This window comes from Taudactylus pleione, unplaced genomic scaffold, assembly GCF_031769625.1.
Source record: "Taudactylus pleione unplaced genomic scaffold, aTauple2 ptg000209l, whole genome shotgun sequence".
Lineage (NCBI taxonomy): Eukaryota > Metazoa > Chordata > Amphibia > Anura > Myobatrachidae > Taudactylus > Taudactylus pleione.
This window is the reverse complement of record NW_028284611.1, coordinates 796,687-1,040,479: the sequence shown is the minus strand read 5'-3', so window position 1 is coordinate 1,040,479 and position 243,793 is coordinate 796,687. Positions and strand designations below refer to the sequence as shown.

General features: G+C 42.2%; 2 protein-coding genes and 2 pseudogenes across 4 annotated transcripts in view; 1 reads left to right on the top strand and 3 right to left on the bottom strand.

Annotated features, from left to right (window-relative positions):
• Positions 1 to 1,040: 1,040 nt before the first annotated feature.
• On the bottom strand, positions 1,041 to 12,275 carry LOC148517802 (serine protease 30-like). Its single transcript, XM_088478170.1, has 3 exons — positions 12,004 to 12,275; positions 5,621 to 5,787; positions 1,041 to 2,760 (listed from the first exon to the last, which is right to left on the bottom strand). Exons 1-3 carry the CDS (start codon positions 12,092 to 12,094, stop codon positions 2,518 to 2,520), a joined length of 501 nt encoding a protein of 166 aa, XP_088334296.1. The 5' UTR covers positions 12,095 to 12,275; the 3' UTR covers positions 1,041 to 2,517.
• A 25,286-nt stretch (positions 12,276 to 37,561) lies between these two features.
• Positions 37,562 to 193,138, top strand: LOC148517801 (brain-specific serine protease 4-like). Of its 2 annotated transcripts, none has more exons than XM_088478154.1 (9): positions 37,562 to 37,698; positions 67,049 to 67,259; positions 86,149 to 86,420; positions 87,873 to 88,042; positions 88,327 to 88,561; positions 111,803 to 112,013; positions 129,231 to 129,502; positions 157,002 to 157,171; positions 193,072 to 193,138. In XM_088478154.1, exons 1-9 carry the CDS (start codon positions 37,656 to 37,658, stop codon positions 193,084 to 193,086), a joined length of 1,599 nt encoding a protein of 532 aa, XP_088334280.1. In that variant the 5' UTR covers positions 37,562 to 37,655; the 3' UTR covers positions 193,087 to 193,138. The 2 variants fall into 2 exon arrangements, with proteins under 2 accessions (XP_088334280.1, XP_088334279.1); XM_088478153.1 differs by lacking the exon at positions 193,072 to 193,138 and adding an exon at positions 176,281 to 176,852.
• On the bottom strand, positions 193,063 to 193,181 carry LOC148517800 (5S ribosomal RNA; annotated as a pseudogene).
• A 37,995-nt stretch (positions 193,182 to 231,176) lies between these two features.
• The window catches only part of LOC148517799 (transmembrane protease serine 9-like), a 74,019-nt pseudogene continuing 61,402 nt past the window's right edge, over positions 231,177 to 243,793 (bottom strand). The window contains exons 10-13 of the transcript XR_015879252.1: positions 242,686 to 242,845; positions 235,219 to 235,490; positions 233,477 to 233,646; positions 231,177 to 231,563 (exon numbers count right to left, since the gene is read on the bottom strand). The product of XR_015879252.1 is annotated as a transmembrane protease serine 9-like (transcript). The remainder of the gene's footprint in view (positions 231,564 to 233,476; positions 233,647 to 235,218; positions 235,491 to 242,685; positions 242,846 to 243,793) is intronic.

The following is a 243,793-nucleotide window of genomic DNA, read 5'->3' as shown; positions in this document are numbered from 1 at the left end:
GTCTGTCTGTTAAAGGGTGGTGTAACCCTCAAAGTGCGCTCCACAAACAAATAAAAATATTCTTCTTTTCTTTTCTGTCTTTGTGAAATGTGTGGGCTGTAGCCGCACCTGCATCCTTAAAGCAGCAGCGACAAGCGTGCGTCTGTCTGTTAAAGGATTACATCGGTGACAGCATCCAAGTAGGCATGTCAGACAGTCCGTACCTGCACTGGCAGGAAAAAGAAGCAATTTGGAGGTCCCTGTACAAACTGGCTCTATTTTACCTGAGTTGCCCCCCCTCCAGTGTGTACTCCGAAAGAGTGTTTAGTGCAGCCGGGAACCTTGTCAGCGAAAGGCGTAGGAGGTTGCTTCCACAAAATGTGGAGAAGATGATGTTCATAAAATGAATTATCAACTCTTCCAGGGAGACCAGCCTCCAGAACGTACAGAGGGACCTGTGGTTGTGGATTCCAGTGGGGACGAATTAATACTCTGTGAGGATGAGGATGTACACAACACTGAAGAGGGTGAGGAATCGGTGGATGAGGAGGATGAGGATGACATCTTGCCTCCGTAGAGTCAGTTTCTGCAGGGACAGATTAATTGCCAGCTTGTTTTGTGGGGGCCCAAACGAACCAATAATTTCAGCCACAGTCGTGTGGCAGACCCTGGCGCTGAAATGTTTGGTTTGTTATAGTGTGCATGTCCTGTTTATACAACATAACGGTGGGTGGAAGGGCCCAAGGACAATTCCATCTTGCACCTCTTTTTTTTCTTTGAATTATGTACTGTTTCGGGCCTAGTTTTTCAAACTGCCATCCTGTCTGCCACTGCAGTATCACTCCTAGATGGACCACGTGTTTGTGCCGCCCACTCGTATCTCTTAGCATAGTCATCCAGCTACCTCGGTGCAACCTTTTGGATATAAAAATACTATTGTGAGGTGTGAGGTGTTCAGAATAGACTGGAAATGAGTGGAAATTAAGGTTATTGAGGTTAATAATAGCATAGGAGCAGAAAAACACACAAATTCTGTGATTTTAGCTGTTTTTATGCTTTTTTTAAAAAAAATACAGATCCAAAACACAAAACCCAGAACCCAAAACACGGAAGGGTGGTTTTGGCAAAACCAATCCAGATCCAAAACACGAAGAAAGATCCAGATCCAAAACCAAAACACGAAAAGTGGCCGGTGCACACCCCTAGTATTTACAAAGTTACATGATACCATTTTGGATGTTATGTGCTTACAGTATGTTGATGCCACTATCCCAATATGCATTTAACTGCACGGCTCTGCAAATCAATGTGTTGGTGCCTACAGGAATTGCTTTGCGTGTCAGGCTGTTCTTTGCTTAATGCGAATCCATATGCAAAAGTCTATTTGTCATTTGTCAGATGAGATATACATATACATTTAATTCGGAGGAAATTATTTTTTTATTATTATCCTAAATTATTCCGAAATGTTAAAGTCTGTAAAGCATTACACGGGTCAATATGATTTTATTATTCACAAGAAAAGTGAATAGTGACTTTAGTGCAGTTTTACATTCTGAATATTAAATATGTGATTAGAATGTTCCCATCAGGCATAGTGTGTGTGACAGTTACTTTTCTTTAGTCATATTTTAGTGTTCTTCATGGCCTATCATACACACAGACAGACGGGGACATCCAAGCAATATGTCCCCCTGTAGTTACTCCCCACTCTCACCTTTATGTGGAGCCTCCAGCACCTTCCTCATCCTCCTCTTCCTCCTCCATGCAGCCTGAACTGCCGGTGTAGCCCACACCCCCTGTTCAGGTCAGAGGAGCATGTGTGCTGGGCTCCTCCAATCAGGGCTCAGCACATTCTCCTGTGGCCCCTGGGGGCCTCTCACCATAGAGGAGCCTGTTAGCACAAGTATTTGTTGTATTAGTTGCTAGAATATTTTCAGTAATGCCAAGAAAGTGTTTGAATCATCCAGACAATTTTTGTTACGTGTTTGGTGAAGTCACCTTCAAATCTCAGAGGCAAACTCTCGCGACAATCGTAACAAAGTGTTATGAACTTTACTTTGGGTGTAAAGTTGGTGATCTGGCTAAGGACTAAACCCCTCGGCTTGGAGCTGTCAGTGATGAGCATACGAGCGTTTCCATAAGCAGATTTCTACGATGGCAAAGAGGTACCAATGCAAATGGAGTCCAGTATGCTGACTGACTATTGATGGACCATGAAGAGGGACATCCCAAAGGCAAATTATGCCCAAAAATCATAATCTACAACTTTTTAGGTCAGCCAGAATAAGGTGTATATTTATCATTTATACTTACACAATTACTAATTTCATAAAATTATAAACGCACAGTGTGTCACAAAACAACCCTGCCTGATGGAAATAATCTGAATGCAATTTTGAATTCAGCACAAAAATACATTTAGATTAAGTTTAATTAGTTCTAATGAAAGAAAAATATATATTTTTGTAGACCAGTGTAATTAATATATAATATTAGTACAGCAATTATAATGATCATGCATCAGCTGTGCAGTAATTAGCAGGTCATTAGAAGCAGCAATGAAGCGATTAAAACATGAAATGAGGACATGATGCTCCTGGATGCTTCATCCACTGGCAAACTGGATTCTTCAATGGCATTGATCCAAAAATTGTGATCAGGAACATAGGTGTAAACTCCAGGCCGGTTAGCCAAGGCACATCCCTCTCCCCAGCTTACAATTCCAACTTGATACCAGACTCCCTGGATGTCACAGACCAGGGGTCCTCCAGAGTCTCCCTGCAAGATAAAGGCTAATTGTCAGCTACTGAAATGTTTTTGGGAAAACACAAAATAATCTCACAATTGTAAAACATTTTACTTTCAAATCAAATTTTACAGCAATGACCTGATATCTGCATGCATGACAGACATTGCAGTGACTTGCAGCATAGATAAATCATCACACAACAGCATCTGATTAATTCATCATTGTTTGAAACTGAGACAAAGGGCCTGATTCCAGTGACGTCACTCCCCGTGGTGTCGCCCAGAGCGGGGAGGGATGTGCCCCAAAGGGGTGTGGCCTCATGGTTTTGGGCATGGTAATGTGTGAAGGGGGCATGGCTTCCAGCTGAACCAGCATGGTTTCATGTTTATTATTGGGGATTGCCGGAAGTGCAGACTGCCCTGTGTGTATTGTTGACTCCCTCACAGTGTCAGGAGCCGAGTGCTGCACTTAATGCTACAGTGTGGCACCCGGCTCCTGTCACTGAGGGTCATTCCTCGGTGGGTGAGACTTGGTGACACTTGGTGTCATTCCTCGGTGGGTGACACCCGGGTGAGGTGCGCCCCTCCCTTCCGCTGTGTCAGGAGCCAAGTGCTGCACGTAATGCTACAGTGTAGCACCAGGCCCCTGTCACTGAGGAGGAGTCATCACTTTGATGTCACCCCTCGGTGGGTGATAACTGGGTGCGGCCTGCACCCTCCTTAATACACCACTGATCTACAGTACAGGTCTGCGTTGGTGGATGTAGATTTCCTGGCCTCACATGCTGTCAATCTCAGATCACATATGCACAGTCATCTAGACATTCATTGATGAGCCAAATCCAAGGGCCACTTATCACTGCTCACCCTCCTGGACCTCTCTGCAGCCTTCAACACCATGGAGCATCCTCACCTTCTATGCACCATTAATACCTTTGACCTTTCTAATCACTGTCCATGCATGGTTAAACTCTTACCTCACCAACTGCTCCTTTTCTGTATCTGCCTCTGGCTCCACCTCCCCCCTTCCACCCTTCTCATTGGTGTCCCACAGGGTTCTGTTCTGGGCCCCCTGCTCTTCTCCCTGTACACCTCTACACTAGGAGAACTCATCAGTTCTTTTGTCCACTAATACCACCTCTCTGCCGATGATACGCAACTATACCTTTCCTCCTAATCTTTCCCATTGTGTCCTCTATCAGGTATCCAGCTGTCTGTCCACCATCTATTCCTGGATGTCCAAGCACTGTCAGAAGCTCAACATGGACAAAATCAAACTCATTATCTTCCCCCGTAACAGAGATGACACGCAACTATACCTCTTTGCTCCTGAACTCTCCCCTTCTGTCCTCTCTCAGGTATCCAGCTGCTTCTCCACCATCTCTTCCCGGATGTCCAAGTGCTCTCTGAAGCTCAACATGGACAACATCTCTTCATGGATGTTCAAGCGCTCTCTGAAGCTCAACATGGACAAAACCAAACTCATCATCTTTCCCCCTAACAGTTTCTCCATTCCAACCAATCTCACTATCACTGTTGACAACACCATCATCTCCCCTGTTCCCCAACTTTGCTACTTGGGTGTCACCCTTGACTCCACCCTTTCCTTCGCTGCCCACATTCAATCTATGGCTCAATCCTGTTGGTTCCAGCTACGCAACATTGCTTGCATTAGGCCTTTCCTCTCCCAGAATGCTTCCAAACTGATTATTCATTCACTAATAATTTCTCGGCTTGACTACTGTAACCTTCTCCTAACTGGCTTCCCATGTTGCCATCTTGCTCCCATCCAATCTGTTCTCAATGCTGCAGCTAGACTTATCTTCCTCTCCCGCCATTCCACTTCCACCACTCCCCTCTGCCAAAACCTGCACTGGCTCCCATTCCCCTACAGAGTCCTCTTCAAACTCCTCACCTTCACATACAAGGCCCTCTCTAACTCTACTGCTGCCTACATATCCAACCTCATCTCCTTACACCATCCTGTCCTTACTGGTCTCCCAATGACTGTTGCCTCTCCTCTGCCATGGTTACTTCATGTAAATGGTCATATCCAAGATTTTGCCTGTGAAGCCCCCCTTCACTGGAATAAGCTCCCTTGCTCAGTCAGGCTCTACCCAACCTTGCATAGCTTCAACTGTGTACTGAAACCCACCTGTTCATTAAAGCATACCCTTCCACCACATAACCCTGTCACCAGGTAACTCTCCTCACCCATGTCTACCTTGCCTACTTCCTACCCTCAGGTCCCCATCTACATACTCATGGCTCATGTCATCTGTCTGTCTCCCATCTCCCCTAGATTGTAAGCTTCTAGGAACAGGGTCCTCCCCCCTACTGTCTCACAGCCATCCCTTCTAGCACTTCAATGACAGCCTACACCTTCCCAGCTGTATTGTGCTTTGAGAATTGTGTTGCTAATTGTTACTTGTGATCTGTTTATGTTCTGGTTACTGCATTGTAATGTAATGTTCTGTGTACCCTGTACTGTCCTACTTTTAACGTATATGTATGGCTCTGTGGACCACATGTGGCGCCCTATAAATAAAATGTAATATTAATAAAGTATTGCTGCTACTTCTGTAGCACTTCGGTGTACCGAGAAGCTGTACCAACACCAGAGCAATAGTGAATTGCTTTGGTATATAAGTATCCCCCGCCACACCTCAGGGCAAGTTGAATACTTAATCAACTGATCCCTGATGATGTATAGGCCCCTTGGAGTGATATGGGAATTGGGCATTAATATGTACACAAGCAGTTGTTCTTTATCTGGAGGTTTATGTGAGAAGCATGGCCACATGGTACCCTGCTGCACAATACTCCTGTGATTATTGATCAAATTACCAGGGTTAGATAGATCTTATCTGGGTAGATATTAAAGACATACCTGGCAGGAGTCCTTCTGTCCTTCCTGGTACCCGGCACAGATCTGGTCGCTAGGGATTATCATGCTATAACCAAAGGTGGAGTTGATTTGGTACATCTGCTCACATTCACTGATGCTGATTAGTGGCACCATCACTTCCTGCAGAATCCACGGGTATGGCAGGCTCACTGCAGAAAGACAGTCATATTTATTTATTTATATATTTATTTATACTACCAAAGCCATGCTAAGTGGGGGTCGCAACTCCGGCACCGGCATTATGAACTTACTCATTCACTCCTATAAGATAAATAGATTGAAAAATAGAGCCTGTGTACTAACATATGTGGGGATCTTCTAACTCCTGTCATACAATTGTATTGGACGGGAAATGAGAGTCCTCACAATTGACACAGGGTACAGTAGTTCAAGTGATGGCAGCTAATGAGAGAGCAGCTGAAATAAGAATATATTACCTGTAAAAGGAGATTTGCGGGTTCCCAGAGAACCAACAACTGAATTTAGTGGTTCCAAGTCCGAGTTCGGAATCTCTTTGCGGTTCCGAGTGAAATCAAGACCCAGTTTGGTTCTGCAGTCAGTTCGAAACTCGGATTTATAAACCGATGTCAAGTTTTGGATTGCATGTAAACAGGCCCAAATTACATGATTTTAGCTGTATTTTTTTATTTAAATACAGATCCAAAACCAAAACAGTTGAGGGTGGTTTTGCAAAACCAAACTACGTAGATGACTCCAGATCCAAAACCAAAACCAAGCAGAAGCAGCTCTGTACTTCTTTCTCTATGCCAAATGTGAGGACTCTCATTTCCCCTCCAATCCAATTGTATGACAGGAAATAGTAGAGCCTCACATATGTTAGCTCTTAATCTGTGTGAAACACACTGTTAATAATGCTGTTATTATCAATAATATCTCTCCTACCTACTGTATATCACTCACAATTTAATGAAGGGTTTATGCGTTCATTCACTCCCAAAACAATTATTTTCCACGTACATTTTTTTATCCATTTCTTACCTTACTGTGAGTGTGAGGTGCACCTAACTGGACAATTTAGATTATTTAAGCCACATGTGATTTGAAAAACATTACTCTCATTGTTGGATACTTATTCCTTTATTTTGCTCTGTTGTGTTCTTTGCCTCCACATAAGTGATATCTGTGGTTTATATTGATTTTAACTATAACCAATAAAATGTTTATTTCATATTGTTTGGAAGTGTGCCCACCATAGAGTACTGTTCTGTCCCCCCTTTTATTTTTCAATATACTCAAATATACTCCAGGAAGAACATTCCATTTTTCTTGCTTTGTTTCAGAGCAAATTCTAAAAGATGTATTTTGGTGTATATGTTATTTTATTTCTCACCTGTGAATTTAGCCATTTCCTATTCCCAATCCCCATTGCTCTATTAGATCAGACTTCATAAATTGTCTGCACATGGAGTAGGAATGGGTATAATCTGAGATGCTAGAGTGTCCTTGGCTAGCTTGGCAGGACAAGATGAAAACTCAGGCCTGGACTCTGCACCAGGATATAGAACTATATTCCCATACATGAGGGCATGCTGAGCAGAACTCTAGTGAGGTTGGCTGATGTACCAATGCTTGTGGAGACTGAGCACAGGAGAGGTTGGCTGATGTATCAATGCTTGTGGAGACTGAGCACAGGAGAGGTTGGCTGATGTATCAATGCTTGTGGAGACTGAGCACAGGAGAGGTTGGCTGATGTACCAATGCTTGTGGAGACTGAGCACAGGAGAGGTTGGCTGATGTATCAATGCTTGTGGAGACTGAGCACAGGAGAGGTTGGCTGATGTATCAATGCTTGTGGAGACTGAGCACAGGAGAGGTTGGCTGATGTATCAATGCTTGTGGAGACTGAGCACAGGAGAGGTTGGCTGATGTACCAATGCTTGTGGAGACTGAGCACAGGAGAGGTTGGCTGATGTATCAATGCTTGTGGAGACTGAGCACAGGTGAGGTTGGCTGATGTACCAATGCTTGTGGAGACTGAGCACAGGTGAGTTTGGCGGATGTACCAATGCTTGTGGAGACTGAGCACAGGTGAGGTTGGCTGATGTACCAATGCTTGTGGAGACTGAGCACAGGTGAGATTGGCTGATGTACCAATGCTTGTGGAGACTGAGCACAGGTGAGGTTGGCTGATGTACCAATGCTTGTGGAGACTGAGCACAGGTGAGGTTGGCTGATGTACCAATGCTTGTGAAGACTAAGCATAGGTGAGTTTGGCAGGTGTACTGATGTTTGCAGATACTGAGCACAGATAAGGCTGTTTGATGTATAAATACTTGTAGATGTAGAAGTCCAACACCGGAGTACAGCAAAAGGTAACAGGAAAAGCACATGAATGACTAAAGCCTGGGGACTAGGCACTATACCAGAAGGAAGACATTGCTCAGGCAATGTGCTGTATTCAGGAGCAAGTTTCAATAGGCCTCTGTGAAAGCCCATAGGCTGCAAGAATTATGTGTGCTTGAGTGCAGCAAAAAGATAGGACTAGGAAGTCATACAAGGAAAATCAAAATGGCTGTGCCTACGTAGCCCGCCAGTTTGTTTACATCCCATACTGTGCAGTGCGGGGATGTTTCAGAGGTACAGGGGAAATGTGGAATACTGCAATGTGGCAGCGCCAGATGCAGTAAGTATGGCTAGACCCTCATACGTTACACAATATTCCTTCCATTGGCTACTGCAAGCTCACAAACTCAGTGGTATAGCCAGGGGGAGAGAATGTCCCCCTAACACAGTGATTCCCAAACTGTCAGCTGTGGTGCTCTGGGCACTCTGTTAAGGGTGCCAAGGGTAATTCAGACATAAATTATTTGGGTCAACATCTTTAAAGAGTCAGACTTGCTGTCTGTAGCCTTAAGAGGTGCATGTATACCATTTATCACTAGGACCATCCCCAGGGCATCACATGAAAAGGGGAAAAAAGGTGATAGTGAAGTGTAAAGGATAGATGTGTAAGGATAAATCAATAAGTGTTAATGAAATGTGAAAGAATTAAAATGACATAAATAATATACAAACAATTAGAGAAGTGTGATGCCCTGGGGATTGTACTAAGCTGGAATTTTTTGTTGTACCTTGCTTCTCGGACGTGAACCCCTTAATGTTAGGGACGCTGGTATAGAGGAGCCTTGACGTTGGCCCAGCGCTTATTCGTATATTTGCAAATGTATGTTACTAATACCTCTGAATCTCTATTATCATGTAGGATTTAAGTATTTTTGATTCTACTACAGTGTGCTGGAGGGTAAATTCCCTTTTTTTCTGTGCTCAGTGTAAACCCTGCCCTTTACAAGCACCTGTGGTATATCATTAGGCTGATATGAGCAACTACCATATTTTTTGTTTGCAGTCATGGTTATCTGCAAGGAAACATGTGCAGTCATCATTGCTTTGCACAAAAAGAGCTTCACAGGCAAGGATATTGCTGCTAATAAGATTGCACATAAATCAACCATTTATCGAACCATCAAGAACTTCAAGGGGAGAGGTTCAATAGTTGTGAAGAAGGATTCACGGTGCCCAAGAACATCCAGCAAGTGCCAGGACTGTCTCCTAAAGTTGATTCAGCTGCAGAATTGGGGCACCACCAGTGCATAGCTTGAAAATAAATGGCAGCAGGCAGGTGTGAGTACATATGCATGCACAGTGAGGTGAAGACTTTTGGAGGATGGCCTGGTGTCAAGAAGGGCAGCAAAGAAGCCTCTTCCCTCCAGGAAAAACATCAGGGACAGACTGATATTCCACAAAAGTTACAGGGTTTGGAATGATGAGGACTGAGGTAAAGTTATTTTCACTGATGAATCCCCTTTCAGATTGTTTGGGGCATCTGGAAAAACACTTGTCCAGAGAAGGAAAGGTGAGTGCTGCCAGCAGTCCTGTGTCATGCCAACAGTAAAGCATCCTGAAACCATTTATGTGTGGGGTTGCTTCTCAGCCAAGGGAGTGGGCTCACTCACAATTTTGCCTAAGAACACAGCCATGAATAAAGAATGGCACCAAAACATCCTCCAAGAGCAACTTCTCACAACCATCCAAGAACAGTTTGGTGGTGAACATTGCATTTTACAGCATGATGGAGCACCTTGCCATAATGCAAAAGTGATAACTAAGTGGGTTGGGGAACAAAACATCGACATTTTGGGTCCATGGTCAGGAAACTCCCCAGACCTAACTCCCATTGAGAAATTATGTTCAATCATCAAGAGGCGAGTGGACAAAAAAAACTCCACAAATTCTGACAAACTCTGAGCACTAATGATGCAAGAATGGGACGCCATCAGTCAGTATGTGGCCCAGAAGTTGATTGACAGCATGCCAGAGCGAATTGCAGAGGTCTTGAAAAAGAAGGGTCATCACTGCAAATATTGACTCTTTGGATAAACTTAATGAAATTGTCAATCAAAGCCTTTGACACTTATGAAATGCTTGTAATTTTACTTCAGTATACCATAGTAACATCTGACAAAAAGGTCTAAAAACACTGAAGCAGCAAACTATGTGAAAACCAATACTTGTGTCATAAGTGAATGTAGTGCACGATAAGTGAATGTAGTGATGATATTTATATAGTTGTGTGACTATTTGCTATGATGTAGGCTCAAAATATTCTTAGGTATTGGTTACCCTGAGTGTATGCACAAATGCTCTGCAGCGTAAGGGAATGCAGGTATCTGAGATGGTGAGGGAAAACCATGGGTGATTACAGGGAGGAGGCCTGTTTTGTGGTGGTCCTGCCAATGAAAGCTGCTGCATTCTCAGGCACATAGACACACCCACAGGCACAGCGGCGATTGTGTACACCTCTGAATCGAGCTCTGAGTGAATAGGGATGTGATGTAAAGAGTGTTATCCTCTGCCTCACTGGATGACACCAATGCTATCATCAGATGCCTCATCCATGCTATAGGTGATTCCGTGGAGGTAGGTTTTGCCTACCTTTGACAAAAGACCAGGAATGATGATGTTCGTCCATGTAAGATGACGTTTTGCCTCGTTCTGAGTTCCGTTTTTTTGGAGGGAAAAATCCGAACTCCACGTGCAAACTCGAACCTATCCGAGCCTGCACATCCCTAATATATATATATATATATAAATATTAGAGAATAGAGGGGGCAATTACACACATTGTCAGACTCTATTTAAATGCCTGGGGGAAAACTACAGACCAAAAAAAGGTTTCACTTTCAAACATGTAGCTAAAATGCTGCACTTATACTGATGACCCTACTCAGCAGACACAATGGAGAGAGGATGTAAGCCTTGAAAACTGGGACTGACAACGTTGGGGGCAGTCAAGCCTAGAAACCCTACTGTGCATGACACAGAAAGGATGCAATCACATATAGGAGTAGAGGGGAGCCACAGCACATCGCAGCCATGTGTGTGACTACAGTGGAGGGTAGCAGAAGACAGTCTTAGTTCATACCAGTGATGTAGAATCCAGTGATTTACTATACCATGATGTTAAAAAAAGCAAAAATATTGCAAAGCCAATGCTATAATTAGTACATCCTGCCCTTAGAGTAATATTGTAAATGAAACGCGTCACTGCAAATACGAGTGTTGTTATATTCACCTGATTAGCTAGATAAATATTTTCATTGTTATGATTAGGTAGTTATCATACTCCAACATGTTTTATTACATAGCCATGATAACAGAGAAAGCTAGCATTATTCATTGAAAAGCAATTTCTAAGACACTGGGGCTCTTCCCTCCGTTTGTGTGTCTAAATTTAGTTTTAACACAGATATTCATACCTATTTGTATGCATTCAATATTATGTAGAACTAATTCCCAGCTCGGATCACTTTTGGAGTTACGAGTAGAACTGAATCCTGGGTTGAGTCAGCTGTAAATTCTAAACTCGGATTTAAAAACCAAAGCTCTGTTTTGGATTACATGTAAACAGGTTTACATTTCATGATTGTAAATAAATCCAAAACCTAAACAGAAAAGTGCCAAAAATCCAAAACCAAAACACGGGGATATCTCTTATATATATATATATATATATATATATATATATGTGTTTTTTTTCTTACGTGACAGGTGTCCCATTATGGACTCACCATGATATCAATGACTTAAACTAGGAGCACATATCATTTTCAGTACCTTACTTTAAGCTAATTGTCAACTTGCATGTTAATTGTGTAATACTTACCAGCTCAATGGCAGCTTCAAACTGGTTGGAGCCAATGGTCAATTGTTATTTTGGGTGGATACGCAGTTACACAACATGCATCCAAAGGGAAACTCTTAGTTTACATGATATAAGCAAACACGCTTCATCCTGTTAGTGAGATTATTTTCAAACTCTTATGTACAGTATATAAATTACTTACCAGACACCAGTAGGAAGCTCATGATATAACAGATGTCCCTCATTATAGTACGGCTGGTCTCCAAACACGTTACTGTCACTAGTGTGTCCATGTAAGGAATATTCCCTCTGACCGGTAGCCCTGAGTTCTCTCAGTAACGTGATGTATGATCTTTCTCACACAGACCAGTGGCTCTGAGGTCTCCAGCACATGTGATGTATGAACTCTCTCACACACTGACCGGTGGCTCTGAGGTCTCTAGCACATGTGATGTATGATCTCTCTCACGTATTGTCGCATTGCAATGTGAAAGTCACCATTCTACAATCTGTAAATGTGGACAAACCAGTTATGCAGCCAGGATGGTACTCTTATGCTGAATATGTACATGGAATCACTACAGACAGTCACATGTTCTCATACAGGTTTCAATGTATGAGACAAATAGACATATAAAAATAGATAAAGAAAAATATATTTGCTGTATATCTAATTGTCTTATCCATACAGGGGACAATCAGCAGGGATCATATTTGCAGCTCATTATTGAAATGACACCTGGTGACTATGATCTGTAATGCTGAGATAGTGTGTGCCCCAATCACCAATGTATCATTATTTCTTTCAGAGACACAATGGGGTATATTTACTAATGTTCGATTTTGATTCAAGTGCATTTTGACCAGGGTTTAAGTGGGCCGAAATGGGGAAGAACTGCGTTCCATCAGTTCTATTAGGAGAAAGAGCCCTTTTTTTAAAAACAATTTTTTTTTTTTTGGGGAGGTCGTTTTTGCCTTGTGGGCCAGGATTAACTCTAAACCATTTATAAAATAATGTCAGAATACAATGTAGAACATTTTTAAAAAATTTATTTGAAAATAAAAACATTTTCCGGCCCATTTTTGGCCAAAACTTTTTGGCCAGTGTTATTCACAAAAAAATTATAATTGGGACAAACATAAAAGGTATGGAAACTTAAACCAAAAAAATAAAAACAATTCACAAGAAAGGAGAGGGAAGTTTTGGCCAGAAAGCACAGAAGGAGTGTTGGAAATGTAGCCAGTGCTGTCAACGTTTTTTCCCCCGTTTGGCTGGGAAAGGGTGGGCTCCAGACTGGGTCTGGGATGTCATCGGGCTGGCCTGTCCAGAGGCAGATGTTGTGGCCTCTGGACTAGGCACAGGGCTAGGCACAGTTGGAGGAGTGGCTGATGTTGTGCCAGAGGTGGAGGATCCTGATGTTCCGGCAGGAAGGGTGGTCGGCTCCACCATGTGCTGGCGAACGAGCTGCTCCAGGGCATTGGCGATGCGGATGTTGGCCCTGGTATTTTCTGCCAGGGCCTGATCAATGGTCACATTGGCCGCAGCATTTTGCTCCAGGGCCTCAGCCACCCGTAGCAGACTGGCATCCATCCTCTGCAGAATCTCCGTATGGAAATCCAATTTAAAATTGAGTTCTTTGAGGAGTGCAACTGCCTGCGAGGGGGATTGCCCTGGACTGGCTTCTGCAGGGTCCTCAGCCGGATGTACTGGTTCCTCCCCTGCAGAGCCAGCAGAAATTCTGTGGCCAAGGCTCCCCTCTGGAGCAGACTCATCCGCCTGTGACTCTGTGAGAAAAATGAGAAAAGAGTCACATTAGAATCTACATATTGGCACAATAACATTTCAGAGTTGGTTACTTCACAATATTTACCTGGGACAACATGAGGAGCCGCAAAGTCTGGCATGTCCGTATCCATTTTGGACACGCCAAACACCTCCAAAGCCTGCACACACCCCTGTGCCAGCTCTTCCAAATCATTCAACTCCAATGACACAGGGGTGGGACCCCCACCTGTCCCCCTTGCATGCCTAGCCCTGTCCGCCATTTTTTGTTTCAGGCGATATTTGAAGTCTTGCCATCTGTGGGTGAAAAAGTAACCATTATTCCTGCATTATTTTTTGGGGGGGTTTTAGGGGGGTCAAGTGTTTACTTACCACCGTTTGACATCCCGGCTAGACGGACATAACCACCCACCCTATTGACAGCACTGGCTATCTCCTCCCACATTCTCCACTTCTGGCTTGCACCCATATTCCTGTCTGCCTGTGGCAGGATGTCCACACACTTCTAAACCAAAACCTCCATCTCCTTTCTTGTGAATTGTGGCTGCCTTTTCTTTTTCCCTGCTTTGCCCGGAATACTGGGCCCAGCAGCCTCTTCCATGTCATCCTCCTCACCTATTTGTTTAAACGTTGAGAAATTTAAGCTTGCAAACTTTCACTATATTATGTTTCAAAATAATCCTTGTTTGGAAATGCCTGAAAAACTTAACAGCCGACTCTTGGCCATTGTTTCCCTGGTCTGTAGCCATTTCTTACATCCAAACAAGAAATACACCAGAACGTTTTTTTGGGTTCGTGACGTATTTATACATGCATACTTATTTTTCGTCCGCATCATTGATTGTGCGTTCCTATGATCCCTCCTTAATTTGCGCTGGAAAATAAACACTATTTATGGCTTTGGGCGTCTCGAGTCGAGGTGGCGGGTGTTGGTTGTTGGAGGTTACGTTGGTCGGAATGGATTGTTGGCGGGAATTGTATTTGGCGGTGTTTGGCGTTTTTTTCTATGTGTATTTTTGGATTTTTTCTTTCCGTTCGCTTTTTTTGGTGTGGTTGTTTTATTTGTCGTGTCATTTTTTGGTAAGTTTTTGGCCGTCTTCCTTTTGTTCACTTTGTGTATCCTTCTTTTTGATAAATTTTGTTCGATAATTTTTTTACAATTCTCCTTTGGTAGGTTTCTTTTGGCTCTGCCCCAACGACCTTTTTATCTGGTGACTTATATATCCTCTATTGGTAAGTTTGTTTTTTCACTTGTTTATTAAATGTTCATGTTTTGTTTAACGCAACTTTGTTTCACCTTACAGTTTTAACCTTTGGTTTTGTGATTCCTAAATGTATGAACTAATTAGCGCATTTTTATCTAGTTATTTTCGGTATTGTAATTGCGAACTAATTAGCGCATTTTTGGCTGGTTCATTTCGGTATTGTAATTGCGAACTAATTAGCGCATTTTTGGCTGGTTATTTTCGGTATTGTAATTGCGAACTAATTAGCGCATTTTTCGCTGGTTATTTTCTGTAGTTAAATTGGTTGTGATTTAATTTTTTTAGAATTTGGGGCCCAAATTGTGGTAGTCTGCGCACTGTCGTTTTGCTCTTTGCCGAAATGTGTGTTTATCCCCTTTTATGTTTTGTATTGTACCCAATTTAGAATCCTAAATGGCCACCCTAAATTTTTGCATTGTTTGTTTGTTTTTAATTTTAGGCTTGGTAAATCATGACAATACCCCAGCATGTAAGCATCATTGGATTGTATCATAAAGATAAGTTATTTTTCAATTTTTGGGGGGCAAAAAAACCTTACATTCAATTCTTGCCATTTCAGGTTGATCTTGGTCGGATTGTTGTGGCCATGCTCCCGGAAGCCGACCAACCTCAATCTCATCCCAGGCGTAGGCATCGTAGGCATGCAAGGCCCCATATATATCGAACACGTGTCACCCTTTTTGGAATGCCCAATGATGAGGTGTTAAGACGCTACCGTCTTCCGCCCCAAATCATCATAGACACTATCTCATTAATAGAGAGTGATCTTGAGTGGCAAATTGACAGTCCTACAGCAATACCACCACTTACGCAATTTATGGCGGTGTTACATTTCTGTGCCTCAGGATCGTTTCAAACCACGGAGGGAATAGTTGCGGGAATCTCCCAATCCTCCTTTTCCAGGATCCTGAGGGCAGTGATGGAGGCCCTTTTCAAGCACCTCCATCATTTTATTCAAATGCCTTTGGATATGGGTGCCCCTAGTGTGGCCAAGGCCAATTTTTACCAAATAGCTGGCTTCCCACACATAGGGGTTGTGGATGGTACTCACGTACCACTTCAGCCTCCAGCATGGCTGGAGGCCATTTTTCGGAACCGCAAACATCTCACTCCCTGAATGTAATGGTGGTATGTGATGCCTCCCTCCAGATCCTGTCCCTGAATGCAAAATTACCCGGAAGTGCACATGACTCATTCGTCATCCGGCACTCAGGGATATGGCAAAAATTAAACAACCTACAAGCTGGTGATGCGTGGCTTCTGGGTAAGTGGAGACCTTTAGTACATAACAATGTTAAGCTTGATACACAGTGATCCTGATGTTGTCACTCCTTATTCACAGGAGACAGTTGCTACCCTTGCACGCCCTGGCTGCTCACTCCTTATTTGGCTCCCACACCAGGGCCACAAAGTGATTTTAATTCCGCATTTACAGCCACCAGGCAAGCGGTGGAGCACTGTATCGGCCATTTAAAAGGCAGATTCAGATGCCTCCACCGCTCTGGTGGTGAGCTCATGTATTTGCCGGCTATGGTTTCGAAAATTGTGATCCTGTGTGGGATATTTCACAACATCGCCATAAGGAGTGGTGTCCCAATGCAGCCAGAGTATGCCTTGCCTGAGGATGGCCCCCCCGAGGTTGGTCAGAGGTCAGTATGTGGGGGGGCCATACGCGATGATGTGGTGGCCAGATATTTTAGGTAATTATTGGCACAAAAGAAGTTCTTTCACACAATGTGGTAAAGATTTTGGGAGACCATCTAATTAATTTGTTTATTATTTCCCATCTTCTGTTTGATTTCATAATCTTTGGGACTGAAACGATGACTACTTCCTGCTACCCAAAACAAACCTTCATGGGGACACATTGGATATATATTCTGGACCCAGTATTGCAACGGAACATTTGTGGAATCATGTTAGCATGCTCATTCGTCAACCAGTTCTTGATTTGTCTTTACTTTTTTCATACGGTGTTTGATGGGTTGTACATTTTGTTATCACTGTGTGTTTTGTTTGTGAGCCAACACTTTGGTTTTTTAGTTATGTGTTGAATAAATTTTTTGAGAGTGTAATTTTGCTAATTTTCTTGAACATTGCAAGCAAGTGTAACCAGGTTTACCCATGTTAAAATTGCTTAAGGGTTAATCCTGTAATGTCGCAATTTGCTCAAAATTTAAATATGCTTTCTGGTTCAAAACCAACACCAAAAGGTATTATGTACAATCAGTATGCTTTGGAATCTCGGGCTAAGCAGGTTGCCCCCAAAATTGGAACATGTAAAATGTACTAATTGAAAAAATGTAAAACAAAAAAAATCCCCAAGCCGATTGTTACTGTTAGCTGTTTCATGTGCCTGTTTTCTAAACAACTACAGCACACAATCTTAGTGACATTAGTTGCAAATACTTGCTGCAAGAGTAAACTTATGTAAGTGTAAACAATCTAAGATTTGGAGACAAGGAATGAGACTGAACTCGAACTTTAACTTTTTTATTAGGAAAAATAATTTGGGAATAAAATAAAAAATTATGGACGCGGGATCCCAACCATATGGTCAAGGACCACCAGCAGGCCGATCACGTGGCCCCGCATCACTTGGACGCACCCGGCTAGGTCCGCCAAACGCCTCTGGTCCTCTGTGGGTTAGAAAAGTGTGGGGCTTAATACATAATTTAAGAAACACCCAGAAAAGACAAGCAAAATAGAGCTATCCAAAAATGACAATAGTGTGACCAAAAGCACATTTAACCAAAAAAACCAAAGGACACAAAAATGGACACCCAAAAAAAAACAACTGTTTTTCCATGTGGGATATGTGTATGGGGAAATCAGCAGTAAAAGGTAAACACAAACAGAGATATACCCAAACTTTTGACAAACCAAAAAAAGGAAAAGACACAGACACAGGATTAGATCAAAACATTTTAAACCACAAAAAAGGATAAAAGGGAAACATACCATTCAGAATGACGGCTGGCCCAGAACCAACTCCCTCGTCCTCCTCGGAGGTGGCCACATTCCCCAACGAGGTGGGAGGGGTGATGACGGATGCTGGCGAGGGGGTATTCACGAGAGGGGTGGTTGGAGGGGAGGGGGAATTGGGATGGAGGGGAAGTAGCACAGAGGGATGTGCGACAGGGTCTGGGCAGGCTGGGGAGGAGGGGGAATTTAGGGTATTTTGGGGACAGGATGTTTGGCTGGGGGTTGGGGAGAGGGTCCGAGAGCGCCGTCTTTGACGGCGATGACGCCGTAGTCTTCGCTCTGCCCCTAAATGATGGAAAACAAATTGAGGTTAGTTTAGAACATCACCTTGTTAAACGCTAATTGTTGAACGCCAAAAAATTAAAACATGCACATGCAGATATGACTACAAATAATAAATAGGCCATACATGAAAACATGCACATGCAGATATGAGTACAAATAATAAATAGGCCATACATGAAAACATGCACATGCAGATATGAGTCCAAATAATAAATAGGCCATACATGAAAACATGCACATGCAGATATGAGTCCAAATAATAATGTATTTTTTTGCGTTGATGTTCTCTAGGGACAAATGAGCTGGAATATTAAAAAAGGTATGTTTCCATAGATCTTTCTATAGTTAGATTTACAGAATTACAAAACCTCCTGATATATATTATAAAATATTATTGTCAAGTTCTCTCAGCTGTAACAAATATGTGTACCATATACTGTACATGGTCTAATGCAGTTATCATAATTTGCTGGAAGTAGGATGATTCTCATATTGATCTAATTTTTATTGTTTTCTTACTATTCCTTAGTATACAGATTCTTACTTCTGAATATCACATCTACCAGATATTATAGGATGCCCCAGATACTATAGTGTGCCCCAGATACTATAGTATGCCCCATATACTATAGTGTGCCCCAGATTCTTCAGTGTGCCCCAGATACTATAGTGTGCCACAGATACTATAGTGTGCCACAGATACTATAATGTGTCCCAGTTACTATAGTGTGCCCCAGATACTATAGTATGCCCCAGATACTATAGTATGCCCCAGATACTATAATCTGCCTCAGATACTATAGTGTGCCCCAGATATTATAGTGTGCCCCAGATTCTTCAGCCCTAGATACTATAGTGTGCCACAGATACTATAGTGTGCCCCAGATACTATAATGTGTCCCAGATACTATAGTGTGCCCCAGATACTATAGTGTACCACAGATACTATAGTGTGCCCCAGATAATATAATGTGTCCCAGATACTATAGTGTGATCCAGATACTATACTGTGTCCCAGATACTATAATGTGTCCCAGATACTATACTGTGCCCCAGATACTATAATGTGTCCCAGATACTATAGTGTGCCCCAGATACTATAATGTGCCCCAGATACTATAGTATACTCCAGATACTATAGTGTGCCCCAGATACTATAGTATGCTCCAGATACTACAGTGTGCCCCAGATACTAAAGTGGGCCCCAGATACTTTAGTGTGCCACAGATACTATAGTGTGCCCCAGATACTATAGTGTTCCCCAGATACTTTAGTGTACCCCAGATACTATAGTACTATATACCCCAGATACTATATACAGGCCCAATCAAATAATATAATACAGATAGAAGATGCAGAACATAAACTCCTGTTAGAAGTAGCTGTCCAGAACAAGATGTAGCTGCTGCAGTGACCTCAAGAAGAGAGTTGAGAAGCTGGAGCTGATACTTCAATATCTACTGAAGGAGGGAAAGCTGAAATGAGCAACTCATATGATCTGTACTTGTCATAGTCCATTAGGGGTAATTTAGAGTCTTAAACAAGAGAGTCTCCACCTATAAGTATTTCCCGCCTACTGTCACCATCGCTTTTCAATATCATTGTACATTATCATTAAAGTAATCTTCCACAATTCAATTGATGCTTTCTATAGCAGAATGAGTTATGGTGGAGGTGTCAATATATATTGGCAATTCTTTTAAGTCTGACCAGCTGTCATTATGTTTCATGATGGTGCACTGAGTTGACTCATCCTCATCACCAGTGAGTCTCTTGGGAAAGGTCAGGTCTTTCCTTGCATTAGCATTTACAGGAGAAAGTGAAGTAGGAGATGTTGTGGTATGAGCCACTTGAGCTCACAACTTGTTTGCAAGGAGCTCTCTTAAGATCTGTGTCAGTTGGAAAGAAAGATATTACATGTGACTTAAACTTGAGATCAATCATGGTTGCCAAAATGTAGTGATCCTGGTAAAGTGAATAAAAATATATATATCTACAAGTCCAACATAGTTACATACTTAGTGGAATAGCTTCATTTAATCTAATTCTTCATCTTCTTGAGATGATTTTCCAGTAGTTTCATTAAGAGTATGACCTCACCCAGGCTGGCAGTGTGTGGAGTCCCTTTTTTGGTTACAATTTTACATGGTTTCAGTAGCTTGCATAAACTGAGAGTATTTTCCTGTGTGCTGCAGTAAGATAACATGATCCCCTTCTCCCTACATTATGAAATGGCTTGATGTGTACATTTGGATGGCTCTTTGGTGTTCCCTCAGTCGCTGAAGCATATAAAAGTGGATGTTGAAAAAGTACTATGACTGCCAACACTAGTACTGAGTTGTTCCTGTTTTTCTATTGACTGATCTATTATCGATTTTTACACCAGAACTCGAGTAAAGCTACTGTAGTTGAACATAACTGAGCTTGGGAAAAGAGAGACTGTTACCTTGTGTGTCTGGGCCGCTAGCCCTTTGAATATGTAATAATAGCGATGGTATAAGGATAGTTTATTGAGCAGTAGTATGTTTTGTACAGCCATACTCACAGTTACATACACTCAGTATCTGGATGATGGAGTGGAAATTAAATGGAAAATACAGGGCACCAGCCAGTGATGTATGAGGGTAGCAGTGCATATTTAAGCAGTAGCAGTATGTTGCAGTAATAGGTACTGTATTTGGGGATATCATAGGGTATTTGGAAGCTAAGTGGAACACGTGTCCCACTGTCTCATAGTGAGAAGATGGCACCATGCATGTGAAGGAGACCAAATGGTGCCATCTTGGTTATGTATTGGTGCCTCTATAAAGGAGCATCATGGAGACTGCACAGTAGCAAACTCTGGGATGTAATTTATAGGCCAGTGGATGGGATTCTGTCAGTTGAAATACTGATGTCCGAATAAATGCCAACAACAATATCCCAAGGGGATCAGGATACCGGCGTCAGCTTAGAGAATGCCAGAATTCTGAATGTATAATCTGGGTAAGTATCCATGCATTCGCTGGGGATGGGGGTAAGGTTTAGGTAACCCCAGGGGGAAATTAAGGTGAGGCACCCCCCGGGTGAGGGTTAGGCTGTGGAGAGGGGGTGTTAGGGTTAGCAACCACCAAGGGGAGGTTGGGTTAGGCCTCCTGGGAGAATTAGGACTCCACCAAGGGGAGGTTAGGGTTAGGCCTCCAGGGAGAATTAGGACTCCACCAGGGGGAGGCTAGGGTTAGGCACAGGGGAGGGCCAGTGTACTTACCAACTGGCATCAGGATTTTCATCTGTTGGGCTTCCAGGGTAGGGTTTGAACCAGCAGCAATTCAGCTGCCGGTATTTCATACATAACCCGCAAACTCCAAATCTAACATGAACATGGTAAAAAGTCTACATCCTGCTGATAGTAAAAATGTATTTTGACTGATTCAGAGTTAAAAGCAAAGCAAAATAAAACAAAGCAGTAACTTTGTACCTTGGTGAAACCATATAGGGGGAAGGGGGTAGATTGTAAATGTGCAGGGAGAATTAGATGTGGGAGGGACGTGTCCTAGCTCATATGTAAATTTCAGGGTAATAATACAGATGTCCAGCAAGTGTGGGCTGCATACAATAGCAGCCAGTATTTTCCCTGCATGCAAACATAATAAATGTATTTTCCCCCCTTACATTGCAACATGTTTATCCAGCTGCAAAATTACTGCATTTTTTTCTACATAACTCCAACTCTGAATCAGCCCTTTTACGGTAAGAGTTATTTATACTATTTAGCATTGACGAAATGCATTTTTTCTAGAAAGTTACCCGTGAGGTTATTTCCATGATGAATAAAACTAGTTTAAAACTCGTTCCCCATCTGTTTAATGCAGAAAGCAAACACTTTGTAGAATTTATAAATCACATGAGCTTGAATGTGACTGGTTATCTGTGATGTCGCAATATTCATTTTATATACAGTATAAAATCCAGTTTGGAGCAGCACCCTGGGCAGAGTTTCTGTATTGATCATCTGACGTACAGATTTTTTTTATTGCTGTTTTTTAATAATAACATTTTATTGTGAGCCTTATTTGACACTAAAGGCCGGATTCAGAATTGTATGCAGTACACACAGCCGTTGAGTCTTTGGATGCAGCTGCTGTGTGAATATGCTAATTCTGCGGGAGGTGTCCTGTGTATATAGACACCTCCTGTAATCTTCTGTAATCCCATGGTGCATCCAAGGATGCAGTTTTAGATCATTTGCAAAAACATTGGCCATCTGCGTAACTCTCAGCTTATGCAGGATGGTCCGGTGGTTTCACTCTGCCGAGTCCAGGAAATCTGTATTGGAAGACACACCGCGGCCACAACACACACTGAAAATGGGGCTAACAACACAAAACAGGTGCCGGATGTGACCGCAGTGAGCAGTGCTTGTTTGCTTACTTGGCCGTATCCCATGCAATCTGCCTCTGTCCCTTGGTTTTTAAAAAGTAAAAAGATGCACAGAACACACTTTCTCCAGCACCCCTGGCCCCCTAATACTGATGTTGTGATCTGTGACTGCCGACATAACTGCTGAATTAGCACCAGAGAATGCCATGTTACCGGCACTATGGACCATACTGTAAGTGCTGCTACTAAAATTACTTCAGTTCCCTCTGAGCACTGTGGGTGCAGAGATCAGCTGCTGATCCGTCCCCCTGACACACGGTCCACTCTGCTCTGCATTAGGGGAGGAAGGGGGGTAAATGACACTGGGCTGTGGGAAGCGCCCCTCTTTATCACCCCTCCCTCCATGGACATTGTTTGGCACTGGGGGTGGGAAAAGTAATGTCCCATAAAGTTGTTTTGGCCAATGTTTGTTTGCTTGTTTTTAGTTATTATTTTTGCCTCCATATGACAGGGCCAGATAGTTGGTTTGGTGCTTTTTTATCCAGTGTGTTTTCCACTCAGCTATTATACCATCCAGTGTTAGCAGATAAGCTTATATGGGAAAAGCAGAAGTGTAATCAAACAATAACTATATATTTCTGTATAAACAGGAACAAACACGTTCAGGGGAGGAAAACTATCACCTTCTTCTATATCAGAGACTGGATAAACACCCCCCCCCCAGATGCACTGGTTTTATCTAAAGCTGAACGCTGATGATATCTGCATGCTAGTTTTGGATATCAGAAGCCCGGCATTGAATGGTTGCTGAGGTTCTGACATCAAATCCAGCGATGTGATGTCTACTATCCATTGCATCGAAAGAACCATCTGATACTATACCCATCAATGGTTATACTGTGTGCCTGCACAGAAACATACAGTGCTTCATGCATGTGCACAATAGCTGAGTTGCAGACACCACCCCTTGGTGTCCACAGCTGTTTAGAAGTTGTCAGCCATTGGATGGAAATCAAAAAACTGCATCCAATGGATGGCTGCCATTATATTCTGCAATTTTTTTAAAAAGTACTTCCATCGAATCATGAACATCGATGGTTGCTAACTGTAGGCTTCAGATATCCATCCCTACTGCATGTTTAATGAACACAGTTGAGAACTGTGGTTGCAAAACCAATGACAAACGTCTAACACCCCCACTGAACCACTGCTTCTCAAACCAGTCCCTTCTTGGATCTAATGTCCTCAAACTTTGGCCACTGATCTCATGCTGTATAGTGACATGGCAGAGCGTAACCTCCAGTGTGCGATGTGGAGTCCCAAACGCATGCTGGAGTATAGTGGCTGGAACGGTCACACCAGGCAAGGGGTGACCAGTGAATGGCCATGGCAGCAGCGGGATCTTCCAACTAGCAGCCACTTCTGCTTGTGGAGGGAGGGGAAGAACCTGGCATGTTTCCAGGAGGAGTTAAAATCATTGAGGGGCAGCAGTGCTGTGCCAATCTTCTTGGGGATGCGATCTTGATGTACCAAGGTGGGAGCTGATGAATGGGAAGAGTTCTGTGACCAGTGAAGGCCGAGAACAGAAGGGGCAGATGAGGGGGAGGAGGAGGAGGAGGTGTTGAGGACATAGAGGGTTATACTGTAAAAAGATATGTGCTGCTGCATAGCCCAGAGATGGCTGAGGATGGAAGGGGCTGAGGGTCTGGCAATTGGGTTAGTGAGGAGTAACTGTGCTGTACACAAACACAATATAATACACCAAATGCAATAGGAAAGGCGGAGTGACAAGGAGCAAAGGAGAAAAAGAAAGTGATAAAAGGAATAAATAGCAAAACAATAAAAGGACAGAAAGTAACAGTATCTGTCACTTATCCATCCAGTTGTACCCGGTTCCAGAGATTTTTTTGCAAGGAGAAAGAACACTTACATAATTCGGCTCTTGTTCTTCCCGGGTCACCTCCCCAATATTACAGTGTTTACGGATCTCTGCTTTCATATTTTCTGCTTCACTCATCCTGCTAATCTTTCTAAATACTTATTCAATGTCCTCTGCTGATTACTTGTCCAATTCTCTTTTATCACTGCTGTATATATTTCAGTTTGGCATTTGCACATTCAGCATCCAGATTTAATGTTAATGGCAGCACTATGTCTTTCTGTCATTACCCACACCTCGGCTTTTGAGGCTTCACCCCTCTCTTGCTCTCTGCTGTTTACCTACTCTATTACATGCAGGCTCACATGTTCCCTTACCTTGGCATCTCCATTGCCCTCCTATTCCTTTTGCCATTGGGAAATGTACTTTGTGCAGTGACACCCCTCCAGACACAATACCCCAAGACACTGATGTGTTACAGTTTTATTTCAGGTTCTGACTTCAGATTATTCTCTGACTGATCTTGTTCTGCCTGCCCTGACCTTGTAGTTAGCTTATCCTCTGACTGAACTCATTCTGCCTGCCCTGACCTTGTAGTTTCCATCACTTTTATTCTGTCTCCTCTCTCAATATTAGATACATTTTGTTTACTGTTTGTTATCTCCATTATTTCACACATGGTACTTTATTTATTGCTGTGTTTGCCACCTCTTGCAGGGAGGTTGGTTACTTTACCCTACACCAGTAGTATTACCATTATTAATATTGTGCATGTGTGTTGTACTGTTGTGGATCCTTGGCAGAGGTTGTTATATAATTCCTAGTTTCTCTATTTTCAGAATTAATATTACATTTTACCTGTCATTCTATTTGTATTGCTTATTTGTCCGCCCAGATCTGTGCCATGTTTACTCTTTAGAATTAGACTGACCATTACTAAGCCATTACTACCTAAGATGAAGCCCTGGCGGCATCTAAGTAGTGGTAAGCAAGCATACAGTACCTGGCTTTTTAGGAATTTGGTTGTTACAGGTTTTGGTTTTAAAAGCTTATCATTATCATATAACTACTTGTGTGATTCATAACATGCAAATGTTGAGGGGAATGGTTTCTTGGACGACACACCTAGAACAATTTTTTTTTAAATAGCTATATCTGTATTTCTTGTAACCAAATATTGTTTGAATGTTTCCTTGTACTGTCAGATGCTTTGTTGTGCTCATGCTTTACAAATTTTCTAGATGTGTTTATCACTAAAATCCTTGCAGGTTATATAGTATCTTGATGTCTTGAAACCAAACAATTGTGAGAAGTTGAAGAACACTACTCTCATGATTTAGGGGCTCTGATGTCTAGAGCAAGGGTCATACAGATGTTTATGATGCAGTCTTTGGTGTTGTGTTGCTTCAGAGTGGGAAAGGACAAGAGGATTTAGTACATGCTTGCTTATTCTCCTGGATTGTCTGTGAGGCTCCAAAATATCCTGTGGCATTCCCAGACACCCAGAGAAGAGGGCAAGTCTCCAGAAGTGGTGGTTCAGCCAGCTGATGACACAATTCGTGTTGAAATTCCTCATCTTGGCCCCGTCCCCAGTTCACAATTCTGTTAATAATGGCATTGTATAATGGAGGTGGGGCCACAATGACACAATCACATTATCACACCATATTAAGCCATGTGGCTTGTTCACTAGGCTTTCAGGTATTTTGGGCCACCTCTGTCACATCAATATTTCACCCCACAACAGCTGATAGCCTGACCCTGGTACATTAGGGTATTACACTGTATGTATTCCAAATAGTGGTCATATGTCCCTGTGGTGTGTCTGCAGTGTAGCATCTACTGATAGTGCCGTCACACTATGGGAATGGGATATGTAAAATGACCCTTGCTGGGCGAGGGCTCTTACTGTATGGTGTAACACTATCTGTTTCCGTCAACAAAATTGGTCATCAGGGTTTTAGATGTCCTTGCGTGTGTGTCATGGCACATCCTGCACTTGTGGAGGATCCTGTGGTGTGTTATCTTCAAATATATTCATTAAGTATACTCTTTTGAATTAGTATTCTCCTCCGAATACCGTACAAAAGTAATTTTTTCAATGATTTATCAGAATTTATTACTGAGGGAAGTCCAAATCTTCTCATAGGGGGAGATTTTAATTGGGTGGACAATCTGACTTTAGATAATTCAACAGTTTCAAAAACGCAGTTGTATACCCAAAACAATCCCATATCTAGTCTTAAAAATATGCAGGGATTGGTGGACTACTGGCACCTGAGTAACCCAACAGGTCATTCATATACATTTTTCTCAGGGTCCATAAATCTCTCTCATGCTTAGATTATATTCTGATAGCGGATAGGTTAGTCTCGAATTTTAGAGATGCAGAAATATACTGATACTGATATCAGATCACACTTTATCATCATAAATATTAATATCCTTGAGGCCGATAAGGGCTTATGCTCGTGGAGATTTCCAGCATACTTATATAACTCTGAGGACTTTCATAAATATCTCAAGGTTAAGTGGGCAGTTTCAGGAGGACAACGCAGATTATTGAGCTTACCCAATATTATTTTGGGAAACATCAAAAAAAGTTATTAGGGGTCATATTATTTCATATCTTCATAATTAGAGGGAAAAAAAAACAATTAAAAAAATATGAATCTCTAAGTAATAGTGTTTTGGAGAGTTTTAGGGCCTTCGTGGAGGATCCGTCAGATTTAACATTTAAGGTATATAAACAGAACAGACAACTGTTGGAAAGCTATTTATTAGCACAGGCAAAGGCCTCCTTGGATTATTAAGAAAATCACCTATATAGGTGGAGCAACTGTTTGGGCAGACTCTTGGCATCGTTGGCTAGGCCTCAGAAATCAAGGAATTATATAACGGAGGTATATGACTGAAAGAATAAGAGGTCTAAACTCTATGCAGCTATTCCACAGGAGGATGCTGAATTATTTAATATTAAATTCTCATCTTCCTAAACTATCCCAATTACATAAAGATCTGCTTAACCGCAACATCTCGATAGAGGAGATACAAGAGATTCCCTTTGTGTTACAGTTAAAAAAGACCTCTGGTCCTGACTGGCTATTGCCAGAATATTATAGGTTATTACAGCAAGAGATCACCCCTATATTGTTTGATCTATTTCAACATATACATAAAAGTAGCCCTGACTATACAACTTTTAACTTGGCCTCCACAATACTACTTTTAAAGGCCGGAAAGGATCCCCAATCGGAGTCTTCCTACCGGCCTATTACATTACTGAATCTGGACTGTAAATTGTTGTCCAAGATTATAGCTAATAGGCTGCAATCAATATGTGACGAGTTGTTGACAGACCACCATTTGGGGTTTGTATCAGGCCATCATATGGTCAAAGGGACAAGAACGGCTATAGCAGCTATTGCACAGTCTTATCAATCAATATGTACCCCTAGTATTTTACTTAGTTTAGATGCTAATAAAGCCTTCAACACTATATCATGGTCATTCCTATATAAAGTATTGTTCACAAGGGAATTCTGAGAAAAATGTATTCAGTTTATTCAGTTTTCATATGAGTCTCTATATACGTCGCTACTTATTAATGGTAATATTAGTCATAAGCTGAAAATGAGTAGAGGCACTCGTCAGGGATGCCCACTTTCCCTACTCTTGTTTAATCTGGCGCTGGATCCAATGTTACATTATTTTCAAAATTGACCAATTGACCAAGCCTGAGAGGTCTTGGGGAAGGACCTCGGGAGATTAAGATGACAGCTTTTGCAAATGATCTTTTGCTATATGTTACAAACACAAGGTCCTCTCTAATACCACTAGTGCAAAAATGAACAGAGTCTCTGGGTTTTCAATAAACTTTGAATAATTAGTGGCAATGTATCTCAAGCTAGGTTATAGGAAAGCAGCACGGGCATGAGACCTACCTAATAGATGGGCGAAGACATTCATAACATATCTAGGGGTAAAACTTCCAAAAGGCTTGAGCTTACTGTACAGTCTTAATGTTAAAACTGCATACATGAGAAGGAGATTTGTTGGGATGGATAAATATTCCTATTTTGCTTTTGTTGAGAATCAATTTGATAAAAATTATATGCTTCCGTAGATTATTATACATGTTGCAATCAGTCCAGATTTGTTAGAACACGTAGTGATGAGTGGGAGATTAATAAGATATTAATTAAATTAATATGGGAAGGGAAAAGTGCCAGGATTGGCCTTGTAAAGTTACAGCAACCTACATATAATGGTGAAGTGAATTTACCTGATTTTGAAGTGAATTTACCTGATTTAGAACTATATAATCCATTAGCACAGTTGCGTTAAATCAGAGACTGGATACAAGAGGCTGATAATTCTGCTCATACACCATTGGAATGAGTGTTTCTTCCAAAAACAGGTTTGATAGCATTCCTTCACATGCTGGATATTGAAGTGAAACCAGCAATAGCAAAGAACCCATTATTAATGTCCACTAGGAGACCATGGCATATCTTATGTCACAGATTTGATGTGTATCCTTATATATTGATACATTTGCCATTCTTGGAAAACCCCAACTTTCAAGATGGGGAAGCATCAAATTCTTTTACATTATGGAAAAGGTTGGGTCTGTTTAAGGTGGGGCAACTGATCAACTTACAGACTAGGAAACCATCGACTATGATGCAGACAAGAGAAATACTTGAAGGTATAAATTAGGGATGTGTGCCGACCACCGTTTAGGTTTTGGATCTGTATCTCCTTTGTATTTTGGATTTGGATTTGGTTTTGCTAAGTCCACCCATACATGTTTGTGTTTTGATTTTGGATCTATATTTTATTTCAAAAATAAATAAAAACTGCTAAATCACATAATTTGTCCTTTTTTTGTTCCTACAGTATAATTAAACACAATAGCATTAATGTCCACTCCTCTCCAATCAATTTTGACCACCTTACAGCTCAAAATATATAGGTGATGGGGCCCTAGATTGCACACCCTAAGCACAATGTGAGGTGCTACTTGCTGAGACTTGTAATGCTGCAATAAAAAAAAAAGACAGATGCAATTGCACACTTTAATTATGCTAAACCTAAGAATAATACTGCTAAATTGCATCCAAGAGGTTCAAAGCATAATAATTGCCATAATTATGGGCCTGCCCACCACATCCAGGTGACTTCTATCAGGCAGATCCCTAACACTCATATGGAACAAATACAGGGCACGGGACCCCCCAGGCCAACCCAGCAGAACCATCCCACGGCATCTCAAAATATAATTTTCATTCAGTTTAGGCTCAAAAGTTGCACCAAGCTAGCTGGCTGACTAAACTAAGCGGCTGCAGTGGGCGGCACAAATACGTGACAGTTCAATGCCCAACATGGCACATAAGGAAACATATGTCTTCATTAAACAAAAGGCCTGAGGGAGATGGAGTATGTATGCAGTTAAAGGCAGGAAATGGAAGGATTGATTTGTAGTAAATTTAAGTTCATATTTTAATTCTGAAGAAAATTTATGAGAGGAGGGAAGAGCATGGGTGAACGTTATGTCCCTTGTTTTGCCCACAAAATAAACTTGGTGTTTCAGAATATGTTTTTTAATTAAAGGGGCATGCATGAGATGCTGTCTGTCGCCATAAACATTTCTGGACATTTTCGGCATTCAGCAACCACATGTCAAAGATTGCAGCAGCAGTGGCAGTCCAACTCCAACATGGCACATCAGGAAACAAATGTTTTTCTTATTCAAGAGCCTGAGGGAGTTGGAGTATGTATGTAGTTGAAGGCAGGGAAATGAAGGTTTGATTACTACTAAATCTAATTTCATTTTTTTATTTTGAAGCAAATTTATGAGGGAAGAGGGGAAGGAAGGAGAGAAGGCATTTACAAAAAATACAAAAAATATTGAAATCATTCACATCAGTCTTTGCCCCCAAATAATCCTAGAGCGCTTCACCTGCTGCTGCTTGGAGTTGATCTTTATCCCAGAAGGGGACCAGGAAAACTGCTAGTAGTACTTTAAAAAACAATTGACTGTTAAACAATCCTTTGCAAGAGGGATCATATATTACAGCTATCACCCAGTTGCACAGTGGATCACTGACATCATAACATCTATGCTGGTATTAGATGTGTGTCCAATATCCACCAATAATGCTGTGGGTTTTAGACAGTTAATTGTCCCCGCTACCAAATCCCATCTAGATTTCACTTCACTAGAAAAGCAATTCCAGCCTGTAAAGGGACATTAAAAAAAACTTAGTGTCCTCCAAAATGCTGTTGTACCCACTGTCCACTTAACCAGAGATATGTGGACAAGCGGAACAGAGCAAATGCAAGATTACATGACTGTAACACCTCACTGTGTGGGTGTATTGACTTTAGCAGCACCAACAGCAGCAGCATCAAAGAAACAGCAACTCATTCAGAGGCAGGCTACTCTATGTCACTGGTTTCACTAAGAGGCATACTCAGTGGCGTAACTAGGGCAGGGCGAGCGGGGTTCGTGCCCTGGGCACCGTTGGACCGGCGGCGCGGGGGCCGCCGCCAGCCACGGTACCGGCCCGCCCGCCCTAGATAGCCAGTGTAGCGTCGACCGCAATGAGTGCGGTCAGCGCTATACATTTGCACAGGACCGGCGCTAGGCTTCCAGCACCGGTCCTATGCTGCATGCCTGAGCCCATTCCCACCCCCTGAGCGCTTTCCCAATAGCGCCAGGAGGCGGGCTCAGGCTGTGCATAACACACGCTTCGCCGCCAGCGCTGGTGGCGATGCGTGTGTTAAACAGCAGCCAATGAAAGTCAGATAGACTCTCATTGACTGCTGCAGCACCAACTGCAAGAGCCGGACTTCTGTCATGACGTCAGTCCCATAATGCTGAGCGCGCCAGCCGGGCGGACTGGAGGGCGGGAGCGGCATCGCGGACAGGAGCAGGAGCAGCGTGGAATCAGGTAAGTATATTTTTATATATATTTATTTATTTTTAAACCTATCTGCACAATGGGGGAGGGGTTGGCTACTACTGGGGGGACCTCTACTGGGGGAGTTGTGGCAACTACTGGGGGTGCCATTGGGAGGACCTCTACTGGGGGGGCTACTCTACTGGGGACTACTACTTTGGGGGGGACTACCACTGGGGGCATTCTAAAAGGGGCCTATTACTAGAGGCACTGCACTCGGGGGACCACTACTGGGGGCAATAATAGGAAGGGCCACTACTGGGACCACTGGATAGGGGGGGGGGTCACTACTGGGAGCCTGCATCAGGGGGACCACTACTGGGGGCACTGCATGGGAGGGGGGGACACTACTGCTGGGGGCACTATATAAGGGGCTTACTGCTAGGGGCACTGCGGGGACCACTACAGGGGGCACTAGATAGGGGGGATCACTACCAGGTGCCTGCATAAGGGGACCACTACTGGGAAAACTGCATGGGGGGACTAATGCTGGGGGCACTATATAAAAGGGCACTGCATAAGGGGATACCGCTATTGGGCGCACTGCATTGTGGGGACTGCTACTGGGGGCACTGCATAAGGGGGAACACTACGTGGGGCACTGCATTTGGTGGGCCACTACTGGGGGTACTGAGTAAGGGGAACTAATTAGGGGCTGTATAAGAGGGACCACTACTGGGGATACTGTATAAGGGGCACTACTATGGGCCTGCATGAGAGGGACCACAACTGCATACTGGGGGTACTGTATAAGGGGTACTACTGGGGTTAAGGTGCATATGGATAGGAATGTTCAGTTTGAAAATAAAGGGGTGTGTCATGTTGACACGCCCCATTTTTAAGTGACCACGCCCATTTTGTGCCGCACATGGGGGGGCTCCCTTTTCAAATTTGCCCTGGGCTCCAAATACCCTAGTTACGCCACTGGGCATACTGCTGACAACGTTTTAGGGAAACTAATAGAATTCATTGCAAAATGGCTTACCCTGCTTGGACTCTCCTCAGTATTTGTGATTTTTGACATTGCCACCAATATATTGAGAGTATTACACCTGGGTGAATTCCAACATGTAATTTTTTTTTCTCATGCAATTAACTTGGTGGTGCAATTTTTTTTTTTAAATGACAGGGCCATGCATGATATTCTCTTAGTGGCCCGGAAAATTTCTGTACATTTTCGACATTCAGCAGTTGCATGTAGAAGATTGCAGCACCTGCAAGAAATGTCAAATTTGCCCTCCCAACAGCTGAAGCAAGAGGTAGGTACAAGGTGGAACTCCACCCTTTATATGCTTCAGCGGATGGAGGAACAGCAAATATCCATCCAAAGCTACACAGTGATTTATGACATAGAAAGCAGAGGGGGAATGCACCTTACTTAAGCTCAGTGGAACATACCTTCTGTGTTAAGCAAAGTGCTGAAACCCTTTGAAGAAGTCACTAGTGATGTGAGTTCCGATATTGCCAGCTTAAGTCAGGTAACTCCCTTAATTAGACTGTTGGAAAAGCTTAAACAAAGCGATTCTGCAAAGTACTATAGACTTGAAGATCAAGTGCTTTTTCCGCTTCACCAGGATCCAAGGGTTGTTAGGACATTCAAATCGGATCAATACATTTTGGTGACCGTGTTCGATCCTAGGTTGAAGTCATACATCTTGTCTTTCTTCCCAATGGAAACAGATCTAAAGAGATGCAAAGACATGTTGGTTAGCAAATTGTCAGCTCAAGTGGCACATGATGCGGCAATGGCTCTTCCTTCAGTTTCTCCAGCAAGTGCATCTGCCATGGAAAAATTAAACTTTCCCAAAAGACCCACTGGTGATGCATATGAGTCAACATAATCAAGTTTTGACATCTGGTCTGGTCTAAAAGAATTGCCTACAATAAAATAACGAGACCTCTACTGTGACTCCATCTAATATGGTCATCATTCAAATAATGGAAGGGGACTATTTTTAATGAAAGCATCCAAGTAGGCATGTCAGACAGTCTATTTGACTAGTAGAAGGAAAAAAGGCAATTTGGAGGCCCTTGCACAAACTGGCTTTGCTTTACTTGAGCTGCCCATCCTCCAGAGGTTACTCTTAAAGAGTTTTCAGCAGAGCCGGGAACATTGTCAGTGATCGGTGTAGGAGGCTACATCCTCAAAATGTGGAAAAGATAATGTTCATCAAAACGAACTACAAATTCCACATGGAAGATATTTACTGCCAATTTGTCCAAAGATTACAGAAGCACCTGTAATGGTAGATTCCAGCAGGGACAAATTAATATTGTGTGAAGAAAGATGATGTAGACACAGATGAGGGAGATGAACTGGATGATTAAGGTGACAACATCTTTCCCTTGTGAAGCGAGTTTGTGCATGTAGAGATCATTGCCAGCAATGTCAGCTGCCCACTGGTAGCTTGTCTTCTGAGAGCCCAAACAAACTAATCACTTCATGATTGAGGATATTGTTGATGAAGGTGTTGGTGGTGAAGATGGCAGGTTTTTGGCTCTAGCAGAGAGAAGGGAGCTAGCTGATGCTGGTCTGGTTGTTGTTAAATTTTTAGCCAAAGTTCTAAATTTTACGAAAACTTTTGGATGGATGCGCTGCAGACGACGTAACAGGGAGGAGGTTCCTCGATGTTTAAAGTCCCTATCTTTACTTACTCTGGCTTTACAAAGGGTACAATGGTTTGACAATTGTTGTCTGGTTTTGGGTAGAAATAATTCCACACATAAGAAGTGGATTTTTTTGTCTGGTGCTCAGACATGACAATGGGCTTTTCCTTTTCATGGGCAACAATTGTTTCTTCCACTGGTGCCCGATTCATACAAACAACATCCTCATCAACAACATCATCACCAACATCCTTATTAGCATCAGCTACACAAATTTCCTCCTCATCCTGGTGCACTCCCACATAAGCATCCTTGATTTCTATGTCAGAATGTTCATTTGTACTTACATAATCATAAGAGGCAGAACCACTAGTCATAAATAAAGGCCAAGGCCTTAGCCTTTCCTTGGCACGTCGTGTGGTGAAAGGCATATTACCAATTTTATGTCTTTCTGCAGCAACTTTCCCTTTGATGTTTTTTTCTTTACCACTGTAAAATATTATTTCATTGATTTTAGATGCCCTGATTTAAGCAAAGTATGCTCTCGAGTATTGGCTTTAGTAGATGACGTAGATGGACTAGTATCGTCATGACTCGTGGCACTGGAAGCAGCTCCAACACTAATATGTGGTTCTTGCTTTCCTCTCAACTGATCTTTCTCCATATCAATAAACATGAATGAATTGGGCTACAGCACACACATCAATTTGTACAAATTTTAAAAATTACACTGCGGTATCAATGACCTACAGTGTCACAATATTTTTTATGAATAATACACTGCACTACCACTTACAGTGTCACAATATTTTTTACGAATAATACACTGTGCTACCACTTACAATGTTGCAATATTTTTTATGAATACGCTGCGCTACCACTTTCAGTGTCACAATATTTTTTATGAAAAATACACTGCGCTGCCACTGACAGTGTCACAAAACATGTTGAATATAACACTGTGCTAGCACTTACAGAGTCACAATATTTTTTATGAATATTACACTGCTCTACCACCTAAAGTGTCACAATACTTGTATGAATAATATTACACTGTGGTATTACTCGCCAACACTCACAAATGGCACTTATCACAACTGGGATGGACATATATACAATCCAAAACCCGTGTGAATCCAACAGTGGGATGATATCATGTTGCCTCATTTCCAAGTCAGACTGGCAAACCCAAGCTAAACTTGGATCCATGCCCAGATCATGAAGTTTGGGTGGGTCTGGTACTCCGGAAACCAGACCCGCTCATCTCTAGTATAAATGCTTTTGAATTTGCGTTTATCTAGGTTCAGCATTATACGAGCAGGGTGGTTCAGGCACTTATTGAGAGATACTGGGATAAAAATTTTGATTATTTCCTGCTACAATCTGTTCCTAAATGAAAGGCAATATCATCTCATTATTCTTTTATAATGACACAGCTGGATTATGATGGAATAACAATGGGTTTAAGTAAATGGAAAGACAGATTCCCCCATTTTTCGTTATTCCCCCATTTATCGGTAAATACACTTCTTGTTGCATTGAAAAAATCATCAGGATTACTCCCTGTGCCGACTTATGTGGAAATGTTTCTTAAAATATACCACAGGGCTTATTTGTCCCCACAGCAACGCTGTGAGATAGCGTTATTGTCTTCCTGTATATGTTTAAAATATGGGTCTAGTAGGACAGATCTTTTCCACTGTTTATGGGATTTCCCAGTTACTGTATTAAGCACTTTTGGAGAAGAATTGGAGGATTTACTAATACATATGTGGAAAGTCACTTACAGGTAACTGCAGAATAGGGTATATTTGGTATATTGTCCTCAGCTAATAAGGCCACAGTGCGGAGACATAAATTATTAATTATTATTATTATTATTATTATTATTATTACCAATCTCTGCAGCTGAATGGATTGGGTAGAGTCATCAACCCAGAAAGAAAGAAATATCAGGAGGTTTTTTGACACATGGGGTAAGTATAAGTTGACTCTATCCAGTTCAACATAGGAACAAATTAAAGAATGTTTTCGAGTTATTACCTGGAAGGGGAGTTGGGTGTGTAGTATTGATATTCTGGGTTAGGTTTTTTTAAATATTTTAGATTGGGATTTGGTTATACAGTAGTAATGGGGGAATGGGACTTGCCATGTCCTGTCACACAAGGAAATTAATATATATGTTCTTTTGATATAGAGTGGAACTCTATAATGTTTAGTAATGTAATAACATGATTTACAACAGAGAAAGGTAAGAGTTTGAAAATAGTAACTTTTATTTATACATATACAGGTTGAGTCTCCGATATCCAAAATGCTTGGGGCCAGGGGTATTTTGGATAACAGAATATTCCGTATTTTGGAATATTTGCATATCATAATGAAATTTATTGGGAATAGGACCCAAATATACACACAGAATGCATTTATGTATTATATACACCTTATACACACAGCCTGCAGGTAATTTTATACAATATTTTCAATAATTTTGTGGCTCAAACAAAGTTTGTGTACATACATAAAATTCATTTATGTTTCATATACACCTTATACACACAGCCTGAGGGTAATTTTTACAATATTTTTAATAATTTGTGCCTTAGACAAAGTTTGTGTACATTGAACCATCAAAAATCAAAGGTTTCATTATCTCAGTCATGGCAAAAAAAATTCCGTATTTCGGAATAATTGGATATGGGTGACTCAACCTGTAGTACACGATGTAAATGTTTGGTATTTGTACATTTTAATGACTGATTAATGTATAAGAATGGTGATTTGTACTGAATTGTAATTAATTATTTAATGTTTGTGTAATAAAGAGAATGAAAAAAAAAAACATTAGAGAACGAGAGTCATCCTACTCCCACCAAAGTACTGCATTACACCATGTATCAGGTAGAAATGATTGGTACAGCTGAGAGAACAATTATATTTTATAATATATATCTGGAAGTTTTGTAGTTCTGTAAATCTAACTAGAAAGACCAATGGAAACATATATTTTTTCATATTACAACTAATTTGTCCTTAAAGAACACATAAGTTAAAAAATAAATTTATTCAACTGTGCCAGCAAATTAAATCCCAATCAGTCCTGAAGAAAACAATACAGAATACACCTGCATGGACTGACAAATAAAGAGATTAGGGCCATTTGCTTTGATGCCTAGAAACAGGTCAAATTATTAAATTGTTAAATCATCCTCCTATTTCTGGGGTCTTGTGTCAGTACTCTGTAAGGTATGATACATTGGTGATTGGGGGCACACACTATCTCAGCATTACAGATCATAGTCACCAGGTGTCATTGCACTAATGAACTGCAAATATGATCCCTGCTGATTGTCCCCTGTATATATAAGGCAATTAGATATACAGCAAATATATTTTTTCTTTATCTATTTTTATATGTCTATTTGTGTCATACATTGAATCCAGTATGAGAACATGTGACTGTCTGTAGTGATTCCATGTACATATTCAGCATAAGTGGAGCATCCTGGCTGTATGACTGGTTTGTCCACATTTACAGATTCATTACTTTCACATTGCAATGCGACAATATGTGCGATTATACATCATATGTACGGGAGACCTCAGAGCCACCAGACAGTGTGTGAGAGATCATACATCACGTTACTGTGACCTCAGGGTCACTGGTCAGTGGGATTATTCCTTACACGGATATATTAGTGAGAGGAGACCAGCCGTACTATAATGAGGGACATCTGTTATATCATGAGCTTCCTGCTGGTGTTTGGTAAGTAATTTATATACTATCATAAGAGTTTGAAAAAGCTCACTAACAGGATGAAGCATTTTATTTTATATCATGTAAGCTAAGAGTTTGCCTTTGGATGCATGCATGTTGTGTAACTGCGTACCCACCTAAAATAATGACTCTGTTCAAATTGAAGCTGCTAATGAACTGATAAATATTACACGATTAACATGCAAGCTGACAATTAGCTTAAAGTATGGGACTGATGTTTGTAAGCTTATGCAGATGTAAGAAAATGACCGGAGATACTGGTGACCATTCTGAAAGTCCAAATGGGACACCTGTCATGTCTTAGAGCAAAAACATTTACACAAAATAAAAAAATTTTGTCCTTGTTAATAATTAATTATTCAAAATTGTAAAAAAAGGGAATGTTACCCTCTGAAAAACTAGAGCAAAAAAAATACAGTGCTGGCTTGTCTTAAACAATACAAGTGTCAATAAATGTAAGTATAATATACAGTGCATCCAGAAAGTTTTCACAACGCTTCAGTTTTTCCACATTTTGTTATGTTACAGCCTTATTGCAAAATGGAATAAATTAAGTTTTTTCCTCTAAATTCTCCACATAATACCCAATAATGACAACGTGTAAAGAGTTTTTCTGAGATTTTTGCAAATTTATTAAAAAAAAAAAAGAAATCACAAAGAAATCACATGTACATAAATATTCACAGCCTTTGCTCAGTACTTTGTTGATGCACCTTTGGCAGCAATTGCAGCCTCAAGTCCTTTTGAATATGATGCCACAAGCTTGGCACACCTATCTTTGGGCAGTTTTGCCCATTCCTCTTTGCAGCACCTCTCAAGCTCCATCAGGTGGGATGGGAAGTGTCGGAGCACAGTCATTTTCAGATCTCTCCAGAGATGTTCAATAGGATTCAAGTCTGGGCTCTGGCTGGACCCTCCCCCTCTGCCGGGACTGCCACGGCACACATGGCACACTCCCCGCTGTCCCCACCTTAGTTACACCTCGGATCTCCAGACCCCATGAATGCTAGACTTCAAGTAACAAATATATTTGTATGGGGAATACCTGCTGTTACAAAGGCACAAAACATTTTACAAATATCAACTATTAAAATGTATTTACTAAGTTACATAATAGCATTTTGTGATGTTATGTGCTTACAGTATGTTGATGCCACTATCCCAATTTGTATGGAACTGCACGGCTTAGCAAATCAATGTGGTGGTGCCTACAGGAATTGCTTTGTGGGTCTAAGGATATTACCCCGCAGGTGTGAGGTATGCCCCATGTGTGCACTGACTATATCTAGCGGAGATTGCCACTCTGTGTACATAGCGGGACCTCCCGCAATATTTACTGGTCCCGCACATGCACAGTAATATCCAAAATAGTGCCCAACACCCGAAAACCGGATGTGCTGTTTATGGGCATTATGGACTAATTGAATAGGGTATATATGTTTAAAACTCTTTATTTTTATTGCAAAATATCCTCCTGGCGAAGTCCAGCCATACAGGCGGAAGGGATGAAACGCGTTAAGGCTGTGGTGACCCCCACTATCTGGGACTGATATATCATTTCAGATAAGCCTTCAAAATCACTTTCAAATTGTAATTATGGATTTTTTTGATGTTATGTGTTTGTAATAAAAATTTTTTTAAATATACTACACTATGCAAGCACTTTTTTCTCCCCATTTATCATCCTACCTGGAGTGAAGGGATTATCCTACACTATTAAGGAATGCAAGGTTGCTGACCGAGGACATATCACTATATGCTTAATTTTTAGGCACACACGGTACGCTTTAATTTATATAAGTGTGCACCTAATCATATAATCTACTACACTACAAGGCGCTCATTCTCACTTTCTGTATTTTTTATATATATGTATATATATATATATATATATATATATATATATATATATATATATAGTGATAGAAGCACTGGAAAAGTGGTCAATGGCAAGTACATTTGTCCTAGGTTTTTGGCCTATGTGTTGTAAAAAACCCCAGGAGAAGTCTGTTTTGTAAGCAGACAAGAGTATCGGCTTTTGAAAAAGCCTGTTTGGGTCCTGGGGGTGTGGATGTGAGGAGAGGAAGGGCTCCATCCACAGGCCACTCCAGGTTTTGGGCCTTTCAGCCTGGTAACAGGCTCATTAGGGCTAGCAGCTGGAAATGCTGGAAATGGCTAATATAAGCATGGTTTGTTTGTGACTGAGTGTCTCACACCTGGGAGAGCAGGCAGACTAGCCTGTTCAGAGACACTTGGTGATAATCCTTGTAAGTACTGTGCACATGTTTTGTTGATGGTGAGGGCAATAGGCCCTACCATTATTATAGAGAGGGAATCTGCTGTGTATCTAGTGCCCAGCCGGGCTAGGACTTATGTTTATGTTTTGTTTATGTTTATATTAATTTGGTACAATAAAGACTGGCCCCCACCAGTTTGTACGAGATCCCCAGACTTGTATCCTGTTTCTATGGCTGCTGTGTGTGTAGAGGGAGTCCATCTACCCCAGGAGAGGGACCCCTATCCTGACTGTGTCACATTTTGTGGAGAATGTGGGCAATCACACACTGAAATTGCAGCAGGGAAAAATTTTAATTTAAAATTTAAAGGGACAGACACCAATTTGTCAGTGTGGATATAAAGTTGTGTCCTTTGAAGTCCATAGAGGTGGCATCCACAGATGCTTAGGGAAGCCAGATTCTGCTTCCAACCTACACCCCAGGACTAAATGGAGGACATTGTTAAAACCTTGTTCCAAGCTACGGCAGCTCAGCAAGAAGCTACCAGGGCTCAGCAGGAAACAAACAAAATTAAATAAGAAGCTACCAGGGCTCAGCAGGAATCCACCCAGGTGCAACTATTGGCCTTGGAGGCAGCCCAGAGGCAACAACAAGTCACCATCGAGTTAACCCACCAGACCATAGTATAAAACATCCAGGCCATAAAAGAGGTGGCACAACAGCTTGTAGTCTTGTCTGGAGATGCTTCCCCTGCTCTTCTAATTAACACTCATACCATACGGGCCAGTCACTTTCTGCAAAAGATGACCCAGAGTGATGATGTGGAGGCGTACCTTACGGCCTTTGAAAGAACCACCGAAAGAGAGAAGTAGCCTAAAGAGCAGTGGGCAAGTCTTGTGGCACCCTTCCTGTCTGGAGAACCACAAAAGGCCTACTATGATTTATGCCTGGATGATGCCAAGGACTATGCAAAGTTAAAACGGGAGATCCTGACCCGCTTGGGAGTCACCTCCTTTGTTCGGACCCAACAAGTCCATCGCTGGGAGTTCCAAATGGAAAAACCTTCATGCTCACAGGTGCATGACCTCGTCCATCTAACCACAAAATGGCTGCAGCCCAAGATACTGACAGGACCACAGATTGCGGAAAGAGTCTTGATGGACCGGTATCTGCAATCACTACCTGCATCTCTGCGCAAGTGGGTGAGCCATGCAGACCCTAAGTCTGCAGACCAGCTAGTCAAACTGGTGGAGAGGTACGTGGTGGCTGAGAAGCTGATGAGAGTGCCCCACCAAGCCCCGATTGTGCATCGGAGAACTCCCATTGACACTGGTTAGACTGTTCCAGGGGAGAAGGGTGCTGGGCGGTGGAATGTACTCAAGACTGGGGGTGTGGAACCTGGAGACAGGCCAGCCAGGCCAGGAAAGTTCCTACCCCATAGAAGACTAGATATTAATATAATTCAATGTTTCCAATGTGGTGGTTTCAGCCATATTGCGGCTAATAGTTCACTTACCTCTGAACCTATGCAATATGATACTGCTCATGTCAACCACAGGATGTCTTTCTTTGCTCAACCAGCCTGTACTGCTGACCGGCAGGTTGAGACAGATAAGCACATATGTATACTCACTGTAGAAGGCAACCGAGTAGAGGCTCTGTTAGATCCTGGAAGCCGGGTTACACTTATGAAAGCTGAACTGATGAACCCCTTGAAACATAAGGGGAAACTGTTGGTGTGACCTGCATACATGGGGATACCCGGTATTATGTTAGTACAGAAGTGGACATAGAAATACCATGTGGTTCCACGATAGTCTCTGTGAGTTTGGTACAGGGCTTAATGTATGATGCAATATTGGGGAGAGACACTGCTCACTTCTGGAAGTTGTGGGAAAGCCAATTTTGCACAGAGGTAAATCACCCTGACTCATTTGAGAGGGTTACTGATGTAGTAGCAGTCAGAGATGTTCCCTTTTTCTAGTATGATTGGCAAACTAGAGAATGCGGAGCGTGATGGTGGCTTGAAAAGTGGTGTGCCTCCCACTGAGATGGGGAGGGTTATTGAGCCTGTGGCCCACCTCCCTGATCTTGAGGTCAGGAGAGAGGTCTTTGCCATGGAGCAGTTGAATCACCCTACTCTGGTAAAAGCCAGGGAGAATGTGAAAGTGATTAATAGTAAACCCATAGACCCTGATAGTCCTTTGTCATATCCTCACATGGCAGTATGTCAGGATTTGTTGTACCAGGTGACTAAAAAGGGGTAAGATATTGTGGAACAATTAATAGTTCCCAAAGCATACAGAAGAACAGTGTTAGGTCTTGCCCATGGTCATATAATGGCAGGCCACCTAGTGGTAGAGAAAACTACTGAGTGAATTGTGCAGAGGTTTTTTTGGCCCAGGGTCCATAAAAAGGTATCTGACTATTGTGCATCCTGCCCTGCATGTCAGTATCATGCTCCAAGGCCACATTTCAAAAGTACACTGGTACTGTTACCCATTATTGAGGTTCCGTTTGAAAGAATAGCTATGGATTTGGTTGGGCCATTAATAAAATCTGCCCGGGGCCATCAATATATTCTGGTGATAATGGATTACGCTACCAGGTACCCGGAAGCGGTACCATTACGCAATACGTCAACCAAGACCATTGATAGAGAATTAGTCCATGTCTTTAGTAGGTCGGGAATACCTAAGGAGATCCCCATTTATGTAAAAAATCATGAAGGAGTTATGCCGTCTGTTTAAAATTGACCAATTAAGAACCTCTGTGTACCATCCCCAGACTGATGGGTTAGTGGAGAGGTTTAATAAAACTTTAAAACACATGCTATGGAAAGTAGTGGACAAAGATGGTAGAGATTGGGATTACTTGTTACCTTATTTGCTGTTGGCCATAAGAGAGGTTCCCCAATCCACCACAGGGTTTTCCCCTTTTGATTTATTGTACGGGAGACATCCAAGGGGGTTACTTGACATTGCGAAAGAGACATGGGAGGGGCAGTCCAGTCCATATAAAACAGTTATTGAGCATGTTTCTCAAATGCAAGAAAGAATTGCTGCTGTGGTACCGATAATAAAAAAGTATTTGGAACAGGCCCAGCTGGCACAGCAGAGGGTATACAACCGTAATGTTCGCTTATGCAACTTTGCTCCTGGTGACAGAGTGTTGGTTCCCACAGTAGAAAGTAAACTTTTGGCTAAATGGCAAGGACCCTTTGAAGTCTTAGAAATAGTGGGGCAGGTCAATTATAAAGTTTACTAGCTGGGGAAAAGATAGCTAGAACAGATATACCATGTGAATATTATAAAACCATGGAAGGATAGAGCAGCACTGTCAGCCATCCGAGCCCCTCCAGTAAACCAAGGATCCATGGTACCCAAAGTGACAGTGGCAAAAACCCAGTCAGCCAGTCAACAGCAGAAAGTTAAGGAATTCCTGATCAGAAATAGGGTGCTATTTTCTGACCTACCAGGGCAAACCATGGTCATCAAACATGACATAATCACTGACCCAGGGGTTAAGGTTAACCTAAAGCCCTATAGGTTTCCAGAAGCCCAAAGAGAATCAGTGAAATCAAGGAAATTAAAACATTTTAGAGTTGGGTATAATTGAAGAATCACATAGTGAGTGGTCAAGTCCCATCGTGCTCATTCCAAAACAAAACGGGAGTGTGTGATTCTGCAATGACTTCCAGAAATTGAACAGTGTGTCAACGTTCAATGCCTACCCTATGCCTAGGGTGGACAAATTAATTGAAAGGCAGGGGACAGCCAGATATTTAACTACACTTGACTTAACCCAAGGGTATTGGCAAGTGCAGTTAACTGAGAACGTCAAAGAAAAGACAGCTTTTTCTGCACCAGAGGGGTTGTTTCAATACAAACTGTTGCCTTTTGGGCTACATGGGGCACCTGCTACCTTTCAAACAATGATGGATAGGATTCTAAGGCCCCATAGACAGTATGCTGCTGCTTATCTTGATGATGTGGTCATTCATAGTCCTGATTGGCAGTCTCACTTGCCCAGAGTACAAGCAGTGTTGGACTCCATCTACAGTATAAGGCAGGTTTGACAGCCAACCCAAAAAAAGTGTTGTCTGGGGATGGAAGAAGTAAAATATCTTAGGTACAGCTTTGGCAGAGGTTTGATAAAGCCACAGCTCAATAAGATTGAGGCAATCCAAAACTGGCCACGTACCCTGAATAAAAAGCAGGTGAGAGCCTTCTTAGGGATCACTGGGTATTATAGGAGGTTTATACCCAAATTTGCCACCATTGCAGTTCCACTGACTGACCTTACCAAAGGCAAACAGAAAGTCATGGTGGAATGGGGTCCTGAAGCACAGAAGGCTTTCCAGGAGTTAAAAATAGCATTATGTACCCAACCAGTTCTGATGACCCCTGATTTTGACAGAGAGTTTGTTGTACAAACCAATGCGTCAGAAGTAGGCATCGGAGCGGTCCTGTCCCAAAGCAAAGAGGGTGGAGAACACCCGATTTTTTTCTTAAGACGAAAATTAAATGTACATGACAGAAACTATGCTACGGTTGAGAAAGAAGCATTGGCCATAAAGTGGGCGTTAGAGACTCTCAGGTACTACTTGGTGGGAAGAATGTTCAGATTGATCACTGACCATGCCCATCTGAAGTGGATGTCAGAAAACAAGGACAGTAATGCGAGAATAATGAGATGGTTCTTGGCATTTCAAACCTTTAAATTTACTGTAGAACACAGGCCAGGAAGCCAGCTGGCCAATGCAGATGCAGATGCTTTGTCACGTGTCCTTTGTTTGGGGGTTGAGGTTGTTCCACCCCACAGGTCGAAACAAAGGGGGGGATATGTGATAGAAGCACTGGTAAAGTGGTCAATGGCAGGTACATTTGTCCTAGGTTTTTGGCCTATGTCTTCTAAAAACCCCCAGGAGAAGTCTGTTTGTAAGCAGACCAGAGTATTGGCTTTTGGAAATACCGGTTTGGGTCCTGGGGCTGTGGATGTGAGGAGAGGGAGGGCTCCATCTACAGGCCACTACAGGTGTTGGGCCTTTCAACCTGGTTACAGGCTCATAATTGCGTGCAGCTGCAAATGGCTAATATAAGCTTGGTTTGTTTGTGGCTGAGTGTCTCACACCTGAGAGAGCAGGCAGACTAGCCTGTTCAGAGACACTTGGTGATAATCCTTGTATATACTGTGCACATGTTTTGTTGATGGTGAGGGCAATGGGCCCTACCATAATTATAGAGAGGGAATCTGCTGTGTAGCTAGTGCCCAGCCGGGCTAGGACTTATGTTTTGTTTATGTTTATATTAATTTGGCACAATAAAGACTGGTGCTGACCAGTTTGTATGAGAACCCCATTATAGAGATAGGAAGATTCAATTCCTTTCACAGCCACAGTAGGAGCCTTCAGCAGTAGTGTTCACTGTGGCTTCACTTGGGTGCAGCAAGATGGCTGCCATTTGAGGGCAGAAGTGGGGCCCGGGTCTGTAGGGAAGGAAGCCGCCATTTTCTGCAGCCAGGATGTGGAGGAGAGGGGGTAGGGGACAGCGGACATTATCGGTGGCGTTGTGGCGGCAGTGCGGGCGGTGGTGTAGCAGGTGTTAGGACCCGGGGAAGGCAACACACAGATGCAGGCTTGGATCTGGAATATCCGTAATACCTGCATCTGTGTTTAAAAAAAACAAACACAGAAGCAGGGATGGGTCAGTGAGACCCGTCTGTGCTTCTGTGTTTAATAAAAAAAAAACCTGCGTAAAAAAAAATGGCGTGGCCCCCTCCCCAAAAACAACAACCAGCATTGGGCTTTGGAAAGCCAGTACTGTTTGTGCTAAATACTGTACAGGGGACAAATGATGTAGGGTATGAAGCACAACCAGCACCAGGCTTTTCAGAACCAGTCCTGGTTGCCAAATTAAGGGGGACAAATGACATAGGGGTCTCCCGTATCCAGCGCAACCAGCACTGGGATAGGAGCTGGTCCTGGTTCTGGAAATACAGGGGGATATATTTACCAGAACCAGCACCAGACTCTTTCTAGCGGGGGGTGATGCCACAGCCAGGGGAGCCATTTCACTAAGCCCCGCATCCAAAGTCAGCTCAGGCAGAGAATCCTTGGGGAAGTGGGGACCCCCCAATAAAAAATGTCCCCCTTTCCAGGGCACTCCAGGCCCAGACTGATAGCCCGGGGCTATCCCCAGCACCCCTGGGCAGTGGGTTCTGGGTTGATTGTGTTGTGTGGTGTATATGAAAATCTAAATATTGTCTTTTGCAGTAACATTACAGAATCCAGCAGGCATCCCCAAATATTGGCATTTGGAGAACCACAAGTACCAGCAGGCGGGGCATTAAGGGCCTGTTGGTACCTATAGTATGTATGGAAAAGAAATATTAAAATAAAACAAACGGACACCGTTTTTTAATTTTTAATAATTTTGCTGCACCTTCAGCTGGGGGGCGGCACCCTTTAAGCTCTTTTCCATGGCTGCCGCTTCCCCCAGGACTTCTATGGCATCTTCACCTGGAGGGCTGCGGTGGCCGCCCATCCAGGGCTACTACAGCGTCTTCTTTCAGCTGGTCTTCTCTCCAGCTCCCGGGCCGGTGACCAAGTGGACAGGACCTCGCGCTGGCTGTATATAATCCAGCCGATGGGGTGGGGCGATGATGTCATGAGCCATGATTGGCTCGCGGTGGCCATCTTTGTATTTCAAATATTGTGAGAACAGCTCATTGGCTGAGAGGCGGAAGGCTCACCTCTCTCAGCCAATGAGCACTCTGCACCAAGATTTCTGGACTGAAATACCACAGCGGAGCTGTTATTCGGGTAGGAGTGTCCTTAGAGGACACTATAATGTCCGTGGGTCCAGGTATTTTGCATTTTTTTTTTAGTCAAGACCCTCGATCACCTACATTGGAATGAAGAGGAAAGATCCACGCATAGGAGGAGGGGAGTATGGAATTTTTATTACAGGTTCTCCATTGGATTGTCTACTATAGAAGAGGACAGATTGGCTTCAGGGATACTAGGTGAGTATGTGAGATAGTGTGTATTTATGTGTAAGTACATGTGTGTGTGCATGTATGTTTTAATAAAATTGTACTTTTCTACGGTTTGTGTGTTCTGTGGTTTTTTAATATTGCTTTTGCTGTGGAACTATAGATACCAGAAGGCCCGTAATGCCCCAGCGTGCTGATACTTGATGTATACACACAGGCTATAGATATATGGTGTAAGCACACAGGCTATAGATATATGATGTATACACACAGGCTATAGATATATGATGTAAGCACACAGGCTATAGATATATGATGTATACACACAGGCTATAGATATATGATGTAAGCACACAGGCTATAGATATAAGGTGTATACACACAGGCTATAGATATATAATGTAAGCACACAGGCTATAGATATATGATGTAAGCACACATGCTATAGATAAATGATGTATACACACAGGCTATAGATATATTATGTATACACACAGGCTATAGATATATGATGTATGCACGCAGGCAATTTTGCAATGCGATCCTAGCTATTATGCAAATGCAGGAGGTATATGAAAAACCCTTTATGACACCCCCTGTATGACAATCCCCTGCTGTATTTGCGATTTGGGATCACCATCGCGACCATCAGTGGTTGATAGTCGCTATGGTGGCTGGCCACACACATTAGGATTAAGCCAATACCACTGCAATCCCCTGGTGGGCCCTTCATCTCCCAGTCCCACACAGTCTGTGGGACACAGCAAAGCAAATTTCTGCTGGTCACTTAATTGATATGTGTACCTCTATCTTAGTTTTGAAAAAAAAGTACTTATGAGGGTGACACTATTGTTAATATTATTATTATTATTATTATTATTATTATTATTATTATTATTATTATTATTATTTTCTATCAATTTATGCAGCAATGATTTGGGAATATTTGTTTTTCACATGACTACCTGCCCAGAAGCTGTTCTGCGGAATAGATATATCTTTTATTTCTTTATTTTAGTATATTATGTGTCCTGTAATGAATTTTCAGGCAAGCTTAGTGAGACCTACCAGATTTTGGATGCCTGTCCTGTGATTCTGTGATACTGACATTTGCTCTAATTTGTGGGGAGATTGTGCAGTGTTATACTGCTGCATGCTGGGGACACAGACATGTTTTGGGCCAATGTACCTTTGTGAGTAGGATAAATAATCCTTGTAACTGTTGACCCAAAATGGCTGCCTCACCTTTGTATTATGTTCATGGTTTCTGTAAAAAGTGCCTTGAGTCCTATTGGAGAAAATTACAATATAAATGTAGCCAACTGGTGTTTCTAATCTACTTTAACTAGCAGACCACAGGAGCTAAAAGAAAACAAAATGGCGCAACAAAAATGGCGACAACAAGCATGGGCTTTCTCAACATGGTTGCTGCACTCTTGTTGGAGGATGCACCATTCCAATGGGGAGGAATGTTAAAGGCAGAGCTTTGAGTATGAGCAATGCAGTGATGGTGGGGAGCTGCACCCAGAAGGGCAAAAAAGGGGGTGCCTGGGAGGCCAAACAGGGTCTGTCTGAATGCTGTGGAAAGAAAAGTGGAGCCAGGGGTCTAATGGCAGAGATGAGGTCAGGCTGACCTGGGCACCTGGCTGTGGAGAGGCAAATGCTGGAGAGCTGTACATCAGGGAGAGGTAACCCTATGTTGGCTGGGTAGTACAAGGCAGCACATTCCTTCAAATAGAAATTGGCATAAACAATTTGTTCATGATCCCCTGAGAGAGCCAGTGCAGGGCTCACAAAGCCAGGCAGTTCAAGATAATCCCTAGACCCTGGTCCCAGGTAACTATCATGGAAGGTGTCTTCATTCAAGCCAGGGGTGACTATAGTTGTTTTGAGCTACCCATTTTAATTATGTAGAGAAATCTGCTAAAGCCATCTATAGCCATTGAAAACTATTATACAGATTTACTGGCAGATTTGTAATCTAAAAGAGCAAGTTGTCTAGTCAAGCTGCCTTCACAGTATATCAGTGCATTTAAGTCTGTTCCAGCTGCATTCAGTTTACCAGCGCATTAGATCTGTTCCAGTTGCATCTAGAGTGCATCAGATTGTTTATATTGTCCAAGTTGCAACCAAGTGAAAGAACCACTTAACTGACTATTTTTTTGTCAAAATCGCATAGATTTAAAAAAAAAATGTATTAAGTTTAAATAGTATTTTTAAAAATATTTGAATACAAAATATATACCTAGGGCATGATATGCAACCCCCCAATCCCTGTGTCAATAGGACACCATTCAAATTGAATTTACCACCTCCTATCAAAAATAGCCCCCTGTAGCGGGTAAGTTCAGACGACCAATAGGTGACTGACATGATGCAAACAAGCTTTTTATTCCAAGCTTGAAAAGGCAGAGCCAGTGTAATGACTTTGTACATACGGCAAACACAGTTCAGGAACAATAATACAGCTTACATGAGACAGAAGCTCAAATGAGCAGAGTATTCCCAGCAGAGTCATGGTTCAGATTGTCCAGCTAAAGAGAGCTACTGAAGGTGCAATCTCTCTCTCATATTTTCACAAACTAACTAAACTTACCAGGTTTGTAGCTGGTATTAATTGAGGTACAGTAAGGGTGTGGTTCCTCTCTGGCTACAGGGAGGTTAACCCTTTCCTCAGAATGTGGTAGAGACCCACTCTGTCACATACCTCCCCCGTTAAAGGGCGACCCTAAATTGCCTATGACAGAAGCCCGACTCTCCAGCCCAGTTCGAGACAAAAAATCTGCATTCATATGCAGACATCTCGGTCTGTGCTGGACTTAAAAAAAACCTAATACCACCTTATCAGTCTTGCGTTAGAATTTTTCATAGACTTTAACCATTTTAACGGTGCATGATCAGTAACCGCAGTAACGGTGCATGATCAGTATCCGCAGTAACGGTGCATGATCAGTAACCGCAGTAACGGTGCATGTTCAGTAACCGCAGTAACAGTGCATAATCAGTAACAGCAGTAACAGTGCATGATCAGTAACCACAGTAACGGTGCATGATCAGTAACCGCAGTAACGGTGCATGATCAGTAACAGCAGTAACGGTGCATGATCAGTAACCGCAGTAACGGTGCATGATCAGTAACCGCAGTAACGGTGCATGATCAGTAACCGCAGTAACGGTGCATGATCAGTAACCGCAGTAACGGTGCATGATCAGTAACCGCAGTAACGGTGCATGATCAGTAACCGCAGTAACGGTGCATGATCAGTAACCGCAGTAACGGTGCATGATCAGTAACCGCAGTAACGGTGCATGATCTGTAACCGCAGTAACGGTGCATGATCTGTAACCGCAGTAACGGTGCATGATCAGTAACCGCAGTAACGGTGCATGATCAGTAACCGCAGTAACGGTGCATGATCAGTAACCGCAGTAACGGTGCATGATCAGTAACCGCAGTAACGGTGCATGATCAGTAACCGCAGTAACGGTGCATGATCAGTAACCGCAGTAACGGTGCATGATCAGTAACCGCAGTAACGGTGCATGATCAGTAACCGCAGTAACGGTGCATGATCAGTAACCGCAGTAACGGTGCATGATCAGTAACCGCAGTAACGGTGCATGATCAGTAACCGCAGTAACGGTGCATGATCAGTAACCGCAGTAACGGTGCATGATCAGTAACCTCAGTAACGGTGCATGATCAGTAACCGCAGTAACGGTGCATGATCAGTAACCGCAGTAACGGTGCATGATCCGTAACCGCAGTAACGGTGCATGATCCGTAACCGCAGTAACGGTGCATGATCCGTAACCGCAGTAACGGTGCATGATCAGTAACCGCAGTAAAGGTGCATGATCAGTAACCGCAGTAAAGGTGCATGATCAGTAACCGCAGTAACGGTGCATGATCAGGTACCGCAGTAACGGTGCATGATCAGTAACCGCAGTAACGGTGCATGATCAGTAACCGCAGTAACGGTGCATGATCAGCAACAGCAGTAACGGTGCATGATCAGCAACAGCAGTAACGGTGCATGATCAGCAACAGCAGTAACGGTGCATGATCAGCAACAGCAGTAACGGTGCATGATCAGCAACCGCAGTAACGGTGCATGATCAGCAACCGCAGCACCGGTGCATGATCAGTAACCGCAGTAACGGTGCATAATCAGTAACCGCAGTAACGGTGCATAATCAGTAACCGCAGTAACGGTGCATAATCAGTAACCACAGTAACGGTGCATAATCAGTAACCACAGTAACGGTGTATAATCAGTAACAGTGCATAATCAGTTACCACAGTAACGGTGCATAATCAGTAACCACAGTAACGGTGCATAATCAGTAACCACAGTAACGGTGTATAATCAGTAACAGTGCATAATCAGTTACCACAGTAACGGTGCATGATCAGTAACCACAGTAACGGTGCATAATCAGTAACCACAGTAACGGTGCATAATCAGTAACCACAGTAACGGTGCATGATCAGTAACCACAGTAACGGTGCATGATCGGTAACCACTGTTATCCTGCCCCACAAAGATAATATCTCAATGACTCAAGAGCCCATTTTATATTGAGGAATTTTTTTTCTATTACAGAATACCTAGTCTCTCGTCGGATGAACTTTCTACTAAGTTATAGAATCGGATGTTCAATGCCATCAAACTCCTGACACAAACCTGCCCCCAAATCCACATCTGAGGCATTTGTTTGTACAACAAAAGGCTTAGTCTGGAGACTTTAAAACCAGGCTTTTACACAAAAGATGTTTAATTTTGGCGAACGCAGATTGACAGTCCCTAGACCACTCAATTTTTCAAACAATCTGTTAAGGGAGCCGCTAAGGTAGAAAATTGAGGCAAAAACTTCCTGTAATAGCCTGCTAAACCCAAGAATGACCTTAACTCTTTCTTGATAGTTGGAACTGGGGAGTCAGCTAGTGCCTGTACCTTACTCACAAGGTGCTTCAGACACCCACTGCCCACCACATACCCTAAGTACTTGGTTTAATTTTTACCTAGAACACAATTATTCAAATTAGCAGTTAAACCTGCCTCTGTCAAAGACTGAAGGCCAGCCCTAAGCCTATTAACATGGGCATTCCAATGCTGACTATATTTGACAATATCGTCCAAGTATGCTGCAGAATAATTCTGATCAGGATGAAGCACCTGGTCTATTACCCTCTGAAAAGAGACCAGGGCACCGTGTAAGCCAAAAGGCATTGTTTTCCACTGAAAGAGGCTCAATGGAATAGAAAAAGCAGTTTTCTTGCTAGCTTTCTTTGTGAGCGCAATTTGCCAATATCCCTTCATAAGATCAAGGGTGGAAATATATCTAGCTGAACCTAACCTATCAAGCAGGTCATCGACCCTTGGCATTGGGGAGGCATCAAATTTCAACACAGCATTAACTTGGAGGAAGTCCATGCAGAATCTTGTGGAACCATCTATTTTCGGGACATCTATTTTTGGGCTACACAAGTCGCTAGATGACTCCTCAGTTACCTCTAACTTCAATATTTATTGTATTTCCTTGATTACTTGCACTTGTTTTTCCCTTGGAAGCCTATAGGTTATTTGTCGAACTACTATGCCAGCTGGGGTTATAATGTAATTTAAGACTACATTGGTCCTCCCCCGGTTTATTAGAAAAAAAATCTGAGAATTCATTAACAAGCTTCGCCTAGCTTATCTGAATTCAAAGATTCAAGGGGTAGAGAGACACCATCAGTCTGAGGAATCTATGGACCAACGTCAATATGGCCATTACCAGGGTCTACAAAAAAACCTCTCTTGATCCTTCCATGCTTTCAACAGGTTAATATGGTAAATCTGCATACCTTCATAATTTACTTTGCCAACCTTTCTAATTACTTCAAATGGCCCTTGCCACTTTGCAAGTAAGTTAGTTCTCTGAGTAGGTAACAACAAAAGGATTTTATCCCCAGGTCAAAAAACTCGAGTTCGGGCATTACGGTTATACAGAGGTTTTTGAGCCTCCTGTGCATTTACAAAATTTTCCTGGGCCAATTCACCTAGTAGGTCTATGCGATTATGCATCTGGACCACATATTGATGGATGCTTTCACCCTCTATTGGTTGTTCTTCCCATGCTTTCTACAAATGGTCGATAACACCATATGACTTCCTCCCAAAAAGAAGCTCAAAAGGGGCAATGCCAGTAAAAGCCTGAGGCACTTCTCTGATTGCAAATAACAAACAAGGTAGAATCTCATCCCACTTTTTTTCTCTCAATATTAAAATTCGTTAATATAGAATTTAGAGTACGGTTGAATCTTTTGACTAAGCCATCTGTTTGGGGATGATATACTGATGTTCTGACAGATTTAAATTTTAACAACCTTAACACCCACTGCATTAATTTAGACATAAAGTTTCTCCCTTGGTCGGTAAAATTTCTTTAGGTACTCCAACCCTGGAAAAAAGCTCAATCAACTTAGGGCCTGATTCAGCAAGGAATGCAAGTGAGAGAATGCACTCACTCGGTGGATGGTTTTGCTGTGTGCAGTGCGCATATGCGTACTAGCAATTGCGATGGAAATTGCATTTGCAGATGTTACACAGACCCAAGGCAGAGTGATTGATAGGAAGTGCCATTTGTGGGTGGTGACAGGGGGGTGGTTGGGGGAATGCAGGCATATCAGTGTGTTGCGTTACAGGGGCATTCATAAATTAGCCACTGAGAGTCTCTCAACTCCAGCGGCAGGGTCAGGTCTACCTTTAGACTACATGCAGCTCCAATGTTACTCGATATTTAGAATGTTTACTTAGCCTTGTGCATCAGTACGGACATTATCAGAGGGTAAGGGGGCGGAATCAGTAGCATATTTACCGCTAGGCAACACAAGCAGTTGCCTAGGGCCCAGCGGGTCCCAGGGGGCCCGACGACAGGGTTGTACAATGGAGTGCCCAGGCAGGCTGTCAGTGCATCAATTTGAAAGCTGCCTGGTGCTGGCTCCACCTCCAACTCACTGCTGTGTAGTTGAAGGAAGAATCCCAAGCTGACACTACTTGAAACTGCTGCCTTCAGGTGGGGGCGTGGTTTGAGAGGAGCCACCAGTGCTGATGTGGAGTGAAGGTGGGTTCAGTAATACATTCTGTCCATTACCTTTCCCCCTCCCCCGACCAGCAATGTGTACGTCTTCATGTCCCCTCTACCCTGTTCCTCATTCCAGCACCCCATTTCTTCTTTCATTTGTCCCCTCTTCACCCCTTTCCTTCTGCCTCCTTTTCTACTGAAGGCGATCGAGTCCTGCTGGCCAACGATCAGAAATGGTGAGGAGAAACCTGAGGATGGCAGCTGAGCACAATCTCCTGTTTTAAATGATTTTTCTTCTCTATAATGCTGCAGTCACTGGTGAAAACCTAGTAAATATGCCAGTTTTCACCAGTTAAGCTTCACCATATAAACAGCACGGAATGTGGTTAAAATACTGACCACTGGGATTCCAGCAGTCAGAATGCTGATGCCGGAATTGCAACCTGTCAAATTCCTGGCCTTGACAGCTAAACCACCGAAACCCTGAAATTAGGTAGTGGGGTTAGGAGGGTTAAGCCAGGTACACACTTATTGATGTATATACCCAGCGACCTCGTCAGCGGCAATCATTGATGGGGGAAGGGAACTGGGCCATGCTGCATTCGGCAGCATGACCTCGTTAATGATATCCCAGGTAGCATGTTATCACAATTGGTATCTGCGAGTTACCTGTCTCAGGTGGTGATCGGGTTTCAACGGAGGCCGGCATGACTGGAATCACAGATAATGTAGATAGCTCTATTTACAAGACTTGTGTAGCAGTGAAAACTGCCTTTGATGATAAATGACAGGAACTGGAGGGACCGGACTGGGACCGGCAGGAAGACTTGTTGAATTGAACTGATGAACTAAGAATTTGACTCTGGACTGGAACATCGTGGACTGAACTGATGAGCTTGGAACTTGACTCTGGACTGGAACAATGTGGACTGAACTGATGAGATTGGAATTTGACTCTGGACTGGAGTATGACAATGGCTGAAGGGAAGTCAGGTAATACTGAGATGAGGGCTAAACAGTGTAATCTGGGATTACTATGACAAAGGCTAGAACTCAGGTGCAGGCTGGATAGGATAATTGGGAATAACAGGTTTCAGGAAGGAATGGGAAGGTTTGGGAATTTGCAGGCTGGATAGGATAATTGGAAATAACAGGTTTCAGGAAGGAATTTGTAGGTTTGGGAATTTTAGGTTCAGGGAGGGAGTAGGTAGGTAAAGGGAGCAGGAGTTGATCCACAGCAGGAAGCAAGGCAGGGTGACATGATGCAGGTTTACAGAGTGCCAGGGACCAACCATACCATGGGTTTGGCAGCAATTGGTGGATACGGACAGGTGGTCTGGTAGTAGCATTCTGAGTGGTGGAAGGCACAACATGCAGAGGGAGTATTCATCTCTGCAGCTCTGAAAATCAGAACCACACCTGTGATTCCAATCAGGGCTAGCAGTGCTCACAGACAGAGGAGAGGCCAGGTGCAATAATCAGAGCAAATCCTCCAGGCAAATTACACACACAGATCCATGGGGGAGCTGACAGGGGTAAGTCTCAAGGCAAAAAGGTGACAACTAGACAGGGTCGTGACTGTACCCCCCTCTTTATGGGTGGACTCCGGACACCAAAACAAAAAACTTTCAGACATTTTCCCAATTCTCAATTTCTTGGGATACTTGGAGTGGAAAGTCTACAAAGGTCCTTCGCCGATTCTTCTTTTTGCTGCGAGAACATTTTGTGCCAACCAACGGACCAGGAATCTTTGGTAACTCCTGTGGAAATATGTGGCTGGGAAGGACAGGATCAGAATTTTGGGAGGAACAGTAGCAGAAAGGGGACAAGGAGGTGTGTGCAAAAGTCATGTTTTGGGTTACAGATTCAAAAGTGCTGCTTTCTAGGGATGCCTGGAATTCGGCACGCTGGCCCTTGAAAACTTGACCTTATACGGATTTCAGAGGAGTGGAGGACGAATTCTTGGTAGCACAAACAGAGTGCTTGGACAATATTTTGGAACTGAGAACTTCGCTAGAATTTTGGTTTACAGGGTAAGGACCAAATTCTTTGACAACAGCTTCACTGAAAGTCTTTATATTTTGAAGCATTGGATCTTTGGTGTTGTAAATAGGGGCAACCCAGTCCCAAGCTTTACCTTGAAAAGATGAGATAACAAACTCTACAATATTAGTAAACTTGACTCCACATGGCAGAGAAGAATTCATCATATGGAAGAATTGTTTCAATAAAGCATAGTATTGAGATAAGTCCCCATCAAAATAAATGCATGGTGAAGTATCTGACGAATCCTGTGTGTTCAAGGATTGTGAAGCACTTTCAGGTGCCTGGCAGGAGGAAATTTGAGGATGCTCCGATTGATGAGGAGTCAAAATAACTGAAGCTGACCGATGTTCGGAATTCGGGCCAATTGATGGAACTGGAAGGAGTCCTGGGGAGCTAGAGACAGTAGCATCAACAATCAAAGCTGAGAACAGGCTACAGAGATTATCATCTTCTGAAAATATATTTGCAGGAGATGCTGAACAGGAACCGTGATCAGATTTTGTAGCACAAGACACTTCTCCCTGATAACAGGAACTTGAAACCCCCTCCTGGGGTACAAGGCTTGAGACCCCCTCCTGGGGTGCAAGACTTGAGATCCCCTCCTGGGGCGTGAGACTTGAGACCCCCTCCTTGGGTACGAGACTTGAGACCCCCTCCGGGGGTACGAGACTTGAAACCCCCTCCTGGAATGCGAGTCTTGAAACCCCCTCCTGGGGTGCAAGACTTGAAACCCCTTCCTGGGGTGCGAGGCTTGAAACCCCTTCCTGGGGTATCAGACTTGAAACCCCTTTCTGGGGTATGAGACTTGAGACCCCTCCTGGGGCTGTTGACTGGAGTCCCCTGCTGGGACAAGCAGAATCCGGGCTGGGACCGGAATGAACAGAATCCGGGCTGGGACTGGAATGGGCAGAATCCGGGCTAGGACCGGAATGGGCAGAATCCGGGCTAGGACCGGAATGGGCAGAATCCAGGCTAGGACCGGAATGGGCAGAATCCGGACTGGGACCGGAATGGGCAGAATCCGGCTGAGACCAGAACGGGCAGAATCTGGGCTGGGACCGGAACGGGCAGAATCTGGGCTGGGACCGGAACGGGCAGAATCTGGGCTAGGACCGGAATGGGCAGAATCTGGGCTGGGACCGGAACGGGCACTGAGATGTTGACACTTGGAACCGCTGCTGGAGTTGCAAAGGAAACAGTCTTTAATGAAGTGGTCAGAACTCCCACAATAGAGACAGAGCTGTAAATCTTTGCACTGCTGGCATTCGGCCACAGAGAGCTTGGGGCGTGGGTCACTACGCTGTCTGACATTACTTGGTTCGGAAGAATCCTTGTTTCTTAGGGATTCCAAGGCAAAGGTTATAGTCGAGACAGAGGCAGCTCTAAGAAATTCAGGAATGATCTGAAAAATTTTGGTGAGTAGAGCCTGAAGCTGTTCCAGCAGTCGATGGAAGGTAGTTAGTTGTTCGGGTAAGGTTTGGGTAACATCTAGCCGGTTATTCAGGATTTTCAAAAGCTATAGCACTTGATGCTGTACGGCCTCTTGTGAATCCAAGTGGGTGACCAGGTTACGGAAAGCATCTAGTCCCTTAATAGGTGCTTGATCCGCCACCATCGTTGGGCTTGAACATTCTGTCACAGTTGGTATCTGCGAGTTACCTGTCTCAGGTGGTGATCGGGTTTCAATGGAGGCCGGCATGACTGGAATCACAGATAATGTAGATAGCTCTATTTACAAGACTTGTGTAGCAGTGAAAACTGCCTTTGATGATAAATGACAGGAACTGGAGGGACCGGACTGGGACCGGCAGGAAGACTTGTTGAATTGAACTGATGAACTAAGAACTTGACTCTGGACAGGAACAATGTGAACTGAACTGATGAGCTTGGAACTTGACTCTGGACTGGAGCAACGTGGACTGAACTGATGAGCTTGGAACTTTACTCTGGACTGGAACAATGTGGACTGAACTGATGAGCTTGGAACTTGACTCTGGACTGGAGTATGACAATGGCTGAAGGGAAGTCAGGTAATACTGAGACGAGGGCTAAACAGGGTAATCTGGAATTACTATGACAAAGGCTAGAACTCAGGTGCAGGCTGGATAGGATAATTGGGAATAACAGGTTTCAGGAAGGAATGGGTAGGTTTGGGAATTTTAGGTTCAGGGAGGGAGTAGGTAGATAAAGGGAGCAGGAGTTGATCCACAGCAGGAAGCAAGGCAGGGTGACACGATGCAGGTTTACAGAGTGCCAGGGACCAACCAGGAGTAGGACTAACAGCAGAGCACAGGCCAGGTATTGCTGTAACAGGATGTCTGAATGCCAAGTATTACTGTAGCAGGTTTTCGGGATGCACCAGGGGTTGCTGTCAGCAGGCTTACTGGATTGCCAGGTTTGGCTGTAACAGGTTTTATGGAAGCACCGGAGGTTGCTGCCAGCAGATTTACTGGATTGCCAGGTACAGCTGAAACAGGTTTTCTGGATAGCGCCAGGGGTTGCTGTAGCAGGTTACAGGAATAGACTTGAATGCAGAAACAGCATGAACCATACACCACGGGAAGATGAGATGTTCAGGCCCAGAATGCTATCAGGAGAGGTTATATATACCATGGGTCTGGCAGCAATTGGTGGATACGGACAGGTGGTCTGGTAGTAGCATTCTGAGTGGTGGAAGGCACAACCTGCAGAGGGAGTATTCATCTCTGCAGCTCTGAGAATCAGAACCACACCTGTGATTCCAATCAGGGCTAGCAGTGCTCACAGACAGAGGAGAGGCCAGGTGCAATAATCAGAGCAAATCCTCCAGGCAAATTACACACACAGATCCATGGGGGAGCTGACAGGGGTAAGTCTCAAGGCAAAAAGGTGACAACTAGACAGGGTCGTGACACATGTACAGCCAACTGGGGATATAGTTAATGACCCATGGGAGCACGCATCGTTGATTCTTCACCGCATACACACTGGACGATATGAACAATACTGTATCATTGAACATTATGGTTCATACGGTTCAATTTTATTGTCTAGTGTGTATGTGGCATTAGGGTTTAGTGTGAGGCACTAGGAGTAGGGTAATGCTGCATACACACCAATAGATATATCTGTCCAATCTGTCTGTGGGAAGGAAAATCTGGTCTATTTTCCAGTGTTAGGGAACAATTTTCTATTGTTTTTCGCTCCTGTACATTATCAGATTTTCCTTCCTACCAGACAAATTGGACAAATATATTTATAGGTGTGTATGCAGCCTTAGGCATTAATGGGGGTGGGTTAGGGGGTGGGGAAGTTAGATTTAAAAACTAGGGGAGGAGGTTAGGTTCAGGCATCAGGGAGGAAGGGGTAGGGAGAGGGGGAGGGTTAGGATACTGATCAATAGGTGTTGCTATCATTAGGCTGTTGGGATGCCAGCATCGAGATTCTGACCACCAAGATTCCGAGTGCAGGCATTCTGTACCAAACCCAAATGGCACAGGTATTTTGGCTGTACTTTTATTGCCACAGTACCTGTTCTTTCAGTACATTAAAATTAATAAAAAATGCTTTATTCCTTGGAAAATACTTTTAGTTTATGTGGAATTTTTTTTTTTTTTTTCTTGTAAAGACAGGTGGGAGGGGGGCCCCAGACCAGTAACTTGCCTAGGGCCCCATGAAGTGTAAATCCACCTCTGAGCGGCATTATCTAGTGGTAGGCATCTGCCTCTTGTGCTGCGGTTTCCATGCGTATGCATTTATTAGCATATTCTCTCAGTGGTCGGGTGCGTGCGTGCACACACTTGCATTCCTTGCTGACTTGGGCCCTTAGTCACTACCTGTTTGGCTGTAGCAATCCTTAAGGGAAATGCCTCCAGATAATGGGTAGCATAGTCAACCACAACTAAAATTAATTTATAGCCTTTAGACGGTGGTTCCATTGGACCCTCTAAATCAACCACTATTTTTTGAAAGGGGAACCCCACAATTGGCAAAGGGATCAGCGGGGCAATTGACGGTCGGTTTACTGTTGTCTTTTGACACTTTGAACTGGCTGAACAGAACTGTGAGACTTCAGCATAAACACCTGGCCAATTGAACCAAGAGGTTATTCTCTCCATGGTCTTATCCTGTCCCAAATGACCACACCAAGGAAATGTTTAGGCTAAAACCAGAACCTGCTTTCTGAAAGGACCCGGGACCAGCAACTGTCGTATCACCTCCCCCGTTTGTCTGTGCTTGTCTAGTCAATAAAAAACCTCTCTAAGCAACACAAAATAGGGATATTTTACGTCTGTTACATGTGATAACATGACACTATCCACTGAAATAACCTGTTCAAAGGCCTTTTTTAAAGCTGTGTCTTCCGGTTGGGCCTTTCTTAAATCAGGTACAAGGGGAAGTGTTAAGAAATCTTCATTAATACTACTTAATTGAACATCAATGTCACCACCAGCCATCTGATTCTCCAGATACCTCAATCTAAGAATCGCCACCAGTGACTTATGGTTACCTCTAACACGGTTCTGCCACCACCACCGATGTTAATGGGAGTCATTAGGTTGCCCCCTCAAATATCAATATTGCACACTCACTTACATATAGGTACATATCTTTGACCACACAGGCTCGTGAATTCAACAAAGACATGGAGAATACACTGGATTCAAAAAGTTTATTCCAAAAAATATTTCCAAGTTTATTGGTTACATAAAAAGGTAATACAATTATAGACAATTCAAATATATAGCAAACAATTTCTGAAAATAAAAGGAATTAAAATATCAAACCCAGAGTCTTTACATCACTTTGAGACTCTGTCGTAAAGGAGACACAAGAACATCGGATCCCTGCCAGTCGTCACGATTCTCCTTAGGCACAAATGACACTTGTCTTTGAGGGAGAAGCACAGTTATACCCTCCTAGCTGTATCAGCCCCCACCCTTGGGATTTACCTTTCTCTTTGCTTTACACTGAACATTAATGAATCAGACACGCTCTTCCAAATGTCTTTCAGGAGATTGGGGGGGTTTGAAACAGTGTGGTTGGCAATTGGAAAACCAGTCAGCAGGTAACATAACATACATTCCTCCTAGAAGACTTCTACCCTGTGGCCTGGCTTGACCAGGTCCTGCTCTCTGAAAATGAAGGATCCATCTCCCCCAATCTTTAAGGCTTGTATAGATAAGAGATGGTTATCGTGCATTCTTCCGGAAGACAGGGACTGCTCCCTCTCTACAAGCCTGTAATTCATGTCAAATACAGGACACTGCCTGGCAGTAATTTTGACACACAAAACCAGGTCACATAATAAAATACAATATTATATATTGGGGTATATACAGTGTGTGTATATATATATATATATATATATATATATACACACACACTCGCATGAAATCCTTTCCGGTGATTATTCCTGAGATTAAATGTTGCACTCAGTATTATTCCCCACACCATGAGGATTTAGGCAGGCTGCTAGACACATCAGTGTTCCTTGACCTCTCAGCTTTACCATGGACATCAGTATGCATAGGCACATTAGTAATGACAGGTTCATCAGAATTATTAGATACATTGACATAAACAGGAACATCAGCATTTACAGGCATTTACAGGCACATTGCAAGCATTAGCATTATGAGAAAATTCCTTTTGTCCCAACAAAACATCAAGAGCAAGCCAGTCTCTATGATCCCTTCTTCTTTGTTTCTTAGATTTAGGAGCTTTTACCCGAGACAGAAACGAATCAGGGGAGAAGGTTAATGTCACTCCAAGGGTTGCTGCAGGCACCTGTTCCTCTGGCAATACAAGAGCCTGGAAGTGAGGCCAGTCACATCCTAGTAGCACAGGGACTTGTAACACACACCCATATGTAGTTTGGCAGTCTTTCCCCGATTATCAAAGGGACCGTGGCAAGAGAAAAGGCCCGAACATCTCCATGCACACAACAGATGCGGAATAGTTAGTGGGGCAACAACAACTTGGGGGACAACAAATCCCAAGATCCAGAGTCCACCAAGCCCTCAAGTAGTCTATGACCAAATTGCACATGTACCTGTATTCTAGGAGTAAGCGGGTAGGTCTCTATAGTTGTAAAAACACCAGAAAAAGAGCAATTCATCTGTGGATATGACCATTCTTGATGGCCACATGAAGAACACACTTAAGCTGGAGTTATTGGGGAAGTCCTCAACTCTGGACCTCCATCTTCTGGAAACGGGCGGCCATGAACTTTCCCATAAAACAGCTTTTGGGCCGAAAAGCCTCTTTATGTGAAGAGAAGGGCAAAGCTGTGGACCTCAATTTCCCTGCCAGGGATACTGGTGCATATCTGAATCCATATGTGGCGGCACCTTATCCTGAGATAACACCTGCTGTGCAGACAGACGGGGAGACTTCGGCATAATTAAAGGAGAAAGGTTCCCCAAACCATCCTGCACCAGTAACGTATATTCCACTTGCTGGACATCCAAATTCTCAACTCGATGCAGCTGAACCCAGTAGCAACTTTGGCAGGGAGAAGTGCAGCAGACTGTTCAAAAGTGACCAACTCTACCAGCAGGGCAGAATTATAGAGGTCCAGTTGCAGCCATTTAACTGAAAGGTCAGCCAGTTTCTGGGCCAGAACACATGGCCTTCCATCAGGATCATAGGACACAGACATGAATTTCCGCCAGCACGCTTCTGGATAGAGGGCCTGATTTAGATCCGGACGCTCTGACCAGAGCGCACGCTCTGAATCAGGGCCCTCCTACATGAAAATGGAGCGGCCTTATGGACGCTCGCATAGCTGTGGGTTACCACCCACAGCTTATACGAGCATCCATGATGACCATCGGGCTTGCGACGGAGACCTTGTGGTAGGGTCTCGCTGCCGCAAGCCCAGGAGTGATTTTGGCTCTATCAGAGCCAAAATCACTCCCCCTGACATCACTACTGATGTCAGTGGGTCCGGCTTCAGGGAACGCCTATGTCTGGCAGCCACGACCCCGGCACGCCCACCAAAGGGGGCGTGCTGTCAATCAATATCGACAGCATGCCCCCTTTGGTGCGAGACCTGGAGCGATGGTGAGCCCATCGCTAGCCGGGTCTCGCGCATGCGCACGATGGAACTCCCTCCGTCGTGCGCATGCGCAGTAGGTCACCATCGACCCGCTTGCAAGCGGGTCTGAATGACCCCCTCAGGCCAAACTGATCCGCTACGGCAGCCTTCACTCAGACATATATTTTTGCATCTACCAGGGAGAGGGTGGCATATGCAGCTTGGGCCACCCCATTAGCAGAGGGGCAATCTGTATTGCCCAGGAATTTTTAGGACATGCTTGCAACCCTTTCAAAAGTGGTGAGAAAGGCCTCCACATCATCTGAGGTGTGCATTCTGGGAAGTATTGGAGCAGTTGCCACTGCTTGCTGCTGTTTAAAAAAGTCCAAAACGGCTTCCATGGTGGTCTCTTTAGGATCCTTGGCACAGGACACACTTTGTCCCACTTCTAACATCACAATGTAGTGAGTACGTTCAGATGACCAATCTGACTGAGGTGTTGCAAACAAGTAAGCTTTTTATTCCAGAGTTGAAAGGCAGAGCCAGTGTAATGGTTTCTTACCTAAGGAAAACACAGTTCAGGAACAATAATTCAGCTTACATGAGACAGCAGTGCAAATGAGCAGAGTATTCACAGCATAGTCATGGTCCAGATTGTCCAGCATAGAGAGAGCTAATAAAGGTGCAGCCTCTCCCTCACATCCCTCCTGACTAACTAAACTTACCAGGTTTTTATAAATTAGCTGGTCTTAATTAAGGTAAGGATGTGGTTCCACCCTGGCTACAGAGAGTTTAACCCTTTCCTCAATGAGGGAGAGACCCACTCTGTGACCTTCCAGTGTAAAATATTCCCCAGCAATATTAACCCCCACCCCCATAGCGGTAATAGGTCCCTTTGGCAGAAACCCACCCTCCCCTCCAGGTACAGTAGGTCCACAATTAAGCCCCCCTCCCAATGTATCACTATATATGTAATTGTTTTTTTTATATATTTATATATATATATATATACCCTCAAACAAAAAAAATATTTTAATGTTCATCATGACCCCCCTCCCCTCTAGAGCCAATGGATACACTCTCGTGCCCCCTTCATACCTATCCACTCCCACTCACCTTGTGCAGAGCGCAGAGGAGCATGGTGATGGATACTGATCATCAGTCCCCACTGTTGAAGTTGATCTCTGCACAGAGGGGAACTATGTTCCCCTCCTCGCACTTTTACTTTAAACGCATGTGCCATGGAGTGCTGCTTGTACAGTACTCTGGGGCATGACTTTGGGAGTGAAGTCGGTGGTCACAGACTACCACATAACTCCTAGGGGACCCGAGGAGGAGATCCATTCTGCACCTGTGCTGAATAGATTTCCTCCATTACACAAGTGGGATCAAGAGAAACAGCACTAATTCATAAGTGTCACGCTCCAGCCCTTAAACTCCACTTTCTTACCTCTCCAGTGGCTATCCAGGCTAGTGCTGAGGTCCACTAGTGTTGTGCATCACTCCCGGATAGCACAGAGGCCCACTCACACTGCATATCGCTCCTGGCTGGTGCGGAGGTCTGTCTGTGCTGCTCCTGCCTTGTCTGCTCAGTGTCCTATCACTAAACATGGAGATGGCTCTCCACAGTCCCATGCTCACAGCGTTTCTTCCCAGCATGATGTCACACAACCTGCATGACAGAGTTCTCTCCTAAACAAAAATATGGGCGCAGCCATGTTGAACTCTGTCACCTGATGCTCTTTCTCCACTCAGAGCACTGCTCCCATACCAGCTGATCACAGCATCCAATCCCTGGGGATCCTCCCCTATAAATTCCATTTCCAGACTGACCTCTTTTGCCAGTACAACTTTGCTTCTGCTGATGATACAGCTTAGTGCTGAGGACCTTATTCAGACCCACTCGCTAGATGCGTTCGCTCACCCAATGCGTATGCAAATTCAGCAGGGCAGCCAATGCCCACTATATCTTGGTGTGCGATTGCTTTGTGTATGCAGACACTCACCAGCCAGTCAAAAGATGTCCACTTGCGCACATCATCTCCAGGAAGTGTATGCAACCAACGGATGTGATATAATCGCTTGTGCCTAATCATACCCTACCATAAGTACTGCGAGGACTTCAGTGTAAAATCCAACCAAGTGATGTTTACTATGATGCTGCCTATAATTTATGCACGCCACTGTAATGGCATTGAGATCTAGTTTATAGTGGCCAGTCCCTGTCACCACCCACTAATGGCTTCTCCTGTCACTCTGCTGGGCTGTCTATGCACAGCGAGCGGATGCTTCCCAATCTCTTGCAGTGTTTCGCGCACGCGCACTGCAATGCGTGTGCACAATGCGAAAATCAGCTGGCTGCGGGCGAACACTACCTAGCGAGCGGGTCTGAATCAGGCCCTGAGTTCCCAGGTACTTTGTATCTGAACAGTTCCAGTCTGTGTTATTCCAGTTCCAAGTCTGGTTACAAGTCTCAAATCCATCTAACACCCTAGTCTGGATTTACCACAGAGACTTGCTAATTTCTACCACCATCGGTTCCAGATGATATCTTCAACCATCAGTCCTAGCCAATATGCCAATCATCGGTTCCATCTGATATATTCATCATCGGTCTCAATCCAATCCTGTACTCAATTCATCAACATCAGTCTCAAACCAATCCAGTACTGCAACTCATCATCATCATCAGTCTCAAACTGTTCTAGTACTGAAATTCAACATCATCGGTCTAAAACCGACTCAGTACTCAATTCATCAATATCGGTCTCAAACCGATCAAGTTCTTCAATTCATCAACATTGGTCTCAAATCTATCAAGTTCTTCAATTCACAATATCGGTCCCAAACAGATACAGCTCTCAGGGCCTGATTCAGAGCTGCTCATAAGCGGCCACTCGTTCGCTCCGAGCGATGTTCGCACATCTGCGCATGCGTATGGGTCGTAATGCGCATGCGCCAACCAGTCATTGCGGTCGGAAATCGTGCCTGCTAATTTGAGTGACAGAATGAGGTGTTTGTGGGTGGTAACAGGGGAAGGTGCTTGAAAAAGTGGAGATCCGAACGCAGGCGTGCCTAACGGTCAAAACGGGCGTTTTAAGGGTGTGCATAATTAACAAAGCAGCGTCAACGACCACGTCACTTGGTTGTCTCTTAGCCTGAACTGTTCACATGATTGTGGTAGGAAAGTCTAACCACAAGCACTGCGAGCAGTTCAGAAGCCTTTCGATGTACTCGATTAATCTAATAAATAGCGGAGATGATGTATGAAGCGAACGACCAGGGGGCATCTTTACAAAATAGCGAGCGCATGTTTCTTTCACTCGCTCAGACATAGAGGCATCAACAGACCGCAAAGAGCGAGCGCTCAATTTAAATATCCGGCCCCTTTTTACGAACGAGCGAGCGCAAATAGCGTCCGGCTCTGAATCAGGCCCTCAATCCAGCAACATCAGTCCCAATCTTATTCTGCCCATTTCTTCAGTATCATACAGTATATCCAGTTCCCATTCCATCCTGTGTTCAATAAAGACATTTACTTTATTGTCCTTGTCATCGGGCTCATCATCCTCCTACAGTTCATCTAGCTCCTCACACCATACATGAGGAAATCCTGGCTCCAGCTACCCAGATTGCATCCACGCCACCAAAGTCTCCTCTTCAGCCTCCCACGGCCTGTTCCAACTAAATTCAAACCTCAGTCGTGCAACGTGGTCAGGTAAAGCACTCCTTTCTGTAGTCGCATCTCATGCATTAGTGCCATGTATATGTTCAAGGAAAATGAGTCACACCTGAAATAAGGCTATCATTGCCAATGAGGGACATCTGAGAAATAAATAAACCAGGACAGATCCTGGATCACAGAGACATGTGGCAGCTACATACTCCATTGTGCTCTTTGTACTGATCTTGCTCTGTCCTGACAAACCTCACAGAATAATCTAATTTCTATTTTCTTATTTTACAGCCATCACTTCCTTTCCTTATTCTACCACCACCAGCTCATCTCTCCAAGTATGCGGCTCCCCAGTGGTCTCCAGCCGGATAGTCGGAGGCACAAATGCTGCAGATGGGGAGTGGCCTTGGCAGATCAGTCTGCGTTATCATGGATCACATATTTGTGGGGGGTCCTTGATCTCCAACCAGTGGGTGCTAAGTGCTGCTCACTGCTCTCTCAGGTGAGTCTCTCTTGTTCCACTGTGTCCTTTATTTATCAATATAAAAATTGCTACATAGCTCATCGTTGACCTCTCAAACTTGAAATCAGGCACTTCCTGACCTGACAATTTTTCACACTTGTGTCTGTGTCACCATAAACATGTTATAAAATAAAATAGCTGCTATTTTTGGTGTGATCAAAAATGACTTAGCACAAAATTAATGTATAGAGTTGGGAAGTGTAGAGGCTGGAGCATTATCTAGAGGGCTGGTAGGCTAGAATGGAGAGATGAGTTGTATGGACACATTTGAAGGCTGGGTGAAAGTCCGATTAGATGAGTGAGTAAATCCTTAAGGCAGGAGTGTTAAGAGTTAATCATGGAGGAAGAGAGGTATTAATCTTTGGCAGAGAGAAGTGGGTGGGAGGGAGTGTGTGTGGAAATGAGATATTCAATTTAAAGAAGTTCTTGGTCATCCAGGAGGAGATGGCAAAAACAAAGAAAAAGACCAATAGGAACAGGTCAAGGGTAGAGAGTTACATTTGGATATAATCTGCATTATCTGATATAAACAGCCAAAAAATCTGATTAACTCATCAAAAGAAAACAATGTGTAGGGTAGAAAAGGAGGAAACCAAGGACAGAACCTCAGAGTATGTGGATGCTAAGGGGAAGAAGAGTGGATATAGACACAGTTCTAGACAGAGAAGGAGCAGTTGGACAAGTAGGAGGTGAACCATGAGATTGTTGTGTCACAGTGACAAATGGAGCAAAGAGTTTGGAGGAGGATGAGTTGACATTGTGAAGACAAGGATGATTAGTATTGTATTTAGCAGAGAGAAGATCATTGATAACCTTGGTGCGGGCAGTTTCAGTACAATGGAGATACTGAAGGTGGGATTGAAGTGGTTTTAGGAGAGACAGTTGAAGAAAATCCACTCAAGCAGCCTGGAAGCATAAATAGTTACAAATTGAGGTCGGGATGAAGGACAGTTTCCTGAAGATGGAAGAGACATGGGCATGTTTGATAAAGAATGAGGGGAAGGTACCAAGAGAGAAAGGTAAATGACATTATGGAGGTGGGTGATGTGTGACAAGGCTTTGGGAGAGGAGGGTTAAGGCAGATGGTGGAGAGATTATTGGAGATGACAAGTGTGCAGAAATCGTTTGAAACAGGGGAAAAGAAGACAAGGAATTAGATCTGGAAGTGTTGGTCACAACTGATAGGATCAATATTATTATTATAAATATTTATAAACATTTTTAACATGGAAATTTCAGTGAAAAAAACTAGAGATGGGTAGTTTGGTTCTACTTGGTTATGTTCGGATCTGAAAAACTGCATCTTTTTGGCTATCTGGCTCTTACATGTTTTGGATAGCCAGTAAGAAAAATCAAAACTTTCTCTAGTTTGGCGAAAAGTAGAAGAGTAAAACATAAAAGTTCCACTATAAAAAATGCATAATTTAAATAAACACACACCACAACATTATAATGTATAGGCTACTATTTATTAAGCTTTATTTTATAAAATTATTTAGAATTTGCAGTTTCTGCATAATTTTATGACTTGTTGCTATGCACTAATAGCATGGCAGATCCACAATTATTAATACATAAAGCATTCTCATTGGGATACCTGGAAAGTATCAAGTGATTATATTTGCTGATTTCCTTACCAAGATTGTAATCATTACTAGGGTGTATACAAAAATGAAAAATATGTATTTGTGATATTGCATTGTCAAGACACATAGAGGTGTGTTCAGTTGTGTCCCAGTAGACACTAGTCCTGATATGTTTACAGCAAGGGATTACTAAGAAATTTTTGCATTCTTATTTGTTTTTATTATCATTGTGTAATTGGGCATATTTAATCTTGAAGTATTTCTTTGACTCAAAGAGCATTATTAGTGTTAGATACTTTTTATTAAAAAGGGTTACTTATAAAGGGCTCTATTTATTAACATTATTTTGACTAAAATAAAGTGAAAAAGGGTATTTTCATACCGTTTTCACATTATTTTAGTATCACCTATAGTTATTACAGGGCAATTGGAGTAGAATTCATAAAATTCTACTCCAACCCCTAAATATCACTTATTTTTAGTAATCAGATCGCATTTCCCATAACTGTAATGGGAAATGTGATCTGTCTGGAAGTTACTAAAATTAAATTGTGAAACAAATACCTAGGGAGGCCCTGTGATAATAACGCAACCTGGAGGTGGCGTAATCCAGGGTCTCCCCGGTTCCCGGACTCCTACTCTGCTCTAACGGGGAGAGCAGAGCAGAAGTCTGTCCCAGTAATCAGCTGTGTGGTCTAAACAGACCGCAAGCTGATACACTTAAAAATAAATAAAAAAATAGTAAAAAAAAAATTAACTTACCTGACTCCAGGGACCGGTGGTCGGGGCTCCGGGTGATGTCCTCCCTCCAGTCAGCTGGTCTCCCATGCTGCACTACGGCCCGATCATCAGGTAATCGGGTCCCAGTGCAGTATGGGATATCACCTGACCGGAGGCATGGAGGACATCACCGGAGGCCCGGATCATGTAGGTAAGTGCTATTAAGGGAGGAGGGGGGGTCGCGGGGGGTCCGCGTTTATGGGGGGTGGGGCTTAGCACCGGGGGTGGGGCTTAGCACCAGGGGGAGTAGCAGCGGCGGACAGTCGGCGCATACACAGGCACTTTGTCACAGTATTTTTGCGAAAATACCGTGACTAGTGTGCGGATTGGATTCACAGGGACAGAGCTTTATCGCAAGCTCTGTCCCTGCAGGGGATTTGTAATAAATCCCTGTGATATTGCCTGAATTCGCAATGCGAATTCAGTCATTAATATCACACTACAATCTGCATTCAATATGCGGATTGTAGTAAATAAAGCCCTAAAAGTTTTATATTTTCATAGCTAATTGCTTATTATCCACATTTACCTTGTAATAATAATTAAAACATTTCTTCATTTCAATTTCAAAAGAGTGCCCCAAAACTCAGTCTTTTTGTCTGTTTTGCCTCTATGCAAACTATATTCATTTGTGTACTACAAATTCTTTGATAGCACCACCAACAAAGTGTCATCTTTCAATTAAACCTCTAGATAGAGCTCCACGTTGGTTCAATAATTATTATCATATCAATATATTTCTTACACTGGTGCTGACTCACCCCCTACAATATATAAGTTTGTTCCCAGAAGCTCTGTTCCGCTGCACCTGAGAACTACTGATTAAAGTCTGTTACTGTAAAGTCCTAACTATTGCTCTTCTATCCTTCAGACTGCAGCTATTCCTAATATTCTACATTCAGTGGCCCCTGTTCAAATCCAGTTGGTCCCAGTCCAGTCCAGAGACAATAGTCAATTCCAGCCTAACTTCTGTTCTAATCCAGCCAGTCCGAGTCCAGTCTAAAAGCAACAGTCAGTTCCGATCTGAGTCCTGTTTCAATACAGCCATTCCCAGTCTGATCCAGATGCAATAGTGAATTCTAGCCTGACTCCTGTTCCAATCCAACTGGTCCCAGTATGGTTCAGAGGCAATAGTCAGTTCCAGCCTGAATCTTGATCCTATCCAGCCAATCCAGTGACCTTAGTCAGTTCCATTCTGACGCCTGTTCTTATCAAAATAGCATATTCATTGCCTATTTATTTCCTGCTTCCTGTAATTTAATCTCTACCATAACTCATGCATAAGAGTTACATACACCAAACCAGTTTACAGCACACAACATCCTCTACTGAACCATATCCCTAAGTACACAGGTGTCTTCTGATGTGAAGGTTTGCTCTGGCCACATTTGGACAACATTCAGTTAACCTTGCCTCCTGCAACACCAGCTCCAAGTTCTGCTCCATTAGTTTCAACTTCACTTACTTCTTCTACTGTTCCTGTTCCTCGGCTTTAGCTACCAACTCCAAGCAAACTTGATGGCAACTCAAAACTTTGCCATGGTTTTGTAAACCTGTGTGAAATCCACTTAGGGCTTCTACCTCATAACCTCCCAACTATAAGGTCCAGGATTGCTTATATTGTTTCCTTATTGCCTGCTTTAGCTTTGGCCTTGGTCTCTCCACTATGAGAGCAGGCTGGTCCTTTATTGTACAATTACACAGATTTAATTTCCACCTTCCAAAGACTTTTTGATTAGCTAGGCAGACCAATTTCAGCTTCAAGCAGATATCCTCCATGTTCTACAAGGCTCACGCACCGTAGGACAATATGTAGTGCAATTCAAAATTCTAGCTTTAGAATTGATTTGATCATTTGATTGAATGATGAGGCTTTGCTTGTAGCTTACTGGAATAAACTCTTAGATAAAATTAAAGATGAACTGGCTAATTGACATTTACCAGCTACATTAGATGATCTAATTTCTTTATGCACCAAAATTGACCTTCACATTCATGAATGAGCTAATGAAAGATTCAAAGGTGAACAAGCCAGAACAATTCTGTAAATTCACCCAAAGTATTCATTGGGAGATGAACCAATGCAAATAAATAGTTATTGCTAAACCCCAGAAGAATGTACAAGAAGGAAGCAAGAAAAATGATGCCTTAACTGAGGAGCATCTGGGTATTTCTTTGGTTAATGCCCAATCCATCCAGGCAATGCCTGAACCTAACCTTTTGTGGGGAAGTCCGGTTAGGGTTGTTAAAGAAACCTACTCCAAGTTCTGATAGTGTGTTGCCTGCTACCCTAGAGTTCGCACATGGGGCCTGATTCAGACCAGCTTGCTAGGATGCGTTCGCACATAGGCCGCCGACGTTTGCAATCTACGCATGTGTGTAAGTCGCGGTCCGCGTGTCCGAACCAGTCCATGCGATCACAAAGTTCTGGCACCGTGTACACAGATACCTTGCTAGAGTGAGTGACAGGATGAGCCGTTTGTGGGTGATGACAGGGAGTGGTCGATGGAAATGGGGGTATGGTGGTGCGAACACAGGCTTGTCTTTGCATTTGAACGCCATTTCAGGTGAATGCATAATTAAGACGCAGCATCAGCATACACATCACATGGCTGTATTACACACTGCTGCATTCGCAGTACTTGCGGTAGGGTATGGCCAGCTACAAGTGCTGAGTATGGGTCCGATGTTACTCAATGTTACCGATTGTTCCATACACTTCCTGGACATCATGTTTATTACTAAGGGAAAGTGGGCATCTTGTGTCAGGCTGGTGGGCATCTAAAATCATACGATCACATGGCAAGACACGGTGGGTGTGCTAATGTCTTCCTAGAAATCATGGGATTTGCATACTTACCTGCATCCTAGCGAGCAGGTCTGAATCAGGCCCATGGTTCTAAAACCTTATCTGTGGTTATTGATTCAGGAGCTGCAGGCAATTTCCTTTCTCTCACCATGCTCCTAGAGTTGAAACTACAGTACCAGACAAACCTTTATTTAATCCCAACTCTCTGACTGCTTTTGAAGTTAATCGTATCTCTGATGGAACAATTACTCATCAACCTGCACCAGTTATTCTGCAGATTGGGCTTCTTCATTCCATGTTAATTGATTCCTCATGATACCTATGAGAGAATACGATTACTATATCGTATCAGTACTTCATATATATCTAAAAAAGTCAATAAGCAAGAACAGTAATATTATTCAGAGAGATATATAGCATGTGAAAGTAACAATTTGGATTTCAGCAATATGCAAGTTTAAAACCTAGGTAAAATATTGTTATAATCAGAATTATATGAATCAGCTGAAATGATTAGTCTATGAATCCACTGCCGAACAACAACTTATTAATGTGTAAGTTTAAGCATAATAAATAGTGCAGTAACAAAAGTTGTGTGAGGGAAGTGTCCTCCCTGTGTGCTAATGTGCATCTGCTGTTAACTTTCATACCCAGGTGGGCATTGGAGGGTTAATGAGAGTGACAGCCCTTATTGCAGGACTTATGGTGCTTCTGCTGTTAACTGGTAGGAAAGACAAATGTCCCCCCACACAATTAGAGGGCATCTAGACAGAGAGGAAATATACAGTAAGGTACCTGGATATCAATAGACAATCTCTCTGTCGTGGAAAAGGTGAGGTGCTGTAAGCGCTAAAACAAACTCTTCATGTGCAGCGTAACTGGTATGTCCGACGTACGTTTCACCTGAGCTTTTTCAAGGAAGTGCAGCCTAGTTACACACTCTGGGCCTGATTCAGACCTGGTCGCAAGCGCTGAGCACTCGAAACCGTGTTGATGGTGGCCCACAGCACATGCGCATGACGGAGCCGGCTCCGTCATGCGCATGCGTGAGACCCGCTTGTGACGGGCACTCTGTCACTCTGGGTCTCGCACCAAAGGGGGCGAGCTGTTGATCTTGAGTGACAGCTCACCCCTTTTGGTGGGCGGGCCGGGGGGTGGCTGCCCAAACGGAGGCATTGCCATGAGAACGCCTACCGTTTGGGGGCGGCCCCACAGACATCACCAGTGATGTCAGTGGGAGAGCTTCCTGCTCAATTTGAGCCAAAAGCTCTCTGGGGCTTGTGGCCATGAGAACCTACCACAAGGGTCTCTTCGCAAGCAACAGTGGGGACGCCTTTGTCATTGTTTACCTGCCTATTGATTGTTCAGTGACCATTATCATGCTCAGCTGGAGGCAGGATTGATTTGAAAGGCTAGATGTTGTTGCAGAGAAGTGCAGAGACACTCTGGAGCTATCACAATACTTAGTATTATTCAAAAATTATAGTAATTAGTAGGTCCTGACTATCACCTAATATGATAATAAAACATAAGTAAAAAATATAAGTAAATTTATAAGTGAATCTCTGATTCACTTATATAATTCACCTTATGTCCCCTTGTCTACATGGACAGGGGGACAGGACATTTGGCAATAGGTAAGTTTGTGTGAGTGTGGTAGGTAAGTGTGTAATAAAATTTTACAATCTATGGTGTGCGACTTGTAGTTCTTTAACAATTTTTTTACAGTGGGGGTCAGGTGTCAGCCAAAAGGCAGGCATGCTAGCACCTGTAGTTCCATGGTAAAAACATTAATTTATATCTATTTTTACCACTATTACCCCTGCACCCACCGCTCCAGGGGTGCGAGGAAGACCCCCAGGCTTCAAATTAAGCCTGGGGTGCTCGGGAGAGGAAGAACTCCTTTATTGAGAGGTCCATGCCTACAATGAGATCCCTGAGTTTGGGCTGACATGCTTGGGGTGATAATGCTTTGGCCGGGGAGACCCTGTGAAAGGGTCCCCTGGCTGTGGCATTACACTGTGGCCAGATTCGAACCCAGTGCTGGTTTTAAATATAGGGGGACCCCTATGCAATTTTCCCCTTCTATTTTAAAACCATGACAGGCTTAGCAGCCCAGTGCTGGTTCCTACATTTTTTTTCCTTTTATATTTAGGAACCAGGACTGGGTGAGTATTCCGGGCTGGTTATGCTTTTTTGGGGGGCCCTATGTATTTTTTTTTTAAATTAACAATTTAGGTAGTTTACATGCAGAAACATACACAAATCACGCTGATCTGTGTATGTTACTACCACACTCACATCTCAGGAGGTGGTCTATTTGAAACTTCTAATTAGCTGTGAGTTTTCTACAATTACACCCGAGATTGGAATTATGATTCTTAGTAAATTCCCGAGTTGTATCTTTTTCAGTGAAAGTACTTTTGAGTTTGGCCGATGGTGAGTTCAATCGTGTTTGCAATCTCACCCGATTTTTTAAGTGTAAAGAGAGAAAACTCTCCCAAACTCACCCGAGTTTGTCTTTAGTAAATTTGCGCATTAAAAAAATGCCTAAACTCACCTGAGATTGCAATCTCAACCAAATTTGATTCTTAGTAAATTTACACCTATGAATCAGTTAAAATGTAAGTTTAATTCAATCATTAAAATTGCATGTGCAAACTTGGAAATAACTAAAAAATTTACATAAAATAAAACAAGATAATAGCTATAAAATATAGATAAAATGAAAAAAATTGCCAGCAAAATAGTTATAATGTTTGTCCATTCAATATAATCCATACCTTAAAGTCAATCTTCAGATGTTGCTGGTTTGTTGTGAACTGAGAGCCTGATTCAGCTTTGGAAATACAGTGAGATATAGCACTTAACTGATCATCTTGGTAACACCATGTTGCATGACATGGGCGCAGATTTAAAATGTGCAGAGAGATTTAGATTTGAGAGGGAGGTGTCCAAACTAACATCTAAATTGTAGAGTAATAATAAAGCTGTGCAGTATTTGTGGGCTACATACAAAAGCAGCCAGTATTTACCCCATATGCAAAAACATGTATGTATTTACACCATTTGCATTGCAACATGGTTTGTCCAGGTACACAGTTAAGTGCTAATTCTCACTCTATTGCCAAGCCTGAATCAGGCCCTATGTTACTATATCAGCCTATAATACAATTACTTCAGTGTTTCTAATGTTCTGTGCCACTGCAAAAAATTGCTGTTGGGCTCCTATACACAAATAGAAATGTTACTGGGTAAATGGAAGTTGGATTAAAAATAGTGCACTTACCCAGGTCAGTCTCAATTGTTTAAACAGTTGAACCCAGCGTGTTTCATATGCGGTCTTCCCTCTCCCCAGCCTGTGTGTCCCAGTCTATGGGGTGACAATGCTGCTATTTGTGCTTTGTACACAACTCCTCCAGATCTGTGCATGGAGCGTGGACTGTGCCCGAAACAGTTTGGCCTCCTGGGGATGTCTGCGATCTGCCTCTTACCTTTCCCCAGCCTGTGGGTCCTGCTCAGAGGGTAAGGGCTGCTGCTTCAGATGCTCTGGTGTAAGCATTATTTCCAGCTTTCGGCTTCTGAATGTTTTCTGGTTGGTGGACTGATGTGTTGGGTAGGCGTGTGTCTATGCATTTCACCCTATAGGGCTACATGAGGGCATGTTCTGAGCTGGCTAGTTCTCCTTCTTTATATCCAAGTTTGTTTACAGTTGCAAAGCAACCAATGGTTAGTTTTCCGTGCTTGTAATTATAGTGGCACATGCAGATACAATTCTTATTAACAACAATATATGTATAAAATTATACATTACATTCTGATTCTTTTAAGTCCATTGTAATAAATACAGTATATAGTGTGATGTAGAAAAAGAAAAAAATAATCTAAATAGCGCCAATCTCTAGAAAATCAAACTTTGGTTGTTATGACTTCTAAGAAGATTCTTGATTACCAATATAATGCAATTAATAGCAAAAACTATTTCTGCTGCTAATTTTCCGGATATAATTTTGTTAATTGCAAGGAGGATTTCTCTAAGCTATTTTAAGAGATTCTGGTTACTAACAAAGTGCTACTTTGTCTCAGGGACTATATGTTGCAATTGTTTCTGGATGACCAACTTATTATCAACAGTTTTGCAGCCTTACAACATTACACCTAGGATTTTATGTGGTGCTTAAGACCTTTGAATGGGTTTTTTAATGTCATAATTTTTTTTATATGTATTGTTACTTTTTTTTAGGTTTTTCTTTCTTTATATGTTTTCTGCCTTTTATGAATTTTTTTGAATGTAACATTGATTAAATTGTTATTTGTATATGCTCTTGATTTTTTATTTTGAGAAAGACATATGGTGGTAAGTTTTTAGAAGTGATGTTGCCCATAGCAACCAATGAGATTATAGCTATTACACAAGTCTGCAAAGTTTAAGGTATTGAAAGATTTTTTAATAATACTTTTATATTCTTAATTATACTCCTGTGTACATCAAGAAATAGTATATTTAAAAAAATTACCACATCACATTTATAAAGGGTTACATGCATTTTTAAGAAAAAACAAGAAGTTTAATTGCTTTTGACATATTTATTGTGAAATACGAAGAAGTGCAGATGATATCACTGTGTTTTTGTCTTAATTACATAATAAAATAACAATAAAATCAAACAATAATAGAAACAAGACCATAATTATTGAAAAAATCGTTAATATTGCGTTTTTTTTGTCTTCAAACTTTGCTTTGTCGCTTTTCGCTTATAAGCTTTTTCTGTGTCATCTCTGTGTATCATCCAGCAGTAGTCAGCAATCATGCTGATGTCCCAACGACCCTGGTATCTTCTTTCTACATCTTTAATGGCTTGGTAGAACATTTCACCCTGGTCATCACTATAGTGTAGTGTAGTCTGTGTGTGTAGTGTGTACTGTGTGTGTATATGTGGTGATAGGCAGGAGGTAAAATGAGCCAGCACAGGGCAAAACTGTGTTGCATCTGTTGTATTTGGTTCCACCTTCGCCAGCTCACCTTGTAGCTGTAGCTGTTGTGTGTGTGTAATGTTCCTTTAGACAGTATGGGGTTTAGGCCCTTTGTAAATTTCAGCTTCTGGCCCATGTGGACATTAATCTGGCACTGGGCGGGGGGGAGTTTTATGATGAGAACTGAATTGCAACGTTCTATACTACCGACTGAATTCATTTAAAACAATGTTTTATAATAAATGTAGGCAGAATACATTTATTACTTTAAAGAATATGAAAAAACTTACTTATTCATAAATACACGTTTTGCAGAAAAACATAGTGTGATATGCAAAATTGGGAGTCATTTTCCTGTTCAGAAGCCAAAAATCTATAAGTATCATAAATTTGTTAAAAGAGCTTTTTCATCGCAGACCTGTGTTATCTTCTAGAAGGTGCTAGTTAAATGTTAAGTACAATCTGATTGGTTGCTATGGGCAACATCTCTTTTAAAACTCACTTCTAAAAACTCTCACTTTAGTAAATTTACCCCATAGTGTCTTAATATAGTGTCTTATTATAGTGTGCTATAGATGGTGGGATTGCTGTAAAAGAATTATTTTTCTTGAAAGTGTGTCTATTGGTAAGTATTGTGTGAGTTGATTAGAAATATATTGACACATACTGTAAAAACAAATAATGGTTACAATTTGAATACAATTTGCTTCAAATAAATTTTAAAATATAAAAATTAAAGGAATGGCAATGTGTTAGACCAAATACATAGGCTCTTTCAGAGTATGTACAGAAATCAATATTGAGGCCTTGTGGAGTGATGATAATCATCTTCTAAATCCATTGCAAGATATTTATAGAGAGATCTCTACCTCCAAGGGTTTTCTATTTAAAAATGCAAAATCCAAGATAGTGGCTTTTGGCGCTAAAAAGAAAACCTCTGATTTAATAAGTCACGACACACAGCTGTTTATATGGTGGCAAACCAAAAACATAAGGAACAAATATTTAAAAAACAGCGCTGTGAAATGAGAAAGTGTGCAGTGTACCCACTGTTTAATAAAACAATTTTATTAATAAGACATATATCAACACTCTAATGATCAATATTCAAACTAAAAAATCATCACAATAAAAAACATGTAAATACGATACAAGTAGGTAGCAATAATGACTGTAACACAGTACCAATACGTGTCCAAATCCCCACAGCTCTAATATAAATCCCAGACACAGGTATCAATTATATCCTCACAGCTGCATCCAGCTTAGGAGGAATGTCTATATATGGGAATGGTTGCTGGATCCACACACAGGCTGTGTATAATCAGAAAAGATGTATATATAGTATGAGAAGCGACTTCACAGGGCTCCCATTCTCTGTACCTCGATCCGAACAGAGAAAATGTAAAGCGGCGTCTGCCGCGAGATGATTACAAAGTAGCGACTTCACGGGGCCCCCGTTTTCTGTATCACAATCTGACCAGAGTGGGACTTGTGCCGGTACGGCCGTTGGATTTAGATGGCAGATCTTTAGTGGAGCGCTGTCTGCCGCACAATGCAAACCGAGTGCCGGCTTGGAAATTCCCAGCTCTCTGCCTCTCAATCTGGGTATTGACATGCTGCCTAGTTCGTGGGTCGCATTTCCCTTTTTTTTATTTTACCAAGATCATGAATGCCTACGGGGACAAGAGGACCAGTCCAGGTAATGTAGGTGAGTATGTGTGAGTGAGTGTGTATGTATGTATTAAACGTATACTGTCACAGTGTGTGAGTATTGTGTTTATTTAAACATATCTTTACAGGTGAACTACAGGTACCAGTGGGCCCTTAATGCCCCGCATGCTGGCACTTGTGGTTCTCCAAGTACCAGCATGTGGTGGATGCTTGCTGGGACCTGCAGTTCTACTGTAAAGACAATGTTTATACTTATCTTATGTTACAATACACTTACACTATCAAGTTGCCACCCAGCACCCAGGGGTGGCAGGGATAGCCCCTGGCTATCAGAGTAGGCCTGGGGTTCCCTGGAGAGAGGGGTCCCTTCATTGGGTGGTCCCCAACTCCTCGAGGATCCCTGGCCTGGGCTGACTAGCGGTCAGGAGTAATGTTTTGGCTGGGGAACCCAGTGATAGGGTTTCCCTGGCTGTGACATTACTCCCCCACAAGAAAGGGTCCAGTGCTGGTTGTGGGAATTACAGGGGAACACTACCCATTTTTTCCCCTGTATTTCCAGAACCAGGACCGGATCTGAGCCGGGGCTTGTTGTGTATTTAGGGGCGGGACCCCATGTCATTTTTTATTAACTTTATCTAATTCTAAGCTTTTTAAAGTAAGATACATGAATGCATCTCACTGATCTCATGTATCTGTGTCAAAACAAACTGCTCATGCTGAAAATGAAAGCGTGAAGCAGTTCTATTCAGTCGGGGCTTTGAATTTAGTTTTGAAGTGGGATTTGCTATTCGATTTGTACATGAACATGCAAAAACAAACAGCAAATCACTGTTCAAAAATGAACCAAATCGAATTAGATTTAGAAAAGGCTTCTAAAATCGAATTTTAGTAAATGTGGGATTTGAAGAGGGATTTATACATTCGATTCGATTCAATTTGAAGTGAGCTAAATCAAACATCAAAACAAAAGTAAAAAATGAACCTTGATAAATATACCCCATAATGAGCTCCAAAGCAGCCAAAGAAAGGGGCAAAAGAAGGGGGAAGGAGTAAAAATGGAGAGAGACGAGCCAAGAAAACAGGAGAGAGGAAATAGTTCAAAGGACAGAGGGCTACAGTATAGTAAATAAGAAAACACTAAAAAAGGAAACTCAGTAAGGAAAAGGCAAAGCGCAAACAAGATCAACTACTAAAGGCAGTCAAGAAAACAACAATGCAGTTCCCTGCTCAGATTGTAAGTAAAAAAGAAGCCTGCATAATTCATAAGCCTGCCTTAGATCAGCTTCAAAAGTCCACTGCCCAACTTACAGTATGTACCCAGGCAATCAATAATTTTATTGGCACTGCAAAACACTAAGTATTCAGTTAAAGTATATACAATGAAACAAATAATTATGACACAAAATGGGCATAATTTACTACAACTATGTTGTTTAAAGTAGGGATGTGCACCAACTTCCGTGTTTTGGTTTTGGCTCTGTATCTCCATCAAGGTTTTGAATCCAGATTTGTTTTTGCAAACCACTCTCAAGTGTTTTGTATCCGGATTTTTTAAATAAAAATATAGATTAAAAGTTTTAAAAACAACTGAAATCATGTAATTTTTTTATACAATCCAAAATCCCAAATTGGTATTTAACATCCGAATTCAGAACCCGCAAAAGATTAGAACTGCAACCTGGATTTACCCGAATCTCCTCAGGAAATTAGAACCGCGACTCAGATTTACCCGGACTCACGAAATTCGGGTGGATTCAGATTTCTGGAGAACCAAACCGCACATCTCTAGCTTAAAGTACTAATTCAGTTGATAGAAGAACATGAGCATCAACCCAGTTGTAGTGCTGCGGTTGCTGCCAGTCATGATAGTACTTCAATATATACTAAAGGTGGTCCAGAGGAAAGAAAGGTTTTGAAATCATACCTGAAATCTAAACAATATTACACAATGTTAAAGAAAACATCACCTCTAACAATAAAGGGAAAATTTACTGCTAAAAATTAAAATTGCCAAAATTTCATACACCACACACAGTGGCAAGGAAAGCCTCAGGCCATGGTCTTTCTTTGCAAGTGGTGGTACTGCTACTGCTGGTTTATGCACAAGAATGCCTATTGCAGAAGCCAGGGCCAAACACTTAGGCTTCTTTTAAAATCTCACATGCTACATCATCTTACTCTAAGTCAAAAAGCCTGGATCTGTAGTTAATATACTAACTGATTATTGGCCACTTTAAATGCCTATCAATTTAACTGATCCAGACAAGGAGCGCTGATAAAAATAACAATTTATTATATATTGTATAAAACACGGTAAACATAAATAAAAGAACATATAAAGAACACACAGATATATACAGTAGCAAGCTGATTCCTAATAAATGAATTCTGTAAATGAATATATGGATACCACCTCTGCAGAAGGTGTCTCCTATGAATTTAATTACAGAACCATCTGATTCATCATATGCATAGAGCTGTCTCTGATATCAAAAATAAACAAGGGTTAACCACCAGTGTTGTTATAGATGATTGATGTACATCTCCAGGTATTAATAGACTTCTGGACTTTGGGCCTGATTCAGACCCACTCGCGAGCGGCTGTCCGCTCGCAAGTGGGTCGATGGTCTGCACTGAGCATGCGCACGACGGAGGGAGCTCCGTCGTGCGCATGCGCCAGACACGACGAGCGAAGGACTTTCCTTCGCTCGTTGTGTCCGATCAAAGAGTGCGTGCTGTCAATGTTGATTGACAGCACACCCCCTTTGGTGGGCGTGCCGGGGGCGTGCCTCCCTGACGGGGGCGTTCCCACGGGAACGCCTCCCGTCAGAAGCCGGCCCACTGACATCACTAGTGATGTCAGTGGGAGTGATTTTGGCTCTGATAGAGCCAAAATCACTCTGGAGCTTGCGGTTGAAAACCTCAACTGCAGGCTCCGGCTCGCAATTTCGATGGTCGCGATGGTCACGACCATTGCGGCCATCAAAATGCACGCTCGTATAGCCTGTGGGTGGTGACCCACAGCTATACGAGCGTCCAGGAGGACGCTCCATGAAAATGGAGCCCGGCCCTCATGCAGAGCGTGCGCTCTGCTCAGAGCGTACGGCTCTGAATGAGGGCCTTTGTATTAAGTATCCAAACTTGTATCGATTGCAAATGATGGCAGGGTTTGATACAAAGTGTCCTGATGGATCAACCCACTGTCACCGCAGTATGGAATAAGTCTCAAATAGAAACAACAGGGTCCGTAAGGAAAGGAATAAAAAACTGGCTCACTTAGTGACATGCATTGATGGTGCTTACCGCCGGCCGGTAGGGAGAACGTTTCAATCCATGTGCCCAAAGCAGATGGAGCTCCACCTTAGTCACTCACGTGCCTTTGTTGTTAGCTCCGTACTTGGTGTGGCCACATAACAGACCCTGGTAGTTGTCTTGAGCGCTCTGTCTTGCAAAAAATGGGAACAGCTTGCAGCGTGTGTATGCAGCACTTACGCGTTTCTCCACTGCTCTTACTGGCAGTTTCATCAGAGGGTAATTCACCTGTTGATCCTCTATTGGAAGGTCTCTTCCAATAGAGATCCAGTAGTAATTAGTAGGATCAGGAACATATGTATGGGTGTGTATCCATACTATTATAGTGCATATAACTTTACTGAACGAATCAGATGTAATAATGTATTTATTTAATAATTAAACAGTTATCTGAATAAATATATTTATATTCAACTAAAATTATCAGTCACAATCATTTATATTTAAAATTATTAAAAAATAACATTAAGACATCTGGTAAGGCTTAAATATTAGGCTACAATTATTGACACCTCTACCATGACTCAATCTAATGTATAGTAAGAATAAATAGAACAGTGGAGGATTATTTTTACAAACTAGCTTTAGTGTATTAAAGCTGCCCATCATCCAGAGTGTAATCTGAAAGAGTGTTTAGCACAGCCGGGAACCTTGTGAGCGGTCATGGTAGGACATTTCTTTATCAAAATGTGGAAAAACTGATGTTCATAAAATTGAACTACAAATTCTATGAGGAAGACCTTTGCCGCTTAGTGCAACAAAGTACAGAGACTTCTGTATTGGTGGATTCCAGAGGGGATTCTAGTAGGCCCTGTTTCCTGCTGGTCCTTAGCAGATACATACTAGTATCATCAAATCATATAATTAATTATTCAATTCAACTAGGCCTTAAATCCCGAGGAATCAATCTCATTGAAATTTTGGATGCTTGTTTTGTAACAAAGCTTTAAATGTATTTGATTTGCTTTTCATATAGTTAAATTATTAACAATAGTCAATTAAGCAAGATATTAATCAAATATTTAAACAATTAACCTCATTAGGATTTTGAATGTTTGTTTTGTAACAATGCTTTCCATTTCTCTGATTTGCTTTTTTATATTTTAATTATTAACACTAATCAATTAATCGAACAATTAATCAATAAATGAAATAATCATTTAATTAATCAATCAAATCAATCTCATTTGGATATTTATATTTTAATAGTTTGTTCTATTTTAATAATTTAATTAGTCAATTAATCAATGAATCCTTTACCTGGCTTCCACTAATACTCCACCTATACTTGTCTGTGCTAGCCTTGGGCCTCTGCTCTAGCTTATATTAAACTTCCATCCTGACTGCCACTGCAGTGCCACTCTGTTTCCTAGATATGCTCTATTCTTTTTCAAACTGCCGTATGTTTGTGCCGCTGCTCTGTTGCTTAGTTTAGCCAGTCAGCTAGCTGCAGCCTTTGTCCAATATGGGTGAAAACAATATTGTGAGCTGCGAGGTCACCAAAATTGACTGCAAATTAATGTTAATAATACTGTAGGAAAAGAAACAGGCCCAAATGTCATGATTTTAGCTGTTTTTACCAAAAAACAAAACATAATGACGAATTAGAACCAAACCAAAACAAGGGGGTCCACGTACATCTCTTGTTTTAAGACCGTTTGGCTTAATTATAACTTTTATTGTCCATCTCTTCAGTTCCTCAAATACAAATTATTAATACATCACTTTCCCTTTATTCTCAGTATTATACCACAGGGCTTACATTAAATATGAGGTTTTCTATGTACTACAGTGAGTTCTTTACACTTATATAGTGAGAACTATCCAGTCAGAAAAGATTGTGATGGCAAATCTGCGACAAGTCACTGCATCTGATTCTCAGTCACACGTTATGTTAATGTTGGACTCAACATTGTCTAATGGTGCGTACACACGGTACAACTTTTATGAGTGATTTGAACACTATCGTTCATATTGTTATCGTTCATATCATTCACTTTTTGTCAGTCACCAACTTGACCACTCTGACAATGACCAACGATGTGTGTTCCTTCATGAACGATAACAATATCTATGGTATTTCAAGCATGCAGGCCAACTTGGATGATTTTGTAAAGATTTGCCTTTAAAAAGATAGCTTCAGTGAAATATCTCATAGATGTCTATCATAGATATCTATCAGTGTGTACAACCAAAATCTATCATAGATATCTATCAGTGTGTACACTCAATGTCTATCATAGATATCTATCAGTGTGTACAAACAAAATCTATCATAGATATCTATCAGTGTGTACACTCAATGTCTATCATAGATATCTATCAGTGTGTACAACCAAAATCTATCATAGATATCTATCAGTGTGTACACTCAATGTCTATCATAGATATCTATCAGTGTGTACACTCAATGTCTATCATAGATATCTATCAGTGTGTACAACCAAAATCTATAATAGATATCTATCAGTGTGTAAACTCAGTCTATCATAGATATCTATCAGTGTGTACAACCAAAATCTATCATACATATCTATCAGTGTGTACACTCAATGTCTATCATAGATATCTATCAGTGTGTAGTGTACACCCAATGTCTATCATAGATATCTATCACTGTGTACACCCAATGTCTATCATAGATATTTATCAGTGTGTACACCCAATGTCTATCATAGATATCTATCAGTGTGTACACCAAATGTCTATCATAGATATCTATCAGTGTGTACACCCAGTGTCTATCATAGATATCTATCAATGTGTACAACCAATGTCTATCATAGATATCTATCAGTGTGTACAACCAAAATGTATCATAGATATCTATCAGTGTGTACACCCAATGTCTATCATAGATATCTATCAGTGTGTACACCCAATGTCTATCATAGATACCTATCAGTGTGTACACCCAATGTCTATCATACATATCTATCAGTATGTACAGCCAATTTCTATCAGATATCTATCAGTGTGTACACCCAGTGTCTATCATAGATATCTATCAATGTGTACTCCCAATGTCTATCTTTTATATCTACCAATGTGTACAACCAATGTCTATCATAGATATCTATCAGTGTGTACACCCAATGTCTATCATATATATCTATCAGTGTGTACACCCAATGTCTATCATATATATCTATCAGTGTGTACACCCAATGTCTATCATAGATATCTTTCAGTGTGTACACCCAATGTCTATCACAGATATCTACCAGTGTGTACAACCAAAATCGTTTGACCTGCACTACAGAAAGTTGGAGGGAAATCTATCAACGATATCTATGGTTGTTCAAGTTTTCCCGTGTGTATGCAGCATATGTGGGGCTGGGTGCAAGTTTCAATGGTGAGACTGATGGTTGCATCTACAGACACCCCATGTGGTTTTACAGTGTCTGAATGCAAAAAGTTGAGGTCTCTGTTCCTGTACATTTCAGGGAAAGGGCTTTTGCAATCATTAGCATGTTCTGTCAGATATGCTACTACGCAAATTATACTAAAGTGACAGTAATAGCATGCGACTTAGAATCAGCCCCTCTATAGGTTATTAGTTGACCTGGGGATCCATTTAATAAATGTGTAATAAATGGCTCTTACAGTACTTTACTGTTCATGGTGTTTTCACAGCTGTAATCCTCCATCTTGTTCCATTTTTCTGAAAAATTACCAACTGTCTGTCATTCCTGGAGAGAAGATATTAATATATTGTCTCTGCTTTTCACAGCTATTCCTCTATATATGATTATACTGTTTACCTTGGGAAATACCAGCTGGATGTGACGGATACTCATACAATCATTGCTTATGTGGATAGATTTATTACAAATCCCCTGTATACAGGAACAGGGAGCAGAGGCGACATTGCGCTGGTAAAGCTGGACAGACGTGTCACCTACACCAAGTACATTATGCCAATCTGCCTGCCCTCTGCCCCAATCACCTTCCCCTGTGGCATGGAGTGCTGGGTGACCGGCTGGGGCATGATCAACTCTGATGGTGAGAAACGTTTTTATACAATAATAGCTAAAAACTCAGAGATGAAATAATATCAGGTCAGAAACACACAGTTCCGTGTACACAGATAGAATTATGGACACTAATAAGGGTGAAACTCTCTCTCACTGTGCATGTGTCCCGATAGTTACCGATGATGGGCGCAAAATGGAATTGTTTTTAGATCCAAGCAATACTGACAGGTGTTCCTGGGCGATGTATGGGGTGTGTGGCTTTCATCGGCGGACATGTCAGCGGGGGTATGCCGGTATCGGGGATTGCGTCCACTGCACTGGCGGCCATGTTCCGTCAGACATTCTGAGAAAACATGGAGCTGATATAATATCCAACGGTGCTCCCGATTTCCAACCAATGGGGTGATTTTTTTGCACATTGGTGGCATAGAACCAAAGCTGGTGGGCATCTCTGTAGAATACCCATAGGCTGCAGCCTTAGCATAACTTCATAGTAGCAGTTGCAACAAAAACTGTGGAGAAGAGTTTATGAAGCAACAGGAATGAAAAATAGTTATTACAGGTGGTTCAGTAATGCCAGTAATACAGCACGAGTCTCTGTATGTGAGACCAGGGGAAGATCGATACTCACCCAACTAATGCATGGAAAAGATCCATCAATGGTTGCATCATGGGATTGACATGGGAGCATCATGGGAATGACATAGGTGTGTCATGGGAGTGTCATGTGAGTGTAGCTAGACTTGCTAGTTTGAGACATAGTTGTAGAGAAGGGAAACCTGTTTTAGAAGGATATTTTGCACACATCATAGGAGTAGGACTGCAGATGGAAAAGCATAAAGCCGTGTGTATGGCCACATTAGTATAAGGGTGTGAACCTAGCCGCCATACACTGGGTCTCACTGCTCCATTTCTTAAGAAAAGAAGAGACTATGGCTGCAGCCAAGATTAGTGAATTGGGAGAATGACCTGAGGACCTGAGGAGGCACAACCACAGAATTCTCAATTCAAGTACATGTGTATTGGTCTGAGCTCTGGAGCCACTATCACCAGCATGCCATCTGCATTATTGCCTGAGCTGCTTTTTTGTTGTGTTTTTCAGACCAATACGTGTTTCAGTATTTTTATCATACTGTCTGTACTATGCATCGGGGAGCCTGTGATTCAATGATGCCTCACTATGGGCTCATGGGTTCTATTCACAATAGTGTCTATGTTCTACTGTCTCGAGGCCACTTAGGAATGGAAGCTGGGAATAGACTTCTTTCCAGAATCATAAATATTTAGAATATACTATCCCAGTATTGGGACAAGCCTAAATATTAGACGCGATACAAATACATCACCATTTATATGTAATGTGCAAAAAGTTAATTTATCCCTTTAAAAATAAGAACTATGGTCTAGTGACATGTATAATACATGCATTTCCTGGATGAAAATGTGAACTTTAGTCCTGGTGTTTATCGCTTATTCTCAGTGGATCTGCCGTACCCTGGGACCCTGCAGAAGGTGATGACTCCCCTCATAGATCGGGCCAGATGTGACTATCTGTACCATGTAGGCTCCTCCACCAGCAGTAGTACCACCATTATCCTGGATGACATGATATGTTCTGGTTACAAAGATGGGGAGAAGGACTCCTGCCAGGTAATCACTGCACCATCTAATGCATTTCTGGGAGAATTTTAATTACATAAATATTGATCAGTGAGGGCTGGGGTTCACTCAGGGATTGAATGTTAGCTGGGTTTAATGGAGGAAGCAGCAAGTCACAGAGAGGAGAGCGGATTGTTCTCAGTATAGATAATGGATGCTGACATAGGAATAATGAGATGGTTGGAGGGATGTACTGACAGAGTATGGTCTACATATTGTATTAAAGAAAAAATGTTGTCCTTTTATTAGAACATATGCACACTAATTTCTTACAGGGAGACTCTGGGGGACCTCTGGTGTGTAAAGTACATGGTGCCTGGTACCAAGTTGGCCTTGTAAGCTGGGGTGTAGGATGTGCTGATATAAATCGCCCTGGTGTGTACACCCTTGTGCCCTCCTATCAGTCATGGATCCAGGGCTATGTGCCAGGCCTGGTGTTTACCCATCTAGCAGATATCCCTAAACCAGCCATAGGTTGCGACCAGGCCATGGGGATCATCACAACCACAGGTGAGGAGACAGAATGACTTCATTCATAATTAAGTTATTGAGTGGGAACTGCTCTATTATAACTCTTATTTTCAAATATGTAACTGTAATAATAAAGTATGTAACAGTAAAGAGTAAAATAAATCATATTGAAATAGATGCTTATTTCTGATGAATAATGGTTTCTGAAGGGGACCAATATATCAATATTTGACACTATTGTTTCCTATTTGTGATGTAACTTATGAAAGACCTAGAGTTAATAATATATTGTTCTTTTGCAGAACTTCCATGTTTGTTCCATTACCACATGTATAATGAGGAATAACACACACATGGCTGATTGTGAGAGTTCTCCGTGGTGAAAGCCATACAATAACTGCCAGAGAAGTTTAGCATTATTAATACAATTACAAGTATAGTTTACAAATTAAACATATGTACTGTACAATAAGGTATAAGGGTGCCCTAATTGTACAATAAAGGAAAAAAAAAAAAAAAAAAAAATATATATATATATATATATATATATATATATATATATATATATAACAATAAAAAAAGGGATTTATGTGGTATGACCCATCCATTTAGTCAATAATGTATAAAAGTCAGAGATCAAAGCAAATACGCACTATATAAAAAATAAATCTGCTGGCGCCAATCAGTGTGGTATCTGCCATTGAACATGTGTGTATGTTGCATGCATCGAGATTGCTATGTGATTATGTATGCACCTAGGAATCATTTGCAAAGTGAAAGTCATGTGGTCAGCATTTGAGGGAGGTAATGGGGGGTGGCTCGGTGAATGTAGGCGTGTCTGACCATGGGTATGCATAGATTAGAAATTGCTTTTGCAGCATGAGATCTCTCTTCATTCAAGGAGAGCTGTAAGGAGAGCTGCAAGGAGAGCTGCAAGCAGCAAGGAGAGCTGCAAGGAGAGCTGTAAGGAGAGCTGCAAGGAGAGCTGCAAGCAGCAAGGAGAGCTGCAAGGAGAGCTGAAAGGAGAGCTGTAAGGAGAGCTGCAAGGAGAGCTGCAAGGAGAGCTGCAAGGAGAGCTGCAAGGAAAGCTGAAAGGAGAGCTGTAAGGAGAGTTCTAAGGCGAGCTGTAAGGAGAGCTGCAGTATTTGAGACAGGTCAGACCTGCCACAATGGTTGCATCGTTGTCCAATCTGCGTCGATGTTACCAATGCTTAAGCAGGTATGTGATGTCGGACGCAGATGAGAAGGCATAAGTGGGCTTCACTAGGACCAGGTAAGCTTCACGACTATAAGCATATTTTCACAGCTGCGTCCCATGCGATATCGCAGCTGCAATAGCGTTAACGCTCTCTGCTGATTCAGGCCCAGTAATAAGCCAAAATCAGGGGAGAATTTATAATGGGTGCAGGGTGTGCGGTCCAGCGGCGTCCGCACCGCATATCCTGCACCCACTTATCTCTACAGAGTTCCACGTCGGCGCCGGTGTCTGCGCTGTAAAAAAGGCAGCTGCTGCCTTTTTCCCATAGTTTTGTGCATGCGCAGTACAGGGAAAATGGCTGCGGTGGCCGTTTTCCCGGTGACCTGCGCATGCGCTATAGACTCTGGGCACACTCTAGGGCCCAGAGTCCATAAGTGTGGCGATGGCGGCGCAGCGCTCAGTGTGCTGCCGGCCCATGACGGAGACTGCACATGGACCCCCTCTTCTATAGAAACACCCCTGGCCCAAATATATATATATTAACAGCAACCTAAAAAAGGAATGTCAATCCCGTCACAACAACCAGACAATAATCACCAATAAGGTGGCTCAGTGAGATGGAAATAAGATCTAATAAACCTTTTACTAGTTGTTTCAAAGGTATGCAGTCGGGAAGGGTTAATTTACAGGCGTCAAAATCTTGACGCCTGTCATTTTACCTACGCTGGGAGCCCGGCGCCTGGCATCCCGATCGAAGGTAAGCTGGACGCCGGGCATGGAAAGCCATGTGGGGGGGTGGGTTAGGTTTAGGGCTCCCGTGGGGGGACTTAGGGTTAGGCTAGGGGAAGGGCGGTTAGGGTTAGGCACCCTCGGGGGGAGGTTAGGGTTAGGCACCCCCCGGGGGACTTAGCTTTAGGCGGTGGGGGAGGGGGGGTTAGGTTTAGACACTTAGAGGGGGGATTAGGGTTAGGCACTTGGGGGGAGGTAAGGGTTAGGCACCCTTAAGGGAGGGTTAGGGGGTAGAATAGGGTTAGGAAATACTTACCTTGGACAATCGGGATTTTCACCCCTGCCATGCGATCCCGTTTCAAATACAAGTATGCATATCATAGATAAATTACATAAAAACATAGAAACATATAATTTGAGTGCAGAAAATAACCATTTGGCCCACCTTGTCTGTATATATGATCCTCAGTTCCTTGATATGTATATTCTTGTGCCTATCCCAAGCATGTTTAAATTGCTCTATTATCTATTTTACCACTTCTGATAGGAGGCTATTCCACTTAACTACTACCCTTTTTGTAGCATGCATATAAGAAATAGAAATACACATAAAAAACATATAAATGTCACTATATATAAGGTACATGTAGGGCAAGAAACAGATATCATGGGGTCCGGTACACCCATTTTTTAGGGTCTCCCCACCTCTGGGTCTCTGGTTGGTACAGGCTAAGTGTGTGAGAGTCTTCCTTACCTAGAAATAGTTTCTTCCTGGGCAGATGGTGACTTGAGTCAGTGGGCCTGATTCAGCTTTGGAAATAGAGTGAGATTTAGCATGTAACTGATCATCTTGGTGACACCATGCTGCACTGCAGGTGGGGGCAGATTTAAAATGTGCAGAGAGATTTAGATTTGGGACAGGTGCATCCAAACTGACATCTTAATTGCAGGGTAAAAATAAAGCTGTGCAGTATTTGTGGGCTACATTCAAAAGTAGCCAGTATTTACACTACATGCAGAAAAAAAATGTATTTACACCCCCGCATTGCAACATGGTTTGTCCAGGTGCACAGTTACTTGCTATTTCTCACTCTATTCCCAAGGCTGAATCAGGCCCAGTATTCACTATTCACATAGGAGATCACTCAGTCTGGAAGCCTCCTGTTTGCGTAGGCATACAGTATAACCTAGTGGTCAGGGAACAGGGGTAAATTACCCCACATGGGGTAAAAATGAAATTCCTGGGGGTAATGGACAGACAGCTGGTCATGCATATGAATCATTCTATAATATAGAATGACTCATATTAGGGGTGTGCACCGGCCACTTTTCGTGTTTTGGTTTTGGATCTGGATCTTTCTTCGTGTTTTGGATCTGGATTGGTTTTGCAAAAACCATCCTTCTGTGTTTTGGGTTCTGGGTTCTGGGTTTTGTGTTTTGGATCTGTATTTTTTTTTAAAAAAAGCATAAAAACAGCTAAAATCACATAATTTGTGGGTTTTTATGCTCCTATTCAATTATTAACCTCATTAACCTTCATTTCCAGTCTATTCTGAACACCTCACACCTCACACCTCACAATAGTGTTTTTATGTCCAAAAGGTTGCATCGAGGTAGCTGGATGACTATGCTAAATGACACGAGTGGGCGGCACAAACACGTGGCCCATCTAGGAGTGACACTGCAGTGGCAGACAGGATGGCAGTTTGGAAAACTAGGCCCCAAACAGTACATACTGCAAAGAAAAAAAAGAGGTGCAAGATGGAATTGTCCTTGGGCCCTCCCAGCCACCCTTATGTTGTATAAACAGGACATGCACACTTTAACAAACCAATCATTTCAGCGCCAGGGTCTGCCACACAACTGTGGCTGAAATGATTGGTTCGTTTGGGCCCCCACAAAACAAGCTGGCAATTAATGTGTCCCTGCACAAACTAGCTCTACGGAGGCAAGATGTCATCCTCATCCTCCTCATCCACCGATTCCTTGGATAAAACAGGAAAAAGGGATTTAGGTGTCCCTGGACTGCTTACAGTCTTACCCAAAGTTTCTGAACTTGACAGTAACTTTTTATGAATGCGCTGCAGGTGACGTATAAGGGAGGATGTTCCTAGGTGGTTAACGTCCCTACCCCTACTTATTTCACCTTTACATATGGTACATATGGCAAGACAGTTGTCCGGATTTGGATAGAAATATTGCCAGACCAAAGAGGTGGAATGTTTGGTCTTCTGCCCAGGCATGACCGTGATGGGCTTTTTCATCCCACGGACAACAACTGTCTCCCCCGGAGCCTGATTTAAACAAACCACATCACCATCAGAATCCTCCTCGCCAACTTCCTCCTCAGCGCCAGCTACACCAGTATCCTCATCCTGTTGTACTTCCAGTGACATCTTCAATTTGCATATCAGCAAGTGGACTGTGGGTGCTCCTTTCAGCACTTGCAGGGGGCGTGCAAATGGTGGAAAGAGCCACCTCTTCCCGTCCAGTGCTGGGAAGGTCAGGCTTCGCAACCGCCACCACACTTGGACTCTCCTTGGGGATTTGTGATATCTTCTTAGAATGCACAGTTCTTCGCAGTGCTTTTGCCAGCTTAACTCGTTTGATTTTTTTAGTGGGAGGAGGGCTTCCATCGTCATGTGAAGCTGAACCTCTAGTCATGAACATAGGGAAAGACCTTAGCCATTCCTTGCCACTCCATGTCATAAATGGCATATTGGCAAGTTTACGTTTCTCTTCAGATGATTTAAATGTTTTCTTTAAGGTCATTTTCCTGAACTTTGTCATTTGGGATTGTATGTGCCCTCTACTATGACATTGGGCATCGGCCTTGGCAGACAACGTTGATGGCATGTTATCGTCTATGTCATGACTAGTGGCAGCAGCTTCAGCACTAGGAGGAAGTGCTTCTTGATCTTTCCCTATTTTATTTTTATCGGAGAAAGTTTGGTCCTCCATTTATGTTATATTGATATATACATGCGGCTAAGGCACACACAAACACAGAAAATATTTTTTTATTTTTGCTGGAGAGTAGTGCACTTTGTGGGTTACACCACCCTTTAAGAAATGAGCCAGCCGGCTCTTTACTTATGGGACACAGGTGCACGCTTGGCGCTGCTCCTTTGTTGATGCACGTGCAGCCACAGTGCACACAATTCACAAACACAGAAAATATTTTTTTATTTGTTTGGAGTGTACTTTGGTGGTTACAGCACCCTTTAACGGACAAGCCAGCTGGCCCTTTACTTATGGGATACAGGCGCACGCTTGGCGCTGCTCCGTTGTTGATGCACGTGCAGCCACAGTGCACACAATTCACAAACACAGAAAATATTTTTTTATTTTGTTTGGAGTGTACTTTGGGGGTTACAGCACCCTTTAACGGACAAGCCAGCCGGCCCTTTACTTATGACACATGTGCATGCTTGGCACTACTTTGTTGATGCACGTGCGGCTACTGCGCACACAATTCACAAACACAGAAAATATTTTTTTATTTTGTTTGGAGTGTACTTTGGGGGTTACAGCACCCTTTAACGGTCAAGCCAGCCGGTCCTTTACTTATGACACAGGCGCACGCTTGGCACTACTTTGTTGATGCACGTGCGGCTACTGCGCACACAATTCACAAACACAGAAAATATTTTTTTATTTTGTTTGGAGTGTACTTTGGGGGTTACAGCACCCTTTAACGGTCAAGCCAGCTGGCCCTTTACTTATGACACAGGCGCACGCTTGGCACTACTTTGTTGATGCATGTGCGGCTACTGCGCACACAATTCACAAACACAGAAAATATTTTTTTATTTTGTTTGGAGTGTACTTTGGGGGTTACAGCACCCTTTAACGGTCAAGCCAGCCGGTCCTTTACTTATGGGACACAGGTGCACGCTTGGCGCTGCTCCTTTGTTGATGCACATGCAGCCACAGTGCACACAATTCACAAACACGTAAAAAATATATATTTTTTTTGCGCTTGGGGGGAGCACCCCTGATGGACAGAGCACCCCCTGGACAACACTACAGCACCCCTTTAGGACTGGGACACTGCACAGGACTTTGGAGTGGACACAGCCCATATGGACAACTGACTGCACAACACAGTCCAGCCAGCCCCTATGGACTTTGAAGGAGTGGACACAGCCCCTATGGACAACAGCAGCACAGTGCAGCACAGCACAGCACAACACTACACTGCACTACACTACACTACACTACACAGCCCAGCCAGCCCTAACTCCCACCCTCCCTCTTCACTGTCCACAGCCGAGTGAGAAAATGGCGTAGACGTGGGTACCTCATATAGGATCCTAAACCCGTGAGACCCGGAAGGCGTGATGATGACGTTTTGCCTCGATTTCAAATCCGAGTCAGGTGGGAAAAGTCGAGCCTGACTCGGATCAGCCTCGGATCGGGGGGGGGCTCGGGGGGGTTCGGATTTCAGAAATCGGAACCCGCTCACCCCTAATTCATATACATGCCCGCCTGTGCTGCAGGGAGGCTCTAAGCTGGACACCCGCTGAGATGTTATTACCAGCGGGTGCCCGGCTCCTTCCCTGCTGCGCCGCATTAGCCGTGGCTGGAGTTCTCTTCTGAACTTCAGCTTCCGCCTTTCTCCATGCGCACTATGGAAGAGACGTTATAACTATGGGGGCACTACTACAGGGGCATTATATTGGGGCACTACTAAAGGAGCATTATATAGGGGCACTACTATATGATTTCCTTCCTTTCAAATCAAGGGGGTAACGTCGGCGTATCTAAATCTATTTTGGGGTATAAGGTAAAAAAGTTCCCTGACCCCTGGTATAACCAATGTTATTGTCATGTAGCAGAGGTACATCTTGTTAATACATAGTAACAGAAATTTTGGTGCAGAGAAAATGTGAAATCAAACAATGTTATATTATTAAGATGTATTTGCTAATGTGTTACAATTTGTATCAATAATATGGTGACTTTAGCATAAAGATTACTGTCTCCAAGCCCTTTCCTTCTAATCCTGCCAGTTGTGGATAATCTACAGCCACTTCCCCCCAGTTCTATTCAGTCTCATCCTCCCTTGTGTCTCTCCAGTCCCCCTATGTCTCTCCAGCCTCATCCCCCTGTATTTCTCCAGCTCTCTTCTGACTGTCCATCCAAGCCCCCTTCTGTTCCTCCATCCTGAGACCCCTTATATCTACCCAGCCCTCAGTTTTTTTACAGCCCCACACTGTCCCTCCAGCCGCCATAGGGTCTTTCCACCCTCACAGTGTTTCTCCAATGCCACAGTGTCTCTTCAGCAACACAGTGTCCAAACAGCCCCCACAGTGTCTCTCTTTGGCAGCCCAACAGTGTCCTTTTAGCCCTGACAGTATCTCTGCAGCTCTCACAGTGTGCAGTCAACAACCACAGTGTCTCTCCAGCCCCCACCATCTCTCCAGCCTCACAGTGTCCCACCAGATCCACAATTTCTCTCCATTTTTCCAGCCCCCACAATGTCTCTACAGCCACAGTGTCTCTACAGCCCCATAGTATCTCTCCAGCCCCCACAGTGTCCCTTCAGCCCCCTTAATGTCCATCCACTCCCTGTGTCTCTCCAGCCCCAACAGTGTCTCTACAGCCCCACAGTTGATCTTCAGCCCCACACAATGCCCCTCCAGCCCCCACAATGTCTCTGCAGGCAGTGTTTCTCCAGACCCCAGTGTCTGTACAGCACCATAGTGTCCTTTTATCCTCCACAGTGTCTCTCCAGTCCCCTTAGTGTACCTTCAGCCTCACAGTGTCCTTTCATCTCCACAGTGTCCCTCGAGCCCCCATAACCCCACTGCTCAGTGTTTCATGAAGTCACAAGCACTGCACCACAAAAAACAAAAAACTTTATTTCATCAGCTACAGCCGGTGCAATAAAGTTATGGGGCCTCTTAGAATTTGAGGTCCCAGGACAGCTGTGCTCCCATCTCCCCATCACCGGACCTGTAACAGAAGTATCAGTCTCTGTTCTTAATGCTTGTCAGTAATAGCAGTATATTTTATTAAATTACCAGCAGAAAAAATTACAGTATATTTAAAACTTATATTCTCCCAAGTGGGAAAGTTGAAGTCTCTCTGGTCCTCAACCTTCCTCTCTTAGGGGAATATATGTTTTAAATGTACTTTCATTATTTCTGATGGTCATTTAATAATTTATGAACTGATATTACTGACAATCTGTTAGGATCTGCAGTTAGCAGATCATCTTGGTTGCAGTTCCCAGTCTCAGCTGCTACTAGAACTTTGCATTTAATCCTGTCTGTCTGTGTGCTGATAACATGTGTTCAGTAATTAACTGTCTGCCTGTGTGCAGTATCAGCTGCTCACTAATTGTCTTGTCAGTGTGCACAGGCGAGCTGCACACTGGTCTGTTATTTTGGAGGCTTGCAGGGCTTCCTCTGATTGGACCTTGTATCTGTTAAATTACAGACAGCCCTTCACTCCATGCCGGTTATAGAGTTTTCATGTTTCTGGTTCTGGCTTTGTCTCCTGACTTCCAGTTGAGCTCCAGCATTCCTGCCTCCTATGGTAGTTTGTGTTATCCAGTCCTGCATACTATCTACCTACCGCGTGTGTCATCAAGATGGCACATGCTGCACTGCAGTGTCAGTTGCTTGTGTCAACCCGGCGGAACAGGCAGCACTGCAGAATCAGCCGCTTGTGTCAACCCAGTGGCACAGGTTGCACTCCAGCAACATCAGTGTGCAGTCCCATGCTCCTATACCAGTGACTTTGCATCTGTTATTTCTGGCGTCTGCCGCATCCGGCCAAGTTGCTCCAGCCCTCAAGGCTTCTGCATGGCCCAGAGGCCGCTTCATATTCTCCAGCTTACAGGCTATATCCAGCCAAGTTATACCAGCCCCCAAGGCTGCTGCATGGCCCGGAGGCCGCTTCATATTCTCCAGCCCATAGGCTGCATCCAGCCAAGTTATACCAGCCCCCAAGGCTGCTGCATGGCCCAGAGGCCATTTCATATTCTACAGCCCACTGGCTGCATCCAGCCAAGTTATACTAGCCCTCAAGGCTACAGCATGGCCCACTGACCACAACTAGCCAAATGATACCAGCACTCAAAGCTGTGGCACAGCCCAAAGGTTGCTTCATCATCTATGGCCTTTAGCCCTAACAAGCCAAGTCTTCCACCAGCTCACAAAGCTGTTATACGGCTGCATCCAGCCAAGAATTCCAGCGCTCAAGGCTGTAGCTGGACTATACTCCAAAGAGTCACGCACTTGCCCTAACACAATCATTAGGAGGAAGTAACTGTGCATCTTGGCAAAACCATGTTGTAGTGAACATGGGACACATTTAATATGTGCAGACAGATTTAGATTTAGGAGGGGAGTGTCCAAACTGAAATATAATTTGTAGTGTAAAAATATAGTAGTCCAGATTCTGGCATGAACGAGTGAGCAGCTCTGTTAGCTCCACTACACCCATCGCTAAACTGCTTACTAGGCTGTGTAGACAGCCTCCCGATCAGCTCCGTTTTCAGTGGAGACCTGCTTGATCACAAATGGAGAAATTCCTGTCATTGCCACCCATGCAGAAGCAGCCCTACCAGCCTCAACCTCAGTGGCAAGAGAAACACCTGGCAGACTCCAATATGATGCCAGTTGCTGATACTGCAGTCCATTCACTGATGGCCAAAAAAGCTATTGCAGTGATTTCTACAGATCCTGACCAGCCGCAGGTACACCACTCTCCTGATTCTCCTGTTACATACAGGGACATTGTTGATGCATCCAAATCCCCAATGAACCCTTTATTACATCAGGCAGTAGAAGGCATTACTGCCCAGCTCCAAGATCTCAAACAGAGGATATCAGCAGTGGAGGACAAAATTGGGAAAAATTTTCAAGATGTTTCACAACTGAAACGCTCAATGCTTCAGCTGGAGAAAGAAAATACACAATGATGGAAATAAAACAACTTAGAGAATTGTTTCTGCTGCAATAATATAGTAGTGGTGGGCATTCCAGAATCAGTAAAAGGCCCAGCATTAGCAACTAGGAGGATTAATTCCCCAGCAAAAATGATAAAAATTCTCCTTTGTTTTCCTAGCATTTTTACAGGAAAAGCATCTTATTCCTCAAAAACTTCAGATGCTCCAATGGTCTTTATTAGTGGCAGCACCCTTTAATCCAAAATCTCAAGGCATTGTTATACTAGCTAAGATACATTTGGGGGTAGAAGTGCTTTCCCTTGAAATAGATCCTAATGGCCTATTTTTTCATAGAAGTAATTATATCTGGACACAGATATTGCTTTGTGTAATGTATATGCCCCTAAAATGTGTAAAAAATCTTTTTTTATCAAACTCTTATTCAAATTAAATCTTAATGACCCATCTTCTTTGATAGTCTGTGGGGATTTCAACTTAATTTCTTCTCTTTTTCTCAAATGCTCACATTCCCAAAAAGTATTCCCTTCCCTACCTAAATTGGATATTCCCCTATTGATTAGGAGGCTTCAATTAATGGATATATGGAGTGCTCTTCACCCAATAGAGAATGAATATACCTGTCTCTCAGCAGAACATAATACTCTATCCAGAATAGATTATACACTAATATCTTAAATTTTGTTTCCCAATGTGGTGGAGTTTTGCATTGAACCTATCATTCTCTATGACCATGCACTAGACTGGTTAAATCTCTAAATTCTTACTGACAAAACTTCCCATAGATTGTGTAGGTTCCCCTCACAACTAGCCCAATCTATACAATTTCACAATAGACTAGAAGAGATTTGGGAGGAATACAGAATACATGCTGATGCTGATGCTGATGCTAATTCATCATTCTTCTCGCAAACAACAAAGTCATTTATTTGGGGTGTGATCATCCCCTACATCTCAAAATTTAAAAACAACATACTAAATTGTATGCAGATATTCAGCAGGAGCTGTCTGAAGCCTATCAACAAAGTAAAACTTGTTCAAACATCTCAACAAAAGCTATCTGTCAAAATGCTAAGCTACAGTACACTTTCAGCAGATTCTTTGAAGTATGGGGGAATAAAGATATGTTTTAAATCAATTACATATTTCATAAATTTGGGAATAAATCTGGGAAATTACTCACTAACGTGTAGGTAGGCTACCAACCACTGAAGGTGGTCAATGCTCTCCGACGGTCTGATGGCTCGCTCACCACTTCCAATAGCCAGATCACTGATATAATGCAGGAATTTTATAAATCCCTTTATTATTCCCCTCCCACATACTAGATACCCGATTTTCTACTTACTTGTAGGACCACCTTTCCCTCAAATCATACAGGAAGTGGACCCTATGTTGACAGGGCCAATTACACTTCAAAGTTTGTAAAGCCATTGAAAATATATAAAGGGTGAAAGCTCCAGGTCAGGATGGTCTTTATGGCTAATTCTATAAATTACTAGTTTCAAGAATAGAAGAAACACTAGTATCCCTATATAATTTATACCACAGTAATATAAGTCCTGCCAAAACTGGTTAAAGACTAAACCCTAACAAAAATCTTAGCTGACAGATTGAAAGGTCCATTACCTAGTATTATTCACAAAAACCAAACAGGCTTCATCATAGAAAGACATTCAGTAGTCAAGGTAAGAATAGTGATTACAGCCATTCAACGAGTCCATTCCATTCCCATCCCTCTTTCTGACTCTCATTTAATAGTTGCTCTAGATGCTGAAAAGGCCTTTGACCTTGTCCTATGGTCTCACCTGTTCCATACATTACACCATTTTGGTTTTCTTATTCTTTTTACACTTTGAATGCTTTATACATCCCCTCATTCCCAGATATCCTGTAATAGATAACCCCCCTTTTTTATCTAATCAGTAGAGGAACAAGACAAGGTTGCCCTTATGCCCATAACTTTTTGCAATAGTCATTGAACCCCAAGTACATATTCATTAATATGGTGGATATTAGTTTGCTAAATTGAACTTATAATAGCATTGTTTGCTGACGATACCTTATTATTCTTGGCTGACACACAAACCTTGTTTCCAATAGTAATGAACCGTATTTCCTCTTTTTGCTCCATAGCAGGTTAAAAGATCAGTGTCACCAAGTCTGAAATCCTGCCTCTTATTAATTTACCCCTACGAATTTTAGAAACACCAGGTCTTGACTCGTTTAGAGTAGTGCGAGGGCATATCAAATATCTAGATGTGACTGTTACATCAGAACCGTTCTGTTCTCTACAAAATAATTTTTTCCCTGGCTATAACTAAAATAGCCCTTTGTTTGGATAATTGGGCCTCTTTACCGTTATCACTGTTGGGCCAGTTGGTGGTTATCAAAAGCATTATATTTAAAAAGATATTTTATTTAATACAAATGCTTCCGATTTCAGTGCTGCAAACAGATATTTATAAACTGGAAACCCTTATGTTCAAATTTTTATAGCAAAATTAAAGACCGAGAATAGCCAGACAAAAATGGAAAACCCACTGCAATAAAGGAGGTCTTGGCGCTCCTGATCTAAAATCCTATGCATTGGTGGCCTTTTTTAGATATACTGTATCAGTGACTAGCTGCTGGAAAGGAGCAATTACACTGACTATCAGTTAGATTGAGAAATGTTAGCAACTTACTCTCAAGGGCTTTACTACACGCTAATCCTTCTGATATCCCATATCTTATATTGTCTCACATTATGTTTAATGGCAAAATATTGTTAAAAAACTTTCTAGAAACTATAACTTATTATTTTATGTACTATATTGGGGTTATCCTGCTTTTCCCCCTCACTTGATAACCCTAATTTCCTTCTCTGGAGGGACATAGTCGTTACATACGCATTCAAAGTATTTGATTCAGGTTACACAATATTCTCATTTACTGCGCTACAACAAAAATAAGACCTTCCCAGACAGAACTACTGTATGTACCTGCAAATGAGACATCATTTTTCCTCCTTTTCTGTAACATCCCACACAGGGCCTGAACCGAATCCCCTGGATTCCTTACTTTGGTTTATAATTCCAATAATTAGAAGACTAAATATATTTATCACCATTGGCTGCCAGCTTCACCAAGTTCTTCGTGTGAAATTTTGGGCCTGATTCAGACCCGTTCGCAAGCGCTGAGCGCTCACAACCACGTCGATGGTGGCCCAGAGCGCATTTGCACGACGGAGCCGTGCGCATGATCAAGACCCGAATAGAGACGGGCAATCCGTCGCTCCGGGTCTCACACCAAAGGGGGCATGCTGTCGATGTTGAGTGACAGCATGCCCCCTTTGGTGGGCGGGCTGGGGGGGTGGCTGCCCAGATAGAATCATTCCCATGTGAACGCCTACCGTTTGGGGGCGGCCCCACTGACATCACAAGTGGGAGAGCTTTTAGCTGTTTGAGCCAAAAGCTCTCTGGGGCTTGCAGCCACGAGACCCTACCACAAGGGTCTCATCACAAGCCTGATGGTCGCGATGGTCTTGACCATCGCGACCATCATCCTGGCCACTCGCATTAGCTGTGGGTGGCAACCCACAGCAATGCGAGTGGCCTAGGAGGCCGCTCCATAAAAAAAAAAAGACACCCTGATTCAGAGCGAGCACTCTGTCAGAGCGTCCGGCTCTGAATCAGAGCTTCTGTTAGATAATTGGAGACAGTGGCGTAACTAGGGTATTTGGAGCCCAGGGCAAATTTGAAAAGGGAGCCCCCCCCTGATGTGCGCGTAAAAAAAAAATGGGGCGTGTCAACATGACACACCCTTTTATTTTCACACTGAACATTCCTATCCATATGCACCTTAACCCCAGTAGTACTCCTTATATAGTACCCCCAGTATGCAGTTGTGGTCCCTCTAATGCAGTCCCATAGTAGCACCCCTTATACAGTATCCCCAGTAGTGATCCCCCTTACACAGCCCCCAATTAGTTCCCCTTACTCAGTACCCCCAGTAGTGGCCCCCCCAAATGCAGTGCCCCATGTAAAGTTCCCCCTTATGCAGTGCCCCCAGTAGCAGTCCCCACAATGCAGTGCGTCCAGTAGCAGTATCCCCTTATGCAGTGCCCTTTATATGGTGCCCCCAGTAGTAGTCCCCCCTATGCAGTGCCCTTTATATAGTGCCCCCAGCAGTAGTCCCCCCATGCAGTTTTCCCAGTAGTGGTCCCCTTATGCAGGCACCCAGTAGTGATCTCCCCTATCCAGTGCCCCCTGTAGTGGCCCTTTCTATTATTGGACCCAGTAGTGGTCCCCCGAGTGCAGTGCCTCTAGTAGTAGACCCCTTTTATAATGCCCCCAGTGGTAGTTCCCCCCCTCCAAATAGTAGTCCCCAGTAGATGTTCCCCCTCCTGATTAAGTGCACCCAGTAATAGCCCCCCCAGTAGAGGTCGACCCAATAATGGTGCCCCCAGTAGTAGCCACCCCCCTCCCCTGTTGTGCCCCCACCCCCAGTAGAGGTCCCCCCAGTAGTAGCCACCCCCCTCCTCCGTTGTGCCCCCAGTAGTGCAGATAGGTTAAAAAAATATATATATATAAAAATATACTTACCTGAATCCACGCTGCTGCTGCTCCGGTCCGCGACGCCGCTCCCGCCTCCACCGTAGCCCGCCAGTCCTCCCGGGCTGGCGCGCTCAGCATTATGGGACAGACGTCATGATGTAATGATGTCTGTCGCATTACCCACTGCAGGTGCCGGACGGAAGCCCGGCTCTTGCAGTGGGTGCCGCAGCAGTCAATAGCAGTCAATAGCGCTGGCGGCGATGCGTGTGTTATGCACAGCCTGAACCCACCTCCTAGCGCTATTGGGCAAGCGCTCAGGGGGAGGGAACGGGCTCAGCTGTGAAGCACAGGACCGGTGCTGGAAGCCTAGCGCCAGTCCTGTGTAAATGTGTAGCGCTGACCGCACTCATTGCGGTCGGCGCTACACTGGCTAACTAGGGCAGGCGGGCTGGTACCATGGCCGGTGGCGCCTCCCCGCACCACCGGTTCCTCAGCGCCTGGGGCACGCACCCCACTCGCCCTGCCCTAGTTACGCCACTGATTGGAGATCAGATATTCCAATTATACATGATTTAACAGTGCTAATTTCCCAACACAAAACTACTTTACACTTTTGACAATCAGGTTATATTCAAGAGGTTCAACTTTGTACGCATCATAGAGCATATATCATGCCAGCGATGACACATGGTCCCGGGTGAACAGGGCCTATGGCATAACGCAGGCCACATTTTTCCATTGTATGTGGGATAGCAGAAAGAGTAGAAAGTTTTGGAACAAACTGCTTATCTTTATCAATTTGATCTTTTCGATCCAGATTAAACCTGACCCCTTGACTTGTTTATGTTTAAACTTTAAACAGTGGGATTTAGCCCCCCCTCCAATACACCTTATTATACCCCTCCTCACTGTATTGTGGATAGTTGACAAAATTGTTATTTTAACTTAATGGAGTTCCAAATCTGCACCCGCATTTAATGAATGAAGTTAAACACAGGATGTTACATCTTCTCTACATTGATCATCAGTCTACTCTTCCAGATGTTAATAAAGGTGTTGAGAAATTTTATAAAATAATGTCAACTGTTTATCAGTCATTTGGATATCCACACCCAAAACCATATCTTCGAAAACACTGATGGGTACCTACTTAGATATTTGACTTAGGGATAAATCCTTTATTATGCTGCATGATAGTGAAGTGCTATGGAAAACTCACTTTTGAAGTCAGTACAATAGAATAGGAATCTTATGTGGGTTGAGTCTCCCATATCCAAAATGTATGGGACCAGAAGCATTTTGGATATAGTTTTTTTCCACGTTTTTGAATATTTGCATACCACAATGATATTTCTTGGGGATGGGACCCAAGTCTAAACACAGACTGCATTTATGTTTCATATACACCTTATACACACTGCCTGAAGGTAATTTTATACAATATTTTTTTTATCATTTTGTGCCTTAAACAAAGTTTGTGTACATTGAACCATCATAAAGCAAAGGGGTCACTATCTCAGTCGTGCTCAAAAGAATCTGTATTTCGGAATATTCTGTATTTTGGAATATTTGGATATGAGAGACTTAACCTGTTCTTCTTTGCTGTATTCCTATAATATAATAACTGGTAGATGCTACTCTCAAATGATTATTTATTAATACATACCCAGGATTCTCTCCTTCCCCCTTTCCCCGTATGTGTCTACCTATGTCTCCCCCTTCTTTTCACCAATCCCTTTTTTAGCTTTAATTTAATAATTATTTTGTATGGAGATGTTATACTGATTGATCTTATATGGGTTATCCAGAACGAGCTACCTCCTTGTGCTTATGTTTTTATACACACTGTAACTTTACTCTTGGTAGGACACATAACTCTTACCTTATGGTTCTCGACTCATGGTGACAAGTGTTTTCATCCTTATCGTGTGAGCATACAATATTTTGTTATCACTAATGTCACTTTAATATAATTTTTTAGATTTCTGTTTTCTTCTTTGCCGATATTCATGTAAGACCATATTATGCATTATATGATGCTCCTACTAAAGAGTGTTCTTCGTGTACTCCACCTATTACTCTATTACTATGTATCATGTTTAAATATAATTTAAAAAATCAGTAAGAGCTGTCCAGCATTTGTGGGCTCCTTGCGAAAGCAGACAGATTTACCCCACATGCAAAAAATAAGGTATGAACCTGCCCCCCTTGCTTTCAAACTAGAGATGACCGGGTCCGGTTCTCAGAGAACCGGTCACACCCAACATTGCAATTCTGAGTCGGATCCAAGGACCTGATTCTGATCCACTCGCTAGAAAGCGTTCGCTCGTAGCTGGCCGATTGTCGCTTTCTGCACATGAGAACAAATCGCAGTGCTAGAGATCGGGAATCAATCGCTCGTTGCGTAAAGACTGCTCAGCAGAGCGAGTCACAGGAGAAGCCATTTGTGGGTGGTGATAGGGGCTGGCCACTACAAATAGGGGAGTGGACATGTGAACACAGGCGTGCGTGAGCATCTCAACGGCATTTCAGAGGCATGCACAATTAACAGGCAGCGTCATTGTACACGTCACATGATTGTATATCATACTGAAGTGATCGATGTACCAATGGTTGTTTACAATTCCTGAAGATGACGTGCGCAAGTGGGCATCTTAAGGCAGGCTGGCTGGTGCCTGGTGCCTGCCTTGCCGAATTTGCATACGCTGGGTGCAAGCACACGGATCTAGCGAGCGGGTCTGAATGAGCTCCCAAGACCAGCTTAGGGTTTGCCGCATGGCTCGGATCTCAAAACGAGGCATAATGTCACCCTCCCGATCTCGGATTCTCGCTGGTTTTGGATTATATAAAGGTCCCCGCAATCGGCATCATTTTCACTCCAGCTGCTTAGAGAGAAGCTATCAGACATGTAGTCACTGTCAGTCACTCAAAGTGTGTGTCCAGTCGGAGTCTTGGGCTGAAGGCTGCTGCTGTGTTGTCCATAAAGGGGCTTAGGCTGCAGTATATAAAGGGGGGCTTCCTTCAGAGTGTGCTGCAGCTGCTGTGTCACTTGTCCTGTCAATTAACTGTGGCTGCTGCTGTGTTGTTGTCCTGTCCATCAGGCTAGGGTGCAGTCCATAATGGGGTACTGTGTTGTCCAGGGGGGGTGCTCTGTCAATCAGGGGTGCTCTTCCCCAGTGTAAAGAAATAGTGTTTTTTTGTGTGAGTGCGTTTGCAACTTAGCTGCACTATTATTATTCACGTTTAGTGGCAATGCTGGCCTGACCGCAGTTTATTGTCCACATATTGTGACACTATAAGTAGTAGCACAGTGTGTTATTCTTATTCATAAAAAATATTGTGACACTGTAAGTGGTAGCGCAGCCTAATATTCAACTTTTCACTTTTTTCCTCAATCGTGAATAAATGATAGTCTACTCGCCATCTACATGACCACAAGAAAGTGCTAAATAACATGCGTCTTACAGTATATAAAACATAATGATATCACTGTAAGTAGCAGCGCAGTGTGTTATTCTTTTCTTATTCATAAAATAATCTTGTGACACTAAGTGGCAGCGTAGTGTGTTATTTTCTTATTCATAAATCTTGTGAACCTGTAAGTGGTATTGCAGTGATATTCTTATTCATAAATCTTGTGACACTGTAAGTGGCAGCATAGTGTGTTATTTTCTTATTCATAAATCTTGTGAAACTGTAAGTGGTCTTGCAGTGTAATTCTTATTCCTAAATCTTGTGACACTGTAAGTGGTCTTGCAGTGTTATTCTTATTCATAAATCTTGTGAACCTGTAAGTGGTCTTGCAGTGTTATTCTTATTCATAAATCTTGTGAATCTGTAAGTGGTCTTGCAGTGTGTAATTCTTATTCAGAAATCTTGTGAACCTGTAAGTGGTCTTGCAGTGTTATTCTTATTCATAAATCTTGTGACACTGTAAGTGGTATTGCAGTGTAATTCTTATTCAGAAAAAAATCTTGTGAGCCTGTAAGTGGTATTGCAGTGTGTTATTCTTTTCTTATTCATAAATAATCTTGTGACACTAAGGCCCATATTCAATTAGTTTCGCACCAGCGTACTTAGTTTCAATTAGTTTCGCATACCGCACTTTTTGCCGACTTTGCGCATTTTAGCAGCGGAAACTTATTGGGCACGACCTCATTATTTGCTGTATTCAATACCAAAGGATACAAAAACGCATCCCGTCAAAACTGTAACAGGCAAAAAGTGTTGGCAGAATTGAGAAAATCAGCATGACACCCCCCAAAAGATGCATTAACATTGGAGATCAAAATAGATGTCCCCGATTAGCCCTACTGAAGCTATATGGGGTACTTAAGTGCTGTCAATTGCTCCAAAATAGCGGCTTTGCACAAGTGGTGAAGAATAGAATTAATCAGATTTTTTTGGTGAAAACAAGTAGTCCTGTCCAAATTGGGGTACTTGAAAATGGGCACAAGCATAGTTAAAAATCACTAAAATCAAGTTTTAAGTGCTGCAAAAAACGCACCTTCAGCAGACACCTGCAATAAACAAAACACTTCCCCCATACTTGCAGACCCCCCAAAAGTCTATTTAGCTTGTTTTTGCATTTTTACCTCTACTTTGAACTTTTTTGCCCCCATTTTTCAAGTTGATTTTTTGGGGTGTTAAACTTTTTTTTTGCGTTTTTTTGATGCAATTATCCATTGGGGGCCTGTCCAAAGGGTGCATAGTGGTTTCCGTACCTTTGCACCCCAAAACCGCAATTCTGCACTTTTTTCCACCTGGTATTCATAGGCAAAACTTTTTCGCCTATTACATTGCATTGACTTTCTGCATACGCGAAAAGTCTTTGCAATTGAATACGGCGAATAGTTTCCACCTGGCGAAATGCCGCAATCGGCAAAACTTTTCTGCTGATCACGGCTTTTCACACCTAATTGAATTAAGTCCTAAGTGGCAGCACAGTGTGTTATTCTTTTCTTATTCATAAAAAAATCTTGTGACACTGTAGGTCATTGATCCCACAGCGTATTATTTAAATGTGGTACAAATTGATGTGTGTGATGTACCCCACTTCATTTGTGGTTGTTGATATGGAGAACGATCAGTTGAGAGGAGAGCAAGAACCACATACTAGTGGCGGAGCTTCTGCCAGTGCCACCAGTCATGACGAGACTAGTCCATCTACATCATCTACTAAAGGTGATGCCCAAGGGCATACAGGGCATAAGTCAAGGAATCCAAAATCAAGCAAGCAATGTTTTACATTGTTAAAGAAACAAAAATGTAAAGCTAAATTAACTGCAGAGAAAGAAAAAATTGGCAATATGCCATTTACTACACGAAGTGGCATTGACAAGGCCTTGGCCTTTATTTATGACTGGTGGTTCTGCATCTTATGATGATGTAAGCCCAACATTTTTTTAATTGCTAAGGCACATGAACCAACTATGGGCATAGAAAAGTCACAGATCCCAGAGGAGAGTCCAAGTGTGTCCATGGTTGCCATGTGTGAGCCTGACCTTTTTAATACTGTACTTGAAGAGGAAATATTGACACTGTTAGTGAAGCCATATTAAACATTGGTACAAATTGATGTGTGCACTGTGCCTCACTTCATTTATGTTTGTTAATATGGAGGACGATCATTTGAGAGGAGAGCAGGAACTACATACTAGTGCTGGAGCTGTTGCCAGTGCCACCAGTCATGACTAGTCACTCTACATCATCTACTAAAGCCGATGCCCAAGAGCATGCAGGGCTTAAGCCAGGGCATCCAAAATCAAGAACTAATCTTTTACAGTGGTAAAGGAGAAACATCAAAGGGAAATTTAGCTGCAGAAATACATAAAATTAGCAATACTGTATGTCTTTCATCACATGAAGTGGCAAGGAAAGGCTAAGGCCTTGGCCTTTATTTATAACTGCTGATTCTGCCTCTTATGATGTTGTAAGCAAAAGTGAACATGCTGACATAGAAATTGAGGATGCTTCTGTGGAATTGCACCAGGATGAGCAGGATATATGTGTAGCTGATACTAATAAGGATGTTGTTGATGAGGATGTTGTTTGTGTAAATCAGGCACCAGTGGAAGAAACAGTTATTGCCCATGATAAGGAAAAGCCTATTGTCATGCCTGGGTCCAAGACAAAAAAATCCACTTCTTATTTGTGGAATTATTTTTACCCAAATCCAGATGACAATTGTCAAGTCATTTGTACCCTTTGTAAAGCCAGATTAAGTAGAGGTAGGAACCTTTACCATGTAGGAATCTCCTCCCTGTTGCATCATCTGCAGCGGATTCATCCAAAAAGTTTTGTTTTGACTCATCTGCATCACCAGTGGGTCTTTTGGGAAAGTTTCGCCAGATGCACTTGCTGGAGAAACTGAAGGAGAAGCCATCGCTGCATCATGTGCCACTTGAACTGTCAATTTGCTTACCTACAGGTCTTTGCATCTCCTCAGATCTGTGTCAATTGGGAAGAAATACACAACGTATGACTTAAACCTTATATCTTAAATCTTGCATTTTCTCTGTTCAGTTTGTCCACATATCTGTGGATAAGTGGATAGTGAGTGCAACAGCATTTTGGAGGACACTAAATAGTTTTTTTTTTAATGTCGATGTACAGGTTGGGAATTGGTTTTCTAGTGAAGTGGAATCTTGATGGGAATTGGTAGTGGGGACTCAGGACCTCAATTAACTGTCTAAAACCAACTGCATTATTGGCGGATATTGGATGCACATCTAATACCTGCATAGATTTTATGGCGTCAGTGATCCACTATGCAACTGGTTGACTGCTGTCATACTTGCTCCCCCTTGCAAAGGATTGTTTAACTGTCAATTGTTTTTTAAATTACTACTAGTAGTCTTACAAGTGGAAATTGATGTTATTGATGTTAATAATACTGTAGGAACAAAAAAAAAATTATGTAATTTTAGCAGTTTTTATCAATTTAAAAAAAAAAATACAGATCCAAATCCAAAACACGCAAAGGGTGGTTTTGGCAAAACCAAATCCAGATCCAAAACACAAGGAGATACAGATCCAAAACCAAAACACGGGGGTTGGCGCACATCCCTAATTGAAACATGGGTTGTCCAGGGACACAGATACTTACTCTATATTACTCTATTCCCAACTCTGAATCAAGCCCTCCTATACCTTATATATAGTGACATAGATATGACTTTTTTATGTGTATTTCTGTTTCTTATATACATGCTGCTTTTTATGTAAGTGATCTATGGTATGCAAAACTGTATATTAAATAACTAGTAAATATTTTTTTATGATATTCCTGTATCACGGCACCACCTTATTGGTGTATTTTCTCAAATATACACTATATCTCACAGACTAGGGTACATGATTACGGTTATTGTTGGCTCCTTGTGTTATCCAATTAATGGAGCAAGGGGATAACTAATACTATTACTAGATTTTGTCGAATTTAAGACTTAATATAATTAATGTCAATAAATTGTTTCCAAAATCCAACATGTTTTTGACTTTCGCAAGAACCCTTTTTTCAAAAAAGGTTACTGTAAGTGGCCAACAGGTGAAACTTATTTCAGTAGTGCATCAGCCTTTGGCATCACTTTTACACTGAACTGCCAAATGTCATGGGACAGCAGTACGTAAAGGTAATGGCAGGTGGCGTCAGCATACAGTCATGTCTTGGAAATGCCAGTCCTGCATTAGTTGTAATCTGACACCTCATGAGTTAGTGTGCACACCGGCTAGGCTGTTAATGGCAAGGCAATGTTAATTATCTGAGTTTGAATAGTGGGTGCCTGATGGATAGGACATTACATTTCCAAAGTTTTGCGGACATTCAGTATTTCTCAGTCTACGATAGCACATGTGTGCCTGGACTACTGTACCTCTTGGAAGACATTATCACCCACCATGGACAGTGTAGTGGCCAACCATGGGTGCTTAATGATTATTACCATCGCCTTCTAGCTAGAATTGTCTGTGGTAACGGACAAGTGATACTGGCCCAAATCACATCCACATTACATGCAGGAGGCACCATACACATATCCAGAAGGTCAGTGCAGCATTCTTTAGGATCCATGCAATATGGAAGTAGAAGACCTACCAGAATGCCCGTTAACTATGACACCGGACACAGCACCTCTCCTGGACTCATGACATCACTAATTGGACCCCAGAGGACTGGCAACATGTGGCATGGCCTGATGAATAATGGTTCCAGCTGTTTCAGGCTGATGGTAGGGTTCAGGTGTGGCACAGACCCCATGAGGACATGGACCCCATTTGTTAACAAGGCACCGTGCAGGATGGTAGTGGTTCCATAAAGGTGTGGGGTGTATTCACATGGCATGGGTTGGATCCGCTGATCTGCGTGAACATGTCATTGACTGGTAATCACTACACTGCATTGCTTGATGATAATTTGCAGCTGGTCATGGACTTCATGTTCCCCCACAATGATGGATTATTGTAGCAGATAATGCACTTTCACTCTCATCAGTCCCAAACTTTCTAGAATTGGGGTCCAGGAGCATTCTGGAGAGTTCTGACAAGTGGCGTAACACCACGATCACCCGTCATGAACCCAATCAGGCATTTATGGGACATGGTGGAGAGGTCCATTAGCACCCAAGAGCCTCTACCTACATATATCAGGAAGCTGTGAGAATATCACCCCAGAGGACTTCCAAGATGCCAAATTGAGTTGCTGCACTTAGTCGTGCTAGAGGGGGTCCCACACGATACTAGGCATCTATCCCTAGACTTTGGCACTTCAGTATATGACAAACCATAATTTATATAGTATGCATTTCCATGTCATGTGTAATCAAATTCAATATATTATACAATTTAACAAACAACATTATAGGTATATAACCCTCTCTCTACTTACTTTATTTCAGTTACTACTCCTAAATCATCAACCACATCACCTATATCACCAGTCCCAGTGTGCGGCTCACCAGCTATCTCCAGCCGGATAGTTGGAGGCAAAGATGCTGTGGACGGGGAGTGGCCCTGGCAGATCAGCCTGCAGTATGGGGGGTCACATATATGTGGCGGGTCCCTGATCGCTTACCAGTGGGTGCTGACAGCTGCTGCCTGCTTTGAAAGGTGAGTCTGTCGTGTTCCATCGTGTCTGTTATATTTCAACAGAGAATATGCCACATACAGTAGCTGCTCTCCATGAAATGTGTTATAAGTTTAAATAGCTGCCAACATTGGTGTGTTCAGGACATATACATTTCACATGAGTCTACACATTGTATGTGCAAGTATGTGATAAGTGTATGTCCTGAACTTATGTGCACTGTTGTGAGCGGGAAATTTAGTGATTATTTTTAACATTAAATTCACCTACATTCTGCAGTACTCTAATAATGTTCACTTTTATATCACATTAATATATAATGCAGCCACTTTGCAGGTGGTACCAGGGGGAAGCTGTGGGTAAGATGATAAATATATATTATTACGTATGCTGGGCATACACTAACAATTATCTGTCAGATATCTGGCCAATCTGGCTGGTTGGAATGAAAACCTGGTAATGTATGGAAGCAAATGACAATTGATCACTTGCTCACAAACACTGGAAAAAAGACAAAAATGGTTGTTCAATCTAACTGATTAAAACAAATGAATTTAACCAATTTGAACAATCATTTTTGTCTGTTTTCCAGTGTTTGGACCAAATGGTTGAGTGTCATTTGCTCCCATACATTACTAGGTTTTCATTCCAACCAGCCAGATTGGACAGATATCTGAAGGTGCCTACACAATTGGCAATTTTTTACCCGATCTGGCTGAATCTGATGCATCGGAATGACAGATTGTGTAAAATATGCCTAAATCGTGAGTCCCCGCTGGTCGCACATCGCATCTTCAGATCTTCCGTGCTGTAGGCAGATATGACAATCTGGGATACAATGCACTGGAAAAAGTCTGGATGCAGGAGAGATCGTATGAAGATTGGACAGCATATCGTGTGCAGAGCTGCAGGGGAGAGTTTCAAGGGAAATCGTACACATCATGAGATCGTGAGCTCATTGCCAAGTGTGTAGGCACCTTGACAGATAATTGTATAGTGTATGCCCAGCATTACTCCCACAGATCTGTGCTCAGATTCTCCACCTTGGGTCATCCTGGGAAAACTGTGTCTGTCTTACGACAATACACAATAGATCAGTGATTCCCAACCTCGGTCCTCAATGCATGCTAACAGTCCTGGTTTTAGTGATAGCCATGATTGTGCACAGATGGTTAAATCAAAATAACTGAGGTACTAATTAAGGGGGTAATTCAGACCCACTCACGAGCGGCAGTATGCTCGCAAGCGGGTCGATGTTCCCCACTGCGCATGCGCATGATGGAGGGAGCTCCGTCGTGCGCATGCGTGAGACCCAACGAGCGCCGGGTATTCCATCACTCGGGGTCTCGCACCAAAGGGGGCGTGCTGTCGATGTTGATTGAAAGCACGCCCCCTTTGGTGGGCGTGCCGGGGGCGTGCCTGCCAGACGGAGGCATTCCCAAGGGAACGCCTACCGTCTGGAGCCAGCCCCACTGACATCACTAGTGATGTCAGTGGGAGTGATTTTGGCTCTGATAGAGCCAAAATCACTCCAGGGCTTGCGGCTGGGAGACCCGACCACAGGGTCTCCTTCACAAGTCGGATGGTCACAATGGTCATGACCATCGCGACCATCTTTTAGGATGCTCATATATGCTGTGGGTGGTGACCCACAGCTATATGAGCGTCCAGGAGGATGCTCCATTTTAATGGAGGAGGGCCCTGATTCAGAGTGAGCACTCTGCTCAGAGCGTTCGGCTCTGAATCAGGCCCTAAGTCACTTGTGCTCAAGTATGGCTATCCCTAAAACCTGGACTGTTAGTGTGCCTTGACGACTGTGGTTGGGGAACCCCTGCAATAGAAACACAAGTGATATAGGGGTAAAACCAAAATGGTGCTTTGTAGCAATAAGAAAGAAGTGCAGGTACAGGTAATATATAAACAGTAATTAATGGTATGAGACAGTAAGTGTAATATGGAGTTCTTTAGCTTTAAATTCACAAGTTTAGTCACAGCTTGTGAAATAGGTAAATAGGCTGACGGACAGGTGACCATGGTGATGATTACCCAAAACATTTGTGTAACAATTCTGATGTAATATTGTTTATTTCCTCATTATTTTAAAATACAATAAAAGTATCTTCAATTATGTTGCAATACATTAACAACTTGCTTAAAATTACAAAATGGAGTTATTCGCAGATTATCAACGGACCCTGATACTGAACAACATCAATACCAAAATACAGTTTGTGTATATGTTAAAAGTGGCATGTCCTACTGTGCAGTCTCCAACAAAATGGCACCTCTATGGAAACTAACTGCCCTAACTAAGATGCATGCTATTATGCTAAAATTGTATTTGCGCATGCGCATTTTGTCACTATGTATGAGCAACATGGTGGAGGATAGACATCCTCCTCATCGCTCCTGAGACCCGCGATTTTGTCCTGCTATTACTGCTGTTACAGAACCCTGCACCGCTACCGTCTGCACCCTGCTCTTCTACAGGCTCCGCTCCATATAACATCCAAACTTTGCAACCGTGAGGATATCTGTACATACACTTGTGCTAAATAAACCACAAAGCCTGGTTAAGCCAAACGGACTAATATTGCCTGAATTACAACCACTGGTATGTACAGTACTCTGCTAAACCAAACTGCACATACAGTGCCCAATTCAGACCCGGTCACAAGCGCTGAGCACTCGCAACCGGGTCGATGGTGGCCCACAGCACATGCGCATGATGGAGCCGGCTCCAATGTGCGCATGCGCAAGACCCGGCTAGCGATGGGCAATCTATCGCTCTGGGTCTCGCACCAAAGGGGGCGAGCTGTCGATGTTGAATGACAGCTTGCCCCGTTTAGTGGGCGGGCTGGGGAGGTGGCTGCCCAAACGGAGGTGTTCCCATGAGAATGCCTGCCATTTGGGGGCGGCCCCACTGACATCACAAGTGATGTCAGTGGAGAGCTTCTGGCTCTGTTAGAGCTGAAAGCTCTCTGGGGTTTGCGATGAACGAGACCCTACCACAAGGGTCTTGTCATAAGCACGATGGTCGCGATGGTCTTGACCATCGTGACCATCATCATGGCAGCTCGCTATAGCTGTGGGTGGTCACTCCAAAAATAAAAAAAAATGCCCTGATTCAGAGCGAGCGCTCTTTCAGAGCATCCAGCTCTGAATCAGGGCCACAGTTCCAACAGGTTATGGGCCGAGGTATAACAAGTCCCAGGCACACTGCATGCAAACTACAAAAGCACACAGTTGAAACAAGCACCCAGAACACTTTAATACAGAAAAGGTACCTCAACACACAAGTGGGAGAAAAGGCACCAAAGCATTAAAAGTGTATACAGAAATGCATCATGTACATTGGTTTGTTACAAATGCCAAACCAGCATTGAGGTACATTACAGAGAGCAGCTGGAGCACACAGAGAAGCAAATACAGTGTGTTTTAAGCTAAAAGGTGTCACAGCAAACACATTTGCAGTATCAGAGCTGCAGAATAATGGCTGTAAGGAGTAAATATGCAGAAATTATACCAATAATGGGGTTCATGAAGCTTAAATGTGCAGACAACTACACTACATACATTTTGCTAGCTATGGAAATGCTTCAAGCGGGAGAGACCATGGAAAGTAACAGTAGATCCTGGTGACAGTCCAAGCCCAGATGATATAGAGAGCCATGGGTATGATCAGATTGAGTGTGGAGCAACATGTCTACTACATAATGATAAAGTGTTAGCTAAAGACATGTGGACTGCATTGCAAGAGGAATATCAGGATGGAGATCTCATGAGGAGAATACATTTAAGATGTGAATTGTATAATAAAAAGTTACATGCCTTCAAAAGTATGAATGATTATATAGACAGTAACATGTATGTCTCTCAGAAGTTAAAATCTGTTATTATGTAAATAGATGAAAGAGATAGCAACTGCCATGTTTCAAAATCTTGCACCAGAGGTTGACGTCTTATTTGTAGCATTGGAAACAAACAATGCAAAGTTAACAACAGACACAGGGCCTGATTCAGCCCAGAATAGAATTGCAAGTCTGCACACAAGCAGCATTGCAATTCTGTCCTTGCAATTAAGGTAATGCAGCAGTAGGCGACATGCCTCCTGCATGCATTATTTATCGGAGCTGCATCCAAAGATGCAACATAGGATAATCTGCAATTGCGTCAGCCAGCTAATGGGGTCATGCAAGCCGGCAGCCGCAGATACAACAAAGAGGCCAGGAAATCTCCATCAGCCAACAGAGATCCTGGCCTCTTCCCTCCCCCAATGGCAGTGTCACACCCTCATTTCGGGGGAAAGGAGGCCATCGATGCCCCATTCCTGCCCAAATACAGCAGCAGACTGTCAAACACTCATAGTTTGCTGCCAGACTGAGTGCGAACACGCAGGACCTGTACCGCAGATGCGCAGTATGGGTCCAGCACTTGTGCAGTTAGAGGAATGTGTACCCTGTGAATCTAGTGCTGAGATGGATTAAGTATGATTTACCCGACTGCGGCTGCTCGACAGGGGTGAAATCCCGAGCGTCTAAGGTAAGTATTTACTAACCTTATTCCCCCCCAACCCTAACCCTCCCTTAGGGGTGCCTAACCATAACCTCCCCCCAAGTGCCTAACCCTAATCCCCCCTCTAAATGCCTAAACCTAACCCCCCTTTCCCAGCCACCTAAACCTAAGTCCCCCGGGGGGGTGCCTAACCCTAATCTCCCCTCAGGGGTGCCTATCCCTAACCCCCCCTCCCTTAGCCTAACCCTAACCTCCCGGGGGACTGCCTGACCCTAAGTTTCCCTGGGGGCCCTAAACCTAAGCCCCCCATGCGGCTGTCCACACCCTGCACCTGGCATCCCTTCGATCGGGATGCCGAGCACTGGTCTCCCGACAAAGGTAAAATGACAGGCATCGAGATTTTGGCGCCTGTCATTTAACCCTTGCTGGGATTAGACAGTCGGGAAGCCGGCAGTCAGGATTCCATCCATCAGCTTTCCAACTGCTTCCCGCTGCATTGCAAGCAAAAAGTGAGAAATTTAGAAAATTTAAGTTCAAGTGTTATAATTGTCAAAAGATACAATAGGTCATACAGCAATCAATTGTAAGCAGAAAAAGGTGGGTATTGTGCAGAACCAGAAATGTGATGACAAGGATAAGTGCCCTGAGTGTAACAGATAAGAACAGAAAATGCTCTTGTAACTGTATTGCAACTGCACTCGTCAGCTGCAATGTGGAATGGTTCACCAAATAAGTGAATGTGACCTTATCACAATCAAAGGGATTGGCAATGGAATATTGGCAGCCTTTAAAGTTGGGACAAATAAAGCTCTGTTGAGAATTGGATCAAGAATAAAAGTCTCAGAAATCCTAAATGTATTCTATGTACCAGCAGGGGTAACAAATCTTATTGCTATCGGTGTACTAGAGCGAAGAGGCCACAGATTTCAAATTGCCAAAGGAAAGTGCATTGTGAGAAACAGAAGTGGGACAATTATCACTAAAGGCACATTACACCAGCAATTGTATGTCTATGATACACAGCACTGCTACACAATGATGACAAAAGTCAGATAATGGAACTCTGGCATAACATATTTGGTCACCTTAGTTATGAAAGTGTTTTATAACTACAGAATGACATGATCACAAGAATTTCATTGACTAACACAGAAAAATCCATGTGTGAAAGCTGCATATTTGGGAAACGGAGTCGTTAACCATTTCCGAAATCAACAAATAGAGCTACCACTTGAAAAAGTTAATTCAGATGTGTGTGGACCAATGGAAGCAAAGTCTGTCAGTGGATATAGAAACGTTGTGACATTTATAGATAACTTCATGAGAATAACGCCCATACTGTATAATTCATAAAGGAGAAATCTAAAGTAACAAAGAAAATTGCAGATTACAAGTTCAGAGTTCTGATAACAGTGGTGAGCAGTGGCGGATCTTACCTAGGGGCTGTGAGGCTGCAGCCCCCCCCCCCAGTAAAAGCAGCCACTTCAGTGAGCCAGTGCAGTCACTAACTGCACTGGCTTTACTGTGACTGGAGGTGGCTTCCCATTGGAAGTCACGCTGAAGACAGGCAGCCCCAGGGGGAGTTTTCTCCTCTCCCTGGGACTGCCAATCTGGGCTGGGATCAGCAAAGAGCAGCTTCCAGTGGGAGCTGCTGCTCTGCCTTTCAGGCAGCCCTACAGGGCTTCTTGGGGCTGCAACCAATGCAGCCCCATGAAGCTGATGTTATGCATGTACATGCACAGCACCAGCGCCACTTATGCACATGTGGCGGTCCCGACGCCTGCCAGATTAATTGAGCAGGCGTCGGGACCCAGGCCAGCATAAGCGGCAACCCCCCCTCAGGTAAGAGGACAGGAGCCACTGCAGATGATGAGTATCTCAACAGAGAGGTGGAACAATTTTAGACAAAACATGGAAAATGCACATGTTGACCATTGCTTGTAGTACTGAGCAATACAGAGTTAGTGAATGAGCAAACCATACACTAGTGCAGTAAGTGAGAAGTTTGTTGAAGGATGCAAACCTAAAGAAGCAGTTTTGGGCTGAAGATATGATCACCACAGTACTTAAAGAACCATTCTCCAACATTTCCCCCCAAAGGACATAATACCAATTGAGGCCAGGTCAAAGAGAAAAACAAGTGTGAAACACCCAAGAACATTTGGGAGTACCTCTTATTTCCATTTACCAGAGGAGAGAAGATACAAGCTGGTTTTGAAATAAAAAAAAGTGCATAATGCTCGGGTTAATGTCATGAGAGTAAAGTCTAAAGATTGTGGAATCCAGTTGCAAGAAAACTTGTCAAGTCAAGGGACGTTGTATTCTACTGTATGAGACAACACAAGTTACAGAAAAGCTGAACTTTGACATTCAGAGCAAATATGTGTCATTTGACATGTAAGTAGCTGGATATATATCTGAACCAGAGACTACCAGTGTGGAAGTTCAACCACAACAAAAATAATCTACTACAGTAGATCAAACATAGGCAAGCCATCCAGAAGATATGATGGGGAATTTGTAAACACTGCACTCAATGAACCTTAATATATTTATGAGGCAAAGTGATGAAGTGACTAGACTGAATGGAAGTATGCCATAGACAAAGAAATGGAATTACTGAGTGATAATGATACATGGATCATGGTACAAAGGTCAAGTCATTGAAATACTGTTAGACTTAAAAGGGTATTTATTGAAGAGTACTGTAAAGGCTGATGGGAGTATTGCACGTTACATGGCCCAGCGGGTCGCTAAGGGTTATACCCAGAGGTCAGGAATTGACTATGGTGAAACACAATCCCCAGTGGCAAAATACAGCACTCCACACCTAGTCATGACTAGTATAGCCCTACAAAACATATTATATCAGCTTTGATTTGGAAATCTTAAATGGCAAATTAACGGAAGATATCTACTGTATATGAAGCCCCTAGAATGCTACGTTGAAGGAGAGAAGTCTACCTCCTTAAAAAAGCATTATATGGGTTAAAACGGAGTATTCTTTTTCTAGTAGCCTTTTTATATACACCCCACTATGGGGTCGTATTCAATTTGGAGCGAAAATCTGTTTTCGGTAAAACTTTTTCGCCAATGATGTCATTTTCGCTGAGCACACTTATCCCTGTATTCAATTATAGCATCTTTTCGCCGGTGCAAAAACGCAATGCAATGTAATAGGCGATAAAGTTTAGGCTATGAATACCCAGCGGAAAAAAGTGCAGACTTTGGGTTTTGGGGTGCAGAGGTACAGAAACCACTCTGCACCCTTTTTCCCCCCCCTCTTGACACTTACTGTGTCAAAAAATGCTAAAAAAAACACAAAGGACACCCCAAAAAAGCACTTTGAAAAAGTGGGTGCAAAATTTCAAAGTGGGGGTACAACTTCAAAAACTAGTGAAATAGCCTTTGAGGGGGTCTGCAAATATGGGGGAGGGTTTTTTTTGGATTGCAGGTGCTTGCTGAAGGTGCGTCTTTGGTGCTTTATAATGCTTGCACCCATTTTCATGTACTCCAAATTTGATAGGACTACTTATTTTCACCCAAAAAATTTGCTAAATGCTATTCTTCACCCCTGTCCCAAAAATGCTAAATAGTGCCTATTGAGACCATTCAAAGACCCCAAATACCTTCAGCATGTTTAATCTGGGTCCCCATTGTGAACCCCCATGTCAGAGCATCTTTTGGGGGGGTGTCGGGCTGATTTCCCCAAAATCGACAGGACATTTAGGCTGTTTGGGTTTCGCCAGGTCCCATTTTCACCGATTTGGAATTGAATACGGCGATACGTGGGGACGCGCGCGTATAGTTTACGCCTGCAAAACCTCAAAAATTCCGGCAAAGGTCTTTTCACTCCAAATTGAATATGGCCATTAGTGTTCTTTTGTGACCTGATTTTACTGTTTTAAGAGGTGACACCTCTAGAGAAGATACTGCATGCGTGGTTACAGGTGATGACTGACTGTGCTTGGCCCCAGCTTCCGCCATAGGCATTCTCGTACATCATGAAACAGCACTAGTAGGACCACAACTGAGCCTTTCCTTGCCACTGCGTGTGGTGTATTGTATGTTGGCAATTTTAAATTTTTGGCAGTAAATTTTCCTTTTATAGTTAGAGGTGATGTTTTCTTTACCATGATAACTAAAGGTTTAGATTTGTAGTGTCCTTTACACCTTATTTCCCCTTAAACACCTTTAGTAGATGTTGACAAAGTATTATGACTGGCAGCAGCCACAGCACTAGTACTGGGTTGCTGCTCCTGCTTTTATATCGACTGATCCATTATTGGTTTTATTTTTTAAAACTAGGACAGGAGTAAAGCTATTGTAGTTGAAATTACCACACCAAATGAATGAACAATGAGATAGGGAAAGCAGGGACTGTTACCTTTATAATGCACTTTTATAAAAAGTCTGGATTTTTTGACATGAGACAAAAATATCCACTTATGATTTTTGGGTTGCAGATGATAGGGTATTACCATTGCACAAAAAGCTGATACTGGAAAACACACTACATAGATGTGTCCTCATACATCTTTCCTTTTTTGCTTCATTTGGCACGAGATGTCGTCATGGCTAAGACAAGTAGCAATTGGGTGGATCCCAATTATATTTTCATGCAAAAGTATTCGTATAAAGTAGCATATTAAAGTATTTTAAGAAAAATCATAAGGCATGGCTAATACGCAAATTCAAAGGCATGGAAATTTGTCCATATGGCTAGATTTTAGGAAAGGTGTATGTGGACACATCTCTACATTTTTCATTATTCCTTTACAAAACACTAGCAATTGCATTCATGTACCAGGAACTAAACAAAACTCCTTTGAGATAATTGTTTTGGGGTGCAGATGATGGGGGAATACCACCAAACACAGTAGCTGATGTTAGAAGTGGAATGCGCTACTGTGCAGTCTACAGCAACATGGCTCCTCAAGGGACACTTTTTTCTTTGCCAAGATGGCCAATGTTACCCTACCTGTCTGACGCCATCTTGCTTTAGTGTGTTGGGCAATACAGTGGAGGATGGCTGTCCTCCGCTTACACTGGATTGGCATCACAGATTTACTAAGAATCATGTTTGCCTCTCTATTTTAGTTGGTGATTCTGATTGTGTGTTGTCTAATGTGTAGGTTCAGTTGTATTGGCTCCTTCTAAGTAAACTCTGCCAAAGTACTGCAAAGATCAGTCAGATTTCTGCATTGCTTCTGTGTGTACAGAGTATAATGTAGAAAAATCAGCATGGAGTACACCAACAAAAGCATAACCAGCCCCGGACCCTTGAACCTGCTCTGGTATTGAAAAAATGGGGAATAACAGCATGGGGTTCCCCAGTATTTCCAGTAACCCGAACCAGGCTCAATCAGCCTGGGGGTAATGCCATATCAGAGGACACACATCACGGGTGTCCCCATTATCAAAGCATTAACCAGTCCCAAACTGGCACCACAGCTGTCAGACACTGCTCCACTCCATGCAAGGATATGACCAATGTAACAGTGAGTACAGCTGTACACCAATAAAAACACAATCCTATCTAAGTTCCTCTGGACTGTCTACTTGACTTCCATATGTAAATCCACATTTCCAGTAGCTAACACTGGAAAACACACTATGCCATTTTTGTTTCAAATTCCTTTAACAAACACTGCCAATTGTTTTTATGCACCAGGAAAAGAACCTATCTGACTCTGCAATAATTGTTTTGGGGTGCAGATGATTGTGGGATACCACTGCACACAATGCCTGATTCACTACGGATCGCAATATAGTGTACGCACGCAGTTTTACTACGAATATATGTTAATCTATAGCGAACGTATGCCACCGCACCACTACATAAGGATGCACACATTACCTATACGCACATCCGTAATGTTTAGCAAGACTGCAAAAACATCGGTACAATTGAGTACTATTGAACCCATATGCACAGTTAAGGCAGGTCAGACCTCACTCAGGAATTGCTATGAGGCTTCAGGCAGTGTTTGGTATCGCAGTGGCTAATTTAAGCACACCCATGCAACACCGTTGAAACACACTGGCACGCCTGCGTTCGGCCGACAACCCCCCCATTACCACCTCAAAACGGCACTTCCTGTCAATCACTCTGCAATTGGTCTGCGTAGCCCCTGCGATCACAGTTCCATACACAGTGGCTGGTTCTCACAAGTGCACTGCGATGCCTACTGTATGCTTGTGCAGTACACAACAATCAGCCGATTGCGTGCGTATAGGCAACTGTGGGCCTGATTCAGAGCCGGACGCTATTTGCGCTTGCTCGTTCAGAATAACGGGCCGGCTATTTAAATTGAGCGCTCGCTCTTTGCGGTCTGTTGATGCCTCTAAGTCTGAGCGAGCAAACGAGACATGCGCTCGCTATTTTGTAAAGACGCCCCCTTGCTGTTCGCATCATAGGTCATCTCCGCTATTTATTAGATTAATCGAGTACATCGAAAGGCGTCTGAACTGCTCGCAGTGCTTGTGGTAAGATTTTCCTACCGCAATCATGCGAACAGTTCAGGCTAAGAAACAACCAAATGACGTGGTCGATGACGCTGCTTTGTTAATTATGCACACCCTTAAAATGCCCGTTTTGACCGTTTGGCACGCCTGCGTTCGGATCTCCACTCCCCATTTTCAAGCACCTTCCCCTGTTACCACCCACATACGCCTCATCCTGTCACTCAAATTAGCAGGCACACACTATTTTGCGAACACACGATTTCCGACTGCACTGACTGGTTGGCGCATGTGCATTACGACCCATAGGCATGCGCAGATGTGTGAACATCGCTCGGAGAGAACAAGCGGCCGCTTACGAGCGGCTCTGAATCAGGCCCAGTGTTCCTTGCTGAAATAGGCCCGCAGTTAGAACAATAATATATCTCAACACACACATCTTTAAATATACAATATTTTTAAATTAAATTTGAAAACAGGAAAAAACAGGAAAAGACTGAAAAGTGATATTGGGGGTGCAGCTCAGACACAGCAGCATATTTTTTTATACAGTTAGCCTTGAAATCAACACTCTCTGGCCCTGATTCAGCGCCGGACGCTCTGACAGAGCGCTCGCTCTGAATCTGGGCCGGTCTTTTTTTTTTTTTAGAACAGCCTCCACAGCTATAGCGAGCGGCCAGGAAGATGGTGGCGATGGTCAAGACCATCGTGACCATCGGGCTTGCGACGAGACACTTGTGGTAGGGTCTCGTGGCCGCAAGCCCCAGAGAGATTTCGGCTCTAGCAGAGCCGAAATCTCTCCCACTGACATCACTCGTGATGTCAGTGAGGCCGCCCCCAAATGGAGGCGTTCATATGGGAACGCCTCCGTTTGGGCAGCCACTCCCCTGGCCTGCCCACCAATGGGGGCGTGCTGTCACTCACCATCGACAGCTCACCCCCTTTGTTTTTGTGAGACACGGAGTGCCCGTCGCCATCCGGGTCTCGCGCATGCGCACGACAGAGCTGGCTTCGTCGTGCGCATGCGCACTGGCCAACCATCGACCCAGTTGCGAGCGCACAGCACTTGCGACCGGGTTTGAATCAGGCCCTCTGTCCTCACACACAACTGACAAGCAATGTACTGCAGATTCCTTATAACAAATAAACAAGAACCTATATTATGTTTGCATCACCCCTCACAGTATTATCCTGTTTGTCTGCAGTGTGTGAGTCATACATGCCTACCCTCCCGGAAGTCACAGGGAGGCTCCCAATGTTTTGGGAACCCCTGCACCCCTGGAAGAGTAGGTGCTTCTCCTGCATTCTGACCACTTCCTAGTGAAGTGTGCAGAATAAGGCGAATTTTCTTGCGGAACGGCGGGTCCGCGAGTATGGGAGGCGTGACCTAATGACGCAATTCTATGAGAATCGCATCATTTGGCCATGCCCCCTTATTTAAATATGTGCTGTTTACGGCAAATTGTCACAAAGGGTGGGGCTTAATGATGTCAGTCATCCAGCCCCATCCCCAAAAACCTCCCATCTGTTTCTCCTCCCGTCAAATGTCAGTAAGTATGGTGTAAGTGTGTTGTGTGTGTGTGACAAAAAAAAAACACATATACTGTACACTGACAATAATGCAACTTCCTAGGCTCCCACTCCATCTACCTATTACTTTTATTACTCTTTGTCCTACACTTCATCATAATAGCACCCTGTTGGCACCCTAATAGCAGCATGATGGCGTGCTAATGGTGTTGTTTCTAAATCTGCACATGTTGATTTCAATGGGAAGAGCATTGAGTTAAGGCCCCCATACACCAGCGACTGTGATGCAGAGATGCCGGGTCGGCGCATCAGTGAAATCAAACATATGGGAAATACTGATACATGTGGATAAAATGAATACTGATCGGAAAGTTGTATCTATTGACATCAAAGAGAGGAGATGAAAGAGGATGGAAAGTCTATAATGTAGAGAGATATTTCTGTGTCCAGTTATGGTTAAACAAGTCACACTAAGAAGCCTGTATTAAATCTGATAATCACCTGTGCAATAAACTGATTCACATACGGCAAATTAATTTTATATATATATATATATATATATATATATAAATGGCTGTCTGGACCGGCACTCAGCTGTATAATCAGCGGCACTAGGAGTCTTGAAAAGGGATAAACTTTAATGTGGCTCAAAGTGTCAGATCTCCAATGTTTCGGGGCGCACTGACCCCTTTGTCAAGGATATAAGAAGAAAAGAGCAAAGCCCACTTACCTTATAAAGAGAGATGTCTTGTAGGAGACGTCTCCCTCTAATGGTATTGGGTACGTGGTCAATGGCCATATGTTGAAGCGAGGCTAAGGTATGATTATTAGCAGCAAAATGTCTCGCAACCGGCTGGTCTGAGGGCTTCCCTGAAAGAGCAGATTTAATAGCTGAACGATGCAGGGCCATCCTTTCCCTCATTGTTCTAGTTGTCTTGCTAATGTAGTTAAGGCCACATGGGCAGCTGATAAGATAAATGATGAATGACGAGATGCACGTGAGCGTGTGTCTAATTTTGAACATCTGATTTGTATGAGGATGTTTGAAAAAAGTACCAACTACCATGTTGCGGCAAGTAGTGCAGCCCAGGTATTTGTAGCATCCGGGGCCCTTGGATAAAAAAATGGTGCTGATTTGTTTATAGAAAGACTCAAAGTTTGTAACGTCGGTGTGCACGACCATGTCCTTGATGTTTCTGCCTCTCATAAAGCACGCCAGATGTCTCTTATTCTTCAATGTGGGCATTTCCTTGTCTGAGGAGACAATAGGCCAGAGTGCTCTAGTGGCTCAATGTATAACTGCACTGGTGGTACTAAATTGGCTCTTCCACGGGATAACTGCTTCAGGGTCTTTTTTCTTTACAGCAAAAATTTTGCTCTTGGGGTGTTCAACACTTCCCATTTTTGTTTCTGTAATAATGACGGATCGTAGCCTCAATGTAGAAAATTGTTTACTATAACATTCAAGCTGTTTTCCAAATCCGTATGTTTGTTGGTAATTCTTACCAGCCTGATCATTTGAGACTTGGGAAGTCCCTTTTTCAGGGCTGGGAGATGATGGCTGTTTGCCTGTAACAGCATGTTCTTATCAGTTGGTTTAGAAAAGATGTTAGGTTGAATGCAGCCTCCCTCCAGGGTGACCTGGACGTCCAAGAAGTTAAGTGTGTGATGATCAGTTTGGAACATTAGTTTGATGGATGAATTCCTTGCATTGATGTTGTCCATAAGGTTGTTGAACCGTTCCTCTCCCCAGAGCATGAATAAATCATCGATGTATCTTGCGAACAAGATGATATAGCTAGATGTAACTGGATCTTTAAAAAACATATCGAATTCTTCTTTGAACATAAATATGTTCGCATAGGAGGGGGCTACATTGCTTCCCATTGCACACACGGTTTGTTGGAGAAAGAACTTTCCATCAAAAAAAAAATAATTTCTAGTGAGTGTAAGCTCCAATAACAGTAGAAAAACGTTCTGGTTAATAAACTCCACTTTCGCAGTGCACAGAAATTCCTTCATAGCCTTTAGGCCTTCCTTGTGGGGAATAGAGGTGTAAAGGCTACACATGTCCATGACACACATTAGTGTATTATCTGGAATAGGTCCGATATTGTTTAGGAGGGTAAGGAAGCTGGTGGTGTCCTTGATGAAAGTTGGTTGTTTTGTCACTAATGGCTGTAAGATAGTATCAAGAAACTGGGACACCGGTTGATACTGGCCCTCCCTCGCCAAGATGATCGGTCATCCTGGCGGTTTGATTAATCGCTTGTGGATTTTTGGGACTGTAAACAAAACAGGGACCACTGGATGGTCCTGCGTCAATGCCTTCCTTAACTGGTCTGTGTTGATTCCAATATTTTTCGCAGATAATAAAACCTCGTCTAATTCCCTTTTATATGAGGAGGTGGGATCCAAGACTAAAGGCTGGTAAGTGTCACCTATGGACAATTGTTGATAAATCTCCTCTTTGTATTCGGAGAGATCTTGGATAACAATTCCGCCCCCTTTGTCCGCGGGGCAGATAATGATATCACGATATTCTCATCATTTTCTCAAAGCCTGCCATTCGTCTTTGGTAAGGTTATGGTGCTTAACTGGAGAGGCTTTGGTATATCTGGAGACGGCATCATCCAATAATCGGGTGAAAGATTTTATTGAAGGATTGTAGGATGGTGGATCAAAAGAAGAGCTAGATCTGCAACTAATAAACTCATCATGTGCACCTCTGCATGTGGTAGTTGGATTTGTGCCAAAATATTCCTGAAGGTGTAGCTTGCAAGAAAAGTGGTGGAATGCTATCTTCCATGTAAATTCATCATGATGGCTTGTGGGAATGAAGGATAACGCCTTGCTTAATACATGTAATTCCTGAGTGGATAATTGTCTCCTAGAAAGATTGAAGACTAAGTCTTCTTTTTGCTGGTTTGGTCAGTTAAGCCTCTTGTTCTGACACCCCCTGCGGGAGGGCATCCTCTGTTTTTTGACTGCTGAGGAATAATGACATTGGGATCAGTAGAGGTACTGAGACCTTCTTGTGGATCTTCTGAATCCATTACATTAAATTCACTGTCGCTATTAGACGATGCTGTAGTAAGGTTAAGACCTTCTCTGCATTTACGCCATCACCCTCTCAATCTGAAGGGCCTTTGGGGCTGAAATGGTGTATCGCCACCCATGAGCCAACGATAAACCTTGTTGTCATCATAATCGGATTTAACTATTTGGTATTTGTTACGCTTGAATTTAATCAAGTCTCTCCGATAATTTTCACATTGGGTTTGTAATTTACCCAACCAGTCCTGTGAGTGATCCTGTATTAATACCTGCTTGTGTTCTGACTCAAAGGTGGCTATTCTATTCCTGGTGCGTTCCAGCTCTTGTCCCACTTCCTCTATGACCAAGAGGATGAGATCTAGGCTACATTTGTTTAGGATACCTATCCACTTCTTACAAAATTGTTTACACAGGGGGGATGGTAAGCTGCCTCAGCATGCTGGTGTTTTGGTTGCCTCGGCAACTGGATACGCAGAGCAGCATGACGTCATCATTGCGGGACTCCGGCTGCGACGCTAGGGGACCCGGGCAGCGTCCTCCCCTCCTTCTCTCTTTCTTGGTGGACTTCTTTCTTTATAAGGTAAGCGGGCTTTGCTCTTTTCTTCTGATATCCTTGACAAAGGGGCCAGTGAGCCCTGAAACATTGGAGATGTGACACTTTGTGCCACATTAAAGTTTATCCCTTTTCAAGTCTCCTAGTGCCGCTGTTTATTCATTTCTTGTATATATATGTAAAGGTGCATCAGATATCAGTATAAGCACTGATGAGAAGGTTGCCACACACGGCTATCATGTATACAACAATTACACACTATAAATACAGTACATGGTATCTGTGGAATATCTAAATTATATATTAAATGCTATTGGAAGATAGATCTGTAGTGATCTTTCTATATTTGGATTAGGAAAGGAACTCTGTATGTGGTTCAGACAATGTATCAACTTTGTACTGGAAATTACAGCTAGAGGATTAAGAGACCCAAGGCTGCAATAATATACAGTAGGCAACTTTTGTATCTCTTTTAGAAGTGATGTGGTTAACCAGTAAGATATGTGTGTATGGCTAGCACATTATACTAATTAATTAAATATATATATATAACATCAAGTCCTTCTCTTCTTTATGTTTAAATAGGGTTAACATTTCTTGAACTAAACCATGAAATATTATAAATGATATGTGACATAAAATTATTTACAATTAAAAAATAATAGGACACCGGCTAACCAAGTTTTTAAAACACATATTTATTTTTTTATACACTATTTTTTACATTTATTTCGCTTGCTTCTCATATGCATCTGTATTAGATTGGAAACTAATTTTTTATGTAGTGACTTATTAAAAGTAAAATTTTAGAGTATATATGTATATTATTACCTGAGTGCACCAATAAGGGACTTCTGCCCCCCACCTTTTTCCCCCCTATTCCCATTCATGTGATATATACCTCTAGACTGTTTCTGGTAGCACCCCCTTTCCTAGGATTAACTAATGAGAATAAAGTACCAATAAAATTATAGAATATTGTTTTCCTTGATAGGGAAAAGTAATTAAAAAACTACAAAGAGATACATATTTATGCACCTGCGCAGTGGATACACTTTGGATTAATTTTCTGAACATTCCTGTAGAGAAGATATTAATATATTGTCTCTGCTTTTCACAGATATTCCTCTATATCTTATTATACTGTGTACCTGGGGAAATACCAGCTGTCTGTGACAGATACTCATACAGCCAGTGCTGGTGTGGAGAGAATTATTAGGCACCCCCTGTATACAGGAGTAGGGAAGAGAGGGAACATTGCACTGGTAAAGCTGGACAGACGTGTCTCCTACACCAACTACATTATGCCAATCTGTCTGCCCTCTGCCACTGTCACCTTCCCCTGTGGCATGGAATGTTGGGTGACCGGCTGGGGGAAAGTTTCATCCTCAGGTGAGTACTCATTCAGGGGAGGACCTATTCTTCCTTTTAGTTTAATTTATCATTCTGAGTGCTGGGGATTATGGTGTTAGATTGTGGATACAGCATTATGCATTATGGGTAGCACTGTTACACTGTGGTTAGTATTGCTGCCTCAGACCTATGGGACCTTGGGTTCGATTACGGCCATATTTCTTTCAGTGAGGTTTGTATGTTCTCTCCATGTTTGTGTGGGTTTCCTTTCATAGTCCAAATCATACTGGACTGCTTAATATTAATAAATATTCACTGTACAATACGGTGTAATGTGATTGGTGCTATATAAATGACAAGAATATTTATCATTAGAATGAAATCAACGTATAAATGAAATTATTGGTAATAAACTACTACAAAAATATGTTCAAAAATACTGTAATCCTATATTTACATTGTTTAGCTGGACTGTTTGCAGACATATGATATATGCCATCAGGGATGTCGTCATAATCCCGATGTGCAGGATGATGGCATTTAGAATGCTGATGCTGGAATCTCAAAACCCATCAGAATCTCTGTCACGATGCCGGTATCGGGATTGTGACTGCTGGGAACCCGTCTTCATTCTATACCCAATCAATGCCATTAGGCTCTTCAGAAAGAACCATGAATATAATCAGCAGTAAATCATTTAAAATAAGCAGGTGGAAAAATTAGTATGCATAAAAATGAATAAATTCTGCTACCGTGGCCACCACACTTATGCTGGGCATACACTCTACATGTATCTGTAAGTTATCTGTCCAATATGGCTGGTTGGAATGAAAATCTGGTAATGTATGGAAGCCTAATGTATTGCAGATGGGGCTGCTGAAATGCAGAGTGGACACAAGCTGTCCGTCTACTCTCTTCACTGTTCACTGGTAACTGCACAACCTTCCTGCTACACTGGGCGAGGAATCTACTCTGCCCTCCAATCTGTCGTCTTCCAGGAAATGTGACAAGGCCAGTACAGTGGGCAATAAGGGAGTTAGGTATGAAATCCCAGCTGACAGGATGCCGCTATTCAGAATACCAACAGCGGCATCCTGACAACCAGAATCCTGACACCCATAAAAATGTCTGATAAGTATTTCCCTACCCCTACCCTAACCCTCCCACCCCAGTGCCTAAACCTAACCTACCCCTCCCCACACCCAAAGTCTAACACTCCCTCCCCCTAATCCTAACACACCCTCCCCAGTGCCTAACCCTCCCGCTAATGCCTAACCTTGCTACCTACAGCTAACCTACCTAAATTTTTACCATTGGTATGCCAACCTGATGGGATTTTGGCGCTGGTATTTAGACCCGGTAATAAGTTGTGCTGCTGTTTCTATATGGAATGTCAGCACAGTGCGACTTTTTGCCGATGCAGGGTAATTAAGCTTTGGGAGAACACTGATTACACATAGATAGATAGATAGATAGATAGATAGATAGATAGATAGATAGATAGATAGATAGATCTCACAAGGGGCTCTGCACTCACCATAACTAACAATAATAATAAATAGTGGGGTTTTATTTCATGAATTGATCAGTGCATTCAAGCTTGAAGCCCCCGTCAAAGGACCCCACTTTACTCCAAGTCCCTACTTTATTGCTCAGAATTATAACATGGAAATAGCTATCACATTAGTGTTAAACTCAGGATAAGCCATCTGGTTTAAAGCTCACAGCAACTTTGCTTTTTAAGGTGAGAGAGTCACCAAGCACACCTGTTGCAAAGCACCTAGGAAAACAGCTGACACAAGTTAGCCTTGTAACCTACTTAATTTACCTTGTAAAAAGTTTCATGAAAAGATGCCTGGCGATCAAGCATTATGTGCAATGCAGCTTGTAGTGCATGTGCATGGAGGATAGATGTATGTGGACACATTTGTGTGTGTGTATATATATATATATATATATATATATGTATATTAAAGATGTGTGACGACCCCCTGCTTTGGTTTTTCTATCTGTATCTCCCCTGGTTTTGGATCTGGATTGGTTTTGCCAAAACCGCCCTTCTGTGTTTTCTTTTGGGGTTTTGGATCTGTATTTTTTCTAAAATAATTCATAAAACAGCTAAAATCACAATTTGGGCCTGCTTTTGTTCCTACAGTATTATTAACCTCAATAACATTTACTTCCACTCGTTTACAGTCAATTTTGACCACCTCACAATATTGTTTTCATCCAGTTTAGGCCCAAAATTTTCACCAAGCTAGCTGGCTGACTAGGCTAAGTGGCAGCAGTGGGTGGCACAAACACATGGCAGTTCAATTTAAAACATGGTATATCAGCGAACAAATGTTTTTATTATTCAAGAGTGGCCTGAGGGAGTTGGAGTATTTATGTAGGTGAAGGCAGTGACAGGAAGGATTTATTGGTAGTAAATTTAATTTTATTTTTTGATTCTGAAGTAAATTAATGAGGGAGAAGAGGGGGTGAGGTGGGGAGGCCTTTACAAAAAATGTTTTACTCATTTACATCAGTCCTTGCCCCAGAAGAATCCTTGAGTGCCTTGCCTGCTGCTTGGAGTGGATTTTTTTTCATCTCAGAAGGGTACCAGGAAGACTTCTAGTAGTGCCTTCCAAAACAATTGGCTTAATTAATCCTTTGCAAACCTTCCACATGAAAAAGCATTCCCCAACCTGTACAGGGACATTAAAAAAAATATATTTAGTTGTTGGCCTCCAAACTGCCACTTAACCAGCACAGATATGTGGACAAGCACAAGATTTATGATTTAAGGCCTTACATTGTGACTTCATCCCAGAAGGGGACCAGGAACAGTGCTTTCCAAAACAATTGACTGTAAAATAATCCTTTGCAAAGCTTCCACATGAACAATTCCCAATCTGTACAGGGACATTAAAAAAACAAAGTTAGTTAGTTAGTGGCCTTCAAACTGCCATTGTACCAACTGTCCACTTAACCAGAGCAGATATTGTGGACAACCTAAACAGAGCAGCAAATGCAACAATTCAGATTTAAAGTTTAAATCTTACGTTGAGTATTTCCTGCTTGCTAGGAGTGGATTTTCATCCCAGAAGGGATAAAGACATTGTTTTTTTCTTCCCAATGGACACAGATGTGAAGAGAAAGAGATGCATGTAAATAACTGCTGGCAGAAAAAAGAGGCAATTTGGAGGCTCTTACACAAAACTGCCTTTGCTTTACTTGAGCTGCCCACCTTCCAGTGTGTACTCAGAAATAGTTTTCAGCACAGCCAGGAACCTTGTCAGTGATAGCCCTGAGACTACTGTCCCAAAATGTGGAAAAGATGATGTCCATCAAAATGAGCTACAAATTCTACGAGAAAAACCTTTACCGTCAATTATGTGCAAAAATTACAGAGGCACCGGTAAAGGTGGATTCCAGCAGGAACAAATTAATATTGTGTGAAAAAGATGATGCATACATTACCCCAGATTATAACATCACCCAAGCCTATATCATCATCCCATCCTGTGTTGTGTATAAATTACAGCTGGGCTTCCTGTTAGATTGGGGATTCTTTGTCCACCTTAGTGGATGTGAGCTCCATTTTAGGCCATATCATCACCACCCCCTACACATATTCTGGGCTACAGGAGGAGCAGCTGCACTCTTGAATACAGTTGCATGGCGTTGCCCCTCTGACTTGCTGATATTTAGGTATAGGGGCCATGGGTAGGGACTGGGAGTAGGGACACTATAATCAGAGAACACAGTTTTAGCTTCTTTATTTTATTTTTAAAACCATATCCTCTATTTTTACCTTTTGAAAATGTCTATGTGAATCTCAGCTGAGGCGTTTGTGATGCCATGGCTAATGCACACACACTTTAACTTTTATTTTGGCACTTTGGTGGAGAGCACTCCTGAATGAGGCAGTAGCCTCTTTATAAACAACAAAGGCAGCACCCCTGTGCAGCTACATTGCTAATAGTGTGGCTAACACTCACACACAGAAAAAAAACAATTTTTTTTCACTCTGGGGGTGAAGATGAAGAGCACCCCTGATGGATAGTGCAGTGAGCACCCCTGGACAACACAGCAGCACAGCCAGCCCCTATGGACATTAAGCAGCCAACCCCTGACACAAGTAACAACAGTAGCCAGCCCCTATCAGCACAGCAATCACAGCCCCCTCTTTCCTCTTCACTGAGTGTCATGTAGCCTAGCCAGACCCCACAGCAATCACAGGCAGCCCCCTCCTTCCTCTTCACCGTGTCAACACATAGCAGCCAGCGCCTCAGCACAGCAATCACAGCCCCCTCCTTCCTCTTCACTGTCCACAGCTGGAATGACAATGGTGGCGATCATGGGGAACCTTTTATTCAATCCAAAAACCACGAGAATCCAACAGAGGGATGATGAGGTTTTGCCTTAAGATCCGAGTCAGGTGTCAAAACCCGAGCCAACTCAGATCTCGGCTCGGATTCCAAAGTTCGGGTGGGTTTGGTTCTCAGGGAACCGAACCCGCTCATCTCTAATTATATTAATATATATATATATATATATATAAAACAAGACAAGAAGACGCTAATAGTGTAGTATGTTAGACACTGAATAATTTAAAAAATAAATAATGTGCATACATTTAATTTTATATATTTACGCTTATCTCAACTCCATTCAAATGAAATGATGAGTCAGGACACGGCTTTCATAAGATTTCCTGAAACATAGCCCAGCATCAAGAAAACAAAAACCAAGAAAAGATCATGGTATAGTATATCAAAACTTTATATTCACAGCATATGATTAAGAACACGTACAAAGTAAAAACTTGGTTTGTAGCATATCATTCAAGCATAATTCACCCAAACCCAGGAGTCCAATGTAATCCAACTGAATGGCACCAAATTCAGAAGATCTCTGTAATGATGTCTCCAAGGTGTGGACTTGAACGAATGCAACCAGGAACCGCCAACGCGTTTCGTTTGTGAACAAACTTCCTCAGGGATAAGTTCCTGGTCCATTTGTGATGCTTTAAATAGGGCTAAGAGTTCACTAGAGCAATCAAATTATTTTTCATTTTCACAATAAAAAATGACTCCATTCATGGATACATATATCCCTATGTGACCACAAAAAAAGTCTGACTTTACTTATTAAAATTGTACATAAATATACATATATAACATATTTTCAGACAAGTAAAATATATATAACCTTTACTAAAATCATTAAAAACTATTATATTTTGATATATATCTTTAATTTAATTGAACATGTTGAAATTCATTTACTGACAAAAATTCAAGCTAACCAAAAATGGCCGCCATTTGTGAAGACCATAATTAAAATTATAATACTGGTGTACAGCTGATGAATAAATTGGAGTACAGCTGATGAATAAATTAACCTACGATGAGCCGTAATTAACCTATGGATGACTGCCAACACATATAATTGTGCCGACTAGGAGTGCTATAATATCAACAAAACCCAATCACAGTGATATTGTGCATCATCCGATTACTGGAAATAACGCAATATAAGGGTCATGTGACTAATGTGCATCCACCCCGGATGTGAGGCAACAGGTGCATGCTAAGAGGAACAAGGACAGTGTGGGCATGTCAAGTTGCCGCACGTCTTCCGATTACCGGAAGCGACGTGACACTGCAAACGTTGTGACTATAGTATATCCGCCCCGGATATGAGGCAATGGATGTACACTAAGTGAGTAAACGGCAGTGTGGGCAAACTAAGTTGCAGCGCGTCCTCCGAATACCGGAAGTGACGTGACACTGAAAACAATTAGGAAGTGGGGCAGTGAGGGCAAAAAGAAGAAGAAAAGAAAAAAACATCAAAAGGCGTCCTTCTGATATCAAAAATAACATAACGCCCAAAACCATGTAATATTGTATATAAAAATAGAATAACCCCATACATCAATCACGAATATGAGGCAACTATCATATTACAAGAAGTTGGGCAGTGAGGGCAAAATAAGTGACACCACATCATCCTTAAACCGGAATTGGCATGGCTTCCTGTTTAGGCAAATAGCAGAACTGGGACTGGTAGTGAGGGCATACTAATTATCCTTAACATATTACACCTAATAAAAATGATTAATTTCAAAAATAAATATACAACATGTACATGCAATAATGAATATACATATACAATAAAATACTTCCGTCACATATCTGTATATACATATATGACATAAAATATAAAATTCAAATTACATATCCTAACACAGAAATTAAACTATATCCATACCCTCATTTAAACCTAATGGGGCTAATTAATTACATACATAAATCCAATAGGATTCTTTCTTGGATAAAACTAAATCCCTGTTATAATGATGGGAAGGGACATGTTCTAATACTGTAAATTTAAAAAAATAAGGATCTGATCAATGTATACGAGTGAAATGTCTTGGTAAACTATGATTGGACACATTATTGCAGATGTTACGTAGGTGTTCCTGAATCCTGATCTTAATAGGTCTTTTTGTCTTCCCTACGTAAACTAAACCGCATTCCACAAGTAATACGATAAATAACATAAGAGGTGTTACATGTTACTGTGGATTTTAGCATATATTGTTTGCCATTGTCCAATTGACAAGAAAAGGGGTGTTTATCCATATATTTGCTTACCATGCAATTATTACAAGGAAAACAACCATTTGTGTTTAATGATAGCCATTTCTTTTTCCCAACATTATTATGTTTCAGATTACTGGGAGCAAGCATAGTTTTCAACGTGATAGCTTTTTTTATAAACCATTTCTGGTCTTGTTGGTAAATGTGGACCCAAAATGGGATCTTTTATCAGAGTTTTCCAGTGCTGGTTCAAATTTTTTCTATTTTTTTATTTTCTACATTATATTGAGTCACAAAAGGTCTCATTTTAGAATTAGTTTTAGCATTTGGTGGAGTCTGCACCGTACCTTTAAAGAATTGAGATCTATCTTTGTTTCGCGCTTTGGACCTTGCTTCCTCTAACTAAAAAAATTCTTTAATAAAAGAGGATTGTTTTTAAAATGAGCTTATTTCTGAACAATTCTTCCTAATATGCATAAATTGGGAATAGGGCACATTTTCTTTCCTTAGTTTCAAATTTATTTATTTTTTTTATTTATTTATTAACAGTTTCTTATATAGCGCAGCATATTCCGTTGCGCTTTACAATTGGAAACATTGATAGAACAAAACAGGGTAATAACAGACAGACATAGAGGTAAGAGGGCCCTGCTTGCAAGCTTACAATATATAGGGAAATAGGCATTGATACACAAGGATAGGTGCTATATATATTGCAATTTGGTCCGGCCAGAATGCAGAGTTTCTTGGTGGGCTGCATGATCCAGTCACACAGGAATGTCAGCAAAATGTCAGGAGTATGTGAAAGAAAGACAATATGTGAGGTTATGTGTGGACTGTGAGAGGGGATGTGATAAGACATGGAAGCTATGAAGGTTATATGGTCAGTTCTGGAATCTGATAAGCTTGTCTGAAGAGGTGAGTATTCAGTGAACGCTTGAAGGATTGAAGAGTAGAGGTAAGTCTTATTGTGTGTGGTAAGGCATTCCATAGAGTGGGTGCAGCCCGAAGAAAGTCCTGTAACCTTAAATGGGAGCAAGTAATGCGCGGGGATGAGAGACGCAGATCTTGTGCTGAGCGGAGAGGTCGGGTTGGGAGATATTTTGAGATGAGTGAAGAGATGTATGTTGGTGTAATTCGGTCAAATGGCAACTATCTATAGGTATATAGCTGTTAAGAGTCAGTCTCCTTGAAATAAGTGCAAGTTTTAATAATATTATCAGGACCTGATTCTAACAAAATATCCAAATAGTCTATACTATATTTGTCAGTTTTATAGGTGAATTTAAGATTCCTATCATTGTTGTTCAATTGTATTAATAGATTTTTAATGCTTTCTATGTCACCATTCCAAATAAAGATCAGATCATTTATATATCTTTTATATAGCTTCACACTTGAGATAATACGTGGATTCTTGTAAATAACTTTAACCATTCAATTGGATAAAAAAACTCTTCCTCATATTTTAAAAAAATTATGTTTTAAAATAAAATTAATACCATCAAGCAAAAAAAAAATTATTTTAAACTTAAATTAAGATCCTAATCTAATCTATATTTAATAGATGATACTCCTTTATCATGTGGTATTGAAGAATACAAGGCTTGCGCATCAACTGTGATCCAACATAAATCTTTATTCCATTCAAAAGTTTCTAATATCCTCAATAAATCAGTAGAATCTTGTAATTTTACATATGGGTGTAATTTTAGATCTATATAATGTGAAAGGTTTGAAGTAAGACTCCACGCCGGAGATGATAGGTCTCCCCGGCGGGGAGTCTTTACTTTTATGGATTTTCGGTATATGATAAAACGTTGCCACCTTTGGATGTTGAATATATAAATAAATAAATTCATCTTGGTCTAATATTCCATCTAATTTAGCTTTATGGAGTTATGAAAATAATTCATCCTGAAATTCTTGAGTTGGATCCTTTGTTAATTTACAATATGTTTGACTATCTTCCAAGATCTTTTTTGTCTGTATAATGTAGTTAGACCTATCTTGTAAAACCACACCCCCCCCCCTTGTCTGCATTTTTTAAAACAATTGTTTGATCCTGGGACAGATCTGTAAGAGCCTTTTTCTCTTGTGAAGTTAAATTGTCCCCTCTACTATTTTTATTAAACCTCAATTTTCTGAAATCCTCACTCACAGAGTCAAAAAATATGTCTATGTGACTACCCCTGGATTCAATGGGGTAGTATTTAGAAGGTAATGACACTAAGGATTTTTTAGGTTGATAATCCAATTTTGGGATGGGATTTTTTTAAAAATGGTGTTGTAAAGTAAGATTACGTATAAATTTGTTTAAATTGATAAACAAATTAAATTTATCTACATGTTGACTAGGGGCAAATTTTAGGCCCTTATTTAATAATTGGATCTGTGGGGAAGATAATGTTTTTGATGAAAGGTTAAAGATCCCCTCCCCCTTAAATTCAGCGTGTTCCAATTTGGTTCTCTTTTTGGAGAATTTTCCACTTCCTCTTCTACCTCGTCTAGATATTGTCTGAATCTTTTTTTGAACCCCATAGCGGAATCAAGTCTTTGATGTAAGGTTCCTTTTTTCTGAGGCATATTGGAACGGTGATGTTCTCTCCCTAAAAAAATGAGGTCTTGTAGGGGTAGATTTGGAAGGTGATCTAAACACTTCAAACCTATTTTTTACAGAAATTTCATTACTTACTTGCGAATCAGTGGAATCATGATGTCTCATATTGGGTCGTCTAACCTAGCTATTAATTCTTACAGTTTTTGAAGGATTTCTAGTATAGTTAGTGTATTATTTGCCCAATTTCTAACTTTATTCAACTCACAATCCATTTTATCACGATCAAATTTCTTTTGTTTCCTATTAATGATCTCATTTTCTAAACCCTCAAGTTCTTTTTGTATAATCTTCATTAAAATCCTCTAAATTACGATGAGGAACAATTTTTTTCTCAAGTTCTTCCATTTGATTATCTAACATGACTAATTATTTTTTCCTTTCAGCAACTATTAGTGAAATTAGATTTAGAGAACACTCTTCTAATATTATATTCCATTTTTTTGTGAATTCTTCATTATTAGGACTAAAGGTAGGATTTTCTGTAAATGCAAACCTCTACGAACTCTCTTCACTTCAATGTACTTCTCTAAGGTGATAATGTCATACCAAAGTCTAATTTATTTTTTAGATAATTTTCCATAGTGGCTAAAAGACTAAATACATCATCCTGCTCTAACTCATCATAGGTCCGTAGATCTAAAATTACAACCCTATGTAAAAACATTAACTTCTTATCTTAAAGATTCTACTGATTTATTGAGGATATTAGAAACTTTTGAATGGAATAATGATTTATGTTGAATCACAGTTGATGCGCAAGCCTTGTATTCTTCAATAACACATGATAAAGGAGTATCATCTATTTAATATAGATTAGATTAGGATCTTAATTTAAGTTTAAAAGAAAAAAAAAATTTGCTTGATGATATTAATTTTATTTTAAAACATATTTTTTTTAAATTTGAGGAACAGTTTTTTATCCAATTGAATGGCACAGCAATGGGCACTAAATTTGCCCCGGCATATGCCAACATTTTTATGGGCTGTTGGGAAGAGGAAGTCATTTACAAGAATCCAAGTATTCTCTCAAGTGTGAAGCTATATAAAAGATATATAGATGATCTGATCTTTTTTTGGAATGGTAACATAGAAAGCTTTAAAAATCTGTTAATACAATTGAACAACAATGATAGGAATCTTAAATTCACCTATAAAACTGACAAATATAGTATAGACTATTTGGATATTTTGTTGGAATCAGGTCCTGATAAAATGATTAAAACTTGCACTTATTTCAAGGAGACCGACTCTAACAGCTATATACCTATAGATAGTTACCATTTGAAAATATGGAAAGAAAATGTGCCCTATTCCCAATTTATGCGTATTAGGAAGAATTGTTCAGAAATAAGCTCATTTGAAAAACAATCCTCTTGTACTAAAGAACCTTTTGTAGACAGATGGTGTAATGAAACTAAGTTAGAGGAAGCAAGGTCCAAAGCGAGAAACAAAGATAAAGGTACGGTGCAGACTCCACCGAATGCTAAAACTAATTCTAAAATGAGACCTTTTGTGACTCAATATAATGTAGAAAATTAAAAAAATAGAAAAAATTTTGAACCAGCACTGGAAAACTCTGTTAAAAGATCCCATTTTGGGTCCACATTTACCAACAAGACCAGAAATGGTTTATAAAAAAAGCTATCGCGTTGAAAACTATGCTTGCTCCCAGTAATCTGAAACATAATAATGTTGGGAAAAAGAATTGGCTATCATTAAACAAAAATGGTTGTTTTCCTTGTAATAATTGCATGGTAAGCAAATATATGGATAAACACCCCTTTTCTTGTCAATTGGACAATGGCAAACAATATATGCTAAAATCCACAGTAACATGTAACACCACTTATGTTATTTATCGCATTACTTGTGGATGCGGTTTAGTTTACGTAGGGAAGACAAAAAGACCTATTAAGGAACACCTACGTAACATCTGCAATAATGTGTCCAATCATAGTTTACCAAGACATTTCATTCGTATACATGGATCAGATCCTTATTTTTTTAAATTTACAGTATTAGAACATGTCCCTTCCCATCATTATAACAGGGATTTAGTTTTATCCAAGAAAGAATCCTATTGGATTTATGTATGTAATTAAATAGCCCCATTAGGTTTAAATGAGGGTATGGATAAAGTTTCATTTCTGTGTTAGTATATGTAATTTGAATTTTAGATTTTATGTCATATATGTATATACAGATATGTGACGGAAGTATTTTATTGTATATGTATATTCATTATTGCATGTATATGTTGTATATTTATTTTTGCAATTAATAATTTTTATTAGGTGTAATATGTTAAGGATAATTAGTATGCCCTCACTACCAGTACCGGTTCTGCTATTGGCCTAAACAGGAAGCCATGTCAATTCCGGTTTAAGGATGATGTGGTGTCACTTATTGTGCCCTCACTGCCCCACTTCTTGTAATATGACAGTTGCCTCATATTCGGGATTGATGTATGGGGTTGTGCTATTTTTATATACAATATTACATGGTTTTGGGCATTATGTTATTTTTGATATCAGAAGGACGCCTTTTGATGTTTTTTCTTTTCTTCTTCTTTTTGCCCTCACTGCCCCACTTCCTAATTGTTTTCAGTGTCACGTCACTTCCGGTATTCGGAGGATGCACAGCAACTTAGTTTGCCCACATTGCCATTTACTCACTTAGTGTACATCCGTTGCCTCATATCCGGGGCGGATACACTATAGTCACAATGTTTGCAGCGTCACATTGCTTCCGGTAATCGGAAGACGTGTTACAACTTGACATGCCCACACTGTCCAGTTCCTCTTAGCGTGCACCTGTTGCCTCACATCCGGGGTGGATGCACATTAGTCACATGACCCTTATATTGTGTTATTTCCACTAATCGGATGATGCACAATATCACTGTGATTGGGTTTTGTTGATATTATAGCAATCCTAGTCGGCGCAATTATATGTGTTGGCAGTCGTCCATTGGTTAATTATGGCTCATCATAGGTTAATTTATTCATCATCTGTACACCAATTTATTCATCATCTGTACAACAGTATTATAGTATTATTTATGGTCTTCACAAATGGTGGCCATTTTTGGTTAGCTTGATTTTTGTCAGTAAATGAATTTCAACATGTTCAATTAAATTAAAGATATATATCAAAATATAATAGTTTTTAACGATATTAGTAATGGTTATATATATTTTACTTGTCTGAAAATATGTTATATATGTATATTTATGTACAATTTTAATAAGTAAAGTCAGCCATTTATTTGTGGTCACATTGGGATATATGTATCCATGAATGGAGTCATTTTTTATTGTGAAAATTAAACATCATTTGATTGCTCTAGTGAACTCTTAGCCCTATTTAAAGCATCACAAATGGACCAGGAACTTATCCCTGAGGAAGTTTGTTCACAAACGAAACGCGTTGGTGGTTCCTGGTTGTATTCGTTCAAGTCCACACCTTGGAGACATCATTAAGGAGATCTTCTGAATTTGGTGCCATTCAGTTGGATGCCTGGGTTTGGGTGAATTATGCTTGAATGATATGCTACAAACCAAGTTTTTACTTTGCACGTGTTCTTAATCATATGCTGTGAATATAAAGTTTTGATATACTATACCATGATCTTTTCTTGGTTTTTGTTTTCTTGATGCTGGGCTATGTTTCTGGATATCTTATGAAAACCGTGTCCTGAATCATCATTTCATTTGATTGGAGTTGATATAAGCATAAATATATAAAGTTAAATGTACGCACATTATTTATTTTTGAAATTATTCAGTGTCTAACATACTACACTATTAGCACCTTCTTGTCTTGTCTTTTATGTCTTATTTATAGATCCATTCTGGCAAGGATCGTACAGGAGGAGCAGCTTCTATCTTGTTGTTATAAATTGTTTAATTGGTACAAATATCTGTATTCATTAGCGCATTGAGGGTTTGTGAGTTATATATATATATATATATATATACATATACAAATACACACCAATTAAAGGACATCATTGCTTTTTTTGCTATACCCTGAGTGCCATCTTCTTTGGAAGTATGTTTGTGGACTGGATGAGCACCAGGGGGTCATTGATACTATTTACACTGAGTGCTGGCTGATCTTGGACTATATATATATATATATATAGTTTGATATGATCAGGCCAGGAGGTCCTTCCTGGGGTAGGTTGACTCCTCCAAACATACAGCAGCCAGGAAACAGCACACCAGCCAGGTTTTCTTGCAAACTAGCAGCAGCTAGTTTTTAATGTTCAGTATAAAAACAGTAATAATAAAAATAAATCCTAGCCTGTCTGGGCACTAAACAACAGATTCCCTCTCTAAAAAATGGTAGGCCCCATTGCCCTCACCACAAACATAGGCATATGCACAGCACTTCCAAGTATATCACAGTGTCTTTGAACTAACCTCACTGTCTGTTCTTCCCCAGGTGTATGTGACCCTGAGTAAAACCCTGACACAGCTTATATGAGCCACTTTCAGGTGCAATAAATAATCAATACAAAAATAGTCCAAACCACCTGTGGCCTAGGACTGCAGCCCAGTATATGCCAAGGAGCACCAAATCTTCAAATATATATAGCAATATAAATGAGCATTACAAAATGGCACTGTCCCCAATCCGACCTGAAACCACACGTCCTCTTCTATTTTGACGGTGTAGATGAGGGACTCCAAATAAAGAGAAACATTATATATATTTATATGTATATATATTTTTATATATATATATATATATATATAGTGATAGACGTTAAATTCCAATCTATGAAGAATGTCTTGTAAGTTTATGATGAAGAGCTCACCCCAACAAGGTGAGATGCATTCACATAAAGGTATCTGTGTTCTCACATCATACACCAAAAAAACACTGGGTACTGCATACTCTTCCCACTTGGGAATGGTCTCACCTGAAAACATGTAGAGATGTTCCCCAAAAGGTTTCTTTATACCTCCGAATCACACTCCACAAATATTAGGTAGTTGAAGGCAGGGTCTTTTATTGCAACCAAAAATAATTTTTCTCCTTAAGAGTATTTATTACAAATGCATAAAAACAAACTCCAACTATTAACTGGACCCCTAAAACAATTGCCACTATCTCATCCTGATTGCAAAGCAGCAAATTCCAACTGATGTAATTAGGATGTATAGGTAAGTCCAGTCCAGCTTAGAAGTTCTAATAAAACATCCAAAACCAAGAACGCATTTCTGACCTTCCATGTCCATCCTCAGGGTGTACAGATTGTCCACAATATACCAGATACTTATACCCTTTCTTCCAATACCGGGGAGGCGTATACCACATGTCCACATGTAAAACATGGAGAATTGATTCCCCCTGAAATAACCCAATATGTCTCAAAATTAATCAGTAAATAGTCCCAGATACCTATTATAAACAAAACATACACAATATAATAACAATACATCTAAACATCTCATTATATTACACCTCCATACATCGACTCAGCTCTCCTTATCATATATCCAGTCCATCTATTATAACTATTCCTACTGATGATTGGTGTCCCAGAAAACCCCTGTAATCAATCCTATGGAAGCTCATTTTGGTGGGAATATCCAGCCTGTGGCTACACAAAACATCCATTACATCTGGGCTGATGAAACACACGGCGGATGTGGTGATCAGGGGTTTCCGGCATATGAGCCACTTACATCAGATGCACTGGACCACAAAGCGGAAGCTGGGATTAAAATTTTTCCGGTACACGAAGCATATAGAATCGGGAGGTCATTCAGCCTTCTAGCATCCACGCGCACCAGTTTGTGGGAGTCTGGGATTCCATAGGACACATGTCGGTTTGTATAGTAACAGACTTAACCAGCGATGAATTCCGTATTCCATACAAAAATATAAAAAATATGTAATTACTTTTCAATATTTATAAAACATCCATCAGAAATCTGAACTACATGGGGATTAATATATAATAAAGTGTGTGTGTAACCAATCAATAAAAACATCAATATAAAGCATCTTAAGAGCACTGCATAAAAACAAATCATAAAAACACATCATAAAATCCATTTCATCTCGAATTCCACATTAAGACCTCTAGGTACATGTGTTTTTAATAAATAAATAATTTTCATTTCTTCCTGTGCCAACCTGTTTTCTCCATCGTTGACACACCAATTAGGTTCAATTAATTTGATGCCACACACAAAGATCATATGTTTAATATCACATTGATGAGTTTGTTTAAGATGCAAGGAGACATTGTGTGTCTCAAGCCCTTTTTTAATATTCCTAGCATGTTCTCCTAATATCTCCTTCAACATCCTCAAAGTCCTTCCTATATATATATATATTGACTGCCACAAGAACATTCTAATAAATAAATACAAAACCTGTTTTCAGGTGAGTCCATTCCCAAGTGGGAAGATTATGCAGTATCCAGTGTTTTTTTGTGTATGATGTGAGAACACAAACATACCTTTATGTGCATGCACCTCACCTTGTTGGGGTAAGTTCTTCATCATAAACTTGCAAGGCATTCTTAATACTGTAGATTGGAATTTAACATTTATCACACACACACACACACACACACACACACACACACACACACACACACACACACACACACACACACACACACACATATATATATATATATATATATATATGTTAGTTTCTCTTTATTTGGAGTACCACATCTACACATCTACAAAATCAGAAAGAAGAGGACAAGTGGTTTCTGGTCGGATTTGGGACAGCACCATTTTGGAAGGCTCATTTCTATTGCAATCAATAATCAGCCTGCATTTAGGCTGAAAAGTCCCAACACCTGGAAAGGCCCTGTGGATGGCCACCTCATTTATCTCTCACATCCACACTCCCAGGACCCATTATATGGCTTTGACTTAAAGCCCCCAACTCATTAAGCTCCAGCACATACATCTACTGGGGGTTTAAAAGACATTTGACAGGAATCTGAGCCAAATGTACACTCCATTCATCACTTTACCAGTGCATCTATCATATATCCCCCCCATTTGTTTTGACCTGTGGGGCGGAAGAACTGCAGCCCCCAAATAATACACTCATCACAAATTGTCTGTGTTGGCAAGTTAGCTTCCTGGCCTGTGTTCTATTGTAAACTTGAAATTTGTACTGCCAAAATCCAGCTCATTATTCTCCCATTACTCTCTTTACTCTGACATCCGTTTCAGAGGAGCAATGTCATTGATCAACCTGAATTTCCTTCCCAGCAAGTAATACCTGAGAGTTTCTTATTCCCACTTCATAGCCAACTCTTCTTTCTCAACTGTAGCATAGTTCCTCTCTTGTACATTAAATTTTCTGCTTAAGTGAAAAACAGCATGTTCTTCACCTTCTTTGTTCTGAGGCAGGACCGCTCCTATTCCTATATCCAATGCATCATTTTGCACATTAAATTCCCTGTTACAGCCAGGTAACATCAGAACTGATTGGGTACACAATGCTACCTTTACCTCCTGAAAAGCCTTTTCTGCTTCAGGACTCCATTTAACCATAACTTTCTGTTTGCCTTTAGTAAGGTACATCAGTGGGACTGCAATGGTGGCAAAATTGAGTTTAAATCTCCTATAATACCCTGTGATTCCTAAGAATACTCCCACCTGCTTCTTATTTAGGGGTTGAGGCCAGTTTTGTATTGCATCCATTTTATTAATTTGGGACTTTATCAAACCTCTGCCAATGGTGTGTCCAATATACTTTACTTTGTCCATCCCAAGGCAACCATTTTTTTGGGTTTGGCTTTCAATCCTGCCTTGTAGGTGGAGTCCAACACTGCTTGTACTCTGGGTAAGAGAGACTGTCAATCAGGATTATGAATGATTACATCATCTAGATAAGCAGCAGCATACTGTCTATGGGGCCTTAGAATTGTATTCATCAATGTTTGAAAGGTAGCAGGTGTTGAAAAATCTGTGTTGGCATTCTCAGTTAATTGCACTTGTCAATAGCCTTTGGTTAAGTCTAGAGTAGTTAAATGCCTGGCTATTCCTAATATTTCAAATAGTTCATCCACCCTAAGCATTGGATAGGCTTTGAACTTTGACACACTGTTAAATTATTAGAAATTACAGAAACGCAAACTCCCATTAGGCTTTGGAATAAGCACAATGGGACTTAACCACTCACAATGTGATTCTTCAATTACACCCAAATCCAACATTGTTTTAATTTCTTTAGATACTGATTGCCTTTGGGTTTATGGTAATCTATAGGGCTTTAGGTTAATCTTAACCCCTGGGTCAGTGATTATGTCATTGTTAATAACTGTGGTTTTACCCGGTATGTCTGAAAACAAAACCCTATGTCTGGGATAGCTGACATAGCTGCTCTATCCTTCCAAGTTTTTATAAGATTTACATGGTATATCTGTTCTGGCTTTCTTTTCCTATGCTGGTAAACTTTATAATTAACCTCCCCCACTTTTTCTAGAATTTCAAAGGGTCATTGCCACTTAGCCAGAAGTTTATTTTCTACTGTGGGAACCAACACAAGCACTCTGGGGGTCATTCAGACCCGGTCGTTAGTGCCGATGCGCTCGGACCGGGTCGATTGCTCCCCCACAGAGCATGCGCGCGACAGCGCCGGTTGTAGCAGGTCTCGATCCAAAGGGGGTGAGCTGTCAATGTTGATTGACAGCTCGCCCCATTTGGAAGGTGGGCCGGGGGGGTGGCAGCCCAAATGGGGGCATTCCCATGTGAACACCAACCATTTGGGGGCGGCCCCACTGACATCACTAGTGATGTCAGTGGAGAGCTTCCTGCTCAGACAGAGCCAGAAGCTCTCCGGGGCCTACGATAAGGGAGACCCTACCCTAGGGTCTCGTCATAAGCCCCGATGGTCGCAATGGTCTTGACCATCGCGACTATCACCTTAGGCGGTCATAAGGCAGTGGGTGTTAACCCACAGCCTTACCACCGCAAAGTAGGACATCTTGAAAATTCAAGAGGTACTCACCTCACTCAGACCGACCGCACGCTCTGTGCGACCAGCTCTGAATGAGGTCCTCTGTCCCAAGGAGCAAAGACGCAAAAGTGGGCATAGCGGTTGTACACCCACTGCTATGCCTGTTGGGCCTGTACCATGTGCTCTCTCACTATCAGCAGAACTGCAGCAATTCTTTCCAACATTTGGGAAACATGCTCAAGAACAGTTGTATATGGACTGGACTGCCCCTCCCATGTCTCTTTGGCAATGTCTAGTAACCCCCTTGGATGTCTCCCATACAATAAATCAAAAGGTGAAAACCCAGTAGGGGATTGGGGAACCTCTCTTATGGCCAACAACAAATAAGGTAACAAGTAATCCCAATCTCTACCATCTTTGTCTACTAGTTTCCTTAGCATGTGTTTTAAAGTTTTGTTAAACCTCTCCACTAACCCATTGGTCTGGAGGTGATACACAGAGAGATTCTTAACTGATCAATTTCAAACAGGTGGCATAACTCTTTCATGATTTGACATAAATGACCTTGGTCAGTCAGGATTCCCTTAGGTATTCCCAACCTGCTTAATACATGGACTAATTCTCTAGCAATGGTTTTTGTTGACATATTGTGCAATGGTATCACTTCTGGGTACCTGGTAGTGTAATCCATTACTATCAGTATATATTGATGGACCCGGGTATCACGATCCAATGCAAAGTGTTCCCCTGTTGATGATTGTGAGCCGGGGGTTTGGTTGGCTAGAAGGCAGCTTGGGAAGTGACAGTCCTAGTTCCCTCAATAAAAGGTCCACCCCAGGTGTTGGCTAGACCTAACACACTTGGTGGTCTTCACCAGTGACCCCTCCAATTGGGATGTGGGTTTTGCCACACCGAGTGAGCAGGTCACGACCCTCTGGCTAGGTACCTGGGAGAGATGAGGAAACTAGTGAATGACACTTCAATAATGGGTGAAGCTGTAACACTGGGTTTAGGTTCGGGATACAGTAGCTGAATACTTCAACGTGTGAGCTGAATACTTGCACACAGGAGATCCATTTACAAACTGAATACAGGAGATCAGCGTATGAAGAGAATACAGGAGATCAGCATACGCAGTGAATACTTGAACACAGGAGATCAGTTTGTAAACACAGGAATGCACTTGATAATGTTAGGGATCCTAGTCGCAGGCGCTTGCTTGAAGAACACAGAAAAATGTAATACAGAAATGCACTGAGAAATGTAATGTGACAGCTGAATTAATGATTAACTTGAAGCCTGGCACATGTAACACAGTCAGCTTGGGAGCTGAGCAGCACACTAATAGAGAACAGAGGAACTATTCCATGAAACACTGGAGTTCTGTGAGAGAGCAAAAGTAACACACTCAGAATTAGCATGGGAGATAATACAAGTGACCCTGCAGAGGTCAGCATGAGGGCTGAAACAACACACTGGGGATATTACATGGAAAACACTGGAGAGCATAGCAATCACTGGAACAGCGAAGTTGAACAGCAGTTTCCTGTTCCTGGAGTCAGACTTAAATAGCTGGTCATTGGATCAGAGGATCTACTGAGAGACCACAGGACTAAAATTGGGAGAGACTACTCAGGTGATATGGACCAACATGGCTGCACCCATGCCTGGCACCCCAGGAACCAGGACACAAGCCCTAGCAGACCCCAGGGCGAATACTCAGTCACCACTCACCTCCACTACCTGCGACTGAACATCTAAGCCCAAGGATTCCGGTGTGGAGGTGAGTAGCGGCTGATCACAGGCCGCATCCTGACACCCGGGCAGATTTCATTAACTGTCTAGCCAAACCCATAGCTATTCTTTCAAACAGAAACCTCAATAATGGGTAATGGAACAAGTGGACTTTTAAAATGTGGCCTTGGAGCATGATACTGACATTCAGGGCAGGATGCACAATATTTAGATACCTCTTTATGGACCCCGGGCCATAAAGACCTCTCCAAAATGTGTTCAGTGGTTTTCTGTACCCCTACGTGACCTGCGGTTATGTGACCATTAGCCAGGTCTAACACTGCTATTCTATATGCCTTTGGAACTATTAATTGTTCCACAATATCTTTCCCTTTCTTAGTCACTTGATATAAACAATCCTGGCATTCTGCCATGTGAAGATATGACAACTGACTATCAGGGTCTGCGGGTTTACCATCATTCACTTTTACATTCTCCCTGGCTTTTACCAGAGTAGGGTCATTTAACTACTCCAATGCAAAGATCTCTTTTCTGACTTCAAGATCAGGCAGACAATCAACAGCACTTCCCATCTCATTGGGAGGCACATCACTCCGTGACCCACGATCAGTCTCAGCATTCTCTGGTTCACCAATCATGCTAGAAAAAGGGAACATTTCAGACTCAGAAGAAACTCCCACTACTACTGTATCAGTAACCATTTCAAATGGTTACTTCTGTCACAAATCAGCTTTCCCACAACTTCTAAAAGTGGGCAAAAAGTCTCTCACCAATATTACATCATACATTAAGCCATGAATCAAAACCCTCAGAAACTACAGGGGAACCATACTGTGCTTCTATGTTCACTTCAGTAGTAACATAATACAGAGTATCCCCATGTATGCAAGTCACACCAACAGTTTTTCCTTACATTTTAAGGGGTTCACCAGTTCAGCTTTCATAAGTGTAATCAGGCAACCAGAATCTAACAGAACCTCTACCCAGTTGCCTTCTGTAGTGGCTATACACATTTGGTTATCTGTCTCAGCCTGTTGGTCAGCAGTACAGGCTGGCTGAGCAAAGAAAGACACTCTGCGATTGACATAAGCAGTAACACATTGCATATGTTCAGATGTAAGCAAACAATTAGCAGCAATATGGCTGAAACTACAACATCGCAAACATTGTATCATATTGTTATCAAGTATTTTATGGGGTAGGAAACTTCCTGGCCTGGCTGGCCTATTTGCAGGTTACAAACCCACATTCTTACGTTAATTCCACTGCCCAGCACCCCTCTCCCCTGGAACAGGCTTACCAGTGACCACAGGAGATCACCGTTGTGTAGATGGAGTACGGTGGGACACTGGGCACACTCAGCAGTTCCTCAGCCACCACATACCTCTCCACCTGTTCAAACAATTGGTCTGCTGTTTTAGGGTCTGCATGGCTCACCCACTGCGCAGAGTTGCAGGTAGAGATGACAGCTATCAATCCATGAGGACACGTTCCACAATCTGTGGTCCCATTAGAGTCTCTGGCTGCAGCCATTTTGTGGACAGATGGAAGAGGTCATGCATTTGAGAGTGTGGAGGCTTTTATGTTTGGTATTCCCAGCAACGGACTCATTTGGCGTGAACAAACACTGTGACTCCCAACCGAGTTAGGATTTCTTGTTTCAGTCTATTATAGTCTTTAGCATCAGTCAGGCACGAGTCATAGTATGCTTTTTGCGGTTCCCCAGAGAGGAAGGGTGCCACAAGACTTGCCCACTGATCTTTAGGCCTATTCTCTCTCTCAGCTATTCTTTCAAGGGCCGTAAGATATGCTTCCACATCATCACTCTGGGTCATCTTTTGCAGAAAGTGGCTGGCCTGTATGGAGTGAGTGTTAGTTGGAACATCATTGGAAGCATCTCTAGACCTTGCTACCAGCTGTTGTACACCTCTCTTAAGGCTTTGTGGTTCTCCTCTATGGCCAATTGCTGTTGCCTCTGGGCTGCCTCAAAGGCCAATAGTTGCGCCCTGGTGGATTCTTGCTGAGCCCTTGTAGCTTCCTGCTGAGCTGCTGTCGCCTGAAGCAAGGCTTTAACAATGTCCTCCATGTTGTTTTTGGTTGTAGGGTTGAAGCAGAAACTGGTTTCCCTAAACATCTGCCAAAGCCACCTCCATGGACTTCATAGGACACAAATTTATATCCAAATAACAAGTTGGTGTCTGTCACTTTAAATGTAGAATTTTTCCTCTTGCTGCAGTTTCCAGTGTGTGCTGCCCACATTCTCCACCACTTGTTATTTGATCAGGATAGGAGATCCCTCCTTTGGTAGATGAACACCTTCAATCATACAGCAGCCAGGAAATAGCACACCAGTCCAGGTTTTTGTGCAAGCTAGTAGCAGCTAGATTTTATTGTGTAGTATAAAACAGAAATAATAAAAATAAATACTAGTCCGTCTGGGCACTAACTAAACAACAGATTCCATCTCTCAAAAATGGTAGGACCTATTGCCCTCACCACAAACATAGACATATGCACAGCACTTCCAAGTATATCACAGTGTCTCTGAACAAACCTCGCTGTCTGTTCTTCCTCAGGTGTATGAGACCCTGAGTAAAACTCTGACACAGCTTATATGAGCCACTTTCAAGTGCAAACAATAATCAGTTTACTTTCAGGCTGAAAAAGCCCAACACCTGGAATGAACCTATGGATGGAGTCCTCCCTTTTCTCTCACATCCACACCCCCAGGACTCATTATCCGACTTTTACTTAAAGCCCAAAACTCATTAAGCTCCACCACAGACATTTCCTGGGGGTTTAAAAGACATAATTCATTAATCTGGGCAAAATGTATACTCCATTCACTACTTCACCAGGCTATCACTAACATATATATAATGTATATGTATATGTATATATATATTTATATATATATATATATATATGTATATATATATATTGGTATGATTTTCTGCTGACCACTAGCGGCAGTCCGACATGGATAAAAATCCCAAACGGCTCTTACAGTAAGTATCGCTAATCTATACCACCCCTAACCCTCCCTTAGATATTAGTTGACACTCTCTACGGCTTTGTATGAGCTTTAACCACTCTTCATATAGCTCCTCCTCCATATGCTATTAGTTTTTTTTATTCTTCTTTTAATTCTTCTTTTTTTATGATCTTTTTTGTCAAGTTTTTTTTAGATCCTTTTTTGAAGATCTCTTTTTTAAAATAAATGGTAAAATTAATAAAAAAATATTTAAAATAGGAAGAACTTAATAAAAATACATAATAAATAGATAAAAAAAATTTAAAACACAAAAAAATAATATAACATTTATTAGGACATAGGATTTGTGATAAAAGGATCATAAATTAGCGGTATTAATAAGAGTATAATTTTATGACTTGATATATATTGTTTTTTTTCTATTTTTTATTTTCTAACAATTATGTATTTCTTGCTTGTAAACCTGTGGGACCTCATATTGTGGCACAACAATTATGTATATATAAAGCTAATATTAGATCCACCTAATATAATTACTGAGTATTGAGCTATATGTTTATTTGAAAATCTGTCTTGTTGTATCTTATGTGTTCATGTGATCCGACTTTGCGTTCCACACACTGGAACACAAGCTGTGGACCATGATGCATTGTGGTTAGCAGGAAGTGATCTCACTTCCGGATTGTGCATTCCACGGGCTGGAGCACACGCGGCGGTGGAGTGCACGCTGTCTTAATTTCTGCTGCTACTTATGGTGTCCCAGGGGTAAGGTAAGTCAGTCCTGTGGGCTGTGGCTGTATTGTATCTGCATCTAAAAGTTGTTGTGACTGGCTGCTAGCTTGATAATGGTCCTGGAGGGACCGAAATGTCGCTGCTATCCATATGCTGCTATAACCTGCTGCTATCATACCACTTGAATCATGGAATAAATAATATTGAATGACTATGTCTCCTTGGTGAGTGCATCCTTCTTGATATATATATATATATATATATATATATATATATATATGTATGTATGTGAATCTCCAAAAAATGAGGGTGCACTCACAAGGCTTCAAGAAATGTTCATAAAATATTGATTTTATTTAGATCATCATAAAACGTACAGCCATTGCTACATGCTTCAAGAGGTGTGGCCTCTGAAAATAGTGGCAAGTCCCCAGTAGCAGTACCCCTTATACATGCCCACAGTAGCAGTGCCTCTTATGCAGTGATCCCAGTAGCCTTTATGCAATGCCCCCAGTAGCAGTCCAGTAGCAGTACCCCTTATGCAATATCCCCAGTAGTAGTGCCAGTAGCAGTGCCCCTTATGCAATATCCCCAGTAGCAGTGCCAGTAGTAGTGCCCCTTATACAGTGCACCTAGTAGTGCCCCTTATGCAGTGCTTTCATTAGTGCCCCTTATACAGTGCCCCCATTAGTGCCCCTTGTACAGTACCCTTAATAATGTCCATTATGCAGTGCTCCCAGTAATGCCCCTTATACAGTGCCCCCATTAGTGCCCCTTATACAGTACCCCCAATAATGTCCATTATGCAGTGCTCCCAGTAATGCCCCTTATACAGTGCCCTCAGTAGTCCCCCTTATACAGTGCCCCAGTAGTGTCCCTTATATACAGTGGCCCCAGAAGTACCCCTTATGCAGTGCCCCAGTAGTGTCCCTTATATACAGTGGCCCAAGAAGTACCCCTTATGCAGTGCCCCAGTAGTGCCTCTTATACAGTGCTCCCAGTATTAGCGCCATTTACACATACAACACACAGACACACAGAACCCAAAATGATACTTACCTGAATCCCTGCATATTGCCATTCAGCACTATGGGAGAGATGTCATGAAGTTTCTCCCTTCACCCACTGTACTATCCGGGAGGCATAGCTCATGAGTGAGTTCAAGCCTGGCAACAGCCCTGAGTACAGAAGCCAATAAGAGTCTGTCTGACTTGTAACTAGGGTTTTTGGTGCCTATGGCAAGAAGGTGTGAATGTCAAAAAAGTTGGCATGGCCACATGCCTCAAGAGGCGTGGCCACTGAAAATGGGGGTGTGTTAACATGACACACCACCATTCCTCATCACTCTGGGAACATTCTTTTTCATTCCATATGCACCTTAATGACCCCAGTAGTAGTGCCCCTTATGCAATGCCCAATGTAGTAGTGCCCCTCATGCATTGCCCTCAGTAGTAGTGCCCCTTATACAATGCCCCCTGTAGCAGTGCCCCTTATACAATGCCCCCTTATGCAGTGCCCCTTATACAGTGCCCCCAGTAGTAGTGTCCCTTATGCAATGCCCAAAGGAGCAGTGCCCCTCACGCAATGTCCCCAGAAGCAGTGCGAGTAGTAGTGCCCCTTATACTGTGCACCCAGTAGTGCTCCTTATGCAGAACCTCCAGTAGTTCCCATTATACAGTGCCCCAGTAGTGCCCATTATACAGTGCCCCCAGTAATGACCCTTACACAGTGCCCTCAGTAGTCCCCCTTATACAATGCCCCAGTAGTGCCCCTTATACAGTACCCCTTATAGAGTGCCACAGTAGTGTCCCTTATATACAGTGCCCCCAGTAGCAGTGCGAGTAGTATTGCCCCTTATACAGTGCACCTAGTAGAGCTCCTTATGCAGAACCCCCAGTAGTGCCCATTATACACTGCCCCAGTAGTGCCCATTATACAGTGCCCCCAGTAATGACCCTTACACAGTGAACTCAGTAGTCCCCCTTATACAATGCCCCAGTAGTGCCCCTTATACAGTACCCATTATAGAGTGCCCCAGTAGTGCCCCTTATATTCAGTGTCCCCAGTAGTGCCTCTTAAGCAGTGCCCCCAGTAGTGTATCTTAAGCAGTGCCCCCTGTAGTGCCCCTTATGCAGTACCCAACAGTACCCATTATACAGTGCCCCCAGTGGTAGTGCCATTTACATAAAAAACACAGACACACAGAAAACAAAATCATACTATGGGAGAGACATCTCCCTTCACCCACTGTGGGAGTTGGAAGGCATAGCTCAAGAGTTAGCTCCAGCCCAGCATCCAGTCTGACTGACTCTTTTTGGCTGCTAAATCACACCACCGCCGGGTAGTACACTCACTGTCAGTGAATGTAATACCCGGCAGGGGGGCAGTGTTTTTGTTTAAGTGTATACCGCCGTTGTAAGCCCTAGTGGTGGAGCCCCCTGAATATGCCAATGCTCACTGGTAATAGTAATGCCGAGTCAACAATGGTTGTATGCAATAACCTCCTCCTCCTCCTCCTATGGTCCTGCAGAGGAGAGTACAGTGTTTTCCATGGTGAGTGATATATAGTTGGACTCTAGAACATGAAACATTATGATATAATATTTAGACATGTGAAGATGTAGGTACAGAAGCATTGGTACATACATAATAGATAGCAGATAGACAGCTGAAATTTCAAGAAAGGAACGAAGGAAGGCAAGGATAGGAGATGTAAATTTGGGTGTCATCAGTTTAGAAATGTTATCATAAACAGGAGTTGCTTAATTCACAAAGGGAGGATTTGTGCAATGTGAAGACCAGAGGACCAAAGATGGAGCTGTGCTGGATGAAGAACAGGAACTGGAAGTGGAAACAAAGAAATAGTAGTTGGAAAGGCATGATATAAATAAGGAGACAACACAGAAATGAAGACCAAAGAATGATGGATGTGTAGAAGGAAAAGATGGTCCACTATGTTGAAAGCAGCAGCAGCATGGACAGTCTTGATGCAAAGAAGGGAAACATTATTGTAGATGGTGAATGAAGGAGTGAGAGTGGGAAGCTCTGGAGGTGGTTACAAACAATTCACTCCAAACATTTGGAGGTGAATGGAGTGGCAGTTGGAAAGAGAGTATCAACTGTAGTAGAAATGTCCATAAAACATGCCCATAACATGCCCATCAGACAGTGCATCTGCATACATATGAATTAGCCACTACCATGGAATGCCAAATACCTTTCCAAAATGTTTGGGAGATCATGCGTCTCAATCGCTACTGTGCCTATATGATAACACACCATGGGGACGCATATGCTGTGACTTTTTACTGGCTTATAGATTGACCATTTTGTGAAAATATCGGCAGTGCATGCAGCTCAGAATCAGAGGTTGGATATATGTCACCTAAATAGAAAAGCCTATGATAACAGTTAGTGTAGGGTACATCCTGCTAGAGAGTGTATACAACCAATCAAAATAGTAGGCAGTGACTAATATTTGAAAAGAAGTTCCAAACTACTTTTTTTTTAAAGCTTTAAAGTTACAGTCATTTGAGGGCAGGAACATGTAATTATCAGGAGCTGTGCACATGTAGTAGAATAATGATACATTGGCTGTGCTATCCTGAATAATGGCTATAGTAATATTGATGGGGGTAATCTGCTGCATTATAGCTGGTATAAGCAAGTGGAACTCAGGAAACTGTAATGTTACTAATACTATACACAGTGGCTGTGACTGGCTTAGTTCATGAATTGCAGCAATGCAGAACCTTCTTTGGGTCTAAAATACAAGAGAGGTGGCCCAGGAGTCAATTTCCCTCCTGACCCCATGTGTCAGCCCTCCTCTAAATGATCATTACCCTTTTATGTAGCTGCTTGAGTTTAACAGTAAACTTTCCTGTTATTTCATAGGTAGCCTACAGTACCCCAAGACCCTCCAGAAAGTGATGACCCCACTCATCGGTAATGCTACATGTGACGTGATGTACCACATAAACTCTACAAATAGTGCCAGCACCAACATTATCCAAAAAGACCAGATCTGTTCCGGTTACCAAGATGGAACAAAGGACTCATGTCAGGTAATTCACATCTGTACATTTGTAGGAATTCAAAAAAAGGAGAAGAAAAGTATTGTCTCTTTGTTGGCACACATATAATTAAATAAAATATAAATTTTATTATAGAAATATTAAAAAGTCTTAAAATTCACTTTTTCTTGTTAGTGCAATATTTCATTAAAGGAAAATTCTATTAAACAAGGTAAACATATATCATAATCTTTGTTAATTATATTATTTTTTTTAATCACCAAACGTGTCTCCATGTCTGCTTTAAGTTGTGCTTTTAATAATTAACAAATATGATAATCTTTGGATTTTAATGTCTTTATTATTTATAATGCTCTCTTTATTGTGCCCAATTGGGTATGTTACATACAGGGATTAATAACACTGTTACTATAATCTGTTCCCATAATGATAGTATATTAGTCAAATATATTTCTAACATTGAGCATAATACATCTCAAATGATACCTTCATTCAACTTTTAGTATCACAGTGCCCTCTATTGGATAGAAGCAGCAATTCAGTTATATGGATTGTGTATCTAAAGGCAACTCAAGCTAATGTATAGTAAATCAGACATAACGCCCTCTGTAGGGGTAAAGCATTTATAACAACATCATTTTGCCACATGGGAACATGTATGCAGTATCTAAAGTAAAATGCTAAGACCCAGAGCCATAGGGAGGGTGGTGCGGCCGTTGCCTCTGCACAGGGCAGAATACTTCAGGGTCACCGGCCACACAATTCCCCGCTCCAGAGGTCTGCAGGAAGAGACCTCCGGCAGTGGTGTGCGGCGCACCAAGAATGCCGGAATTTGTAGGAATTCAAATATTCGTTGTTTTTTTTCATTATTATATTTGTTTAACTTTTTATATTGCTGCAATTCTTTCCATGTGCTAAATAAGAAGCAAAAAATATTTTTGTTTTGAGACATGTTCAATTACATATAAGTCGTACCTAGGGCCCGATTCAGACCCGTTCTCTAGGCTGCATTCGCACGTAGCCATCAGGAGGCCGAATATGCAAATCCCACGATTGCACAGCAAGACATCAGTACGCCCACTATGCCTTAGCGTGCAACCGTCAGCCAGTCTTAAGACGCCCACTTGCCCTTCGTAACGCACGTCATCTCCAGGAAGTGTAAATAACAATCGGTAACATTGAGAACCATCGGCTGCATACGCAGCACTTGTGGTTGACCCTACCCTACCGCAAGCACTGTGATTGCAGCAGTGGTTTATACAACCAGGTGATGTGTACAATGATGCTCCACATTAATTATGCACGCCCAAAGAATGCCATTTTAATGCACAGACATGCCTATGTTCACACCACCACTCCCCCATTTTCCAGGTCCTTCCCCTGTCACCACCCACAAATGGCACTTTCTGTCAATCAAACTAGCGGGCCGTCTGTGTCTTCTGGGTGATTACTTCCCAATCGCAATGACTGGTTTGCTAATACGCACATTGACACATACGCATGCGCACATAGTGGCAATCGACCTGCAGCGTGTGAACACAGCCTAGTGAACAGGTCCGAATCTGGCCCCTAGTGCAAGATGTTGAGTTGGACAGAATTCACAAAAAAAATGCAAACGTAATATAGGCAAAAACAATACATTTTACACACTATGTTATGTTGGATGCATTGGGCTCTGAATCAATCATACTGTATGCCTGAAATAATCAGTAGCATACAAGCAGGGGCAGCTTAAGAGAGTAGAAGGCCCATGTGCAGACTCCATGTGGGCACCATGTTCACAGTGATTTTTTTTATTGTGCATGCGAAAATCTCCAGGAAAATGGCCGTAGATCCATTTTTCAGATGATTTGTGCAGCACCACTGGCATGGGACTCTGGAGAGATAAGTATAATACACGAGTGCAGGGTGTGTGGTGTGTGGACTCCCCTGCATCTAGGGGGTCATTTGCATTGCACACCCTGCACCAATTAAAGATTAGGGGTTTTCACAGCTTCGGGCTATTACAGTAATGTGTTGGGTTACCAAAGAGAAATCTCAGATTTCTTCTGTGGTTTTACTAGTTTTGACTAATTTTGCTTTCCCTTACACAAGTCTGAGGAAAATGATCCATTTGCTATTTATAAACAACAGTAAGCTCAGTTTACCACTCTTTGAAAAAATAATAGCGCCATCTCAGGATAAGAGCCATTTCTTCCTGCCTCCTCCCCTCATCAGTGTAAAGCTCCTCCCCTTCAGTGTACAACAGCCAGTGTTTGTACAGTGCCACTGCTGGGTAATAAGTACATAAAGGGATGGTGACTTTTGTCAGCATTAAAAAAAAATTACTATATTATTTATATTACAAATATATATATTATTCCATAAAATACAAACCTTATGGTTTCACATATCCCAATAAGACTTCCTACACATGTACAGAAATGTCAAAAACCTACTGTATTGTCACTCAATTGCCAAAAAGCAATGAAATTCTGAATTTTAAGGCTCACACCTTAATGGATGTGTTCCTTGCACAATACAGTTATGATAGGCCATCACACCCAGTGGGTAACTGCAGATTCAGAACTCTCATGGAGTGAGAATGCTGTCACTCACACAATACAGATATGGAGCCATCACACCCTGATTCAGCACTCTCATGGATTGAAATTGCTGTCACTCACACAATACACATATGGTGCCATCATACCCTGTGGTAACTGCAGATTCAGCACTCTCTTTTGGTGAAATTGTTGTCACTCACACAATACAGATACAGTATGGTATGTCATCACACCCTGTCATTACCTGCAGATTCAGCACTCTCATGGTATCTGATTGCTAGAGCCATCACACCCATTGTTTACTGCAAATTTAGCACTCACTTTGAGTAGGATTGCTGTCACTTACACTATACAGATATTGTGCCCTGTGGTTACCTGCAGATTCAGCACTCTCATGGAGTTAGATTGCTGTCACTCACACAATACAGATATGTTGCCATCACACCCTGTGGTTACCTACAGATTTAGCACTCTCACTGAGTAAGATTGCTGTCACTCACACAATACAGATATGGTATGCCATCACATCCTGTGGTAACTTGCAGATTCAGCACTCTCATGGAGAGATATTGGTGTCACTCACACAATACAGATATTGCTCCATCACACCCTGTGTTTACTGCATATTTAGCACTCTCATTTAGTGAGACTACTGTCACTCACAAAATACAGATATGATATGCCATCACACTCTATGTTTACTGTACATTTAGCACTCTCATTGAGTAAGTTTGCTGTCACTCACACAATAGAGATATGGTGCCATCTCACCCTGTGGTTACCTGCAGATTCAGAACTCTCATGGAGTGAGATTGCTGTCACTTAAACAATACAGATATGTTGCTATCACACCCCGTGGTAATTTGAGGTACAGGACTCTCAAGGAGTGGAACTGTTGTTACTCACATAATATTGTAATATTGATATGGTATGCCATCACACCTTGGCCCTGATTCAGAGCCGATCGCTCTGACAGAGCGCTCACTCTGAATCAGGGCCAGTCTTTTTTTTTTTTAGAATGGCCTCCTGGCCGCTCGCATAGCTGTGGGTGACCATCGGGCTGCGATGAGACCCTTGTGGTAGGGTCTCGTTGCCCAAGCCCCAGACAGATTTCAGCTCTAACACAGCCAGAATCTCTCCACTGACAAAAATATTCTGACCTGGTCAGTGATATACGGCATAGCCGGTGAGACATTTCACCATCTCTACCGTGCAATTGTTCAAGACTTTGAAACTGGTCAATACTTTAAAAAATTTTCAGCATTGTGTGCCCGACGGGGTTAACACTATACAAGCTTCAGATTTTCTATCATCGTGGATATTTAAACTGATGCATTGTTTGCAGATAAGTGGTTACATAATTTCAAGACTATGAATTAACTAGCAAAGTGTGTCAAAACGTCTTTCATATTTTTATTCTGAACTCTTCCATGCAGGAATTGTCATTTCCGATTCCAACCCAGCACAAATCAGTACCCTCATTTTGTACAACAGCTAGTTATTATTTATTTTTTACTATTCTTTATTCATTTATGGTTTTTATTTCTTGCCAATATTTGTGTTTGTTTTCTTGACATATGTCACATTGATTTATTCTATGTACTATCTCAATTGCAATATTTCTTGCTAATTTATTCAATTTTATCATTTAAATTTATCTGTACACCAGTGCGGTGTGTGTGTTTCCATACATTTGTTTTAGTGCTTGTGGGGTTGCAATTGTTCCCCTATATAGCACCGCTGCAGGTCTATTTTCAGATATAGTTTTCAGTGTGGTATCCAAGCGCTAGGATATTTTCTTTGTTTTTTTTGTATTTTCTAATTGCTTTCTTTAGCTGCTAAATACACACCTGTAACTTAGTACAATGTATTTCTCTTGGTTTAATGATTTAAAAACCAAAAGAGAACACTATTTGTCCACCTTTGATAGTGAAAGTATGAATGACATCCCTGAACCTGATATGAATAGAGGCTTTCTAGAATTAGAAACACTTCTTCCATCGGAAAGCAGACACTGGTGGGATAGCATTTTTTTACAAAAATGTATAGACCTTGATAGCATCCCAAAAGGTTTACAAGTTCACAAGAACCTATCAATTTTAGATAATCCAGAGTTAACTGCTGAGTGTGAGCAAACATTAAAATGTTGCTCAATATCATTGATAAAATTGTTAATTAAATATAGGGAAAGGAAGGTTTTAAAGGTAACCAGCGAGATTGAACAAACTAAAAATAATTTGATAAAATTTAAAATGAACCCTGAGTTCAAAAAGAGAGAAAGTGAACTACAACAGAGTATTCAGACTTATGAGTATGAGCTAATCGAAAATAAGAAACAAAAATTATTCAGGGATGAGAGATGTGGTCCAATTAGAAAACAGTCATTCTTCCATAAGAAAAACATGTATTTCCAAAAGAAAAGTTTCCTAGATGATAAGAAAAATGAGAGAATGCATCATGTGGATGAAAGGAAAAAATATAAATCTGCTATGAAATCTCTATCTCCTAGAATCCCATTAGAGGAATCAGTTCAATCCAAACTCTTTCCCTCTAGAGGTACACCCTGGATAGAAACAGGAGCACGACCTAAATCTAATAATGATAGAAATCAGGATTTTCGGGTAAGAGAACCAGAGTGGAAAATACCAATAAACACCAATCGTTATGATTCGTTAATCAATTCCACCACAAAAAGATCCAGAGATGTAGGGGAAAGAGGGGAATGGGACGAACAAGAGGTGCGAAGACCAAGGCACCGCTAAAAGACTCTCAAACAAGAGGCATATTTAACTTATCAAAAAAGACCCTCATGGATTCTGAAATTGCATTATTGTCTAAGGGACTCAGCTATGCACCAAGGTCTAACCCCAATTTATTTAATTTATTTTCCGAATTGAATCGTTATGTTAGATCTCTTTGCAGACAGAGATACTTTTTTTCTAAAAAAACAATCTAAAATTGGAGAATCTAATGATCCCATTCTTCTTGACATGGATGACATGGAATGTCTATCAATGTTGGAAACACTAAAAGAAGAGATTGGCGATTCTCCTAATTTAGAATTAACAGATGTATTTAATATTAATAACTCTATTTCAAACTTATATTCTAATACAAAAAAAATTAGAAAGAAATCTCAGTTCTTTCCCCTTCATCAAAAAAGTCCAACAATACAGTTGTTTTACAAAAAAACACTTAAAGAATTTCAAACTTTGTGTAATAAAAAACCTCATTTGGATTTGGGGAGATCAAATCTAGCGATTGATGAGAGGAAAGCTCTTAGGTCTCTCCAGGACGATGACTCCATCGCCATCAAGTCAGCTGACAAGGGCGGTGGGGTCGTCGTCCTTGACAGATCAGCATATATGGCTGAGTCCCTCAGACAATTTCATGATTGCACTTACTACAAAATAATACCCAGGGATCCGACTATGGAATTCAAAATAGAATTACATACACTTTTGACTGACACTTTGGCGGAGGGAGTGATAACTAGAGAGGAATTTAATTTTTTATTCACACATTATCCTGTCACTCCCATTTTTTATTATTTACCAAAAATACACAAATCTCTCACTGCACCCCCGGGTCATCCTATTATTTCTGGCATTAATTCCCTCACATCCAATTTATCTTTTTATGTTCATCACCTTCTCCAAAATGATGTTGTCTCTCTGAGATCGCACATAAGAGATATTATACATCTTCTCAATAAACTTGAAAGTTTTAGTTGGCGTCCAGGGTATGGATTTCTTACCCTGGATGTCCAGGCCCTATATACTAACATTCCACATGAGGGAGGCCTAGATAGAGAATGTGCTGTTGAAAGATCTTGGAGGGACAGCGGATATTTCTATTAGCCTCAATGAGATTCTTACTAACTCACAATTATTTTTTGTTTGATTCCTCCTATTTTCTTCAGACCCTCGGTACTGCCATGGGAACCAGATTCACCCCGAGCTTTGCTAATCTCTATATGGGTGCATTCGAAGATAACTATATCTGGAGTGGACCGTTCAGGGCGAATCTGGTTTTCTATGGCAGGTTTATTGATGATTTAATTTTTTGGGGGATGGGGATTTTGATTCAACTGTAAAAGTCACTGAATATCTTAACACTAATCATATGAATCTTCACTTCACTTCCACTTTCAGTCACATTTCAGTTGATTTTCTTGATGTCACTCTCTCCGCTGAAGAAAATAGGATAATTTTGACTCTTTATACCAAGGCGGTTGATTGCTGCTCCTATCTTCATTATGGGAGCGGCCATCATCGGCCTTGGATAAACAACATACCGAAAAGCCAGATGGGGCATATCAGGAGAAATTGTACTAGGGAGTCAGACTTTGAGTTTCATGCCAAACAATTGGAAATCAATTTTTTAGATAGGGGATACCCTTAAAATCTGGTGGATGAAGCAAGAAAACATGCTCTTGATAAGAGCAGGATTCTTTCTAGACCTACCTCATATAATGAGGAGGATACTAAAATACTTAGATCCAAGGATAACCCTAGGAAAGATCCAGATGAGGATTCCTCATCCCTCCTGTTCATTTCACAGTTTAATAACGAATCTAGACGAATACGTTCCATAATAAATAAAAATTATACTATGTTATTGAACGACTCAATTCTGTCTAAATGTATAGAACCAAAAGCTAAAATAGTATTCAAAAAGAATCGCAATCTGGGTAGTTTTTGGCACCTAGTATGCTAAAACCCCTGTCAAAATATCATTAGAATCTGAGATATATACAGCATAAGACAATTTAACACATCAACACGTAATTCATTTTCTACATTGTTGCCTCAGTCTTGTACTTCCTCTGGATCTCTGTGTTAGTAGTGTTTTTAATTCAATCTATTTTTGTGCAACTATGCTCTAGTGGTACAATGATTATTTAATACTAAATATACATGTGTATATATTTATCAATGTCTGCTTTCCAATAATCCACTTCTATTAATACTTGGAAAATGTTTGTTTGTCTATATTTACCCATACTTTGGTGCTTAGGCTATAGGTCTTTTTATTACATATAGACATAATTCTATTATTTGTTTTGCTGCTTATTTATACATACATACATGTGCATGGATGTATGGACATACATGTAGGTGTAGGTATGTGAGTATGTGTGTTTAAGAGTTATTTGTGGGTAATATCTTAGTACCCTCGTATGTTTGTACCAGAAGGTATTTATGTTTTTTATATATATGTATGAGTATGGATGTTCATGTAGGTACGTTTATGCACATTTATGCGTATGCACATTTATATTTATTGTTATTTTCCCATTAATGTACTATTAGACTTTATATGCCATGTTAATATGAAGGCTATTGCGTTCATTATCTAGTACATATTATTTGCCTAATATATGTTCTATTTCTATGTATAGATTACTAGCTTTCCACTATATATCTATATATTATTAAGTACTAATGTTTTTTTATATATACTAATTTATGCTAGCTATCATGTGCCGCTAAATGGATAATCAGCAAATAACACTTTGATTGGCTATCTATGGCTACCAATTTGAGAGTGATTGGACTCATTATGGCTCCTATTTAAGATGGACGATATGGACAAGGGCATTTAGCTTGAAAAAGTCCCAGGAACAGGACGAAACGTGTTGCTACACTTACCTGTTCCAAGTGTCTTGTCCTGTAACCTGCTCCTGCAAAGTGCTGCCAGTGCCCGCAGTGTCTGATCCAGGTGCGAGGAGAATCTACAAGTCACGGCTGCGCATAATCATCTACCCGGATCTCCTCTCAGCATTCTCCTGGCCCCGGTATCCGGCAGGTAATCATACTATGTAGCCGGACGGAAAGCCACTGCACCTGATCTTTGAGACAGCGCGTCCCTGAGTGCATTCTGACCAGGTCAGTGATATACTGCATAGCCGGTGAGACATTTCACCATCTCTACCGTGCAATTGTTCAAGACTTTGAAACTGGTCAGTACTTTAAAAAATTTTCAGCATTGTGTGCCCGACGGGGTTAACACTTCAAATATCCAAAAAGCTACTAACTGTTGTGCTATACAAGCTTCAGATTTTCTATCATCGTGGATTTTTTAACTGATACATTGTTTGCAGATAAGTGGTTACATAATTTCAAGACTATGAATTAACTAGCAAAGTGTGTCAAAACGTCTTTCATATTTTTATTCTGAACTCTTCCATGCAGGAATTGTCATTTCCGATTCCAACCCAGCACAAATCAGTACCCTCATTTTGTACAACAGCTAGTTATTATTTATTTTTTACTATTCTTTATTCATTTATGGTTTTTATTTCCTGCCAATATTTGTGTTTGTTTTCTTGACATATGTCACGTTGATTTATTCTATGTACTATCTCAATTGCAATATTTCTTGCTAATTTATTCAATTTTATTATTTAAATTTAACTGTACACCAGCACGGTGTGGGTGTTTCCATACATTTGTTTTAGTGCTTGCGGGGTTGCAATTGTTCCCCTATATAGCACCGCTGCAGGTTTATTTTCAGATATAGTTTTCAGTGTGGTATCCAAGCGCTAGGATATTTTCTTTGGTTCTCTCGGTTTTACTCTGATTTCTTCATACGCTCTTTTTTCATTTAATTCATCATAATGTTTTTAGTTTAATTGGTTTAATAGATTTTTTCCTTGTAAATCATAGTCTTCCAGATTTGAACAGTTCCTTCGTATGTGTGTGAACTGGCTCTGTGGAATGCTCTTAATCCAACTAGGATGATGATTGCTCTCTTCAAGGATATAACTATTAACGTCAACCTTTTTGCAGTGTGTTCTGGTCTGTATGCTTGAGTTATGTATATATATATTTCCAAGTCGAAGAATTCGACCCTCTCTTTGTCATATTTGGTAGTGAATACCAAATTCTGATCATTTTGATTTATGTAATGTGTAAACTCTTGTAGAGAAATTTCATCCCCCTGCCATATGAATAGCACATCGTCAATATACTGTCTCCAGAGGACCAAGTTTGCATCGAGCTCACGCCTACCCCATATGTTCCTAACACCATATTAGAGACAGGTCCTCAGAAAGAGGATGTAGTGACAGCTGCCTGCGACATCCCATAAATAAGTACTAAGAATACAACACACACCCTATTTGCATCTGTACAGGAAGACCTCAACACAGCAACAAAATGGGCAGATCATTTTTTAGAGCTAGGGACGGATACACAGAGGTTGGGACAGAGGATACTAGCAACAAACAAAAGGAAACTGGAAAACAGAAGGGGATGTAGGGGAGGGGAAAAAAAGCAAAACAGAAATAAGGAACTAATAGGTTTACAGCAACCTATAGTGATTTTCAATCTTAGTGACAAGATACTAACACCTGCACAGACTTCGTTACTTAACAAAGGACTGAAATTTGCCCCTAACAACCAACTAGACAAATTTGAGACATATTTGGATGTCAAAAAATTTACAAGGAAAGTAGCATTAAAGAAATATTTTTTGGACCAACACAAAGCGGTCGCAAACACCTATCATACAAATAAATACCAACACTCAAATCTCAAACCAAAATCAAAATTCAATCCAAGTTATCTTAAGGGTAACTTTATACAAACCTTCGAGAAAGCTGTCATACAAGACATATGTAAACTTAATAATAATAAACAAAGAGGGGCATATAATAATTTGTCAAGGTCAGAAAAAATTACATTACAGGAATTAGAAAAAGACACCTCAATAATAATTAAACCCGCAGACAAGGGAAGTGGAATAGTAATATTGATTAAGAATGAATATATGAGAGAGGCCTATAACATTATTTCTGATGGGAGTACGTACCTTAAACTTAAGGGAGACCCCACAAGTAAATTCCAAAAAGTATTAGACATCATACTACAGGAAGGCATGTCGACAGGGATCCTAGACAAACAGGAGTTTGACTTTATTAGCACTAAACATCCAGTGATTCCCGTTTTTTACTTCCTGCCAAAAATTCACAAGAACAACACTGCCCTCCAGGCAGACCTATCACTTCAGGGATTGATTCCCTGACATCATCACTTTCCTAATATATCGATTACTTTTTGCAAAAATATGTGAAACAACAGCAATCCTACATTAGGGATATGACACAATGTTTAAACATACTACAAGATATGGAGTGGAAGGATAATTACTGGCCTGCCACTAGTGACGTAACATCCTTGTATATGGTGATTGACCACATGCAAGGTCTGGAGAGTGTTAGACACTTTCTGGAGCAAGATTTGGATATTGATAAAACACAAATCGACTTTATAGTTCAAGGTATCGAATTTATATTAACTCATAACTACATGTGGTTTCAAGAGGAATTCTACCTTCAACAGTGTGGCACTGTTATGGGGACCAAGTTAGCACTGAGCTACACAAACCTGTTCATGAGCCTTTGGGAGATCAGGAACATATGGGGTAGGCGTGAGCTCGATGCAAACTTGGTCCTCTGGAGACTCTACATTGACGATGTGTTATTCATATGGCAGGGGGATGAAATTTCTCTACAAGAGTTTACACATTACATAAATCAAAATGATCAGAATTTGGTATTCACTACCAAATATGACAAAGAGAGGGTCGAATTCCTCGACTTGGAAATATATATACATAACTCAAGCATACAGACCAGAACACACTACAAAAAGGTTGACGTTAATAGTTATATCCTTGCAGAGAGCAATCATCATCCTAGTTGGATTAAGAGCATTCCACAGAGCCAGTTCACACACATACGAAGGAACTGTTCAAATCTGGAAGACTATGATTTACAAGGAAAAAATCTATTAAACCAATTAAAAGAAAAACATTATGATGAAATAAATGTAAAAAGAGCATATGAAGAAATCAGAGTAAAACCGAGAGAACAACTACTTATATATAAAGATAAAAAGAAACAGAAGGAGAAAGACAATAATAAGATTTATTTCATTACAAACTATACAGATTTAGCCCCCAGAGTCAAGAAAATTCTAAATAAACACTTGTCCACTCTAAATCTGGACAACCAATTGAAGAATATCTTACCAGACAAACCAGATGTAGTTTACAGGAAAGCATAAGATTTGAAACGTAAACTAGTCAAAAACCATATAAGAGTCAACACATCTGGGAAACAAACCACAATAGATGGGAAAAACAGCAGGACAGGTTTCTATCATTGTGGCCATTGCCAACAATGCATCAGTTTAGGCAATAGAAGTACCTCTCCAATAGAGAGCATTACCAGCAGACATACCCAGGAGGAGTACAGGATACATCATGCACTTACTTGTGATAGTAAACATGTAATTTATATACTAGAATGTTCATGCAATTTACAGTACGTGGGACGTACCACGATAAATTTGAAAAAATGCATAGCAGAGCACAATCTAAATATAAAGAGAGGTTTCGAACAACACAGCGTGTCAGATCATTTCAAGAAAAAACATCACAGTGACTCCAAGGGTTTGAGATTTCTAGCAATAGATCAGGTCATGCCATATTGGAGGGGAGGTGACCATATCGAAACGATTGATAAAAGAGAAAGTAGATGGATATTTAATCTACATACATTGATCCCAGAAGGACTAAATATAGACCCGTGATTTGGAAACAGCAGTGATCATGTTGTAATAGGCATATTGTCAATGCACATGATTTGTAATACAATTCTCTATAAAACACTGACTAACATTATGGCCGTGTTTAACTCTCAATGAGAAATTGTATTATTAGTAGTTTCTACATACAACAAGTAGGTATAACATACAATATGTGATAAGGACGACGAGGATGGGACTACTTTGTATGTATATAAAACAGTGTTTAGGATATATATAAACATCTTAATGTCTATCAGTGTAGACCACCACAAATGTCTATCAGTATAGACTACCACAAATCTATTCTGTTCTTAAAAAAAGAATGTTAGGATGTATAAGAACAAACAATGTAAAATATGGCTGCGCTCAGTGAGGAGACACATTCATGACCACATCCCCATTTACCCAGCACATCTAACCAATAAAATGGCCGCTGCAAGATTCATGCTCCCAAATACTGGGTAAGATCTTACCAAAAGGGCCGCTGTAGTAAGCACAGGGCACTACATGAAACAGAGAATACAATACATACTGCAGTGCTGGAAACTTTATCCAGTAGACGTATACACAATCTAGCACCTGTCAGCATAGATTTATTTAAACCAATAAGGATGGTAGGAGGTTTAATAAAATGTGTACTAATTTACAATATGACCACGTAAAGTGAGGAGATGCAATCAGGCTCACATTCTTTACAATTCAGATGCATCCCACCGTTAATATGGCCACCGCAATACCCATATGGTTAAATCTAGCTGTATCCCACCAATAAATTGGCCACCGCAATACCCACATTCACAAACAACAATGAAATATCTCCACCAAAATGGCCGCCGGAGTCCGCGCATGTGCATGACACAGAGACCACAATTCACACTCTAGTGATTGCTACTCAGGTCTCTCTAGCTGATGATGTCACAACCGCAAACACGGAAATGCGGGGAGCGCGGGCAGCGGCAACAGACAGTACATTTGGAAAGCCTATTTATGAGGGACAGAAGGAAAGGTAGGCACCTTGAAAAAGTCCATTACCTGGATGAAACGCGTTGGGAAATGCCCCTTTTTATATAATACTTGGACACCTACATGCCTTGTATATTTTGCGACTTCACCTTTAACCCATTATTGTTTAATTAGACTCTTGTGAGTCTTTGAATTTTTACATGGAATAAATAAGTATCTGTTTTCATTGGAGTGCATAGCCTCCCTTATATTGCTTAACATACATCACCCCTCTCTCCACCATGGACCTCTTTAAGCACCGGGACAAAGGATACCAGCAGCAACCAACCAATTTGGTGGAGAGGAGAGAGAAGAGGGTACGCTTCAGCAGAACACCCATCCTACAGAATTCAACAAAAATTTCATTGTGAGACTTTATTCCATAAAGAACACACATCCGACAGATTATTGAGACATTTTTCCAAGACCCCTCATGTTGGATTCCCATGAGATTTTTTAAAACATTGTGGACATAATTAGACATCTCCCAGTCAGGGGAAAGAAGGTTTTTTTGAGACATTAGTAGCTGATGGTTGCTAAGGAACATTTCATCTATAGTCTGACATTAAGGAACTATCTTTACCACACACCACCCAGTTAGAACAACCCAGAGCGCATCACTAATATACTTTGATTTATGTCTATGTAGAGGTGGGATACCTTTAATTAAGTGGAGCTGCTAGGGTTATCATAATAGGCTGCCTGACAAGAGATCCAGAGTGCTGTTTGTTCTTATCTTCATACAAGTACCAGCATGCCTGGGTAGAAAAGGCCCACTGGTACCTATAGTGCCATGTAAAGGAAATATTAAAATAAAAACATGACACCAATGTTTTAATAATTTATTGCCCTGCACCATCACCAAAAGAGCCTTTAAGCTCTTTTGTGTGGCTGCTGCACCCCCATGGCTTCCAAAGTTTTTGTCTTTGCTATTCACCTGGGGACGCAACAGCATTTAGGCTTTTTTGCAAGGCCGCTGGAGGCCCAGGGCTTCTGGCATCTTCTTCTTTGCTCTTCACCTGGGGGTAGGCTGCTTTTAAGTTCTTCTGCATGGCTGCCGGTGCACCAGGGCTTCCAGCATCTTGTCATTGCTCTTCACGAGAGGGGCAAGCTCTTTTGCATTGGACAACTGCTCCCCAGGTCTTTTGGCACTGGCAGCATCCTCTTCTTACAACTTCACCTGGGGGGCAGCGGCCTGTAAGCTCGTTTGCATGTCCAACACCCATGCAGGACTACCTTGGTGTCTTCTATCTCCATGACTTCCTTGGGTTCCTTCCTTTGCCTCTCCTCAGCTGTCAGAATGACACCCGCTGACTCACGCTGGATAATATTAGCAAGTGCAAGAGGATGGCGCAATGATGCAGCAAGCAGTGATTGGCTCGCCACAGCCATCTTCAATTTCAAAGATGATTCTGCAAGCAAGCCAAGCTCATCTAGCCCCATTTTTTAAATGGGCTAAGCACACCGCTCTTAGCCAATTAGCAGGTTGTTCCCACGCTACTGGCGGCTGATTGACTGACAATCATCCAAGTGTAGGAAACATGGATTCTGTCACTTTTGGAAGCAACACTGTATGTACAGTATTATGCATATTCAATTAGGTGCGAGAATAGCACTTGCAGGTGCTGTTTTTTTGCTACTCAATTAGGTGTGTGGGGTTTATCATATTTTCAATGCCGGGAGATTATTTTGAATGCAATGACCAATTTTTCCTAAAATCAATATTTTTAGGAAAACTGGCTGGGAATTGTTCTGGGACTCAGGTGGCACCCCTCCTAATGACTAATTAAGTAATTGGAAGTTTTCCAATTAGCTTAATTAGTCAGAAAATACTCACCTTCCGAAGTGGTGTCTTCTCCCTCCAGCATTGGGACCCTATATTCTGCAGCAGCAGTGTGCGTAAGTATGTTTTGTGAGTGTGTGTACTATGTGTGAGTGTTTGTAAGTGTGTATAAGTATGTAGGAGTGTGTGTAAGTGATTTTGAGTGAGACCCCTGGAAGCAGCAGCAGGGAGAGCTAGATCTCCCAGCAGCCCCTGCCTTTCTCGCAGCTCCCTCGACTCCCAGCAGCCCCCTCTCCAGTGCAAAGATGGAGAGGAGATGACCGGGAGCTGTGGAGACCACTGGAGTCCATCAGAGATGTAAGTAGGTTTTTGTATCTCACAATGCTGGGTTTTCAGTGCTGAGCGCCCTGCGTGCATTTTTTAAAATTGAATACAGAGGGTATTGGGAGATCGAATACCTGTGATATTCCAAAATTGGGCACGAGGTCTGCAAGTTTTTGTGCACCAGTAGATACTCCACCATTGCACGCACAACTGCACGCACTATCGACACTTGCACATGTCTATGGAAGACATGGCCTCTGTGGAAGTGGCTGTGCATCTGAATAAGCTGCCACTTTCATTGACACGCCCATGACACTCCCAAAATGCCCACGAGAATTACTTTTGTGCGTTCACTGCCAGCCACCACCCAGTCAGCGCCCTGGAACGCCAATCACTTTTCAGCTCCATTTCTGATACCATCTGAGGCTCTTGCAGCAGCACCTTGCTGTGTACACTCGGTAACACATGCAATAGGTGTCTTCTGAATTTTTTTATGCATGCTTAGTAGAAAATAATGGACAATTGATGGATAAAATGTCACACAAACTTGTTGTTGTGAAATAAATATAGCAAATATTAATTGGTAACAGCACAGAACCCATTAGTTGTACAGAGATAATGATGAATTCCACATTGGGTAGAATTAAGTAAATTAAGACAAAAATTGGGAATTTGTAACGTCTGTTTAAGGATTCAGGTTCCTAGTCACATAGACATTGGATGTTGTCATAAAAAGTAAATCACAGAACGTAATAAGCAGCAATTTGCATTTGAAGTCTGAATATTTGCCCAGTTTTTCAAGCTAAATAACATGGCATAACCAAGTGTGACACATCCAGTTTTAATGGGGGTATGGTATATGTCAAAATTCAGACTGTCGACACGGGTATGTCAGCGTAAGACATGTCTACATGAACAAGGACGATATGTAGTCATAATGTCAATATGATCATTATGTCCACATTGTGCATGACGACAGTCGTCATGTTGACGTGATGTGTTTCTAGTTTTAGTGCGATTATCTTAACCTTAACAGCAGCCTAAACCTAGCCCTATCTGTAATTGTAACCCTAATCCAACCTGAACCCTAACCTTAAACCTAGCCCTAGTTGTAATTGTAACCCTAATCTAACCTGAACCCTAACCCTATTTGTAACTCTAACCAATAATCCTATCATAACCCTAGCTGTAACCCTAACCCTAATCCTACCCTAACTGTAACCCTAATTCGACCCTAACCCAAGCTGTAACTCTAACCAATAATCCTACCCTTACCAGAGCTGTAAATGTAACTCTAGTTCCTTAACCATAGCTGAATCTCTAACCCTAAACCTAGCTGTAACTCTAACCCTGATCTTACCCTAAATGTACCTGTAATGCTAATATAAATCCTACCTTAACCCTATCTGTAACTGTAACACTAAACCTAATCTTATCCTAAACCTAGCTGTAACTCTAACCTCCTGCCACAACACTACAGTAGCTGTAACTCTAACCCCTTATTCTACCATAAACCTATCTGAAATTCTAATCCTAACCCTAGCTATAACTCTAACCCTGATCCTACCTTAAACCTAGCTGTAACATTAGCCTAATCCTAACTTAACCCTAGCTGTAACACTAACCTTAAACCTAACTGCAGTCTAACCATAGTTGTTACTCCATCCTTAACCCTAACAACAACTTAACCCTAACACTAGCTGTAACCATAACCATAAATGCAGTCTAATCCTAGCTATAAGCCTAACCCTAACATCAGTCTAACCCTAAATGTAATTCTAACCCTAACAGCATCCTAAACATAACCCTAGCTGTATCTCTAACCCTAACCCTAAAGCTATCTGTAGCTCTAACCCTAATCCTAGCAGCAGTCTAACCCTACTGTAGCTGTAACCCTAAACCTACTAGCAGTATTAACCTAAAACTAAGGATGTGCAGGCTCAGATTAGTTTGGATTTTCCCACCAAATTCATATTTTTCCCACCAAAATCAGGTCTCAGAAAGAGGCAAAACATCATCTTTCATGGACAAACATTCATTCCTGTCATTCCTGGACAAAAGTCCATGAAAGATGATGCTTGTCCATGGAAGATGAGGTTTTGCCTCTTTCTGAGATCCAATTTTTGGCCGGGAAAAATCAGAATTTGGCTCAAAAATCTGAACTAATCCGAGCCTGCACATTCCTACCTAAAACTAACTCTAACAGCAACCTAACCATAGCCCTATCTGTAACACTTACCCTAATCCTTCCCTAACCCTAAAAGTACCATAACCCTAGCTGTACAGCTGTAACGCTAACCCTAAATCTACCCTAAAATTAGCTTTAACCCTAATCCTAACCATACCCAAACTCTAACAGTAGCCTAACCCTAGCTGTAACACTAACCTTAATCCAACACTAAACCTACATTATATAAAACTCTAAGAGTATTTCTATTCTAACCCTAGCTGTAACTCTAACCCTAAAAGCAGCCTAACCCCAGTTGTAACGCCAACCTTCACACTAACAGCAGCCTACCACTAGTTGTAATACTAATTTCAACCATAGCAGCAGTCTAACTATAGCTATAATTCTCTCTAACCCTAACAGCAGTCTAACAATAACCCTAGCTGTAACTCTGACCATAGCCCTACCCAAACTTAGCTTTAACAGTAACCATTACTCTTCCCTAACCCTTACAATAGCCTTACCCTAACACCAGCTATAAATCTAACCCTAACCATACCATAACACTAACAACAGACTAACCCTAGCACTAGCTGTAAGTCTAACCCTAACGTACCTAACAGCAGCCTAATTCCAACTATAACTCTAACCTTACAATCAACCTTGAGAGTAGCCTAACCCTAACTGTAACTCTAAACCTAACCTTACCCTTATCATAGTTAAAACTCTAACCGTAACCCTACCCTAACACTAACAACAGCTTATCCCTAAGCTTAGCTGTAACTCTAACCCTACCCTAACCTAACAGCAGCCTAAACCTAACGCAAACCTTTACTCTAACCCTAACAGCAGCCTAATTCTAACCCTAACTCTAACCCTAATAGCAGCCTAACCCTAACTCTAACCTTTACTCTAACCCTAACAGCAGCCTAACCCTAACTCTAACCTTTACTCTAACCCTAACTGTAACTCTAAACCTAACCCTACCCTTATCCTAGTTATAAATCTAACCATAACCCTACACTAACACTAACAGCAGCTTATCCCTAACCTAACAGCAGCCTAAACCTAATTCTAACCTTTACTCTAAGCCTAACAGCAGCCTAACCCAAACTCTAACCTTTACTCTAACCCTAACAGCAGCCTAACCCTAACTCTAACCTTTACTCTAACCCTAACAGCAGCCTAACCCTAACAGCAGCCTAACCCTAACTCTAACCTTTACTCTAACCCTAACAGCAGCCTAACCCTAACCTTTACTCTAACCATAACAGCAGCCTAACCCTAACTCTAACCTTTACTCTAACCCTAACAGCAGCCTACGCCTAACTCTAACCTTTACTCTAACCCTAACAGCAGCCTAACCCTAACTCTAACCTTTACTCTAACCCAAACTGCGTGCGTAATCGCTATTGCATTCATAGTTGCGTTCCGTAGTGAATCAGGCCCTCTGTACATATTACTTGGATTCTGCTATCTCCTGTAACCAGCCAATGTCAATTACTAGAAATGAGGAATAGAATGATAGAATAAGCAGTGAAATGACTGGCTGTGAGGTGCCATGTATACAGTGGATTGTACCTGTGTCATGTATCACAGGAGACTGGATAATGAAGTGTGAAAGACAGATATAACAAGTACAAGTGTTGCACATAATTGACAATATTTAGTAATGTTGACCTCCTGGCTGATGACATTTTCTCTCTGTTATCACCTAGGGAGATGGCGGGGGACCTTTAGTTTGCAAAGTGCATGGTGCATGGTACCAGGTGGGCATTGTGAGTTGGGGAGTCGGTTGTGCCCTTCCCTATCGTCCTAGAGTATACACACGTACTACAGCCTACCAGACCTGGATACAGAGCTATATACCAGAGCTGAGGTTCACAACCCTGACAAACATTCCTCAGCCAACCGGAGTGTGTGGTGGTAAAAGCCCTGATACCACCACTATGACCACTACGAAAACTATTATTACTATGACCGCTAAGCACAAGAACAGTGGTAATGGAGGTGCCCGGCTCCTGTGTCAGGATCTGAGTATTCTGATCCTTGTTACCATCATCCTAACTCTGATCTAACCACAAACTTCACAACAACAATGTGTTAGATTGTGTAACATTAATCCTATTATTATTCTATATTCACTGGTGTTACATGTAATATTATTCATGCTCAGAATTATTACTCAGCTAAATTAATGTCATGGCAGTATGTTGTGTACCCATGTGTTTCAGAATTGATTATAAAACAAAAAGAAATCTATATACAATATATCTTTAATCATGTCTGATATACTGTACACAATGCAATCTCATGTCAATTTGCCTTTTTTGACTAAACAAATTGAAACATGTTTCATTTTTCCATTAATTTAATACATTTTATCATATTTGATGATATGGAAGTAGCAAAATCTGAGTTATTTAGTCTTTGTATATTAGATTAAACTAAACCTACTGTGCTCCCATTAACCAGCTGCCTGTTAATATCCCCCCCCCCCACACATTGTCATCTTGTGTCTGTCATTCCCTGGGCATGCTTGTTTTGGTGAATGGTGTTTTCTCTCTCCCTTTCTCTGGCGCCTATTCGTCCATACTAAATGGTCCGTTACATATGTGGAAACATTAGTTTCTGCATATTTAGGTTACCGGGCCATTTATCATCAGAGGTCCGATAGGACCACCTGCTATTCAGAAAACCCAGAAAAATAGTTTTCATAGTTTGCCTGCACGAACAAACGCCATCTTCGATGGTTCTCGGAGCCCGCTCATTCCTATGAGTAGGAGTTCTGGTGATGTGAAGAGGGATCCAAGCAGATCCCTCCGCCACCTCTTCCCTGCCTCTCCGGCGGCTTTGCACATGCGCAACATCGGGTCACATATACGCAAAAGCTGGCCACAAGGGAAGTTAGGTAACACGTCTGTAGTAGTGTTAATAATCACGTGGACAGCTGCTTTGATTTAATGGTGTTAAATACCCCCTGCGGTGAGGTGAGCACTTAAGTATCCTCCGGAGCAAGGTGAATACTTCATCATAGGAGGCCATATTTGCCCCAATGATAAGTAGGCCTCTATATATATATATATATATATATATATATAATCAGGGGCATTTTAAGAGAGGAGGGGCCCATGTGCAGCCTCCATTTGGGACCTCTCTTCTCTGTCGGCCCACTGAGCACGGTAGATTCTGGATACATGCCAGAATCTACTGCACATGCACGGGTCTCCAGGAAAATGGCACCTGTGCCTTTTTTCCCAGGGACATCTTTTCTGCATGCTGCTCACCGGTAAAAAATGTCCGCCGCCATTTTCCTACTGATTATTTTTGCTGCTTTGCAGCACCGGTTCAGCGCTGCGGAGCAGCACATTGAAATCTGTGGAGAGGTTTAAGTATTTATTAACTATGGGTGCAGGGTGTGCGGTATGGGCCCCCATGAACGCCTATATCTATAAATGTCTGCACGGTAGGCTGCCTTTCTTCTATTCTTCTTCTTTCTCAGTTCTGTTGGATTTCACTGAATATTAACCACGTCTATAGTCAAAAAACAATTGTACATTATTATAAAGATAAAACAAGCTTATGCTGTATGGACAAGTGGAATATCTTAAAATACAATTGATTAGAAAATATGCGGAAATAAGAGAAGCAGAAACCAATCCAGAAATCCTAAAAAGAGAAGCAAAGTCCTGTGCAAAGACAATACCACTCTCCTCCAGCACTAAGGGCCATATTCAATTACGTTTGAAAAGTCCATTTCTGCAGAAAAGTATCACCGGTGACGTCATTTTGCCATGTGAAAATATATCCCCGTTTTCAATTCCAAAGACTTTTCGCCGGTGCAGTCAATGCATTGTAATTGGAGAAAAAGATTTGCCTATGAAAACTGTCGGAAAAGAGTGCATAATTGGGGTTTAGGGGTGCCATCTTGCGGGAACACCCATGCAGCCTTGGGACAGACCCCCAAAGGTAAACTGTGTCAAAAAAAGTTTCAAAAGAACACCTCAAAAAATGACATTGAAGAAGGGGGCGAAAAAGTAAAAGGTTGGGGGACAAAATTATAAACTAGCGAAATAGACTCCAGGGGGGTCCCCAAGTATTCCCCAGGTGTTCTTAAGATTGCAGGTGCTTGAGGCAGGTGGATTTTTTACATTTTTTAAAAATTCACTGTAGCATATTTTAAATATGTTAGCACTCATTTTCGTGTACCCCAAATTTGCTGGGACTACTTATTTCACCCAAAAAAACTTCTAAAAGCAATTCTTCACCACTTGAGCAAAGACGCTAATTAGCAGCTATTGAGAGTATTTAAGGACCCCAAATACCTGCACTAACATTGGGTATCTATAGTGATCCACAATGTTAGTGCATTTTTTTGGGGGTGTCAGGTTGATTTCCCCATTTTGGACAGAATTTTTCGCCAGGTCAGAGTACGCCGGGTTCTGTTTTTGCTGACTTCTAGTCGAATATGGGGATCAGCGGCAGCGCGCGCGATACTTTTTTGCATGGAAAACCAGCGATGACGGGGAAAACCTTGTCATGCAAAAAGCCTTCGACTTTTCGCACCTATTTGAATACAGGCCTTTAACCTTGAACAAATATGCAACACACCAAGAGGTGACAAATATTCACAAATGCACTTGTTTAACATCTCATTTCAAACCATTAATATGGTATGGGCCCTTGCTGCTATTACAACATCCTTCCATCTTCAGAGAAGGTTTCCATTAGACTGTGTAACATTCAATCAGCCACCAGAGAAATAATGAGTCGGGCACTTATGCTGGGTGATAAGGCCTGTGTCAAGAACTGTGCTCACCTTCAGAGTTGTGCTGCTCTGTCCTGGCAGGGGTCCCAGCCTGAAGTCTCACAAAGGGTGCTGCCGATGGTTCCTCAGCATGATGGTGGTCTCAGGGGACTGGAGCTCTGGCAGCGATCCTGTTGGCTCCAAGCACTGAGAGCTATCATGGCAGCTCCTGTCCAGCTAGGTGTGTCACTGGAGGGTCCTCAGTATGCTGGCAGTCTCAGGGGGCTTGGGGTTCCAGCGGAACCAATCATCTCAGCGCCAGGGTCTGCCACATGTAGCTGAAATGATTGGTTCGTTTGGGCCCCCACAAAACAAGCTGGCAATTAATTTGTCCCTGCACAAACTGGCTCTACGGAGGCAAGATGTTGTCCTCATCTTCCTCATCCACTGATTCCTCACCCTCTTCAGTGTTGTGTACATTCTCATCCTCACAGAGAATTAATTCATCCCTGCTGGAATCCACCACCACAGGTCCCTCTGTATGTTCTGGAGGCTGGTCTCCCTGGAAGAATTGATAATTAATTTTGATGAACATCATCTTCTCCACAATTTGTAGAAGCAACCTCCTACGCCTTTCGCTGACAAGGTTCCCGGCTGCACTAAACACTCTTTCGGAGTACACACTGGAGGGGGGGCAACTAAGGTAAAATAGAGCCAGTTTGTAAAGGGGCCTCCAAATTGCCTCTTTTTCCTGCCAGTACAGGTACGGACTGTCTCACATGCCTACTTGGATGCTGTCACTGATGTAATCCTTCACCATTCTGTCAATAGTAACAGTAGACATGTCAGAAATTGTTGCCAGGTCCTTCAGTCCGGACCAGATGTCCAAACTTGGTCCTGCCTGCCCTGCATCACTGCCAGCGGGTTGCTTGGGATACCTAAGTTGTTTCCTGGCAGCCCGTTGCAAGAGAAAATGAAACAGGAGCTGTTGATGTATCACGTTCCACTTCAGCTGACAGTGTTTTCACCAGCAGGTTTTTGCATCTCTCCAGGCTTGTGTTGGCTGGAAAGAGGGACACCACATAGGCTTTAACCTAGGATCGAGCACGGTGGCCAATATGCAGTGGTTTGATTTCAACAGACTGACCACCCTCATCCACAAGTCCCACATGCCGAGTGGAATCACTCCATCTTAGCTCCTCCTTAACTTTCTCCAGCTGCTTCTGCAAAAGCCTGATGAGGGGAATGACCTGACTCAAGCTGGCAGTGTCTGAACTTACTTCATGTGTGGCAAGTTCGAAGGGCTGGAGAACCTTCCACAACACAGAAATCATTCTCTACTGATCTTGAGGCAGGTGCATACCCCTCCTTTGCCATAGGTGGATGTATAGGATTGAATGGCCTTTTGCTGCTCCTCCATCCTCTGAAGCATATAGAGGATTGACTTCCACCGTGTCACAACTTCTTGCTTCAGGTGATGGTGGGGCAGGTTCAAGAGTGTTTGCTGGCACTCCAGTCTTCGGCACACAGTCGCTGAAAGGCAAAAGTGGGCAGAAATTTTTCGGGCCACCCAAAGCATCCCCTGCACGCCCCTGTTGTTTTTCAGAAAATTCTGCATCACCAAGTTTATTGTGTGAGCAAAACATGAGACATGCTGGAATTTGCCCAGATGTAATGCCCGCACAATATCAGTGGCATTGTCAGATATCACAAATCCCCAAGAGAGTCTAAGTGGGGTAAGCCACTGGTCATTGATTTCCCTCAGTTTCTCTAAGAGGTTGTCGGCGGTGTGCCTCTTACTGAAACTGGTGATGCACAGCGTAGCCTGCCCTGGAACTAGCTGGCATTTCAGAGCTGCTGCTACTGGTGACGCTGCTGTTGTTGCTGTGCAAGGTGATACATCTACACAGTGGGCTGTCACAGTCATATAGTCCATATTCTGCCCTGTTCCACTTGTCCACATGTCCATGTTTAAGTGGACATTGGGTACAACTGCATTTTTTAGGACAATGAGGACACTTTTTCTGACATCTCTGTACATTCTCAGTATCGCCTGCCTAGTGAAGTGGAATCTAGATGGGATTTGGTACCGGGGACACACTACAACCATCAATTGTCTAAATCCCACTGCAGTAATGGCGGTTACTGGATGCACGTCTAACAACAACATAGCAGTCAAGGCCTCAGTTACCCATTTTGCTTCAGGATGACTGCTGTCGTACTTCATCCTACTTGATAAGGACTGTTGGAGGGTTAATTGTTTAGTAAAAGTAGTGGTGTTCCTACTTCCTCTCTGGATGAATGACTCCCAGCAGCAACAGCAGAAGCAGCAGCAGTAGGTGTAGCAATGCAGGATCCTCTGGAGGAATCCTGGATAGGAGAGTCAGTCATGCCAGTGACATGGCCTGCAGGACTACTTTCGATCCTGTCTAAGGAGGAAATTGATGAGAAGGCAGCTGATGGTGTGGTTTGCAGGCGCTTGGATACAACAGGACAAAGGGATTTAGGTGTCCCTGGACTGCTTATGGTCTTAGCCAAAGTTTCTGAACTTGAGAGTAACTTTTTATGAACGTGCTGCAGGTGCCGTATAAGGGAGGATGTTCGTAGGTGGTTAACATCCCTACCCCTACTTATTTCACCTTTACATATGGTACAAATAGCAAGAAAGTTGTTGTCCGGATTTGGATAGAAATATTGCCAGACCAAAGAGGTGGAATTTGTGGTCTTCTGCCCAGGCATGACCGTGATGGGCTTTTTCATCCCACGGACAACAACTGTCTCCCACGGAGCCTGATTTAAACAAACCACATCACCATCAGAATCCTCCTCGTCAACTTCCTCCTCAGCGCCAGCTACACAAGTATCCTCATCCTGTTGTACTTCAACAGTGACATCTTCAATTTGAATATCAGTAAGTCGACTGTGGGTGCTCCTTCCAGCACTTGCAGAGAGCATGCTAATGGTGGAAAGAGACACCTCTTCCCATCCAGTGTTGGGAAGGTCAGGCATCGCAACCACCACCACACTTGGATTCTCCTTGGGGATTTGTGATATCTTCTTAGAACGCACAGTTCTTTGCTGTGCTTTTGCCAGCTTAACTTGTTTGATTTTTGTAGCGGGAGGAGGGCTTCCATCGTCGTTTGAAGCTGAATCACTAGTCATGAACACAGGGAAATACCTTAGCCGTTCCTTGCCACTCCGTGTCGTAAATGGCATATTGGCAAGTTTACGTTTATCCTCAGATGATTTAAATGTTTTTTTTTAAGGTCATTTTCCTGAACTTTGTCATTTGGGATTTTATTTGCCCTCTACTATGACATTGGGCATCTGCCTTGGCAGACGATGTTGATGGCATTTTATCATCTATGTCATGACTAGTGGCAGCAGCTTCAGCACTAGGAGGAAGTGGTTCTTGATCTTTCCCTATTTTATTTTTATCGGACAAAGTTTGGTCCTCCATTTATCTTATATTGAAATATACGTGTGGCTAAGGTGCACACAAACACAGAAAAGAAGAATTTTTTTTGGGGGGGTTACACCACCCTTTAACAGACTTACGACACAGGTGCATGCTTGGTGCTGCTCCTTTGTTGATGCACGTGCGGCTTAAACCCACACAATTCACAAACACAGAAAAGAAGAATTTTTCTATTTTTTGGAGTGCACTTTGGGGGTTATACCACCCTTTAACAGACGAGCCAGCCGGCCATTTATTTTATAACACAGGCACACTCTTGGCACTACTTTGTTGATGCACATGCGGCTACTGCGCACACTTCACAAACACAGAAAAAATATTTTTTTTATTTTTTTTGGAGTAATTTTGGGGGGTTTTAGGACTCTTTAAAAAACAAGCCAGCCGGCCCTTGATTTATGACACAGGTGCATGCTTGGCTTTACTTTGTTGATGCACATGCGGCTACTGCACACACAATTCACAAACAGAGAAAAAATTATTTCTTTATATTATTTTTAGTGCACTTTGGGGATTACAGCACCCTTTAACAGACGAGCCAGCCTGCCGGCCCTTGATTTATGACACAGGTGCACACTTGGCGCTACTTTGTTGATGCACATGTGGCTACTGCGCACACAATTCACAAACACAGAAAAAATAATTGTTTTTTTGCACTTGGGGGAGCACCTCTGATGGACAGATCACCCCCTGGACAACACTACAGCACCATTTTAGGATTACAGCCTTTATGGGACACTGCACATCACAGCCCAGCCAGCCCCTATAGACTTTGGAATGGGCACAGCCCCTATGAACAACTGACTGCACAACACAGCCCAGCCAGCCCCTATGACAGCAGCACAACAAAGCCCAGCAAGCCCCTATGGACAACAGCAGCACAACACAGGCCAGCCAGCCCCTATGGACAACAGCAGCACAACATAGCCCAGACAGCCCCTATGGACTGAGTGGACACAGCCCCTATGGACAACAGCAACACAGCACAGCCCAGCCAGCCCCAACTCCCACCCTCCCTCTTCACTGTCCACAGCTGGAGTGAAAATTGGTGCCAACACCGGTACCTTTTATAGAATCCAAAACCTGCTAAATCCGGAAAGCAGGATGTTGACATTTTGCCTCAATTTCAGATCCGAGTCAGGCGGGAAAACTTGAGCCTGCCTAGGACCCGTCTCCGATCGGGGGGGCTCAGGGGTTTCAGATTTCAGAAATCCGAACCCGCTCATCACTACTTATATCAGACCATTCTTATTGCAGACCCTCGTACCACCAGAGAGCAGGTATTGAATCTTCATCTAGGCAATCCAGAATCCCCAGTTCTGACAACCTGAATGCAGCAGGGGTTCTCATTCACACCAATATGTTCAATGCACTAGAGGTCAGAGTTATTTTCATGGCAGTCATGTTCTTCCACCCCAAATCATTATATGTCTGACCTTACTTTGTACATGGAGCATTGCCAAGAGGTCAAGGCCTAAGAATAAAACATAGCCCCAGACCATTAGTTCTTTTCAACCAAACTATTCAGTTGGCAGAGCACATTCTGGAAGGAATAATTCTCCTGTCATCAGCTAAACCCAGATTTCCATCAAATGGTGAAGCATGATTTGTATTTGTAACTTCAGAGAACGAGTATCACTACTCCAGAGGCAAAAAGTGGAGTGCTTCACACCACTCCAGCCAACATTTAGCATAGTGCTTGGTTATCTGAGGGTTGTGTGCTTCTCAGCCATGGAAAAACAATTGGTAAAGCTTGCAGAGAGCAGTTATAGTGCTTGCCTTGCTCCTAGAGGAAGTTTGGATTTCTGTAGTGAGTGTTTGGCAGGTGGTTTTTAACTTATATGCTTTTATTAAAGACTGACCATGCAATTACTTGTTCTATGACAATCCCCAAGCCTTCATCTCTATGCAATGACACAGAGATGGCTTTGCTGCTAACCACTATAGACACTGTCGGTAACAGGTTGGTCAACATGACGCTGATCGCCTAGCAGCTTGCTTAACATGATGCTAATCAACTGTGGTAGTGTAAAGCAAACATTTTAAGTTTTCGATATAAGGAGAGGAATTCATGTTTATCATCGATATTAACTCACTACAACATACTAATAATACTAGGAGAGGAATTCATGCTGACCATTAGTAGGGCACTGCTGCTGAACTCACTGCAAACAGTACTGTAGGTCCTCACCTCCCCCCACCCTTCATTTCTATGCAGTGACATACAGTAGAAATTAAGCACATAGGCCATATAAAGTAATGGCTACTAGCATAATCTCTATGTTTTACAACAGCCATGTGCCTAGTCACACAAAGAGAGCAGCCGCACATTTCTTAAATGTCTGCTGCTGCTCACTCTGTGGCGGTCAGCTCCCTCGAGGCTGGTCTCAACACTCAGTGGGCTAGATGCACATCAATGTATTTAGTCGCATAGAACATGTAAAATAGTGATTGCTTGCATTGTTCTTAAAGCGGCCATGTCCCAGAACAAACACCCATGTATTTATATGCATTGAATTTAAATGTAATGACCAGTAGCAGTATTCCTATATTTTACAATAGCCATCACCCTTGTCCCATAGAGCACTGGCACACATCTTCCATGCATGCCACTTGCATGCTCCATGGCAGTCGGCTGCTTCATGGCTTGTCTCAGAACATGTTGCCCATTTTGTCCAGTTGATTCATACCAGTTATCAGCTGAAGCTACAAACACATGCAACAACAATGCAAGTATATTTTCACCTTGAAGACCTGCAATGTTTTGCACTCTTTCGCCATCAGCCATATTTTAAATACCAATGCCTGACATCACTTTTGGTGTCATCAACACTGAGGCAGACAACTCTGTGTAAAGTGCATCCCATAGATAGATGCATAGATATGCACGAGCCAACTTCCAAGAACAAATGCCCTATCACCTGTACCAAAATTGGGCCATTCATCAAGAAGGTATAGCAGGAGATATCACAGAATGGGGATGGTGAGAGATGCAAGCAGAACATAATGGTGTAGCAGAAAAAGAGATGCAGGGTGGGATGATAGTGTGGCTGAGAGAAGCAGGAGGATTGTGTCACTGAGAGAAGCATAGAGGAGATGATGGTGTGGCTAAGAGATGATGCAGGGAGGAGATGATGGTTTGGCTGGGATATACAGGGGGGAGATGATGGTGTGGCTGAGAGATGCAGGGGGGAGTTGATGTAGCTGAGAGATGCAGGGAGGAGATCATGTCATGGCTGAGAGATGCAGGGGGAGATGATGTGGCTAAGAGACGACCATTGGAGGAGATGATGATGTGGCTAAGAGTTGCAGGGGTGATATTTTGTTGTAGCTGTGAAATGCAGGGAGGAGATGATGGTGTAGCTGAGAGATGCAGGGAGGAGATCATATCAGGGCTGAGAGATGCAGGAGGAGATGATGGTGTGGTTAAGAGATGATGCAAGGAGGAGATGATGGAGTGGCTGAGAGATGGCACAGGAAGGAGATGATGATGTGGTTGAGAGTTGATGCAGAGAGGAAATGATAGTATGGCTGAGAGATGATGCAGGGAGGACATGATGGTGTGACAGAGATGACACAGGGGGAGATGATGGTGTAACTGAGAGACGACACAGTTTGGAGATGATGGGGTGGCTGAGAGACAACACAGGAAGGACATAATGGTGTAGTTAAGAGTCGATGAAGGGAGTAGATGATAGGGTGGTTGAAATATGATGCAGGGAGGAGATGATGGGATGGCTGAGAGATGACGCATGGAGGAGATGTTGATGTGACAGGCAAAACAGGGAGGAGATGATGTGGTGGCTGAGAGACACAAGGGAAGATGACGGAGTGAATGAGAGACAATGCAGGGGGAGATGATGGTGTGACTAAGAGATGATGCAGGAAGGAGATGATGGTGTGGCTGAGAGAAATAGGGAGAAGATGACCGTGTGGCTGTGAGATGCGGGGGAAGATGATGGTGTGACTGAGAGAGACTCAGGGAGGTGATGATGGTGTGGCTGAGAGAAGCAAGGGGATGATGGTGTGGCTGAGCGACAATGCAGGAAGGAGATGATGGTGTGCTTGAGAGACGATTCAGAGAGGAGATGATAGTGTAAGTAAAAAATATGGTAGTTGCTCAATCAGATTAATGATATACTACAGATGCTTGTAAAGGTCGGGGTTTACACTGAAAACAGAAAAAAGGAATTTGCCCCCCAGCACACTGCAGCTAAATCAAAAATACTTCAATCAACGGATCTCCTCTTCTGGACAGTTGCTTTTTTAAGTCAGAGCCTCCTGATCTGCAGGGATGTAAACGTGTGACTCCCACCACCATGTAAAGTGGGTCCAACCACAGGCTGTTAGTAATTGTGTTTATGTGTGTGTACATATACGGTATATATATATATATATATATATATATATTAGGGGTGAGCGGGTTCGTATTTCTGAAATCCGAACGCCCCCGAGCCCCCCCGATCCGAGTCCGATCCGAGTCAGGCTCGACTTTTCCCGTCTGACTCGGATCTGAAATCGAGGCAAAACGTCATCATCCCGCCTTCCGAGTCTCGCGGGTTTTGGATCCTATATAAGGTACCCGCGTCTGCGCCTTTTTCTCACTCGGCTGTGGACAGTGAAGAGGGAGGGTGGGAGTTAGGGCTGTGTAGTGTAGTGTAGTGTAGTGCTGCTGTTGTCCACTACTTCAAAGTCCATAGGGGCTGGCTGTGTTGTGCTGTGCTGCTGTTGTTAATAGGGGCTGTGTCCACTACTTCAAAGTCCATAGGGGCTGGCTGGACTGTGTTGTGCAGTCAGTTCTCCATAGGGGCTGTGTCCACTCCAAAGTCCTGTGCAGTGTCCCAGTCCTAAAGGGGTGCTGTAGTGTTGTCCAGGGGGTGCTCTGTCCATCAGGGGTGCTCCCCCCAAGTGCTAAAAAAATAATATATTTTCTGTGTTTGTGAATTGTGTGCGCAGTAGCCGCACGTGCATCAACAAAGTAGTGCCAAGCGTGCGCCTGTGTCATAAGTAAAGGGCCGGCTGGCTTGACCGTTAAAGGGTGCTGTAAACCCCAAAGTACATTCCAAACCAAATAACAAAATATTTTTTCTGTGTTTGTGAATTGTGCGCGCAGCAGCCGCACGTGCATCAACAAAGTAGTGCCAAGCGTGTGCCTGTGTCTTAAGTAAAGGGCCGGCTGGCTTGACCGTTAAAGGGTGCTGTAACCCCCAAAGTACACTCCAAACCAAATAACAAAATATTTTTTCTGTGTTTGTGAATTGTGTGCGCAGTAGCCGCACGTGCATCAACAAAGGAGCAGCGCCAAGCGTGCGCCTGTGTCCCATAAGTAAAGAGACGGCTGGCTCATTTCTTAAAGGGTGGTGTAACCCACAAAGTGCACTACTCTCCAGCAAAAATATAAAAATATTTTCTGTGTTTAGCCGCACGTATATATCAAATCGATATAACATAAATGGAGGACCAAACTTTCTCCGATAAAAATAAAATAGAGAAAGATCAAGAACCACTTCCTCCTAGTGCTGAAGCTGCTGCCACTAGTCATGACATAGACGATAACATGCCATCAACGTCGTCTGCCAAGGCCGATGCCCAATGTCATAGTAGAGGGCACATACAATCCCAAATGACAAAGTTCAGGAAAATGACCTTGAAAAACACATTTAAATCATCTGAAGAGAAACGTAAACTTGCCAATATGCCATTTACGACACGGAGTGGCAAGGAACGGCTAAGGTCGATCCCTAGTATGTTCATGACTAGTGGTTCAGCTTCACATGACGATGGAAGCCCTCCTCCCACTAAAAAATTCAAAAGAGTTAAGCTGGCAAAAGCACAGCGAAGAACTGTGCTTTCTAAGAAGATATCACAAATCCCCAAGGAGAGTCCAAGTGTGGTGGTGGTTGCGATGCCTGACCTTCCCTGCACTGGACGGGAAGAGGTGTCTCTTTCCACCATTTGCACACCCCCTGCAAGTGCTGAAAGGAGCACCCACAGTCCACTTGCTGATACGCAAATTGAAGATGTCACTGTTGAAGTACAACAGGATGAGGATACTGTTGTAGCTGGCGCTGAGGAGGAAGTTGGCGAGGAGGATTCTGATGATATTGTGGTTTGTTTAAATCAGGCTCCGTGGGAGACAGTTGTTGTCCGTGGGATGAAAAAGCCCATCACGGTCATGCCTGGGCAGAAGACCAAACATTCCACCTCTTTGGTCTGGCAATATTTCTATCCAAATCCGGACAACAACTGTCTTGACATATGTACCATATGTAAAGGTGGAATAAGTAGGGGTAGGGACGTTAACCACCTAGGAACATCCTCCCTTATACGGCACCTGCAGTGTGTTCATAATAAGTTACTGTCAAGTTCAGAAACTTTGGCTAAGACCATAAGCAGTCCAGGGACACCTAAATCCCGTTGTCCTGTTGTATCCAAGCGCCTGCAAACCACACCGTCAACTCTCCCCTCGTCAATTTCCTCCTTAGTCAGGATCGGAAGTAGTCCTGCAGGCCATGACACTGGCATGACTGACTCTCCTATCCTGGATTCCTCCGGAGGATCCTGCATTGCTACGCCTCCTGCTGCTGCTGTTGCTGCTGCTGGGAGTCGTTCATCATCCCAGAGAGGAAGTAGGAACACCACTACTTTTACTAAACAATTGACTCTCCAACAGTCCTTAGCGAGGAGGATGAAGTACGACTGCAGTCATCCTGAAGCAAAACGTATAACTGAGGCCTTGACTGCTATGTTGGTGTTAGACGTGCGTCCGGTATCCGCCATTAGTGCAGTGGGATTTAGACAATTGATTGAGGTAGTGTGTCCCCGGTTCCAAATCCCGTCTAGATTCCACTTCACTAGGCAGGCGATACCGAGACTGTACAGAAACGTCAGAAAAAGTGTCCACAGTGTCCTGAAAAATGCCATTGTTCCCAATGTCCACTTAACCATGGACATGTGGACAAGTGGAACAGGGTAGACTAAGGACTATATGACTGTGACAGCCCACTGGGTAGATGTATCACCTTACGCAGCAACAGCAGCAGCGTCACCAGTAGCAGCATCTCAGAAAATGCAAGCTCGTTCCAAGGCAGGCTACGCTGTATATCACCAGTTTCAGTAAGAGGCACACCGCCGACAACCTCTTAGTAAAACTGAGGGAAATCATCGCCCAGTGGAGTACCCCACTTAGACTCTCCTAGGGATTTGTGATATCTGACAATGCCACCAATATTGTGCAGGCATTACATCTGGGCAAATTCCAGCACGTCCCATGTTTTGCTCACACAATAAACTTGGTGGTGCAGAATTTTCTGAAAAGCGACAGGGGCGTGCAGGAGACGCTTTGGGTGGCCCGAAAAATTTCTGGCCACTTTCGCCATTCAGCGACTGCGTGCCGAAGACTGGAGCGCCAGCAAACACTCTTGAACCTGCCCCGCCATCACCTGAAGCAAGAGGTTGTGACGCGGTGGAACTCAACCCTCTATATGCTTCAGAGGATGGAGGAGCAGCAAAAGGCCATACAAGCCTATACATCCACCTATGACATAGGCAAAGGAGGGCGTATGCACCTGACTCAAGCGCAGTGGAGAATGATTTCCGTGTTGTGCAAGGTTCTCCAGCCCTTCGAACTTGCCACATGTGAAGTCAGTTCAGACACTGCCAGCTTGAGTCAGGTCATTCCCCTCATCAAGTTTTTGCATAAGCAGCTGGAGAAAGTAAAGGAGGAGCTAAGATGGAGCGATTCCGCTCGGCATGTGGGACTTGTGGATGAAGCCCTTCATTCGCTTTGCCAGGATTCCAGGGTGGTCAATCTGTTGAAATCAGGCCACTACATTTTGGCCACCGTGCTCGATCCTGGGTTTAAAGCCTATGTGGTGTCTCTCTTTCCGGCCGACACAAGCCTGCAGAGGTGCAAAGACCTGCTGGTGAACACACTGTCAGCTGAAGCGGAACTTGACACGTCAATAGCTCCTTCTTCATTTTCTCCCGCAACTGGGGCTGCCAGTAAAAAACTTAGCTATCCTAAGCAACCTGCTGGCGGTGATGCAGGGCAGGCAGGACCAAGTTTGGACATCTGGTCCGGACTGAAGGACCTGGCATCAATTTCTGACATGTCTACTGTTACTGCGTATGATACTGTCACCATTGACAGAATGGTGGAGGATTACATCAGTGACAGCATCAAAGTAGGCATGTCAGACTGTCCGTACCTGTACTGGCAGGAAAAAGAGGCAATTTGGAGGCCCCTGTACAAACTGGCTCTATTTTACCTGAGTTGCCCCCCCTCCAGTGTGTACTCCGAAAGAGTGTTTAGTGCAGCCAGGAACCTGGTCAGCAAAAGGCGTAGGAGGTTGCTTCCACAAAATGTGGAAAAGATGATGTTCATAAAAATGAATTATCAACTCTTCCAGGGAGACCAGCCTCCCGAACGTACAGAGGGACCTGTGGTGGTGGATTCCAGTGGGGACGAGTTAATACTCTGTGAGGATGAGGATGTACACAACACTGAAGAGGGTGAGGAATCGGTGGATGAGGATGAGGACGACATCTTGCCTCCGTAGAGCCAGTTTGTGCAGGGACACATTAATTGCCAGCTTGTTTTGTGGGGGCCCAAACGAACCAATCATTTCAGCCTCAGTCGTGTGGCAGACCCTGGCACTGAAATGATTGGTTTGTTAAAGTGTGCATGTCCTGTTTATACAACATAAGGGTGGGTGGGAGGGCCCAAGGACAATTCCATCTTGCACCTCTTTTTTTTCTTTGAATTATGTACTGTTTGGGGCCTAGTTTTTCAAAGTGCCATCCTGTCTGCCACTGCAGTGTCACTCCTAGATGGGCCACGTGTTTGTGCCGCTCACTCGTGTCGCTTAGCATAGTCATCCATCTACCTCGGTGCAACCTTTTGGACATAAAAACACTATTGTGAGGTGTGAGGTGTTCAGAATAGACTGGAAATGAGTGGAAATTAAGGTTTTTGAGGTTAATAATAGCATAGGAGCAGAAAAATCAACACATTCTGTGATTTTAGCTGTTTTTATGCTTTTTTTTAAAAAAATACAGATCCAAAACACAAAACCCAGAACCCAAAACACCGAAGGGTGGTTTTGGCAAAACCAATCCAGATCCAAAACACGAAGAAAGATCCAGATCCAAAACCAAAAAAAAAAAGTGGCCGGTGCACACCCCTAATATATATATATATATATATATATATATATATATATATATATATATATATATATATAGGGGAATCAGTGGCACTCATGGGTCTTGTTAGAAAGAATAACACCAACGAAGGGAACATTCATTCAACGTTTCAGTCGCTCAGACTTTTATTAAGAACTCAGTTAAAAACAAATAAACGCATTCCTTTATACAAACATGACAGTTTGTTGCAGCCCAGCCTTTCCTCCACATGCCGGTCGGTGCCACCCGGCGGATGATGTCATCGACATGCCTCCCGCGTGACCCAGCTTGCGTGATGACGTCATGCAATGCTGACGCACGGCGCAGCTTGTTGATATCCTTCAACTGAGTGTCAGGCAATCAGACCAATGTGGAAGTGTGCGGCCAAATATAAACATTGTGTGATCCTGTAGGAACAGGCAAAATGAGGCTTGGAAATAACTAATAGACAGTACACCAAAGAACTAAACGTGATTTACACCTAAACATGCGAAATAGAAGGACAACATGGGAGAAACAAAATAATTGCGGTGCAAAATAATACATAAACATTAGCATATGGGGACAAACAATACAAGAGAGAATGGGAAGGTGAAAAACTTAATAGACACCTGAACATATAACATAAACAAATTGAACCCAGATACATTGGGTCAGTGGAGGGTGAAAATATAGCTACCCAATGCCATAAAAAGGAAAATATACAATAATATATACAATTGATTGTGTCTGCATGTGATGGTATGACAAAAACATATCAAGACTCCTAACATCTATGGTGTCCTCTGTCGGGCAGTGATGTGTTAATACAGTCAATTTAGATATATAATGCAAATATATAATGCACTATAAGAAATGGTGGGCCAGACCAAATATTACTGTAATCATACTCACAGATCAAAAATGTGAATGGGTACTGGAGCAAATGTGAATGGAGCAAAAGGCTCAGAAGCTGGATGAAAAAAAGATATTATTAGTGTATTATATATAATATATAATAGAGACTAAAAAGTGCTTGCAGTAGCCGATGGTTGCAGTGGAAACCGTTGGAGAGGCTGGATGAAGGTCCGTGGAAAACTAATATTTGTGTTTCACTTACAGCACCTGGTATTCTAAGGAGGTCTCTCATCCTTGTACTGACCAGGCCAGACACTGTATAGCTTCCAAGATCGGATGACATCGGGCACATCCAGTGCTGTATGGTTGTAAGTGGCTGAAATCCATATGTATAAAATACCTCATATACCCAACGGAGCCTCACCATAATCAAAACTGGATCCCTACAATGCTTTTGCAGTCATACTGATGGTGATGATGGTGGAATGAACAAAATGCTCGTTGTAATGGAGTATAAAAACTCAAAGGCAAAATATGATGCTAATAAGGCCAGAACGAGTAAAACAATGAGATAACATAAAGCAGTGTAAATAAGAGAACAGAGTAAGAGACAGAATGATCACAGGAAACAAGCAAATGATAAAGTCTCAGTGAGACCAGAAGGGACCACAGTGTTCATCCTGTGTATCCATCGTGCTTCAAGTTGTAGAAGTTGCTTGTCTCTGTCTCCTCCTCTCTTTGACAAAGGTACATGGTCAATCGCTTTATATATGAGGGTGGCTAACGAAAGTCTACGTGCACTAACATGTCTGGCCACCAGCTTATCAATATCCTTTCCTTCTAAGGCCTGTCTGATGGCTGTACGATGTTAGGCCATCCTCTCCATTAAAGTACAGGAGGTTTAACCCACGTACATAAGTCCACATAGCTACCTAATAATGTATGTGATGGATTTGCTGGTGCACATCAATATATGCCTGATGGAGATTTGTTTCCCAGAAAGTGGGTGCACAACATCAGGACCAATTTCAAGATATCTACATGTTGTGCATCCCATACATCTATAACATCCATGCTTTTTTGTAAGGAAGTGCGTGCTGGAATTAGCAGTGTAGTTAGAGACATCGTTGCGTACAAGCCAATTCTCCAGATTTTTACCTCTCTTGTAGCCCATCACGACTCTGGTATTTTTAAGTGCTGGAAGGCTGGAATCTGTGTTGATGATAGGCCATAATCGTTTGGTTGTATTGTTCACAAATTTGCTGCCTGTGTTAAAATGGTTGATGAACAACATCTGTTCATGCGCACGAGCTGGCTCCCTCGTGCGCATGCACATTGGACAAACATCGAAGCGGCCTGCAGTCGTAGACCGTACGGCCGCCTCTGAATGAAGCCCTTTATGTGAGACGTTGCTATTATATTTCTCCTGTGAATAACTTCTATTTACTTTTATTCCGTGCTACCGAGATTTCATGAAAAGGTCATTCCTAAAGCCACCCCAGGTTATTGTGCCTAGTAGGCATGCCTCCTCCCTGGAGTCTCATGTGTCGGCAGCCATGACAGTTTGCACAGACCTAAAAATGAATCCGGATCTGGAACAGGCTACTGGGGTACAGGTGCTTCAGGGTTTGATCACTCATTTGGAAGTGCAGGAAAACACTCAAGTTCAAGTTTTGCAATGACTACAGGATCTTTCCACACATTTTGATAAACTTAAGATTCCTGTAGCAAGTACATCAGGGGTTACTGCTTCTCATTTACGTTTACTGACTCCCACCTCTTATCATGGTAATCCAAAAACATGTAGAGAATTTCTCAACCAATGTGAGATTCATTTTGAATTATTACCTCAAAGTTTTACCACCTCTCATGTTAAAGTGGCTTATATTATGTCATTATTGTCTGGTGGGTCTCTCCTTTATGTGAGAGAAATGGTGCCTTAATGTCTAATTACCATGCTTTTGTTTCTCCTTTCAAAAGGATATTTTACATACCTGGAAGATTAGTGGCCGCGTCTGTGGATATTTTGCAAGTAAAGCAAGGAACAGCTCCAGTTGGTCAGTATGTGGTTCGTTTTCAAACTATAGCCGCAGAACTTAAATGGAATAATGAGGTATTAAGAGCAACATATTGGAATGGTCTCTCTGAGAGACTTAAAGATGAGTTGGTGACTCGGGATCTTCCTGAGAATTTGGATGAGTTAATTTCATTGACTATTAAAATTGATCTACGTATGCTAGAAAGAAGGGTTCAGAGGAGTCACTCTGAGTATTCTAAAAGTTCTCTTCCCCAGTCACGCTCTTTTCATAGTACATCTGATGAGCCTATGCAAATTAATAAAGCTAAATTGTCTGAAGTTGAGAAGCAACGTAGGAGGCGTGCTAATTTGTGCTTGTATTGTGCATCCTCAGAACATTTCTTGGCTAAATGTCCAATAAGGCCGGGAAACGATCGTCCCTAGTTGATGGAGGGGTACTTTCTAAAGTTTTCCCCAAAAAGGATTTTTCATTTCTGTGAGCATTCCTGATTTTGGTTCTTCGTGTCAAGAGTTTTCTGCATTGCTAGATTCTGGAGCAGCTGGCAATTTTATTTCATTATCTTTGGTTCAGAAATTAAAAATTCCTGTTGTCAAATTAACCCATTCTTTTTCCCTTTCTGCAGTTAATGGGACTAGAATTTCTAATGGATATGTTACGCATCAAACAAAGTCTATGAAGTTGAGGGTAGGAGCTTTCCTTGAAGAAAGTTTAGTTTTTGGTATTACCCATTTCTATGTATGATATAGTTCTTGGTTTACCATGGTTAACTCTTCAAAACCCTCATATTGGTTGGACTTGTTCTCAAATTCTTTCTTGGAGTCCTAATGCAAATTAAATTGTTTGATTCCTGTGGTACGATTGGCTGAAGTGAAAGTAGATGTTCCACCTTCTCTCCCACAGCCTTATCATGAATTTGCTTATGTCTTTTCTGAGCAGGCGGCAGACAAACTTCCACCGCATTGTCCCTGGGATTGTCCTATTGAACTTATTCCAGGTAAAATGCCACCCAAAGGTCGAGTATACCCTCTCTCTTTTCCTGAGACTCAAGCCATGTTGGAATATGTGCAACATAACCTATGAAAGGGGTTTATCAGGCCTTCTTCATCTACCGCTGGAACTGGCTTCCTTTTTGTAAAGAGAAAAGATGGTGGTCTTCGTCCATGTATCGACTTTAGAGGTCTAAATGAGATCATGGTAAAAATAAATATCCTTTGCCTCTCATTACAGAATTGTTTGACAGAGTTAAGGGTTCTCGACTGTTTACTAAACTTGATCTAAAGGGAGCTTACAACTTGATCAGAGTTAAAGAGGGTGATGAGTGGAAAATGGCGTTTAATACGCGAGATGGCCATTATGGGAACCTCGTCATGCCTTTTGGGTTATGTAATGCTCCTGCGGTGTTCCAGGAGTTTGTGAATGAAATTTTCCGAGATATTCTTTATCAGTTTGTTATTGTTTATCTTGATGATATTTTGATTTTTACAGGAATCTTTCTGATCATCGTACCCATGTTAAAGAGGTATTAAGTTGTCTTCGAGCTAATAAGCTTTATGGTAAGATCTCCAAGTGTGTTTTTGAAGTCCCAGTGATACCCTTTTTGGGTTATATCATTTCTGGTTCCAAACTTCAGATGGACCCTAAGAAGTTAAAGGCTATTCATGATTGGGTTTTGCCCACTTCACTAAAATCTATTCAGAGATTTTTAGGCTTTGCCAATTATTACAGAAAGTTTATCAAAGCATTTTCAACGATTGTAGCTCCAATTACTGCTATGACAAAAAAAGGAGCTAATCCCAAAGTGTGGTCCCAAGAGGCTTTGGATGCCTTTCAGACTCTCAAAGATGCATTTTCCACTGCCCCCATTCTATTACAACATGATGTTGAGAAGCCATATATGCTAGAAGTGGATGCCTCCACTTATGGAGTTGGGGCTATTTTGTCTCAAGTGGCTGCAGATGGGAGAACAGTGTCTTGTGGATTCTTTTCACAAAAGTTTTCTAGTGCTGAGAGTAATTACTCCATTGGGGAACAAGAGTTGTTAGCTATTAAGTTAGCTTTGGAGGAATGGAGATATTTATTAGAAGGTGCAAAGCATCCTGTTACTATTTTTACAGACCATAAAAATTAGTTGTATTTGAAAACTGCCAATTGTCTGAACCCACGACAAGCTCGTTGGGCACTCTTTTTTTCTCATTTTGATTTTGTCCTCAGGTATCATCCAGGTTCATTGAATAAAAGCGCAGATTTCACGCTCAATGTTGGAAGAGAAAGAACAAAATGAGGATCAAAGGTACCCTATAATAAATCCTCTGGCTTTTTGTTCAATTTCCCTCTCTCCTGATCCTGCTCCTGGGAAGATATTTGTGGCACCAGAGTTACGAGGTAAACGTCTTCCCTGGGCTCATAATTCTCGTTTCTCTGGACATCCAGGGGTTCGTAAAATGTACAAATTTTTGCAAAGTTCCTATTGGTGGTCTTCCATGAAAAAAGATGTCCAAGAGTTTATATGTTCTTGATCTAAGTGTGTACAACATAAGCCATTTTAAGTTATAACTCACGAGCTAAGTACATATGGCAATGTTTTAATAATCCTTTCAGAAACCATACCCTGATGTATACAAGCCCATTCTATGGACAACCTTGCATAAAAAATATCATAACAAACACAGTATTCATGCAGGGTTTAGTAAAACAGCTTCCTGAGAAAAGTAATTAGAAAAACAATACACCAGGATACTGTGGGTGTTTTTGCATGTAAATGGAGAGACCCCACATGTGGACAGGTGTAGCTGTGGCAATTGAAATATGGCCAAGACACTGATCTGCACAATTGAATTTGTCTGAATGAACAATGGTAATAAATCTGCTTGAAAAAAGAACTGACACAGGTAACCTAAATAGGCAGAAGAAAACCTTTGAACTCACTGTCAGACAGGATGGCACCAGCAGTCAGCTGGGGGTCTCCACCCTGTTTGAAAGTGAAACTCACTTCTCATAACACCTTGCACTGTAGTTTAAAAAAACATATGTTGGAAGAGTATGATATATGTATATATGTGTATGTATGTGTCTGTATATATTTATATATATATATATATATATATATATACATATATATTAAATCCATCATAAATAGATGCACATGCATAAACACCGCACATTACGCACAGTTACGCTGTTTCACTCTACATATAAATGCACCATGCATATTAGCAACTTTATGCAATATTCTCTTACACTTACACATACACAAATTACATGAAAGGTTCCCTAGTACTAAAGTGTAATATTCAAGGTTTATTCAAGGATTATTAATGTTGTGTAATAAAGGTTATTTGATATCTAAGGTTTAGTACATGGTAAGAAGATGGGCGGTAGATCTGCGCTCTCGTTGACCATGGGGTGGTGTGTTGTGGTTTCGGGGTGCTGCATCTTTGTGTGGGAGTACCTTTCCCGCACTGAAAACATATGGGGGTAGGGGGGGTAAGGTGCGCTCTTCCTGCTAGTAATGGTGATGTTGATGACTTGTGTGTGTTTGTTAGTGGTGTTAATTAGAATGTTTCTTCTGGTGGTGGTGATGTTTTGGGAGTGAGGAGGGTGTGATTGGGTATGGAGTGTAGTTTGGAGTAATGTGAAAAGGGGAATGGAATAGGATCAAAATGAGGCCAGCGAGACACAGTAATTTTGGGAAAAATCTTTTATTGAGTAGTCACAATGCTGCTCTGTTTAGATCCCGGGCAGGTGGGTGGGGTTCAGTGATGAGTGGTGACCTTGCACGTCACCCCTGCTGGACCTATGGTCGACAGTCTAGGAAGTCTCGGGGGGTGGGGGGATTTGCAGAGTGGGTTGGAACACCTGTGCGGCCTCCCACGTGTTAGTGTGAGTCTTGGCAGTACTTACCTACCGGTAGGTTTTTGTTATGCTGATGTAGGTTGACGTTGCGGCCGTTGCAGATAGGTTGGAAGCTGCAGGTTTGTTGGTGAGCTGGATCAGCGTGTTGCTGGTGTGCTGCAAGTGCACGGCTGTTCTGATTGGTCTGCGGAGGTCAGCGACCGGAGTATGCAGCTGAAATTGGCTCTTGGTCGTGCTGCTGGTGGTGCGGAGCCAGAGGTGTGGATGGGTGAGCTGCTGGGAGGCTGGGTTGCAGCATGTGTGCTGGGACCACCCCTGGGTGGTGGTCTGCCCGGGATACTAATTAAGAAATTTGCCAGGGAGGAGGGGGGATGTGGAAAGTGTGACCGGGATGGAGCTGGTCACTGGCGATGTTGGCTGGGCGGACTTGCGGCCGGATGTGCGGGATGCTCTTATCACTGACGGTCCCTTGTGGAAATGGAGATTGACGGTGGAGACACCCCTGGCCAGGAGTGAGTTGCTGAGCACGCCTGGGAGCAAGGGGGGAGAGGGGCTGGTCCGGGGTGGAGCCGGTCACTGGAGGTGTGAGCGGTGCGGACCAGCAGGCGGGTGGGCTGAGAGCTTTCTGCACTGGTGCTCCCTGGTGGGGATGGGGATCTTTAGTGGAGGTCAGCCTGGATCAGTGTCGGGTTTGATGTGAGGGTCTCCAACTTGTTTCGGCACAGGTGTCTTGTTCAAGGAGGTGTGAGAGGATCAATGCTTCTGAGGTTCTTATGTAGGTCACTTCCGGGGGTGGGGGTGTGATCAGGTGACTCATGGGGCCAATGGTGTGTTTGAAAGGTAATGTGGTGCAGGTGTGTGCAGGGACTTTTGCTGAATGGTGATGCGGTGCAGGTGTGTGCAGGAACTAGCTGGAGTGATGAATTTAATCAGATTAGGCCACTGGTGTGTTTGATAGGTAATATGGTGCAAGTGTGTGCAGGGACTTGCTGAATGGTGATGCGGTGCAGGTGTGTGCAGGAGCTAGCTGGAGTGGTAAGTGTAACCATATTAGGCCAATGGTGTGTTTGAGAGGTAATGCGGTGCAGGTTTGTGCAGGGACTTACTGATTGATGATGCGGTGCAGGGACTAGTTGGAGTGATACGTGTAATCATATTAGGTCAATGGTGTGTTTGAGAGGTAATGTGATGCAGGTGTAGGGGCTTGCTGTTTTTTTTTTTGTCAAAGGTAATGCGGTGCAGGTGTGTGCAGGGACTTGCTGAATGGTGATGGGGTGCAGGTGTGTGCAGGAAGTAGCTGGAGTGATAAGTGTAATCAGGTTAGGCCAATGGTGTTTTTTTTTTTTTTTTTTGAAAGGTAATGCGGTGTAGGTGTGTACAAAGAATTGCTGAATGGTGATGCAGTGCAGGTGTGTGCAGGGACTAACAGGAGTGATAAAAGGTGAGGTGATAGGGGTTGGGGCTGGAGGAGAGCGTGGGTGGGCTGGTTGGAGATTACTTCGTTATAACGGATTTGACTTCGTTGTCAATGTTGAGTCCCCAGGGGGTTAATGTTTTCAGCGTGAATATCCATCTAAGTTCCTCCTTGTTGAGGATTTTGTTATGGTCTCCGCCTCTCCAGTTTTTTTGCATGTGTTTGATTCCTATGAAAGTGGTGCCTTGTGTGCTGCTATGGTGGTATTCTTTGTAGTGTATGGGTATGTTATGGTTCTCTGTTTGTTTGGTGATGTTTCTCAGATGTTCGGCAATTCTGGTTTTTAGTGGTCTGGTGGTCCTGCCTATGTATTGTTGATTGCATGGGCATTGTATGAGTTAGATTACGATGTTAGTGTTGCATGAAATGTGTTCTTTAATTTTATACGTGGTGTTTGTCTGTGTGGATGAGAATGTTGTAGTGGGTGTGGTGCTTCTATATTTTAGTGTGACGCAGTTGGTACATGAGCCGCAGTGGAAGAAACCCCCTGTGAGTTTGGAGTTGTCTAGAGTGCTTTGTGTTCAGATGGGTGGAGGAATGTGGTTGGATACGAGTTTGTTATGGATGTTGGGGGCCTTGCGGTAGATGACTTTGGGTCTGTTGGGTAGGATACTTGTCAGTTGTGCATCTTCCTTAAGTAAGTGCCAGTGTTTGTTGATGATTCTTTTTATTTGTGTCGCCTGGGTGTTGAATTGTGTGATGAAGGGAATGTGGTTGTCTGTGTTTTGTGGTTGTTGTTTGTATTCCAGAAGTGGTTTCCTATCTCCTAGTCCTATTCGGGTGAGTGTGGCTTCTAATGTGTCCGGTTTGTATGCTTTGTCCGTAAATTGTTGTTTAAGTGTTGTGGCTTGTTCGTGATAGTCCGTGAGTTTTGTGCAGTTGCGTCTGATCTGCTTGAACTGTCCTGTGGGGATATTGCTGAGCCAGGAGGGGTGATGACCACTACTGGAGAGGATGTAACTGTTGACATCTACGGGTTTTTGAAAAGTCTTGGTCTGTATCTGGTGATTATCAATGTATATTTCTAGGTCTAAGAAGTTGACGGAGGATTGGCTTTAATAGGTCGTGAATTTGAGGTTCCAGTCATTGTTGTTGATGTATTGAATGAAGTCAAGGAGTGTGTGTAGGGGACCCTTCCAGATGCAGAGGACGTCGTCTATGTATCTGGTCCATAGGACAAAATTCGCATCCCAGTCATGACCCGTCCATATGTGGGAGTCCTCCCAACAACTCATGAACAGGTTAGCATAACTAAGGTTTAGTACATGGTAAGCAGACCGTGTCTGGTGTTGTACTGATCCACTGTGTCTCCACAGATTCCCGGTACCATCGGTGAGAAGATCAGAACCTGCGTCTGCAAACTATGGACTATAGAGTTAAAACATTAAAAATGTACTCTGTAATGTTAGCAGCTTAGATTTGCATGCAGGGGGAAAAAGGATACAAAGGGCGGTTGGAGGCCGTTGTGTCCATTGGAAATTGTCCAATAAACGACCCTATAACCAAGAAACCTTTAAGAAGAACCAATGGAATCATGCCAAACTTATCTATTGTATTTCCAAATCCCTGCAAGGGTATATATGTGTACTCTCTGACCCCAGTGGGGAGTCTTCTTGCTGATGCTGTTGACGGAGGTCTCTGATGCCGGTATCTGGGCCAGAGCGCGTGCGTATATAACAACTGTACCTTGGGTCTGTATGATTTATTTGTGCTAAATTGTCTTTAGATCACAGCATGTAACCTACTGTTTTTATTTTGAATAATAACCTTTTGTGCGTTGGAAACACATTCAAAGCCTGAAGGCATTTATTTACGTATGACTCATTACGCTAATTGCGATAATTTTAGAAGGTATAGGCAGGATCGTATAAAGGTGTAGAAGGTATAGGCAGGATCGTATAAAGGATTTAGAAGGCGTAGGCAGGATTGTACCAAGGTTTACTCACAATATAACAGATGGGGGCTCTGCTGAGTGAATCACACTATGTGATACATGGTAACACTTGGATAGTTGTCTTTCAGCAAAAGGGTGGAGGCGCCATGACAGGAGACACATTTAGCCGTCGCCTGTTACCATTTTGTTGCTGAAAGCGCACTGCCGGTTATTGTGTAATAGGAGTGCTGATTAGAATCCAGGTACGAAGGAGGAAAGAGTTTTTTTTCCTTCATCAATAGGTTTTTCTTTGTATTTTGTTTTGTGTGTTAAAAAGGGGAAGTCGCATTATTGTGTATGCGGCTAAGTTACATTGTAGCCTAAGAGTCATAATACGTTTTGTGTAGTAGTCGCATTATTGTGTATGCGACTAGTCGCACAATAGCGTATACGTATTTCCGGTCTTGTTGTCACATGTTTTAAACAAAGCTGTTGAGATTACATTATCAATTTTTGCCAATAACTGGGCTAATGTGTATTTTTCTGCTCAGGAAAAAAGTGTGTAACTGTGAGTATTTGTTTAGGGTGTAACATGGGTCCTAAATGTTAAGGGTATCGTAGGACCCTTAAGTGCTAGGCGTAACGAGCGGCCTAGTATCTCGGTAGCAGCTTACCATTTACTATACACAAGGCAGGTGTATGGGTTGTTATTTTTTTTAGGGTTCAGCTCTCAGTGTGATTACAGTATTCAGTAATCGGTTAGGCTTATTTGAGCACTGTAATTGAACCACATAGTTTTGGGCTAAACTGTGATTGTGAACTGGTGAGAAGGTGGACAAAATCAATTGAAAAACAAAGGGTATTTATTGCCCCATAGCGGTTGAAAGCAGTCAAAAAGGGATTTCTGCGTGGGAGTAGCTTTTCTTCCATAGGTGAGTGGAGGCATCTAGAGGTCTTCCATAGGGTTTGTGGTTATGCCCTTTTTAAAAGACGTCCACAGGTAAGTGAAAGTATCTTGACTGTCTTTCACCAGTTAAAATTTTTATTGAAAGACGTAGGGGTTGCCCCAGGATGGGAGCCACGCAAACAGTAGAGATGTTAGACAATGATGTGCTGCTAATGGAAGCGCAGCTTGGATTGGCATGCCGTATTATGCATACTAAGTATGGTGCTTATGCAATTAGGTACTGTAGTATGGTTTAAGATGATGATAAAGAGTGTTAGACCGTTTCCCAGAATTGGTAGCTTTGATAAGGAGGTATTGAACAATCAGTCTGGTGTGTTCTTGAGTGAAAAAGGTAACATATAATGAATGTTTAAAATTATGGCAGCATGAAGGGAATGCGTGGCTTAAAGGTGTGCAAGCGACGCAAACTAGCATTGCGAACGCATTACCAGAAAGTACACCCGTAGCGCTAAATTACAATGCGTGTGAGCTGTGAAATGGCGAGCACTTGCAGAAAGGTAGCGTTGTGGAAGGTATTGCAAGGGGTTCACGTGCACCACCACCACCCTATGAGGACGGGGGTGCAGATATAGTTGTTGAAAAAAACAATAAAAATGTAACAAGTAATTTGTACCCTCTCATAAGTAACCATAAGGAAACTTTTAATGATGTGGATAATGAGCCTATTGTTATGTCTGCCATTTCCCATGCTGTACACATGTTAGATGCTCCACCATGGCAAGCACAAGTGGTGCCGCCATCTTCATCAATGATAGTACAGGAAGTGTTAACATCCACTGCACCCGTAGAGGAAGTTGTTAACCCTATATGTAGCAGTAGTAGACTAAACCCCCAGCCAGGAAATAAGGTCAAAAGTAGCAGTGCGGCCGGTCTGCATCCAATCCGGACAATAACTGTTCCGCATGGGAATGCGGATGTGAACGGAGTAGTGCCCACAAGGGAAGGAAGTAGTAATGCATTGTCCTTGGACAAGAGCGGAGCTAAATTCCATAATGAAGGATTTCCCCGATCCCAAAAAGTAATTAGCCAAATGTCAAAGAATTTTGAAAAATTTGGGTAGTTCTCACGAGCCAACCAATAAAGTTTGGTGGGTGGTGTTAAGGGTCTGTCTACCACGCAATATCGACGTGCCAAAATTTAGCATGGATTGTGTATTGGATGGAGATGTTCCCTTAACAGACGAAGTTAATCAAGGTAACATTTCCCGCATTGTAACTCAATTAGGTGTATATTTTCAAGTAGTAGTTAACTGAAGCAAAATTTTCACCATAAAACAAAAAGAGAGTGAATGTGCAGAAGATTATTGTAACCGGGCTCTGCAGGCTATCACCCAGTACACTGGGTTAGAAGATATAAAAGATAGGACTCACCACAGGGGAATGATTGTCAATCTACTCATGGATGGTCATAAAGAGAACCTAAAGACTCGGGTTCAGACCTCAAAGCCTGGCTGGAGGGGAGTCACTGTAGACACCCTCATAGAATCTGCAATTGAATATGACAAGAACATCTCTAAAAAGAGAGAGACCCAGAGCAAAAAACTAATGGCTGTCAGTATTCAAGCTCTAGATGGAATAACGGTAACATCACAGCCAGCAGACACACCTGCATCCACACCTGCACCTGAACAGTTACACGTCCTCACTAATCCTACACCACCGCAAACACAGCCCTACCCCACTAATCACACACAGCCACAATTCCCATACTATCCACAAACCCCATATCTCCCACAATATCCTCTCCCTCAATATCCTTACCCATACCCACCACCTTTACCTCCTGCTCAACCAACACAACAATCCTTTCACCCATCGCACTAACAAAGGTGCTACAACTACAACCAAGTGGGACACATAAGAAAGAGAAGTAGAGTACAGAGGGTAGGACTCCCAAACCAGGGAGTACCTGTATATACTCATAGAGGTTATACACAGAATACAGGAAAATCCCAACAGTCACCAGCTCCAATAGTAGCCTTAATTGCTGTATTGGAGAATGAAAGCCAGCAGTCAGGTCATACCTGTAGTTTTATCATACACAGCCACAAATATCTTCAGCCACGATATTACCCTCAAAATCTTTATCTTCAACCACAATCTTTCCCTACTGCTCCAACCACACAACAGCGATTACCCCAGGGTTACATAGACAGCCCCAGTATCTTCTCTCAGGCCTTACACGACTGTTTACAATCCTTTTACCCTGCCAATGGATCTGTTCTCATACAATATGTAGACGATTTATTGCTATGTTCTGATTCGTTTATGTCATGTTTAAATGATACTAAACTTTTGTTGCTTCATCTCTCACAAATAGGACACAAGGTTGCTAAGGACAAACTACAGCCATGCCAGTCCAGAGTTAAATACTTGGTACATTGCCTAACCCAGAGATTAAGACATCTGACTATTGATCAAACCCAAGCCATACAAAACATGACACTGCCATGCAATCAGCAGCACATCTGTACCTTCTTGTATTGTACGAAAGCTGATGGGCGAGCATCAGGTGTCCTCACACAAAAAAACATGGTGATGCCAGTAGGCCCATAGCATACTACAGTGCACAATTGGACACTGTGGCAAGATCACTCCCAACATGTTTACGAAGTGTAGCAGCGACTGCTCTATTGGTGAGTAAAAGTGGGGATGTGATATTGGGCCATGATATTAATGTGTATACTCCCCATGCTGTATCAGCCCTGCTGAACTCTGCCCAAACCAGCCACATCTCTTCAGCTAGGTCCACTAAGTAGGAACTAGTTCTAACAGCACCTGAAAACATCACTGCTGAACTATGCAGTACGTTAAAACCAGCAACGTATTTACCATATGTGCAGCATGATGCACAAAGGGTGGAGGGAGATGAGTTGCTGGCAGGAAGTGAGTTCAGTGGGCATACTGATGCACATGATTGTATGGATTATCTGAACCAGACCCTTACTGCAAGACCTGACATACACACTTTTAGAGAATATAGATGTGACATTCATTTTTTTACATGGACGGGAGTTGTCATAGACAAACTGACACTGGAGAATTGTAAATGACGAGGACATCATAGAAGGTAATCCCTTGTCCAGGGCATGTGTAAGTTGATGGGTAATAAAATTATGGCAGAGACTGGACTAGGATGGCCAGAAGCATTACCATTGGTCCTACATAGCATAAGGACCACTCCTAGACCCCCTCTAAACCTGTCCCCCTTTGAAATACTGTTTGGTAGACAACCTCATTTGATTATAAGCCCACAAGAAGACTTGAAGGGTAACAATGAGGTAAAAGTAAGGTATCTTATATCAATGAGTAAACAGTTAAAACAGCAACAGCAGAAACTGAAATTGTTGTCACATGATATGCCTGAAACTAACTGTCATGATGTTGAACCTGGAGAATATGTTATGATCAGAAATTTCTTGCATTCAGGTTGTTTGACTGATCATTAAGTGGGTCCATATCAGGTGCTGCCGATGAGTGCCACATCTTTGAAGGTGGCTGAGAGAGATACCTGGGTCCATTCCACTCACTGCAAAAAGTTCAACCAACCGGTGGAGAAACAAGGCAGAGACCAGGCCGATAACGTGGATCTGTCGATCGCGAGCTTGTTCTGGAGGATTAAAAGGTTGTAGTGAGATACCTGAGCAAAAGAAATTTGCTGGTTCTTGCTGCAGCGATGGACTGGTCTGCTGTGTTCACTTTTATATTCTCTTCCAGAGTTTCCATCATCCTGGTTTGCTCGGGGATTTCTGGTTTCTGTGACGGGGGACCAAAAGAGGAGATGGAAGCTGATGGCAGTGCAGATGGAGTGGAGTTAAGAGGAGGACTGCTATGCCAATCAGGGTAGTGTCTGACCAATCATTGTTAAGAGATCTGTAATGTCTGAAACTCGGGGACAGTGTGAAGGTTTATCGTCTAAAGATTCCTGTATTTGTGAACTTGTGGGTCCCTAGTTGATGACAAATGTATCCAACAGTGCCAGCTTAAATATAACCCATACTTGGGTGGGTATCCTTTAGAGGATTATCATAGCATGGTAGGCAAAGTTTTAAATCAGACTGATTGTTGGGTGTACTCACACGTGCCTCAGGGCCAGCATAATGTAGGGTTGGTGCCATTTCCGCTGAATATTAAGGACATTTTAAAATTGCTAAAAGGGAAAATGTTGGATGGAAAATTTCTCTCATTCAAACCGCCTCATTTCAAACTCCATCAATTCCAAGTAGATAGATCACTTTTGTGTTTAACCATAACCAAACCCAATAAACCAGGGAGTTGGGAAGTGATGGGGAATAACCAGATGATGACCTTCTCACTGAGAGCTGATAATGAGCCTATGAATTATGAACTATTACGCAAATTTAGGTCAGGTGGAAGACACTTCTGGCTTAAATATACACTGAGCAACACCAAAGAAAAGGTTGGTAGAATACCAGAAGGGTACTGTGCTAAGGTTATACAACCAGAAACATGTATTTGCCAGATGGGAGAACCTGAGATAGGATTATTTGCGATGGAAATGTGTTTAATGATAATGATGCATACTATTCCTTATGTTCTCCCAGATGATGTATATTTTATATGTGGAAGAAAAGCATATAAGTGGCTCTCCCTGAGTTCCGAAGGTTTGTGTTACCTGGGAAGAGCATTCCCAGAGGTTATGACCCTCGCACATGTTGAAATGCTTGGTATTCATAAAAACACACCATCACCATATCTTCACACGCAGTATGAACACAGAGGCAAAAGAAATATGATACCTGGTGATGTGCATAAAGCCACTCAGTTAATTAGTGAGACAACTGGCTTTCAGGTTTTAGTAGCACTGGATCCCACCAGGATTGCTCGGGGTACACTAAATTTTAGATATATCCAAGATCTTGCTAAATTGATAGATAATATCACCGAGATGTATGATGACACCTTCAGGTATACAGGTAGGGAAATGCAAGCGTACAAGAAAGAACTGGTGCAACACAGACTAGTGCTAAATTACTTAACAGTTATCACTGGAGGGTACTGCGTAACTTTGGCCACCCAATTTGGAGTAAAATGTTGCACTTATGTCACTAATGATATCAGCGATCCCAAGGAGGTGATAGACTGGAAGATGGATGAAATTCTGCTGCTAAAATCAGAATTTCGAAGGAACCATAATGCTTCAGTGGCTGAAGTAGAGGAGAATGTAGAGGAATGGTTCACATGGTTGAACCCAGTGAAGTGGTTCTCCAGACTAGGAGAGTGGGTCCAAGAGCTTGTTGCTACAGTAGGTAAATTCCTGATCCTTATAGTAAGTGTCATCTTAGTAATTGGCTCATGTGTCAGCAGTGTTCCTAATGTGTTGAAGTGCGGAAAACATACTAGGGCGAACCGAGACATTAAGATGATGGTGGTAAATGGCAGCGATATGAATCAAGGTAGGTCAAGGAAGAACTGCATTACAATCCTGAGTTAGAGTGTACTGTATGACAGTGTAACCTGAATTCGTGTGGTTGTGCATAAATATATAATTTATGTTATCTTAAGTCATCTTAGGTAATGCAGTCCCAATCCCCCTTTCCAAACTTCCTTTATTGGTGAGATGAGTTCCCACATCCTGCCAATGGTCCCTTGAGGATCCGCAGATGGCATATAAGGGTTGTTTTACCCTCCTGGAGAAGCATTATCTAAATGGTTCGAAAGACCAAACCATGTCATACCATATATAACATTAAACTGTATATTCTCAAGCATGACTAAACAGATTCAGAATAGGTTGTGATAGGATTTGATTGGCTATCAAAGGCTGGACTGTCGAAGCCGGATGAATGAGTGAGACAGAATCTGTTTACAATCGGAATCTGCAAGACTAAAATTATGCGACTGATCACCCAGCACCATTTTAAGTTATAACTCACGAGCTAAGTACATATGGCGATGTTTTAATAATTCTTTCAGAAACCATACCCTGATGTATACAAGCCCATTCTAAGGAGACCTTGCATAAAAAAATACCATAACAAACACATTATTCATGCAGGGTTTAGTAAAACAGCTTCTTGAGAAAAGTAATTAGAAAAACAATACTCCAGGATACTGTGGGTGTTTTTGCATGTAAATGGAGAGACCCCACATGTGGACAGGTGTAGCTGTGGCAATTAAAATATGGCCCAGACACTGATCTGAACAATTGAATTGGTCTGAATGAACAATGGTAAGAAATCTGCTTAAAAAAAGAACTGACACAGGTATCCTAAATAGGCAGAAGAAAACCTTTGAATTCACTGTCAGACAGGATGGCACCAGCAGTTAGCTGGGGGTCTCCACCCTGTTTGAGAGTGAAACTCACTACTCATAACACCTTGTATTGTAGTTTAAAAAAAAAACATATGTTGGAAGGGTATAATATATGTATACATGAATATGTATGTGTATATATATATATATATATATATATATTAAATCCATCATAAATAGATGCACATGCATAAATACTGCACATTACGCACAGTTGCGCTGTTTCACTCTACAAATAAATGCACCATGCATATTAGCAACTTTATGCAATATTCTCTTACACTTACACTTACACAACTTACATGAAAGGTTTCCTAGTACTAAAGTGTAATGTTCAAGGTTTATTCAGGGATTATTATTGTTCTGTAATAAAGGTTATATGATATCTAAGGTTTAGTACATGGTAAGCAGACCGTGTCTGGTATTGTACTGATCCACTGTGTCTCCACAGATTCCCGGTACCATCGGTGAGAAGATCAGAACCTGCATCTGCAAACTATGGACTGTAGAGAGATAAAACATTATAAATGCACTCTGTAATGTTAGCAGCTTAGATTTGCATGCAGGGGGAAAAAGGATACAAAGGGCGGTTGGAGGCCATTGTGTCCATTTGAAATTGTCCAATAAACAACCCTGTAACCAAGAAACCTTTAAGAAGAACCAATGGAATCATGCCAAACTTATCTATTGTATTTCCAAATCCCTGCAAGGGTAGATATGTGCACTCAGTGGGGAGTCTTCTTGCTGAGGCTGTTGACGGAGGTTTCTTGCTGATTCCGGAATCTGGGCCAGAGCGCGTGCATATATAACAACTGTACCTTGGGTCTGTATGATTTATTTGTGCTAAATTGTCTTTAGATCACAGCATGTAACCTACTGTTTTAATGTTGAATAATTACCTTTTGTGCGTTGGAAACACATTCAAAGTCTGAAGGCATTTATTTACGTATGACTCATTACGCTAATTGCGATAATTTTAGAAGGTATAGGCAGGATCGTATAAAGGTGTAGAAGGTATAGGCAGGATCGTATAAAGGATTTAGAAGGTATAGGCAGGATTGTACCAAGGTTTAATCATGATATAACAGCCCCCAAATTAGCACAAATATTTATCAAAGAGATATTTTGTCTTCATGGACTTCCTTCTGAGATAGTGTCTGATCGGTGTGTCCAGTTTGTTCCTCGGTTTTGGAGGGCTTTATGTTCATCATTGCAAATTAAATTACAGTTTTCTTCTGCATATCACCCTCAGTCAAATGGACAAACCGAAAAAGTGAACCAGGAGTTGGAGACCTTCTTGAGAATGTACATTTCTTCTTCTCAAGATGATTGGATGGATTTCTTGCCTTGGGCTGAGTTTGGTCATAACATTCATTATTCGTCTGCTACAGGTGCAAGTCCTTTTTTTGCCAATTCTGGTCGGCATCCTCGAGTTCCTGAGCTTCAATCAATTCCTACAGTGGACGTTCCAGCAGCCAAAGCTACCCTCCAACATTTTTCTGGAATTTGGAGACAGGTACATAAGTGTCTCAGGAAAGCCTCTCATAATTATTAGGTCTTTGCTGATAGAAAAAGTTTGGCTGTTCCTAAATATTCTGTTGGGGATCATGTCTGGTTGTCTACTAGAAATCTTCGACTAAAGTACCTACTATGAAGTTTGCTCCCCGGTATACTGGTCCTTTTCATATTATAAAAATTATCAACCCAGTGGCATGTAAGTTACAGTTACCTCCAAAAATGCGTGTACCTAACTCCTTTCATGTCTCCTTGCTTAGACCATTGATTCTTGATCGATTTCATGACAGCTTTTAATCCAAGATCTCTACTCCGAGCCGTAACCCTTCCAGTCTACAAGGTATTGTAATTGATTTTGATGCTTACATTGGAGGAGCTATCCTGCTTGTTGGCGTTCTTCACATACAGGGAATAGAGAGTTAAAGTGATCATCTGTTTCCAAGGTGTTGTCAGGTTGTGGGATTCCTAGATTGCTCATTATTTCAAACCTGATTCCATTTGGGTCACATGTTCTGAACTTCCTATGGATCACAAACCTCTAGTATAAAGCCTGTTACTAACTGTGTCTCAGTGTCTGTGCAACGTTACTTTCAGGTCTTTCTTGGACTCCTGCCAGATCCCTGCTGTGCCTGTGGGTTGCTGTGGACTTTGCTATATCTCTGCTAATGTTCCAGCTAAATTTCTGATGCCAGTTACCAGTCGCACTACAGAGCTCAGCATAGCCATTGCCTAAGTATTGCTTTCTGTTCCACTGCTGTGGTTTCAGCTTTTGCTGCACTATTTACTTTGCCTAATGTCTCCTACTCCTGTGGACATTGAACCCCTCTTCGTTACAGTTGTCAACTGCACCATTACAGTTATCATCACCACATCGCGGGGCTCAACCCCATTCCAGATTCTATTTACACTGCAGGGTTCAACCCTGTTCTGGGACCAAACCACTTCACAGGGCTCAACCCTGCTTCAACCTTCATTGCATCGTGGGGCTCAACCCCGCTTTGGATTTTAGTTACACCACAGGGCTCAACCCTGGTCCAGAACCTCACCGCATCATTGGGCTCAACCCTGCTTCAACCTCATCGCATCACAGGGCTCAACCCTGCTTCAACCTCATCGCATCTCAGGGATCAACCCTGCACCGACCTCACTGCATCACAGGGCTCAACCCTGCTCTGACCTCAAAGCATCACAGGGCTCAACCCTGCTCCGACATCACCGCATCACAGGGATCAACTCTGCTCTGACCTCATCGCATCACAGGGCTCAACCCTGCTCCGACCTCACTGCATCACAGGGCTCAACCCTGCTTCAACCTCACAGCATTACAGGGCTCAACCCTGCTCCATCTTTCACTACATCACAGGGCTCACTCTGCTCCGGATCTCCATCACTACAGGGTTCCACCATGGTGAAGCTCCTCTATACCATCCTGAGGTGTTAGCCTCATACTGGACTCGGGGTTCACTACCATATTAGCTATTCTGTGTTAAAGACTATACATGGGGGTTTTTCTCCTATATTCATTATTGCTTATGTGAACCTCAGTGTTGTTGAGACTTTATGTGAGACATTGCTATTATATTTCTCCTGTGAATAAATTCTAATTACTTTTATTCTGTGCTACCAATATTTAATGAAAAGGTCATTCCTAAAGCCACCAGAGATAATTGTGCCTAGTAGGCCTGCCTCCTCCCAGGAGTCTCAAGTGTCGGCAGCCATGACAGTGATAGCAGATTAGTCCACACAGGAGCTCAAAAACTTCCTCACAGGAGTTTCTGATGTAGAAGTCTATACAGGGCTGGTGATGTGTTCCACTAAGCTCCATGGCAGAGTCTTATCCCTTAGCCAAAGTCAGTGACTAACATGATGAGCTGCCCTATGTGACTTCCTTTAAAACCTTCTAATTTCCCACAGTGCTCATGACCACCCTGGGGAGTTGTACAGTTTCCTGACTGGTAGGGGTTCTTTATCTTGTCCCTTCCACCAACCTCCCCCAGATATTATTTACCTGATGACCACATGCTGGCTTGGATCCATGTTGACTGTTAAAGTCCAGAGAGGAACAAAGGGAAGAAAATAGAGGGAACAATGACAGGGTAATTGGTTTAAATCTTAATTGTCCCCTGTGGAGGTGAAATTTAACTCATGAGATGCTTTTTCAGTGAGATGTTCTATTTCTCTACTGGTTACTTCCTGTGTGGCTAGATTATTATTACAGAATATAATATACTGGCTATTGCAAAAATTCAAGTCCTGTGAATGAACACACACATGGAAACATTTACACCAGCAGATGGATAGTGAAAAAAAAAGTGCTAAAAAGTTAATTAATCACTGCAGAGAATGAGACTGCAAATACATTTTTACCACACATTTCATTTCCTCACATTCAATAACAGAAATTTCCAGTCATTTCCAGTTAATTTTGCCCATGTCACAGCTCACAATATTGTTTTCACCCATATTGACCAAAGCTTGCAGTGAGCTGATTGGCTAAACTAAGCAAGGGAGCAGTGGCACAAAGACATGGCAGTTTAAAAAAGAATATAGTACATCTAGGAAAGATAGTGATACTGCAGTGGCAGACAGGATGACAATTTAATATATACTATATGCTACTATAGAATGTTTTCTTTAATCAAGAACTAGAGCAGAGGCTCGAGGCCAGCTCATGTAAAAAGAGGTGAAGTATTAGTGGAATCCAGGTAAAGGATTGATTGATTGATTAGATGATTGAAATGGAACAAACTATTAAAATACAATAATCTAAATGAAATTGATTTGATTGATTGATTAGTTCATTGACTGACTAATTGATTAGTGTTAATAATTAAACAATAAAAAAGCAAATCAGAGAAATTGAAAGCATTGTTGCAAAACAAACATCCAAAATCCCACTGAGGTTGATTTCTCAGGATTTAAGTCAAATTGGATAATTCATTATTGATTATATGATTTGATTATACTAGTCTGTATGTGTTGAGAAGCTGTAGGAAACAGGGGCCTACAGTATATGCCTGCAAGAGAAACTGGTGATGGATGGCATTGCAAGATACAAAAGTACATGAATGCCCCAGTTAAGTATAGTATTATACAGTACTCTGAATGTCAAACACACACGATCTTGGCTAAGCCCATAATGAAAAGTGGTGCAATATGGAATTGTCCTTGGGTCCTCCCACCCAACCTTATGTTTTATATTAAAAAATACATGCACAATTTAATAAATCAAGCACTTCAGCATCAGGTACTGCCACTCTTGTGGCTGAAGTGCTTGGTTTTTTTGGGCCCCTACAAAACAATCTACCAATGGGCTTAATGCGACTAACAGTATTGTTAATCATCTCTATGACTGGAATCATCTCTATGACTGGAAGATGTCAAATAAGTCTCAACCTCATCAGTGTTAACATCATCACACAATATTAGGTTAAGTCTATGTACTTTGTTGCAATTGGCGGCAAAGTTCTTCCTCATAGACTTTGTAGTTAATTTTTATGAAATACGATTGTTCCATATTTTTATGAAGTAGCCGCCTACGGCGATCGATCAAAAGGTACCAGACTATGCTAAACACTCTTTCCAAGTACACACTGGAGGGTGAGCAGCTTAAGTACACCAAAGCTAGTTTGTACAAGGGGCTCCAAATTGTTTTTTTTCCTCCCAGTTATCAAAAGGATTGTGTGACATGCTAATTTGTACACTGCCTTTAAAATAATCCACTATTCTATTGATTCTTAGTGTATCAGATTGAGTCATGGTAGAGGTGTCAAAAATTATGAGCAATTCTTTTAAGTCTGACCAGATGTCAAAATGGTGTTTCACTTTGGTGCACTGAGTTGACCTTCAACACCAGTGGGTCTCTTGGAAAAAGTTAGTTTTTCCTGGCAGCAGCATTTGCAGGAGAATCTGAAGCAGGAGATGTCATCGTGTCATTTGCCATTTGGGCTGACAACTTGCTGTCAAGGAGCTCTTTGCATCTTTTAAGATCTGTGTCAGTTGAATCAAGCATGTTTGCCAAAATATAGTGATCAATTTGCAAGATGTTGACAACCCTTTGGTCCAGGTGAAGCAAAGAAATAACTTGTTCTTCAAGTCCAACATACTTAGCAGAATCACTTTAGTTTCTATAACTGTTTTTCTAGTAGTTTTATTAAGGGAATCATCTGACTTAGGCAGTGTCTGAATTCAGTGTATTAGTTACTACTTTAAATGGTTTCAATAGCTTGCATACAACCCTGTATGCAAGCTATTGAAACCAGTGAGTATTCTCCAGTGTGCTGTGCTAAGGCACATTTCCCCTCTTCTCTCAGTGTTATAACTTGTTGTGTAGGAATGGATGGCTTGTTGCTGTTCTTCTATTTCTTCTATTCGCTGAAGCATATAAATTATGAAATCCCACCTGGTCACTACCTCTTGAATTAGTTGGTGTCATCGCAAATTGAACTGTTCTAGCAGCTGCTGCATTCTTCTACATGAATGCCAGAGATGTCAAGAAATGTTTCATGACACAGGCAGCCACTTCTGCAGGTCTCTGTCATTTAAAAAAAATTATGAACCACCAACTTATTTTGTGGGCAAAACATGGGTTGTGTTCAAATTTACCCAGTTTTAATGCTCTCACAATGTTACTTGCATTATTGAAAAATACAAATCCAGAGGAGAGTTCTAGGGTAAGCCATTTTGTAATGACATCCCTGGGTTTTCTTTTTTTTCAAAATGTTTTTATTTGGGTTTTAAAATATTTTAGTTATACATACTAAAGCATTTTAGATATGAATACAACAATATATTTGTTAGCAAAAATTTATATATATTCATATCTTCATATACAATATTTGAATTTGAACAAAATAATTACAAAAAGTTATCTTTGTAAATACAAAGCTATTGTTCTTGAATAGAAGTTTGTGGATTCTTATTTCAATTATTATAAAATAATATTTTCAACAAAGGAAAAAAGGAAAAAGAAAAAAGAAAAGAAAACAGAAAAAGAAAAGGAAAGAAAGGGAGAATCACCTACAGTCCCACCCCTCCTATATATAATTAAATATATTATCTAAGCTGAACCGGAGTATCTGATTGGTACAGTCTAGTTTTGTACCATAGAGTTGTTTGAAAACAACCATGAATTTGTTGTCTGATTGATATATTCAGAGTGTCAATAAAAGATTCTCATATTTAAAATAATCTTTCTACACTGTGTTCTTTGTGCAATGATGTTTCCATCCAATCCATTTTAAAGGTACTGTATGAAAAAGTTTGTTCTTAAACATTTGTATAGACGGAGGGGAAAAATTTATCCATTGTTGGAGTATACATTTCCTCGCCACGGCTGAGAGTATCAAGAGTAATTTTCGGCACCAAGGCGAAACCCTTGAATCTGTTGTTAAGATTCCAAAAATAGCCCATTCAGGAGTCAGTGTGCAAAAATGTATCAGTTCTGAATCGCTAGTTGTTTTATTTGGTACCAGAATTTTTTTATAGAAATACAGTCCCATAAACAATGATAGAGTGAGGCTTCAGAACTAGTGCATTTCAGGCAAATTGAAGAAGAAGTAAGCCCAAATAGAGGGCAGTGAGAGGTGACATATAACCCCTATAAAGCAATTTGAAGAACATTTCTTGATATGTGATGGCCGTAAGGACTCTATGAGAATATATAAGTGCCTTTGGCATTGATGCTTCACTGAGGTCTGGAAAGTGCTTCTGCCAGCGAGTTAAACCAATTACTGTACATAGTAACCACTGTAGTAAGGGGTTTTCAATATTTTATAAAATAAAGAAATAGCTCCTTTATAATTGTCTGGTGACTGAAGGGCCATGTCCAACCGATTCATCCAGTCCATACGAGAGAGAAAAGAATTTACTTTGGATATGTAATGCTGTGCCTGCAAGAAAGCTAAATTATGGACCTGTAAAAAAGGGAATTTAGTATGGGCTTGAGAAAAAGAAAGCACTCGGCATGTATCTAAATTTGAAAGTTGCGAATCATATTTAGACCATTAGAAGCCCATTAATTAAATGGAGCGGAAGCTAATCCATGTTGAAAATCCATATTTCCCAATAGTGGAAGGAATAAGGAATGAGAAGCACTGAGTTTCCATTTGTTACAAACAGTATGCCAAACAGACCAAACTGACATTAAAAGAGGTTATTAAGCACTTCCCTAGTAATTTCAGATTTATTCAGATGTAGAAAATATATTAGGTCTCTATTATTCAGAAAGGATTTTTCTATTAACCACTTAACTGATGATTTTTCCCCCAAAAAAACGCTCCAAAATTGTTGGTTTTTTTATGAGTATATGAGGTGAGGAACATCCATTTTAACTTATCCGAAATGGTTTCAGATTTGTAAAAAAAAAATTGTTTTTTAAAATAACTGAACATCGGAACCACCATCGGAACATCAGAAACATTGTGACGTTCAATTTGAGACCAGATACAGGAACCAGGTATGTCAGGGGCGTGAGGGCGGAAGTTAACTTACTTTTCCCCAGCGGCTGCTCAGTTCTGCAGCCGCTGGGTAGGGAATCCTGCTTTGCTGACCTATCAGCAGTGATCGATAGCACAGCAGACAGAGAGGGAGAGGGTGCTGGCAAGCATAGGGACTGGAAGTCCCTCTGAGAGCAGCAGCTGCGGGAAGATTCTCTTCATGCAGCCGCCATCATGTTTATCTGTCTGGATGAAATTTTACGTCCAGTACAGATAAAGAACTGCCTGGTGTGGACATAAAATTACGTCCATGCCAGGTAAGTGGTTATGTAATTAGAATATAGACTTGAGTGTGAAATCCAATCTTTTATTTGTCTACAAACTACTACTTGATTATTTATTTCCATATTTGGAAAATTAATTCACCCTTCTGATTTATCACATTGTAGTAACTGAAGACTAATACAAGGCCTCTTTTTTTTCCAAATGAATTGTCTAAATGCCACATCAAACCGCTTAATATCTGCCTTAGTGAAAACCACTGGCAGAACTTGTATAGGATATAATAGTTTTGGGAATGTAACCATTTTTATAAGGTTTGCTCTACCCAGATAGGATAATTGCAGGCATTGCCAATCTTCCATTTCTTTAATCACTGTATCTATGATATGCTTAATATTAAGAGAGTACAGATTATAAACATTTCTGGGAAGTCTAATTCCCAAATATGGGATGTCGGTGTCGGTGTCTGCCCATTGTAACCTACCCAAATCCAGACTATTTTTAGTCATGGAATTATTTAAAGCCATTACTGTGGACTTAGAGTAGTTTATGGTAAATCCCGAAAATGCACCAAATTCGTCTAATTTTGAAAGAAGTGGAGTCAGACTATCACATGGATTTGAAATAAAAAGTAAAAGATCATCAGCGAAAGCTGAGACTTTAACTTCTGTTTGGCCTAAGGAAATACCTTTAAGAAGGAACCAGGACGGTAAAACTCTCAAGAATGGATCCAATGCCAGGTTAAACAGCATAAGGTACAATGGACATCATTGACGTGTTCCTCTAGACATTGTGATAGAGTCACATTAATTAAAAGATTTGTATGAGGAGAAGTACAGAGATATTTAATCATATCGATAAAAGAGGAACTGAACTTTCTAATTTGTAAAATTGCATATAGATAAGACCATATAACTTTGTCAAATGCCTTTTCAGTGTCTAGGCTTAACAACAAATTGGGTGAGTGATGCTTAACAGAGGAATAGTACAACACCGCTACTGCTATACTGACATTTTGGACTATGTGTCTGCCATGGGTAAATCCAGTCTATTGCGGTGACAAAATGGAAGGGAGCATAGACTGTAAGTGGCTTGCAAAGATTTTGGCTAAGATCTTATAGTCCTGATTGAGGAGGGTAATGGGTTTGTAAGAGGAGATAGATTCTGGGCCTTTATTAGGTTTTAATAGTAAAATGGTATATGCATTGTTAAACGTGGGATATTGAATAGTTCCTTTTAGAATCTGTTGAACTATATGTGTAAGGGTTGGGATCATTTCCTCTTTTAAAAATTTATAAAAATTTCCATTAAACCCATCAGGTCGTGGTGATTTGTTAATTCGTAGACTATTAATGGCAAGTGTAATTTCACTTTCGTCTATTTCAGCATCAAGAACTTTGTTCATGAGATAATTCAGGCAGTTTAGCTTCACTGAGAAAATAATTTGATAATACTGGATCTACAAGGGAATCCACATAAAGGGAAGTAAATAGGAATGAAAAATGTGAGATATGCCAGCAGTTTTGGTTACACTTACTGTGCCTTGGTGTCAGAGTCTAATAAACTGCTATTTCTGTTATTGCTACACCACAGGGCCAGCTCTAGGGGTGTTTGACCAATGCGGTTGCACAAGGGTGCCACCCCTAGAGAGCCGACCCTTCCCCACATCCCAATTTCAGTACTGTCCCGCTGCTCCACCCGTGGGCCGAAGTGGCCCGCGGGTGGTCTAATCGGGAGGTTGGGGACCCCCACCGCCGCAGCTGTGCGGCGGTGCCGGACCCCCGGAGTGTGAATGGATGCCGCGCGCATGTGCACAGCATCCATTCACTGACGTGAGAGGGCTGGGGGAAGCCCAGCCAGTGACGGAGTGTTGGGCTTTACCCCCAGCACGCCTCTAAATAACGTCACACAGGGAGCATGGCCTATGGTAATTAGGCCACGCCCCCAAATTCGGTCGCGTGCCCTCTGATGGGCTGGCACAGGGTGCTGCAAGGTCGGGGAGAGCCTGATCGAGCGAGGAAGCTCATTCCAGTGTAGGGGGCTGCCCGGGCAAAATCTTGGACACGAGCATGAGATGACGGAACCAGGGTGGAGGAGAGATAACAGTCATTGGCAGACCGGAGTGAGCAGGAGGGAGTGTGTAAGGAGATGAGGTTGGAGATGTAGGGAGCAGTAGAGTTAGAGAGGGCCTTGTATGTTGGTACAGCCAACTACCAGTCAACATAGGGAGCGCACCTCAACTAAATAATTGCACCCAGACTGGTGACCTGCGGTTCTTTCCCGTCTCTATACAGCCAACACCAAAACAGAAACAAACCAAAAAGGGGGAGGGAGGGTGAGAAACATGGAAACAAAGAGGCTTTGGCCCACACTACTAACTCATTATATAAACATTCTCCTAAAACACGCCCCCCCCCCCCCCACTGCTATAGGCCACCTAACCAAGTGATCTGCACACATGCCAGCCCCATCCTAGGGGTTTAAACCACCTCTTTTCTTATGCTAATCATTTTGTTTCTCTAACAAGAAGAATGGTAGAATGATGTGGGGCACACTCAGGGGTCTATTTACTAAGCAGTGTTAGGAGACAGAGTGAAATGGGATAAGGTATCAGTCAATCCGCTCCCAACTGCCATGTCACAGGCTGTGTTTGAAAAATGACAGCTAGGAGCTGATTGGCTGGCACCTTATCTCTTTTCACTCTGTATCCTAACACTGCTTAGTAAATAGACCCCTCAGTGATTTACACTCAGTAAGGCATAGGGCTCTATCTACTACAATCCGCATTTGTAATGCAGATTGTAGTGTGATATAATTATGACTGAATTTGCATTGCGAATTCAGGCAATATCACAGGGATTTACTAAAAATCCCTTGCAGGGACAGAGCTTGCGATAAAGCTCTGTTCCTGCGAATCCCCTCCGGAGCCTTTTGCAAAAAATACCGTGATTAAGTGCCCGCGCATGCGCCGACCGGTCAACACTGCTACCGCCCCTCCGGCGCTAAGCCCCACCCCTGGTACTAAGCCCCACCCCCTGCGATCGCGGACCCCCCGCGACCCCCACTCCCCTTTTGCAACCCCCTCTCCCTTACTTACACTTACCTGCATGATCCGGGCCTCCGGTGATGTTCTCCATTCCTCTGGTCAGGTGATCTCCCATACTGCACTGGGACTCGATCACCTGATGACCGGGCCGCAGTGCACTGTGGGAGACCAGCTGACCGGAGGGGAGACATCACCGGAGGCCCAATCACCGGTCCATGGAGTCAGGTAAGTAATTTTTTTTTTCTATTTTTTTACAGTAATCAGCTTGCGGTCTGTTTGGACCACACAGCTGATTACTGGGACCGACTCCCGGCTCTGCTCTACCCATTAGAGCAGGGCAGGAGGCCGGTAACCGGGGGAGACCCTGGATAACGCCACCTCCAGGTGGCGTTATTATCACAGGGCTTTCCCCGGTATTTTTTTCACATTTATTTTTAGTAACTCTGGTCGGATCCCATTTCCCATTACAGTTATGGGAAATGCGATCTGCTTTACTAAAAATAAGTGATAATTAGGTGTTGGAGTAGAATTTTACGAATTCTACTCCAATTGCCCTGTAATAACTATAGGTGATACTAAAATAATGTGAAAAGGGTGTGAAAACACAAAACGCCCGTTTTCACTTTATTTTAGTAAAAATAATGTTAATAAATAGAGCCCTTAGACTCTAGACTTATGTGCAGATGGAGTCCATGGTTTGTGTACAGCCCAGGACACAACATGGTCTTAATCCACAAAGCAAACAATGTAATAAAAAAATTCCACACAAAATGTCCACATGCAATAAAGACATTCTCACTTTCCCCACAATGAGGAAGGTAAAATGTTTATGTAATAAAAGCTTAGTAATAAAGTTATAGGAAGTTGAACTTTCCTCCCTCTCCATACACCTGGGTGCACATCCAGGGGCTGAGGCAGTATGAGCACTATGACAGCCTGCGTATCGCATTATGCACAATGTCACTCTGCACATACACGGAAAGTGATCGCATATACATGGAGCTATACACACAGACATTCTGCATGACACACACCCTACACAGAGAAGGCAGCAGAGGAGAGGGAAGGGGGGACACTCACTAAGAGCATGCTTGCACAAATACGGCTTATACAGACCATCCATTATACACATACAGTATGAGCCTGTTAGGAGGCAGATCTTTTGCACTTGCTATAGGACAGCTATAGTACCGGTACACAGTGATGATGATGACTTGTAGAAACGTAGGCCTCAGAGGATTTGAACTGAGGCTGGACACACATGTTGAGACTGACCGCTGAAGAGGTTCTAAGAGGCCCATTTATCATTAAATATTTGAGGTAAAATCCCCGAAAACACACGTTTTCAGGGGTTTACCTCAAATACTAAGTATCCCCCGGATGTATGAAGGAGGGACCGCAGCATACAGTACAGTATATCTCCGATACCTGCTGCGATCCCTCCATTGCCACCGGCAGCCCCCTCCCCCATAGGTTTCTATGGTGGAAGCGATGCTGCCAAACGTACCAATATCCGGAATGTGACGCAATCCCGATATTGGCTCCAGCAGCTAACGCCATCTGAAGATAGCGTTAGCTATAGCGCTGTAGCCTATAGGCACTTACCGCATATCAGCCGGCGGAGGGATCTCCCAGATCCCTCCGCCGGCAATGGGCACCGCTCATGTGCAGTCCCGAATGAACTCCGGCCACATCGCAGGAACGAGCTCCTCTCGGAGCCCGTCATCCTGCGTGTGCCAGTTAATACATCCGGCCACTATGATCGCATTTTACAATGCGATCATGGGCGGTACTGCATGCCCTGATCGCATTGCAAAATGCGATCATTAATAAATGGGCCCCTAAGCCTGGCCTGTGATCACCAAAGACATAATAAGAATCATTCTATTATATTAGATTGTTCACATTGAACAATTAGGATATACATATATATGTAAACTGTATCTTATATGTGTAAATGAATATATAGTAGGGATGTGCGCCGGACCATTGTTGCCGGATTTGGTTCTAATTCGTCGTCCGGCTTTGGATCTGGATTTGCCAAACTGCGGTGACTGGCTTTGGATTTGGATTTTTTACAAAAATTGACAAAAAAAGCTAAAATCACATAAATTGGGCTTTTTTTTCTTCCTAGCGTATTATTAACCTCAATAAAGTAAATTTCCCGTCATTTACAGTGAATTTAGACCACCTCACAGCTTATAGTATTGTTTTCACCATTATTGGCCAAAGGTTGCAGTGAGCTGACTGGTTACTAAGCGATAGAGCAGCGGCACAACGACACAGACACCACAGTATAAAGCACATCTATGTAACATTGCCACACAGCAGTGGCAGAAATGAAAGGTAGTGCAAGATGGAATGGTCCTTGGGCCTTCCCACCCACTCAGTGGGGTATGGCCAGCAGAGTCACAGTACTTGTTACACAGTGGGCTACGGCCCAAGGAGTCACTGTGCACAATCTTGTTCACAGTACACCGCACATAGGGCCTGATTCAAACTCGGTTGCAAGCGCTGTGCGCTCGCAACCAGGTCAATGGTAGGCCAGTGCGCATGTGCACGACGGAGCCGGCTCCATCGAGCGCATGCGCGAGACCCGGATAGCGATGGGCACTCCGTCGCTCCGGGTCTCGCACCAAAGGGGGCGTGCTGTCGATGTTGAGTGACAGCACGCCCCCTTTGGTGGGTGGGCCAGGGGAGTGGCTGCCCAAACGGAGGAATTCCCATGAGAACGCCTCCGTTTGGGGGCAGCCCCACTAACATCATGAGTGATGTCAGTAGGAGAGATTTCGGCTCTGTTAGAGCCGAAATCTCTCTGGGGCTTGCGGCAATAAGACACTACCACAAGGGTCTCATCGCAAGCCCAATGGTCGCGATGGTCTTGACCATCGCGACCATCTTCCTGGCCGCTCGCTATAGCTGTGGGTAGTCATCCACAGCTATGCCATCGGCCAGGAGGCCGTTCTTTAAAAAAAAAAAGACCGGCCCTCATTCAGAGCGAGCGCTCTGTCAGAGCGTCCAGCTCTGAATCAGGGCCATAGTGCCCCTGATTCACATTACACCATAAAGTAGTGCATCTTATTTATGTTACAACAACACACAGTAGTGCCCCTTTTACACAGTGCCCACAGTAGTGTCCCTTTTACACAATGTCCACATTAGTGACCCTTATACACAAAGTCTGCAGTAGTAATGCCCCTTATACAATGCCCACAGTAGTAGTGCCCCTTATACAATGCCCACAGCAATAGTGTCCCTTACACAATGCCCCCAGCAGTGGTGTCCCTTACACAATGCCCACAGTAGTAGTGTCCCCTATGCAGTGCCCTCAGATGAAGTGCCCCCAGTAGTATGCCCCCATTAGTAGCGCCCCTAGTAGTATGCCCCCAGTAGAATGCCCCCAGTAGTAGTGTTCCTAGTTGTATGCCCCCATTAGAAGTGCCCGCAGTAGCTGTGCCCCCAGTAGTATGTCCCCATTAGTAGTGCCTCTAGCAGTATGCCCCCATTAGTAGTGCCCCCAGTAGTTGTGTCCCTAGTAGTATGCCCCCATTAGTAGTATGCCCCCATTAGTAGTGCCCCTAGTATTAGTGTCCCTAGTAGTATGCTCCCAGTAGTAGGCCCCCAAGTAGTATGCCCTCATTAGAAGTTCCCCTAGTAGTTGTGCCCCCATTAATAGTGCCCCTAGTAGTATGCCCCCAGTAGTAGTGTCCCTAAAAGTGTGCCCCCAGTTGTATGCCCCCAGTAGTATGCCCCCATTAGAAGTGCCCCTAGTAGTTGTGACCACTCATTAGTAGTGCCCCTAGTAGTATGCCCCCATTAGAAGTGCCCCCAGGAGTTGTGCCCCCATTAGTTGTGCCCCTAGTAGTATGCCCCCATTAGTAGTGCCCCCAGTAGTGCCCCCTTACACACAAAGAAAAAAAAGACTTACCTTAATCCCCGCTCCTGCCGTGACCGCAGCTGTCCACTCCTCTCTGCACTATGGTAGAGACGTTATGACGTCTCTCCCATCACCCGCAGCGGGGGGGGGCTGGAAAGAAGCGCTCATGAGTGAGCTCCAGCCGGCTCCCTCCGTGGATGCAGCAGCCAATGAGAGTCTGTCTGACTGTCATTGGCTGCTATAACAAACACACAGCCGCCACTGGCAGCTGTGTGTTTGTTTCTGTGTAGGGCAGACCGCTATCACTGCGGTCTGCCCTACACTAGTGGGGCCCTGATGTCGGATTCTCTCATGAGGATCTGATGTCAGGAGGCTGCTGTTCGGCCGCGAAGTGGATCCGAGTCAGGCGGGGAACACCCGAACAGCGTTCGAGTGGACTCGGATCCCCAATGTTCAGAGTGATTCGGATTCCACAGAATCTGAACCGCTCATCCCTAATATATGGTTTTGTAGTTATTTCTATTCTGTACTGTGTAATCCAATTTTGATAAACTAATATTATACCGAGAACTCTGTGGGTGTTTTACGTTATTTCATGTGGTGAAAGGACTAAGTGAGGAAAGATTTATAAAGCAAGGAACAGTATAAGGAAACAAAGAGGATATAACAATCCTTTTATATTGATGAGCCAGGACCCAACTGTTTTCATTGTAATTTTATACTAGGCCAAAGATTTGGTAGAAAAGCAGGAACAGGTAACAAGTGCACAGAAGAAAGTGTTACTTGTGTGTTATTACTGCAAGTCTTTTCTAGAAATTTGGACAGATAAGCTTTCGCCTGCACACTAGCCAAAAATAAATACAATTAATTACTGCAAACCTAGAAAAATTAAATGTTCCTTGGATACTTTTTTATTCCTTTGTCTCCCCAAATTTGAAGCGATATCAAGGAGCGGATTGTCACATCCTAAGGACTGGAACACAGTTTAACTATTTGAAATATTATTGTATTGAAGTAGTGTCCTGCTGGACGGAGAGGCATTAAAACATGGTGAAAACTTATCCCCGTTTTTTTCAAAGACTTTTCGCATCGGTGAAAAGTCTTTGAAATTGTATATGGGGATAATTCAAACATGCGAAAACGACGTCATAATTTATCGCCGATTCCGACTTTTCGCATCCAAATTGAATATGGCCCTATATCTTTATTAAGCTCACAGTATCCCATCCCACCACTATATGTTAGTAATTTATGAGTGATCTGTGTACTATAGAAAGTCACTGTTAGATATAGCCATGCCTCAAATTTAAAGCATAGACAGGACTCCGTACAGTAAAGCCGGGTACACACTAGACGATATGTCGTCTGATCCAGCCTAGTGCCCCCCCTCCCCACGGATAGCTACACAAGCCCTTATACAGTGGTCCTTTCTATGCATTTCCCCCAGTAGGGCCCCGTATACAGTGCCCCCAGTAGTACCCCTTATGCAGTGCACCCAGTAGTGGTCTCCCCTATGTAGTGATCCCCCTATAAAGTGACGCTTATACAGGGCCCTCAGTAGTGCCCCTTATACAGTGCCCCAATTAGTGGTCCGCCTATGCTGTGCCCCCAGTAGTGGTCCCCCTATGTGGTACCTGAATCTCCGCTCCTGCACCTACCACCGTCCGCTCCTCCGTCAGCGCTCGCAAGCGGGTCGATGGTTCCCCACTGCGCATGCGCATGCTAGAGCCGGCTCCGGTGTGCGCATACACGAGACCCGGCCAGTGACGGGCGCTCCGTCGCTATGGGTCTCGCACCTAAGCAGGGCAGTTGTCGATTATGATTGACAGCTTGCCCCGTTTTGGTGGCGGGCAGGGAGGGTGGCTGGCCAAATGGAGGCATTCCCGAAGGAATGCTTGCCATTTGGGGGCGGCCCCACTGACATCACGAGTGATGTCAGTGGTGAGCTTCCTATTCTATTAGAGCCGAAAGCTCACTGGGGCTTGCGGGAACGAGACCCTACCACAAGGGTCTCGTCGCAAGCCCCGACGGTCGCAATGGTCCCGACCATCACCTGGCCATTCACTAAAGCTGTGGGTGGTCACAGCTTTAGCTTTAAAAAAAAACAGGGACGCCCTGATTCAGAGCGAGCGCTCTCAAGGAGCGTCCAGCACTGAATCAGGCCCTATGCTCTGAAAAGTGATAAATTGTTAAGTGATAAACGACCAGCCACTCAGCTCCTAACTGTCAAGTTACAGTCTGTGTTTGAAATATGACCATTAGGAGCTGATTGATTGGCAGTTTATCACTTTCCAGAGCTTAGTACATCTGGGCCGCAGCCTGTGCTATCAACACAGAATCACATAGAAGCCTATATCTCCAGGAATATATAGATAATTATCCAAAAAGATTGAAAATTGTACTATATTCTCCTCACAATGCTCCATTATATTATTTATACCCTTCAGATAACCCTGTATATTTATTTAGATGTATGGCACACAGTGACTAAATACTTAACTATTAATATTTCTAACATTACCATATATACACACGATAACCAGACTTTATTACTTTTTTCATTCATTTTAATATTTCACTGAAGTTCATTGAGCTATATTTTTCTGAAACACTAACAATATACTGTGTACTGTATGTGCACCATATATGAACAACGCTGTTTTTATCTCTTTGAGTAGGATGGATCAATTCCAAGCTTCTTACCGCATCATTCTCCAATAGTGATCCCATAGGACCCCTCCCAGTGTCCCCCCTCTTTGTGCATTCACAGAAGGGCTCCCAGGTCATAAACTTGAAAGTCCCAACACCGCAAAGTACAGCTCTATAAGAAGAGATGTCCTTTGTGGCTTTAAGTACAACTGTAAATACATATGGCATAACCAAACAAACACTGCTATGCATACGATCAGTGACGGGATCTATTGCATTCAAAATGCGATGCTTGATGTATCCTGCCGTTTGCGTGCCATTTTTTTAATTTGCAATATATTTATCTGGGCTTTCTGTGCTCATTAAAATGCATTGTCCATTGAGATAAATGGGAAATCTGACTCACCTCACTAATAATCAGGTAATCTCATCTGAATCCAGTGGGATTCCTTTTGGAGATTTGGCAAATAACAAGTAAAGATAAGGGGCGCTAGTGGATTTAGGTTGGGTGCTATGAAAAACTTAAATCACCGAAAGCTTTAATAAAATGTTGAAAGATGTATTAATCATCATAAAAAACAACACATGTAAACACATAGGGGCATATTCAATTGGGTGCGAGAATATCACAAATCCCGCATCTGCGAGGTTTATCCTGTAGGTGCGGGATTTTTGCTATTCAATAAGCTGCATGGTTTTTTTTGTTTTATTTGAGCCTGGAGGTTTTTTTCCTTGCACCTCCAGAGCAAAATCAGTGGGACTTGCTCTGGTACCCCGATGGCACCACCCCTTAGGACTAATTAAGCAATTGGAAGTTTCCAATTAGCTTAATTAGTCCTTAATTACTTACCTTCTTCAGCGTCGGGAGCCGGCTCTTCTGAGTATGTCAGTGTGTGTGGTGTTTGTAAGTGTGTATGAGTGAGTGTGTGTGAATATATGTGAGTATGAGTGTGTGTGTGTGACCCCCGGTGTATGTGTGTCCCCCTCCCAGTGGGAGTGTGGCCCCCTGGAATGGGCGCTGGGAGAACTACATCGCCCAGTAGTCCTTGCCCCTCCCACCAGCCCCTGGAGCTTACCAACAACTTCCGAGACTCCCAGAAGCCCCCACTCCAGTGAGAAAATAGAGGGGAGGCCACCGGGAGCCGCGGAGACCACGGAGGCCCCCGGCATGTAATACCCCTTTTCCTCCTAAATTCCATGTCTGACCCGGAGTTGGAACAGAGTTCCTATCCGGATCAGACCCGGAATTTAATTGGCGCCGATTCGGGATATTCCCGAGTCGGCGCCGCTCACACCAGAGTCGGGTCTGCATAGACCCGGCTTTCCCGGCGTGAAAGTGGACACTTGGAGATGACGTCATCTCTAAGCGCCACTGAAGCCGGACCAATCGGCCGACTTGCAGTGCACTCCAGGTCATCGTGACCCGGAGTGCGCTGTTCTCACAGCAGGATTTCACGGTCTAAGCCCATGTTAAACCCTGCTATTTACCTGGGTTGGATTGCCGGGTCACTCGACCCGGCAATCCAACCCTCTCCCCTTTTACACCAGGGAGCTGCCCAGGCTAACCCTGCAATAACCCGGGTTTTAGCTCAGGTGTAAAAGGGGTACAAGTGAAGAATACTTTTTTTTTTACGCAGCGTGGGGCTTTCAGAGCTGAAAACCCTGCGACCACTATTTTTTTTATTGGATACCACAGGTATCGGGAGCGCGCAGAACCGCGGTATTCCAAAATTGGGTGTGAGGGGTATGAGGTTTTTTCCTCGCTAAACCTCGCGCCCAATTGAATCTGCCCCGTAATGTAATTAATGTATCTGATAAGCAGAAGGCAGAACTACTTTATTCATGGACAGCTGTTTAGTAGATACCCTGGTTCAATACTTCTCTATACAAAAATGAATTACTTTATGATAGCAAGATACTGTATACAGGGATTATTTTGGAGGAGACAATTGAATATAAAATAGAATTACACCTAATTTAGTGCAGTGAGTTGCAAATTTACATGTGAACCACTAAAAATAAAATCAAACTTAGATTGATCTCCCCTGAATGTTCTGAAGACCACTCAATGGATTTCAGTGTACTTATTGCCCATTAATTATTACACTATTGTGTCCCTCAGTCATAGCGTTCATCTGCATAAACCATTTCCCTTGCTGTATTCCTGACATAACGTAGTACAAACATTAGCGATATCCAGAAATCTAATGATTTCCATTCTGTGAAATAGAATTTAGTAACATGAACAGGAAAGATTATTCTGTACCATTCTCTTGTGTTACTGACCATGACACACATTACACAGCAACATACACCATACGAAATACAGACAAATGGAACAGGTGTTTCAGCAGCGGATTTCTTGCATTGTGTTCTCTCTGTGATGAGAGTAAGCTCTCTGGACAAGCTACACAGAGATTATTGGATGCTAGACCCTGGGAGAGGAAATTTTACCATAACACTTACACTAACAAGACTCTTCACTAAAGCTCCTATACCTGTCACACATGCCTTCCTATCTGTATACTGTATACGTCTCCAAGAAACAGGCTCCTCCCATTTACATTTGGTCATTGATCATTTATTCGTAATTGTCCTATAACAGAATCAATATATAGAGAAACATCCGCACAACATGTTTTTCTTTGCATTTATCTTTAGTACAAATAACACTTTTATTTACACTTTAACTTTACACCTCTTACTGATCATACATACAGTGTTTCTATTATTATTATTATTATTATTAGTGAATTGTCTGATTATCTAAGTTACTTCCACAGCATCGCGTTATCTCTTCATCAAGAAAATAAAATCGATCATGTATAGTAGGTTTTATTCTCCTTATGTTACAGAATCTGGGAGGTAAATTTGGGAACATGTATTATGTAAGATATAACCACAGAGGTAATGACACAGCCTGCAGGCTCCTGGCTCAGAGTCACAGGGTACAGCCTCCTTACTATAAATGAGGCTCAATATTTACATTTTGAAAAATTTTTAATGTTTTGTTTTTTTCACAAAATGACAGATAGTGTATGTTTTCTCTAAATACTGTATCTGTCCTAACTCAGACCTAATCAAGAAATATAGGGGTCTATTTACTAAGCAGTGTTAGGAGACAGAGTGAAAAGTGATAAGGTACCAGCCAATCAGCTCCCAACTGTCATTTTTCAACCACAGCCTGTGAGATGACAGTTAGGAGCTGATTGGCTGGCACCTTATTCTCCTAAAACACTGTTTAGTACATAGACCCCATAATATTTGATCCATCTAGATGACGCTGTGCTATAACCTCACCTAAATTACTATATATTGCAGGAACTTTGTTCTTTTTTCCCCAACGTGCAAAGTGTGTGTGCTTCTAGGGGGAGAGTCGGTAAAGCGAGAGGTCCCAAAGAACTGTTCTACACGCAGATATTGCAGGTAGGAAATTTTACACATGCCCCATAGAAGTGTGAGCAAAATAAGCAATGCTTTACTTAGCGCAATCCCCAGAAGTGCGTGCTGAGGCACATTGCACAGGGCTGAAGCTGGCGTTAATTTAATCTGCCCCATACCTGTCATTTGGATGTTCTTGTGTCACTTACATACTGATCTTACATTCCTGCAATGAGGCAATATTTGTTCCTCATCTCAGATGGGAAAGTTTTACTTGTGGTAAAGTTGGAACCCAGATAAAGAGAAACTTGTGCGTTCAGGATTCCTCATCTGTTCACCATCATATGTCCCCACATCAGTACAGTCACTATTAGTCATTTAGCTCTTGTGTGGCAACATTATGACTTTATTACTGGCATAATCATTCTGAACTGCATCTTCCAGTCAGTATAGGTGGGCAAACTGGCTACCCACATTGTGGCAGAATTGGCACGCCAGGTAAGCTACTGTACCAATCCCCAGTCCTGGGGAGTTACTTCCTTAGTATCACATGTGGACATGCTCTTGTTATGCAGAAATGAGAGGTCTCACCATGGAATTTTGGATTTCAATTGTCTTGTACTTTATATTATACTATTGTATTAGAGGGGCAGAATTAGTCTAAATTCTGGATCTCAGAACTTTGGTAACAAAGTATATACATTATCTCAGAAGCTTCTCGCAAATGTCCAGTTACAGTACTCTGCCAAGTACAACAGCAGTAATCAGAAGACTCATTGACACATGAGGTCCCAGCCCAGCTGCTGTGGTACTTTCATGGATGGTTTCAGAGACTGTGAAGCTCTGGACGGCCCCTGTTTGATTCTTTGTGGTGAAACTGTCGATTTTGATAGTTGTGACATTCGATGTCTTTTCATATACCGCGGTGTCAGTAATATTAGCTTGTTCCCGTATCCAGCTTACAAAACTGGTAATCTTGGTGTAGACGCCAGGAATGCCTGGTTTGGCACAGCCAACTCCCCAACTCACAACTCCGACTAGCCACCAAAATTTACCAAGCTGGCATGCCAAGGGGCCACCCGAGTCTCCCTAGAGAATACAATGAGTATAAGAGGTTAGAGTGGTGCCCTAGCAGGAGAGACACATGTAATCAGGGTCGAGTGTCATTTGTTTTGGCATTGGAAGCATATGAGCTGTAGAACAGTAACAATATATCTTAGGTATTGATCCTTTACTCTATAATTGGATACTTCCTAGGCTAGAGTGTGATGGGGAACTGAGCCTATAGTATTGTGGGTCAAACAAGTCACTCTGGTAGGTTATCAGGAAGTAATAAAGTTCAATCAATTTAAACCCTAACTTGAGAATTTCTTCCTACTCATTTGGTTAAATGAGATCTATAAACAAAAGACTGTTTATCTGATTTACATGTTTTTAAAGTAGTTATTGATCCTTATGCACTTACAATTAAAACCTAATATAAGATGATCACAGATTTCTAAATGTGTACCAGAAAGATAACATAAATATATAATAAAAAATATCCAATAATCCAAAATTAAAATGATAAAATGATTCAATTTAAAATGCAAGCCTGAGGAAGTGGACCTGATCTGTGAAACGCGTCGTTTAGAGTTTAGGTTGATAAAACAACACTACTTCCTTATAATACTCCAAAGTGATTTGTGTGAACCACAATACTGTAGGTACAGTTCCCCATCACACTCATTGGAGAAATTGTTCTTGTACATCCTACTCAGTGACAAACTGCACTATAGGGACATATATGATGTCATAGTTCAGTATGTTGCAGTAAAAAGACTAACAGAAAACATAACATGTCACAGAATGTTTGATAATTTCCATAAATAGCAGTTTACATACAGTAGGGGTCTATTTACTAAGCAGTGTTAGGAGACAGAGTGAAAAGTGATAGGAGAGTGACTTTTCACTCTGTCTCCTAACACCGCTTAGTAAAAAGACCCCATAGTGAGACCCAGATCAGGATATTACTAACCACTGTGCTAACCAGGATGTAGTCAGGATGCTGGCGGTCGACATGCTGACCACCAGAATCCCGACACTGAAAGGCCGGCATGGGACTAAAGATAGGCATCTAAATACTGACGCCTATCATTAGCCCCACGCCGAAATACCGACGCCCGGCATAGCGAACATAGGTTAGCCGGGCATCACGACCAGTGGGTGGGTTAGGTTTAGGCATCCCCAGGGGGACTTAGGGTTAGTCACCGCCCCAGGAGGGTTAGTTTAGGCTAAGGGAAGGGAGTTTTAGGGTTAGGCATCAACAGGGGGAGGTTAGGGTTAGGCACCCCCCCTGGGAGGGTTAGGTTTAAGGTGCGGGATGGGGGCTTCTGGTTAGGCACCACGGGGGTGACAGGGTTAGACACTACCCCCTGAGTCTTAGGGTTAGGTGACCCCAAGGGAGAGTTAGCGGGGGTAGAGGGGAGGGATAAATATACTTACCGAGATTGTGATGTGTCGGACTTCCAGGGTTGGGATTTGAACTGACGGCTTTTAAGCTGTCGGTATTTCATACCCAACCCGTGCTAACCTGGTTACTATTTTCCTGCAGGATTACTGAAACATGATGCTGTACTTCCAGCACACTGCCTATGTCAGTCATGCTCTATGTATGCTTCCCTAATAACTTACCAAAGGTCTATCCTCCCCCATTATCATCTCATGTCCCCCACCCCACCCAGGATGTTGCTTATGTGAAGATCTGCCTATGGGGGCTGATTCTAAGTTGGGAGAAAATAAAATTTTTTATTAACTTTGCACCTGGACAAACCATGCTGCATATTCTAAAAAAGTCCCTACTTTATTACTGGCCTGTATGGTTATGCTGCCCACCTGGGAACCTCTACCGGCTCCGGAACCTGTCTATGTACACTTTGGCTTCCACAACTGGTCACCTCCATGGGAGATAGGTGATGATGAGAATTATAAATACAGCACGTGTCTTGGACACCTTTCCTTACCTGGCAGCCATCTTTCCCACCCTCAGGGTAGCCGGCACAGAGCATGTCGTCCTTTACTATTTCCGGGCGACTAGAAAAGCCGTAGGCAGCCTGAAACATTTCATCGCACGCAGAGGAGTTTATGAGAGGGAGATCCACCTCCTGCAGTGTGAATGGTTGAGGTAGCTGAACTGTAAAATAACCCACATATGTACTAATACATTATTATTGTATAACAATACATCTGACGTTCTCATACACATTGCCCACACTTCTCTGTCTGTCGTTGCGATCAATACAAAGTGCACCTTTGGTTTGTTCATTCACTTGTATTTGTTATACAGCATGGCGGTCCTGCTGGCTCACTGATAAATGGGTTAACCAGAGACAGCCGCTGGTTGCAGGCACTAGGCAGTCACACCGGTCCGCTAAACCCAACACATTGCAGGGCTCACAATATGTTAAGTGTCTATAAATGAAATGTAAAATGGTTTCCTCCAACTAACTGTCAAGGACACAGGTCAGTATCATGAGGAGTGTACAAAGCAAGTGTGTGTGTAGGTGTGAGTGTGAGTTTGTACATATCTGCACTGAGCAGGAACTTGGTATAAGTGAGGGCTAAAATACTGAGACCACAAAAGTTTTTCATTGTAATAGAATTGATTGGTTGCTAAGGCAACTTGTCCACTTTTTAGAAAGTTTGAAACATCCCCGAGGGCAGAAAGTAACAATTTTCACCAGCATACCGGCATGTGTGATCGCCGGTATGAGGAACACTCACCAGAGCTGCCCCGGTAATGAGAGGACTTCAAGGGTTATGACCTGGGATTCCTATTGTGGGGCCATTGGCCTGCAGGAGGATAGAGAAGGATCCTTTGGATCCCTCTCCAGAGCTTTTTTTGAAGAGAACCCCATAGTCGTCTATAGGCAATGCCATTTATAGATGGTGTTACTGTACCTATCATGCAGAATCTCTTGAAAGTTATGCTTTCCGGAGCTTGCTGCACAACGGCACGACGTACCCCAGAATTCTATGGGTACTCTGGTGTTATTATTATTGTTTAACAAGGGTTTTGTAGGGCAGAACAGGAGAAATAGGACTGACACATCCCGACATGAGTACAGGCAGTGTGTACCCCCAGACTATATGCAGGGGAACTACATATCCATCCAAAACACCTTTTAGGTTCCCGGGTGGGACCAGTGTAACCTCCAAGTTTCCAGTGAAAATAAGTAGGAAGGCACCGGAGGTAAGCAAATATAGGATAAAAGGCACATTTGGTCCCCATGTGGCGTGATCGCCAGTTGCGTAGCGTCTCTAGCATGAAATCGCTCCGCACCGGCTCAGATTTTGAACACTTGCAAATGGAGCTATGTGAGGCCATATAAATACAGCAGCAAGGGTACCAGGCGTTCTGGTGATGTACGGATAGCCTGAGAGGTCAGCATCAGCCAATCAGAGGCGGCCTGCTAGTGCCATCACTGAGTATTGTTTCACCCTCCCTCCAGCACTGGACAGAAATATAACTCTCATAATGCATATAGATGGGTGCATTCACTGCTACTGTAGGTGTCACAAATAACTACTGTAAATACATGGCTGGTGGAAAAGCTGAAGTCTCATGCCCTGCAGATACCACACATAGGAGAGAAAATGGGTCATGTCGCTGAGATGGAAAATAATTCTGCCCATTGATAGGTTAATCTGATTCATTTTCTCATAAATATTTCACATAAAAATGCATCACACTTGGTTCTCTCACCATTTTCCGCAATGGTCCCCCAGCCGGTAAGCCAGCATTTCATTCCATCCGGGAAGTCCTGGTTGGGGGATGGAAGGCAGATTGGCTGAATGTTGACAGTATAGGTCACAGGACTCTTCAGTTCTATCAATGCCAGGTCCCCACTGGTTGTATGTCCGTTGTATATGGGTTGGATGAGGTAGTTCTTCACATATATAATAACCCTTGTATTACTCGGTCCAGTGAGGTTCAAGATGCCCATCATCACATATAAATTACTGGAATCTCTGTTACTGTGGTCAGAAGAATGATACATCTGTTATTTATGAATAATAATAATAATTCATAATTTAAAAAAACCTTTGTTGTCAGTTATTGTTATCACTGTTATCACAGAACCAGGTCTTCTGGCAGGCCCGTGTGCTGTATCAGGGGGTGTGGTCCCTACATTATGGGGTGTGGTTATGCCTCACCTGCAATCCCATGCTGCCACAGAGTCCTGGGCAATTTCCACATGCTCCCCCCCCCATTTGGTTGCCCCTGGTTACAAACACATGCTACCCAAACAATGGGAAACTAAAAAATGGTTAATATGGGCACATGTCATTCTGTCTGGAGAACTTATTTTTCAACAGTTTTTTCATCAAATAACATAAATGTGGGACCATCTTTACCGAGTGTAACATTGGGATGTGATATCATGTGTCGACATTCATTGTGTAAACACAATAATGTCGACATGTTCCGAATATCGGCATTCTGCATTTCTACATGTAGCGAAATGTCGTCGGTCATAATGTCAACATTACTATTCAGCCTAAAATTAACCCTTTCCCTACTTTCAGCATAACCCTAAAACTAATTGCAGTCTAACCCATGCTGACTGGAGAGAGAACAGCTTCCTGGTGGTCACATAATGTGTATTAAAAATGACCAACAGCGTCCTTGTCTAAGTTGGACTGTAACTCTAGAAATAATTATCTGACTGAAAAGGTGGTTTTATCACTTACAAAAGATGCCGATACTATATAGGGGGATATTTCATCACCTGGAGATGGCGTTAGTTACCGGGGCATTTGGTAAATAAGCAGCCCCCATAACAATTTATGGGGGCTGCTTTTGCGATTGAAAATGGGAGACTGCATACATGCATTGGATACTTATAATTTCTGGGTACACCCCAAAAAAGGGTGTTTTGGCTGCATATCCCTCATTTTGGGCAAAATCCTGTCTATTGATATTTCATCTACTAAGCAGTTTACGGGCCCTAATTATAATTAATAAGTAGGGCCCATAAACTGCTAAGTAGGTGAGATATCGATAGGATTTCGCCTAAAATGCCTCTTAATTGGTGTTTATGGCATGACTTGGGTTGCCCACTCCTAAAGGGGTCAAATACATTTTACAGAGGCCACTGCGCCCAGGCTAGAACACTGGTGGGAATGGGGCCTTTGCCCTTCACCACTGTAATTGGCATGTTAATGACATTTACCATATTTACTGTACATGTACTAAGAAAATTGTGAAAGAGATAAAGGGCCAAAAGTAATAGGGTGAGAGTCTAGACAATGTGAGAATTTAGCACTATGCTCTCACATTGGTCGAGTTTTATCTTCAAAATGGGAAAACATCTGGATGAGAGTTTAAATCGTGAGAGTTTATCGAGTCTAAAAACATGAGAGTTTGCTCTGTTCTCGGACTCTATTTCATTGGGCGAGTTTGCTCTGTTCTAAGACTCTATTACATTGGGCGAGTCTGCTCTGTTCTCAGACTCTATTACATTGGGCGAGTCTGCTCTGTTCTCAGACTCTATTACATTGGGCGAGTCTGCTCTGTTCTCGGACTCTATTACATTGGGCGAGTCTGCTCTGTTCTCAGACTCTATTACACTGGGCGAGTCTGCTCTGTTCTCAGACTCTATTACACTGGGCGAGTTTAAAAAGTGTGAGAGGTAACTACTAAACTCTGACATTTTCTAACCTCTCACCCTATTACGTTTGGCCCAATAGCATCTGATTTGGGGTTACTTTCCCAGAGCATCCCCATAGTCACGTGGAGGTTACAGGTGAAGCCGGCACCCACTGTGACCTGTTACAATAGAAGTGCCAGCAGGTAAATCTTGCTCCACTGTTAGACAAATTCAATAGAAGAAGGGGTTTACTTCCTCAGTGCACATATCCCTGCACATACAGTGTATATCTATTCCAGTGATTCCCAACCTCGGTCCTTAAGGCACACTAACAGTCCTGGCTTTAGTGATATCCATGGTTGTGCACAGATGGTAAAATCAAAATAACTGAGGCACTAATTAAGTCACTTGGCTATCCCTAAAACCTGTACTGTTAGTGTGCCTTGAGGACCGAGGTTGGGAACACCTGATCTATTCCATATGTTAACGAAAAGCAATAGGAGTTGGTTCAAATAGAAGAACCTCGACCAAGATCTCTATAGAGGGTGCACTCAAATAGCTTCAATTATATCAAAGCTCAAATTGCAGTGTTTAAAACATAACTTTTAATAAATATAACAATAGAATAAAAGGACTTACACAGATGTCAAGAACTCTGACACAGAGTTGTGAAAAGAGTGAATCTAGGTTATAAAACCTGGATGAAGATAGGCAAAATATGGAAAAACATATACTGGACAATACAACATGAAACATGTAATACAATATACAAAACACCAGGTCAGTGGGTGTTAATTGGAAAATCCAATAAAGTAGCAATGTTAATTTCTTCTTGCCAGCAAAAGGTATATTACAGAGAGCAATAGGAAAAATAGAAAGTTAGGGGCAACAGATTCAATACTGGGCTCTGCTGCGCCTTTCACACTTAAAATAAGTGGAGGAACATGAGTGAGAGATCTGCCAGTATCGTGACCCCTAAGGATAATTAGTCAACAGTGGTCTTAGTCATCAAACCCAATTACTACTATCTGCTGTCATATCTATGACATTGGACAGCAAATGAGTGAATCGATAGCAAGAGATGGGGACCACTGGGAAGTATAGGATAGAGTGGAGTTGTTTCCAATATGACAGGTAAGTGGATTATTCCTCAACCTAGTATCATAGGTTATAGAAACTCTCAAGTGAAAAATAATGTTGAAACATATTAATTCTCAGTTAACTGTGTGATAGAAAAGTGGGGGCTAAAGATTCCACAACCAGGCTCTGCTGCTCGGTCTCATGCAAAATTTGCAGAGGAGGAGGAGTGAGAGATCTGCTGGTGTAGTGGTCCCGAGAGACAAAAAGTCAAGAAGAGGTTCCCTTCATCAACCCCAATTTCTACTGTTAGTTTGTCATACCTGCCAGCATTGGTCAACAAATGAGTGAATTATCAGATTGGTATGGGAGCCTCTTGGAATTATGACAGTAAAGTCACACTCAAACTGTTAATCAAATAATTTTTATCACAAAGGGTCATGTTAATGCGATCTCAAAATTAAATATATTTGGTCGCGAGGATACATCAAAAGGGTATATGTCACCTGAATGCTGCAATATTAGCCAGTCAAATTGCATCTAAAACCCAATATATTCAGGCATCAGAAATATGTCGCTGATGGTGATTGAATCAACATGTGTCAATATCAATCCAACGCACAAATAATCAACAAAACCTAAAATAATGTTCTAATCCAGGATAACTATAATATCAGCAAAAATTGCTATACATCAAAGAACATATTGCAAAAATAATGACCAGTGATGGATTGTCCAAATAATATATATCAGTCCTATCAAAAAGCAATATGAATTGGCTGTAAATCAGTGTAATTCAGCTTATATATTGATTAACATATTCTCTGCATATATGATATAAATAACCCTGTTCTTGTAAGAAATAGGAAAATGCTAGGCAATGAAAGGGTAAATCCTAAGTAGCCACCATAGGTATTATCCTGCCACATAAATAAATGAATCAGATTGGCATATTGACTGCATCCCACGTGATCATTTGACTTGCATGGCATGTTAACAGCACACCGCGGTTATTTAGGATTTACCCTTTTCATTTGCCAATATGCCAATCTGATTCATTTATTTATGTGGCAGGATAATACCTATGGTGGCTACTTAGGATTTACCCTTTCATTGCCTAGCATTTTCCTATTTTTTACAAGAACTGGGTTATTTACATCATATATGCAGAGAATATGTTAATCAATATATAAGCTGAATTACACTGATTTACAGCCAATTCATATTGCTTTTTGATAGGACTGATATATATTATTTGTTCTTTGATGTATAGCAATTTTTGCTGATATTATAGTTATCCTGGATTATAACTTTATTTTAGGTTATGTTTATTTATTATTTATTATTATTTATTTATTACCAGTTATTTATATAGCGCACACATATTCCTCAGCGCTTTACAGAGAATATTCGGCCATTCATATCCATCCCTGCCCCAGTGGAGCTTACAATCTATATTCCCTACCACATGCACACACATACACACTAAGGGTAATTTTGTTAGGAGCCATTTGACCTACCAGTTTATTTTTAGAGTGTGGGAGGAAACTGGAGTACCTGAAGGAAACTCACGCAAGCACAGGGAGAATATACAAACTCCGCACAGTTAGGGCCGTAGTGGGTATCGAACCAATGACCTCAGTGCCGTGAGGGAGTAACGCTAACCATTACACCGTCTGTGCTGCCCACAATTATGTTGATTATTTGTGCGTTGGATTGATTTTGACACATGTTGATTCAATCACCATCAGCGACATATTTCTGATGTCTGAATATATTGGGTTTTAGATGCAATTTGACTGGATAATATTGCAGCATTCAGGTGACATATACCCTTTTGATGTATCCTCGCGACCAAATATATTTAATTTTGAGATCGCATTAACATGACCCTTTGTGATAAAAATTATTTGATTAACAGTTTGAGTGTGACTTTACTGTCTTAGGGCCTGATTCAGAACCACTCGCGAGCGGCTGTCCGCTCGCAAGTGGGTCGATGTTATGCACTGAGCATGCGCACGACGGAGGGAGCTCCGTCGTGCGCATGCGCCAGACGCGACGAGCGAAGGAAATTCCTTCGCTCGTTGTGTCCGATCAAAGGGGGCGTGCTGTCAATGTTGATTGACAGAACGCCCCCTTTGGTGGGCGTGCCGGGGGCGTGCCTCCCTGACGGGGGCGTTCCCACGGGAACGCCTCCCGTCAGAAGCCGGCCCACTGACATCACTAGTGATGTCAGTGGGAGTGATTTTGGCTCAGATAGAGCCAAAATCACTCCGGAGCTTGCGGTTGAAAACCTCAACCGCAGGCTCCGGCTCGCAATTTCGATGGTCGCGATGGTCTCGACCATCGCGGCCATCAAAAAGCACGCTCGTATAGCCTGTGGGTGGTGACCCACAGCTATACGAGCGTCCAGGAGGACGCTCCATGAAAATGGAGCCCGGCCCTCATTCAGAGCGTGCGCTCTGCTCAGAGCGTACGGCTCTGAATGAGGGCCTTAATTCCAAGAGGCTCCCATACCAATCTGATAATTCACTCATTTGTTGTCCAATGCCGGCAGGTATGACAAACTAACAGTAGAAATTGGGGTTGATGAAGGGAACCTCTTCTTGACTTTTTGTCTCTCAGGACTACTACACCAGCAGACCTCTCACTCCTCCTCCTCCTCTGCAAATTTTGCATGAGACCGAGCAGCAGAGCCTGGTTGTGGAATCTTTAGCCCCCACTTTTCTATCACACAGTTAACTGAGAATTAATATGTTTCAACATTATTTTTCACTTGAGAGTTTCTATAACCTATGATACTAGGTTGAGGAATAATCCACTTACCTGTCATATTGGAAACAACTCCACTCTATCCTATACTTCCCAGTGGTCCCCATCTCTTGCTATCGATTCACTCATTTGCTGTCCAATGTCATAGATATGACAGCAGATAGTAGTAATTGGGTTTGATGACTAAGACCACTGTTGACTAATTATCCTTAGGGGTCACGATACTGGCAGATCTCTCACTCATGTTCCTCCACTTATTTTAAGTGTGAAAGGCGCAGCAGAGCCCAGTATTGAATCTGTTGCCCCTAACTTTCTATTTTTCCTATTGCTCTCTGTAACATACCTTTTGCTGGCAAGAAGAAATTAACATTGCTACTTTATTGGATTTTCCAATTAACACCCACTGACCTGGTGTTTTGTATATTGTATTACATGTTTCATGTTGTATTGTCCAGTATATGTTTTTCCATATTTCGCCTATCTTCATCCAGGTTTTATAACCTAGATTCACTCTTTTCACAACTCTGTGTCAGAGTTCTTGACATCTGTGTAAGTCCTTTTATTCTATTGTTATATTTATTAAAAGTTATGTTTTAAACACTGCAATTTGAGCTTTGATATAATTGAAGCTATTTGAGTGCACCCTCTATAGAGATCTTGGTCGAGGTTCTTCTATTTGAACCAACTCCTATTGCTTTTCGTTACCCTATCAGTACTCTAGGTAGCACCACCACCCCACCTTACTTGAGGCAGTATTTGTACTAGAACCCACATTGGAGGTGGTTATAGCATCTTTCACTACAATCAGGATATACCTTAGTTTCGTTTATTAGATGCATCTTGGAGCAGTGCGGTCACACTTATCCCCTTCCCCTTTCCCCACATTTTCTATTCCATATGTTGACTGGTTAATTTAAAACGTAACTTTTAATTATTTTATATGTGAAAATATATCAACAAATTATTACTGTTACAATCAAGAATAGCAATCAAAGCAGCAAGATATTAATAGAAAATCAATAGAAGTGTTAATAGATAGAACTGTGTTTAAAATGTTATTAAATTGAAAGAGTGTCCTTAAGTACCCAGTTCCTATTCCAGCTCCTATAAGAGATTATTATCCAAGTCAATCCCAAGAAAATATATTATTTATGTCATAGAACTAGTTGGTAGGGATTTATTATTATTTCCTTATATTGGATATGTTGTTTGTTTTATAATAACAATCTCTTATAGGAGCTGGAACTGGAACTGGGTACTTAAGGGCACTCTTTCAATTCAATAACATTTTAAACACAGTTCTATCTATTAACACTACTATAATTGATTTTTATATTAATATTTTGCTGCTATAATTGCTATTCTTGGCTGTAGCAGTAATACTTTGTTGATATATTTTATCATATAAAATAATTAAAAGTTACGTTTTAAATTAACCAGTCAACATATGGAATAGATATATACTATATGTTACCTAGGGATATGTGTACTGAGGACGTAAACCCCTTCTCTTTCCCTTTCTTCTTTTGAATTAGTCTAATTAAGGGTATCGGTAGCACTCCTATCCATTGATAGAATTTGATTAAGAAATTAATTAATATTTGAAACTTGTATATTATACAGAAATGAATATCCCTAAGATACCACTTACACAATTATAAGGCACGTAGTTGCTCAGTTGTGACGTTATGATCCACAGACCACAATGGACCCAGATCTATTCTTCTTACCTTACACAATGCGCAGCTGACGCAACCCATGTTTCGGAGATCAGGGACCCACCACAAACGTGACTTGTTTTATCCACAATGCTGACCTGCCAGGGCCACTTCCCTAGCAGAGTATCCTGGCCACCCACCACACGCTGGCTGTATGTTGGCTGACCACATCCTACAAGGAGAAAATAACTCATATTGGATACAGCCCCTGAAGTATCACATGAAGCCAAATTTACTCCATCCAGCCTACAACCTATTTCTGTGCATCAGTCTCAGCTGGAATGTGTCTCCTATGGGATTGCAATTATTATTGTGAGGCAGGAAGAAATCCCTGCTGCCAGCAATGCTTCTTCCCCTGCGAGCACTACATCAGGGCTCATAGTGAGAGGCACACTGCCTACTGACCTTGCTGCCAGCACTACATCAGGGCTCATAGTGAGAGGCACACTGCCTACTGACCTTGCTGCCAGCAGTACATCAGGGCTCATAGTGAGAGGCACACTGCCTACTGACCTTGCTGCCAGCAGTACATCAGGGCTCATAGTGAGAGGCACACTGCCTACTGACCTTGCTGCCAGCACTACATCAGGGCTCATAGTGAGAGGCACACTGCCTACTGACCTTGCTGCCAGCACTACATCAGGGCTCATAGTGAGAGGCACACTGCCTACTGACCTTGCTGCCAGCACTACATCAGGGCTCATAGTGAGAGGCACACTGCCTACTGACCTTGCTGCCAGCACTACATCAGGGCTCATAGTGAGAGGCACACTGCCTATTGACCTTGCTGCCAGCACTACATCAGGGCTCATAGTGAGAGGCACGCTGCCTATTGACCTTGCTGCCAGCACTACATCAGGGCTCATAGTGAGAGGCACGCTGCCTACTGACCTTGCTGCCAGCACTACATCAGGGCTCATAGTGAGAGGCACACTGCCTATTGACCTTGCTGCCAGCACTACATCAGGGCTCATAGTGAGAGGCACACTGCCTACTGACCTTGCTGCCAGCACTACATCAGGGCTCATAGTGAGAGGCACACTGCCTATTGACCTTGCTGCCAGCACTACATCAGGGCTCATAGTGAGAGGCACGCTGCCTATTGACCTTGCTGCCAGCA

Excerpts from the sequence above, each read along its gene's own strand:
- LOC148517802 (XM_088478170.1), bottom strand. The coding sequence starts at position 12,094 with ATGGACACACTAGTGACAGTAACGTGTTTGGAGACCAGCCGTACTATA. Across the intron at positions 5,788-12,003 it reads GAGCTTCCTACTGGTGTCTG|TGAGCCTGCCATACCCGTGG; the intron begins GTAAGTAATTTA and ends GTCTTTCTGCAG. Across the intron at positions 2,761-5,620 it reads GACAGAAGGACTCCTGCCAG|GGAGACTCTGGAGGACCCCT; the intron begins GTATGTCTTTAA and ends TTTATCTTGCAG.
- LOC148517801 (XM_088478153.1), top strand. The coding sequence starts at position 37,656 with ATGAGGGACATCTGTTATATCATGAGCTTCCTGCTGGTGTTTG. Across the intron at positions 86,421-87,872 it reads GGGCATGATCAACTCTGATG|TGGATCTGCCGTACCCTGGG; the intron begins GTGAGAAACGTT and ends GCTTATTCTCAG. Across the intron at positions 88,562-111,802 it reads GGGGATCATCACAACCACAG|TTACTACTCCTAAATCATCA; the intron begins GTGAGGAGACAG and ends ACTTTATTTCAG.